Source organism: Leptidea sinapis, chromosome Z (genome assembly GCF_905404315.1).
Source record: "Leptidea sinapis chromosome Z, ilLepSina1.1, whole genome shotgun sequence".
NCBI lineage: Eukaryota > Metazoa > Arthropoda > Insecta > Lepidoptera > Pieridae > Leptidea > Leptidea sinapis.
This window is the reverse complement of record NC_066312.1, coordinates 15,867,503-16,088,031: the sequence shown is the minus strand read 5'-3', so window position 1 is coordinate 16,088,031 and position 220,529 is coordinate 15,867,503. Positions and strand designations below refer to the sequence as shown.

Here is a 220,529-nt window from a genome sequence, read left to right as displayed (position 1 = left end):
TTAATACCGGTGTGTGAGGATGATGCAGCTACTGTACTCAATAACTTTTGCTTTGTATTAATTTACTTTTACTTATTTTTCTTACTGGCTATTTGACGTATGAGAATTTTTGTTGCATCACTTTACATATATTGTAATTGAAATGATTTGTAAAACGAAAATGTAAATCTTGATTTAAAAGAGTTGCAATGACTTTCTTGCTACTTATCCTCATTAGCTCAACCCTTTACGAAGTAGCGGTTAATTCAATAAGAAATTTTTGTGACATTCATAAGTGAATGAATAAAGTGATTTTGATTTGATTTGACAGGTTGATGAGAGATTATATATAATTTTAATAATAATAAATACATATATGTCTATATATTTAATTGTTCTGTGCAAGTGTATGTGACTGAATAGCCTATACATGATTATAACGATCCAAAAATATATTCTCACTATGAAATGGTTAAGATTCGTAATTAGATCCAATACAAATTTTAAGCTGCATTAGATTTGTTTTCGTAGCAAGCTGAAAATTGAGTTAGATATTGTTTACAGGATTTTTATACTATTGCAAAAATCATTTCTTTTTCACACGATGAGAATAAGAAAATGCTACCATAATCGATGCAGTCATTTTGGATAATATCATGAATTTATAATTTACAGTTAAGAATCAGCGTGTCTATAGAATATGGAGTATTATTTCAACCGTCTTAATATTTTTGTAAGCGAAACGATTGGTGACAACAATGACAAACGTTAAATATAACGGGGAAATCATCACAATACCAGTGAAAACAGTGTGTTTAGCGTGCACAAATGCACAGACAAACAGACAATAATAATTCTCTGCACCGCATAATGCACAAATTAAGCTGAATGTGGATTTTAAACACAGACTAAGGATACGTTCCATACCAGCTTTTTCCGCGTTGTGAGATTTGAGTGGAAAACGGTTCCTTTTAGTTATTCTCATTACCAACAAAGGAGCTTAATATTTCGGTAGATATCATTGAAAATGTTTGAGGTTCGCTATTGCATAGATAATCACGAATAGATATTACAAATGCGTTTAATCCAGACTTTAAATTAATTGGACGTAATTCCAGAAAAACGTTCCAAACCACAATCTTGTCGAAATTGAGTTAAGAACACAATCTGGTCACGTGATTCATATTAACGGACTGACAAGAAATGGCAGCCCTATCGTCGCTCTTTAAATGACATCATGACTTAGTAGCCCAACCCACATGTATGGAATACACTAATCTATATATATAAAAGAGAATGTATGTTTGTATGTTCCCTAATAACTCCTAAACTATTCGACCGATCTCAATGAAATCTTTTGTAATAGATTCGTTGAAGCTTAAGAAAGGTTTACATATATAATTTATATGGCAAAACAACGTTTGCCAGGTCAGCTACTATTTATTAAACTTTAAACACGAATTCCATTAAATGAGATGTTTGTGGCTTGGAACGTAATCGTAAAACCATACAATGATCTTTTTCATGTTTAGGTTATATTTTTAACTCATTTAGTTTGAATATCGTTTCAGATAGCTTGAGACTAGTTCTTCATGAATACACGTTTTTTTTTAATAAAACTGTGTCTAAGAATCGGCCAACATATATTTTTCTTACCCACAAATGATAAGGGTGACCCCTATATACTTTTTTTTTATTTTTTAATGTTTTTTATATTTATTTTATTATGATACAGCATTGAAAAATTCTACAAATTTTCGCCCTTCTACGATCACCCCTGTTTTTAAACACGATTTTTATATTATTCTGTTCCATCCACGAATCCGCTATTGGGGTCTGAATATGGCAATCGAATACAATAATTGTAGTACGATATTTTATATTTGGTCTGAAAATCGGTCATCTATTTTTATACCCCAAAAATTTTCATTATTGAATTTTAATAACCGACTTCAAAAATGAGGAGGTTATCAATTCCATCGGTATTATTTTTTATGTATGTACACCGATTACTCTGAGATTTATGGTACGATTTACGTAATTTTTTTATATAGCTTTTTTTAAGACCAAATAACGTCTATCGGGTCAGCTAGCGTAAATATGTAAGTAAAGTAGAGATGGCCTATGAAGTAAAATAAGCTCTAGTAACCCTTGGTCGTTTTCATGGTTAGCTTATATAAATAAACTAAAACTTACCTGACAAAGTAGTTTCAAATACTTAAAGAAATGTTTGTGTTTTTTAAAGATTTATCAATTATAAATTTATTGGAAACGATATCCTCGCATTTAAAAAGTGCTATGTGTTTAAATTAAATGTGATTTTATGTATTATGTTACTAGCTGACTCAACAGACGCTGTTCTTTCAATAGAAAAAAAATTATGTTAGTTTTCGGGAATAATATAGTTTGAAATCAGCAGTAGAGTAGTTAGAACACGATGGACCGATGATCTGGTCAAGATCGCCAGAATAAGATGGATGGTCATGGCGTTCTTTGGGGAAGGCCATTGTCCAGCTGTGGACGTCTTACAGCTGAATGATGATGATATAAAATACACAATTCCACCATATATTATTTTGTTATATCTCAAAGGGTTTAGACAGCGTTTTCGTTGAAAGCTCCCAGAAAGCTTCCTTTTTTCAGACAACTCCAATAAATATTGTTAAGATATAAAAAAAAAATCAAATTCAAAATTTCTATATTTGGTATTAAGTTATATATACAAAATTACTTAAATCTACTTATTAAAGCAATTTACAATTAAGCCTTATATATGTAGGTATCAGAAAAATTATTTCTACAACCCTATCTACGTATTGAGGGATAAAACTTTATTATGCTTAAAAAACTAATACATGAGGTTTGTGGGGGGGGGAATCCAGGAAACTGGGAAAACCTGGCTATTTGCTATTGATATAACGTAATATTAACCTATCACTTAACCTAACTTAAGACTAATGACTAGAACTTAAAAACTAACTTATAAACTAAGGTAAATAAATACATAGATATGTATACATACATATATAATATATAAATATAAGAGGGGTGTGGGGTGGGGGGGGATCTTGGGAAAGGGAAGGAGGGAGAGGGAATAGGAGGCCAGTTTTCGCCGTTATTTAATTCTTATAACTAAACCAATTTACAATATATTGGTTTTACATTTATTCAGACCTAGCTAGAACTCTGTGTGCGTGAGTGTGTGTGTGTATACTCTAGTGTTCTGTGAGCTCTAACCAGTTGTGATGTGGTAATGCATGTTTATAACGTTTTATGCTGAGGCAGTACTCTGTAAGTGACTTCCGACTACAAGTCGACCGGAGGGCGGGGTTTATTCCGTAAGAAATTATATACTGAAACCTTCGCCGATAACCACACTATCCACTGGTGTAAAGAACATGAAAATCGATGGAGTAGTTATTGAGTTTATTGACAGACAAACGCGGCGGAGCGCTTTGTTTTATAATATAGCATCATAATGTTGATATTATGCTCATAATGGTGGTGTAATATAATGCTCGTATAGTAAGTAGGACCAGAAATGGATACTTACGTTTTAAGTAAGTAGTACCTCAAAACTCGTTTTTTCCTCATTCACATTTTTAATTTTATATCTTACTTGAGTTACTTACTGGAGTATTAGTTACCTCGTAACAAAGAGTATAAGTAATAGAGGGTTTCAACTACACTCAATACCAAATTTCATTAAAATCGGTCAAGGCATTTGAGATTGAAGAAGTAGTACATATATTTCAATTAATAACACTTCTTCAACAAAAAAAAGTTAGGGATCTACTTTTTATTAAAATGAGACTCTTATTACATCGCCTCAAATTTTTTCGCCCATCTATCGCATGTCACATCACAATTACGCGAAGTACCGTGGCCGATTGTAGTAGGGTTGAAGTTGTATCATTAATTTCAACTACTGCTTTTAAGTCAGTTTGGCCGCATGGTCTAAGGCGCCAGATTTAAACTGTGGTTCCCGAGTTGGTGAGATAGTTTCGAACCCCACACCCCTGACCACGGTTCAAAAGCGCTGGGCTTCAGTGACTTCAAGACCGGTAGTTTATTATCCCGTAAGAATGGATTACATTTATGATTTACACCATTAAAATACTTTTCTGCTCCTCTATATATGTTATTTATACACCCACGATCAGTTATATAAGTATATAATTTATTGAGTCTGATAAAAAATCTGCAGCACTAAACCTAGTAATGACAACCTCAGCAAACATCGATAGATGGTGGGAAAGTATTTACAAAAATAAATTGTGTATTTTACTGCGTTGATTCTTGAAGTATAAATAACACGGAAAACGAAGGAAATTAATTAAAAATGCAAAAATACTTCAGAGTATTGTGCGTTCCTTAGTAGCCATTTGTATTATACCTACGTCAAAATTAGTTCTCTGGACGCTCGCGAGTGGCGCTTCAAATAGGCACAAAAAATTTGCTGTCAAACATATGAAACATCCTATCCAGTGGTATTTATAAAGGTGAGTGTTTACCGTAATATAATGTCGCCAAAAAGCACAGTTGTTATACTTTATTACAAACATAATATTTTCATGTTTAAATCATTAGGCTCAACATTTTAATGTCAATTTAAGAAAAAAAACTTGCGGCTAGGAATATTTTGTAATTTTAAATTTTTTCCGCGCTAGCTGTATGGGTGAATCTTTGTCATTTTTGAAGAAAAAATAAAACCACTCACCAGAGATAAGTATTTCCCGCCTATTTAAGCGGTAACTTGAAAAATTTGTTTGTTTAATTTATGTTTTATTTAACGAGCAGTTTCCCGTGACTTCGTCTCAAAAAGAATTCTAAAGGGATCAATTTTGAGGAAATAAATGCCTTTTATGCCTTTATACACACATGGCTGAGCACGTAGTACTTATAAAAAATCTTTATTTCTCAAAACTTTGTTAACTTTATTTGTTAACATTATGAAGATATCACAATATTTTTTTTCATAAGGGCTAAGTATCTGACCAATAAAACTTACAAGCTTTAATTGTAATCACGGACGAGTAAAAAAATAAGGACTCCGTGGCAACTTACATAACAGTGAGGCACCAAAACAAAGCCGGTAAACGTGTAAATACATAGCCCCAAGCATACATTTACACTAAAACAAGCCGATCGGCCGCCGTTATGAAATTTGCCACCGTCTGTGACATATCAGGTTGCGTCGCAATAAAATGTTTTAAAAATGCCGTCGTACGTTGTGAAAAAGTGTAAAAACAATAATATAAAAAAGTATTTGTGGATATATGATTATTTAAAGGAGAAAAAATTGTGTAACTGGTATATCCCGTAATTGCACACACACTAGCATAAAGGTGCTTCACTTGCTAATATCACGGCGCGGAGTCCTGCTTTTTTTACTAGTCTGTGATTGTAATCTATCCAATAGTTTTAACATGATGCAACTGAAACCTCTATCATATTATTTAAATTGATATAATATATTACTTGGTTGTTTTTTTGTTTGAGCGGGAAATAGTGGTAAGATAGGTTACTATCCTATCTGTTAAAGTATGAAGATGGTTTTCATCCATTTAATAACACAATTCGATTCGATAATTCATAAATCTTCGAATGGCTTGTGGCTGAAAGATTGCTTCTTGGTGTTACTGGTCGATTCTGTAATAGCCAACTTCGCTTTTATTTGTATTTAAAAGTGTGAAGTTATAGAAAATATTGATACAATGTAGTTGGATGGTCCTATAGTACTCAATAGCTTTTTTGAGATTAAAGTATTTTTAGTAAGTAAGTTCATTTAACTACTCACTTCTTACCTTAATCAATTAATTAGAGTTCTCTCTGTCAAGATCCTTTAACTCCCGAGCGCGTGGAAGTATTGATTTGAAATTGAAGCTGTGAAAAAAATCAAACTTCTACGTTTACGTAAAAAAATATGCGGCCGCTTATGCCGCAGAAACGTTTATTTCGACAATCTCAAAGGACTCATAATTTAAAGGGTATAGCTGCTGCCCGCGACGTCACCCGCAAGGTACTATCCCTGCATCTAACGTGATAAAAAGTAGCCTATATTATGTTGTCCCGATTTCTTTTTATTTTCTCGGCATAAATTGTCGAATCGGTGGTAATTTTTGACTTTCATAAGTGATCTAAAATCCTAATTTGAATAATAATGTTTAAAATAAGTAGGTATTTAATCAAAACAAATCTTATAACTATATTTACAATACTACGACTACATAAAATTAAAACTATCATTACGTGGAAGCGTACCAAGAATACTGGCAGCATTACCCCGTTGGATAGCAAGGCTGATCCGTTGACCGAAATAGCTGCCAGCGCTTGGGTTTCCAGTAGCCTTATTGAGGCGCGAAGATAGTATTTTGAACATTCTCCGCGCCTCTGGGCCCCACGGGCCAAGTGTCTCGACACCAAACGGCACAAAGATGTATGACTCACTGAGACCAACATATTTGCGACGCTTGCTGTCTTCGGCAGTCGAAGCAGCAGCCCCAGCACCAACTGACGTAACATGGACATGAGAAGGAGCCAATGCTTAAAATTGAAAACTATAATATTAAATGATAGGTAGGATAGTAATATTGGTAGGACCGACTATCTGGTCAAGATCGCCGGAATAGCTTGGATGAGGGCAGCGCAGGACCGATCGTCATGGCGATCTTTGGGGGAGGCTTTTGTCCAGCAGTGGACGTCTTCCAGCTGAAATGATGATGGATAGTAGGCAACACTTAAATTTATAAATGTATACTATTTTGGATAACCAGACAACCCTACCTGGGTTGAGATTTTCACAGGATTCTAAGATTAAGTTTATATTCTGTCTGATCTAAATGACCGGTCGTATAAATTTTACTTATTTAGGTGCAGTAACTTATTGTGCACTAACTATATATGTTCCTATAGTATTTTATCATCCCACGGGAACTCTTGTATTTACCGGGATGAAAAGTATCTAAGATGTTGACCAGGGATGTAAGGTACCATCATGCACAATTATAATTAAATCAGTCGGTGGAGAAAGACCTGTACAAACAGACAAAGACAAAGATAGGAAAAAAATCGGCACTTGTTTTATTTCTCTTCTTGTATCCCCTTGATTCGGTTTTGAGACTTTTTTTCGATCGAAATTCGATCTCTACAGTTTTATTATAAGTATAGATTACCTCTCTAGTCATAGAAAAAATATTGTATTCGACACGTTGTATAACTAGGTCAAAAAATGATCGTAGCGTCTTTCATTGCGATACTCGCCTGCGCCTCACGCCACACGTGTTTTTTAACCCTCATTATACAAATATTGCATAAAATGTTATAATGAAACACAAATTGATATCATACTATTTAATAATTCTAGTTATTATTATAGACATGTTTCACATACTACAAGATCCCGTAACAAAATTCGTATGAAAGTTTTCCTACGTATTTTCGTTCTATACCTGTATGAACTCGTGTCTACATCGCACGCTCTTTCACTTTCACCCCTGATGCTTATACATAACTAAGTATAAACACTTAGTTCTATCGAAACGAGGGTATTGAGGCGCGGGAAAATTTATGAAAATTAAGCCGGAATAAATTATGTATGCGATCTGAATTCGTATCAAAATTAGAGACAGACTCTGCTTAAATACAACATTGAATTATAACTTTGTTCCTGCGTAATATATTGTGGTGGAAAGTAAATTTGTCAAACAGAAAATAAATTATTGAGAGCGAAAGCTCGCCCTCTGATTAGATTTCTACTTTCGAATTTCTTGTATTTCGTGCTTGTTTAGTAAAATGTCTATCGTATTTATTTAAAAATAAAATCTCATCAATTTACTTGAACTTATGATTAACTATTTTATTTAACTATAATTTGTGTCTATTTTATATAATTATTACTAAATGCTATTAACTTGTCTAAGCTTTATTAAGTGTACATAAAATTAAAATGATGGGTCTTTTTATTAACCGACTTCTAAAAAGGAGGAGGTTCTCAATTCGGCGATATCTTTTTTATGTTTGTGACCTCATAACCTTCGATTGGGTGAACTGATTTTGATAAATCTTTTTTTATTTAAAAGCTGGTGCTTCCCATGTAGTAACATTGTAGTCGGTGTCAGCCAATATAAGTTTGTAAGTACAAATAACAAAGTATAGGTGAGATGTGCTTGAGTCATGAGGAGGCGAGAGTGGGTCGCGGCGGAAGAACACCGATTCCAAAAATCAAATAATCGTAACTAGATTTCGATTAATTAATTAGATTGTATAAAAATACACGATTATTTTTATACTTTTTAGTGAATATCATGCGTTGTTTTGGAATAATGTTTTTTAAGTTGGTTGTTTTTTTATTAAAATTTTATATTTTTAAAGAGAAAAGGACGGTTTGTATCAAACTTTATGTTATTATTTACATGGTTTTTATAACAGAATATTTAATTTTAATATTTATCCCACTGTTTCAGCTTCTAATATAGCTGGACTGATTTTAATAGGTTTTAGGGTTCCACTTCATAAAAAAACTTAATGGTCAGAGTAATTTCAATGAAATGAAATGTCCTTCGGTGAAGTCGTAAGGTAGAAGTAGCTACTCATTTTGACATATTGTGGTTTATTTTAACATTTTTTTTCCGAATTTTTCCATTTTTCAAAACATAATACTAGGACGCATTGTATCAATAGTAAAAAATGTCTTGAAAACTAATCAAAAATCAAAATGTTTTCATAAAAAACTGAAAATATTTTTTAAATATGAAGAGTTCGTTCTGTAACACTATGAAGTCCTTTTAGATTTTTTCCAAGAATTATAAACCAGTCTTCATTATTTCAAAACAACATCAATAATAGTTTTCATCGAAACAATCGATTTTTATTATCGTCTTGATCTAAGTCAGAATATTAGGCCGAAGTAAAGTGGATATTGCCTTAATAAGTTCGAAAATTTTCCAGTGTATCGGACGAACTTGAATTTCTTGAAGGTGAAGTAACATTCCCTCATAAGTTCGACATGTTACAACTTCGTCTGGGAATCGCATGGAAGGCGTGGCGCAACAAGTAAAATAAGCTGCATGAAAATTGTTCAAGGTGACACAAACGATTCTGTCTATTAACACGTAGGTACTGCTCGCCGTGAGTCACGTAGCAAGCGAGCTTTAACTTGACCTTATAATTGACTTGTCCCATCCCTTGACTAACATATTAGTCGTCCACAGCCACTACTAACTGGATTTATTTATTTATTCAATGAACAAAATTATCTTAATATATACTAGCTGACCCGACAGACATTGTTCTGTTCATAATAAAAAAAAACTCTTGGGGATGGAATTTTGGAAAATCCGTTCTTAGCTGACCTCTACTCGGTGAAAAGAATATTTATACCAAATTTCAAGTGTTTAGCTCTAATGGTTCCAGAGATATCGTGATGAGTGACTATATACGTGGAAATCGCTTATATATATATATATATATATATATATATATATATATATATATATATATATATAATAGATATTAGATTAGATTATATATATATATATATATATATATATATATAATAGATATTAGATTAGATTATATATATATAGTTAATATTAAAGACATACTCGCAAACCCTCTAAGGTTAATATGTAGATAGTATTTTTTAAGCTTTACTTTGAAATTTTCTTTTGTAGATATATATTTATAATATCATCAGGTAGTGTATTTAATATCCTAGGTAATACATACTTACAGGTTCTTTTACCATATACGTTGTTATATTTAGGTAGACAAAACTTATTAAGGTAGTCTAGTTTCCTCGTATTTTGCTTTCATTCATATTTAATAAAATTCGTCTTTATATCTATATATATAAAACAAAGTCGTATTAGTTACACCATTTATAACTCAAGAACGGCTAGACCAATTTTTCTGTTGTTTGTTTTTTTGGATTTCTCTTAGTCCGGAATAGGATAATAGGTAATAAAATATCAAAAAAATCACGAATAAATATTATTATAAAAAAGTATTCTGATACATTTTGTATGGATTGACATTTTCATGACATCTCGAGAATAGAAAGAATGCAATGAAGTTTTCTGTTAGTTTCACGCTATATGAGTAATAAAATACAACTGACAGTGCACGTCATGTTAGTCAAGTTGACTGGTTGGTGTGTTTGTTTCGAGTTTCTATTAGCTTATTGTGCCGATATTATTAACAATGTCACGACTAAGACGATCAAATTATTCCTGACAAAGACGTAATGCAACTAGGATTCGAAACATTGCGAATGAAAGGACTGAAGAAAAAAACCGCGTTAGTATGGATCGACGTCGTGCTATGAATCACAAGAGCAAAGCGTGGCATCCCGTAAAACGGATCGGCTGGCAATACCAAATCGTCCAGTAAAACCTCAGAGATCAACAACTTATAGATAATTTTCGACGCACAAGAAGAAATTTATGAAGTGCTTATTTGAATCGAGCAGCGTTTCAATACGATTGCAGTACTTATACTGTACTGTAGTACTGCTTGCATACTAGGTTTCGCATTGGGCCGATGGACGTTGTTTGCGAGTATTCTGCGGAGAAACGCAAGAATTGTGCCATTTTCTAGAAAACACTCAAAAATACAATGTTTGTTTCCAAATGACCTCATTTGGGGCAGACATCTAAGAACGAGGATTTAATCCGATATTGAAGGTATTTATTTATTTACATACTTACACACAAAACAGTAGAAGAGTAACATACCTACTTATTCCTATGTATTGTGTATGCTAATTCTAAAAAAAGTTTTTGTAAATCAGCAATACGGGTTTGATATTGTAGATATAAGGACAGATTCACCATCGTATTGGATCACTGCAACCTCTCGAAGATGCACAGCTTAAATTTTTACAATTATACTTCATGGGCAACATGGACAAATAACTTGATCGATGTCAAGAGATCAATTTAGCAACGATAATAACAATTCTTCAGATCTGCAGCAACTACTTAATGAACATTTTGCATGTCGAGGTAGCCCGCAAATCTTTAATTTCCGATCCGTCTCGCATTCGCCCTGACCATTCAAATCTTAAGGCCAATCCTTGAAAGTTTGTGGTCTGAATCAAGACAATCCATTTCCCATGTCCAATCTATATATATGTATACTAGCTGACCCGACAGACGTTGTTCTGTTCATAATAAAAAAAACTCTTGCGGACGGAATGACCGATTCTCACGAAATTTAGTCTGAAAATCGGACAACATTTATGTTTCATCCCTCTAAATGTTAAGGGTGGTCCAAGCAAATGTTTTTTTTTAATTTTGTTGATTTATTTTTTTAAATTTGTTTGATTATGAGTCAGCATTAAAAAATACATACAACTTCAAATTTTCACCCATCTACGATCCACAGTTACTTTTCTATCGAGATTTTAATATCGGCAATACAACGTTTGCTGGGTCAACTAGTATTATGAGTAAGCATTAAAAAATACATACAACTTCAAATTTTCACCCATCTACGATCTACAGTTACTTTTGTATCGAGATTTTAATATCGGCAATACAACGTTTGCTGGGTCAACATATGTTATTTCTTGGAGAATTCGTTTTCGTTATCCACTATGATGCATCCCCACATTAGGTGATGCTCCAGCGTATTCAAATTCAAATATTTTTATTCAAAACACGAAAACACGACATGAAATCACCTATTGACCGTTTATCATACTTCTATATCGGTCAACCGATATTTATAGATAATGCCTGAACAGTGGCTGGGACTTTATTATAAAAGTATGTACATTTACTCTAGAAGCTATTATGTATCTTATGAAGCTTACTAGAATTAGTTACAAGAAATCCCTTATTTCTAGTTTTATAAGAATGAAAATCACCATTGACAGCAAAAAGGTGACGATTTTTTTGTACGTGCTTACTTTGTGAACTTATTTAAAAAATATAATTTATTTTAAATTAATTTATAAACCATGTAGGATTTCGAAAAAATCTATATCGGGTATTGTTTTTTTTTTCGAAATCATCATTTTAACTTTATTTAACTTCCGCGCCGGCTCTGTGAGGTCCTGTGACTGTGAGCGACTTTACCATAACAGCGAGATTAGCTGAGAGTGGTATGAAACCCCAAAAATCTTTTTTCCATCTTTTAGAAAAAAAAATCCATGAAATTTAGTCAAAAGTTACCTTTTGATATCCCAGATACGGTGTAATTATTTTCATTTGAAATAATTATTATTAACCTTATTTTGAGATAATATCGAAAAAGAACACTTATTTTATTCAAAAATTCTCTCGTTAAAATATCAGCTTTTTCAAAAAAGGATTATTGGAATGAAAGGAATTTGTGTTCCTTGAAATCTCTACTTTTTGATGGTGTGAAAAAAATATACATTACCATGGTAATTGTTCTCAGAATATGCAAAGAAACTAAAACAACTCGAAAAAAAATTTTCATGTACAATATTGAACTATTTAATTTAAACTTAAACTTTAATTAGTGGAAAAACTCAAATATCGGGGTAGCATATAAAAGATTCGGTCGAGTATCGTTAATTTGCTCCTTAGAATTGAAGAGTTCCGTTACTTTGTCATGGATTCCATAATGAGAACCTAACCAAACTCTCATCAAACAAGCTTTGAAGTATATCCTTTACAATAAAAAAAGAATCATGGATATTAGTTTGCGGGATAGTGAGTTGTTCGTCAAATTATCGCGCACAAACTTAGTGCATACATGGGACTTTTACAAATTGCAAATACATTTTTTAAATGGGACCACACGGATAGCACCGGCTATCAAATAAAAAAAAGAATCATCAAAATAGGTTCACCCTAAAATAGAACCTCCTTGAAGTCGATTAAAAACTACCCAAACTTGAAACTACAGTTTTCGCACATTTTCTCACGCACAGCTCCCCTTGCACGCAACGCAATAATTTAAGTTTTAAGGTGCAATCAAGATCGGCTGCAATATCTCATTTTTATATGCATTAGCTTACCCAAACATGGTATCGCCATTGTAAAATGAGAGAATAATGAAAAATAAGAAAATAAATATCAATATAGCAGCTTAATAAACTATTTGCCTTGTAATTTTAATTGGTAAAAAAGTAGAAATCAAGGAAAACAAAATCAAAGAATTTGATAAAGAAGCCATCAAGATGGGTATTCATTCAAAGCTCTGTGCAAAAGTGATTTCACTTGAACACTTTGAATTTATTTCCAACGAAAACGGCATTAAGCAATCTCCAAAAATATATCTCAGTACAAAGGCTTTACAAAGAATTCAACAGATGGTATAATTGCATTTTACATTGTTGAATATCATATTCTCATTGAATTTATATCATATAAGTACAGTCGCGTTATATTTTAATAGATTATAAAAGACTCTCAGTTCTATCAAAGAATATATTATTATAATAGTACGAATGTTATTCATATTACTGAAAAGAGCCTCGATTAAGTTATATACGTTAATAAGATAGTTTGACTGGGCTGCTTACGCACTTAGCCTCTTGGTTATGCCATTGTGCGTGTTAATCTTCTAATTCCAACCGGCCATCCCAGGAAGATAGTAAACTTTTCAGACTGCTGCAGGCATCCGGGAGTGACACTGGTGATTGGAAGATTTGTGCCCCTTGTTCAGCCAAGCGGTTGCACTCCATTCCAATCTAAGGATAGATAGATAGAGGTTATGGTATTGTTTTTTAGGGCTTGAAGTACGTATGAACTATCTGAGGTAATCTTTATATTAAGGTCCCTGACACCTCTGGCTGCTACTGTCTGTGCCGCTCTGGTAATACCAATACATTCTGCCTGGAAGATCGTGTTTAACTTGCCTAAGTGTTAGAATATTTTGATATTTAAGTCATTCAAGGAGACACCGAGTCCAGTACCACGTGTGGATTTGAATACGTCTGTGTATATCCTGACTTCATTGAAGCCAGAGTTATCTTTTGCTTCTGCAGAAAGTCGAATATTGTATCTTCGATCGAATACATGATGACACAGTTTATGGGTGCCTCAAGAAGTGGTATTTCCTTCAAGATTCTCTGTAGAACTTTAGAATGTGTGGTTTCTACGTTTTGTTTCTACGGTCCGTTTGCTCTTTGTCTCACTAGATTTAAAGGTCTTAGGTTTAAGAGGTATTCGAGCGCGTATGATGGTGTAGTTCTCATACATCCAGCAGCTCCTGGAGTCGCTAAGCGTTGTATCCTTTAACAAGGCTGGCCGCCGAGTGTGTTGCCAAAGCTATGTCTATAATAGTTCATAATGTTTAGGTTAATTAACTAAATTAGGAGTGGTAGTGCCATGTTGGGTCCTCACGGATCCTCGGTCCTCCGAATTGGGCCGGCACGCCCGGAGAAATACCACTCCCCCACTCGAAACGTTTCGTCCGGTGAGTGGGGTATCCGGAAGCCTACACCCCCCCTCCCAAATACAAATGGCAGCACAGACTAAAAAGAGATTACTCCAGGATGGATTCCTCTGGAGAATCCGTCCCTGGGCGTCCACAATTAGGGCCTGTACCTAACAGTGGTTGCCCAGGCTGCCCCGCTTATTCTGCAGGGGGCAAATCTGCGCTGTATCGGGGCAAATAGAGCAGGAGGCTCAAACCACCCTCCTCCACACTCGCTGTGGACTTTTGCAACATCAGGGAGCTTTGATCAAATTTAAATGCCGTCCACTTTCACCTGGAGACGGCGAAGCCGGCCCTGCTCTTTTTAACCCAGACACAGATATCCTCCCTGGCTGATTCATTTTACCTTTCCTACCCGGGGTATAATTTGGAACACTCCTTTATACCACGGGCTGGCGTGTGCGTTTACGTCAGGGAGGATGTCTTTTCTTGAAGGACAGGACCTATCCATCATCTGGCTGCGTGTAGACTGCAATGACCATCCGCGAATCTACGCATGCCTGTATAGAGGTCCCATTGCGGTAACGCAGAGACTGACCGACTCCTCGAACACATCCAAATTAAATCAATCCACGGCTACAGATTCCGTGTTGGAGCAGATCCCCACTGCAGAGATCGTATTTCTTGGCGATTTTAACGCCCACCACGTCGAATGGCTAGGCTCACGTACCACCAATCATGCAGAGAGATCTGTTCACGACTTCGCCTTAGCATATGGTCTGACGCAACTGGTTATTGCGCCAGCGCGAATCCCAGATGTGCAAGATCATACACCTTCACTGTTGGACCTTCTGTTGACCTCACATCCGGACGGCTACCTAGTTTCCGTTGACCCTCCTCTGGGATCGTCGGACCACTGTCTGATCCGGAGCACCGTGCCGATCACGCGCCTAACACGGCCCCGCTTCTTAGGCTGTCACCGCGTGTGGCACTATAGGTCAGCAGAGTGGGACGAGATGCGGTGTTTTTTTGGATCCTACCCGTGGAGGCAGATCTGTTTCTCTAACTGCCACAGCCTGTATTGTCATACTTGGCGTCGATATATCGAGCGACGTTCAGTTCCGTGGTCACTTGGAAGAGAAGGCCAAACTGGCCTCTAAAAAGCTTGGTGTACTCAGTAAGGCGAGACAGTACTTCACTAAAAGCCACCGCCTGCAACTTTATAAGGCGCAAATTCGGCCTCACATGGAGTACTGTTCTCACCTCTGGGCGGGTGCTCCCCAGTACCAGCTTCTTCCATTTGACCGCATACAACGAAGAGCGGCTCGAATCATCGACGATCAAGTCATCTCCGATCGGATTGATTCTCTAGCATTGCGTAGAGATGTGGGTTCTCTCTGCATCTTCTACCGCATTTATCACGGGGAGTGCTCAGAGGAGCTGTTCGGGTTGATTCCAGCGGCCGAATTCCACCATCGGACATTACGTGCAAAGTACCATCCGCATCACGTAGACGTCTGGCATTCCACAACCGCGCGTATTCTTCGAAATTTCTTGCCTCGCACAGCCACTTTGTGGAATCAACTACCGGCAGCGGTCTTCCCGAACAGATACGACTTAGGGACCTTTAAGAAAAAAGCATACTCCCACCTTAAAGGCCGGCAACGCATTTCTTGACACACCTGTTGTTGCGGATGTCCATGGGCGGTTGCCTCACCTCTCCCCATCCCGTGAGCCTCTTACTCGTTTGCCCCCTCTCATATAAAAAAAAATATTAATAGTTACACATAATTTTAAGAGCAGTATCTCTATTTTCTACCATTTTATAAAGTGTCGACTAGACTAAGTAGAAAAATTTGCATATTATTAGTTTATTCTTAGGTATAACTTTAAACCGAGTTTGTTTGTAACGCCGTTAGAATTTAATGAATTCACTCCAATGGGCTAACCCATTATCGTCCATTATTAATATAACGGCCGTAAGGTGCGGACTGCAAGTTTCAGTAGCGGTTTGTTATATTTCCTAGAACTTGAATTTAATAATAATGCGGTGTGTGCTCAAGACCACACGATAGAAGTGAAAACTTTATTAAGATGAGGTTAATAAATATTATATTTAAGAGAAAGTGTACGAACTCTGGTATTTTTTTCTGACTGGTTGGCATACTCGACTAGTGCTGACTGAAGTCGAACGCGCGTTACGTTTCCGAGCGTGACGGCTCAGTAGATGTATCGTTTTCTCAAACTGCTGTCTTATGGCAAATAAATGGTGTCATTCGATAACCATCAGCCAGAGCTGATATTTTGGCAATACCAGGCATACTTTTTAGAATGGGTGGTAGTTTTTTACTTTCATAATATTTATTAATTATTAATAATAATTATCATATCCTATTTTGAGTAAAAATATTTGAATTAGCCACTCACCAGCTCAAACAGGGTCTTGTACGATGTTATCTTAAGACGCCTGGGTAGAGTTTTAGAGCTAAAGTATCTCAACAAGCATTTTTGTTGCTGTGTTTTTTTGGTAATTCGGCTGAAATCGATTATCGATTTGGTAAAGCCCCTAACGGAGTCTATGGTATTTCTTCAAAGCTACCGCATTTATCGTTTTGTTCAACTTCCATCCAAGCTCTAAATAAGTTAATAAAAGCCGTTGTCATTCCTTGTTGAGAACTTGCGCCCAGCTCAAACTTTCTGCTTATCTTAGTATCTGTACGAATTTGATGTATTCCCTGAGGTGTCGACTGTATTTGACTTACGTCGGCAACAACTAGTGAAGAAGCTGTAAATCCACTTGATAGAACCCTTGGGATGGAAGCCATGGGATGACAATTTAAATTTTTAGTAACGCTTCGTTACTTTTAGTTTATCAAACATTATACGTATCTGTTCTTAACCGACGTCAAAAAGGAGGACGGTATCAATTCGATCGGTATTTTGTTTTTATGTACGTACACCGATTACTCTGAGGTTAATGATCCGATTTACGTAATTCGTCTACCTGGATGACTTAATTGTTTTCTGTGTACGGCTTTTTTTTTGGAGTTTTCATTCAGGTTGATTATATATTATTATTAACTAGCACTAAAACGTAAAAAATAAAAAAAACTTCGATTAAAAAAACGACTTCAAAAACTGAAAAGTTTCAAATAACTAAAAATTTTATTTAATACACCTCTTATGCAAACCTTTACCTTAGTATAGAAAAGTGGGGTCACCTACAGACTGCGAGTTTCAGTAGCGGTTTGTTATATTTCCTAGAACTTGAATTTAATAATAATGCGGTGTGTGCTCAAGACCACACGATAGAAGTGAAAACTTTATTAAGAGGTTAATAAATATTATATTTAAGAGAAAGTGTACGAACTCTGGTATTTTTTTCTGACTGGTTGGCATAACATTAACATCTAACTAAAAATTTTATTTAATACACCTCTTATGCAAACCTTTACCTTAGTATAGAAAAGTAGGGTCACCTACAAAAGACATTTCATGCTTAAAAGGAGACCCTAACGCTAAAATTGTAAGATTTTTATAATATTGTCTCCTTTTTCCTCCTCATTTTGTCTTGCTTTTAAATGCCCATATGTATATATTGGTGTTTTAGAGCAATTCTACAATATTATAGTGACGTTCTTAAAATCGTTTATATTGTTTTAGAATCTCAGGATATCTTAAAGTAAAACGAAAATATTATATTAGGCATTTGATATATTTAACATAAGCAAAACCACGTGACATAACTAGTTATAGTTTTGCTATACTTTACCATAACAGTAGTACAGTATTGTTGTTAAACACAAAAACATGTTTAATGTTTGTAACACTATTTAATAAGCATTTTGATAAAACTTCAAGTTTACTTGATTACGTTTGCGTTTGAGTACTTACAAGCAATTAAGTATTGAGATGGCGAACACTCGGAATTTGGGCATTTATTTTATACTATTGTGTTTATCGGGCGAAATCGTAAGTTAATAGTTTGACAATATCAAAGTTATCTTACATTTACATTGCTATTTTTAATTAATGCTTCACTTTATTATTTATAATGATTAAATTGAATTGAACCTTGTCCAATTTAACCCCCAGACTCAACTTTGCGCGTTTACCACTTAAAAAACTCCATTTGTCTCGAAAATACTTCCCTTAAAGCCTCGCCTAATATCGGAATACTGGGCCTCGAAATCTCGAGTGATTACCAATTCCGTGGCCATCTGGAATGCAAAGCCAAATTCGCTTCGAAGAAGCTGAGCGTCATTAATAATTATTAATTAATACTTCAAGCCGGCCCACATTCTAGCGCTCTACAAAGCGCAGGTCCGGCCACACACTTCATTGTGTGTCTTCTACCGCATTTATCACGGGGAGTGTTTCGAAGAGCTGTTTAACATGATTCCTGCCGCCGAATTCCACCTTCGCACGACGCGCCACAAGTTAGGATATCATCCCCACCATCTGTAGTGCGGTTTTCAAGGAGCTTTCTTGCACGTACTACAAAGCTGTGGAATGAGCTTCCTTGTGCGGCGTTTCCGGGACGCTACGACATGGGTACCTTCAAAAAAGCGCGTACACCTTCCATAAAGGCCGGCACCGCTCCTGTGAATCGTCTGGTGTTGCAAGAGAATGTGGGCGGCGGTGACCCGTGCGCTCGTTTGTCCTCCTATTCTATAAATTCTATTCCAAAAAAAATAATATTTATGTGACCGTGATTTTATTACAGTTTTTATTTTTTATAAAAGTATGGTCTGACCATAATGTGCCATAAGCTGGGCTATCACTGAAGAAATCTCCCCAGATATTCAAATAAATATATATTTATGTATCACCAATTCCAAATACCACGTATCCGACCTGAGAAGAAAAAGAAATTCAGCGGGATATTTTTTTTAAATAAAATTTTATATATTTATTTATATTTATATTTTATTTATTTATAATATTTCGTTACAATATGGTATTGTACGTTAAAATTATTTTTAAATAGTCTAAAGGCAGTCACTCCATTCCCAATCTCTATTTATGTTAAGGTAACCTTTACCTCACACACAGTTATTAATAATTCTTTTGAATTTCAATTGAAATTAGGAAGATTATTAGAATTAGAAGGAACTGTCCAAGAATAGACCCTTGTGGTACTGAGAGGTGACCCAGGAGATGTCCTGCCATTCAAATCAACCTTCAGAATTATATTATTTAAATATGAGATCATAACATCGTGCGCAGTTCTTTTTATACCATAGTGTCATAGCTTCCTGGCCTGCATTGAACGTTGGACATAATCGTAAACCTTAGATAAATCACAGATAATACCAAGAGCATTCTGGTTCCCAGGTTTCAAAGATATTCTTGATTAGGTCAACTAAAGAATCCGTAGTCGAAGTCCCCTAGTAAAGCCAATGACAATTCTGCTTTATTATTTTCCTTTGGCTTTCTAATTATCTAGCCCAATGAACGCTGTTCAATGCAAAGTTAGTAACAAGTACACATGAAAGTGTCACGTAAAGAAAAATGTTTACATTTTTTCTCAAGTTGACAGTGCACCAGCTAACTATATCGTATATATGAATAGCGATATTGTTTGAGCAATTCATCAAAATATAGATAATATTATGATGCCCTTACCAGCGGACATTATTAAACCTGCGAGGACCCAGTACCTGTTCAAGTCAAGCAAAATACATATGAACTAAATGACGCAGACCCGTACTATCATTTTCTTAGCGGTATTCTGTGCACTTCCCACCCCACTCGTTATAAATGAAGGCGTCTGAATTTTTAACTATTATTGACCAACAGGCAGCCGCCCACACCCAGATTTAGTTTCGTAACACAATTTTATTGCTAGTACTATTCAAATATTTTTATTATTAATTCAAGGATTTTTGTAGTACTAGTTAGTTATAAGAATAATATAAAAAGCTGACCCGGCAAACGTTGTTTTGCCAAATAAATTATTTTTAGAGTTTGACCGTTTCTTGGACATTGCAACTTTACTTTAAATTGCTAAAATAAAAAAATTAAATCTAAAATAAACGTAGCCTAAGTTACTCCTTATTACATCAGCTACCTGCCATTAAAAGTCCTGTCAAAATAGGTGCAGCCATTTCAGATATTAGCCGGAACTAAAAGACAGAACAGACAGACAAAAATTGTAAAAAATGTTATTTTGGTGTTTGTACCGTATATATATATATATATATATATATATATATATATTCATATACATGTAGTAAAAATCGGTTATTTCAATATTTCAAACAGACACTCCAGTTTCATTTATACGTATAGAAGATAAAGTTTCTCAAAAAACGCGTGTTTGTAGAATGCTAGACACATGCTGCGTTTGGAACTTCACGTCTTCGTGTCTGGCTTTTTAAAAAAAATTGAATTATGTACTTATCGTCGCTACTACCTTACGGTCTTATTTCCGAACTCAATTCTATCTCGACACACAAAGTGTCTGGCACTACAGCACGGCACGCCACACACTGATTAATGATTTCCTACACATTCTCACTATATGTTTCAGACCGTCGAAAATAGTCAGTCTTCTCGGTTGAATAGCCCTCCCTCAAAAACACAAACTGATCTAAATCCGAACACAATAACCTTAAGGGCATTTATCGTCCATTATTAAAATAAAATAAATGAAAAGGACTCCAGAAATCTTGGCTGGAGAAAGAATACAAAAAGAGAAAAATATTAGGCCTATTTAATTTTAAAACGCATTAAAACATAAAATGTTAACCGAAGAAACAAAATAATAGGTAGATCAATTATTTTAGTAAATACTTCTACCTTTTATTTTAGTAAATAATATATATTTTTTTGTTAACGGATTCGGATGGAAAGGAGCGTAAGCTTCACTTGATGGTAGGTCAGCCCACGGTTTGGTTATAAGAGGCAGAAAACTCCTTGAAATCCACTGTGTGAAGAAACGCCACATGTCCATATGGTGCGACTGATATCTATGTTTGTGGCGTATGGTGACTAGGCGAAATAACGCCACACATCCAGATGGTGGGAATGATATCTAACTTTGTGACGTAATTGTTGAACAATACATATTAGCAATTTTAAATGACTTAAAATTATGAGAAATACATTTTATTTGAGCGAGGAAAAATAAGGAGTACTTTAAATAAATCATTTTTAATACATGACTAAAAAGAAGAAAGTCAAATATAGTGTTTATAATTCCTACATAAAACATATTACACATAAAACCTTTAAGTGAAGACGTAACAGAGTGCTGTATTTATATTGTAACTTGTGGTGGTGATCGGAGAAGATACCAATAGCTTGGTGTTTTATCGATAGCCCATCACCCTTGCCACAATTATTATCAGTACTGACAGTGTAGTTATGAACTGCGTTGTAGGTACTTGTAATCAATTCAAAGAAGAACGGTGGCCCAGGTTTGACCGTACAGATATCATTACAAATGTACTAGGCATTAGAATAAAAATGTTTCATTTTGAAGAAAGATAAGTAAGATACATCAAGTAAGTTTGCACAATAATATATCAAGTAACGCAAACGATCTTTATAAATTTTAAATACATTTCATATTACGACGTCATTTAATACCAACAATTGACTTGACTTGAACAGCTCAAGCGAATTTGGCGTTCACTTTCAAACAGCGGAATAGCCAATCGGTCTAGATTTCGAGACCCAATATTCCTATAGAAGATGATATATAAAAGAGAGTCGTTTCGAATAGGTGGATTTTTGAGCGCCTAAAGCGGAAACTTGAGTCCAATGGGGGTTAATCTGAACTAGGTGGATATTACTCCATTTTGCAACCTTCTTAAGCCAAAAAGACAAAATTTCTACCGGGTCTGTCATAAAAAATCAAGTTTCTTTTATCACTGGTCCACGATAGGAGGAGATTGACTTAGTTTTACTTATATAAGTTGTAAAACCTTTTTTACAAACAAAATATTTTTACTAACCTTTAAGAATATATTTTATTTATGAAAATTGCCATCTAATTGGTTTCCTCTAATGATATAATCTTGAGACTTGAGGGTAACAGGTAACCCGTTCGTTCGTCATCCATGTAAAAGAGCTGTGACGAATAATCGGAAAATATGTCTCGTCGAATATGTATTAGATGAGAAAACTGTTTTTCATAAGGCTCCATCAAAAGCAATTTGATTGGATATGCTTGACTTATTATTTCCAGTTATTGGAAGCATTTCGTCAATAAACGACTTATTTTATTGCCTGAAGACTGTCGATTTATTTTCATTCGGATTACAGTTTTAACGATCAATTACTCGAAACAGTTGTTAATTTACGTTTAATATTCATATACAATTTAATTATGTATGTACTTATACTGTCCACATTATAGATACCGGAAATTTAGACTATCGTAATGGATACACTATAGATTGACAGGCAAGATAAAAAGTTCTATTTTGATATCACGAATTTACATAAAATATGAACCACTGCCGAGTCTTGATGGAAGTACCATTATTGGTTATGACACATGGTGTTATTGAGATGGTGGCTTACGGCCGTTCCCAATAAACTATCTACAGATAGAGATAAATTACTACCTTCTACTGTCAGTAATTAGCTGTCAATAATCTGAAGCTGTCCCATTATACCCGATAACTCATTCTTATCGCCTTATCGCTTTGAATTGCAATTTCCATACAAACTTTATATCGCTGGTAAGCTATACGTCCGCGTCGTCCCATTGACAGACAGCGTGTACGGATACGGCGAGTTACCGTCGATAAGTTTATTGAGACAGAAAAATCAACGATAGTTAAGATTTTTATCTCAAGTAAGAGATAGACTGAATATTGGTAACGGCCGTTAACCACCTCAATGATCGCATCTTCCTAAAGGTGCCGATGTTTTCACACCTTTTCCAACAAAATATGTCTCAGTCACGCCATGATAGCTAACACTCCACCAAACCATCACTAAAGACGGATAATACCAACGTTGTACTCTGCTGAATAATTGAAAAGTCTTTATAGAGATTTGAGCATAAACTCGGTGATTCTGCTTGTTATAGTATATTCCGATTGAGAAAATGTTCACTTCAGTACATAAAAATTTTCTTTGACCTCCCTTTGCTTTTACTTAAGTGGGTTTAATTTCACCGCCTTATTCTAGTACTAGTGCGACCAGTGACTTATAAGTTCAAAAGTCCTTAGACATCTCTTAAAATACGTGACATCGTTCTAGATACTTATTTTTAGATATTCATTTCCCGAAATAAAATCTCGCTTTCATACAAGATTACATTGGAATCTTTCCTTCTCTGGTTTGGTGCAAATACTACAGGGATGACCAGATGTCCTTTTCCTTTTCTGTCACAAACAGATTTCATTATATTAACTATCAATAGCTTGGTACAAACACATCAACTAATATTAAGCGAATTGTGAGCTTAAGAATTGTTTTTGGTTCCATACCCACTTTGTGTAATGCTATCACTGCTAATCCAATTCGATTCCTTTTAACATCCCTTTCGATTTTAACAAAAATTGGTGCGGGACTGAGAAAAATAAATGAATATTCATATAAGAATGATAATTTCTGTCAGTTTGCGTGATTATATAATAATATAAATCGTGTTCTAAACATAATATATCCTAAGACATTACATCTGTGAAAAAAACTATAATTATTGGCTAACTAATCCTACTTGTAATGAAGTTGAAAGTTTTCTGATCAAATTAATTAATAATTAATTTTAAATTCACACGTATTCTAAAGATGGAATCCTCATAAAGGTCGAAATTCGCACCCGCACATGTGTGTGTATGTACATACACACACACACTCACAAACTTTCATTCACAACAGAAAAGAAAATACCAAATTTTGATTATTTTTAATGGTGTTAGTTTGAAAATTTTGTTTAGAATATATTTCCTTATTGTTAATTAAGTAACCACAAAGAAAGGTCCGCGATATTCCCAATACAAGTGTCATAAGACAACTTACTGGAAACCTCAGCAACTAAATTATATAAGTAACCTAATTACCTAAAAGAAATTTTCAATTAATTAATTCTCAATAAGTGCTCTACCGCTATTGCAGTTTCCCGTATAAGTATTTTAATTTATTAGTGTATAAAAATACTATTCTTGATACGACATTACAATAAATCAAACAAAGTTTAACTCACACGTAGCATTCTACAATCCCATTTTCCATGAAACTCAATTCCAAACATAATTTCAGAAGTTACTTGTGAAAAGTAGGTAAAGTAGTAGTCTTAGTAGTCACTAAGACAAAATAAACCCTAGTTTATTGTGTTTTTGTAGGTCAACAGAAATAGCTGTCTGAAACAATATTGAAAAGAAATATCAGATTCAATAAAAAATTGAGTGAACTATGATAAAGTATTGTTCTCGGAATTGCAAATGTTTTTAACGTTATATCAACAATGGAAAACCAATTTTCGTGGCTGTTGCGAATCCACTGAATTACTGGACTGTTATTACTTTTACGGTACGGATGGTTTTTAAGGTCTAAATATTTTTTTACAATCACGTAATACAATGAAATTTGTGCGCGCTGAGCAATTTATAATAAACAGAAATTGAATACTAATTGAGTAGTAACTGGGAGTAAAGTCGGCTTGAGTCGACTGTGGTAGCGTGATCAGTTAGAAATAATAACCTAGTTTAATTTTTACACAATACAATAATATAATCACATTATAAATAAAGTTATATTCAATATAGAAAAATAAAGCTAATTTTACCCGTCGTAGTTATAAACAAGAGAGAGAAAAAAACCAGTTTAAAGAACAGTCCACATTTTAGCGATGTAGGGCAGGTCCGGCCACATATGAATGATCGCTGTAAAATCTGCTCTCTGGTCACCCCAGTATTGGCATTCGAACCATTTAACCGCAAACCGCATTGTCGGGGATGCAGTGTTCTGTGAACGGCAAGATCACTTGGCGTTGCGTAGAGACGTCGATTTGTGGTGTGTCTTCTACCGCATTTATGTGTGAGTGTTCCGAACGGTTCTGTGACCTGATTCCACCAGGACACTCCACAAACTTGAAAATCATCCTAAAATCTGTTTGTGTGGCAATCTTCTACAACAGGATGTTCAAGGAAATTTCTCAATCAATACCACATGGGGTCCTTCAAAAAGAGCGCGGACACTTATCTAAACGCCGGCATGGTAGCTGTGAAGCTTCTGGTGTTGCAGGCTAGTGGGCGATAATGTCCTCTTCTTTAATAAATAGATTCTTCTAATGTACTATCGGCAAAATTAAATAGAGACTTACTTTCACGTCAATTTCCTACAGTCATAATAAACAAGTAGGTCGAAATTCGCTTAAACATTCATTTTTATGTAACTGTTATCATTTTATTAGGCACTGATAGTCCAACAATTGTCATATATTATTTTTCGTTCAAATATAAACCTGTTTTTATGATTTTAAATTTTGGGTGACGAATTCAAATCGATGGTGCTGTTGCAAACTCTCTGTTAGATGGTGCTTATTTAATCGGTTAAAAATTAAATCAATTTAAATAATACCCATAATCTACGACAGCAACGTCGCGGGTCATAATACCGTTTTATCTCTGTAGCATCTAGGCCGATTATGACAGGAAATTTCAGATAATTATAAAGACAAATGGTACTTTATTTGATAAAATAAATTGAGTCATATTTGGTTAAATATAAAACTGAGAACTAAATCCGACTGTGATGCGTGAAAATCTAGAGTGGTCGCTACTATTCAATACAAATATAAGTGAAACTAAACATCAAATTTTTTTTATTTACAGATATGCAAAATAGTACTGCCCCACAAATTGCGATACTTAGAGAATATGTTGAACGCGGAAATGGTCGTAAAAGCAGCAAAAATTCGCCAAAGAATAGAAGCAAATCCAAATATTATGGAAAGCGATAAAAACTGGCCTTTTCTATTAGCTAAGTTACAAGAAGAAAACAAGAAGAATGCAAATACATACTCCTACAATAGCCTCTACAATAGAAGAATGGCTTAACATAAGTAGCTATAGATACCAAGTTATAATAAATGATTGTTGCTTATTTAAGTATTTTTAAGATATTTAAAAGTAGCTAAGCTTGTGTTTCAAAAAGTGTCCCTAATATGAACTAGAATAATTCATAGATTATAAAGAGTCAGCCAGTATAAAAAACCAGTAAGTCAAATAATAATTGGATCTACCTTCCATGTAACGGGGTTTGATACCCAAAGCAGTACTAGATATTGTCTAGTGCTTCTAATCCTAAATATTCTACGGATTATTTGTAAAATCTATCCATTGCGAATATTATACTCGTATTAATATCATTGCTTCTTTGTGGCGGAAGTATCTAAATCCTCATGTACTTAACTGAAAGCAGAATAATATACTGGGTTCCAGATATTGAACATCTCTCAAGTCTCAATAAATAAATAATAAAGGTCTCAAGGCGACAAGTTCAATGCTAGAAACGGTATGAATTATGGCTTTCCATGAATTCCGGGATCGCCCGTATTGGGTAGCACTCACCATCGGTAACTTGTTGATCAAATCAAATTAAATCAAAATCACTTTATTCATTTAGGTCACGGAAATGACACTTATGAATGTCAAAAAAAATATTTTTCATATTGAATCTACCGCTACTTCGTAAAGGGTTGAGCTAATGAGATGATGTAGCAAGAAACTCACTGCCACTATTTTATATCAAGATTTACATTTCCATCAATTTACAAATCATTTCAATTACAATACACAGCAATACTTCAAGCCGGCCCACATAGTGGCGGTCTACAAAGCGCAGGGCCGGCCACACATGGAGTATTGCTGTCATCTCTGGTCTGGCGCACCCCAGTATCAGTTCGATCCATTTGACCGCGTGCAACGCAGAGCAGCTCAAATTGTCGGGGACCCAGGGCTCTGTGAACGGCTGGATCACTTGGCGTTGCGTAGAGACGTCGCTTTATCTCAGGGAGTGTTCCGAAGAGCTGTTTAACCTGATTCCTGCCGCCGAATTCCACCTTCGCACGACACGCCACAAGTTAGGATATCATCCTCACCATCTGGATGTGTGACGGTCCTCCACAGTGCGGTTTTCAAGGAGTTTTCTTCCACGTACTACAAAGCTGTGGAATGAGCTTCATTGTGCGGTGTTTCCGGGACGATACGACATGGGTACCTTCAAAAAAAGCGCGTACACCTTCCTTAAAGGCCGGCAACACTCCTGTTATTCCTCTGGAGTTGCAAGAGATTGTGGGCGGCGGTGATCACTTAACAACAGGTGACCCGTACGCTCGTTTGTCCTCCTATTCCATAAAAAAATATATATAATATGTAAAATGATGCAACAAATCGTAAACCTGACTGAATTGAAAATTACAAAGCGGGATTTTTATTGGGATGGGATATGAATAAAAGTATGTGTGCCCCAAGCTTGCCTTATGTAGATCTTAAATAAAAAATATGACATAAGTGTTAAAATAAATGATAAAATATATTATTTGTATATGTAAGCTTATCAGAATAAATGTTGAATGAATCTAAATATTTTTTCTCTTTCAAACCCATATATAGGCAAAGTTAACAGGTAAGCAAAGTTAACACGCGAATCGACCCCGTTCGCGCTGACCTGAATAACGTTAGCGTTACTCTCCCTTTTATTGTTTACGCTTCAGTAGGCCCTTCACAGGCAGAGGTAGCTACCGGAAAATTTGTTTGCATACAAACATTGCACTATTTGAAACTCGACTACATCAAAGTTATTTTACGGAGGCTATTTAGAACATTTTATCTTATTAATAAGATATTATAGCGTGGTATTGCTTAACGGACGTTTTAAATAACCTATCTATCCTTAGTTTAACTTACGGATACATACAGTCACCGTTTAATGACAAGATCTAACCTATCCATAGTTATGTCGAATATAGTTATAGTCCAATGCTATCTGTCAATAGGTTATTGAAATGTAAATAAGCGTAAAACGATAGATTTGTCTACCTCTAGTTAGTTAAACTAAGGATAGATAGGTTATAATGCCGTAAGAGAATATACGCTAGCCAAGTGTCGGATAGCTGTTCGTATTTTATAAAATGGTTCCCAATCGTCTATTAAAAGGTCGTCAAAAAATCCGAGCGGTGTTGTATATACCTATACATTAACTTATACAGATGACATTAAAACATTCATTCAAATTAACACCTAGTAGTAGTAGTAGCCGCCTGATATACGGCACTCCATCCTCTTTAAGATTGGATATGCTGTTATTAAGACAATTTTTCACTGAACACTTTCTCATTGCGTGGCGTTGTATTTAAAGCGCGGTCGAAACACAACTGAACGAAAACTCTGCCTATTACACGCTTAGACATGAGCGTGATTGTGAGTCTAGTTGTTTTTTGTACGTCATTGTCAGAACACATTAAATAAATAAAGTAAGTAATACAATACGTATACAATATTTTTACTTTTCATTTTCATCGCTTTTCTTTTCAATAACAATAGTAAGCTCAATCAAATGGCTCGGTAAAATAGTTCATATTATTATTATAAGACAAATTACATTTATGAACTTAAAATGCAATCCTATTATTAGTAGAATACTCTTTATATAGTATGAATTCGAAAACCGAAAACACATTGGTACCTGACGGGCGACGATCGAACCCAGGGCTCCGTGGTAAGAGTCAACGGTTTAACCTACTGCGCCATCGACGCTCCTGAAGTATTGAACTTCGAGTTCCCTGGCATGAACGATCGTGTTTGGGTGGTTTATTTACGTACGAATACTTACATTAGTCCTGTGATTAATTATTCGCTTCAAATGTTTGTGATTGCAAATTGGAACAACGCTTGAGCTTTGAGTTGCCCTTGATGTCAGTTAGTATGCGGTACCTACCATTGACAATCAAGCTCAAATTTTATGAATGAATTATTAAAATAGGCCGAAACTAAATGCTTTTAAATATTCATTAATAATTTATTGTATCCAGTAAACGTTCTTTAGACGTAAATCCAAAATATAGAATAATAATAACTGTATAATATAATGGAACTAATTAGTTTGTTGAAAACCAATAAATAGTAAGGCGTGCAATATAAAAAATCGGATAGAACCTATCCAAGGTACATCATAGTTTGAATTCATTTTATGTGTAAGCCGAATGCTTTGTAAACATGATTTTCCGGATAACTGTCAAAATTAGTAATTATATCAAAGAAACACAAATATATCTAGTAGATTAGTAGCCAAGGGCTGTAAGGCATCAATTGCAGCCCGAGATATTTGTGCGGTGCAATTGGTACTTACACCCGAGCTAACTACTCTGCTTTACATCTCGATTATGAGGTAAGTAGAAAAAAACTGGCATTACAATAATAAAATATCGTTAAACTTCAGCTTCCATTTTCATTGAATCGAGAGTGCAGCATATATCTTCATCACTTGAACTCATGTTTTTTTCCTAATTAGCACGTAATTATAAAAAAATCCCAAAAACAAACAATATTTAAAATAAAAGTTTTCTGTTCCGGCCTTTTTTCATCTTTATTTATTTATTTTTTAAGAACGAAATTAAGCTTCACCGTTCGTTCATGAGTTAACGCAGTACCTGTGTTTACTGTGTTTATATGGTACTATAGCCTCAACTTTGTTTTATATGTCTAGTTATTGCTACTATGAAATAATGTGTAGGTTACCTAACGATATTTTCCATTACCTTTAGAGCGACAAATATATACACTCATGCATTTAGAATATCTATAGCACATTGGTACGTGGCGGGTAAAGAATGAACCGGTGTCACTTCGCAGTTGAGACGTAACCGTACTAGCTGCCCTGCTGACAGTCTGTAGTATGTTTATATGGTCCTACAACAAAAATATGAAAACATAAATTGTTTTCAACTAAATATTGTCGAATTTCACATTTCTCTTTATAATAATTTGCTCCATTATACTCACGGAATAAACGAGCGATGAGACAATGAAAATCAATATCCGATTACTTTTACTTGAGTAAAAATACATAGTCTTTGAAGATATCTATTTCTTTTGAAGTGAATTGAAATAAGTTGACAGTGTCTTTATGTAACTTTGTGGAATATTATACGGATTTGTTGTGATCGAGGAAATAACAAGGCAAGGGCGCTTCACTAACTGGATCATTTGTAGGTTTTATGTGTACATTTTTATTACAAACTAGCTGACCCAGCAAACGTTGTATTGCCTAGTATCTTGCCTATATTGCCTTGCGTTGTATCTATGAACTATATAGGTAGCTAAAATTAAGTTTGTTTTTTTAACTCCTGAGAAAGTTAGACAGATACAAAGATTCTAATTAGTTATTCATTTTAAACTATTCTTTCAATTTGATTTCTGAACTATGGGGGACACATCAAAGGAAAAAAAAATTGTAGTTTTTTTTTAATTCCGAAAATTTTCATATTTATTCGCCTTTTAGACCTTCCCTGGACTTCCACAAATAATTCAAGACCAAAATTAGCAAAATCGGTCCAGCCGTTCTCGAGTTTTAGCGAGACTAACGAACAGCAATTCATTTATATATATATATATATATATATATATAGATAAACTCCGATTTGGTAATTTTTTGAGTAAATTTTGCAATTATTACCAAAACCTTATAACATTATCTTTATTCAGAAAGTAAAAATTAAATTACATATTTATATTTAACCAAATATGTACCACTGTATCTGTTTATCTTTTGACTCCCTTAGCTAGTTTCTATCTTTAGCTATCCTAGTACGTTTCTTGCTTGTTATCGTATTCAGTTCATCTGACCACCTTTCTGTAATGTCGATGTTTTCTTTTTAGATTTCTGAGATGTCTGTATTGAATTAACTCCATATGTCTCAGTATTCCGAAGGATATGCCTTGTCGAGAGCCATTTAAGTTTTCAAGCAATTTGTTGACATTAGTCTTTGATTTGTCTTTTTATGTTTCTCATTTTTAGTGTTTTATTAATGTTCAGATTACTCCTCCCTTCCTCTAGATTTAAATTCTGTGTTTTAAAATTATTATCAGCTCTTTTTATCTTTTTTTTCCATAGAAACTAGTTTTCAAATGCAGTTTTAATTGAAATGCGATTACAACGATAGCCAATGGGTACGTACTGTTTATTTAATTTCAACCACATAACAACTATTGTTAGGCAAAGCACCTAATACAATGGTGTAACTTATATAGGTACATCATATGTACTACTACTATATAAAACAGAGTCCAACTCCATGTCTGGCTGTCTGTCTGTTTGCGTGAAACTCAAAAACTACTGAACTGATTTAAATAAGCTATTCCAAAAATATTTTTTGATGAAGAAGGTAGGTTAAGATCTATAATATATTAAGGTTTTGTGTATAAATATGGCGATCATTTTTGAAGACGATTATCGAAAACCCTTTGAGGTATAAAAAAACAATGTATAGTGGGATTTGTTTTATAGGTCCATACATATAATAATACCATATATATAATATGTCCAAGATGGTTTAAAGGTTAAATTACTAAATATATTCATAAAAAAGGTGACGTATAATGTGCTGATTGGAAAGCTATTTAAAGAATTCAGTATTATCCTTATAAAATTAAAGATATTAGTTACTATAAGCATTTCATGCATGTTATGTTAGCCATTTACACCATACAATTTAAAATAGATATCATAACAGTTACCGCAAAATTTGAAACGAGCACACAACAAAATAAATTTAAGGTGTCCCAGGACATCTCGAGAGTCGGGATTTGCTAGTAACCCCTGCGCCGCGGCGGCACCCGCAGTCGCTAAAATAATATGTTGCTATTACTACATATTATCTGTCATCTGCCGCGTCTGTCTGTCTGTTCGCGATAACTCAAAAACTTATGCACCAACTGATAGCTTGGTTCTCGAGGAAGATTTTAGTATATAATTTGTTAAGTTTTGATAATCATTTTTATATACAATAACGATATTTGTTGGAGGTGGAAAAAAAAAATAAGCCGTCTGGGAGCTTACAACGAAAACGCTGTATAACCCTTCGATATATAACAAAATAATGTATTGCGGAATTGTGTATCTTATATTGGTCTACAGAAAAGTCGGTGATGGCATATGTCTATCTCTTAAGGATCACATAAATTATCAATTTTAATACTTTAAAAAAATGGCAATTATAAAGCGCTAATGTAAAAGTTGTTTACACAAATACGATATTAACTAATTCTTATCATTTTTTAAGGCATGCTGCTTGCATTACTGCATATTATAAAATAGGAAATAATTGTTTGTTTCATTTTTAAATCATTAATGTTGATTACACATTTCCAATGGCTTTAGACACGGACGAGTAATAAAATAAGGACTCCGTGTCACCTTACATAACAGTGAGGCACCAAAACAATCCGATAAATACTTACATAGCCCCACGCATACACTTACACTAATAGAAGCCGATCGGCCGCAATTATGAGATTTTCCATCGTCTGTGATAGATCAGTTTGCGTCGCAATAAAATATTTTAAAAATGCCGTCATGGGTTGTGAATAAGTGTAAAAAGAATAATATAAAAGTGTTTGTGGATATATGGTTATTTGAGGGAGAAAAAATGATGTAACTGGTATACCCCGTAACCGCACACACACTGGCATAAAGGTGCTTCACTTGCTAATATCACGGCGCGGAGTCCGTGTTGTATAAGAGGATTTTATGTTAAAACCCACAATTCTTATAGTCTCTAGCTTTAGACTACATTATTCCCGAATACTTACATCATTTTTTTCTATTGACAGAACAGCGTCTGTCGGGTCAGCTAGTATAATATAAGCCGACCGATCAATTATAACTACACTCAGTAAAATAAAAAACTATTTATCGTACACTTACCTCACTTTGTTCACCTGATTCAAAAATATTACTATTTTAATAAAACAATATTTAAAACGATGCGATTTTAGTGGTCGCCTTTTTTTCAATCAGCCGTTCATTTATTTTTCATCGTCACGGTATGGTTCGTCGTTATCGCTATATCCTCGACACTTGGGTATAACTTTTTGTAACACGCATTGCCCTTTATGGGACCGTTGGGATCAACCGTTACAATCTCATTTACTAATCCAAACAAAATGGTAAAAAAATAAAATCAAGTCACAACACAGCGAATACGAAGCATTAAAAATCGGAAGAAAAGTTATAGATCAATACTTATGAAATAGATTTTAAAATGAAACTCACAGTCGACTAAATAAACAAAGCGGTTTACAGCTCTCTTTATATCAACAATCTGAAACGAGAGTTAAACAGAAATTATTATATTAACAGAGACATAAAGCAGTGGTAAGCATCAGAAACATGTGAAAATATAGGTTTAAGTTGGTTATTTATAACCAATTTAATCATGAAATAATCAGGAAAAATGTTTAAGGGCAAAAGAATATTATTCAATTCAAAATTTGTTTATACAATAAGACGAATGTTATCACTTTGAATCGTCAGGCTTAGATGGTAAAATTAATTTACTATGGTTTCCCTATCCGCTATCGCAACGCAGTTGAGAAGAAGCCACAAGAAACTCATACACTGATTGATTCAGGGCAATCTATTTCACTACCAAGCAGCCTTATTATACTTAATTTATCATTAGTAAGTACCTATAAATAATAAATTAGGCTTTAAATTAAATGTATTAATTTGAAAATTTTTAACATAATTTAGCAGTGTTATACAAACAAACAGTAAACAGTTAACTTACTACCTACAAATGAATAATTTATTTTATGAAGCGAAGCTTAGAGCACTTTGAGTTTAACCTTTTTTCTTAAACTTAAATTGTTTCGATCGCTTTTTTGGAAATTTTCTTTATTTTTATTTACAACATATATTCAAATATTTATATATTGAGGGTAAGCAGTCATTGAGAGCAAAAATTACAGAAATTAACATCTTGACAGTTGCTTCTCAATATACTCTTGATAATGTAATGTATGTACTCACATACATAGGCACATATGCGGATTTGCTAGAAACGGTCATAACCATGTTATTAACACCGGGTACAGACTACAGACATAAACTTATAATGCCTACTACTCAGCTAAGTCGCGTAAGTAAGTCTTTTGTGGGGCTTTTACAACAAAATTCCAGAAAATGTTCAAAACAAAATATGTATTACGAAATTCAAATGAATTGTTAAGAAACTTTGTGTAGTAAAGGTTACTATAGCATAAATGACTTTCTTAATGAAACCACAGATTGGGAATGGAGTGACTGCCCTCAGGCTCCAGTGGGAGGCTCCATTGCACAGGATGCCGGCTAGATTATGGGTACCACAACGGCGCCTATTTCTACCGTGAAGCAGTAATGTGTAAGCATTACTGTGTTTTGGTCTGAAGGGCGCCGTAGCTAGTGAAATTACTCGGCAAATGAGACTTAACATCTTATGTCTCAAGGTGACGAGCGCAATTGTAGTGCCGCTCAGAATTTTTGAATCTTTCAAGAATCCTGAGCGGCACTGCATTGTAATGGGCAGGGCGAATCAATTACCATCAGCTGAACGTCCTGCTCGTCTCGTCTCTTATTATCATAAAAAAAAGGCTATTAAATAATAAGTTTACTTGTACGATATTACTTTAACCATATTTTTTATGAGAAAATAAGAAGCCCGCTGAGTTCGTTGCGCACGTTGTTCTAAGGTGTGAGGCATTCTTTTTGGAATGGGTGGTAGTTTTTGCCTTTCAAAAAGTGATATCATATCTTATTTAGAATAAAAATATATGAATTTGAATTACTTTTATCTCCTTAATTTCATTTTTCCCCAGCACAGATGCAGTACGGAATTACCCCACTTCATAACTGCAGGAATAAAAGCATTGATTTTACATAAAACCAAAATTAAATAGATTTGAATTTTCATTTTGTATTCGTCATAGGCCTTGGTTTATTCTCAAGTAAAACTTTATTATACCTGCCAAGTTTATTTGAAAGGCTGTTGGGGTTTTGCTTCAAGTTTTCCTATGTGCCTACCAAGTACAGATATAGGTATATATAAGTACACATATGTATACAGTTTTTGTTATATTTTTTAAAATGTTCAGTATAAATAAAATTAATAAATTGAAACTATTTATTTTAGGTATATAAATTTTTATTTTTTTTTATTTTTGTAAATTAGACAATTATTGCTACAAACCTCATAAGATTTCGCAAGCCCGCTTTACATGCCACATTAGAATTGCCTAATGTTATGAAAATTTCCACCATTTCAAGTACCTAAAGATCAATATTCATTGTTTAAATTAGACTTCCAAATTTATTAATATACAGGATGATCTTAAAAGGTTTGTAAGGTATAACAAAAAAAATATGAATAGTAACAAAATAAGCATTTAATTGTCTATTAATTGTGCGCTCCGTTAACAGATGTGTAATATAAAAAGAATTTTGTAGATTGAAATTAACAATTAAATATATCCATTAACAGTATAACAACTTTCTGTTTTGTATTTCAATAATTATTATCATATAAATATAAAGTTGATTGTGAAAATATCTTATGTTATCTAGTTGTACTTCCTTTACGATATTAACATATTATATTGGCCGATATTTTACGAAATTTGCTCCTATAATATTATCCTACATGTATTCCAAAACTTGGGGCAATAAATAGGCTTCAACACAATTATTTAAAAAAAAACTTTATCGATACAGTATCTTTCAACTTATACAAATAGATACTATTCAATACTCATAAATGAGTTCATACTAATGTCAATCATTCGTAATAACAGTCACTTCATATCTTTTCATTTGTTTAAAGTAAAAACTTCAGATACTTTGAGATTAACTTGAAGGCGAGATGAAAATACATCAACATTAGCATCCTTCGCGAACCTTCGTGTAAAAATGTTGTTATTGGATCAGTTTAGTTTATATTGTATCAGTGTATTCCCATCACAATATGATAATTTAATAAGAGCGTAAATAGCTTAGGCACTTGTTGCTAAGAGCCCCTATAGGCACTCTAACATCTATCCCCCTTATTCATAATAGTCTGCTAACTTAAAGCATTGCTAATTCTCACTCTGTCTCCTTCTATTGACCTAAGTCAGAATAAGAAAAAACACTCTTAAGCGGTTTTTTTAAAGTTAGCGGACCATTATGAATAAGGGGGTATATGTTAAAACCAAGCTTTAATAATATACATACAATACTTTTCTTGCAAGAAGTTTTAAATGCAATACTTGTATTGCAAGCATTTTTACATACATAGCTTTTCGTTAACCTGGTAATGATACTTTTACAAAGATATATGTAATTATAAAAATAGAAGGGAGAAAGGAATTCACATAAAGACACGCTGTGAGATTTACCTCATAGTGTTGCATTTATCTTATATTATACCTAGTATTGTTACTAAAAGCATTGTAACTTTTTATTTATATATAAGAGATTGATACAGTAGTTTGATTGAACCAGAAATACTAATACAAAAGTCATTTAAACCATTATGGCTGAATATCTGGATCCGATTCCATTTCTGAAAAACTCTTCATCTAGGCATGTTTTTATATAATTATTTATTTTCTATGCGTGATACTCGAGTCATACATTCATCCATCTAGGTCCTAGGATATCTATAACTAATATTGATGTTATATTACTTGTGTGTTTATAATGTTAACAATGTACTACAAGGCCACATTATCTCCGGACCTCGCTGGAACGTGTCCTCCCGTTCCCCTTTCATCCCCTCGAGTTCATCCTGATGGGTTAGTACGATTGGTATGAAAAGGATGGCAAGTATGCATGTATTTTGGGACCCACTGAAAGAAGTGGCGTACATCATGGAAACTTATTAATAATTGTCGAACGTAACAAAACTAAGAAAAAAGCAAATCGTAAGTAAGTCGAAAAAGTGGGAGAAAAAATATATACTTATAAGTAAAATATAACCTAAAATTATTAAACGATATCTATTGTTCAATTAATAATTTGTATCTTATGTCTATGCCTAATTACTGTCTGCTAAAAGATAATATATATATGTGTGTGTGTGTGTGTGTGGAAGGTGAGCCAGCAGTGGGATAGTTAATGTTATAAGCAAAAAGTGCTAATAATTGAGGATTCTTGTTTTTCGAACAGGTATAATACTTTTAAAGAAGTTACCTACTCATTTAGTATCAAAAAACCATAATAATCTTATTGTGAATTACTACTGATTAGTAGGTAGGTATCGATAGTTCGATAGTTTGTTTGTTGATGTCAATTGCGCAAAGCGTTCCGTTAGAGCAAAATTACATATTTTTCAATAAATTATAATAATTTCTTTCTTTTGACTCCCATATCTTAGCGCATATGAAATCCTTAATTTTTAAATTATGTGGGTCCATTCTCGCCATCCTCCTTTCGTGCTATTATTGCTGTTTTTGATGTTTTCATTGTTACGGTTTGACTTGTTATTAATAGATCTGTAGTATCTGTTTTTGTGTGTCATTATAACAGTACTGCCAGAAAAATAATACTTTTTTAACTATTCCCAGATTCATTCGTTTATTTTTCATCATTTTGATTATAATAATCAGCATGACAACACAACACTTTTACACCAATCCTAGTGATGCTTGTTTTGCACACCATAAAAAGCGATGATGTGACGTCATCGACAACAACAATTACACCCCCCTCCCCCTCCGGCAGCAAATGTTTGACATTAGTATGAGAGAGTACAATGTCAGATAAATGGGTAGGAAGAATACACGCGCCAATTATTTGTTTCTGTTACTGTGATTTAACCTATGTTTTCCTATAAATATAATTAATCTCGCCAAAAGTATTAAACAAAATCATTAACGAGCTCAAATTCAATAATTAAAATGAACAGTTATATAACAAGGTAAAATTATACTAGACTCATATTAATTCAAGCCTTGAGAAACTTATAATATCTATCAACCATAGAATATACACATAAAATAATAAAGCTTTACAATTATTGTTATAATAAAATTTATTTAAAAAAATATAAGGTTCAACCCACGCCACAGGCGTTGGCGATTAATATGACGTCATCATATCTAAAATATACTCTAAATCGTGTCTTTTAAATGAGTCAATTCATAATTCGCATTAAAATACCAACAAATAGGTAGTTAAATAAAACACTTTTTAAAGGATTAAAACGAGTGCAATTGTTACTGTGTTGTTACATTAGATTTTGTGTAAAAGTTAAAATTAAAGTTTTTGGCAAAATCATCTGTCTACAGTAGAAATAAAAGGCGCTAAGCTTCTTAATGAGAACTATGCCAAATACTATCATGAATCATTTCAACTGCAATCTCCCTGAAAACGAGATCTGAAAAGGTCTCGAAGTGTCGGGTTAGCTAAAATAATAGTAAAAATGTAGCGTTTACGCAAAATCTAATTTAAAAACAAAGTTACAATTAGACGCGTTTTAATCCTTTAAAAAGTATTATTTAAATGTATAACACTCGAATTAATAAAAGAAAAAAAGTGTGTGTGTATTTATGTTTGCACGCAAGAAGTTATACTTATTTGGCCTAACGAAGTAAAAATCATTAAAATTATTTATTCCTCATGCTATTCTGTGTTTTTAGAAAGAACGATTTTGTAAAATCTTGCAAAGATGGCTTTGACAATTAATTATTAAATAATATAATACGGCTGCATACCCTTTGGCTGTCCTAATAATGGACGAAAAAACCAAAAAAAATAACGAATGACGCAAACGTCAGAAAATTTTAGGAACAAACTTCAACCTGTTACTTTTGTGTTACAGTGATGCGCGCGCATCTTAATATTTCACTCATCATTTTTTTCAAAACGCGCCTAATGAAGTATAACTTCAAAAATAAACAGTTGGCAATGCTCAAACACCAACATCTCGAATAGTAAGAAACACACACCAAAGGTATTGTATAAGATAGGAGCGAGGTTAAATAAATCATTTAAATTATTGAGGGGCTGTTTCACCATGTCCAAGTAAAGTTCCTGATAGGCTACTTGCTACTTACCTATCGAATTAATACATCATTTGCGTTTCACAATGTATAGATAGTGTTATCTAGCAGGTAAGGGCCATTTTAATTATAGAATCGATGTAGTAGCAGATATTATCATAGTTATCTGATGGATCGCCTGACAGAGTGAAAAGTAATTGACAAAAAAAATGTCAATTTACATAATGATAGGGGAGCCCAAGAGACTAAATAGGGATTTACTCGAGCGTCGTGGGCACCTATTGGATTGTGTAGGTTAGATGCTAGAAAGAAAAAGTTTATATGATATGTTATCAGTCACTGGTGGGGGGAGCGTGTACAACAATGTAAAAAGCAGTCACAAAGAAATATTCAAGCGCTTCAGATATTAATAGTGTATGCGCCCCGCGTATTACTGATGATGGAAAAATATTAATCTGCCGGCTTGCATGGTAAGGGTGACCAAACGAAGGGGTAGAAAATAGGAAAAAATTCTTTTTTTTTTTCCTGGACATGACCATAAGTTATGACTGATTTCTGAAATTGCAAAAAAATCGAGAAATCAATCTGACGAGCTCGAGTTCAAGTTCTAAGGATCGATTTTTTTTGTAATCTGATCGGCTGCTCTAGACGTACCCTATACACAGGGGTCAGGTATGTTGGGAGTACTTCACAAGGTGCAAGTTTGTCCCTATTATGTTATTCTGACGCACTAGAATAAATCCCAAAATCTCTTGGGCTCCTTTACTATATTGTTAGGCACATGGTTAGTTTATGTTATGACTTATTGACAATTTAGAAAGGCTACTGGCTATTGATTAGTTGACATTCTCAAATTTCGTTACAAGAAAGCGGAATACAATTATGTGATGATTCATTTTATTGTGAAAATAGTGGAAGAAGTGCTATTTAGGCGTTAAAAGCTATTAGGCTTGTGTTACCTTATTTCGTATAAAAAACAGTTTTTTTAATATTTTAATTCCGTCAAACGGAACTATTGAGTGCAAGGTTGTTAGACCGATCTGCCAGATAAGTAATCTAGAAATTAAATATAGTGGTTGTGAAACGCAATCTGTTATATATGGAGCTTTTATGAAGCCATTAATTTATCTAGCCTGCGACAATCTGCCACTTTACTTGGACAATGTGAAAGAGTTCCTTAGCCTAAGATAATTTATACGTCTAGATAGAGCCAGACAGATGACAACAGGCCTGGTTTCTTACTTAAGTGTACATGACAGCTACGTCTTACACTCTCTATACGTGAGCGTGAGTTTAACAGTTAGCCGCTATTTTTTTCGAAGAGTTCGAAGCTACCGCAGTCTATCTGGACGCATAAATTATCCAAGACTAATACTTCAATAAAATTCAATTAATCAAACTAAATACATACGACATTAGACATTACGATTACAAGAACATTAATAAAAGTAGGAAGAATGAATAAAAATGGATTAATAAATGAAAGTTTGAATAAAGAATATGCAATATCTTTATTACCACAGTGCAGAGAACTGGCACTCCTTCTAGAGTCGTGATATAGTTCGCTGTTCTGTGTATAATGCTTATTACAAACACTCGATGTCCTCCGTGGCGCCATAAATCATCGGTGCATTAGATGGTGGTGTGTGATATTTTGCAACACATATTAAACGACGGTACTTCAGTGTGCGTACGGTAAAGCAGATAAATCACACCACTACTTGTTTGTTCGTAAGGACAATGGGTGTTTGGTATTAGATAATCAGTCTATTTTGACAATTGAGTAAAATAGTTAAAACAGAGAAATGTTATTCTAAAACAAAAAGGGTTTTCTGTGTTACCTATAATAATGATTAATTTATAATAATATAATATCTATCACCAAATCACTAGAGCAAGGTTTCCTATTCAACGCTAATACTTACACAATTGCAAATATACAAACATAAAAATATCAGTTAAATATAATTTACTAAACTAATGGTAGTATGTAACATAATGTACAGTTATCAACCAATATAAATAATGCGTAATAAATAGGTATTAGAGTTTCGAGTGTAATTTAAAATCACAAACAATTGTAATAATTATATAACGTAAATTAATCGAGTTAGTTGTTGCATTTATAATGTTATTCTCAAAAAAGACACGGATATTCTATTACACTGATCAAAAATGTGTTGGAAGACTTTATCTACTTATCTAGGCTGTGACAAGAACTCACTCGCTTTCATACAATATAAGCTACATTATAAACGACTGCACTTATGCCAGAGCACGCTCGCCATACAGCCACGAAGTAACAAAGACTTCAACATTTCAAATGAAGTTGTTTCCTGACCCACATTAAAGTCGACGGCGTGGATAGTGACTATTTAGATTTTTAATGAGCAAGACCTAAATGTAAGAGAAACGCCCTGTCCATTACAATGCAGTACCGCTCAGCATGCAGCAGGCATCACGATTGCACTGACGAGTGACGAGTCAAATTAAGCCTATCAATTTAACTGGCTGCGGCGCTGTTCAAACCTAAACTCAATAATGTTTGCACATTACTGCTTAACAATAGAGAATGAAGCCAGTGTAAAACCTACCACTTGTTAAAAGATTAAAGAAACGATTATTACTATGGGTTAGTTTAGATATTATGAGGTCTGGTCGGATGTTTGGTTCGTTTTGTTGATCGTGAAAGAACTGTTTAAGAAGCTTAAAATCAAACTATGGATCGAAATTTAGATAGGCAATTTCTCCAACTTCGTTCTTGATACACAGAAGAAAAGTGCGTAGATAATATCAAGTATCGCTAAATAGTACCTAAGTGCGACGCGAAAAGAATACTTTATGAAACTCCCAGTTTGCTTGTTGTATATTTGAGAGCAAAAAATAATATAATCACTGAAAACTGTGTATTATGCCGAATTTGTTGAAAAAAAAACAGATTTATAAAATTTTATTTTGTATTTTTATGGATTTTATGGTTCAGCCTTGTATTGTTTTACTGGATTGCAATAATTTTTAAAATATATAAGTTTAAACTTTAGTGTAATTAGACTTTACACTTACACACTCGAAAACAAGACAGGACTCTAGAATCCTGCGAAAATGGTGTAACTTATAAATGCAACAACGGACTACAACGAATCTACATTTTTCGCTACGACCTTTGCTAAGATGAGGCCCATTATCTATGTAGGTAAGACAAACATCAATTAAATGTTGTCCAACCCTTAGGTACACTCGTCGAAGTTCCTTGCATCGTGTTGGAGCTCTTCATGCAAAAACTACTGAAATCTAAGCCGTATTCGTGCAATAGGGCACTATCCGTGGTTGCACTTAATTTTTCATTTGTTTTCTTAGTGTCACGGCATTTCAGCGGATCAAAGTCTTCATAAGTCGAAGCATCGTCTAGTTTGATTAGATCCTCATCAGAGCTAACAGACTGTAAATAAAACCATTTATTACATACCAATTACATATTATGGCGAAGATTACATGATATTTCTAGATTCCACATTAATTTAAAAATTTTGAAACAATATATGGAGATGTATGTGTTATTTCTATAAAAAAAACACCAGAATTCAGTAATGTAAGTAGAATTTGTTACAATTTACGAATGTTTAATGTGGAAATCCGGCGTTTAATGTGGAAAGAGTATGGAACTATTTAAAACTGATAAATTTAGTAATAAAATACATTCGTGTTGTTAGTGGAATCTAGTACATATATATTACAAAACATGCAGGGCCACAAAAAACCAGATTAGCAACCGCAAACAAGAACATCACAAAACTAGCCACTAAAACACTCACAGTACTTACGTCCAATACTGAATATATAATGTATATTGTTGCCTAAAAGTAAATGCTTTCTCCATTTCTTATGTCGCGTACGAACGGTTTGTACAGTTTCTGAAAAATAATAAATCGTCTACTGCGAATGTACGGTTTACGAAAATTTTGTAACTTTTTATTTGTATTAAATGTCGCAACATTAGGTTATACTGAAATACGAACACAATTTTTATTAATTCAAATATAAAAGATCTGCTTCAGCACAGAAACAATCAATTCTTTAATAAAATATAATATGACGTTTCCAATTCAGATACCACAAAATTTTTGCAATAATTTCAATATTATTTAGATGCAAATTAGTATGTTATATTTTGTCATTAGTAATATATATTAATGTTTTTTACCTCTGAGGAGGCGAATTTTAATGTTAAAGAAACATTGTGTTTGATTAATAATAGTCATTCCAGGATTATTTTCTTTTTTAAATAATATCAGTGGAGAATAATTAAAGTCCCTTTGTGCGAGATACTCACTATATGAATAGACTGCATTATTAACAATGTATAATATAAATAATACAGGTCAATTTTTTATTAGTAGCGCACTTTTCTTTGTAATCGAAGTCATTTCGATTTATTAAATATAATTGGAGACGTTAAAGTTAAATTTTAAATTTAATATCTGTATTGGTTTATGGTTTAACTTATATTTTGTAGCAAGAGAATTACGATTCTTATCATTTATTAAAAAGTTTTAAATCTGGAAAATATATTTTCCAACACAAAAGTCACACAGTGTAACATAATGTCAAAACTAAGTAGCATCTCGATACCAATAAATAAAATTGAAATGTGTGTTGAAATACAGTGAAACTAATGTTTTAATACAAAATTCATATGAATTTTAGAATTTAAATTAAACTAGAACAACTGTTTCAAACTACTTGTTTCTGTTTTTTTTGCTAGCTGTACCGTACCTATTATAACGGGACTTTCTCTGATCACTCATGTTATAAAGCATAATTTAGGCAATATTTATTTTAGAAGATAAATAAGTTTTGGTTGATGCCAAAGAAACACCGCAGTTAAATCCGCACATGTGAATGGTGGTTCGTGAATTAAAATGTGTGAAATAAAATGAGCAACGAAAACTAACATCAGGAATGATCTGGTGCTCTGAGCTGCGTCTTCGGCTCAATCAACATGCTTGTTAACATTATGAGAGTTTTTAAATATCTGTACGCGGACTACTTGATGTAAACACATAACAAAACACGATGCTAAGTATAACTTTTAGACAATGCATGTGTGGCAAAGGCATGCCTGGTGTTTGTTTTCTCAATAAACATTGGTGAAAATCGAGTCAATCAAATCTGTGTTTATGTTATTGAATTCTTTACCTACATTACTTTACATACCTCATTATTTTTATTTTTATCTGTGATTGGAGGAATTTTAAAATCATTGTAAAAAGTGAAGCTACTTTCAGAAAGTATGAGCATCTTTTTTACTGTAAGAAATGAGTTATTCTTAAGATAAATTCTTTAACAAACTCCTCCACAGGTTTGTAATTTTAGAAAAATATACCATTTTAATTGAGCTGACTTTTGTCACCCGTCTGTATTCGAAATAATAGGGTATGTTTGAAAACTTGAATCTAGAAAAGAAAATAATGGTGGCTACAGTTGGATTACAGTATATAATTTAATCATAGTAATTCTGTTATAGGTATTAAATAAAATTATTCTTGGATTATATTTTAGAGCTATATAACTAGAAAGTTTTGATAGACTTTATATATTAACGCTATATTTTTTATTCAAAATTTTATTCTTCATAATCCATTCAATACAATCCACACTTTTAGAAGAAATACACCAAATTAATTGGACACTACCATACTATGCCTTCATGTTTTACTTACCAGCAATAATCTTATATCACAAAATATATGATGTGAAATGATAGAATAAATGCAGATTTCAACAACTCTAAATATAGTTATGAAGAATCAAGAAATGGCACGCGGACGGAACGTTACAAAATCTTTGTTATTCAATTCTTCAAAAAAAAATTAAAGATGTGGTGTCGTGGGACACCAGGTAGGAACGAAGTTCCTTCGGCTAATGTAGAATCAACACAATTTGTAAAAAAAATGGTGTTCAATTTTATGTAGATTTTCTTGATTTTTCTCTTAAAGATGCAGATTAGTTTTTATTTAAGTACAGGAAAGTATTTAGGAAATTCAGTATTTTAGGAAATAATAAATTACGTAAGAAAAAAAAATCTAAATCTAAATTATCAATTAAAATAACAAAATATGTCTCTTTAAAAGAAAGAAAGAAAAAAAAGAGAGAAAGGTATTATACACTACTCGCTTGTGTATACGACTGTCGCGCCTGCGCACGTCTCATTTAACGGTTTTATTCCACGGACTTTTTCTTACGGTTTTACTATCACATTTTTTCAGTTCGGTCCCGCAGCAAAATCCCTATCTCCTCCAAGCCTGCCGTAAGGAACTTCGTTCCAAAAATCAAAGGTTTTAAGAATTATTCCTTTTAAATTAATGTTATGTGAGCGTTCTTAGCCGCTTGGGTAATTGAATAGTACTTACACATTATTATTTTGATTTTGTCGGGAAATACTTAAAATTAAACCTTTTAATTGGGTACTCGGTCCAAATTCAAGAAAATAAAACAAAATTGTAAATATAAGGGAATTTATTTATTTAAGAATTTAAAAAAAAGATACATCCAACTGCACAAACAAAGCTTGTGTGAGGAATTTTAAATATTTTATTTAAAAATTTAGTATAAAAGTACAAAATGTATATTCTTGTCATACTATTTAGAAAACAGCATTTAAGTACTTTAATAAGACTATATTATATGTACTTTCAAAGTATCGGTAAACAAGCATTGTTAACGTAGCAACTACTTTAAATAAAGTAAATTAATTTATTTTATAACAATGCATGAATATTTATAATTAATGTACAATTTACATATGTATCCCTCTTTCGTACACAATCAAAAACAATTAAGAACTATTATATTATAGAATTATTATATTATACCTTTAAGGTATCCACTAATATTTAAGATGCATTTTATGCATTCGACTATATATATATTATATCACAAACAATTTATAATTTGTCTAAATATATTACTAGACTTAATATTTATTAATATTTGTGATAATCACATTGGGCTGCAGATTTTTTGTGACATTGAGATAATTTACGTCATAATGTGATATTATAGCATTTTTATAAGTTCAATAAAAGTATATATGAAAAGGAAAAAAAAGTTTAAATAATTCAATATCATAAGGCAGTTAGTTATTCTAGAAAACAGGGCTTTCTAAACGCTCACATAAATTAATTTTAGCTGTGAAATATCATGAAAAATGTTATGTATTTACTTAAATCGCATTCAAAAACAATACTTTAATATTAAAATACCTGTGCTAAAAATTATACATAAGACAAGTAGGTACTTGAACTTAAACGAGTATCATTCAAACACACGGTCTTGCAAAATTTTAAGTTTTGTTGTTTTTGAAATGTAGTCAAAGTATTTATTTTTATTAATGAACTACGCATATAGGTACTGTCATAGCGTTTAGTTATCACTGCAACATGCAAATTAAAAGTTAAAGAAAGTCTTACAATTAAAATAATTAGTGCATGCATTTATAAATTGATAAATGAATATAAAGTTAAGCAATTACAATAGAAGAATAAACATTAAAACCTGTTATAATAATAAAGCTATGTGAAATCCATCAAAGAAATAGATGCTCAGCCGACGGACCACCTCAAAAAGTCATTTTTAAATCCCCATGTTATTTTGAAAATCAGTGCTTATAGAGTTATGTGGTTATTCCGAAACCATAATATTATTAGTACTGTGTTTGTTCTCAAGAATAAATGGATACGTTTGCATTACATAAACATATTCATAATGAGCAACGATAAATATTTGTTAGTGCAATCCAATATCAATCGTCATCTCTAAGGTAAATGAATATGATTGCAATGACAGCTAATATGCAAACCACAATTACCTCTTGCACTTTCCCATTGACTGCGTAAGGTCGATCCGGCGCGGCCGGTCGAGGAACAATAACGGCTGGTAGCCTAACAACGTTGCCATTGCTGTTACTAGTCGACTGTGTCTTTTTATTCGACAGCGTTAGTTTCAACTTGGCTTTGTCGCCGCCTTCTGAGAAGCGAATCGTGCTTGTATGGAATTCGGCCGCCGGCGTGTCGTTTTTGACGATGTTACTAATAAAATGCGGCGTCGATGGCGCTTGAGTACTCCTAGGCGGCGGCGTTGGAGCGTCAGAGAGGTCGACCAGTTTCCTCGTAAATATTATTGGGTATCGGACTGGGGTTGCGGGGCGTTTTGGTAAGCGGGGTGGGTTTTGTTGTGTCATTGTTTTCTGAAAATAAAATTTTGATAATGTGCCAGTGCACCTAGGAACAACCGTGCAATTACATAATACAACATCGACATTACAGTGAGAAGCATGAACGAGACGGCTTTGGAAAGGCAAAGCGTTTAGGCACATTAAAAACTTAAACGGTATTAAAATTGTTAGAGATATATGGTTCAACATCTTTAGGCAACATTTACTTCTACATTTCTATATGTATACGTATCAAATGATATGAAACAAAAAGCACAAAATAAATACAACAGGAAGTAGCAAACAATGAATGGGAATGGTATGTTATTTATATGGCAATATTATGTTACTTTAACCAATGTTTTCAATCAATGACTCATGAAACTCAGATGCAGATCACAGCATACAATTATATATAAGAGAATAAATCAACACTTTTAAATTTGAGTAACAAATACCTTTACATGAATAAAATGTACTTATTCATTATACTACAAAAAAAATATAACATTTAAAATACTGATATATTTCAAATAATTAAGATTTTGCAGATTATTCAATGATAGTTCAATAACAATGAATAAAGCGTTATATCTGCATCTGTTACCAAGAGCCAAATTTAATTCTTAAATCTTCCGTTTATTAGTGAGACTTGGTTAATTATTAACACGTTCATTACACATGTACAACTGACAACCTTTCCATTAATCGAATAACCTTTAAGAATATATTTAATACTAGTTGACCCGACAGACGTTGTTCTGTTTATAATAAATAAAATAATGTTTTTTATTAATTTGTCAATAATATATCATAACATCAAGAATTATTTCGTAAAATATGCTCCCTGTTGTTGTAATGAAATTGTTTCACAGCAGAACTGTCAAACCGTGCGTCAATAAATTCTCTCATAGAAATTATGTATGGAATTATTATTTAATTTAGCAGCATTTTCACCATTTATTCACCTTTTAAACCTTCCCTGGACTTCCAAAATTAATTCAAGACCAAAATTCGTCAAATCGGTCCAGCCGTTCTCGAGTTTTAGCGAGACTAACGAACAGCAATTCATTTTTATATATATAGATTATAACAATCTAAAAAGTCCATCAAAATTCATCCAGGAATGTTTCATTTGCCGCTTATCAAACCTAAGCAGGAGAATCAATATAATATTGTATAGGTATTAGTGTATATGTCATATGTATATTGTCAATGCCATGATATTACAATTTCACTAACGATGTTATAATTAAACGTTAGATTGTCAATTAACTTCATTTATAACAATTTAACGGCCTGGCTTTAGTGACATTGTAATGTCACGGGTGTTGTTAGCAGTGTGAGACGTCGAGCGTTCTGATTGGTCAATTGTTTTGTCCAAGAGTCGACAACACTCCCTTTAATGCCTCGTCTAGTATCGAAATACTGGGTTTCAAACTCGATTGCCGATTCCGGACTCATATAAAAGACCGGCTACACTCCTATGCTTTTTCGAGTTTTGCAAAGCATAGTATTCACAAATAAATTATATTATGAGGTTTCTTATTAGAAATTAAATACTGTTATAATCGTTGAGATAGCGACACGTGCCGTCGAACTTCTTTTTATCGAGTTTTATTGTTCTTATTTGTTCATCGTTTGTAATATAGTGTAAAGAAGACGTGATAAGGTATAGGAAGACATTCGAGGACACACAGCCTTTTGTGAGGTTGCTCTGGTAGTCTTGATATTCAAATGACTACCTGACTATATCAGTGTTCATGTAACTAACTATTTCAGTGTTAAGTAAGGCTACGTAAGTTTGCTACTCATGTTTATAACACGGACGAGTAAAAAAAGAAGGACTCCGCGCCTTGATATTAGCAAGTGAAGCACCGTTATGCTAGTGTGTGTGTGCAGTTACGGGGGATACTAGTTACACAATTTTTTCTCTCTTAAATAATCATATATGGCTACAAATACTTAAATAGTATCACAACGCACGACGGCATTTTAAAAATATTTTATTGAGACGCAAACTGATCTGTCACAGACGATGACAATTCTCATAATGGCTACCTATCGGCCTGTAGTAGTGTAAGTGTGTGCGTGGGGCTATGTATTTACACGTTAATCATCTTGTTTTGGTGCTACACCGTTATGTGAGGTGACATGGAGTCCTTATTTTTTTACCTAGTCCGTGGTTTATAATTAAGAATTTGAAAATTATGCCTTACAATAAATATATTGGGTTTATCGTATAATTTCAACTCTAATGAATTTCTTATTTAACATTTGTTTGGCGTTAAATCAAGAAATGTATTGTTTGTATTAGTATGTTGCAAATACTGCGCTCACTGTGCATGGTGAGTCAATAACTACATAGGCACTAAATATGCGTATTCAGTTCTATATTCTTAAAGGGTAATTGATCACTCAAAAATAGAATATTAAAGATCATCAAAAATAGAGTATCATTTGCAAAACAAATACAGATTCAATTAACTAAACTAAATTATTTTATAATGGAAAAGTCGAAAGTTTTAGTTCAACAATTAATGTTAGATTTAAGGGTGATGTACGATATGTTCGAATGTGCTTTATTATTATTATACTCATAAATATATTAGCGATAAACATCAAATTCAAAAACTAGAGTGAGCTACTTGTTATTGATCTTGCTTTTGAAACTGCAAATGTTTAAAAAATATAAACCAACTAGTAGTTAAGCATATTCACATGAAAACTAGATTGTTTCGTCACAGGCGGTCTATTACCTAAATCGAAAGCCGAACTTTCGATCCGAAACGAAAGAAAGACTAACTTCGAATTAAATCCTATTACCAAAGTACTTCGGATCCGAATAGAGCGGACGGATTTCGTTTCGGAACCATAAGTGAAGTAGTTACGATCATAATAATGTCAAACAACGAAAAAGTAAATGTAACGTGAATTTGGGAATAAGGTAAACGAAAGACAAAATGTCTTATCGCGAACTTCGTATCGATCTTCAGATCCGAAACACTATCGTAATAGGAAATTGTACGACCAGTCAACGGAAACTTCGTATTTCGATTTTGGTAATAGGGCTCCTGTTACCACGCTTTTCGTAACGATATTTTTTATGAGTCAACTAGGATTTTAAAGCATACTTGAACATAACGTAACGTTTGGCTACAGTGCATTATTACTCACGAGATTTTCAGAGCTTGGTTCATTGCGCGTGTTGTTAGGAAACATGTCGTGTCGCTTGCTTGTAAAAAGGAACTCCATCTCTGGGAGAAGATCAAGGGGGAGGGAAGGTGGCGGCTCCAGAGGGGGTGAGCCGTGGATCGGCGTCGACGATGACGACGAGTCTGACGAGAGCGGTGTGGCCGAACTGCATGAGAACCTAAAGCAGAATAAGTACGTTTTAATTTTAGATTAAATTAGTTTATCGCTGATGACCTATTTTCTGCTTTTGATACTCTTAATAGTGATTTTCATTATTATAACACTAGAAATAAGGGATTGCTTATAACTAATTCTAGTAGGCTTCATAATATACATAATAATAGATTTTAGGGTAAATGTATACACTTTTATAATAAAGTCCCAGCCACTGTTGAGGCATTATCTATAAATAAATTTAAATGTTTTTATTAAAAAATGGCTCCGACGTAAATCCTACTACTCCACAGCTGAATGTCAAATATTTTTATAGCAATACTCATTTTCATTAATAAGAGCGCAAAAAAAGAATACTGGGAGTGTCTCTTGCGCCGCTTCTTCATTATCAAAGAGCCATTTGTTTCCGAAGCGATAGTAGTATCTAGTAAGTATATTTGAAATGACATCAAAAAGAATTCTAAAGGAATCAATTTTGAGAAAATAAATGCCTTTTATTACGAACAGTTAATGTTGATATGTCTTTTAAAACGAATCCAAGCTCTAAAGGTTGATTGATGCATCCAATGTACGATAATTTATATTTATACAGTTTTTTCTTTATTACTTTTAATGAAATATTTGAAATATTATTATTTAAATACATATTATATGTTACAGCCATTGTAAAATACTCTATTTGATTGAAAAGAGTGGCCGTTGAGTTTCTTGTATGTTTTTCTAACGAGCTTTTCTTTTTCTGAACATATGGTAGATTCAGTAGTTTAAAAGTAATATTTATAGTGACGATTCCAAGATTTTTTTTATAAATCTACTAATGTTATGATTGACCCCGTTGGAAGGGTGGGGTTACCTGTATCCGATTTGAATGACAAGTCAGCCACATTAATTCCTTAGTATTTTGAATATTAATACACTAGCTGACAGATACGCATTTCCGGGCCAAATAATAATAAGTATAATATAAATTCTATTAAAATATATCATAATAAGAATTTCACGGTTAGTATCAAGAGAGTCCCATTATAAATTATAGCCAAAGCAATTTAAGGGGTTCTATTAAACTCATCTGCTTATGAATCCGACAGGCAGGCAATTAACAACACCATGTAGCCACTAGGTTACTGCAATTATCATGAGACGCGTCACCCAAGAATATAACTACCTACTAATGATACTGAATACTAATACTCATAAATATAAGTTTAAACTACCAAAAAATAAAACAAAAATAATACCGACCTCTAATCCATTTTTTTATATTCTACAAAATTTTGGAGTCGGTGCTAACGAAGACAGAAATTTCTATTTGAGATAATTTTTTAGGGATAAATCGCGTTTATCGTTATTTTAAATATGATTTCATGTCAGTATTTTTTTTTTTTGAAAATAAAGCTTTTCTTTTTACCTGTTCTCATCAGTAGTGTTTGAAGAGGATGGGCGTGACCCCGTTTTGGGGATTTTGTTTTTTAAATCTCTCACTGCAGATCTCACATTTCTTCCCCCTTGACGAACCTTCAAAAACAAATAATACTTAAAATTTATAATTTCATGCGTCTCTGAAGACACATTATTTGTAACCATCCAATTAGTAATGGAAAACGGTTGAAATGAATTTTAAATGTAAATAAGAATAAGTACAAATGTGTGAACAAACAAGATCAGGAAATCTTTTATCATTATTACGTGTTACAAAACAACAATAAGACGCTGGATTTTAAGTGTCGTTCGGACCCTATTAAATGAAAGACCTTTTCATTATAATCAATTATATTTATTGTAGAGATTTATAACTTGCATATTGATGATGAATATGACAGAACATTCATTCATCGATAAATTACACTTATCAGTAAAAAAAATATGTTTATATTTTCTGGGTAGTTCTTCTGTTGGGAGATTATATTTAAGAAGATATGGTTTGTTGACAAATAGTGGGGCAAAATCATATTGTGGGTCGACTCTTTGGCAGATCGTTGGCAGCCTTCAAGGTTACTGTTCGCGCCTTTTTATGTCACTACAATCTAGAAATACCACAAAGAACGGCTAACACAGACAAATGAGGTTGAATAACTCTGTGACGGCCAAGAATAGCTCGTTTATGATTATGTAATTTATAATATAACTAGCTGCCCCGACAGACGTTGTTCTGTAGATAGTAAAAAAACAACTGTTTTATATTTCAAAACATCAAAAATTATTTCGTAAATATGCTCCCTGTTGTTAGAATGAAATTGTTTCACAGTGGAACTGTCAAACCGTGCGTCACTAAATTCTCTCATAGAAAATATGTCCATACAAAACAAATATTGAAAATAAAAATATTTATGGGTCCCAAATCGAAATAAAAACTACCCTATCTCTCAAGTTGGACCAAACTGCACTCCATGAAGTAATCACCATTAAAATCCGTTCATTAGTTTAGGAGTCCATTGAGGACAAACATTGTGGCACGAGATTTATATATATTAAGATTAAAATATTAAAGTTCATTAATATGTTATCAATAATGATAATGGTGATTTTAATAAAAGAGTAAAGGTGAAGCAGGCAATTTTATACGTTAATATGGACAGAAATAAATAAATGTTTAATAGCATCGGCAGCATATTAAAAATACAATACATGCAATAAATACTCTTGAACCCTGCGTGGAATAAAATTTCATGAGAAAAAATATATCTATGAAGTATTATAGGCTTTTATATTGTAAGCCCTGATTTCGACTGGCTCGAAGTTCATAGATTGAAATATAAAAAAAGAAGTGAAATATTACAGAATCGATGAATAAGAAACTTAAAGAACACGAAACTTGTTTAATGCCTGCCAGAAAAATATTGCTTAAAGCTATGTCTGGATATTATTTCCTAGTACCTACCATTGAACGCCTAAGTTAAAACGCGCTCAGAAATTTAGCAAATGTAATAATAAAATACTATACGAGATTATCCTTAAAACAGGCATCTACGTTTAGTATTAATTTATACTATTACTCATTTACAGAAAGAATATTAAGCAAACATAGCCCCGATAAAGTGTTTGGACAGTTTGTCTGCAGGATAACATTCGATTGACATTACAACCTTAAAAACAGACGTTTAGGACTCATTGACATTAGAGAAGTATGCAATAATTTAATATTGACAGGATGAGAGCTTAATTGAAAAATCAATCTTCTATTGCTGTGAGCTATGAGCCCCTATTAAAAGTTACATTCCACTAAAAAGTGATTTAGAAACCGTGCACTCAATATCGACTCACCGTTTTTACAGCCGATTGGACAGCGGGACTGGCCTGTAAATATTCACATTTTAAAACAAAACGGGTAACTCCGAGCAGTTAAGGCATGTATGCATATACTATTAACAAAACACGTATTTCTGCATTTACATATTATCCAATAGCTTTAATACTAGCATCCTACTATAATATATATTATATAGCAATGATAAACGATATCAATATATTATTATAGATACTATAATTAAAGATTACTATATTGGAAAGCCCATCGCCCATACTAGTGCTTTATCAAGGCAAATAAGTATTATTAAAATACTCAAAGTTTTCGATATTCGTTTTTTTATATCGAGATCAATTAGACATTCTAATCTCATACTAAAAGCATGAACAAATAAAAAATATATACAACAAATAAATGCACAAATGGAGTGTTTAATATCAAAATTTTGGATACGTCTCATTTGATTTTATTAATGTTATTGATGTCATGTGATTTTACTGGTTATCATCAGTTTAATGTTTTTTAGTAACGGAATAATCCAACTCGTGTTAGTGTATAATTCGTCTCTTTTGCGGATAGTTATGGCAAAATATTCATCACCAAGGATCACGTATTGAAACGCTATCCTAAATAATCTATCCTAGCTAATCCTAAAGATTGCGGAACTTAGGCTTTCTGAAAGTAGAACTGCGGGTGGAAAAATACAGGGAATTGTTTGAGGACCATGGCATGGGAGGTCGGTAGTCTCTGCCTATCTCCTGGGAGAACGTCGTAGTAACGAATATGACAATACTGGAAGTCTCTTTAGTGCAGTTGGCGACTTGGCAACAGATCGATACAATGTTCGGACTAAAGCCGAAATTATACTGTAAGCAAATCTCAGTGAATGGTATGTCCCATTTGATGGACCTTACAATCCCTGGAAACCATCCATTATTTAGTAAAATAAGATGTACAAGTGTATTGTCCTGGAACATAAAAATTGTCTGATAACGACATTTGTAATTACTTTGAATGAAGTATGTTCGGAATTATCCCTTTAGCTATATTGGCATATTATAAAATTACAACGTTTATGTTTCAAAACGGCATTAAACAAATGCATATAAACCAAAATTTTCTTCACATACGTCAATTGACAGATTTAACTAAATCAAAGTTAACTGTTGTGTATTACAATTTGAATTTATCTGATAGGACAGACTTGGCAGCTTCTTACTAACCTTATTTTTAACGTTCTTGAAAAAAGCACCACCTTCCTTTTTAACATTTTTTGCCCAATCTCGATACTGTTGTTTAAGCCGCTGCCCACTGCCCGTATTCAATTTATCTGCATAGTTATTGCATTCCACTTCGAACTCGTCGTTAAAACCTCTTCCAGAGTTTAGCAGTTCCAGCCTTTCATCTATAAACTAATACATGCTTATTTATTAACGTACCCATAATATATATTTTTGAAATAAAAATAGTGTTATAAAGCGGGTTTGCAGCAACATAAAAATTTGCAAATTTAAATTGTACCAAAATTTATAAACAATGCGAGACTCGAAACCGTGCCACTCGGGTTCCGTCCGAGCGAGCCAACGGGCCGAGTACCCCATCGATCTTAAATCTGGGTATGTCTTGGTATATCTACATTAATCCCAGAAGTGAGGGATATCACCTAACAATAACACACTGTTTTAAAAAAAAATCGGCCAAATTAGTGAAACGGTGCAAAATACCAGAAAGAAACGGTGCAAAGGTCGTGAAAGTCGGTTAAAAGAGTTTTCTCAGAGATAAGACTACGCCTAGATCTGGGTAGAATTAATATTCGCTCCCAAAACTTCCGGGGCCAAGCATTCCAGTCACCTTATTCTCTGCCTAGCGATTCCAACATATAATCTGTTTCAATAAAAACATTTTCTTACCTGTTGAAATATCTGCGACTGCAGTATTTTATTTAAGAATGGCTGCATGTTCTTTCTAGTTTTCACAAAAGCCTCTGGATTGAATGTTATTAGCTGACCCTTCTCGATTCTAAAATAGGCAATAATCTTCTATTAAATTCTATGTATAAGAATACTTTAAAAAACTTAAATTTTTACACACTTTCATAAATTAATTAATTACTAAGCATTTTCTTATTTTTATACTCTGTGCTATTACTAAGCTAATATAGTATTACAGACGGTAGATATTTAAATCTACAACTTTGTACTGTATTTTTCTTTTACGCTGCGATATATAACTAGTTGGATATAAAAAAAAACCTCTGCGAAAGTTTAGAATACATTAACGGCTTTTTTTAAAGCGTGCAAAGACTTTGTGGTTCGGCTCCTTCCGAGGTTATTTTCATAATCCTCAATTTTTAGAATATGGTTCGCGATATTAATTCGTGTAATGCGTGTAAAAGTTTTATTAATTAATTTAAGAATTGATTGATTCTGTTATTCTTCAATTGATGCCCTGTTTTTAACACAATATGTTTACAGAAATAAGATCCTATTGAAATTGTAATTGTGCCTCTCACCTAGATTTACATAATATCATTGAAAGATGTAATAACTTTTAATGATTTTCTATTTATTTGAATATAACAATAATAGACAACTATTCTATATATACCTTATAGCATCCCTGTATCCGCCAATCAGACAAACTAGGGCACGTAGGAATGCTCTTGAGACGGTGTCACCTAGTGCATTTTTATCACTTAAAGCTTTTTTCAAACTTGCAACCTGAAATTGAAAAATTATTGGTATACCTAGGGCTGGAATGCACCAACTAACTTTAGCAATAACAAATAAGTACCGGTTAAGCAAAAAATGAGTTGCACCATTTAAGCATTTTTAGACGATGTCATAACTTTAACCGTAACCGTCCAATCTTAAATATTGTTAAAGCTATTGTTAATGTAAATAGCTAAATTTTATTTTAAAATATATTTAACAAGCCTGTCAAAAGTTTCAAATAAATATTCGATTTTGACATGATATTTCACTTTTTAACTTTGCCTAGGAATATGATGATGTTACAAATTCCGCAGTCTATGTTAAAGTCAGTGTTACTGTTAACGTTAAATTTGACTTAAAACTTAACTATAACTGCTGATTGTATGCAACCCAGCCATAAACAATTAGTTTTACGATTTTAAGGTATGCCGAAACTTTCAAAAGGGCAAAAACCGAACAACCAATATAAGGAATAAATTCCGCTAGACAATTAGCGAAACGATATAGTGTCCGTTTTGTCACTTAATTGTGTAAATGTTGACAAATCACAGGTACCACAGGATTTCAGAATTCGGTTGAACCAAAAATTCATAGTGAGTGGCATTGTAGAAGAGAATAGTGGTCTGCAAAACTTACCAATTCAGGCGGCAGAGTTTCCAAATCGTTAAAAGGTGTATCAAGTTTATTTGCATCAACATCTAATATAACCACGTCGGCTAATTCAGACCCCTGTGTCATCTGTGAAATACACAAAATGTATTTATAAAGCAAGATCTCTCAGAAACCAGACTTGACCTGATGACATTATATGGATATTAGATAATAGCTTGTATCCTTTTTAGACGGATGTATAAGAGGTAGAAGCAAGAATGTACAAAAATAAATAGTAGTAAATGGTAGAACCCAAATATAAACAACCAGAAACCTTTCTTCTGTCTCTTTTTAAGCAGAATATAAGCAATATTACATTATGTTTCGTTAAATTCAACTTATCATATAATATATAGTTATATTAATATATATTAAATATAACTTACGTTAAATAAAATTATCACATAAGAAATGTAAAAGAAAAAGATAAAAAAGTTGATATTGATATTTTTTCAGACAATATTTCATCATTTAAACGGAATTTATTCCATTCATATTCATAAAAAAAAAATTGTAAATTATAGGCAAAAAGTATATTTTATTCAAATAATTAATAATTACTGATAAGTTTATGTCTGTTTTATATAATTGTGAAAATTTAATAATTTTAATTATTATGAAATGTTATTGATTTCTTATTCATTTATGTTTAATTCATATTGTAAATATTCCGATAACTTATTCATTCAATTTAATTCAATATTTGTTTGTGTCTATGTTTTTGAAATGTGTGTAACACCTATAATTAAGCCAACACTTAGAATTTATTTTTTATTGTAATAATATTAATTTATTAGTGTTTGTCTTGTTGGTGTTAAATAAATAAATACTAGAATAAAATACTGGAATTGGTAATGTTTTGTAATTTTAAAGTAATTAAAAGACAAGTAATACACACGAACATACCTCCTTAACCGTTCTAGGTACACCAATAAGATATGGCATTGGCGCTGCGAGATAGTCAATCAAATGTTTCGGTAAAATGGGGATAAAGATGTGTTGCCATGTCATCGGAAACAATGTTGCATTAGCGGCTTGCACACAAGCCGAGAGACGAGATGGCTTCGAGGCTACTATTGCTACTCTTCTCTCATGTAGCAATGCCGCCCACAGACCTGCCATACATTTTGTGTCTATTGCGCTAAAATATTCCGTGAGATTGCACTAAAATACAATCAGAAACAGTCAAAAAAAATATAGAAAGTATTTATAGGTATTATATTATTAGACTTCTGAATGGTTTTCACTTAGCATCTGTAATCAATATATATCATACAATATAGCTTATATGCTGTATTATATCATCAATAGTAGTCATTGCATTGTGCTTTCAATAATGACTTGTTTATGTTACTTTTTATACCTTTGTATACATTATTGTAATTTTCGTAGGGATCTCTAATTTGTCAAAAATAAAATATAGCTCCTCTCTATTCATGAAAGATTTTATTTAAATTGCTTTAGTATTTATTGATTTTATTCATTACAAAGAAGCAATCTAATCTCTTCATGTACATATACCTAATATGCATATTGTCTTGTCTCAGCGTGAAGGCCATATGGAATAGAGCAATTATGTCATCATATATTACAATTCAGATGATATTGCCACTTTATGGCCAGTCTCTCTCAACATAAAATGTTTTTAAGCTCATTCTCATCCAATAATGACATGCAAAATAAATGCCTATTTCATTTGTCAATTGTTTGAGAAAATGGTTCTAGATAAATAAACAGTCAGATACAAAACAAAAAGATCGTATAAGAGTTCCTTTTTCATGTTATTTATTATTTCAAATCTAAAGTCACTCTTTGTCACATGCAAGTATACTTACATTTTCCGGAATACTTGGAAGCTTATTATCTGGACTCTGACAGGAGAAAACACTAAGTCCTGCATTATATGTTATTTTCAATGTATGTCCAGGCATAGGTGGCCTTATTCTACATGCTTCCAAAAATGACACCAGCTCTCTACTTTCAGGACTGTTAACTAGATTTGCAATGCAGTTTAACAACCTAAAAAACAGAGTTTACAAACCTTCAGTAAACATTCACTTGATAAGAACATTATTGATGAGAAATAAGATTTTATTTAACTTGCAGTGTTTATGGGTAGCCAGAACCTTTCTGACAGGGCATGACTGGCCGTTCATAGGGGACTCTTAAGCTTAGATAGGCATAACCCAAGACCAGCAAGAAAGGAACTCACTAACTATTTCTCGCTCAAGAAACATTCAACAGTTATAAATCAATTTTGAATAAGAGAGACTTATATTAATAGTTGATTGCTAACTATTCATAATGGCCACAGAGTTCTCTCTACACTAGTTTGTTGCAGCAACAAGAGCTATGTAATAAAACTTGGTTAGCGATCAGAAACACACGCGGTCATATTCTAGTACAATGCGTTGTGCTCTCACACTTGCAATAGCCAGCAACAAAACTATCGGAAATAATACACTCGCTACTAGCTGCACGTTATCGCATTTCTAGTTTCTAGCTCCAATCGCTTATCGTTCATCGCCAGCAGTGGGACGATTGCCTTATGGTTAATGTTGAGTGTGAATTAATCAAAATGGAAGCAAAATTAAGAAACAGATGTGTAATACTTTGGTTAATAAATTATTTAATCAAAAATTGCTTTCGCAAAGCCCTCAAATAATATATTATTTCGTACATCATTTCAACAAGAACTAGATATAGCTCAGCAATATATATTATATATATTGAATATAAAATATAAACTAAGACCTTGCAAAAAAAGAACATTTGCCAGTGATCACTCGAATAAAAAACACTTTTTTTTTGGATATTACAATTGAATAGAGAATAACTACTAATACTTTTATCATAAAAAAATTAAAGAAATAATTTTTCTAGTAAAATATTATTTTACAAAAACAGTTACTTCATAATCTTTGCTATGATTGTATATTGGATAAGGAGGCCAAACTAATAAAAACACAATATTACATAAGTACATAAAATAAATTTGGTATCCAATCCAATCTGAAAGTATTACCTGCGCCATACACCAAGCATAAGTGATAAATACTAAGAGACTATAATATACACTAACGGCCATTTTCAATAACCTATCTATACTTAGTTTCACTTAACAGAGGTAGACAAATCTATCCTTTTACACTTACTTTCTTTTCAATAACCTATTGACTAATAATATAACTATATTGGACATAAGTATGGACAGATAAGATTTTGTCATTAAACGGTGATAGCAATATATCCGTAACTAGAGATACATTATTGAAAACGCCTGTTAGTCTGGCAATAAATACTGTTACAATTAAAATATTATATTACTTTTGGATTCTACACCTATCATTCTTTAATAAATATTCATTGTTTTTTCTAATTTTCATGTCATGATTGTGTGACAGGTTGAATGTGTGAATATTAATACCTAGATATAAACAAATTCTGTGTTCGCGACAAAAAAGACCAGTGCCCATCCACACAGTATTCACTTTAAAATAATGGTCAAGTTTGTGAAGAAAAGATTTCTCAGACATCCTTTCCAAAAGTAAAAAAAAATCTCGAGAAGTGAATATAGGAACTTGATAGGATATTATTGCCAAATATATTTAAAGATGACTTAGAACTTGCAGCTTTTTGCACTTGCAGATGCACTGGTTATACAGTGACAAATAATTTAAAAAGAAATGGAAAACAACTTAATATCAAAATTATACATAGAAGTTTTATTTAAAAGCATAATGACTAGGTGTATTAAAGCTCTATAGAAGTTTTTTAATTATTAGTTAGCAGAGGTATTAATTAATTACTTAGGCATAATAACATTGGCATTAATTAGTCGACATCAGTGATGGGTTGGTGGGGTTTTACCTATCAAGAAGACACTGAGCCAAGAATCATATCATGATGCACCTGTGCCAAGACGCAAAGGTGTATCACAGTATGGGTCTCAAGAATATATACATGTTCCATAACCAAGCATAGTTTTTTCAGTAAGACTTGGCGCTGGGTCATAAAGTTACATGCACACAGGAGTGGAAACAAACATTAACCTGTCCCAATATTAATTAATTAATTTGCAGAGTTAGTTAATGGTCAGTGCTGGAAAATATGGCATGCTGTAAATACCGTCATAGACATTCTATTCATATGGATTAATCACATTGTATAAAACGAAGCGGAAATATAGAACATGCCACAAATTAAACTGTAATAAGCTTCAACCGCTATATTTATATAGTTAATAATAAAACCGCCTATACTCCAGTTGTGTAAATATTCTTGCTCAATAAGCAGCAATGTAAAATGTTTTTTCAGTTTAGATTTGATTAGGACAGTGACAATTGACACATGACTAAGGAGAAAAGTGTGCTTACATTGTCTTTATGCACACTTTTGCAAGTGATGTCTTTCTGTGTATAGAATGTCATTGAATACCATGATCCAATTATCATAAAATAAAAATAAACCAAAAAATTGCCTAATACAATGAATAAAAATGGCAAAAACTAAAACAATGACGCATCAAATATATAAGGCAAGCGTGAGTGGGCTAGTTGGTCATGGGAGACCTCATAGAACATTTGTAGACCAAATTGGGGATGTTTTGAGAAAAGGAGAGGTCCGAAGCAACCGCAACCGGCGAGCATGTATGAAAAGAGTAATTAATGTAGAGGAAGTGTGTGAAGTATGTAAGGATAGAAGAAAACGGCATTCTATTGTCTCTGCCTACCCCGACGGGAACAAGGTGTGAGTGTGTGTGTGTGTATAATGCATAAAATTGATGGTGTAGAATTTCCACATGCAGAAAGTGTGTGCTTCAATTGATAACTGGCCTTAATAGTTAAATTATTAAATAATGAATAATATTAAATAAGCCATACTATATTTTTCAGTGTAGACTATAACAATAAAAATTTAGTCCAATAATTAATTTGTACCTTGTAACAATATTTATTTTTGAACAAGCCATAATGATTAATGTAAATTACATACAATTGAGCAGAAAATACATGTTTTCATCTAACTCTTTCACTTGAAATCATTATGATTTGAAGAATGGGCATAACATAAAAAAGTTATGAGCCTTATTTACTGTTTCACAAATAATAGCATACACTTTTATTCAATTATGATTCTCTAGAAGCATATTTTTGAGTATTATCAAAAAAATAAGTTGCTTAAACGTGAAATAAATTTTATATTTTTAATATACATACTATCCATTACATAAATAATATAAATACACAAAATACTGTACTTATTTCTGCATCACCTAAGACAGGTGTGATATAAATTATTAAAATGAAATCATTAACTTACTTGTAGAAAATGTCATGCCATGGTAAGTGGGATAGAAATACAAATGATGTATTTGCTTTTGGATCATATCGGCAAAAACAAAATGTATACTTTGAGTCCACAGATGTTAATACAAAAGAATAATGTTGAATGAAACTTCTGAAATATAACATAATAAATACATTACAATAGTTATTTGTCAGTGAGCATATTTATTTGGGTCACTTGATACTAAACAATCTCCATGAACAGATATCATAACAAAAACATCTTAATAGGAGTGGTCCCACAAAGAAATGCCAGCCAAGATGTTGCAAGAGAGTAACATGAGAAACCCTCAACACAATTAATGATTCTTTGTAAACTCAAATGCAAATTAACTATGCATATTGTAATAATTGTCATAATATCACTAGGATTCCATAAACTTGTTATAACAATAGAAAAATAATATTACAAACCTTTCAAGTTCACAAGGGAATGTAAATTTAGGAATATTCTTGAGTTCTTCTTCATTTCTGTATGACTCTGGATATTTTTTTACTATATATGCATCCTTTGCTTGGTCACCAGGTGATACCTCACAAAATAATTCAAATAAATATCGTGCTGTTTCTCTGTAAATTAAAAAGCAAATATTATCCAGACTATGTTAATCATTTTATAATGTTACATATATAGCACTCACTCAAAGCAATCCATTTCTAAAATTATATTCAAAACTCTTTAAAATCATACAGTATACCCAATCTTTATTAATTTTGTTAAGTGTGTTATCAAATAATACACCAACACCCACTGAGTTTATCAAAGGTATTGATAGCCACACATAAATAAATATATGAACACATATGATTGCTACACAATACTACAACAGAGGGGGAGTTATCAATTGGTCTTCAAGTAATACACAATCATATTCCATTGACATTTATGAGCAAATTGCATTCCTAGAATAACCAGCGGACAGGAAATGCTAGTGTTTTGACCACTTATATGCAATTGGATTATTGTAGCAGGTATAGAATGGGATTCGTTTAAATTGCCGACATTTTAAAGATATTTATTAGATTACACGGTGAGATTTAGATGAAAAATAACTAAAGTGAAAGCTATATTTTACGTGTGTAAATTAGTGTGGGTATATTAGCCAAATACTTACCGTACTCTCGAACCCATTTCTATTGTCCTTCGAATTTCGATTACATCTTATAGTTACAAGTAAAAAGAATTTTCGTTTATAAAATATTAGGAAATATCGCAAGCCATTGGAGATCACCTATACATTGCATTGGGCATATTTAACTTTGTTATTTTTCATAATGATTTAATCATGGAAAAAGAATGCTTTTTTCAATGTGTTTATTGGAACGGATACGAATCCTTATGCCATGTAGAAATAATATTCAACAATCTACAGTATGGCTAATTTTTTTTCTATGGTAGTGGAGGAAATCCAGCGTACGAGTTACCTGATATTAAGTGATCACTGCCACCCGCATTCTCTTGCAATACCTGAGGAATCACAGAAGCATTGCCAGCCTTTTCGAAAGACGAACGCGCTTTTTTTGAAAGTACCTATGTCGTATCGACCTGGACGTATTCTACTAAATTTCATTATATTGCTAATAATGCATTAATCCTGCAATACATTGACTTATAGGAATCCTGCAAAAAGATGTATTACGGAAAGTAACTAATGGTGTTTTTTGTGATAAATTTAGTTCTGAAAATATATTTTAGAAATAATAAAGATAAAAGTAATTCATAAAAATACATGTGATTCCAACTTTATATTACAATTCATAATTAAAAATTGTCCAATATAATATTCTATCTGCAAAGACCTGTCTTATCAATCAAAAAATTTATTTAGCGAATGCAGTGACGTTCTGTACATATAAATGGACATATTCACAGTCTGCTAACGGAACAGAAAAAGTGTGCTTGAAATCACTTGTAAGCACACTTTTCTCCTTAGTCGTGTGTCAACTATCTCAACTCAATCAACAAATCTAACGGCTGTTTTCAATAACCTATCTATCCTTAGTTTAACGTAGTAGAGGTAGACAAATATATCCTTTTACGCTTACTTACATCTAATGCTATCGACCTATAGCATTGGACTATCGGCCGTTTATAATAACCTATCTACCTTTAGTTTAACTTACGGATCCACATTGTTGTCACCGTTCAGTGACAAGATCTTATCTATCCATACTTATGTCCAATACAGTAATAGTCCAATGCTATCTGTCAATAGGTAATTGAAATGTAAGCAAGTTTAAAAGGATAGATTTGTCCACGTCTAGTAAGTTAAAGTAAGGATAGATAGGCTATTGAAAACGGCCGTATATTGGACATTACTATGGATGGATAAGATCTTGTCATTAAACGGTGACAGCAATGCATCCTGTACTAGACATACGTTACACTTTTTCGTAGACAAACTTACGGCCGTTTTCGGCCAAATAATACGTTCACAACGCAAAAAACGATGGTGTGACTTATCACTTCTCATAGGGCGCAAATATGGAATCGCCCAAGGGTGTTTCCTTCTTTTGCTCGAGGAACAAATTATTTCCTGGGCCCTTACCTGTACAGTAAACTATACAAACAAAATAGGAGTTATATAAATAAGACTAAACGCAGTTGGAAAAAAGTAATATTTGAATGATTAAAAGTTTTAAACTACGATGATACAGAAAAGCTTATAAATGTACTAAACTAAAAAACAATAATTTAAATTATTATACGTACGTTATCAATTGTCTTTTCTTACTAAGCACAAACACATACATACACACACACACACACACACACACACGCGCGCGAATTTCTTTTATTTTTATTTTGTACTAATACAGGGGAAGGGACTGGACCTCGTGACACAGGGAACCCTAGTGTGAGACCAGAATACTTGTAAAATTAAAGTTACTTACTTTGTACCAATGTATACTTTGTAACAGATATTTTTGTAACAACTATGTAGGTAACTAATATTGTACCCCAATAAATTATTCTTATTCTTATGACTGGTATATTTATTTTATTCGTATAATATGGGTTGGCAAAAAGCGTAAATACTAAGTAAAAAGAATATTTTATGATTAAATATGGTACCCGCTAGGAAGCGACAAGCACACAGTAATAAATGAAAACTATGGAGTCGCTCTTTTTAATATTTATTTTTTAAAGGCCCATAGAACAATGATTAGCAATATTGTAATTTGAGTAATTAATTGCCGATAGAGTCGCTTTTTTAAAGGCCCTCAGAACTAACTAAATATTGTAGTAGTAGTGCACAGAAAGTCATTGCCAGTCAATATGAACGGCTTACAAGAACGTGGACAGTTACAAACTAGTGCTATTTACACGATATCACAGACGTATCACAACCTAGTGATAATTGATACTTATTTACACCGCAAATCTGTACGAACTAATCTTTTCCAGCCTTTCCGTGACCTCGTGTACGGAACACGAGATAGTGAAAGAGATTTGGCATCATTTGGTAGCAAGCAAGAGATGTGAACAATTTTACAAGCCAAATAAGTCGAGTGGCATTTGCTCGAATCATTTCCTCGAGGTCGATTTATATATCACCACTAAAAGATTTAAGCGCTTAAAAATTCATTCTAATAAAGTACGATAAAACTTTTTTACCATTAACAGTATTGAATTCTCTTACAAAAGTCAATATATTTTGCCAATTTAGTCGAATTGATGCACATACAAAAGTCCAGTTAGCCATATTTATAATTTGACAAAAGCTGTCATTCCAAGATATTATCTTCGTCAACATATTATGCTGGTGTCCGCCTCCACTACAAATGCCAAAAAGATGCCCTGGTAAAGATGTTTATGTCTCAAAGACAAAATTTAATACATTAAATTGATTTCAGGAAACTTAACATTTTAATAACCAGTGTCCCGAATTATTTTATGTGAATAAAAATATATTATTTGAGTGTTTGTCTCTCTCATTACAGTTTACCTTAAAATATTAGATGTAAATACATTTAGAGAGTGAAGGAGTAACAAATATACGTACAAAACTATAAATAAGCATACAAACTTTCGTCTTTATAATATGAGTGTGATTTTATATCAAAAACTTAAAAAACCTCCGACTGAACAGATCTTAATCAGAAAATAGGGACAGACTGACAAACGTAAAACTTATAGTAACCCTCTTTTTTGTCTGGGCTTAAAAAAAATACCCAACTGCTACTCCATTATATCACGGTCCAAATCAGATTCTAAGTTCAAAATACGCACCTTAAACTGAAATAGTGTTTATATTGCTGCCTATTGACCAATAATATTTTAAACAGCTGGAGTAAACGCAGTAATGTATAGACACAGCAGTCGAAGCTTATTATGGTGTCATTTGTGGAATGTGCCATACTTCGATTTGCTTTACATTTTTCAGCATATTCTTCCTCTTTCGTTCAATCCTTCGCATAGAATTGTACTTCCTCAGAAACCGTTAAAAATATTGTGATTATTCGTAAATAAACGAATACATACACAGTATGAATTCGTGAAACCTACTAGTACATCAAAAGAATCGGTATAGCAATTCTTCAATAAAATAAATGATGAATCACTTTTAGTCAACGGATACAATATCAAAGCATAGAATATTACAAGCAAATCTTTTATATCTGTAACATACAAAGAAGCAGTGAAGGAAACTGAATCCAGAGCCGTAAATCAAGTTTGTAAATAATAAGTTCTAAAGTTAAATGTACGGTTCTTATCGAAACAGAAATAATCGAGTCTCTTCTCGCAGGCGTAGGCGCGGTCAACCACCGCAAACCACTGGCACTCGTCACTCTGACGATGGCCAGCGGCCCGCACCCTAGATATACCACACATTGTTTTGATACCCGACGAGACGCTAGTCCTCGTCCTGTAATCGTTTCACTACACTCACTCACACACGGACTGATTGACGGACCGACATACACCACTTACACAATCACAAACACACTCCACAAACAGACACAAACACAAACATTTACACTACTTACATACATACAATCATAAACACATACATACACACTTACATACATTACACAAAACATCACCACACTCGCCGGCGAGTGTGTTCTTCTCACCTTTCATCTTTCATCCTCATTTCATCTTCATTTTCATTCTCTCTCCTTCCCACAAGCACACAGCCGGTCTGAGGTTCGAGTCTCCTTAGGAGACGCCGTTAGTTGTTGCGTAGTCTTTGCGGCATCCACGGCCAACGTCCTACTTCGCTGTGAAAGCCAGGGCTGCTAACAGCACAGAGGAGGTTTTAGTCGGTATGGGGCGTCCGCTTACGCGGACACACGAGTCCGGCATACTACGCCCCGTTCCGGGGCGTAAATACGTAACAGTATTTCCTCCAGTCAAAAAAAAAAGAGTCCCTATTTTCTTAAGTGAGATATCGAATCGGTAAGTGATTTCGGATTATTGGGTCTAAAACTGTATCAATTCTTCGATTAGTTTATCTTAATTTCTGATCGCCATCCTACTTAGTAGTGTTAGGGATGGCGATTCATTTCAAAAAGATATATTTTTATATCGATAGTTAGATAGACGTTAGCTGATGAATCGATTCACACAAAAATCAAGGTCTAAAAGATCGTTTCAATTTTTTTTTCCAAATATGCATTAATAATGTGATTATAAAACAATTTTATGAAAAACAAGGAACATTATTTAATATAATATGCTCACTTTTCGGCAAAATCAATTTTTTTAGGTCAGGTAATTCGATGAACACACTTATTTTTATTACCTTCACAAAGTCAGATCAGGTATGAAAGAAAATATTTATTTTCTTATTCAAAATGTTAAATTTCCCAATGCCTATCTAATATATATCTAATTATATCTAATCTTTTTAAAAATAACACTTTGTCCATCTTTTCATATGGTTCCACTCATCAGTTGCAATGTTGCAGACAATTAAAAAAGGCGCTCACAATGAGCATATGATCGCATAATACTCAAATAATATGTACATGATGGCTATTGAGTGAACGTCGTGCAAAATAGTTTTTTTGTTCTTGCCAGTACCTACAGCATGTATATACGTTAACGTAACTATTTTTTTTTAATTAAGGCGAAGGAAAGCATTTAGCCATCTTGCGTGTTTTTAAGTAATTAATCGGTAACACTGTAATCATCATCAGCACTTTTGGCGGAAGGACGTCGACTGCTGGACAAAGACCTCCCCCAAAGATTGCCTTGACGATCGGTCCTGCGCTATCGTCATTCAACCTATTCCAGCGATCTTGACCAGATCGTTGGTCCATTTTGTGGGGGCCTACGAACACTACTTCTTTCGTCTTCCGGTTCGTGGTCGCCATTCAAGGAATTTACTGCCCCAACGGCCATCTGTACTTCAAACTAACAAACACCGTAATATTACTAATAATACAAAAAATATTTAAGGAAGTAATATCAATTCACTGTATCGATTAATTACTGCATATCGAGTTAAAACGCAACGCAACGCAAATTACACAATCCCTAAGTTCAAACTTCAAAGTAGTAGTAGCTGTAGTCAAAGAGGATGTAAAAACCACATAATATGAGACGGGACTGTCTAAAAGTTGCGTTTTTAAAATTAGTCACTGAATAAAGTTACTAATGCGTGCGCTTGTATAGAAAGCTATGTGTGATTTTTGTTTTCAGACTTACGTTTAAAAGCATGCGTTTAATCCCAGTGCGTGCTAAGCCTAAATATTGAAATTTAATTTAGTATGAAACATGCAGTGAGATTTGACATAAGTTTGAAATACTTAGTAATATAGTACCGTAAAACGGGGTTAATGGGGACGAAACTAGATTTTAGATGACATTTTCTCTGATTTCTTTCTAAAAACCTATGTTATTTATATTTAAAAACTTGAGTTAAAACTATCTCCATAAGATAAAATATAGGTAGTATATATGTAATTATAATCCGACTAAGTTTGAAAGCGTACAGTTGCTTAAAAACGTAGTGGATTTCGATTATCTCCGTTATTTATAAGATTATAGCTGTCATCTGTCAATCTATCAATCACTGCACGTTTCGTGCAATCGACTAATCGCTCGTTGGAAACTTAGTATTTGCATCCTCTTTGGTTGTAGGTCTCTCATCTCTGTTCTACATTCTACTGTTATAGACTAAAGTTGTACTTGAAACTTGAAAGTGTACTTGTAAGTTGTAAAATGTAAAGTGTAACTGTAAGCCGTTGGTTAAGTAAAGAAGTATGGCCGATGGCGTCTCTTTTAGTAAAATAGCATTCATTAATTATTTAATATTCAATGATTGTGATTTTAATTTTTTCATAATTTAAGGTATTCATTTTATGTGCAACATGCATTATTTCAAGCCGTACATCTCTGAACTCTGAAGATCTTCATTAGAGCACTGTTTCTGGAAAAAGGGTATAAATCTGGTGGCACAGTGATATTCTGTGACTAGATCTACACCCCTTGACCATTTACAGACAATACTTCAAGAAAATGGAAAACTGATTGATATTAATTAATAAGTATTAATAATTTTGTTTATATCATTGATGTTGTTTTACTCGTGTTTTTCCATTTACTATTATATGGTCGAAACCCGTGACTCGAGTTTGATTTACTTCTCATTATAAATTCAGCATGTAACACTTGCAACATTCAGGGTTGTACGACCCTGATCATTTAAAAATTCTGAATCTAGAAATTTGATATAAATTCGAAAATAAAGGTACTTACCTGATTTTCTGGCTTCCAGCTTTCCCCTATAAAATTCCAAGTAGTTTAGTGCTTATAAGTACATAATATTTCCATTTAGTAAAAATTACAACTAGTGAAATAAGGATCATGGCAGCATTCCCATATTTAATAACTAAGCTGATTGTTGAAATAGTTACCAGACGGCACAGATTGTACTTAATCATACTTTGTTTGATCTCTGTTTTCTGAGCAAGTGACCGGCCAAGTGTTTCTACACTAAGAGGTATGAAGATTAAAACTAACCTTAAATTGACATATTTGTGATACTACTTGTGTGGTAATTTATGAATAATATTTGTATTAATTGAACAATTGTATTAATTATTAAGATAATAGGAAATGTAAGATGCTGTTAGATTCTTTATTTAACTCAAAGGATTTAAAAAATCACTTACTGAGATAATATATTATTCAAGCAATTAGAACATAAATTAATAAAGGAATATAAAAAAAAAACAAATTACAACTACTATAAAAGTGATTACAAAAATAATGGAATTTCAATGGAACCTCCATTTTTTATCAAACAATTATTATTTACAACTTTTATGAAATATCCTATGTATCTACCTATATTGTATTTATGTGTTTTATGATTTTTGTAAAGTTTTACCTGGCTATGTTTTGCATTTGAAGTCAAAATATTTTGTACTTTTATCTACATTGTCAATGTGTAGGTACTTATGTCTTGATATAAAGTATTTCTGATTGGTTGTGTTATATTCTTATATTTATTTAAATGTACTAAGTAGTTTAACATAGCATGTTAGTCTTTAAAATGTTTACATTAAGTAATAGTGTGACAAATACAACCTAACTTTCTTGTATCAAAATTCTTCTGGCGAGAAGAATTAAGAATAATATGTTGTCCACATGGGCTGCTGGTTTTGAAACCTTTACCTGCAGGCCGCATGGTCTGCTGTGACCCCACAATTACAAACATTAAAAGAGCGTGGCTTACTTAAGGACTTGAATGTTTGAAAATAAAACTATTTAAAAAAATAATACCAAAATCGGACTATATTTGCTAGTACACAGTACCTACATTAGAAGATTCAAAGTAAAGTAGTAAAACTCGCCTGTAAGTATACCTAATATTTAATGAGAAACAAGAGTTATAAAAAAAATAAAAATGAAATTATAAAGAGCAAAATTATAACAATATCAATTTCTTTTGATTTGCATAATATGAATTTCTCCATGGCATTGACTGGATTGTGATGGGCATTTTATTTTAGGTACGGTACGGTTTAGGGTAGGCACTTTTACTTTTATCTCTAGCATCTTTTGCTGGCATTATAGCATTTTGATATTTTTCGTTGTAATTAATACATCAGTGTCGGACAACTCGGCCTCTATAATGACTCAGTGTTGATTTAACAAAGTGATGGCCTAATTGTACACTAAGTAATGGAATATAGATTCGATCTGGAGGTACCTACATAAACGGTAAACCGTGGCAGTTCCAACAGCGCTCTGCGAGCCTTTCATGAACTCTTATTGCGATTCAATTGACAACCTAAAATGAACTGCTTTGCTATTTCGTACCACGACGTGATGAGAGCTATCTAATTTTGGTTCACGTCAAATTAACTGATTAAATCGCAATGATGTCAATTAAATGTAAAAAATTATGTCAATTGAATCGCAATCTGATTTAGTTCGTTCATTCATTCGTACCATGAGGTAATATTTCAACCTAAACTGGATAGCGTGTCAAAGTGAGTGATTAGAAAAAAGTTGTAACTTAGAGGAAAGTGAATAGTGTTGTTAATAACTTTTAAAAAATAGTGAAAACATACAGAAAAGGAAAGTTTTATTGATGAAAGATGAGATGAGAATACTTTATTGGACTTTTTTGTAAAACAAAATACTGAAAATAAATACCAAAATTGAAAGTGTTTCGAAACGCAGCGCAAATGTTTCGAGTAAGAGAGACAAACTTATGCAACGACTGTAGAGTATCATCCCTTTCTGTCACAGCGAACCACAGACAAATTTATTTCGTTCATTCTTAATAAGCGATCAAAACGCCATTTTTAAAAGGCATTTCATGGTACGTATTTTAGTGATTCAGTTTAGGTACCTAAACTGGACTGCATCGGAATCGCATTGCTTATTAAAAGTTGATAGTAGGCCATCTGAAGGCTATAATTGAATGGCGTTTGAATCGCATATGGAAGAATGAACGAAAGTAATTTGTCTGTGGTCTGCGGTGTGAGAAAGAGATTACGCTGTACAGACGTTGCATAAGTCTGTCTCTCTTACTCGAATCGTATGCGTTGTGTTTCGAAACCTGTAATGATATGATTTTAGAGTTTTTTTTTGCGTAGAAATTACTGCAAATATATTCGAAAATTGCACTTTATAGGGTCAAATTATAAACCATTAAGCCCATATTAAAACATAGTAATATAATATATAGTTCTTTGAATTGCAAATTAAAGGTTTGCTTAGCTGTTTTCGTAAAAGTAAACTAATTATTTAAAACGAGTTATGAACTCATCTCCATTCATCATGTTTGATTTGACAGGAGCACAGAGCACATTTTTTTAGTTCGTTCTTGCGAACAGGCTAAAGCCTTACTGCTTTGTCTTTAGTATTTTCAGTTTCGGTATTTACTTATTTTCATATTTTGTTTTAGAAAAAAGTGCAATGAAGTGTTTCCATCTCATCTTTAGTCAACTAATTTTCTTTTTATGTATGCTTTCACCATTTTTTAAAAGTTAGTAACAACATGAGTCACTTTTCGCTTAGAAAGTAACAACTTTTTTTGAATCGCTCACTTTGACACATGAGTTGTCCAGTTTAGGTTGAAATATTAGCTCATGGTACGAATGAATGAACGAACTAAAACGGTTTGCAATTCAATTTCCGACTTGATTCGACGTCAACCTAAATTGGATAGTTCTAATGACGTCGTGTATGAAATAGCAAGCAGTTCATGTTAGGTCGTCAACTGAATCGAAATAAGAGTTCATGGTAGGCCCGCTGGACAGCAATAAAGAGATATAAATAGGACCGCACGTAATGGAAATGGACTGTGACGACGTTATTGCTTCAACTTAGGGGATATAAGCTATTAAGATAACATGAATTATGCTCAAGTAAAGCATGCACGTAATCAAAAATAATTAGTAAGCACACCTCATTCTCCATTGTTATACTTACCAACGCCAGACTGGCACGTAGGGTCTTATTTTCCCCGTAATTTCACTAGCTACGGCGCTCTTCACACCGAAACACAATAATGCCTACACATTTCTGCTTCACGGCAGAAAAAGGCCTGTAGACTGGAAAATGCCTTAAGTCGCCTATTACGACACCCTTAGGCCTGGGACTTTCCTATTTTTTAATGCCCAGGGAAAACACAGGGCGAAATAAAAATAAATTTGATGAGGTAATTATTTGTACTAATGTCATTTGTAAATAAGAACGCCAGTGACTTATCAAGATAAATATTTAATCATTGTCAAGATAGTAACGTCATTTTCAAATATTTTATGGTAGGTACATAGTTGTTTCAATTGAAATGTGTACAATCGTACTATTTAAGGGAAATATATTGATAGTGGAAGTTCTTTTTTGAAACTTAGTTACTGTGCCAAGAGCTGTGATCATACAGCGAGGTAATAATATATCTACTTCCAAGTCTAAGTACCTACTAACCAAAATAAAATAATTCTTCTAATCTTGAGAAAATTCTTTATGTTTCAGTTGTACGTTTTAAGCGTAAATGTACCTACTGATAAGCTATATTATGAATAAGATGAGCAGCACGGATTTAAGTTGAAAACCTTAAAACCTTTTAGTATTGGAAGTTAATAAGGACAAGGTGTATTCAAGTATGGATGTCTGGTAAGAATTGTAATAGAAACAAAAGTTGTCGTAATTTAAAGAGTGTCATGCATCGATATATTATATCTAAATAATGATGAAAACTGGACATTTAATTGAAACGTTTTGTAATAGCCTAGCCATTATTACAGTTTTATTTAGTGTGTTTATGGAAAAGGAGCACAAGAAGCCAGTTTTACACCTAATGGTAGTGGATCTCCGTTGCGAAGCGTGCAACACCTCAAGAGTAAGCGTAGTTCGTGAGTTACCTACTTATACGGTTACTATGCAGAAAGATAGCAGAATTATGAAATCCTTAAAGGCCGGGCTTGGAAGTAAATACGTTTTTCAGAGCATGAAAATTCAAATATCCCATTTTAAAATTTCTGTCTTGCAGTGATCCGCGACGCTGCGAAGCTTGTCGTCGAGCCCCAGACAATGGCAACTTTAAACAAATTATTAATCTTCGGAATTCAGGACTATTAATATATAAAAATATCGACCCTGTTAGTAATTTTGTAAAGCTTTATTACTGATATATCTACATTAGTGGGAGTTTGCCCAAATCGATGACTTAAAAATATCCTCCTATACCTACTTGTACGTATAGGCAATTTGTTAAGGCTAATAATATTATTAAAGTCTAAAAAAATATAATCCGTTACAAAGTTTATACATTAAAAGAAGCATTGTAATAATAATAATATTAATTTAAACAATATTAATATTAATTATTTAAGACGAGAAACATTTCATAATTTTTAGTAAGTATTCAATTTCCAATCTTCCAATTCCAAAACCCCAGAGCTCAGTAAATATTATGACAATCGCCTGTCAATATATTTTTGACATACAAAGTAATCGGACGATTTAATTAATTTTCAGAAGAAATAGTGTAGGAGTTAGCATTTAGCATATAGACTTACGAACTGGATGATACCTCGACTGCCTTTGCACACAAGTACATATATATTATAATTTGCAGTCTTAATTTTGATATACATTTTCAGATAAAAACCAACAAAAATAACATTAATCGTATTATTCTACATAATATCGGAAAAAAACAATTGCGAAGATTCGATTTTGCTACAGAACTTTGTAAGTTAATGATTATAATTAATTTTATGAGTCACTTAGATGGAAGTAGCATGATTGATAAAACGTGTTAATCTGAAAACTGTAGAAAATGTACCTACAGCAGAGCTAGTGATAGACTTACTTTATCACTAAAAGGCATAAGTATGAATTTATTTACTCAAAATTGATTCCTTTAGAATCCTTTTTGATGTCAGTTAAAACACGTCGGACACTAATGACACTGTGAGACAGAAGAAACTTCGCAAGAAACTATCCCAGCCTTCTTTTTTGCACTCTTTTTAATAATACCTAGTCTTGCTATAAATACTGAAACAAACCAAAAAAAAATCTATTGCAAATAACATTTATTACTTGTGTCACTTTAACAAATAAATATAAAAAAATTGAAATATAAAAAGCTTATTCGAAGGGGTCTCCATTGGCTGCAATACTGTCCTCTAAACGTTGAGGCCAGTTATCAATAGAAGCACGCACTCTTTCCATGGGAAAATTCTTCACTGCCAAGCGTACGGATTGTTTTAGGGACTCAAATTATCTTGGTGTTTGGAGAAATTGTAGGTACTCTCTAAAACTGACCATAAATCATAATCCAGCAGATTAAGATCGGGACTAGACGACGGCCTGTCTTCAACTCTGATGAAGTCCGAAACGTTCGTTTCCAAGTCTGTGTAGACCGAGCTTTATGACCCGGCACCGAGTCTTGCTGGAAGGACCATTCTTGGATATTATACCCACGTTGCACTCAGTTGACTAATTGGGAAGCTTCCTCAGAGCTTTGAGCATAAATACGGTCATCTTGTTTTTTAAAATGTTGCTCACTTGTAAAAAATTTCTCATCCTTAAACAAAATTTTTCTGTGACCTCCCTTTGCGTACCATTTCTGTGGTTGTTTTGATTTTACCACCCTATTCTTTTTTAAATTATCAGTTAAGAAATGACCTGTACGTCTTTTATAGGCTACAAATCCTAAGTAATCTTTTAAAATACGCGACATGATTCTAGGTTCTATCTTCATCTCCCGAGATAAAATCTTTTGCTTTCGGACAGGATTTCTTCGAATTCTTTCCCTTACTGCTTTGACCACCTTTTTCGTACGAACACTACGTGGAGGGCCAGATATTTTTTTGTCACAAACAGAGGAGGTCTCATTGTACCTATTAATAGCCCAGTACACAAACAATTTACTAATACCAAGCGTATGGAGAGTTTTAAAAATTGCATTTAGCTCCATACCTACTCCGTGTAATGCAATCACAGCGATTCGGTTCTCTTTATCACCCCACTCCATTTTAATACCGCAAAATATTGTACAATGTATTGGCGCCACAATGAGAAAACTCAATGAACAATGAAATAAAATTGACTGATTCCAAATTCAAATGTAATATTTTGTTTATTTTTAATTCTATCGGTATTTATGGCCGACTAAGTATATACAATATTGTATTAATATTGTTGTACTTTCAATATTAAGTTTCTCAGACCCAAAACAGTAAAGAGTAATAAGACAGCAGAATACGAAGTAGACATTATTAAGCGTATTACTTGTTATTGTTACTATTAAATAAGGAAAAATGAATTTACAGGTCAATTTAAAACGACATGCTGTTCATGCAAATGTTCTATAAAGCGTATTCAGTATCTATTAGATGAGATAGATATTATAAGAAAAAATGAAATACTAGCAGTGTGTCAACATTGTAAGCGATTAAATTTAAAAGGCAACTGTAAAAGATGCGAATATTTATTAAACAAGTTCATTAACTATAAAGTTCAGCAGCATGCTGATAGTGAAGAACAATACAAGTCATGGATTTGTAAAGTAAGAGACATACTAAAGTGTATGTTAGAAGAAGCTTCTGTAAACGAAGCTTTTGTTAAGAGTTTTCATTCAGATGCAGAACTAGAAAATCTTATAAGGCTTATTAAATATGAACCTGCAGATATGGCAGGTACCCCACGTTTAGAAGGTTTTCCGTCGAATGAAACAGATTATTTGAGCTCCGAGAATAATGCAATAAGCAAAAAGTTTATAGAAAAAATAATGAGTGAAATTTCCACACCGGAAGGAACAATGAGTATATGTACATATATACCTGAGAGCATGAAATTTCGTGCAAGGCTATACGTCGAGGCTCCTAAAAGTAATATAAAATCGTCATTAGAGAAAAATGAAGAAGCATCACAATTACTACAAACGCTACAAGAAGATAAAAAAAAAATCGTTACAACACTACAGCCGAAAACGTCACATGATAATGTCGGCAATAAAGGGGACGATAAAGAAACACGGGAAAAAAATATCAAGCAACCTGAATGGTCATATAAAAAAACTGAAGAAATTGATGCGTCATCCGTTAAAAATACGAAAAGTGGTAAAAGCAAAAATAATGTAAAAAGAAAGGAGTATAATTTAGCTATTCCTAACAGTATGTCTATTCAAAAATCTCATCATATACAGTCGCAGATAGAGTTATGGAAAAAAATGAATAAAAAGACAAGCCATCATAAAGAAACCAAGTCATTATATAAATCTGAATTACCTAGATGTTATAGTTTTCCAGTATTATCAAGGAGAACAACAGAGATTTCACAGGAAGAAAAATCTTCAGATACTGTTCTAGAATGTCTACCCAGACGTTCATCGGCGAGAAGATTGATATTCGGTTGTAAAATTCTTAAGAAAGCTCGTTTGAAGTCACAGAGTGTCGGCTCCTTCACACCCTTATTATTTAAATGTCAATATAACTTTCTTTCTAATGAAACATTATCACAAAAAGTGAGCAAAACTGGATCTAAGGAATTACATGCTATGGCCAATGCTGAGATATTACAAGTAATAATAAGTTTCTTTCAATAATAGTATTATCAGTTATGTAATTTCCAAATACTACATTTGTTAAGTTTCGTTCAAATTCGCGCCAATTTGAGGCGCCGCGCGAGCACAGAGACCACCAGGGGGTGTCGTTAGAGTAAAAATGTTCTGTGGAGACCACAGGTTGTCTATGTACCGCCCTTTTTCATTTCCTTGTTCCATTCATTAATTCCCCCTCCTATTCATGAACATCTGCAATATATTTTATAATTAGAATATATCTTGCCACAAAGAAAGGTATCAAACCAAACAAATTAAACCATAATTTAAAAGCAAAAAGTTATAACTGTAACGTGTACTACATTTAGTGTAACTTGTAGTGGATACCCATTGATAAGTGATTACTTAGTTACTTTTAAATAAAATGAACAAATTAGCTTTAATTATTAACGTGGTATTAAGGTTTCTTCTAAAAAAATTTTGTCAACTAGCGATTTAATTACTAAGCTGACGAATTCCCGACTTTCAGCAGGACACACCAAGAGGAATCACACAATATATGCTATCGAATCGGAAGTTTATAGAAAATGGTGTGACTATTCTACCAACAAGCAAAATTATGCGCAAAGTTTGTATACTACCATTATAAACGCATAATCATGTTCATTTTGAATATATTTATATTAATAATGACTAGTAAATGGTAATGGTAAGAGGTATACGGCGTGATTTGTTTTCCGTGGATTCTGAACAGGTGGCATTCATTATATTACGGCTTCAGAGTTGACTTCAATACTTAACGAGTAGTATTAGGATTTGATAAGTAAATAATGTTACGAAAGTTTTGTCGTGAGTTATAAAATTTGATAGGTAACCTTGTAAAAAAGTCTGCGTACACAAGATCGAGCATAGTTATGTTATAGTTTTGTTGACAAGATGCTGTTATGCTTATTAACAACTTGTTAATTTTTTTAATATTTCATGTTGATTATTTTTTATTTACAACACTGTTCAACCACATAGGACTATAACTCATATATACTCAGGATTAGGCAATAATGCATAAAGAGGTGCGCGTGATTCATATTTTTTTTTTAAACTGAACGATCAAAATGAGAATTCATTGCATTATAACAACAGCTAGTGTTTTCCTAGTTAGAAGTATTTTATTGACTTCACGGAAGTCTTATAATTTATTTTTGGAATTATACAGGTGTTCTCTGAACCCTGTAGTACTGGCGATCTGACAGTTGCAAGATAATTGAGGGCTGACATTATATCCATATTACTAATCAACACAATAACTTCTTTGATACTAATTAAATTTCTAATGAAGATAATATATTTCGGAAGCTGTAGACCTTCTTAATTTTAATTATATTGTTATTTGATTTTATAAATTGTTGCCCATTAAATACACACACGAATTTGATTTAAGAAAATCTAGGCTCAATTATCATTAATTAAAACTTTTACTGTGGTGTTATAAAAATGTAACCAAAATTTATTATATACGTATCTATTAATAATTTCTAGAATAGTAAAATCCCCAATAAGACTACAGTAATTATTAAATATAGTGTGATATAATGCGTAAATTCGTTCCGCGTAATGCGTAATATCAAATTTTTATTTTTATTCTTCAACACGTTTTTTTCCCGCACATCTTCGATATTTCATCGCCTTTTGCTCTATAAATTTATTCTCATATATTTTCTCTGGATGACTTCTTTCTTTAATCACTGTGTCTTACGAATTCACTAACCAACACGTCAATAGTGTTACACAATATCATATAAGGTAATCGTTTATTTTATAGATGTATGTTTTTAAAATGGAGCCTGTTGATCCGAAATTGAACTGGTTCTATGTGTACAGAAATGAAGTTTTAAAGTATTATGATACTGGAGAATTATTGGCCAAAATATACAGTTCTGAAAGAGGCATATTATTCTATAAGAATGGATTAAAGGCATTGGATTTTCGTCCCAGCGCAGGTGAACGTTATTTAAATTGTTGTTTAAGTTATAATATAACAGAATGAGAATGTGTTTCGATTTGATTATTTTGGGAATATGCATGCATTTTTAAATTCACTTTTAACATGATTATAACCCAAGAAAACTATAAATAATAGGTGTTAAAGTATGAAATTGCCATTTTATTGTAATAGGTACTTCGAATTGGAATGGTACCTATGTAGTTTTTCTTTGAAATATGTGCAACATTCGATAATCGAGTTTCTGTTTTTTTTTTTTATTCACTTTATATAATAAAGATGGATACTTCGAAAATTCGAGTGATTTTTGAATACAAGTTCCGACGCGGAATTACGCGGCAGAAACAGCTCGCAATATAAATGTTTCGTTTGGAGAGGGGCCTGCTAAAGACCTCACCGTGCGATTTTGGTTTAAACGCTTTTGTGATGGAAACTTTGATTTGAAGAACGAACCACGTGGAAGACAGGTGAACAACAATGTGTTGAAAGAGATGGTGGAAGCCAATCCAAGCCAAACTACCCAGGAATCAGCGGCATGTTATTAATGTTACGTTACCAACAATGTATAATCCAATAAGACTACAGTAATTATTAAATCTATCGTGACATTATAATGTGCTAATTCGTTAGGCAGGAGAAGATACATAACGAGGTAGCTTTTAGGTAATATCAAATATTTTTTTTCTTCAACACACTTTTTTCCCACACATCCTCGATATTTCATCGCCTTTTGCTCTATAAACTTTTTTTCATAAATTTTTCTCTGTATGACCAAACCGGATCAACATTCCTGTCTACATAAGTTTCACTACATCTTTTTTTACGACACGTCATAGTGTTACACAATATCATCTTAAATAAGGTTTCGTGATGGAAACTTTGATTTGAAGAACGAACCACGTGGAAGACCGCCCACACAGGTGTTAACAATGTGTTGAAAGAGATGGTGGAAGCCAATCCAAGCCAAACTACCCAGTAATCAGCGGCGTGTTATTAATGTTACGTTACCAACAATGTTGAATCATATGCGCAAATTAATTGGTGCCTCATGATTTGACTGATATATTGTGACATGCGATGAAAAGTGGATTTAATATGATAACGCGACAGTTAGCGAAAAATGTAATGGCTGACCCCAGGTTAAACGGCGCAACAGTGTCCTAAAGCAAAGCTTACCAATAAATAGGTAAAATGGTAACTGCTTGGAGGTCTCTGGATGATGATATTCACTATAGCTATCTCCGATCTGGTCAAGCAGTAACGGCAAATGTCTATTGTGCCAAACTCCAAACAATGATAGCAGCCTTGACTCATGAATCGATCTTAACCATTATTGCTCCAAGGTAACGCGAAACCTCATACAGCACGAGAAACCCAACTCTACAGGAATTGCAATTAAAAGCCATTCGTCACCCTCCGTCTTCGTTAGACCTTGCTCCGGACGCCATTTTTTTCGTGATTTGGACAATAATTTTCTACGTGGTAAAAAAATTTATATAATTTAAATATATTTTAAAATAGATGCTTGAACTTGTTCGAATCTGTTGATATGTCATGGTGTAGTCACAACAGTAATGTTATGGTGTGGTCCCCGTAAAAAGCGGTCCGTCACGTAGATAATCGGAGATAAATGCGACCACGTTTTAACTTATTGAACCTATTGTAAATAGTGGGAAGAGATTGGGCATTACAGTCCAATTGTAGTCTATCATAAGGCAACTTGAATGACATCGAAAGTCATAAAAAACCATTGAACGAAAATTTTCTCGCGTTAAATTTATGCTGACGTGACATTGACAATTCGATTGCCGCAGAATCGTAATCGAGTCGGAAATGCATAAAATACATCGGTACTCAATAATTAAATATTGGCAAAGAGTTACATGTTTCAAAATTTTACTGATTTTTTATTATATTGATAAGTGACCAGTTCTAAAAATTGTTACTCTGCAGAGATGCATTTCGGAAAGTTGAATCTCTATCGCGTATTTTGCACATTTTCAGTAATATAAATTTTCAATTATATACTTTATAATTAAAAAAATATTTGTTGACGTATAATACTTGGACAATAAACTTTAAAAGGTACTAAATTCAAATAAATCTAAACTACTTGCATATATATACTTATTTGAAGTTGTTAATATTACTTTCAGAGTTAGACGTAGGACAAATATATTTAATTTTTGGTTGTAATGATAACACAAATTTACATGAAAAAAAGCCCTTCTCGATTGTTGCTTGTTTCGATCAAATGGGAAATGGTATTGTGTATGATCATTGTGGTAAAGTAAGGTCAGTATTAATTATTATATAAATTATTATTAAGTAAACGCACTTCGTTTTGGCGTAGTAGTTTGCTGTGTTTAACTTGTTTTTTATATTGTGAATGTATATAACATTAACAATAAATGTTGAATCAATAAAAGCATTAAGACGTAATATTGTTAACATTATTGTTTCCATTAGATTGAAATATAACCAAACTGAAGGAATTGTATTAGATAAGAAAATTGGACCACATACTCGATGGCAGTGGCATTGTCTCAATGACCCACCTGATCTAGTGCATGTTCATTTGGAGAAGTACGAATCGAAGCTTCAGAATAACTACGATAGAAAAGCTGCCACAAAAACGTTCCATGCAGACATGGTAGCTATAGAGCTTGAAAATATCGCAAGACAGAAAGCGTCCAAGATGGCAACAAAGTTCAGACCATATCAAATACGTATGAAGGTTGTAAAACTAAACGATTATATTTCCTTAAGAATCCTCAATCAATCGAACATTTATATTTTATTTAGAAATGGAAAGACGAGATTGAAACTAAACGTGGGAATGAAACTGAAAGTTGACGAGATCATTGATATGCAGACTTCTGACGTGTCAGAGGTGTTCACCCCATACGATAAAGGAATTCCCATATTACACGAGAGCAGTCAGGATATTCAAGATTTTATTAAAGAGGCGGAGTTGTTCCAAAAATCATCACGGCTATCATATAACTGACGTGTTACGGGATACTTTTTATTTACTTACTACAAGCTTAAATAAAACTGTAATTTTTATGCCGCATTTTATTATTAGCCCAAAAACTATCCCTTTGAGATATATTTTTAGTGGCAGGGAGTTTGCAAAATATCAGTTTTCAAGCCATAATTACTATTCAAATAATAAGGTTATTTAGCTACCAAGCTCCCAACCCATAAGCAGGCTTGTCTCACTCCTCGTGTAGGTATCGATATTGTAAGTACGTGCGGAGGGCTCTACAGAGTAGGCCAACCAGTAAGGACTTAGGACAGAGCAGTGACGCACGTGAGAGTTTTGTTCATCAAGGTGATGAAAAATGGAGAAACATAAAAAAATACTATGCTTATCTTAAAGGTTGCAATTTCGATCAAAAATATTTTTTTAAGCTTCCTAAAGACGCTGAAACAATCTAATTTAAAATTATTAGTATTATTATGAAATTACCATTCATTACCATAGCCACCTATTTATTTCTATTCTAAGTAGGTTTGACTATGTCGTGGTCCTCCAACGCATACATTACTATCTGCTACTAATGTAGATTTGACAATGAAATAATATTGATTTAAAATTACGATTACATACCTATTTATATTAAACAAAAAACTGATTCATTTTTGTAAATTGACCTTATCTAGGTAGGTACAGGTCTTAGGTAAAGAAGACAACCCTAATGTCGTCAGAAGAGGTAAGCGTCACGCGATAGAAAGAGAAGCAAGGTGAATAAAAATGTAGGTTGATAGCGCTGTGCGATCTGAATTACATCTTATTGTATGGCTGCAAGAGTCTCTATTTCTTTAATTGATTTTGCAGAGTGATACTTCTACACTTGTAATACATATTCTTTGCCTAGCAAGCCTCTATAAAATATTTTAATACTATTATGTATACGTAGAAAGGTATTTGAGACCCTTCTTGTCCTTATTTATTTTTAATTTTGTTTATATCGTATATATGGATGTTATGGTGTATTTATTACCAATTTAATAAACATCTCTAGTCATGTTTCGCTGCTCGTAATTCGAAACATAGTTTCCTTTGGTGTTTGGTGTTATTGTTACTCTTATTGTGTACAATAATAGCTGAGTTGGGTAGAAGTTTTCCTGCTAGCTATGAATAAAGAATATTGATAGAGTTCGATTGCTGGTATCAACCCGATCAACTATTCTGAATACTCCTCGTGATACATGCGTTGAAGATGCAGAGGGAACTCATATCTCTACACAATGTCAAGTATCAATCGATCGATTGATTCCAGCTCTTCGCTCTTCGTTGTATGCGGCCAAAAGGAAAAAGGTGGAACCAGGGAGCTCCCGCACAGAGGTGAGATTTGCGCCTTAAGTTTACAGGGTAATAGTATAGTTTTATAATCCAAATGGATTGTAAACTGCAGTATTGGCTCCTCAATAACTTTCGATCTCCGTGCACGAGGTGAAATGTTTTTTATATGGAAGAGGATTACTATTGTTAGTAATAGTAGTGCGTACGGGTCATGATATTAAGTGATCACTGCCGCCAACATTTTCGAACTAATACAAGTTTACCTAAATAGATCCAATTAAAAAACTAGTAAACTTAAGCAAAAGGAAAACAACATTTAAGTTAATAACATTTATTGTGAGATAGATAGTGACATTCGCTACTTAAATATGTTGTAAGTAACAATAATAAACAAAACACTATTTTGACATAGACACAGTGTTGGAGAACATCGAAATTTAAAACGAAATCTCTGTTTACTATTGTCACAGTCTACTGTGCTATTGTTGACCATTAATACATATTATATTCTTATTGGAACAAAGGCTAATGTAAACTAAAATCTAATTCACTAAATTTAGACTGATACACCAGTGTCAAATCATACGAACGTACTACTAACTTTATAATTATTGCTTTACAAACAGAAAACCAGTTGATATGTTATATTCGTGTATACATTCTTACCATTAACTTTATTATGGGGATATTTTAAATGACTAAAACGAGAGTTCTACTACCAACAATTAAACTTATTATTATAAGCCCATTGAAATACTATACTAATGTCAAAAATTCGCTACCCGCGGGTAATATATAGTAGGGTATGTGCTTTTATTTTTAGCAGCATACCTCCTGTGACAAAGTGGTAAAGTGAATCACCACGATTATGGTTAATAACTGTCTGCCAAGGTCTGTCTATAGTGTACTAGTGATTTATGGCACCATAGGCAGCGAGTTTTTGACGTTAGTATAATGTGAGTAATATATTAAATATACAATAGAGTGAGTAATATAAAGATGTATTAATTACGATATTACGCAAAGATAAGTGTTACAATAGCTTACCTAGAAATCTACTAAAACGTTATTTTGTATTGTGTGATTAACTGTTTAGCTAACATTTAAAAGTATTATTGTTATATAATATATAACACCTATTTTTGGTTCAACATTCTACTAATTTCTACCAAATATTTTTGTTTGAATTGGCTTTTAAAACTTCAAAGACTAGACTAGAAGAGGATTCAAAGTGACTTGAACGAGAGTTTTAAATCTAATTAATAGATATTAGCAATGGTGTAAATAGAATTGGAATACATCAATGTGCATTAAATCTACTTTCTTAACTCTATACATATCTACATTTGAAAGCGTACATCGGAATCGTTTATAGTTATAATTTACTTTTGTATAGACCCCGGCGTGGATCTAGTGTGATATTGTTTTAAAGCAGTCGAAAATTAGATCTCATTGTCGCCAAGCGCTGCACAATAAGTATTCTTCATGCTGTGCAAAATTACAGTTTCCGACTGCGTAAGTTTTGCTCACCTCTCAAGATCCTAACCATGGTCTTAACCTAATAGCAACAAACTTACACTAAGATATATCCATATTTTTTTTAATTTTTAAACATCGTCGAGTTATTGTAGAAAAAACCCTTTTTTAATTAATGAGTAATGTTAAATACACTTAAGCTTAAAGTTGATACAATATGCGCATATTATGATAAGTAGCTTCTCTAGTGCGAGATAACACTCTTATCTAATGAAAAAAGTACATTGAACTATTACTGCAAAATGGCGCTAGTAAATATAAATATAATGCCACATACAGATGCTATTTCATAATACATTTGTAACTATGGGTAATTTTTATCTTTGAGAAAAAATGTTATGAAGAGCAGGAGGTTCATTTGACAGTGATTCGGCCGGCCCATCATGCAGCGCCGCTCAGGAAATTTTGAAAATCTAAAATTCTAAGCGACATCACAATAATGCTAGAACGTTACTACTTGGTACCATGGTACGGTGGTAACCATCTAGCCGTCCGTCCCCTCCAAAAACTGGTAAAATACGGACATTAATTATATTAAAGTTGTAGTCAAGTTAAAGTCTGGGGATAAACTACATGAACGAAATCTACTAAATCGTACCAATCTAAAACATCCTCTTGATTATATTATAGTCTACATTTTAACAGCTTGATATTTATTCAGCATATATGTCACAGTTTCCTACAAAAGTTATGCCTGACACATTTATAATAGTTCATCTTAATATATTATATCGGGAAGATTCACAAAGCTACGGTATATATGTTTAATCAGTAAGTACTTCGCGGCCATTTTAATTATAAATAGTGGTTGCTTCTTCGCAATTCATTCACCACCTAAAAATATTAGTACTCTAAATTATATATTTATGTACTTGTTGCAGCTCTATCGCCTCTATGATAGGGTTTCAGAATCGATATTCGATAATATATTGAACCCGTTGTATCGAATTACCTTCATTACTATAGATATTTTTTGAGCCACCGAGTTGAACAAATTTTTATTTGCCTCCGCATCATACATATCTATAAAATATTAAGTTTAAATACCTACGTTACGCTTAACAATTTAAATACAGCCCACTATAGATGCATACTGCAAAACACTTAGAAGTAATAAACCAAAATCCACCTCAATATGCGTTGGTTGAGCAAGGCATTCAACTGATGGTAAAGAACTCAGGTGTATTGAGATTGAGAATTATTAGACGATAGTACTTTTCTGACTACCGGCATTTCTTTCTTCACCTTGTCAATGATTTGTGGGAGCACAGTACTACTACTAGATAATATCTTGGAGTATTAACCCAAGCTTATTAAAAACTCACCTAGGTAGCAAGTACTCATTGGCATTTACCAACATTTTGCCAACGGCTCTACCAACACCAGCATTCCTACTTTCCGGACTTTCGTTGTTGAGTATTCAAATACATTATGATATAAAATTAACTATCAACTTAAAAAGAGAGAATTTCTCGCAGTAGAATTAATGCGCTAGGCGTCATATATATATTTTCTCCACTACTTCCGTTTCGCAACAACTACTTCCATATTTCACTGCATAACTATAAACAAAACTGGCGGTCGGTTCCGCTTAGCCAAACAGTCTACCAGCCGCCCCTCGCATCAAAGCTTATTTATTTGACAAAAATTCCAAAGAGAATATTAACTTGGCAAGCCTTTCTGGCAAAAGGGGAAAGTTTAAAGATAAAATATATACTTGTTGAACGCTTAGTGCCAATCTTGAAAACTAATAATAAATTTCCTATTTAATCTTGCTTTAAATAAAAATAGAAAGCGTTGAGATAAAAACTATAAAACTGAATTTAAGTGTTTGGGATTTCCAGTATCGTATCATTTTAAATAAACATTTTAAAGCTTTCAAAATAAGTACTACTACTAATATAAATAACAAGAATACTAAATAATATTCATCAATCATATATTATTAATGTAATTTTTGTTAAACGAAAGTAATATCGTTTTATGAACATCATGTACCCACTGAATCTATGCCTCAAGCAAACTCTATAACAGGAATGGCTTTGTCATTTTATATTTAAATAGATGACATTTCACTGTTAAATCAGTTTTCAGCAAGTGATTCAATGGACAATTTGTAAGCATCTGGGGTTAAATAACAAATTGACATAAGATGATTTAAATTAAAAAATCATAATACAAATCTATTATTAAGACTGATCAATAAATGAATGAATCATTTTTTGTTTAATTTAAGACTGATCCTTTCTTTCTTTCAAGAAGTAGGTAAGAAGATCAATTGGTAGTGGAAAAACAATCGTCGAGTTCTTCTCAGCCGAAATCGTATTCAGTGTCTGCAAAATAAATGTGTTGGAATTGTTCAATGATAATATTAACAATAAATATATTTGAGAAGATAATTATTGAAAAGAGGAGGACCGATCCATAAATCTAAACATATTCAAAACTTGTTAAGTACTGTAGTAATATTTGTTTATAAATTACTGATGACACATCGAACAATTGCTCGATGCTATTTTAACCTTAAACCATTGATCAGTACCAATATAAAGATTGTAGATTGTACTTTTGCAGTTTTGAAAATTTCTTTATAAAAAGTTAAATGATCAGATTTGGATATGGATTAGATTTATGATAAGAAGCAAAGACATTCAGCTAATGGCTTCCACTATAGTGCGGAGCCACTAAGGATTATTGAAACGACAAAATCTTAAAAACATCTTGATCGAACTCGTTATATCGAGTCATAAGTTTTCATTTCAGTAGGCAAATAATATCACTAGTAACGGCGACAAAATATACAAATAGTGTGTATATGCTACCGACCAAATCCGATTTTAGGACAAACTAGTTTATCCTAGGCCAAACCAGTTCATCCTAGGCCAAACCAGTTCATCCTGTGGGGTATAGGATTAACCGGTGCAGACTAGGTTAAACTAGTTTCTCCTATAGCCCCAGTTCAGCCTAGGCTCAACGGGTTTATCCTAAAATGAATAAGTACACTTTAGGATAAACTGGTTTGGCCTAGTCTATACTAGTTCTGCATATAATTAGGAAGCGTTATTAATTGAATGAATGTATGTCATTTATTTTTACATGGGCTACTCTGATGGCATTTGGAATTGCAGAGAACGATTTTTTCTTGCAATAGCAGTTCATAGCACAGCTGCACATTATAAAACCTTGCGCTGATCCAACTGAATGTTTTGTGGCTGCAGTCTTTAGGGATATTTCAATACATTATCTCATAGTCAAAAGTAACTAGTTTGTCTTAAAGTTGGGTTTGGCCGGTAAGTAGTAGTTACTTGGACGCAGAAACATGTAGATACCAATCAGCTTTTGGTATTGTAAATCATAATAAATTGTGGTTTTTAATTATTATCCAATTTAAAACTTAAATAGGAGCTGTAGATTAAAATGCCTTCCAAGAATCAAGACAATCAATGACGTTATAGAACGTCATTGAAGACAATACATTAATCGACCAGAGTTATACCAATAGCACTATTAAGGAAGACTGAGAGCACTGAATGGTAGTTAAAATATAAATTTGCTTGCATGTATGCGTACCTGCAAGTAGCGGAGTTGGAGTGCGGCAGGGCTGTCACCAATAACTTCAGAGGCCTCGCGTAATGCTCGTGAGGCCTTCTGTTCACCTTCGGCGGCAATTACCTTGGCCCGAGCCTCTCTAGCCGCTTCTGCTTCAGCTGCCATAGCACGTTGCAGTTGCACAGGCAGGCGGACGTCCTTACTTAAATATTTAATGAACGTTTAATAATTTTGATAGGCGTCAGACCGTTCTCCTGGAGATACCATAAAAAAAAGGAGCTAGTTACTTTATGACCTTTCGCTGATAATGAAATCTTTTAATGTGCATTTTACCTATCAAAGTACAAAAAATTCAATTTATTGTAATTTTTTTAACAACGCAGACGCAGGTTATAGTATGGTCTGTTCTACGAGCCTAAGCCTGAGATATACAAGTCGGCCTTACCCCACAATATGTATTTCATATCCATAATACGATATTGTAGTCTGTCTAAAAGTTTATTATTCTATACGAAAATTTTCTACTAAAAAACTGGTACTGCTAACTCATAGATATGTATATATTGATGTATAATATTCTCATTTGTACAACTAAAAATATTTCATATCTATATCAGATTTGAACTTCTATTTTTATTCACTTTGTCGATAAGTCACATCGTGTCGATGACCGGCATATACTAGCCAGCCATAAAACAAACAGATACAAATGACAACTATTGATTTTTAGTGTTAGTTAGTATTGTATGACCTTCCTCATATACATAAATTTTCTATAACCACCACAATATTGCTTGGAGTAAACTCGTTAGCGACTAGGTCAGTTAGAGTGTTTGTTATGTGAATCTTATAATATTTGAACACTTGTTCTAGCAAGTTGTACTTACAAGGCATAATTTGAGATAAAATGCAACATTCTTTGTTAGTTCGTTAGTATGACAATTTACACGATTATTTTGGTGTTTGTTGATTGGGCATATTGTAGATGGGATTCGATAATGACTTGCGTGCGTGAAACCGCAACCAATGCTTGTGTAACTCAGTCGCCTCCTATAAAACGGTTATGTATTTGAAAATAGATGCCGAATTGTGAGTTCTCATTAAATACTGTACAGTAAAGTTACAATTAATGAAATAAACAAAAATAGAACGCATATGTGTTTCTTATACTTTCATGACTTAACCACAAAACATTTTAACCCGAAATTCATAGGATTTGCTAAAGATATACGATATGCGTATAGGAATTTAAGGGGGCAAAGTTATGTGTAGAATAAAGTAATCTTAATAGCCTATTCATTAACTAATTAAAATATTATCTAACTACAAACAAATGTTAATCAAGGTCGTGAAAGCCACAAGCCCACGACGTGGGTTATAAAAAGACATATAGACAATTATTTTTAAAATCGTAGAGTTGGTGGTAGTGTGTTGTTATAGACAGAGGGTATATATTTATACTATAGTCACACAGATATAAAAGTAACGAGACACCCGAATGTTGGAAAAATAGAAAAAGTAACTTAAATTGATATAATATTTTTATTAAACCTTTTTAAATTATTCTCCATCATCCTGTCAAAAAAATTTCATAAGTCTGAACCGTCTGGTTGAATCTAATAGGGTCACTCTATTTGGCGGGTTTTATAAATAAATCAATGATATGACTGGGCTACTACTATATCGGGAATACTAAGCGGAACTATTACTAGCCACTGCAGACTAATCAAACATCTACATACGATAGAACTCACTGAGTCTCCGAGATGGAAATTGTGTCGAAAAGAAAATGATTACACAACAACGATCCAGGGAGGACATGAACACTCAATAGAATTCTTAACTACCTCTAAATCCAGGCACATTATTACTTCATATACCTGGAGGCAGTAGATCTGGAGGTGATGCTGTAACGTGGATTGGGCAAAGGATACAAATAAGGATTGTGTCCAAGGACAACTATCCTCTTAGATCACACAATAAAAATAAAACCTAAGGCTCCAATGTTCAACACAAATATTATTATTCGTTATAAACGTATTTGTACGTGTGCAAACATAGTAAGGATATTCACTGATATCTATATATTTGTTTTCACCAGTATTTTTAATGTTACTTCAGGGAATATTTACGCATGATATTATTCTTTCAATAAAATTTTTATCAAATAAAAACAGCACGACCAATTTGTAGCATAAACATTGATTATCAAAACTTTGCTGTTTAAACAGCGCAAGGCTCCATATTCAGTCTTCGCAATATTATTAACAGGTTAAGTTCGTGGTTTGATGTTTAGATGTCTGAAAAATTTCATCACATACATAAATATCTTTACTTGGATCCATCCTTTAGGATGAACATGCATAAATCAATGCTTATTTTAAGCCTTGGCTGTCTAAGCAACCCATATTTTTTAATATGTTATAGTAGTTCTTTGTTGAATCATTGATTTTTCGCTGATTTCTTACTTTTATTTAAATATATCATAGAATAAATTACAGGTGTTATGGATATTCGCATCCGCATCCGCATATGCGGAACATTTACATTAACTCAGACATCCGTATCCGTATCCGCATCCGCATCCGCATCAATTGATACGGATCTATTACGGTTGCGGATCTGCAAGAAGTAAAGACCTGCAAAGAAAGTGGGCGGGCCTAGAGTGGCATGTGTCTCGTGCATGTTTGCTAGTCTTGCTTTCTTCGTTTGTTGACCAATACACATTTGTGACAAGATCCTGCAGGTTTTGTTTGTTTTGTTTTGGTTACCAGCGTGACTCGCATTGCGAATCAATTACGTACAGTGTTTGTTAACCGTGCTCGTTAACTATATGTACCTACCTATATTAGGAGAAAAAGATACAATTTCCACCACCAATAAAAAGTAGTATTTGGATATATTTTAAAGTGGACAAAAATGATATGGAGAAATCTGAATGCAAAATATATAATTCCCCAATTGTTAAATTTAATTACTAAAAATCTTTCTTTAGGTTTTTTAAATACAAGTATTATTAGATATATTACTTTTTTTATGTTTTTTAATCTAAAACTATTAAATTATTTTAGCTTTGTTTGTTACTAACAAACAAAACATTTAATAAAAACAAAAAAATTGGAACGATTATCATTTAATCATGGACTTAAAATCTAAATATCTTTAAAACGATAAGATGTGAACATCTAATCATCCGCATCCGTATCCGCAGATGTCAGAATATTTGCATTCGCAACAACTCTAGAGAAGTCTAGCTTGATATCACAGAAATTCGGTTCAGTGAGTCCAATTGTTGACGGGAATAGATAAGCAAATTCAATAACATTAACTATCAAACTTCATTGTTTCAATGCAAACCTTATTGATATAAACTTAGTTCTTATCTAAAGTTTCTATTCACCTGTTTGTTTCTGCCAAACGTCGGTAAACGTTTCGTTTTGTTGTTATAACACGACATCTTTGGCATTATCCGTGATTATAAAAATGTATGTAATCCGCCGGCGTTAATGGTCTTTCTTATGATTTCAGAATGTGAATACTTGCTACAGCCAAGTAGGTCAATCTGTCGCTTTAATAATATATGATTATATAAATAAAAATTGAGACAAAATAATACGTTTTAAGAAGTAAAGGACTTTGGTGTTAATAAATGTAGGCTCACTCTATTCTGAGTCATAAAACTTTTTCTGGCGCAGTTTCCCCTTTGTATTACAAACTGCTATGATTGTTTATTTGAAAGCCATACAAAATTATTCTTTAAGTATAATGGTTATAGTTATTGACTTAAATTCAAAAAGTATATACAATTTAATATATTAAATTAAAATTAACCAGCATCATTATGAATGCCACAGAATGCCAATGAATTCGTACGGTCATTGCGTTATAGAATTTTAGTTATTATATAAAATTATTTAACGGACTTCAATTATTATACGAATATATACTTAAACAATATATTTGTATATTGATAGGGGTTTGTTCTGTGAATCTATATTGAAGTTTCTTCTGGAACACAGGATATGTAACAAAAATAACACATTATAGCATCATGAAAAATTACTTCAATTCAATTGTACTTCAATTGTTCGCTTTGATGTCACTGCTTGTGGCAGCGACATGGGGCGGGTCATCCCCTTCACTAAAATGTGGTTGAGGGAGGCGATGGCTGGCTCATGCGACATGCTCGTGAACGGGCGCTGCTTGTGGTGGCAGGATGATCCTGTTGCCGGAGGCTCGGCTTAAGATTCTTAAAAGTTATTATATATATTTAAATATATATATTTTATATATAATCCCTTATAAAATGCACACAGAATACCTTTATTTATTTACGTTATGTGTGCATGATGCAGCTGCTGTGTACTCAATAACTTTTGTTTTGTGTTAATTTACATTAATACACACTTTTTTGACTTACTCGTGTAAGGCATTGACTATTTGACGTTTGAGTATGTTTGTTGCATCACTTTACTAATTATATTGTAATTGAAATTATTTGTAAAACAATGAAAATGTAATCTTGATTTAAAGAGTGTCAATAAGTTTCTTGCTACTTCTTTTCATTAGCTCAACCCTTTACGAAGTAGCGGTAGATTCAGCAAGAAAAAATATTTTTTTTTGAGATTCATAAGTGTCATTTCCGTGACCTACATGAATAAAGTGAATTTGATTTTTTTTCCTATTAAATATTAAACTCAGGTTTGTATCAACTGAAATGAAATTAAAACAAACAGAAGTGCAATAAAGGATATGTTTTAATAAATTCATATCTAATATCATCACCGATTCCTCTGGTAAAAACTCACAAACACCGAAAAATATAGAAAACCTCGATCATTCAATTCGATTTTTTATACAATTTACTCGAGAATGTATCATTTATATACTATATATACCATTATAGATACTTACATTTCGACGCGTTCGACTTTGATGCCCCAAGCCTCTGTTGCTTCGTCCAGAGAGATCTGCATATTTCCGGAAATTGTCTCGCGTTCGCTCAGTATCTCATGCAACGGCCTTGTGCCCATCGTGTTGCGAAGAGTTGTCTGTGCGAGGAGTCGTGTAGAATGATGAGCATTTTCCACGTTGGCGATAGAGATTGTAGCATTATGTACACGATAGTACACAACAGCATCGACTGACACCGTCACGGAGTCCTTTGTAAGAACCTGTTTAAATGTTATTTATATTTGAAAATAAAAAAGAGATAAAAATTTGGTTCAAATAATCTAATTTAATCTGTTTAAAAAAAATCGTGGTTTGATAAATTTTATGTCTATGAGATTTCGTTTGTGGGGCGATCTAACTATTGATCAGATTTTATTCACAAGTAGTGAAATTACTAAACGTAAAATATGTAACATGACCTATCTGCTTGTGCTAGGTTTCTAGAACTAACGGGAATATACAACATACACAGATGGCATCTCAAATAAAGTTCGTGTACACATTTTTTTAAGCTATTGCATAGCTTCTATCGCGGGCCTTGAGCGTGGGGACTGAATCCAGAAATTCCGTAACGAAAATAACCTAACACTTACTTACTAGATGTATATAGATATTTCGGCACACTTTTACAGTTGCCGTGGAACAGCGGTTATCACATATGCTCGTTGTGCAGAAGGTCCCAGGTTCATGGGTAAATCTTGATTTTTTTTAATTTCTTTATTTTTTTTATCAGTTTTTTTTAAATTTTAATATTATGACAAGCGTTTTTATTTAGTTTCACCTATCCCGTTGTCTGTCTGTAATCAAATCTTGCAAGTTAAATTTTACTCAGTTCCCGTTTGCTTTTTTTAAAATTAATTTTATTAAAAAAAAGTTCCGCCACCGTTAAGACATTAGATGTAAAGTCTTATTTGCCCAGTGATTTCACTAGCTACGGCGCCCTTCAGACGGAAACACAGTAATGTTATAATTACATTAATTAAGTAAAAAGCTGTAACTCTGAGATTACAAAAATATATTTTATTTTATTTAAGCGACAGACAGATAAAAACCAACTATGGTATGCATTTATTTTAACTGGCTTGCCAAACATTACAATTCAACATTATTGCGCATCATATCAAACCACAAAAACAATATCTTACCAATAATAATGGTTAATCTCTTACTTACTAATCATAAATTATAGTTTAAATTTAGAGGTACTGTTTCTATTTTAATACTTCAAGGTCTAGGTTTAGCCCGAATAATAAAACATGACAGGCGAAATGGCTTGAGAATTAAGCCGCCTATAATATGGATTAAATATTTATCGTGCTTGTTATATCAGAGGAGGACTTAAGTTCAACGGATAAGCCTCTCCTCGGCAACACTCTGCTTAATGCCTCGTCTAGCATTAGAATACTCGAGAGTATTGAGTGTGAGTATATATCTTGAGTGGTCATCTGGTAAGCAAAGTCAAATTTTCTGAAACTGGGGCAACAATAGAGCAGGGTAAGGCGGTCACATTCTCGCTCTAAAAGGCGAACTTTTCATGTAATGCATGGTGTTATCATAATTTTTTAACCATTTGTGAAGCCTGCATCGCAAACCAGTTCGAACTTCAGGGATTCGCAGTGTTTCCACGACGATACTTTACATATTATGTTGTAATTGAAATGATTTGTAAAACAATGAAGCTGTAAATGTTGATTTAAGAGAGTGGCAATGAGTTGCCAGTTCTTCTAATTAAAGCTAAACCTTTTCCGAAGTGGTGGTTATTTAAAAAGAAAAGAAAACTTTTTACATTCATAATTGTTATTTCTTTGACATGATTTGATTTGATTTGATTTGATTTGATTTGATATGATTTGATTTGATTTGATACGATATGGGTTCAAAAACAGCGCATACTCACATACCCATCTAGAAGGTCGTCATCGTTCCTGTGATTTCTCTGATGATGCAAGAGAGTGTAAGTGGAAGTGATCACTTAATATACGTACATTATACCGTATGCTCATAAGTCCTTCTCTTCCATACAAAATAGTGAAAATACCTACCTCTTGAGGTGGCACATCGTAAGTGCGCGTACGCAGATCTACTCGCGCATAAGAGTCAATGCAAGGAAGGATGAAGAATATTCCTGAAAATAAGGTAAGTAAATATTCACATGAATACTGCAATGTATTGTTCTTTATTTTATTTATTTATTTATTCAAAAGAAACAAACGGTCACATTCATATATTGTTTACATAAGCAGGATATTACCTAAATCTAGTCTATCTATATTAAATCATTATAGAGATGAAAATTAGTAATGTACAACTAATAATTATTATATTTGGTTATAGGTTATTAAATGATGCTAATAATCTATACAAGAATAGGTCTTAGTGTCAAATTTCGTTCTTAACACGATGACCTTAACTAACCTTTAAACCTTTTAACCTTTTAAGACCTTACTTATTTTAAAGTAATTGTGAACAGAAAAAATTGGGAATACACTTAATAATAATATAATATATATTTATATAGAACAGTATAAACGCAACTTGAACAAAATTAAATATTATTATGGTTTTGGCTGTATTCAATATTTTATAAGTTTTTTTCACTTACCAGGACCCTTAGCGCCTCCAGATAGCAATCTGCCCAAACGGAATATAACTGCACGTTCATATTCTTGTACAACCTAGAAATGACTCATGTTTTGTAGAAAATCAAAGCCATTCATATAATTGCTGATATACATATTATATAAATCAGGACCATATCCTCAACGGACCGGACTCCAGATATAACGGACCTTATTTGTCATGGTCCGACATACTTGTTTGATTTTCTCCATTCGCCTGAATTGACCTAGCTCCTTTTCAATATATCCTCGTTCTGAACGTGGGATGTTCGCCTAGGTAAACCTTTACCAACAAGTCCTTTACATCTGCCTTACAAATTTTTGCAGTCAATCTATTTACATTCTTCCTCTCTATAGGTTTAAATAGAAGAGGGCCAAACGGGGAAGAGACTCAGTGATGTGGAGTCATAGCAGAGGCAACCGCACATGAACATCAGCCACATCAAGGGTCAGGAGATGCATCAAGAGGCAATAAATTTGTGGAATGCCAGATGTCAACATGATGGGCGTGGAATTTTGCATTTTGACTGAAAGTTTGGTGTTGAAATTCGGCTGCTGGTATCATCCCGAACAACTCCTCAGAGCACTCCTCGTGATTAATGCGATAGAAAATGCAAAGAGAACCCATATCTCTACGCAAAGCCGATTGGAGATGACTTGATCGTCGATGATTCGAGCCGCTCTTCATTGTATGCGGTCAAATGGAAGAGGCCGGATCGACCGTCCAGAGGTGGGAACAGTACCTACTCCTTGTGAGGCCGAATTTGCACCTTATATTTTTGCAGGCGGTGGCTTGTAGTGGCCTAACTGAATACACCAAACTTATTACAGGCCAGTTTGGCCTTCTCTTCCAAGTGAAACTTAAAGGACTAATCTTAAATAGAAGGCACACAGGGAGAAAGGGATATTTTTACGCAGTGAACGCACAAATTTGTATCTTTTTAGGGTAAAATTGGGCTATTTATTATTTTGTCAGCCCTATTCCGAGATATTGCAAATTATAGTCTATAGTCATATGGTGGCTTCTTACAACCTCCTAGCATTTTCTTCTCAATAACTGCTACTACCTCTTCTTTTACTCCAAATTGCTCTCCAATGTTACTATATTTTAATCTGTCTCTCAAATTCTTTCCACATATACTTACTAAAGAAAGCTGTCAGTATTCATTTTAATATGCTTTGATTCTTCTCTTGTAATACCCAATATTTACTACCGTAAGTAAGCTTCATTTACAAGCTTAAATTCTTAAAACATAATAATATATAACATTACTTGTATTGTTAATTCAGTGCTTAAGGGTTAATATTGGTATGACCAATATATAAACTTTAATATTCTTACAAATTTAAAAATTAATTTAATATAAAATAAGTTTCTTCAACGTTGGTTGGGGAATATAGTTTTATCGCAAATGATGAATTATAAGATTTTATTAACTGACTGACATTAATTATGGGACGGGGTTTTGAGACTTCTGATCAAAAAACGCGACAAGTATGCAATCTCTCAAAAAATGCTAAAAACGCAGTTTTCTGTTTATTTGTTATGTTGTATTCTAAAGTTGTAAACATTAAAAATTAAATGGCAGACGACATAAAAAAAACCTACCACGACAACATTCGAACACACCTACATACACATGGAATGATAAAAAAGTAATAACTATAGCTACAAATACAATCCAATGAAAATAATGTAAATTAAACATTTTCTTACTATACACCAAATTTTAATTTTCTAATTGCCAAGATGTATTGTTTATGATTACAATAAAAAACGAGCACAGCTATCTTTTTCGTTGTTGAGCCTAGAAAAGAACCAGTCTACACAATGCCGGTTTCAGAACTCTGGAGGCCTCGGGGCAACAAAGGACAAGAGGCCCCGGCTTGGCCCTAAATTATTTTCCAAATAATGTGTACACGAGTTTTTCAATTCAAATTTTATTGTGAAATCAAGCATAGATTCTTTTAATTGAAAAAAAGAATTAACTGAAATTAAATTTTAGCGTCAACGCACGGAACCTTCCGAAATTTATTCGCCAAAATGTCTTTGATGATTTAAAATTCAGTTCCTAAAAAATGTCAAAGGAAAAGTTACTAGTCTGAAATTTGAAATTTTTTAACCGAAGTCTATTGTGGGGGCCCCTCTTTTCTGGAGGCCCCGGGTCTCTAGCCCCGGTTGCCCTCCCTTAAATACGGCCCTGTCTATAACGTATACAAATGAAATCAGTGCAAATCAAACTTAGAATATTAATTAACATTAGATGAGTTTATTTGTTTTTTCTACTTTCGCGCCTCAACTATACTAGTCATGAAATTCCACACATTCCTTGTGTAGACATAGAATTCATTTTATCCCGAAACTTTTAAAATTTGCGATTTAATTCGAACGAAATCGTAGGCAGTATATAGTAATTGTATGGATCCTATAAACGATGACATGACCTAACTACTTACCAATTTGAATTAAAGGATATTAAATATTAAAGGATAGACAGATAGATATATAGACAAAACTTTTCCATGGTGTAACACAAAAGGTGTAAGTTGGTTAAAAAACGTTTATTTTTCATTCATCATCATCAGCCGGAAGACGTCCACTACTGGACAAAGGCCTCCCCCAAAGATTTCCACGACGATCGGTACTGCGCTGCCTTCATCCAACGTATTATTTGCCAGGCGATCTTGACCAGATCGTCGGTCTAACTTGTGGGGGGCCTACCAACACTGCGTCTTCCGGTACGTGGTCTCATTTCGAGGACTTTACTGCCCCAACGGCCATCTGTCCATCTAGCTATGTGCCCTGCCCATTGCCAGTTCAGTTTCGCAATCGTTTGGACTGTGTCGGTTACTTTGGTTCTCACACGGGCTACGGATCTCCTCATTTCTCATTCGATCTCGCAGGGAAATTCCGAGCATAGCCCTCTCCATTGCCCTCTGAGCGACCATGAGCTTTCTCATAAGGCCCATGGTTAGCGACCACGTCTGCGTACCGTAAGTCATTTGTAAAATGTTACTACACACAGAGGCTACAGATTGGTATAGTAGTACAGATAAGTTGATTGTTCAATTTTTTCTTTTTGTCCTCCTTCTGGATGAAAAGAGCTATGGTAAAAAAACGTATAGCATTGTTAATGATTTGTTTTTATTAATAGCATCTTCCAGTTAAGATAAACTCATTATCGGTTTTATAAATAGGTACTATAAGGGCAGCATCCCAGATTAAAAACAAAACTACTGAAACTACTTTGTTTGGAATTTTACTTAGTTAGCGGGTAAAAATAAGAAAATTTTATTCCTTCCAAACTAAAGCCAGATCGCTAGCAAGCTATTTTAAATATATTAAAATCATGACATTTTATATGTTCTATATATACTTACGAAATTCTTAATTATTATAAGTCAAGAAACTCTTAAACTGATGTCGATAGGTCGCTACTAAGGGCTTTTCATGAGCCTTTTATCCTCAGCCCTTTTAAAAATCATTTAGCTTTAGTATTCAAGTGATATAAAAATGTACTTACAGTTTATTTGGAATAAAATTTTAATTAGCTAATAGAAATCGAGGCTGTTTTTGAATTTAAAATATAAAGCCAGTGAACGCATATAAAAAAGCTTAATCATGAAAACGTCACTTAGGAAAATTATTGCGAGTACTGCGCTAAATAAGAATAGAGTTTTAACATGAGGTGGTTTATACTAATTAATTGCACACGTTCTGTTTAACAAATTTGAAATTAATTAAAAGTTTAAGAGCTTTTATTTCGATGGTTGGCAACGTAAGCCTGTTTTTTTTCGGTCAAACGGCCGTCTATTCAGCAAAATGTTGCAGAGTCAATTCTCGGTAGAGTATGGCATAAAAAAACTCAGCGGGCTCTTTCTTAGTAAAAATATGGATACAATATAATATCGTACATCAAACATCTATTATTAAAGAGCCTAAGGGTGTTCAGTTCATTCCCAGTCTGTGGTATTTAAACGTTTTTGAACAATTCTTGCTTTGTGCATATTCTGGGATCATACGTACAGTTTTACGTGAAAGTATTTTACGCTTTAAGAAAATAACGCAAGGAGAAAATGTTTCCACTGCAGGCGTAGTTTTGGTGTAAGTAGCTAGATTTTGGAGTTTCAACGATTTCATTTCCAATTTAAATAGCATACACTGTGAAAAAAAAATCACAAGGCTAATTCTCGAAATGACTCTCAATCTCGTGGTCTAATTTACATAATATGTTAATAATTATAATTGTTAGTTCTGGCTCAGAACAGCAAAAGAAGTCAAATATCACAAGCCTATATTGAATGAAAACGAACTGAGTATAACAATTTCATTCGAATAATAAATTATTGATTTTAAGGTCGTACGAAGTTCGCCAGGTCAGCTAATGTGTAAATCGACATTATATCGTACTTTTAAAATGGAATAATATAAATTGAATAATAGCGCGTACATCTTCCTTAAAGGCCGGCAACGCTCCTGTGATTCCTCTGGTGTTGCAAGAGAATGTGGGCGGCGGTGACCACTTAACAATAGGTACCCTCGTTTGTCCTCCTTTTCCATAAAAAAAATAGTTTAAAAAACTCCTTTAAAGTTTATTCGCGCCTTACGTGGAATATAGTCGAGCCGACTTTACCCGAACAAGCGTTATGTAAGTGAGCGTGGTGGCTCAGTCTAATTTAACACTTATTAAATTAAAAGTTTACCACGTCTCATTTTGATAAAATATATAGACGCTAAGACAATTTCAATAAATGTAACATTTTACGTCATGAACACATACATACACATTTGTGCCATAATACTAAAGTGGTTTTAGATAAAACTAGTGACCGGAAGCTATACGAAAGGATGCAACATTTTAAGCGCAGGCAAATTCCCTTCCGTTTAGTTTAAATCGATATGTTTGGCTCCGACCGTTGACAATCATTGTAAAAGTTACTCTTTCCGAGATACAAAAAGCTTTTCTCATCAGTAAAATTTTTTCCAATATCATTTCCTGAGAGAATAATGTTACTGCTTTTATTCTTTTTCATTTGAATCATAAATACGCCGTACTCTTTTATTTTTGAGAACATTAATATCTTTACGTTTTTATTTTATTCGCTTTGACGAAGGATTAGAATGATGTAGAATAAATTAATATTTGAATATTTAAAGATCGCTGAAAGTAAAATGTTAATAGTCTTGGGAAGAGCATTTTCACTTGGCTATTTTAAATCTTATTTTGGAGAGGGTATGAGCCGGACCGTCGCGATCGTAATATTTTACATTATGTAATATAAAGCACTTACCTAGATTTCATGGCAGCTGACGCTTGGCAAAAATTTTCTACTTGAAGAAAACTTATGAGAGCATTAAAAATACTCAGCTTATTTATGATGACATAAAGGATGTCCCAAAGTTATGGGACATGAAGGGAAAGTACCTTAAATATCGAAGATAGGCTATTTTACTGAAAGAAGACTTTATGTTATTTTTAAAAGTTAGTAATTCTGCATTCAAAGATTTTCTAATAATTACTTGCCTCGTCTGGGAATCGAACCGACTCAAATATAAAATAAACACCCCTAATTTAATGATGCCAATCGAAAGAATGGCTAAAAACTAATAACTCTTCTTAAGTAACATAGTATTTAAAAAGAAAGGAACAACGTAAAAGGCCGGCCAGATCCCCGGACCTTACACCATTAGATTTCTTCTTTTGGGGATATGTGGAAGATATGCTATACATAAAGCGGTACGAGAACGTGGGCGAGTTACAAACAGAATTGTGCCATATCATATCAAGTATTCACCAAAAAATTATAAGAAAATCAACAGGCAGCGGACTCATTAAAAGATTGGCGACTTGCGTAAGACAAGAGAGATCACATTTTGAGCATTTAATTAATTAATTTACAAAAAAATACCCACTTAATTGACTACTTTCTTTTAAAATACTATGTTACTTAAGAAGAGATATTAGTTTTTGGCCATTCTTTCGATTGGCATCATAAGAGTAGGGGTGTTTTTTTATGTTTAAGTTGATTTGATTCCCAGACGAGGCAAGAAATTTTTAGAAAATCTTTGAATGCAGAATTACTAACTTTTAAAAATAACATAAAGTCTTCTTCCAGTAAAAAAGCCTATCTTCGATATTTAAGGTACTTTCCCACCATGTCCCATAACTTTGGGACAGCCTGTATAAACACCTACTGCTATAATTGCTTCAACTTATAAGTATTCTTAAATAACTTTTATTGAATAATTATTTTAAAATTTCATTAGTTAAATTAATTATATAAACCTTTATTACAAGTAAATATACATGAAAGCACATATGATTAATTATCAAAGTCAATAAAACAACAGGCTGTAAGTTTAATATGTTCACTAAGGTATGTATGGTTATGGGTATACTTTTATTTTTTCTAACATGGATGAATGATTAGTTCTAAACTCTAAATTAAACAAAATGACACGTTTGTTGAAAATATGCGAACAAATGAAATCCCACAAAAACTAGTTGCAAATATATATATTGGGTAAATTACACATACAACATACTTATGCATTACTAAAAATTTATCATATATCAATACGTAAAGCGAAAACTTTGTACCCCCTTTAAAAAACAAGAAGAAGAAGTGCATAATCCTATTTTTTTATATAAAATGCCTATCATTAATAAATTAAATTAATTAAACTAAATATTACACACACTTCTGCTTGAACGACACAAAACATACACAGACATACATTATAGAGGTATATTCTGACAAATACACATTTATAAAGTTCAAACTTAAAAATTAAATGAATTATGTTGGAATTTCGACCTCAAAGCGACCACTAGTATATTATCATAATACTACATTACAACGCAAAAAAAAGAATTAAATTTTATATCTGATGACGATATAAAATGCTTAGATAAATACGCTTTTGTGCTGAGCATTAAAATGTTAATACAGAATTATATTAAAAGTAGTAAAATTTTAATTTACAAAATAACTACTCTCCGTACATAGTATGTAATGGAGCATAAAAATAAACACCCTATAAAATTTAAAATTTTATGTAGCATACAGATAATATTTATTGCATATTTAGCTCAGCTTAAATGAAACTATGTAAAGAGAAACCTATACCCAAGTACTATATGTGCCAAAGTATAAAAAATCTAGGATAACATTGCAACATTTAGCAACAGCGTAAGCATAAACAACTTCCCTTAATATAGAAACGAATTGATAAAGGTAAATTAAATATAATTACAGGAAAAAATTTAAAAAACATTACCTTAAAGCAGATAAACAGGGAGAAAGGCATGGTGACTATCACCAATATCCACGAAAGGACCACCAAAATTTTACCGCATGTTTTCGATTCGGAATCATGATCATCATTGGCTGAAACATTTACAGAGTTGACTATTGTGTTTTAAAAAAAAAAATAGAAACAATTAAAATTATTACTTGAGGTTATTATCGGATATAAATGTTGTCGGCTGGACATTTCTAAAACAGTACTCATTTCGAATGTAAAGTCGCTTAAAATAATTACGATAAACGTAATACAGCGAAGGCAATTTATCGACGACTGGCACACATAATATGCTACAAGTCTATATCTGAATAAAAAATTCATATGAGAATTGACTAGGCGCTGTGTAATAAAATATGGTTTATGACGTAGTGCGATACTTACGTGCAGATTCGGCTACCACCATAGTGGTTGAGTCTGAGTAGCGCGCCATAACTGCAGAAGATTCGGGAACGACCGCTCGGCACAACAGTCGGGAGGTAACTGCCAGGAGGCTGCGACCGTCATAGAGTAAGTGGTTCCCGTATTTTAGAACGTTTGCTATGCAAAGTGAGTTTTAATGCCTTCTCTATCATGCTCAAAGCAAATGTTACCCATGTGTTTGCTTATATGCAATTCTCTCAGTACAAGGTTTATGAATGAATTTACAAACGAATTTGTTTGTATATTACATATCTATGTAGCGTTTCTCGACATAATGTGCATAGAATCGATCCGGGGGCGCTTATTACGTGACTCAACACGAACCTAATTGCCTCATCACAGTTTTAATTAGAGGCTACGCAAATGACAGTGTACTGCTTGTGTCTGTCTTTAATGTCTGAACAATAGCTTTTAAGTATGTTTTACCTTTGTTAGGTTAAAGATATTTATTTCTCATTAAAAACATAATATTGTCACTTACATGAGAACATAAAAATATGTTGTAATAATTTATCCGCCGTTCTTTAGATGTTCAGTACAGACATATACATTATAGTACTTATTCTTCTTCACAAAATTTGTGATTACACACTTTTACAAGTCACTGTCACATAACAAACAATTTCAGACGTGTTTTATAAAAACTTTGTAACAATATAGTCTGATATCTCACGTTTAAATGTTTTTAGCGACTTAATCTTTTTGAGAGATGAAGGTAGACTATTAAAAAGTTGTTTCGAAATTTTAGCTGAACTTATTTCTTTCTTTAATTATTATTTAATTATTCCTTGTTTATATATAAGTAAAAATAGTATTAATGATAGTAGTTGCTTGAATAATTCGCAATACATGAACTTTCATTTTATGTTGTTAACGCATTTTCAACTGGGTAGAAGTCAGATCATTTTCGGTTTTATTAAGACTTTATTACAATTAACGGCATTCTACAGTCTAAGTAAAAAAGTGAGTATTTATAAGCATTAAAGTGATCCCCGGTGCGTTTCGCTTAACCTAAAAAAATCTACCTATTTAAAGTTAGAAATTAAATAAATTAAAACAAGTTTCTACTATTTTCTTTCAAATATGACTATTATTACCAAATTCGAGAGGCTTAGCAAAAAAATACAACAAAAATAACAAAAAATTCGTTATCTTTTTTTGATTGCCACTTCTGCGTGAAAGGATGTTCTTTGATGGCGAAATTGCGGCGTTCCCACCACGCCGAGTTTGGGTAAGTGATAATATCTTTACTTTGCCGGAACAAAGGATCAAGTAAAGCTTAGTGGGGAAATGGCCAACTTTTGACGTCACGTAGGTTATCTTATGTTTCCGAAGATTTATTTTGATGTAATGAAAGTTTACTATTTATTTGGTTATCTTATCAAGTTCGAAATAATTTTGTACGATAGTAGTATTTTCCCTTTACGTATATACTTTATATAAACCTTAAATCAGAGAGCGAAAACGATATTTTATTATAATATCCTGAAGGTAGTGTTCAGATGCGGAATAGCTTATAGGTATGCCAATTAATTCGTGAAATGTACCAACTATTTTATTTGAAATTTAAGAGCATTTATCAATTAAGGGGTCAATCCCCAAAAAAAAAAAGCGATTTTGTTTTTTGTTAATTTTTTAATCATAAGATTTTGTTTTTTTTTCAAAGAATGCATACCAATGCATTACCAATTTAATGTTATAGACACCAGTCTATAACATTAAATTGCCTATACAATAACTTAAATTTATGAGGGTGTTTTCTCATAAAGAGAATTCAATTGGCAAAATAAAAAGGCAATTTTGTTTTTTTTTTATTCCTAAAATTTGCATTTTTTCAAATATATACTTAATAAAACTATAGATATCGACTCATAAAAGAATAAGATGCTCAAAACCAAGTCAGGGGGATGTGAGAAGAGAAAAGAACAAGTCCTACCTAATTTGTTTAAATATTTTTGTTTCTCTGTCTGTTTGTACGAGCTAATCTCTGTAACATACCCGATCAAGATCTTAGATACTTTTCATCGCGGAAAATTAAAGAGAAACCGTGGGATGATTAAAAACCTATAGTAACTTATATAGCGTAGAACACAACAACTTATGTATATAATTTAAAAAAAAATTGGCTTATTGATACCTTATATTGTCGGTCACCTGTTAGATACTTTTGATACATAAAATTAACGAGCTCCCGTGGTATAGTTAAAAAACTGGAGTAACTTATATAGCTTAGCGCACAACCACTTATTAACAGAATTTAATAAAATTTCGCAGGTAAATACCTTATATTGCCGGTCAATTACATCTTGGATACTTTTTATCCCAAATATTTTTTATAAGTACTATGGGTTTAGTCATGTTTGTACGCGGCCGAAGTCACGTATATCAGCTAGTAATGCATCAGTGTATAGAACATTAAATGCCCTATACTATAACGTAAATTTTATTCCACAAAAATTATCCATTTTGGACCGACATAAGAAATTTAAATAGAGTCACATTCAGAAAATTTATTTCACCATGAAAAATTCTGTAAATTTAAAAATCCTGCTGCATTATCTACTTTTGGAAGAAAAATTTGCTTTTCATATTATGTACCTCAATGAACTAAACTATGTTTGAAGTTGATAAAATATAACAATTTTTGTTTAATGTCATAAATCATAATCCTCTTAATTCAGACGTCACTAAAAGAACGAAACGTTGCGATCTTATCAAAAGCTCGGAGACAACAGATAGATTAACAATCTTATGAGACCTAATCTAAATCTTATATCTTACCATAAAAATAATTTTAAAAGATGTCTATTGGAAGAAATTAATTTGCTTTAGATTTCGTGTATTAATAGTTTTCGTAATAGATCCATAATTGATTTCTCTGAATATATTTTATGTGCAAAGTGTAGGTAACTAACCACCTAACAGCAATAGATGTGGTTTATTAAAGTTAAAGGTAATAAGTATTAATTAATACGAAATGAATATTTAATGCATAATAACGCAAAATATCTGTATACATAGTGCTACGCAGCGCTACATCACACTACACCATTCTTCATTGCGCTACGTACAGCTACAACGTATTGTATCCAGTTTACTTCGTGATATAATATGATAATCATCTCATATGATATTTGTTTATTTGGATCATCAACATTATATATATTACAGATTTATATAAACTTTTGCCAGATACAATTCTGATGTACCTAATATGTAAGAATTAAAGATGAACACATGCGATGGAAACAAAAATTTATTATTATTTCGATATATAAGGAACTGCTCAACAACTTACAACTTACACTCCATACAATTCAACTAATAAATCTATACAGCATTAAGATGGAATTATTGATTGCAAGTTCTATGAGAATAATAATCGAATAAATTTAACCATTAAACACTCCCATTAATCCCCATCCCTACAGTAACTGACAAAAGTATCAAACTATATTTGACAGACAATAGTGGTTGACAAATGAAAAAATGTTATCGATATTTTTGTCGATAATTTAGGTCAGTGTATTTAAATAAATGGTATAATATTATATGTATTTTGCTATGGGTTTGTTTGTTTCAATATCCTCTTCATCATTATAATATTTTCACCGCCACAGTGTTCAACTTCAATCTTTTTTGTAGATTTCTTTATCTGCGCAACAGGAGGTAATGCACAGATAAGAAATAAAATATGTTAAAGGGTTGTGCAATTACCATAATCAAGAGCTTTTTATTCTATATAATACAATAGTACAAATACAATAGTATTTAATCACATAAATGCTACTTAGTACTTTTATACTGATAAATAAAGCAATTTGTGCGAAATAATTCCCTAACCGTTCCACGATATTAAAAACGCATAACGTTAATGTTCAAGTGTTCACTTCTGCCGGCATTATAATTTTTTTTTAAATAACAGCTGCTACTGATGTCACCTGACTATGTCAGATTGACCTGCAATCATTACTGTTATTAAAATATATTTTTTTCAATAAAGAAACCATGCATAACTATTATTATTAACGTGTATATATTCGGTTTATATCATAACCGATTTTTGATAGTCGGGTTGTTCGTTATGCGTGGCACATCACTATACTACTATATCATGTACCCATCCATGAAGAATAACATTATCGGTATGATGGTTTACGTAAAAAAATACAAAACTTCATAGGCGTGAGCTGTCAAAAGTAGGCGTGTATTGGCCAATTATAGGGCTGCGTTATAGTTTGCGTATGTGTACGAATGCTTGTCTTGTGCATGTATTACAAACATCGAGTGGCGACAGTGGTTCACATACAAAATCCGCGTAATGGCCATTCTAATGTTTTTTAACTGTTCTGTGATGTGAATAGATGGGCTATTGAACAAACTTATTGAAGTTATGAATCGTTTTTATTATTTTATCTTTTTTATGAAATAGAAGGACACGGATGATCTGAAGGCAGTGATCTCCTAAACTTTCTTGAACACTAGACAATCTCAGGAATCAGTTACTTAAGAACTGTGGAGGAGCGCCACACATCCAGAGCGTAGGGTATGATACGTGGTGGAATTTGTTGGCTTCAAGTCAAACAGCTTTCGAATCGTACTCATTTATTAACAATTTATTAATAAGTCATAATTTAAATATAATTCCAAAATATACTGCAGGCTGTAGCTGTGACAAGCTAAAAAAAATCAAATAACATTATTGGTACAAGGCTGTTGAACGTAGTTTAAACAGAATCCTCTGTTGTCTATGTCTACCGGTGCTTCTACGCTGTCTGTGTGAAACCAAAGACGAAATGGCTTAACTGTACCTGAAATAAGATAATAACACAGATTAAAGAAGATTAACGAAGATTACAATTTTTGTTGATGGAATGAATGTCAGAAGGGAATTATCGACCGAAAACTATTAAAATACATATCCAACGTCATATGGTCACGCACCTGCTTCGGAACCTGCTGTCTAATTCGTATACCCAACTGTTATACCTATTTATATTTCTGAGCAGTTAAAAAGAACAGAGATACGTCATGTAAGAAGTTTTTGTTTATTGATTTATTTCTTTTTTGTCACCATTTGTCACTGTACTATTTTTTATGAACGTGGTTTTGAACTGCTCGAGGCACATTAAAACTAAAACTGATTAATTCTATTAAGTCTATAACATTTTTGAAGTTCAAACATCTTTAGGTGCCTTATTATTTTGTGGGTATTCAATGAGACTGAGTTATTACGGTCGGCTATGCAACGCCCGTTATAGTAAAGACGGGCCCATACTAATGAAGGAAGATCGGCTAGAAAAAAAATAAATGGAATAAGTTAAACACAATTATAATGGTCCATCCGGTCTTTAAAAAGGATACATTTCGGAAGTGGCTAACTACAGGCTTATTGCTATTATTTCTTTTCTCTCCAAAATCAGAGCTTTCTTAGAGGGTCACCCGTTAATCAACGACAGATATTATGCCATCTTCTTCCCCCAGGAATGTATGTTGGACGCCTCCAACATGCATCGCTATACAGATGACAGTACTGGAGATACCGAATATACGGGCTTGTGTCTTCTTTCGAGCCCTGTCTTAAGAAAGTCGTGGTATCAGGTAAAATTAACCTCGTTCATTGAATACTCAATTTTGAGTGTTAACAACCAAAAAACAGTAAGTATCGTAATACTGGGTCTCAAAATCTCGATTGCCAATTACGCGGTAATCTGGAAGGCAAAGACGAATTGAGTTCGAAGAAAGTGGTAGATATAACCATTCCCACATTCTAGTGCTCTGCAAAGCGCAGCTCACAACACATATGGAGTAGTGCTCTCATCTCTGGTCTGGTTCATCTCAGAATCAGCCCAGAGATGTTCGACTGTTGAATAGTTCAACTATTTGACCATCTGCAATGTAGAGCTGCTCGAATGGGGTATCCACGGTTCTGTGAACGGCTAGATTAGTTGGCGTTGCGTACAGACGTCATTTCAATATGTTTCTTCTACCGAATTTATCACTGGGAGAGTTTTTCCTACTCCTTATTCCTACCGCTTAATTCTATCTATGTACGACACGCTTCAAACTTGGATATCATCTTCATTATCTGGATGTATGGCGTTCATCTGCAGTGAGGTGTTCTAAGATTTTTTTCCATGTACTACCAACCTATGCATTGAGCTTCCGTGCGCGGTGTTTCCGGGTCCATTCCTATGGTATTGCAGGAGGTTGTGGATGATATGCAAGTCCATATTTTTTTTTATTTAAATGTTTAATAATTTTTGTCATTCATATTATTAAACTGGTCTGGGTCTAAAGCACACAAGTACTTTATAATTTACGACTAAACAATGAGAAATAGTATAAAGTTTAGGTATAGTTAAGTTCAATTACTTGCCGTAACGGAGTCGTTCTCATTTTCTTATTAATTGAAATGTTACTTACATTTCGATAAAGGAAATGAACGCAATCGAACTCTTAATAGAAACGGCATTCTTAATTTAAATCGCGGAAATTACTTCTCAAGTGACCTCTCTGCAGTTCTGCACATTTAGAACTTTACGCTTTAGAAGCTATTAAGTATTTTATTTTTTCTTAACTTTATACTTTATGTATACCTTCATTTACAATAATATGCTAAATAAGCTTTATATTAAGGGGGCAAACAGAAAAAGGTTTAACTTAATGGAAAGGAAAACCAACCGTAATGAAAATCCGGCCAAGATATGCTTAAGCCTTATATGCTGAGCCTTTAAGATGGGTATATGCTGTGTATGTTTGAAGATAAGTACTTAAACGTGGCTGTGCGAGACAAAAAGTCCTTGCTAAATACGTGGTTATGGAATCCCAGACATGTGATGAAAGTGAAAGTAAACATTTACGAATTTCATGAATTCCAGCTAATGGTACTAACCTGAACAACTAAAATGGCATCATCGCATGGTTAAGCTGTCGTGAAAGTAGGATTCAAATAAGTCGTGAAGGATGCATCGCTAGATCGATGTTGTCCTGCGACGTGAGCATTCGATGGGCACTGCACTCCTAATTAGTTAACATTGTACATTGCCAGAAGACGAAAGAAGACGAAGAATCTGGTATTTTTCGGGATATGTCGTCAGTATAAGATCTGTTAAGGAAGTCTTATAGCTATCCCAATCTGAAAGTCACGTAAGTGACTCGACCAAATGGAACAATCTAGGGCCTGCCTCCAAATGAATAATATTAAATAAATAATAATATAATAAATAAAAAATTATGAACATATTGTCATTCCCTGTGGAGTGTTCACAATCCATTCGAAGTACGATCGTCAAAGTTACCAAAGACTACTAAGCACTTATACACTCCCCAACGAATACAGATATACCGTTGTGAAGCATAAAGATTTGCTATTTTTTTTACCCGGGTTATGTTAAATGCGCTGTGTCCTAGGTGGTGGTGAACAGGATAACGTTGGTAAATATTTCCCCGATGATGCAAAAGTTCATGTTTGCATTAAGCGTCGTGTCAAAGTGTTGTTTCCTCATATGTATTCTATGATAAACTTTTTATGCCCACCTCAGAATACGACGAGTGGTTAAAGTCAGACGGCTAAGGGAGGCATTCTCCGACTCTGGTGGTACCTCCCTGAGATAAAATCTCTTCGTGGAGCCGTGTCAGATTGTGGTGGAGGGATGGGCGCTGATTCTTGATCAGCCAGGTACTTTTGTCGCGGGAGGCCATGGTCTATAGATTTTTTGCATGAGGCTGCCGCGCGCGGCAAGGCAGAGCCACGGATGGGCTCCAAGAAGAAGTGAAGTCGAACAGAGACTGCACGTGCCTAACGCGGCTTATATTATAGCCAGTTTTTCATGAGAGCGTACGTTCGGAAAGCTATAGCCACCACTGCCTTTATATTTTTCGACTTGTACAAAAACAGAAAACGAAAACAAATTGCAGGGTGCCAAGAGCAAGAAGAGTTGTGTTGACCGCCTTTGGATTTTTAGTTCTGTGTTCAGAATGTTGAGGAAACCCTTACTATTACAGCCTGGAAAAGATTCCGTCGTTCGTCGAACAAGCGAGACAAAACATAACCGTGTAGAGTGCGTGCTGCAAACGTACCGAGGCTCTTTTGAGCATGGCCAAAAACCGACAACATTCAGATCGGGCTGCGACACGCTCGAGCGAGGCACGTCTTGACCGACCGAGGATTTGCCTCGCACGGCTGCTCGCTCAGTCAGTATTCGGCTATCTACGTAACCTAACTAGTATTGTATTAATGTAGTCTAGCCCATTCTTCGAAAAACTTCACATAAAAAAGCTCTTAGCTCACCAATGGGCATGGAATCCTCGCATGAAGAGAAACTGATGCTTGTCCATTGATGATTAACATAAAATTATATAAATTTGTTTGAACTAATCAATAATAGTACGGAACAATAAAGAAGAATAAAGTGGAAGGACGGTTCGAGAACATTCTTAAGATCGGTTAATAATTAAGAGCACTTGGAAACGAGTTAGTTTGGAAGCGAAATACAGCGATATGAAACGAAGTACAAGAGAGAGAGTTTGTAAAGACTCTTTAAGAAACTTTTGGATTGCGGCGTAACTACTTTATTAACAATTTAAAACTTTTGTATGGCTCTCACAGGCGTAATGGTTAGTATAATTTGCGATTACGAATGAAAGAACCTAACATTTTTTAACATTAATTTACCTTCAACCTAATTAAAGTACCTAATTTATTTGGTAATTATATGTAGATGCATAAAAGATAATGTATTTCTTGTTTTATACCAATGCTATCACTGATTTAAGAACAAAATGGTGATCTGACTGAGAAGGAAGATAAATTCTAAAAGAGGCCGTGTCACCGATAGGGCTGTATGTTTCACTTCAATACGTGTATACAATTTCTTTGAGCGCATTATATATATGTGGGGTATGTTCTTGAACACCAAAATCTTTCACATTTTCAAATTTTTTCTGTCAGAAAATAAATCTAATAATCAAATTTCTGAGATTTTTGACAAAATTTCCAGCCACTGCCTTATCTAGCTTAACTTCCTATTAGCTCACGTTGCCATATGGCAACGGAATGAGGCCAACTTTAAGTACGCTATTATGAAGTTAGCGCACAATACATTAATATTACATAGCAGTGGTCAGTGATTTCCCTTGATATATTTTATAAGCTCTGTATATATAGCATTTCCTTCAGCCGCACATGTACCTACTGACGCTTCATTTGATAACCTACTCATGTCCAATACCTCACTGTACTGCAACTGTTTTTAAATTAAAGCGGGGTTGCATCGTATTAGCTGTTAAGAATTAAGGCAAATTTAACGTTAACATTAAAGACTTTAACATAGACTGCACAATGTGTTGCACCATTGTATTCCTTGGCATTGTCAAAGTTAAAGTAAAAAAGTGTAATATCAAGTCAATATCAAGTCAATATCGAATATTTATTGGAAACTTTTGACAGGTCGCTATTTAAAATTGGCAATAACTTTAACTGGCGAAGATTGGACGGTTACGGTTAACAGTTAAAGTTATGAAGTCACATAAAATCGTCAAATGTTGCAACAAATTTTTTGCATAACCGGTACTTTAACATGTTTGTTATTGCTAAAGTTAAGACTTAAATTAGGTCTTTTAGTTAGCCTTAAATTAGTATTGACAATGAGATAACTGATAAAGATAATATCCATTTGCATTATTCCTTGAGAATATGTAAGAGGTACACCGCATGAAATGTTGATAACAAGCAGAGCATATGACAAATTTTAATTTCCGGTATTTTTGCGGTACTTTTTATGTACATATTTATTTATTTTTTGGAAAACAAACAGCTTAAGTTATATACACATTGTAACACATAATTTATATTTCACAAACCAATAAAGTTTCCACTTAAATATAAACAAAGTAATAGTGAATATGATACAAAATATAACGATTTAATATACAATTAAACATAAGACGAAAAAAGTACACAAAAATACAAATGAAACAAAATTTATCAAATTTATCGGTTGGACATATTTTAAGGATGTTTAAGATATTCGTTAATTTTTTTAGTAAATGTTCGATAGCTGCTATGAAAAATATATATAGCTATATAACACTAGATCAAAAATTAAGTTTTTATTTTTGGTTTTTGTCTTGGTGATATGACGTTTGTTAGAGTAAAGTCGGTTCGAATCGGCCAAAGAAGACTCGCTCGATGAGCATAGTTGTATTTGGTATTACTTAGCCTTGATGAAGATTTCACTTTAAATACCAGTATGAGCCTCCTTTGCACCGGGTGCCAGCAAGATGGGCTGAAGGGCGCCGTAGCTAGTGAAATAAATGAGACTTCAGAACTTATATCTCAAGGTGACGAGCACTGTTGTAGTGCCGTTCAAAATTTTTGGGTTTTCAATAATCCTGAGCGGCACTTGCCTTGTAATGGGCAGAGAGTATCAATTACCATCAGCTGAACGTCCTGCTCGTCTCGTCCCTTATTTTCATAAAAAAAACACTTATGTCGTGTGGATTTAAGCAAATCACTTTAATTTTCTAAGAGTTTGGTTCGTTATTATGAGTCATTACATCATCAGACGTTACGTATTAAGTTTTTCAAGAATCACGAGCGGCTCTGCATTGTAAATCTTGTAAATTGTGTCTTGCTCATCTCGACAATATTTTTCATAAAAAATAAATAATTTCAAGTAGGAAATCCCCTTTAAAGAAAAATATATGTATGATGCGTCACATGTTATAATTACGAGTATTTCCACACGAAGCTTGTAATTAGTTTAAAACAATAGTGACTCCCTATTGTATAGCGTGTTCTACTTAGCATATTACGTAATTAGAAGCTTGCCTGAGGGATTTAATTAATATGCTCATTACAACTTTTTCAACGCAAGGTTTCAAATCGTAAATGGAATTGGCTTTTGACGGTTTCTGCTCGTTACCCCGTTTGATTGGAATTTTATTACGTTCCCTCCGAAATTTTTTGGAATAAAGTTATCACATTACACTAGCGATATGCTGTCATTTTTTAAGGTCGGTTGAGGAGTTTACAAAATATTTGCATTATGTTACGATTTTAGTTATTTAATATTCCAATTACTAAATTAAATTCTAATTAACTCATTTCGAAGGGTTATTACAGTATTGATGATTACGTGAACGATATTAAATTTGGAATTTAATGGTTTATACTATAGTTGTTATTTTTTATGGATTTTATGGTTCAGCCCTGTGTTATTTTACAGAATTGCATTATTTTTAAAATATATATTTGTAAACTTTTGTTAAAGTAACATGTATTTGAATTGTATTTTTGGATTACGTCGATTACGACGTTCTCGAGCAATCTGTTGATTTTATGTCAAAAAGTATCTTTGACTTTGACTATGACTTTAAAAATTAATCTAATTAATAATTATAATTATAGCTTTGTAACTCCCAAGCTAATGGACCTATTTGATAAGGTCTTTTTTGTTTGAAGGCCTATATGATGGTTGGTCCTTAAATAAAAATTTTTTTGTTATTCTTAAGGAAGTTCCATTATAGGAGCACATGTGATTATTTGAAAAAATAGTTTGTAGATTTTAATATAAATAATATTATGCCTTTTCGAAACGCTGTTCTCAAGGCGATTTAATATTTATTAACACCTCTTTCAGCGCGCAGTATACTTTTTTTCTGGGTACTGAATTATACTAAGTTATGCTCCTTTGGACATAGCCACCTTATTGTGACTCGTGACTCGTTGCATACACCTTTTTTTTTAATGAATACCTTTTGTAGACAAAATTTTCTTTTTTGATTGTACCCCATTGATCTGGTCTTATTTTGCGGCAATTTTTGCAACACCAGCTGCTATTTAAGTCAACTCAGAACGTACTAGTAGACATGCCAAATTTAGTTCCCCAAATAAGCAAATAGCATAGAACCATAAGGGTCATTGCAGAATCTAGCATGTCTGATAAAACTTTTTAAGGAAATGTTTTCTTCTCTACCTAAAAAAATAGCAACGTAAGTATAGTAAAGTTTTACCACAATAACTATCATCACTCAAAAGTAGATATAAATAATGCATAACATCAATCGCCTCAGGCGACACAATTTATCTTAGGAAATTTCCCTTACTTAACATTGAACTCAATACCTTACTTACTTTACTCTTACTTAGCATTGAACTCAATGAACATGATGGGTATATCGTTGTATTTATTATTTATAACATTAACAAATTTTGTACCGAGAAATTATGAGTAAAATATTAAACCCTTAATATTTCAGAGTCAGAAACCAATGTAAAACGTGCTAGAGTATGAGGTATTCATGAACATTTTAGTCTAATTCTCTCAAGTGATATTAATTTGTGTAATGCAGAAGTTACAACTTTGAATTTCAAATATGAGAATATATTTATGTAACTAGCCAAATAGTTTTAGTGAGCGTATTTGAAAGCACTGCGTTTGAATGCAAATTGCAAAGTTTTAAGCAATGAGATAGGTAATGAAGCCAGTTTGAGTTAGTTGGGGAGTTTTGCAGTTAGTTATACTGTTATCTTATTTGATAATATGAAATTATATGAAACCTTGATATTTATTTCATGCCTTCAGTTCATAAGAAAATTTGATTCGTCTTCGACAGTATAATACAGTTCCGCTCAAGATTCTTGAAAAACCCAAAACTCTGAGCAGCAAGGTAATTGCGTTCTTCACTGACATGATGAAATTTGATATTCACTCTCATTAGCCCATAAATTTCTACTGAAGTATGTCGACTAGGTTAGTATACAAAATACTTAAAATAACGGAACGGTAATTGTTGAATGACATTTCAACTTCAAAACGCATCTCAAAAGCCATCCGAACTTCTGAGACCTTCCTTGTTGTCGTGGGTGACTTCAACGCAAAACTGGGCAAATATAGCTACGAGGACTTGATAGTGGGGCAATTTGGCTTCGAAAATCGGAACACCCGAGGCAAGTCAGTCCTGATGGTGCCACCAAAATGAGATTGACTTCACTTTTTCGACCTTAAATGATGTATCTGTGATTGTGTGAGTGAAAAGGGGGGTTATCACCTCATAGCATACGATAGTTTTTTTCCTCGATATAATAAGCATGTTAGGCTTGAACATACGAATTTCCAAAATTAATTGTCATAATTTCATTGTTTTCTAGTAAATGAGGTTTTAGCGTATTTTGTTATCGGAGTAAGTGACACAAGACGATGGTGTATCTGTTGGTAACAGCATCATACGCTCGTAATAGTCACAGTATCATTTATTTCAAACAGCTCAAAAAGCGACTTTTACGTAGCGATATGTATCATTAATCTTTATGTATCCAGCACTTAATACTCACTTAGAACTGTAGCGGGTTGCATAGACAGATCAGCAGAGAAGGTGCCACCACAGATTCTGTCCGTGCAAAGAGCTTGCGCTGGTTGTATTCTTCCCACGTTTGCCGCACAGGGTACAAGCAGCCAATCATAGGCGCAGTTATTTGGACCAGCACCAGATCCGATCATGGAGTTTACTGGATTGTTACTATTGCCACCGATCGTAAAAGAACGCGACCTGTTGTTAACTGAAAACAAATAATTATTAAGAATATATAAAGTTATAATATATTTTATCCATTAAATACTATTTTTGTACAAATCATAATAGTCAACATTGGATATTTTAATTACCTATTGAAAGTTAAAATGTACCACTTTTTGGAAAATAAATAAAAAGGCGTGAGGCATAAAAACTCCGGCTAGTTTTTCTTTATTGTTGTGGTCATTAGGCTCAAATCGGCCTAACATGGGATTTTTTTACCGTTAAGCTTTTTTATATTTTATTCCAGTTTCTCCCTCTTTAATAACAAGTGTTTTTTATTATAGAAAGCGAAGATTTACAAACTGGTGATCACCACCGCCCACTTTCTCCTGCAACACAACAGGAACCACAGAATATTTGTTGGCCATTTAAAAGGGTGTACGCGTTTTTTCAAAAGGTACCCACATCTTATCGTCCTGAAATAACCATGCAAAGATGCCTGGTTATACACCAAACTGTGGAACGAACTTCGCATACACACGTGCAAGTACAATGACAAAAAAGACAGGGTAAAGCATTTAAGAAGGATCGCCATATATCCAAATTGGCAATGATAATATCCAAGTTTGTGTCGTGTGGAGGTGGAATACCGTAGCAGAAATTAGCTTAGACACCTCTTTGGAACACTTGAATACCAAATGAAGCGACATATATAAAGTAATTGATCCCGACAGTTCGAGAAGCTCTGGTTTTGCACGTGGTCAAATTGTTAAAGCCGATGAGAGCAATACTCCACAGGAGGCCGGACCTTCACTTTGTAGAACACTAGGCCTTGTCGGAAGTACTGTCGTGCTCTGCTAATGACACCCAGTTTCTTCGAAGTTTGACAAGGTTAATTTAAACCCATTCCTCAATCTTCTCAAGAGGAGAATCCATAAAAAGATATAAATTTATTGTGGCATAACAGTACTGGAGTACTCCCATCTGCGTAATGATGCATCTTCGATTCATACAGAATACCATTAATATGCTGAAGAATCATTATTGCAGATAGTACGCTGTCTTCGGGAACACCAGCGTTACCACTATACATTCAACCACACGTAGATACAGACATAGCCCTGAAAATATATCCGAAATGGGGATAGCAGACTTTAATAAGATAGCAGATATTCTAATAAATGCAGATACACCTGCGGTATATGCAAAATTAAGTATGCTCGATGAAAATCTGATGATAGTATTCACGGTTAATCGTCGATCACTATCGGTATGATCCTCTAAGATTAACCCCATCAGGATTCATATGAATCCTTGAATATATGTTCCAGATTCCTAATTTTTGAAATATTATTTACCTGTTATGCGTAATGGGCATGGGAGGCAAAATCATAAATTAAGTCCCATGCATTTATGAAGACTATTATACTTACCCGTATCAGGGCATGCAGTATACTGAATGCCGCAAAAATTTCTCTCCATCCTAACACATATTCCATAATCCTGGTTACTTAGTTGCCGTCCAAATGCGGGGTCATAATTGAATGATCGAAGTTGACCTGAAACTCCAGTGTAGTATTGGAGACAACCTTCGTCGGCTAAAAATATGTAAGAATATATTTATACATGGTGCTGATTACTACTCAACGCGTTGCTGAAGATATCTCCTAAACTAATATCCGCCACGGTTACAAAAGAGTGACTATTTTCATTAATTGTTTGTTCTCTGCGCTCTATAAAAAAAATAATATGACATCATGTTATGTCTGCTGCATACCCGGGTGTGTTTTTAATCTATACATACACGTATTTGGAATAGACATATCTGCTACGCTCCGTAGACGTAACCTTTTTTTGGGAAGGAGGAGGACAAATGAGCATACGGGTCATCTGATTTTATGTGATCACTGCTGGCGAAACTCTTGCAACACCGGAGGAACGCTAAGGAAAGGTAGGTCTATTTAACATGTCGACTTTTTTATGAGGTTTTAAAGACCATTTTCTTCTGACAACAACTTCCATTCAAATTACCTGGTATAACAATTAGTGTTCATTACATTAATGCAACAAAAGCAACGTCTCTACCCAGCCTCCGCGTTCTCTATCAAGCCGTTCACAGAGTACGGGATCCGAGTACACCAGACCAGAGACGAAAACAGTACTTTTTAATTTGTGGCCGTTATGAACCTTATAAAGCGCAACAATATTGGCCAACTTGAAGTAGTGCCAATTTCACTATGCCTTCCAGATGACAGCTGAATTGGCAAGCGGTTGACATTTCCAGATCCAATATTACGATACTACGCGGGACATTAGGGGAATGTTGTAAAAGGGTGGTGCTGTGATAAATGTGTTTATATATTGTTAGTATGCAAAATTGATTTATTATTTTTATATACATAATAATAACATATGGAGAGTATAGTTGTTTATATATGATATCAAAAAGTATTTATTAAAATTGTGTTCTTCATTATGAGTATATTTATATCTCACCCTTATAAATAGTACTGCAAGGTATCTGAGTGACTTTAACTTTCCATGTCCTTTCAAAAGAAATCCCACTTGTAACGATAGTTAACTTAACAGGATTTGTAGTTCCAACTCCAGCATCGATGTACACTGAAATAATTTATATTTATCTTATTAACAATAACAACATTTTACGTAATTTATATAAAAAACTGAATCTTATCTTAATATAATTTATTTAAAAACTGCCGAATGGAGTATTTAATGAAAAACTTATTGCACACATTTGAACGCTGTTGAGATAGTCAAGAAAAGTATTACAGGAACCTTGTTGCATTTAACTGCCAAAATCCTGAGGTATATATATATATATATATTTCTTATATCTAATCCGCAAAAATCTATTGAGAAAACTCTAATTTCAACAATACACAATGCCTTATCAAGAATGGATTTTAAAAAACTTGTAAAAAACCAGCCAATATTATGAATTTACTTAACAGTACGTTAAAGAATAACTAAGATTCATCTTTCACGTAAGGATTTCTACTAATCATTTTGAGAGTTTGATTAGCGGTTTCAATATAAAAGATTCACACACGAATGCAAGCGAAAGTGCAAAGTATAATATTAAATTATTTAATTGAAGCAGTAAAGCTTTTGGCACATTTTCAACCACTTGACATTTTAGCTGATATTGGCGCTAGAGTTTATGATCCAATTATGGTTGTTTACATGAAGGCATTTAATTTTGCTTAATTTAATCTCACAATAATCAAAAGAAATGTTGCACAGTAAATACACTCGGCTTACGAGACCGGCTGACTCCATCTTTATGACGTTAGCCACTTTACGGGGGAATCACACTCTGCATGAATATCACAAATACTCGTATATGTTAGGAACTGTAGTTGTAGTACAGGAACCAACTGCTCGTTTCTGCAGCTATCTTTTTTATGATAAAACTAATTTTAAGAGCATGTTGAAAGAGTCTGATTTGTATTAGCGATAGGTAGCTCACAAATTATATGTCGCTATTACCTGTTATGAATTACAGTATTATTAATATGTCATTTTAAAGGTAATAATAATGTAAAGAATTGATGTAAAAAAACTGGTATAATGCCACCAGCAGAGGTTGCCATCAATTCAATAAACGATTCTAGCTCACGGTAAGTAAATGTAAGTGCTAGAGAAAAAATGCGCAATTTTTTACAAATTTAAATAAAAATTGGTGTTATAATATATTATGTACTAATTATTCTTTTACGCTCACCTCTTATGCAATCTCTGCTTTTTTTAACAACCATGCATTATCATTACATGCGGAACGCCACACACTGAGATGATGTGGAAGATAATTAAATTTTTTCAAGTGGGTTGAGCGTGGAATTGGGCCGCAGAGGTCACACAGCTCTTTATGACTCACACTCCCACTGATAAATTTGGTAAAAGACAAACAACACAAAGCCAAATGATCGAGCTGTTAACAAAGTGGTGAATCCCAGAAAATTCGGGCAGCTCTGCGTTATACGCAGTAAATTCATTAAAAGATGATACTGAGTTTGATCTGGAAGGGTCTATTTGTTTCTGAGTTTCTGTGAAGCAAATTTGGCTTTGCTTTCCAGTTAACTGCAGAATTGGCAATCGTTCGAGATTTCGAAACTCAGTATTTCGGCAAAAGTGAGACATTAAGGGAAGGGGATACTACAAGTGGGGGTTTATTGTAGTGAATTCTAAATATGAGTCATCTAGGGCTTATATTGAGGTTAAATTTACCCCGCGACCTTCTTAGACATACCAACATTTATAGACTTTGTGAGGTGTGTTATCTCCAAGGCTGTAACCCTCCGACGTCCAAAAATTATAGTACAGTTGAAATTAGTGATAATGATTGTTATTCCATGTAAATGTGAGAGTTATATGAAATATTGTAACAAAGAATGTGAAACTCAACTGTGATTGCCTTGATTTACGCCGCAGATTGCCGGAACAGGATTACCTCCAGATACTATGAACTGGTCTTGATTGCAAACATGGTTAGATTTCTCCGGGCCGGCGATTGTAAAACGGTCAAAGTCTAATCTAAAATAAAAGAAGGTCATTGAGGAGTTTATGTATTTAATGATTAATTTATATAAGAATTATTATTATTACTTATTGTGGTACTGAGTAGAACTGAGGGTAGGGCTTAAATTAGATGGCAGATATGTCAATAATTTAAACTATGCCGATGACATGGTACTGCTCAGTCCCTCAATAAAAAGTTTGAAGAGAACACCACACAAGCAATTCAATGTAGAAAATCGAATGAAAACACGGGAAAATTTCCTCCATCAACAATCCCGGCAGTTGAATGACATCAAAATATTTAAATAAAAATGTTTATTTAACTAAAAAAGTATTCAAAAAACGACTGGAAATAGAATCTGAAAACAAAATTAAAGCACGTTGTCATATTAAATAACATTATAGGGATATCGTTGTCAGTTTATTGAATACTTAAAATATAATAAACTTTTTTGTTACCTTATTTGGCACACATCCGGGTGTGACTTTATAACAGTAAGTTCACAGGAGCCAGTACCGTCGTATGGCGATGGGTAACCAGAGTTTACGAAATAAGTACCATTCTCTGCTGTTGTACTTCCGCATGATATCATAACTATAAAATATATAACATTTAATCATACTCATACATATTTTATCTTAATATTATGCTCGTTTCTAAAACAGGATCTTTTTCTGTATAGTTGATATAGTTGCAGACGATAGCTTAAAGTACTGTTTTACCTTACTGAGATAAGTAGACCAATCTTTTTAGACTTTGTCTCTTCTAAATAACCACGGAACTAAACGTCGTTAGATATATCGATGCCAAATATGCCGATACAGGCTGTGGCAGTTTCGAAAGAAGGGTTTGACAAAGGGCGGCTTTTTAGCAATGAATGCACCTATATTTTCTTAGGGTTGAACCGGACAAAATATTGGCTGTTCCCGAAACATTGCCTAGCATAGTCTTGATGTCAGACAGAAGTTTGTTTGAGTTCTCGTCGACGCTATCCCGAGAGATGTTGGCACAAGCGGTGTAAGAAACATGTCGTATCCTTTGCATAGTAATGAATACTGTAGATTTCGTAGTGTAGGCTGTCGATAAGACCATGCAGACTCCAGCATTTATAGGTTTAAATTATCTCTTTAATCGCTTACGCGCGTCCATGAGTGCACTATAGAAGAAGATTCGCAGCTGAGAGACCTTGAGGGAAATCGTCCCGGCAGTCATTGACATCCCAAGAGCTGGCGTTTAACAATTGAGTTCATGAACACTTATAATTTGACCAAATATTACCTCCGGCATGTCACACTCTTTGGTCAATGAGAGCCAAGTTGGTCGTGAATAACCGTAACATTAATCTAATCTCAGAATTTATTAGTAAAATATTGTATTAACTGAATCTAAACACATAATAATAAAATTAAGATTTCAAGCAAGTTTAAACTTATCGTTCTACTTACATATACAGCACAATCCGAATCCATTTGCACAGTATCCATTAGCTGATCCGCCTCGTTGGGAGCACTCTCTCGCTGTCATACAAGTACCGTTATCTCCAGATGCACCCGCGCATCCTCCGTTTGGAAACGTCACAACCGTGAAAAGTGAAAGAACTAGAAAGTTAATTAAAGGATACTTTCAGCCGCTGAAATACTCAAACTAAAACGTATGGTATGGTTTTACCGACTCCCTTTTGACATTTTTACAAAGAAAATGGTTATTTTATAAACTAGCTTAGCTGCTCTTGCTTTACGATGATGGTGATGATATCAACATTATTTTAATTTATCACCCGGGCTATTTTAACTCCGTTTCTCGATACTAACGTATTCGAACTATGCCACTACTATGTACCGGTTTTCTGTGCGAGCGTAATACTTAGTCTGGATAAATCTGGTCCATACCTGCTTTCTTCATTGGACGGCAGCAGTAAGTGTCCCACATCAAACAGCCCTAAGTCCCCTCTTACAATACTCTTGGGCCTGGCACTCCCCTATTCTTATGCCGCCCCAGTGAAGCACAGGGAAAACGTTAAAAATTTCAAAGAAAATATAGAAAAACGTTGCAAAATAATCAGTAACCATAAATTCAGTTCATAAAAACCTCATTAAGGTTTCATCTAAAAGAATTGACATCCAATATAATGTTAAATTGAAAAGATTAGCGATAAAAGCATATATGAGAAGTGATAGAACCACCATGACGTTCACCTAATGGTAAGGGATTTTTGAAAAATCCTAAATATGAGCAACTCCGCGAATGCGCGCAGCATGTCTCATGGTGACTAGCGCAATAGCGGTTGAAGTAGGGCAAATGTATCCCTAGCCATGTTAAGTCAATAGCTACGGAGACCTTAAAACCTCTCCAAACAACCCGTGGGACCATTCAATCAAAGATGCACAATGATGCGATTTCATTCATGTCAATGTCTGATACAATCCTAAGATTTTGATATTCTTGCATAACATTTTAAGATATACAGTAATCATTAAAAAATCTTTAAAACTTAAACACAAACACGCAGAAACATATCAATATCAAACATTATATTTAGTATACTAAGTACTTCTGCTATCTCACGGAATGGCTTTTGCGATAATACTGGGCACCACCAAACAGCTACCCAAACTACTCTATTGCTTCTTAAGTGGTTATGTACAGTATTCATGTATTTAATTTTAAGCTTATGCTACATAAAGACCTTTATAAACTAACTAACTGAAACGCTAACTTATCTATGGCTAAGCTTCGCATAAGCATCATCAGGGCCATACTCTGATGATGCATTTAACATGGGTATAACTATTTGTCAGCCATTGTAATATCCGGTTATGTTGCTGGACATGTTGTTAGAGCTAACAGTTAATTATTTCTTGTTACTTTGATACAAATTGATTTTTTTTATCGCATACTATTATATGTATCGCATTATTTAACTTAGGGACTGGTCTTCTCGTGGTTCGATTTTCAAGTCAAAGTTTCCTTTACGGGAGCTATTATGGTACAAATTCGTATCGTCGCATACACGATATGCCCTTAATGAATCCCTGCCGTTAAAGGGAGAGTGGCTCGATTTAAATGCTTATTGTCTCGATACGAATGTAAAAAGTACAGGCAACTGAATAAAATTTTTAACATTGAAGAAGCACTTCAACAACCAAAGTGTATGCTCATGGCTCTAAAAAAGTTTCACAGGTGGTCGAAAAATTGCAAAGTGATCGTCATCCTGCATCAGTCATGGTTTAGTAGAAAAATGAAGTGAAGACATTCACAATGTATATCAAAAGACTGTCGTCATCATATTGTGGAATCAATACGTTTTTTTTAAATGTTACTTAAACTTTTAATCTGCACCTGGTCACAAGGCACGATCTAGCTAAGCTTCACGTTCTGGAGTTCATAAGAACTGATAACTAACCCAGATCTGAACCCGTGGGACTACAAATTATAGTCAGCTTTAAAACACATAGCCCAAAATCAGTGCTATGTCATAGCCACGGCCGTGTCACAGATAATCCTGAGTCGGTGACCCATTTTCTGCACTGCACAGGAACTCTCCAATATTAAATCTATTACTATTTAAATACGTTCTTTTTTGGTTTGTTTTGTACTTTTATCTTTTTATATTACATAAGTGTATCCTGGGAGTGTTTTGTGAAATAAAATAAATGTTTTTCTTTCTTTCTGTTTTTCTATTTTAAATGACACACGAGTCGCTTGAGAGATATCTGTAGTAATAATGAAATTTCCCATGGACACAGGGCGTAGCCTACAGTTTCGTGGCCCGACATATTAAATGCCTAAATGCTTAAATATATAAATGCCGAGAGTATACATACAAATATTTATTAAGATAACATTACATCATAAAAATTAATGAATTTTTATTTGTAACATAATTTATGTGTAGGTTAAGTAAAATAGCATAGATGACAAAAATAAATGGATAATGCAATGAAAATATTTGTATAAAGCAATAGTAATTATTAACATAGTTGTACATCTGTTAAAACGAAACATAACGGATATAGAACGTAAATATAACAAGCAACGTACTTTGATTTTATAGTTAAATAGGTTAAGGCTTAGCCTGGGTTAATATAATAACAAACATGTTACAGTACCGGTTAAGCAAACAATGTTTTGCACTTTAACTGTTAACCGTAAAGCTATTGTTAATGTAAAATAGCGAGCTGTCAAATAAATATTCGATATTGACTTGATAGCTGCCCGATGCCAGAAGATCCCACTGCACGATTCTGCAGGTATGTGTTTTTTTGATAAAACTAATTTCAAATGAATGTTGAGGGAGTATGCAATGTATTAGCGATAAATTACTAATTACCTGTAATTAATTTACTAGTATGAATTGCAACTATATGTTTTTTTTTTAATTTTACTAAGACTACAGGAAATTGCGGTCTATTTTTTATAGGTAACAATCATTAATTTTTGTTTGAAGTCGCATTGGTGCACAAAGGAACGAAAATGAAAACGAATAATTATATAGAAAAACTAGCCGTCTTGGCAAACGTTGTATTGCCATAAATTATAAAAGTGTATGTTAGTTGTAGGATAGTTTAGTTTAGTGCAGGCAAAACTTTTTTATTTATTTATTCATTATTTTCCGGTTAGGTTTTATTGTGGCGCAAACATTAATAATTGTGATAAAATATACAAAACTTAATTATAAATATAATAAAATATAATCTTTAATCGATATACTTACATCTGCTATCCCTTTGAGGCCAAAATCGCGTATCATGGTATGTTTTTCTGACATATGTTCGGTTTGAATTTGGTATATTATTCAAAATACCTCTTTTATTGAAATTTTTTATTTCTCTATTCACTTCAATGGATTTGGTCGAATAAATAACACAACTGATGCAAAGCACAACATATGCTAACGACATGTTAAGTCGGTAGAGAAAACAATATAAATATGGATGATATATATACATATACAAATATCAACAGTTCAATGGGAAGGGGACACAATAGTGTTAAATTTCTCCTAGTATTGTCAGTTTGTGACAATGCTCTCTTAATGATAATTTCTTTGACCATGTGTTTATTACGCACATTTGAAGCTAGCAGTGTGGAACGTACACTTTTACTACCGTTTACTGAATGTGCTTTGTTATTGTATTTTACCATAAACTTTATTCTTCAAATGGACTACGTATCCGCTCTTTAAACAAATAACCAACTTCTATACAACTACTGTCAATTTCTGTACTTCTCCTAGTTGTAACATACGAAATATGTGTTTGTTTGTAAATTAGTAATAAAATTTACGCCATTGTTTTGGTGTATGTTTATTTGGCGGGTTGAAGGCTGGATTCGATAATGACCTGCTTGCATGCAGCTAATATAATTTGTATTGTAGTAATAGTGTATTTCTATATAATTTCAATAACATTTGAAAATGGAGGTTGTTTTTACAGGAATATCTACATAAAAGTTTGTTGCGCAATGTATAAGAGCACGAAAAGCATCAGCAAAACATCCAGCAAGCAAAAGTAAACAGTCTGTGCACTTTACTATGGTTACTGCGTAAAATAAGGTCTCGAAAACTGTACAGTATACACATTTACATTTAAATTAGTAATTATTAGTAAATGGTTAAAATCGCATAATATTACAACTGACAATGGAATAAAAAAAAAGTGTGTGTGTCAGCTCCGACGCACTGGAGCTTACTCCACAAGAACGACTGTCTTAGAACAGGTACTAAACAAAATCAAGTCCATTGGAGTCGGTTGCAAACAGACATACAGCAGAAGCTAATAAAAGCGTATTAGTTAAAAAATCAAATAAATCCTTAACGCTCAAAATATGCTAGGAAATGCCCAAACACAACTCCTGTTAAAAGCGGAACTCAAAATTCCAATTTTAAAAGGTCCATCCAGTAAGTTACATTTTGGCACTCCCTTATAGGTATATTAAGCTACATGCGTAAGCTATTACGTAGTGTACTATGTATGCTGGCTACACACAAGTATAAACACAAAGACAACTGAAAAGTGAAAGTGCGCGAGAAATGATGCGCACCAAAAACGTTACTATCCCATTTGATGAGTAGGTTTTACTCTCCATATTTTTCTCATACCGGGCGCCTTATATGAAAATCGATTCTGAAGGAGTAAACTCCACAAACACTGCCTACTGTGCTGCAATATACAAAATTTATGTTCTTCTTAACTTTCAATCGAATGGGACTATATAATATAGGGTACGATTAACGGTAGTAAAATAAGACACAAGATTTTACTTTTTTATCAATAAGACTGATAGCAGAAATTCGTGTGTAATAAGAACATATTGTAATTTCGTAAGTGATAGACTTTATTATATTATGATGTTGTTACACCTTATGTTAATTATAAGAGATTCATTGTGATTCTTTTCTTTTGAGTGGTGTTGGTAGAGCTATATTCAATTGTTTTAATGATTCCATCAGAGAGTGACTTTGTATGCTGCCACAGTTACTCCAATCCAGATTATATATCTCTGTCATATAATCTGTTGTCATCTACAACAATGTTAAATTCTAAATATTGTCATACTAGATAATAAAGTAAATAAAGCCATGTTTCGTTAAACTTTATAATATTATAAGAGACAGATTCAAGTTTACGAAATGACGGCCACAGCTTTTAAATGTTTAAATCTTTCATTAGAACAAATGTTATAAGAGTGGTAAACTATATAAACAATTATTATGATAAAAATATTCGTGGTAACGAAATATACTTTATTTGGTTGTTTTGGAAATACTAAGAATGTTGTTTTGGACTGGGTCCAGAACATCAGGAAGATGTGAGAAACAATAAATTATAAATTAAAAAATAAATTAGAATTTAACCATAGAGCAACATAGAGCTTAAATCAAGGTCTGCGCTTTTTTTTATTGTATTTTAATAGGTTACTAGCTGATCCGGTAAGAGTTGCATCTCACTATAAATTAATTAAAAAATTGCATTCAGTTTTGAGTGTAACAATAGATCATCACTGATTTACAGACCTACCAAAAATAGATATTAAATTTCATACAGATCGATCAAGCCGCTTCGGAGGAGTGTGGCAACTAACATTGTGACACGACTATTTTTTATACAGGTTATTGGTAATTCGACATATTCCCGTTACAAGGGGACTATTTGCGAGTGAATCATTTTGAGTTATCATGTTGGCCAAAAAATGTCAAAATTGGAATATTTAAAATTTATTTACAAAATAATATCAATTTAAATCTGATTATTTCTTCTGATTTCTAATAAACACTGGTTATTTATCAATATTAAAACAACAATTATCAGTCCATATTTAAAAATGCGAGACACAAATGATTTTATTTCAGATTTCACAAAAATGCCTGAATAAATAAACGTTATTAAACTTGGCTTATAGATAATTTTAAAAACATTAACCGTTTTCTTAGCTCTTCTAAAATGCATAACAACTAGGAACTTATTTCAAAGAGACTGAAAAAATAATGATAACAGGAAGGAGACGGAAATTTGTATTCGAACTAAACTTATGGTCGTTCTTTAAAATTTCCATAAAATGAATTAAAAAAATACCGTACAATACTGCTATCAACTTTAATGTTCAGATTGGAAAAAGAATATCCTGTATAATAAAAGGTTTTATTTGTATATCATCAACTACAACTTTTAATCGGGCTCGATGCTAGGTGTTGCTGCGTTATTGTCACAGTACTAATGTTGTAAGCTTCCGGTCAACTCAACTAACTATTCATTAGTTATAGAGACATATTATAAAACATCAGGCTTACTCTGTATACAAATCCCTTTTTTATGTCCCTTTGTTTGGTTCTCCTCAGTTTTTACCACACATACGGAACACCCACTGGTAAATTATTACATGGTACCGGAAGGCGCAATATAAGGTGCAAATTTTTTTTCCTGCGGTCTCAGACGTGGATTTTAAACTGTATTCTTAAGATTCAACTTGGCTTGACGTTTGCTGAAGAAATGCTGGATAGATTTTTCTAAAATCGTTTTTGCGATAAGGCCTATTGAGTGGCAACCTATCGTTATTGGGCAGTGAAAACCATAAACTAAAGTATCGAAAACGACTTCATCGTCAGAAAGTGACTATATGGTCAGCAAAGGGATACTTCACTGTTCGAATTCGACCGCTTTGTTGCGATATTGGAATGTAATTTTTACACCAGGAAATTCAAGAATAATGAATTCCAGAACTTGGTTTCAGCAAGACGACTCGTACAGAAATATTTCTGTTGGTAGTGAAACAAATGTAATAAACGATAGACTGATTACAAAAAGAAGTGACATTTATTGGCTTCCTCTATAGAATACCTTTAACACAAAGCTTACATTAATAACCTGAACAATATTCCTCAGCTGAAGAAAACAATATATGTATAGAAATGCTACCGATCCCACCAGCATTGTTGAAGATACACATACATACATACACTCACGCCTTGTTCCCGTCGGGGTAGCCAGAGACAATAGAATGCCACTTGTTTCTATCCTTACAAACCTCACGCGCTTCCTCTACATTAAATACTCATTTCATACATGCTCGCCGGGTGCTTCGGACCTTTCCTTCTCTCAAAACGTCCCCAATTTGGTTGAAGATAGATTTAGTAAATTTGCGCTCACGGTTGGAGGAGTGTCGCAGAGATCCTTTTCATGAAAATAAGCAACGAAATGAGCAAGGCGTTAACTTAAGGTAATTGATACGCCCTGCCCATTACAATGCAGTGCCGCTCAGGTTTCTTGAAAAACTAAAAATTTCTGAGTGGCACTCAATTGCGCTCGACACCTTGAGACATAAAGACATGTTAAATCTCATTTGCCCAGTAAATTCACTACCTACGGCGCCCTTCATACCGAAACACAGTAATGTTTACACATTATTACTTAGAAGTAATAGTAGAAATAGGCGCCGTCGTGGTACCCATTATCTAGCCGGCATCCTGTGCAAAGGAGCCTCCCACTGGTAAATATTAATAAGACGACGTTGTTTTTAAAAACTGCGTTTATCTATTTAATTAAAAAACTTTTTAAGTATTAAGACACGCGTTATTATAACTGTATTTTACATTGGGTTTTGCGAAAAAGTTATACTTTCTATATCATAATACCATCATAGAGCTCGATAGATATGGCTTAAACAAACTCGATATCCTGCAAGATTATCTGACTGTCCTATGGTATATTGTTATGGGGCAGTGCGGCCGATATTAATACTATCTTTGTGCTGCAGAAGAGGGCTATTCGCGCGATTTATAACCTAGGTCCTAAAGAATCATTAAGAGAAAAATTTAAAGAAATAAACATTTTGACTGTTGCTTCTCAATACATTTTTGATAATGTTTTGTATGTTCATAAGCACATTGAGGAATTTTCTAGAAACTGTGACATTCATAATGTTAACACGAGGAACAAACATAAACTTGATATGCCTACTACTCGGTTGGGTCGAGTTAGGAGTTCGATTCAGGCAGGCAACGCGAGCACACGTGCCGCGTTATCTGTCCTCCTTCGAATATTTTTATTACCTGCGTTATCGCACTATCTGCTCAGGCCACCTGGGCTAGCTATTGTTATCGCGATCTATTGTTCGGGACTCTTTGAGTCTCGCACCTGTTACGTTCCTTCGCGGAACGTAGCTTAGTTATTATCTGTGTTAATTACCCGGTTTTACGATCGTGTTAGTTAGCACCTGTGCTGTGTTTCACGATTCTGCACGCTAATCGTGTGTGTTTGTGAGTTGCAGTTCGTGCCGTGTATGTCTTCTCCACGGGGGCCTGCACAGCGTGCATCGGGGTTCCGGCCCAGCCAGTCTACATCCAGCAAAGCTAAGTCTTAGGCTTAATTATTATTATTAATTTCTTTTAATTTTTGCATATTTTATTATTATTAATATTATTTATTAATGTGCAAGTGTACAACTTAACTATAGCTGTCCACTTAATTATTATATTCCCCCTCTGCCTGACCCGGGCAGCGGGGATTGTTGCCCGCCCAACCTAGTTAATAAATATGACAACCATGGCTTCACCAATGGTTCCCGACGAGGGCTTCTTCAGCGCTCCCTTAGATAGGTTATTTTCAGAGAAGATCGCTCCGCTAATGAAAGTAACAATCAACGAGACAGTGGATGCCGCTATCAAAGCGAAATCCAACAAATATAACTCATCGTCTGACGTTTCGGGTTCCGACGGGGAATCCGAAATGGAACTAGGTAATGACTCCGACGCAAGCTCCGTAGCTTCGGTCAAACCAAAGAAAGTGATCACCCGATCAGCCCGTCCGCCTGTCCTTCAGGCATACTTTGACGCGCAGGCTACCCCTAAGGTCCCCGCGGTCAGTCCTGACCGCACGGAAGGCTTCCAGTGCTTCACCGGCCCAGCCGGAAACCGCTCTACCGTCGAGAGCGGAGAGTGTCGCGTCAGAAGCTGACGTCAGTCGCAAGAAGAAGCGCGGTCGCGAATCGCCTTCTCTTGTTGGCACACCCGCCAAGAAAGCCGCGGCCACGACTGGCTCCACTCCCGCGCCCGCTAAAGCACGCGTACCGCCTCCGACCAAGCGCCCGCCTCCTATTTTTATAGGAGACCGAGGTCGCTGGTTGGTTATCAAAAATAGGATCCCGAAGACGCTCTCCTTCCAGGCGAGGGCGTACCAATCTCTCATCAAATTAGAGACCAAAGAGGTAGCGGACCACCGCGCCTTGACATCCCTTCTTAGAGAGCTGAGTGTGGGTTTCCACACGTACGCCCTGCCTGAGGAGAAGCGTCTGAGGGTCGTTATTAGGAACGTCCCCAGAGAGTTAGACGAGGCCGACATTCTGTCGGACCTCAGAGAGCAGGGTTACCCTGCACACGAGGTGTACCGTATGCGCGGAACCACCAACAAACAACCATTTAACATGGTTCTCGTCGTCCTCGACCTCACGCAAGAGGGAAAGGAAATTTTTAACATAAAATCGGTTTGCTCCCTTCAGGGCATCCGGGCCGAAGCTCCTCGCAACCGCGGGGGGCCTGGTCAGTGTCACAGATGCCAGTTATATGGGCATTCGGCACGCAACTGCGAACACAACCCGAGGTGTGTGAAGTGCCTCGGCAAACACGGCACGCCCGAGTGCCCTCGACCAGCGCAATGTGCGGAGCCCCCGGCCTGCGTCTTGTGCGGGGAGAAGGGGCACCCCGCGAGCTATCGCGGGTGTCCCAAGGCACCCAAACACAAGCGCCACCCAGGGCGCCGCCAGCCGCAAGGCAGAGCAGAGAAGGTGGAGTTCACTCCGACCTTCAAACCTGCGCCGCCTCCGAAGGTAAACGCCTGGGCGAGTCTCCTCCGGCTGCCAACGCTGCCACAGAGGCCACTCTCGTGGCCCCCGCGCCCCTCCGGCCACCGCTAGCGTCCCGCCCGGCGGCGTCGGTCCCGCGACCGAGGCCACCGGCGCCCGTGTCCGCGGCAACAGGTAACCAAGGCGGCAGAACCTTTGCCTTCATGTTCGAACTGTCAGAGCTGTTCGACATAGATGAAACATAGCCCTGGCCAGCAGGTTCGAGGCTGTCCGGGACGACCCGCCATCGCTCCTGCAAGTTATGGCAGACAACGGCAAAATATTTCGTGCCCTCACCGATATAGGGCAAAAGTATAAAAACATTCGCGATGCCTAATTACGTAAGCGGACGGGTTAACCACATACGCTCCGTATAGCGTATTTTAACACCCAAGGCCTTAAGCCTCAACTAGACTTGGTGAAGGAGTTCCCTCACGAACATCAATTAGACCTATTCTTAGTGCAAGAGACATTTCTAAAACCACGTATACGCGATCCGCGTATCGCTAATTATAACTTAGTCAGGAATGATCGCACCACCCGTATGGGTGGCACCCTCATTTATTTTAAAAGGTCTCTACACTGTATAGATATAGATCCTCCGGTCCTCACTAACATCGAGGCCTCTGCCATCCGGGTCAGTATGGCGAATCACCAGCCGATCACTGTTATTTCAGCTTATCTTCCGCCCAACAAACAAGTATTATACACAGATATAGAAGCATTACTCGACCACGGGGCCACAGTCATAGTGGGCGGCGATCTTAACGCCAAACACTCCAGCTGGAACAGTAGAGCCACAAATAGAAACGGAATCTTATTAGATTCGCTGACAGACACGCTGAACTTTTCAGTAATAGCACCCGACGAACCAACACATTATCCGGATAACGTCGCGCACCGACCCGACATTCTAGACGTTGCGTTACTTAAGAACGTAACGCCCAATGTAAATTCAATCGAGGTTTTTCACGAATTAGAGTCAGTCGTCCTAAATCTAGGCCCACCGGTTAACTTTCAACCACCGACGAAAACAGTGATCGACTGGCAACGGCTGGAAAAGGATCTCGAGTCTATCAAGTCCGACGACCTTGACCTTATACCGGACGTCATCGACTCGGTCGACACGGCTCACAGTGCTATCTCTCATGTGACGTCACATATACAGAATAGGATCAAGGCCTGCTCCAGGCAGGTTGCGACGATGCAACCGCATCGCCTAAACCTGCCTCCAGAGGTCAGGAACTTAATCACATAGAAGCACAGAGCCACTAGACTTTACGATAGGTATCCGTCGGTCGAGAATAGGCGCCACCTCCGCTACCTACAGCGGGTGGTACGGGAACGTATCGCGGAACTCCGCGGCGAACGTTGGGACCGCTTGCTCGGCAACCTTAAGCCATCACATGTGGCTTTCTGGAAGCTGCCTCGCGCGTTCAAACAGGAGCCGCTCACTGTCATGCCTCCTTTGGACAGACCGGGACTGCAGCCGGCGCTCGATGACGATGAGAAGGCTGAATGCCTCGCCGATAGTCTCGAGAGTCAGTGCTCTCCAAATGCAGCAGCCGACCCGACACACGTTGACGAAGTTGATCGTGAAGTTGAACGTCGCTCCGCTCTGAGCCCTTCAGGTGATGTAATAAAACCCACCTCTTACGAAGAGGTGAAGCTAATCATTAAGGAGCTTAACTCCAAGAAGGCCCCGGTGCCCCACACTATTAACAATAGGGTTCTTAAAATCCTACCCTCGACTCTTATTACTTTATTGGTTACCATTTTTAATATTCTATTGTCTAACAGCGCGTTCCCCGAACAATGGAAGGATTCCATTGTTATCGGTATCCCAAAACCCAATAAACCTAAAGCTAATCCGAGTAGCTATAGGCCTATTAGCTTAATTAACTCGATCGGGAAACTTTACGAAAGATTAATTCTCGCGCGTCTTTATCATTACATCGCGGAGCGGCGGATTGAAGTGAACCCCACCAAGAGTGCAGCGGTACTCTTCGGTAATGCGAATAGCATCCGCGCTAAAAAACGACCGACCGACGTCATTAAATTGTATGAAACACCCATACCGTGGGTAAAGGATTACATAGGAGTCACGTTCAACAGCAATATGAACTTCAAGAAACATATTGATACGGTATGCAATAGAGCCCGATTTGTCCTCAGTCGCCTTTTTCCACTTGTGTGTGGGCGAAGCAAACTTCCGCTCAAACACAAAGTGACGCTGTACAAAACCATCGTACGGCCCATACTGTCATACGCAAGCGTCGTTTTTGCGCACACCCGACCGAGCTACTTACGTCGTTTGCAAGTAGTTCAAAATAAATTCACGCGCATGGCAACCGGAGCCCCGTGGTTCATCCGAAACGTTGACCTTCACCGCGACCTAGAGCTTCCGACGATAGCTCAACACTTTAAAGAGATCTCGCGATGCTTCTTTGACAAGGCGCCTAACCATCCCAACATCTTGGTTAGGAAGGCATGCGGGTACACCACCCTTCACCATAGTCTCAACCCAATAAGACGTCCCAGACACGTAACGGTAGACCTGGATGACGACATCACCATCGCGAACGCGACACCCACACAAACACACAGACACGCACACACCGCCTTCGCAAGCGTAGCCGCGGTCAACCACCGCAAACCACTGGCACTCGTCGCTCTGACGATGGCCAGCGGCCCGCACCCTAGATACACCACACGTTGTTTTGATACCCGACGAGACGTTAGTCCTCGTCCTGTAATCGCTTCACTACACTCACTCACACACGGACTGACATACACCACTTACACAATCACAAACACACTCCACAAACAGACACAAACACAAACATACATGCACACAAACATATACACTACGTGCATACATACAAACACACATACATACAATCATAAACACATACATACACACTTACATACATTACACAAAACATCACCACACTCGCCGGCGAGTGTGTTCTTATCACCTTTTCATCTTTCATCTTCATTTTCATTCTCTCTCCTTCCCACAAGCACACAGCCGGTCTGAGGTTCGAGTCTCCTTAGGAGACGCCCCGCGACTGTTGTTGCGTAGTCTTTGCGGCCTCCACGGCCCACGTCCTACTTCGCTGTGAAAGCCAGGGCTGCTAACAGCACAGAGGAGGTTTTAGTCGGTATGGGGTGTCGTGTATGTGGGTGACACTCGAGTCCGACATATTACGCCCCGGAACCGTTACCGTATTTCCTCCTCTCAAAAAAAAAAAAAAGGGTCGAGTTAGTAAGTCTTTTGTTGGGCGATGTATATGCTTCTACAATATGATCCCAGAAAATGTACAAAACAAATGTGTTACGAAATTTAAAAGAATTGTTAAAAAACGTTTGTGTGGGAAAGGTTATTATAGCATAAACGATTTTCTTAATGACACCACGGACTGGGATTAAAGCGAACACCCTCAGGCTCTTTAATTATAAATGTTTATTGTACGATATTACATTGTAATCCATATTTTATATAAAAAAAAGCCCGCTGAGTTTCTTGCGCCCATTCTTCTCAGGTCTGAGGCAGTCTCTTTTGAATGAGTGGTAGATTTTGACGTTCAATAAGTGATTATAAGTCCTATTTTGAATAAAAATATTTGAATTTGAATTTGAATTAGGGTTGAGGTGACCTTAATTTCCAGATAGTCCGTAATAAAATGCAGTAGGCTTAACTATTTTTATAAATTAAAGGTGTAAAATAAAAATCTTTACAAAACTACCGACAGTAAATATAATGAAACTAAAAAACGTAGAGTCTAAAAACTACGTGAAAGAAGTAAAACTTCTTCAAAGGGAGGTAGATAATACTAAATTTAATTAAGCTCACCGTTCACCGAACAAGTTTCGATTAGTCAGAATTCGCCCAAGCACCGTCAGCAATTAAAAAATTGCTAAAATATGTTAAATTAACTACAGATTCTCTTTACACAATATATTTTATAAAAGGGACACTTCAGGATATCGCGACATTTAAAAAAATGTATCAGATTTTGAAGTTATAAATGAGCAGTCAATCATAAAAAATAATGGATTTAAATAATGTATCAAGATAGATTATTTATAAACCTGTAAATGTCAGTAAATGTACCTTAGTAAGAACTTATATTATGCAATCAGAGTAGATATAGAATAGCCGAGTTATAAGTAGGTACAAATAAATACAAAATTACTTAGATGTTGAGAACACAACACCACGACGAAGATAGAAAGTGGGTGACAGTGACAGTGACAGTACAGACTAATAAGACTGAAAGCGAGAGAGTAATATTTTTGAATGGTATTCTTAGTTAATATAATAATAAATAAACTGTATAATATCGAATTGAATTGTGATCGACATTTATTTTTTACCCGTAAGTAATTGTTTCTTTTTCATATAATCAATTACAGATGTAGGTAGGCATTAGCAACAAGTTCGAATATTATGATTGTATGTAGTCCGTTTGATATAAATATTCTGGTTCTGGGGCGGATTTCGACATTGTCCTTTACAAAATGTGATAAAATGCGATCTTGAGTTTTGTATTGGGCTGTCTTAACTTAAGGTGACACTAAATGCCAGCGACCTTGAGCGATAAGAGTTCACGACTTCCGGCCCGCCATCTATGTAACAAAGCTAAATATTTTCAAAATTCTTGCGTGGAAAACAGTTTATATGCTTACAATCCTCGTTATTCATTACTAATCTGAATAAATATACCTACACAAAAAAGTAAAGCTATAAGAATAACTTTTCTGAGAGTTGTACTAAAAAAATGCGTCATGCCATGCCAAAAAACTTGTTTAACGGGAAGGAAAAGTGGTAGTTCAAAAAGGCTCTGGAGTGAGAACTATAACCAACAGCAAGCATTAGAAACCTACAAATAAGACTTAAGTATATGTGTAACAGGATTAAGTAGTGTTCATAGCTCGAAATGCTATATTTTCACCAAAAAACTTGTCTAAAAACACCTTGTTTGCATGTTTTCTGCTTACTCTTCGCCTTAAGCTCAGTATAATTTCAGCTGTCAAATTGCTATAAAATAAAATCAAAGATTATGCTTAGCTTGAACTCCGCTAAGTTTGACGTAAGTAAAGTGTAAGTATGCTCTATAGATCTCAGTCTAAAAATTCTCGTTTAAAATTTGAATTAGCTATAAAATGAACTGCTGATTATTGTTTGATCTTTGTCATTTAGGAATGGAACACAATATCATTCATATGACCACCAAGACTGGCTCAGCAGTACCCCATCCGATGAACCCAATTTTTCAGTACATTTTCGATTGTTTTGGCTTAAATCTCTTCAATGGTAACTTCTAGTTCACATTTCAACGCTGCAATTATCTCTGGATGGTTTGCGAAACATTTATAAATTTGTTAATTATTCCCCACAGAAAAAAATCCAAAGGGCTCAAATCACAGCTACGAGCTCCTATTCAAAATAGGATATAATATCACTTATTGGAAGTCAAAAACTACGCATTCGTAAAAGTAAAGTAAGTTTTTAATATTTTCCAATTTTGTTCGAGTATATATAGTGCCCTATTTTGCAAATGTCAAACATAAAACTAACCTCCTGTCTAAAAATGAATGTCATTCTACATTTCAAAGTAATTTCAAAATAATGGATACTTCGAATTTATAACTCTAATTCTAGACGGCCCAACCCTTATAAGCATTACATAAAAATATTTGCGGGGTCTGTGATAAAGCGACGCACACACCTCGCACTCTCTGGAGGACAAAAACCCTTCTTTATGAGATAGATAACTCCTAGTCTTGGCCAATGATTGGCTCAGTGTTAAATTACAGTAATCGGGTCCCAACTCACAGTCCGACAACAGATAACTTTTTTTTAGCTTTTCCAAATCTGCAAATAATTTGCACCTGAGCGGTTGGTAAATTTAAACTTAATATTCCATGGGAGTAGATATCGTTTTCTTAAGTTCTAACTATTTAAATATAAGAATATTATCAGTAAAATAAAACTCGTATTAAGGGAGTTGAAAATAAAACATTTATTTTAATTATAAATTGATACCAAAGAATTAGAAGATGCGTTACAAAGTGGGCATACCATTACAAATAATTCAAAGTAAAAATATTCATATAAATTATTTTAGATTCAGTAAAATACAAAAATACTTATAATTTGATAAAAAAATATTAAAAAAAAAAAAACAATAATTTGTACATTAAATGTAAAAATAAAATGTTTATAAAATCTGGAAAAAGGTACATTGGTTTTGAGTTCCGTTTGATGATGGGATTAAAGTCATCTTTATTCCGAAAGACGTTTCTAACTCAATTGATAGTGGATCATTTTTCACTAGGCCTGGTTCAGTTTTTTTTATAATATTTTAAAAGGGTTGACTATATATAGTATTTACTTTTTTAGATTCTACATTACATATTTAAGATGAATATCACTAAAATAAGCAAACTGTTCAAATGTTTAGTAATAATTGGAACATGTGGATATTAATTTACATTAACTATACTTATAATACAGACATATTTAACTACGATTTCTTAACTACTCCTATATATAGCAAGCAGGGATTGTTCAAGTAAAACAGGCTTATGAATATTTCTATGCAAGCGTTGTAGAGTCTCAGTAAATAATGGAACGTGATCAGATTGAAAATACATCGCTTAGAGATGGTAAGATAGTTTATCTATTTATAGATTTAATTGTAAATTATGATAAATCCTTTAGACAAACATTATTTTTTGATTATTCTAGCAAGATGGCGTATGGCTAAAAACAAACTAATGGCATTAATTGATAGTTAATACTATTTATTTATTTAATTACATGATGTAATTTTAACACCTAAATATTTCCATATTATACTAACACTTATTATTTTTATTTATTGATATATCTTTGGCTATACTACAGCTATTTTTATGTTTAAATTATTGGGTTAAAACTAGACTGGCTCAAACCATTACATATATCCCTACTTCTTTCAACTAATCTCACACCAATTTAGACTCACATGCCGTATAACAAGAGATGTTTTTTAGTTTATAATAAAGAAAAGGTTTGTAAGTGCAAACGTCCACACACCACATTAAAAAAGCAATGAGAAATCATTAGATTTTTAAAATAACTTAAGCTTCATTTATGTTATAAGCTTCATTTGACCTAATTGAATTAAATCGATTTAAATTTATAATAAAATACCTCTTTTTGTTAGAAGTTATATCTAGCTAGTGGTGGGTTATTTTCAGTATAATTGTTAACGTTATGATGATAATCATCAAAGAAATAGGTTTATACTCCAAAATGAGAGAGTTAAAGACACGTAATACATAATCAGCATATAATTATTTCTTCAATATTCCATCCATCCTTCCAAAACAAAACGCAAAAGAAAAGAAAAAAAGTACGGTTAGAGATAGGCCCTCGTTCATTTTAATTTTGCTACTATACATAGATTTAAACCCCCTTATTCATAATGGTCCGCTAACTTAAAACAGCCGCTAAGGAGTGTTTTTTCTCATTCTGACTTAGGGCAATAGAAAAAGATAGAGTGAGAATTAGCAATGCTTTAAGTTAGCAGACTATTATGAATAAGGGGGTAAGACTATAATGACTAGACAACACTGATGCACACTTAACTATATTAATTATAAAGTTACATTCTTAAAGGATCACACACAAAAGATAATAGAAGGAAAGTAGAGTATAAGCCAAATACTTTCTTTCTGCTATATTTTATTGATTGTGATTCATAACACTACACCTAAATTAGGTACATCAATCTATGATTAAAAGTCTATATAAATAAACGGAAGAGGACTGGCAGTGGTTGAATCTAGAAAGCTTACGAACTCAAAATAAGACTTTTAGCCAACTTTATTGAAAGAAAGCCTTGACTGCAGTTTCTTTCGAATTCGTGGTGAACTCCAGTTATGTGTATTGTGAATCTCTCCTGCTATTATTCCCTCATCTACGTCATCAGCTTCGGTCTTGATTTCCATTTTCTGAAGAAAAATAATATAAATTGACGTACAATAAAAACAACTAGGCTCACAATCACGTTCAAAATTTGTCTGAAGTAAAGTTCTGCCTATGCGTCTATTAGGCACAGTTATCATTCAGTTGTGTTGACCGCGCTTTGATTACAACGCCACGCAATGACAAAGTGTTTAGTGAAAAACTGTCTAAATAACAGCATATCCAAACTTAAAAATGATGGAGTATCGTATAACAGGTAAGTGCCCATTCAAATTGTTACTAATTTGACGTTTTTAATCATTTTGCTAAATAATTACATTTCAATTGCTAAAACAAAATATTCTTGCCTCGTATCCGTCTCGCGCATTACGTAGTTTTCATATTTTTAATGAGCGTATACATTAAATAAATTTTGAACATTTTGAATGCATTTTTTAATGTTATCTGTATACGCTTGGACATGTTTTAACGACCTTCTAATAGGCGAGTCTAGAATATGTTAATTGAACGTCAATGCATAAAGAATACTGAAAAATCTCTCTAATATTAAAAGAGAATGAATATGAGTTCGCATATCGTGTACTAAAATTGACTGATTACAAGATATGGTAAATAAATGCAATCAACTATCATATTGAGAAGGCAAAGCCGGGTATGTACTTAACTAAAACACAGATATCCCCTCTGGCTTTTATAACTTAACTTTCCTATATTGGAGCACTTTTTACACGCTACTTTTTATGAGCTACACCTGTATGTATGTTTGTTTGTAACTGACTCATTTGGGTGCGATTTTGACCCACTTAATTTGATGCAACGGCCAGATTTCGTTTAAACTATGTAAATTTATCGAGTACCGATGACAATACATTAAATTGATAAAATTATTTCATTATTTAATTTGCAAAATAAGATTTTTGTTAACTTATATAATTTTTCATCCTTCTTCTTTAAGGTAGGAAATGATGTTCATTTTAAATTACAACGATTATCTTTTCAACCAAAGCGTGTTTTTTTGTTTTTTGTTTTAAACTTTTTTTATTTATACCTCGGGATGGTGAGTACGTTAATGTTAGGGAAAATGTCTGTCCAGCGACGACGCCTGTGTACCCTTGAAGGACAGGCTTATCGTTCCCAGGCCGCACGTAGACTGCAATGATAATTCATGAATCTACGCATCCCTCTATATGTCCCACAGTTAACGATAGACCTGCCCTCACCAGCTTGAGGTGGGTGATCCTCACTGGAGTCATCTCGATCACACGCCATAATTGCTTCTAATGCCCAAGCTATGGGATCATGATTATTCTGATGTAGGCTTGAGATTATAAATCGGTCAAGTCCGAGTCGGTCACGCACATGAAGGGTTCCGAATTATCGTATTTTTTATTCGCTATCTATATAAACTATATACTTTAAATTTTTTTTAAATACAAATTTTTTTTTAAATATACATGTCAGCCTATTTGGAATCCGCTATCTTGCTTTTTCGATATTCGTTGGTACATCTGCAATACTAATATCCAGTTTGTCTAAATTTCGGGCGTGTTTGGCTTATGAGCTGACAGACCGGACGAAAAGCTGATTCATATCAATAGGACTCCTGTTAGTTCGTCCATTTGAGTACCCTAACCAAAAACTGGCTCCATGGGTGAATTTCCATGAGACCGAGAATTTAATACAATAAAACATCTTAATACATACAAATCATAATAACACTATCACACTGTAGTACACCCACACACACACATACACACCCATTCTTAGAAGTTATACTTTTTATTTTATTTTATCTGATTTTGATAATTTGATTTGACTATGTAGGTAATTATGTCTGGTACCGAGAAGTCACTGACAGCTGAAAAACAGTTCATACTAGTTTAGATGTATTTGCTCCCTGTATTGTATGTAAATAGTTAATAATATAATTTAGAAACATTTTTAAATTGTAATACTATATTATTATTATTATTTTTATTGGAAGAAAAAATATAAATTCAAATAACATTATTTAATTAAGTGAAAACATCTGAAGGCTTAATGGGTATTCAAATTCATTATAACATCTGACAACTGATCAACATGCCGATTTCAGAAGCTTTTCTTCTGAAATCAAATAAAAGCAATGCATTGAATGCAAGTACCTCGCACAGTCACTTTGGGGAATTATTTACCGGCTGCAGTGTTCCCAAACCAATACGTCGGAGGGACATTCAAGCATAGAGCATATTCCCAACTTTAAGCCCGTACACGCAGCTTACGATAGATGGTTTTGCGTTTTGTTTCACCTTTTCCCATCACACGAGTCTCTCGCCCGTTAAAACTAAATTTTCCATTTCTTATTTCAGTTACCGGAACATAATTTTCAAACAATATAATGTTAATAATGGTAATGAATATAAACAGATAATTGTTGAAGTTACAACTTAACGTTTTTTTGTTCGAAGTTTTAAGTTTACATTTATATGTTTGTGAAGCTTTCATAAAGTAAATTTAAGATTTTTTTTTCACTTCTAACTCATTGACGTACCACCTATAAACAACTAGACTCACTATCGCGTATTAAAAGGTCGTCAAAAATGTCCGAGTGGCGTATGTATATGTATTAACTTTTAACAGTAACACACAAATAACATTCATCTGAATTAACACCTTATTTCGTGGCAGTAATGTTCAAAGTCTATTGTATACACTCATAAGAAGCTCATTGATTGTGGTGCGAAATTTACCTGTGGGAGGCTCCTTTGCACAGGATACCGGCTAGATTATGGGTACCACGACGGCTCCTATTTATGCCGTGAAGCAGTAATGTGTAAGCATTACTGTGTGAAGGGCGCCGTAGCTAGTGAAATTATTGGGCAAATGAGACTAAACATCTTATGTCTCAAGGTGACGAGCACTGTTGTAGTGCCGCTCAGAATTTTTGGGTTTTTCAATAATTCTGAGCGGCATTGCATTGTAATGGGCAGGGCGTATCAATTACCATCAGCTGAACGTCCTGCTCGTCTCGTCCCTTATTTTCATAAAAAAAATAGCGAAAGAAATAAAGAAAGAAAAATAGAAAAAGAAAGAAAGAAACCGCGTCTTTCGTATTTCGTTGGTGTTGTATTTTGTTTTAGCAATTAAAATGTAAATAATATTTGGCAAAATGATTAATATCAAGTTAGTTACATAATTTTGTTAATTTAAATGGGCACTTACCTGAAATACGACACTTCATTCTTTTTTAGTTTGGATATGCTAACAGCATATCCAAACTAAAACACAGTTGGGCAGTTGTTCACTGAACACTTTGCCATTGCGTGGCGTTGTATTCAAAGCGCGGTCGAAACACAACTGGACAAAAACTCTGCCTAATAGATGCGTGGGCAGGAGTTTTGCATCAGACATTTTTGAACGTGATTGTAAGTCTATTTATTTCTTGTACGTCAATGTGGTAAGGTTAGACTATTTTTGTTAAAATTTACATTGAGTTGATTATTTTGGTAATTAAAGGAATTTGTACCTGTACGATAAGTCTAAGAAGTGTTTGTTGTTGATCCAATAGATGATTTATGTCACGAAGACGTCGCTTCTGTTTCTCAAGCTGTATGGATATGTAATCTTCACTACTTTCCAATACCAAATCAACACCAGCTTAAACATTACAATTATTAATTAAAATTTTATCTTGTACAAATAATCCAAAACAGTTACTGGTTTTAAAATTCCAATATATATGTATTTAAGAAGCAAGTAGTAAAATAATATATTAATTTTCTTGGTAACTATTTACTTAAAGAAATTTAGTCAATCACGTCTATAAATTTAGTTCAAGTCAACCCAATTACGATTTTAGGTCTATTGAGACCAGAATCATGAAATTTGGCGAATAACAAATACTCTCAACTCAAGTAAATAAAAAGTACAAAAGTTGTTGTTGCAAATTAATTTGATTGTGAGACCCAAGCTGTTTAGCGTCTAGTACATAACTTAATTGATATTACTTTTTATTAATTTTTTCGATATTGTTTATTATTTTAATTACTCTTAGTACCTACACTAATATATATTATCATCTTATCGATACGGCAGCGTGTGAGTCGGACTTGTCCAATTTATTTTCAAGTTTCAGTATTAAATAGATAATAATAATAATATGAATCAGGAAGTTCTTGAATAAAATTAACCTCTGCTATGCTCACACGACCCGCCCGCCCGCAATCGCCTCCTGTTCAGCTGTTTTGGCGCCAAAACCAACGCGGCCGTTTGAGACGCTTATTAACAAATAACATATTATAGGTAACACAATTATTGTACATACATAATCTCGTTTGAGTTTTACCGTGTACAATAAGGTCGTCGGAAGACATATAATAATAATATTATTTAAAGTTTAATACTTGTGCTTACATTAGCCGAGGTATCATTATGCGGTTTATGTTACGGGTTGCTAGATAAACAAGCTTGGTTATTGTAAGCAAAGACTGTGATTTCTGATAGATTCGTGCTGTTATATCGCCGCTCTTTCAAAGTTGTACGAGATATTGTGACTATTTTGCTAAACGCGTCAAAATGAAAATACTGCAATTGCATTCTTTATATTATTTTTAGTATAGTGGACACGTTATAATATGATCTTATAATTTCAATCAAAAAAATATTTTTTCTAAAAAAAATTCACATAATACTGGACAGCTTGTCAATTTAAGACATTAAATGACTCATACTAACAGGTATTTGCATAATATTAATTTTTCCTATTTGATGCACTTACATTCTTCAGAGAATGGATTGCAAAACCATTTGCGCAGAACATTATCTAAGAAACCCAGTTTGCATTTCTTGTTATTTGGAAACTCTATGATTTCGGTCTTGTCAACTTTCTCCAGTATAAAAGCAGGTAATGTTCTCTCAAGTTCTGTGTGGAGTACGACCTGTCAATAAAAAAAACGATAAGTCCTCATAAAGGAAGTGAAAATTTCATCAAGGCGAGGTTAATAATATAATATTAACTCTTTTGCAAAAAAAACGTGCACCTTGGTAAAGGACCTATTTCACTAGCACCTTCAGATTATTTCATAATTTTAAGTAGCTTGTATCATCATAATATTTTAAATAAATAAGCAAAAAGTAGTTTCTGGCGATTTCGGCATTAGAATATTTCGAATATGGAATTAATGAAAAATGATTCCAGAGTCTAAACAGCTAGTGCATCTTCATTTGTCATTCATTCTTCATAGTTCATGAATTAAAAAATTATTGAGCAAATAACTTAAGTGTTTTTTAACATTAAAATAAAAAGTAAAAGTTTAATATCGAGTGTGGCCTCCTTCTCTAAAATGACAGCTTGTATTCGTCCGGGCATGCTATCAATGCTGTTCTTTTTTTCCTTGTGGAATACGCTCCCAGCGCGCAATTACATTACTTAGCTCGTTGATGTTTTGCGGAGCGGCACCAATCTTACTTTTCGTTTTAGAACATCCCGAATGTGCTCTATGGCATTGAGGTCGGGAGATCGAGCTGGCAACAAAACAAACGACGAATCCTCTTGAATATACTATTCCACATCGCCAGAACGGTGAGCGTAAATCGTTATCGTCCATAAAAATTAGATTCGAACCAACCGAACCCGAACGAGCGTTTTATCTATAAGATCGTCTACGATGGCTCGGTATTATTCAATACCCGCAAAAATGCACAATGCACTTAAAATTTTTCACTTCAAAAAATTAATTGCTGTAATTTTAGCAGATTATCCTATGAAATATGACTACAAACGTGCCTAAAGGTCACCAATATACATAATAGAGGCGGTTAGCACATGCTCTAATATAACACTAGTTGAAACGAAATAAAAAAAGGAAATAAATGATTTTAGCACTTATTTAAATAATTTTTAGGAAAATGTTAACTATTATCAACGTCCAAAATATCACCTGCATAGCCAAACGTTTGAGTTGAGCATTGCGACGAACGCTTTCAATGTCTCCAACAGCTAGACCAATCAGGAGGTTCATTAGAAGTATCGGCATGAACACCATGAATAATCCGAGCATGTTGAATGTCATCAAGGGAAATGGCAGAAATACATCTGCTTCAGATTTGTAGTATGGATGAATGTAGGTGCCAACGAAATCGATTTCTCCGAGCATCATCGCAAAAGTCCTCATCAATGACATAGGAATGCTAGTGAAGGAAAGATGATGGCCCTATAAAGAAATAAGTTATTACGTTATGAGGTTATTCATTTTTCGTATTATAATATATCGATTTGCAAAAGCAATTTACACATTTGCAATGCATTTGTTACAATAAGTATAAAAATGGTTTTTTTATTGGTCGCAATCTTCGCAAAGCCTTAATAAATAATGAACTCTTCAAATCTGAGCTGAGGAAAGGACTGCCTGTCAACAAATGTTTATTACTTTTATTTTTGTAATAAACATTTAGAATCATTACTTGCAAATAATTTTGCATTTGCTAAGATTTAAAATACTAAATTGTAGCGCTATTTTGAGAGTAGAAAACTGAAACTTATACTGAGAGAAAGATTTTTATAATTACAGTTGCAAGACTTACACCAAGGGCTTTTAAAACAAAGGTCGAGCGTGCACACAAGTAGCATACCCATTAGGCACTTGTTCGCTATAGTATGGTTATTAAAATTTTCTACAGTATAAAATAGTTGAATCAAAATGTATCTTATAATACGTAAAAAACATAAGAAGAAAGGATAAATAATACAGAATTTGCCATATTTATAAATAAAGTAAATACAAAATAGTATAACCAACTTTTGACAGCAAGACGTAGAAGGATAAACCAAACGCTATAATGAGGATTGAGAAGACCATCAAGACTTTGATTAGCGTTTGCAGTATTTCCAGAAACATCACGACGTAGATTCCAATCTGGTCAAATCTTTGAAGTAACAGCAGCAGTTCAAACCAAGACAGGAACATGGTGATTGCAGCCGCTGAGAACTGTAGACAATAACAAAAAATAATTATATTATAGTAATCAATTGAAAAGTTATCATTAGCTATTGTTAAAATACCTACTTGTAAGTCTTGATCATTCGCAATAGACGGGCACACCATCAACGTCGAACTTACGTAGAGAATCCAGGAAACAAAATTTGAAGGGTCAATTAGGTAATGCCATTTTTGTTGTTTCATATTATACAGTTCGCCAATAAAACATATGCCGTTATATGATATAATACCCACCATACTGGTATACAATGAGACCATTTCAAAATCTGTTTAAAGAATAAAAAACATTATTTCAAATACATTATGATTGAGTTATTTGTGTAAAACTGAAATAAGTTAATATATAAAGATTCTCACTTGATCCAAGGGTTGTGATATTTTTATTCTGCGTAATAATGTTATCCAATTGGGCTGTATCATTGAGTACGTCAGTCTCTTTTTTTGGTTTAGGTACATTTTTCATAAGTAGATAGCCGTACGTAGTAACAAAGGCCAGAAAAATGCAGTAGAATAGAAGATTTGCCAAATGGAAGTATTTTCCATATGAATTCCATTTCATCTCAAGGTACTTCTGGCTGAGTGGATGAGCTAGAAGCTCTACCCGACCATGAGCAACCATAGCCTGTAAAATTTCTACTCGTGTCAGAGATTTACATGTGAAATTGTCATTTTTAATATATTTACATTTGGATCAAACAAAGCACAACATTAACAATCAGTAAACATAAGCACAGCTGACTTAAATATTAAGCAAATAAGTTGTAAGCCTTATACTAAATTATCTAATCTGAATTTGATGGTGATTTTCTTTTTACTTAAACTTTACAGTTTAGTGCATAGTAATATAGCTTGCAACATACACCAAATATGTAAATAGTGAATTAATTGTAATTATTTTGATAATAATATACCTATATTTGTGAAACGATAAAAGTAAGTTGTAATTCTAATATTTTACTACTTAACCACTAGTAAAAAATTAAACTTGTATATAATGAGTTGCTTTGAACTACTTTTTTATCAAGTAATCTAATTGTATTTATATTATACTAGGTGAAATAATATATTATCATAACATCAAAAATTACTTCCTACAATATGCACCCTGCTGTCGTAATGAAATTGTTTTACAGCAGAACTGTCAAACCGTGCGTCAATAAATTCTCTCATAGAAATTATGTGTGGACACATCAAAGGAAAAACAAATTTTCCTATTTATTCACATTTTAAACCTTCTCTGGACTTCCACAAATAATTCAAGACCAAAATTAGCCAAATCGGTCCAGCCGTTCTCGAGTTTTAGCGAGACTAACGAACAGCAATTCATTTTTATATATATAGATTACAACTATCATATGGAGTTTAAAATATGTGACAATAATTTATAATAATATTAATCTTATCTACTTTTGTACTTTTAATAAGTCTTGCATATTCAAATAATATCATGGTGCGAATTAATTCGTTTTATGTCAATTATTTTAAACCCATATTTTTAAGAATATTTGAAGATTATGTGTAAACACGTAGTGATTGACGATACAAGATTCCACATAAAAATAGTGCAATATAAGAACACAGTTATGTATTTAAAAGCCAGTTTTCGCAATAATCCCAACCCACAAAGACAATTTACAACGCATCAAGCGAAGCGTCGTAGTGTTTATATTGACACTTCACTCACGTTGATAACATTCAACGGTTCAGGACGAAATTTTGGATCGTTCTTAGCCTGCCTCAAGGAAGCTATATCAAGCTTCGAATGCTGGTAGTATTTGAACGAGTACTCTATCTGTGATGCAAACAAATAAGAAATTAAACATATTATTCTGGAAAGACTTACGTTCAGTGCGGGTAGAGGTGAATTTATAAAGCTGTCTTGATTCTTATTCTGATCATCATACTGAATTTTAGGGTTTAGAGTTTCGAAGGAGTACTTGATCTAAATTTTATAAAAAATATTATAAAAAAAAATATTATTATTAAATTTTGCTCTTAATTCTATGTCATAACATTCACTAGAGAACATTATAAAGCCACTGTAGATTAATTAAAAATATATCATGGGAAAATTAGCCTACTTTTAAATTTTTAAGACAAATTGATTGTAAATAAATACACAATGACTGATTTAGCTGTGGATACCTTTTGAAATACAAGTAATAAATTTTTATCATATTAATAACTTCATGGCCAAAACGAATGGATTTAGAGACAGAGAAGTAAATACATAGTTTAACAATTCAGTTCACTACTTTATGAAAAAGAGACTTATTAGTATAAATGATCATATATATATATATATATATACTGATTAATTAGAGGAGAATCGGTTAAATCGTACTTTTCCATTACAAGCTAACCTTGAGTATAGTATAGTATAAGTACCTTCTTTAGTAGCTGTGTCAATTTTCAGTTATTCTTTAATAAAATAATTAAAAACCTAGTGTGCTAATCTAGAAAAAAATAGGAAAACGATTGACCCTGAGTGCCATCCCTACAACTTCCCGATAATCCCATACCTAGGCGCTTAAAATTGTACTTATGGTGTTTTTGAGGTCTTCGAAGTCAAAAAAGCAATTTATATTTTATTTTGAGCTCAGCGTTCAGCAGAAGTTTCATATGACACTATTTTTTGAATTTTCAAACCGCAATAATTTTTAAATGAATTAAATGATTTTTTAAGCACCATAAAGAATCTTTAAGTTTGAATTGACTCTACTAAGAATTTCAGAGTGATTCCGAAAAAAAAAACAATTTCGGTTTTCTTTGATTCACGATATCTCTCGAATGAATCAATCTTATTTGACCGGCTTGGCGGTGATCAGCGTGGTTTCTTTTATCTCAAAAGCTGGTTAGTTTTTGGATTTGAACTGATTTATAAAACCGTTTATAATTTATTAAAAAAAAGTTGAGGTTTTGTTTAGATTTCTCAAATTCTACTGGTCCGAATCAGTCCAAAATGTAAAATTTAAATTTGGCAAAGCCCTTTCGAATGGCGTCAACTGCGATGAAATCGGTCAAATCGTTCAAAAGTTATAGGAGGTTTACATCCTTACACACACACACACACACATACATGTAGACATAGCGAAAACCTCGCGAGAGTAGTCAGGGAAGCTTCCTCAGAACGTTGAGATCTGATGAGAATTCGATTTTTGCAAAATGAGCCAATAACTTCCCAATTTTCAATTTTCATAGTGGGAAGTAAAAAATAGTTTTTATTAGAATTAATTAAATTTTTGCTGCTTATTCATACGAATGATCAAAAAAGTAAGTTATCAATAGAATATAGACATAATCTGAGTGGTAAAACTATAATCATGTTATTATTAATACCAAATAATATCAAGACAAAGAAATGTGTTACAAAAGACTGCTGAAAGTACCTCAAGTCCACTCAAATAAAAAAATAGAAGAAAAGACCACAAAAATGAAAAACACCCTAGCATTGCAATGTAAAATGAAATTGGTAGAAACAATTAAAAATTACCTAATAAAAAATATATCCCATTCAAACAGTATTTATTAATTCAGATTTAGAGAAAGATTGACAGGTCAGATTTAGACAAAATTGTGCCAGGGACGATGTAATATGTGCCTGTTGCGATGGACGTTCATATTATAAGATAAGAGAGATCCATATGTAGTCTGGATTCAATGTATTGGCCGTTTCGAGAGTTTTGAGAAAATTGTTTTAATTAGTAGAAGAAATATAGATAACAAGGTAGTTGTATTATTAAAAGTCTAATCAATACAGTTGTTCACAATATAACAGTAATTTTTTATCTCGTTTCGTTTAAGACATACTATAATATGATACCTTTGTTAGAACAGATTAGAGGTTAACTATATTTCTTGTTGTCTTAATATAATAACTAACTTTTTTTGTTATTAACAGTAATATACAAAATATTGGTAATATTTTTAATTCAACAATCATAATAAACTCATTTAAAAAATATTAGTCTTTAATTAGTTATTTTTTTAAATTGTATCTTATTTTTTAATCAATCTGTTGGATTAAGTCATCACGGTAAATGACCACCAATAATAATTACATTCATATAAATAGTTGATTAAATTGTACAACTGAAAAAACACGTCATTGTCTATCTGAATAGCAAACTTAGATGTTTTTTTTTTCATATGTTATATCTAGGATACTGAACTGTACGATTAAACCGACTTTCCCCAACTATCAAAAACCATGCTCGGGGTAAAAACTGCAAGAAACTTGTAAGTATTAAAAAAATTGAGTAATTAAGGTGTTTTTAAGGGAGTCTTACTTACAAAGAACTTCTTAGAATCCTTTTTGCAATTAGCTTTTATGATACATTTATCCTGAACAGCTTCAAATACTTTGGGCATGTATGCAATTAGAGCAAGTGTAACACAAGGATGGCGATCTGAACGTAAAGCCATTACTTCGTGGGCTCTGCAATCATCAATAATTATGGTTAAAACAACCAATAATATAGTAATAAGATAATACTGACAAACTTGCCCCAAACTAGACATCGCCTATGGGTACAAGACAACGATATATTTAACACAATATACTTACTTAAACATATGTTAAAAACATACCAACATCCATGACTCGGAAACAAACATCCATATTCATTATACAAATGTGTTCAATCGGGATTCGAACCCGGGACCTCTAGCTCTGCAGGCAGTGCTCTGTGAACGGATGGATCACTTGGCGTTGCGTAGAGACATCGCTTCATTGTGTGTCCTCTACGGCATTTATCATGGGGAGTGTTCCGAAGAGCTCTTTCACCTGCTTCCTGCCGCCGAATTCCACCTTCGCACGACCCGCCACAAGTTAGGATATCATTGCCACCATCTGGATGTGTGGCGGTCCTCCACAGTGCGGTATTCAAGGAGCTTTCTTCCACGTTCTACAAAGCTGTGGAATGTACTTCCTTGTGCGGTAATTCCGGCACGATACGACATGGGTACCTTCAAAAAAAGCGCGTACACCTTCTTTAAAGGCTGGCAACGCTCCTGTGATACCTCTGGTGTTGCAAGAGAATGTGTGCGGCGGTGATCACTTAACACCAGGTGACCCGTACGCTCGTTTGTCCTCCTTTTCCACAAAAAAAGACAGAACCATAAACAGAAAGAGATGATTGATAATAATGACAATGATATTACTAGTTTATGAATCTAATCTATAAACATTCTTTATGATCAACAATTTAATTATAATTATAAATGAACATTTATATTGTTAATTCATTTTTTACAAAAAGATGAAAGAAGTATTCTTCCAATTTTCTTCGTGAAACAAGTATAAACCAGTTGATTTTTCGTTTATAGATTAGGCAAGAAATGGATAATTTAAATTTTTTATTTGTTCAAACCTTTCCTCATGCGTCACCATAGCAAGTGCAGCATCTGGAAATTTATAGTAAATCGCATAGTCAATAGCACTCATGTCCAACGCATTATAACTAAGACGACATCCCATTGAAAGCAGTAGTGCGATAGAGTTAGGTCTATTCTCCATAGTGGCTAGATGTAAAGGTGAATTCTGAAAAAAAAAATCTATTCTTACCATCCAGAAGGAACAAAATATACAAATATTAATAAATTCGTAATAATATTATCACTTAATTTTTATATTTGCATTAATCAAATGTACAACAGTCTCAAAGTTATTTAAATTGTTTGCACTTACGAGATCTTTATCTAACTGGTCCAACATATGTGAGTGTACAGAATGTAGGAGTCCAATTGTTTGCGTGTAACCGCCCATTGCCGCTAGATGGAGCGGATTGCGTCCATTGTGATCGCGGTGCAACAGCGCACCTCTGTTTAAAAGTAGCTGAACTACTCTCGTATGGCCTTCCCGCGATGCTATGTGAAGCGGTGTCAAGCCGTCCCCATCGCTTTCGTTAATAATAAAGGTGCCCTTTTCCGAGTCCAGAAGCTGACACGCTGTTTGGTAGCGACCGTATCTGAAAACACGTACTACGTATTTGCTCAGGCTTTCCTTAATATCCAAATTATTAAATAGGTCCATAAAAGTTACAAGTATTCTTTCTGGAGTACTGGGGTGGGAGGATATTGTCTTAAGATGATCATTAAACAACAATATTATAACGAAGCAGGTTTTATCTCAAAAATATTAATCATTGAGTATAATATTTTACATCATTATTTTTTACTTTAATTAATAGTAAAAGTAAGTAATACACACAAATAAAGATGTCACTTTGATAAAAAAATTGAAAAAACTTGTATTTTTTGTTCAAGCTGAAGACATCGTTGAATTGAAAAATCATCATTTATGTTGTTTTTCAACTGCAAAAGTTAAATCAAGCTTAAACGAGTAGAATATCGTGCTACGCAATATTGTACCATATTAGCATCATTATGAAGGTATTCAAAGAAATAATCACTAACCTCGCTGCGAAATGTAATGGGCTTTCACTTTTTTCGTTCTTAGGGTTGATACAGGCTCCAAATCGAATAAGATTTTTCAATGATCGGATATGTCCTTCCCTGCTTGCGTAATGGAGTGGTGAACATCCTGTATTATCCTTCTCATTCAATAAAGTAGCCAAACTTTTTTCACAGTGATCCTAAAAGATAATGTCTTTCATATTTACTAACATCGTGACCAAATAACGTTTATCGCTTAATACACATATAATTCGCAATATAACAAGTTTTATTTTTGAACAAAGTTTAAGGTTTTCCCGTACTAAGGACCTCGTACAATTGGCACAATAAGCGTGGCCCCACGAACGGAACTGCTCCTAAATATTGTGCAATAGTACATTAAAACATATTATTTACAAATGAAAACTTTCAAAAGCATACTTACCAGAGAACTTAAATAATATACATTAGAAACCTGACATCATGTTATATAATATTTAATAACTGATATAATAAAATAAACGAAAAAGTAGGAACTACATAAAAAGATAACGTTGCTGGGGCAGTTATAAGACGTGTTAACTTAATACATTTACTACTCCACGAGCGTCGAAACTAATTAACTACGCCGAAAACTTTCCTCGACTCCTACATGTTTCAAGTCCAATTATCTAGTGTATAAGCGTTATATCATAAAATTATAAATATTTGTAAATTGGTAGGAAATTAACGAATTGATAACATTATAAATATTAGTAATGTTCCTTTACAGTTAAAATGGACTGTTCCTGTGTTTGATGGTCAAATAAGTGGCAATCTGTCGCTACTCCGGAAAATATAATTAAAACAAATATATAGATAAAAGATAAAGTCGCTTGGAAATCGTAATGTAGGTACTTCAATTAAGTTAAGAAAATTTATAAATATTATAATCATTTCAATATATTCATTTTAAATTACATTTGTATTTGGGCATAATCATGAACTTTTTTCTGACAGTGGCCCTCGACAGATATCTTTTTTACATACTAAAGTCTAAAGCACACATTTCTGACAAACATATAATTATTTAAAATAAACAAATGAATAAATAACAGTATTATAATTACAATTCCACAATTTTATGATCAAATAAAAATCGCTATTGTTGCAACTAGAATGATTCCTCGAAGAAATTCTCGTAGTAATTTAAACAAAAGGAGAAATTCCTTACTTTGCACTGTTCAGCAAACTCCTCAAGACGACCTCCGTTCATTACAACTAAGTGCAGCACATTCCTTGTGTTGATATCCTTCAGTTCAACGTCTGCACCCAGTTGTATCTGCAATATAATTCATTGCAATGTTGGACGTAGAACTTCCAAATATTTCAGTATTAGTCTTAATAGACAAGAGAAGGAATGCTTACTTAAGATTATGAAGTTTTATAGCATCTGCCATTTCTGTATACAACACGATGAATTAATTAAAGGCTAGGGACACAGCGTCGCTATTACGTAACTCTAAACAACACATATGTATGAAATTGTATTTTCCTTTAAATTATTTGTTTTTGATTTTAAGTCGATCCTATAAATAGTCCAGAAAAATTGTTACCAAGGTATACAGGGTTCTCCAAGCACCTCGCGATGCAGCTAGTAGTAACGGAGATCGACGTTCCTTATCTAAAGGATTGATGTCAGATCCCTCTTCCACTAAATATTTTACAATTTCACGATGATCGAACATAGCTGCGCAATGAATTGGTGTCATTTTTTGCACATCACAGGATGTTAGACATGACTCCTTTTCGTTTGGCTGCATAGTAAACATTAGTTTTACCATTTCGAGTCCTCCCTGTAAATATAATTTACAAAAACAATTTGATAACAAAAAATTATTGTGATCTCTTTAACATTGAAAAATATTAATTTTAATAAATTTTGAACGCATATAGCTTCAAGTTGTATGATTCTTCAACATTTTAAGGTCATTCCCTACCTTGAAGTGCAAATTTGTCGATACTTTTATCAATAGGATCTAAAAGGAATGTGACAAAAATCTAGTGACACTAAATGGTAAAGTATCATTTGAAACGTCATGGGAAATTATTAATAAGTGACATACCTGAGCACAGGCAAGGTGGACTGGAGTGGAAAAATCATGCTGTTGCGTGGAAATTTTTGCACCCGATTTTAAGCAAAGCTCAACAGCCTTTATGTCTCCACTGTGAACCGCAGAATGCAGAGGAACATTGCCCTCATTATCGTACAGAGATATCATTTGCTCACGAGGACATCCTTTAGATTCACTGAATTGAAGGAAAACTTCCATAGTTTTGGATGAAGCGTTCTTTGCAGCTTCATGTATGGGATAATATCCATTATTGCATGGATGTTTACATTCGGCATCCAGTTCAGCCATCTGCACATTTTCACAAAATTTTAATCGAACAAGTAAAATTTACTTGCAAAGTAGTTTTATGAATATTTATTGCAGATCTTTACCAAAACGCGGGCGCACTGATCGTAATCGTAAATTGCAGCGATGTGAAGAGCTGTTCTTCCATGTTGACCTCCAAGATTTACGTCAAACTGAGATTTATATTTAGCAAAAATCTCCAGCACGGATACCTGTGACAACATTGATAATAGATTTTAAGATTTATCTAAATTTTAATTTCTATATATAGACCGGCTGGTTCAAGAAATGTTTTTTGAGATCATTAAGGCTGTGCAAACATATAGCACAGCATAGTAGTCAATAACTGACTGACAAATACCGGTAGGACTTTGGGATGGGATCCACGCTATGCTACGTATTAAACTTTTCCCAATTTGTCTTGGATTCATGCTCACGATCAAATTTCACAAGGTTTGTCTGTTTCCAGGCATTATTTTAACCACCAATCAACAGTTGCATTATGTAGATCTATTGGGGCGTCTCTATTACCCTTGATTACATAGTTGTTCTAATAGATTTTAGGATGGTACAAGTTCTGTAGAATAGAAATTTGGACATCAATTATCAGGACCTGTACCTAATATTGAATACCCAGGCCTACTGACGCACTCTGAAGGAGCCAAACTATATGACTCGGCCTTAACAAAGCAACAGGCGCAAACCAGAGGATGTAAGTTTTCATTTTCCGCGCATTTTCATCTGGTATCCGCGAAGTCAGCCTTCCCTCTTTCTGACCAAGATAGAGATATTCTTCACTGGCTGAAATATATCACCTCTCATGCATTGGAAATAAACAAGAGCTCCATAATTTCACGGAGCTGGAATGGACGTTTATGTCTGGGCATGTATGTATGTGTTTTGGACGCCCGAGTATCATCTTATCGAAGGATAAGAAATATTTGTACTCTGATTGCCTGGAGATTGCTATGACCATTCATGAATACTTGTATAGGTTCTATCTTGAGTATATCCAAACGGATACAGATTTATTATTGAAGCAGATCCCCACCCAAGAAATACTGATCTATTGTGATTTCAACGCCTCACAAGAAATTTTTTCCAGGTTCAACGTTGTAAAAAGCAAAAAATCTGTCACAATCAGTTCGAGAATACCTACTGCAGTTGCAGTTATATAATACGGATAAGAAATCTTCTAACATTAGAACATACTTCCATTTTAAGGCTGGTAACGCATCTCTTGACCTTTTTAATTACTGATGTCATAGCGTCTTTTCCGTTTGCCCCCTCCAATATAAAAGATCAGCTAAAATTCTCACATTGCGTTCACATTTGACCTACCTTATTTATCTCTGTAGCTAAATGGATTGGTGCTTGGTACTTTTCATTCAAAATCCCAGTTTCAACATGCCTGCAATACAATACATTAAAAAAATATTAAAAGGGGTTTTAGAACTATTATTGCTCTACTCATTGACACATCTACTTTCAGAAGTTCCTTACAGTGTTAATGTGGTTCTCTCCAACACCAACTTTAGAAAAAAAATCATACATTTTTTTATGGAAGAGGAGGACAAACAAGCCAAGGTCACTTGATGTTAAGTGATCACCACAGCCCATAGTCTGTTGTAATATCATAGGAATTGCGTTGCCGACCTCACACAGCGTCAAATAAACGTACACATGAATTCGAAAACTGAAAACACATTGTTATGTGTCGGGCAAGGATCGAACTGGAGGCTACGTGGTGAGAGACAACGGCTAAACCTATTGCGCCACTGATCCTTATATTATAATTCCAATATCCCGAAAATAGAAGGAACGGATCAGAATTAATAGTATTTATTTAGTATTTTTTTCTTACTTGTATGGAAGCAGTATTGGTTGCGCTAGAGGTGGCTTAGGGTTTTTGATGTTTTTTTTTATGAAAATACGGGACGAGACGAGCAGGACGTGCAGTTGATGGTTATTGATACGCCCTGCTTATTACAATGCAGTGCCGCACAGGATTCTTGTAAAGTCCGAAAATTCTGAGCGGCATTACAATTGCGCTCGCCACCTTGAGACATAAGATGTTAAGTCTCATTTGCCCAGTAATTTCACCAGCTACGGCGCCCAGACCAAAACACAGTAATGTATACACATAACTGCTTCATGGCAGAAATAGGCGCCATTGTGGTACCCATTATCTAGCCGGCATCCTGTGCAAGGAGACTCACTGGTAAAATGTGGGAGAGCCATGCCGTATAAGAACAACAGCACAAACAGGGCATACACAGCTGGATTGATACCACACTCGCACAGGAATCTAATGTGAAAAAGCGGTATAGTAGAACAAAGCGTTGCATCCCATTCACCACTTTTTTAATACCACGCTACAGAGTAGCGTGCCATGCATCGGTGGCAGATCTGAGCCTAAGTTCAATGCACCAGTTAATGAAGTCATCCGCAGGGCATTTGCCGCTCTTAATATACCAGCTGTTTTAGAGCCAAATGGTAGTACCCGCCGCGATGGCAAGCGTCCTGACGGAATGACGCTGGTGGCTTGGGCACGGGGAAGGGCGCTGGTGTGGGACGCTACTTGCGTCTTCACTCTGAGATCTTTCTCATGTCCAAGTTACGTCAGTTGGTGCTGGGGCTGCTGCTTCGACTGCCGAAGACAGCAAGCGTCGCAAATATGTTGGTCTCAGTGAGTCATACATCTTTGTGCCTTTTGGTGTCGAGGCATTTGGCCCGTGGGGTCCAGAGGCGAGGAGAATGTTCAAAACACTATCTTTGCGCCTCAATAAGGCTACTGGAAACCCAAGCGCTGGCAGCTATTTCGGTCAACGGATCAGCCTTCCTATCCATCGCGGTAATGCTGCCAGTATTCTTGGTACACTTCCACGTAATGATAGTTTTAATCTTATGTAGTCGTAGTATTGTAAATATAGTTATAAGATTTGTTTTGTTTGAATAATAAAAGTTCCAGTTGAAGCAGTTATATCAATTGGCACATATTTATCCACTCTTTATTGATTTTAGCACTCTATAAGGCGCAGGCAATGTCACATATAGACTATTGCAAGAGAAGTTGATCGGTTGCGGTGATGTTCATTTATTTTATTATAATTAATTATCAGTGTTAGTAAATAAACAATTTTAATTAAGGCGGGTTATTTGGGGAAGTAATTTTTTTCTGCTTTTAAATTGTTTATTTTTTATTTTTTATTTTATTTCTTAGGGACAACAGTTCACACAATACATTTTACAATTTCAAATTAAAGTAGATATTAAATTAATTTTAGTGAGAACCCACACCGTTATCCACAGGGTAATTTTTTAGTTACTGGTATCTTACATGATGAATAACAAAGTTTATATAACAATATGTTGTAGATTCTACTTACTGTTGGAGAAGATATTCAATGGCTTGCAGCGCTTCGCTTTCGATCGCAACATGAAGAGGGGTATTTCCAGCATTATCTCGTGCATTTAAATCTGTTAAAATATTTTACTATGATAATTTTCTTCAGATCAAACGCTGCAAATGGAGTTGGGTACGGAGACCAGATACTCAAAAGGGATGCCAACCTAGGCAGGCGCAAATTACCCATTACCCAAGGAAACCTGACGAAATTAAAGCAAATGGATAGACCTGGACCGAATAAAAAAATATATGTTCTCTAGACCGGTCGGGATTTACACTGGGCGCTCTCTGCCTCAGCTCAGGGGTATAAATCAAAGGGTAAAGTTTGTCATGCAGGTATTCATGATATAAATCTAATTACATAATTGAATAAAATACAAAAATTTGGTAAAAATCTAACGATTATTAGACAAGTTGCTGACGAACGCGTATTTTTTTGTGTAAATTATGTGGATATGTTGATTCTGCATGCAATAGTTACTTTGGGTAGTAATTTTATTTTTTAATATACTCGCTTTGCAAATAATACACATAGAAACTGCTATGGTTAAAACATTTTTATAAGCTACAAACTATAGAACTTTCATCCCCACACAGGTGTAAATTTTAAAAACTCTAGAAAAAATATATAGATATTTATTTTTTATCTTTATCCTAAATACACAGTTTCATGGTGTTTACTTCGATAATGACGAACTTCCATACAAACTTCCACCCCTATTTCAACCCCGCCATGCCTTTTATTCGCGATAAAAGTTAGCCTAAGGCCTTTCCCCAGCTCTTGTATATCTCTGTACTTAATTTCATCAAAACTGGTTCAGTGGTTTAAGCGTGAAAGTATAACAAGAAAACCTTTATTCACATTTATAATATTATAGTAGGGATTAATCTAAATAATCAAAGAAGTAATTCTGTTGGTAGAGCACATAGTGAGAAAATGAGAAAAACTAAATGGAGGTATGAAAATTGTAGTAAAGATAGATAAAGTTTGCTATTTTTTATATAATTAGTAAGGAACGATCGGTGCAGACCCAGTTTGGGTGAAATATATATTATGGAGATTACTTAAGCAACTCGATGTCTAGCTAAAATCTCTAGAACAAGCAGTTACTAATTTTCCACGGAAACAGTTTAATAATTAAAAGGCTGCATTAAAGACAAGGTAGCCAATTTGGACACAATTTCTTATTTATTGCTGCTGACTAAAATAAACATAAAGTGGCAATTGAAATGAAACAAAATTTTAGAAAAACAAAAATATATTATTGTTTTACATACATATATTGTAAAAGTAAAGATCGTGCAATGAATATATCTTTATATATGTATATATAAATCCAGTGTCCTGATGTTTGTTCCCAGTGTACTCCTAAAGTAATGAACGGATTTTAATGGGGATTACTTCATGGAGTGCAGTTAAGTCCAACTTGAGAGATAGTATAGAATTTATTTCGATTTGGGACCCCTAATTATTTTTATTTCCTATATTTGTATGAACATATTTTCTATGAGAGAATAATTTATTGACGCACGGTACGACAGTTCTCCTGAGAAACAATTTCAATATAACAACAGGGAGCATATTTTACGCTCAGAATACAGAATAAGTATTATGAAATAATTTTTGATGTTAAGAAATATTATTGACAAATTTATTAAAACAGTATTTTATTTATTATACACAGAACCACATTTATCGGGTCAGCTAGTATATCAACATATTTAGTACATAGAATTTTTTGTCTTTTATGAATACTGAGCGGTGCTGTATTATACTGGGCAGGGCGTCCAGTATTTTCATAAAAAAGATATATATATATATTTTTTTTTAGATATTAATTCATTGCACGATCTATACTTTAGCCTGTTTAGCCTGAGTTGTTTGCCAATTGCAAATATGGTCTGTTATAAAAAGCATGCCTCGGAAATAAGGAAGGAATCTGTATAAAAAGTTGACCGAATCTATTTAGTAAAACAATAGCAATGGTTTGCTACTAACAGTGTCGCACTTTACTACATTTGGCTTTGCATTTATGCAGCTTCCGCTTGAAGAGTTGGATTCTTTTTAGCTAAATGTTTAGTTAATAAAGTATCATCAAGAAGCATCAAACAATAAAATGATGAAGGCACTGGTAATTAATTTGCGAGAACCAAATGAATTACCGAAAATTGAATGATCCGCATAGGTACTCCTCTTAAAAGTTCTTCTGAAAGTTTTGAGAATTATTTATGGCCGTTCCCAATATTCAGTCTATCTCCGGTCGCGGCCTACTTGAGATAAAAATCGTAACTATCGTTGACTTTTCTGTCCCAATAAACTTCACACACGCAGTCTGTCAATGTGAGGACGTATAGTTTACCAGCGATAGAAGTTTGTATGGAAATTGCAATTCACGCGTCCCAATATAAGGCGATAACAATGACTTATCGGGTATATTGGGACAGCTTTAGATTATTCACAGCTAATTACTGACAGTAGAAGGTAGTAATTTATCTCTATCTCTAGATAGTATGATGGGAACGGCCCTTAATAACTCACCTCCCGCGTATTTTCTGATAAATCGCAATATATTGGTATTGTCTCTGGAGGCAGCTTGATGTCCTGCAGTACGACCTCTACTGTCTCTCACTGTGAGGCGTGCCGGGTCATTGATGTACAGTCGCATAAACTCGTCAACGTTGCCACTTTCAGCAGCCTAGAATAAAAATATTGCGGACTAAATTAGACGGAACAAAAATAAACGAAAAGATGCGCATTGCTTGAAATATACATAGACAGTCAACTGTCATGTGCCCTTGCATTTTCTTGCTTGCTGCAACGACAAGAAATGTCCACAGGAGACGACAGCGAAACATCAGTATGCCTTTGAAATGCGCGGAAAATAGAGAACAAAGTGATTTTCATTATTATAACACTAGAAATAAGGGATTGCTTGTAACTAATTCTAGGAGGCTTCATAAGTTACAAATAGCTTTATGGGTAAATGTATACCCTTTTATAATAAAGTCCCAGCCACTGTTAAGGCATTATCTATAAATAAATTTAAATGTTTTATAAATAAATGGCTCTGTCGTAAATCCTATCACTCCACAGCTGAATATCTAAGTGATCGGACAGCCTGGGAACAGATTATGTTATTTTATAGCAATAGCAGTGAAAGTACAATATTGTATAAAAAAGAATGCTGGGAGAGTTTCTTGCGCCGCTTCTTCTCTATCAGTGTGCCATTGTTTCCAAGGCGGTAGTAGTATCTAGTATATTAGAAATGACATCAAAAAGAATTCTAAAGGAATCAATTTTGAGAAAATGAATGCCTTTTATGCTTTTAAAAGTCCAACTGATACTATGCTGGAAACTCTTTTGAGTATACAGAAAAATAGTATGTATACTATTTTTCTGTGCAAGTGATGCATTATGTCGCCATTAATAGTTGACACGAAAAAATCTCAAGACATGTGTTACCGAACCGTGGCAAAATATCGTTCGCTCATTTCGTGATTCTATCATGGTATCAGAATACCTGACAGAATATGGATTATTATTGTGTAAATTTATATCTAGGAAATTCTAAATAGCGTTACCGAATATAGCCTCCTTAATTAAATTGTACCTTGTTATCACGCTCATCAGTCTCCAGGATGTTGTATTAAATATGAAAACTTTAATATATTCACTTGTCACAAACATATTTCATCACAGACTGTAGTGTACAAATTCGTATTTCAGTGAGTCATGTTAAGTGTTAGGATTGTCTAATCAAAAAGCTCTTTTTGTCCATTACTTATGTAAACATGCTGTTATCAGCGTTATGTTAGCAATGACATTCGTATATCGCTGTGATGATGTTGAAGCCTACTTAAACAAAATGGAACTATTAAATACCATTAATACAATTTACATATAATAACATATGGAAACAAAATAACTATTTTAAAACAGTACCTATTTACAAATGATATAAATGAATTTTGAACAATTCTTATAATAATAATGTATATAAAGAATAATTTCCATACAATCGAAATATTAATGAATGAATAGGAACATTAATAGACTTACAACAAAATGCCACACTAAAGAGGAGGCGACAAAATCAAAAATAATATTAAATAAATCAAAATAATAAAATAAGTGAACATTTACCAGTGGGCTCCTTTGCACAGGATGCCGGCTAGATTATGGGTACCACAACGGCGCCTATTTCTGCCGTGAAGTAGTAATGTGTAAGCATTACTGTGTTTCAGTCTGAAGGGCGTCGTAGCTAGTGAAATTACTGGGCAAATGAGAATTAACATCTTATGTCTCAAGGTGCCGCTCAAAATTTTTGGGGTTTTTCAAGAATCCTGTGCGGCACAAAATTGTAATGGGCAGAGCGTATCAATTACCATCAGCTTAACGTCCTGCGTCTCATCCCTTATTTTCATTACAGAAAACATTCTTGTGCAACAGGGGAAGAATCATAAGAGTGTCACCTGCCACTAAGATTTGTTGAAGGAAGGCCTACTAGGTAGGACAATTTAACATTAATAACACCAGAACATTATACGGTCGATTGGAGAAGGCCCAAGGTGCCCAAGTTTGATGTTTGAGTCACGGAACACTTTGATGAAAGTTTGATGAATTTCACATTTGCCATTTACTTTTGCATGTACTACTGTAGATTACATACAATACTTAATATTATTACAGGTATAAAAATTGTTTAAGTAATATATTATATTAAATTATCGCAAATTATAGTATGGCATATGTATCTGTATACTTCTTACATAAGAAAAAAGATATATATAATCATAACAGGTCATTACGTACTATTTTTTTATTAATGTTTTCTGAAATGAATGTTTTTTTCAAAGAAAAAGGGGGACCAACATGCGTGTCTATAAGTCACATGGTAAATGATGATTGCCATAATAAGTTTTTTTTATAAAAATAAGGGACGAAATGATCACGACGTTCAGCTGGTAATTGATACGCCCTTCCCATTACAATGCAGTGCCGCTCAGGATTCTTGAAAGACCCAAAAATTCTGAGTGGCGCTACAATTGCGGTCATCTTGAGACATAAGATGTTAAGTCTTTTATGCCCAGTAATTTCACTAGCTATGGCGCCCTTCAGACCGAAACACAGTAATGTTTACACATTACTGCTTAACGGCAGAAATAAGTGCCCATAATCTACCCGGCTTTCTGTGCAAAGGAGCCTCCCACTGGTTGCAACAGAGGAATCGCAATAACGCTACCCGCTATATATAAAAACAATATTTAATAATAAAATCGTGACTCCGAAGAAAATTAACTTTATTCGGATGCTGACAAGAAAATATGTGTTTTCCCTCTTGACGTCCAGTAATCAACTAGACTCCCAATCCCCTATTAAAAGGTCGTCAAAGAATATCCAAGCGTTATTGTATATACATGAACTAATACAGATAGCATGAAAACATTCATTCAAATAAACACCTTATTTCGTAGCAGTAATGTTCAAAGTAGCTCATGAGAAGTTCGGACGCGAACACGAGGCAAGAAGGTTTATCAAATGATATGTACTTATTTAGCAAAACGATTAAAAATTGCAAGTTAGCTACAGTACAGTTTTGTTAATTTAAAGAGGTACTTATCCGAAATATGACATTCCATCCATTTTAAGTTCGGATATATCGAGACTTTTTCATTGAACAGTTTGTCATTGCGTGGCGTTGCATTCAAAGCGCGGTCGAAACACATCTGAACGAAAATTCAGGGCAGTGTTTTGCTTCAGAAAAATATTGAGCGTGATTGTGAGTCTATTTGCCTCTGTTTACTTTGAAATTAATTGCTTAATTTTTTATTTATGATAATAAGGAACGAGACGAGCAGGACGTGCAGCTGATAGTAATTACGCCCTTATTATACTATCGATCTAATGCTAATGGTACCTAAGTTACGACTACCATTCACAATCATACAAAAACTAGCAGAATCATCAGAGCATTAACGGATTTGAAAAGAAGTGCTTATTTTCATGGTAGCTATATTAAAGGTAAGTATAACGTTTGTGAGTTGAGTTTGTTCAAACGAAAAAATAAATTTAATAAAAATTCAAATAAACTTATTAAATTTATAATATCCTCCATATGAAAATATATACAAATTAGAACACTAATCTGCTAAGTGTTGGTGACTAGATTTTCGGAATTTCGATTTCTGGCTGCATAAAAGATTCACAGCTATCCAGTCTTTGTTGTTTTTTGACTTTATTATAATTAAAATGGGCAGTCATGAGCGACACATAATTGGATTTTTTTTTTGATGTTTTTTAACGTTGATAAGGATCGTCTAATTATCGGTCAGTTAATATAATAAATTAAATACTTACCCGCAATATTCTGTATGGACTCTCTGTAAGAAGGCACACGTCACCTGAAGCCATCCGATCTGTATTGGGCAGCATGATCTGAAGTTCACCTCCAGGATCTGATATCTTGGTGCGACGACTACGTCGGAATCCAGGAAGGCGCCGCAACCAGGCCTTCAAACAATATTCCTTGAATATAGTACTCATACAAGTATATACTTTCCACCAGCTTATTCCATAACAAACAATTAGTGGACTGCACGCCCGGTCACTGGTGACTAACTCTAACATCAATACATATCTACTTATCACGTAGGATGCCATCGAGATAACGTATTCTACTACTATTTTAAATGGTAACGTGTTCCATTGTTCTTACTTAATCACCACATGACTGAAGCATATTTTGATATCAAATGGAACTCATTTTACAGCTTGTGCTTCCGATATGCTAAGGTTTCTATGTATATATAAAAGTCAAAGAAGCCCAAGCTCTCCAATACAGCTGGATGAAATGTTTTAGTTAGTTATGAGATGAAAGATTTTAAAAATAGAGTCTTTATAGTGATAACTTTTTATGGGAGGGTTCGCTTCGTAACGTAACGCGTTACAGCGCCAGGCTGTCGGGCTTCCCTTTCTCTCACGCATGCCACAGCGGTAGGCAGACTCCTCCTCTCTCACTCTAACCAATCGATACTTTAATATAATTAAATAATGATACTAATAATGTATACTCACGTATTTCCAATGTAGTACTCAAGAATTAAAAATAAGAACAAAATAAATAAAATATATTACAGTAAATGATTTTTTAAACAAATAACCTTTCCTTACATTGTTATATTAAAATTTATGTCATTTATTACATGAAATTAAATAATAACCAATGAATGCGTGAATGATTGAATTGGTGCCAAAAACACTTAATTTGGCCTTGACTCTTCTGTTGTGTCCCAAGGAGTCTTGTTACATCATGTTCACATATCTTTATCACAACGTAAATACAACTAGTAACAAAAACAAATATAAACAATGTAATAAATTCGGGAGCAACACTACAGCCATTCCAAAACCTTATTCCAAGCCTTCAACAGAAGGCTGGCTACGCATGAGGCAGCAGGGAAAACTTACGCATTCAAAATAGGACAGTCCAATTCTTCTTCCACTTGGAATACGACAGCTTATAGCAAAAGATATAATAAGATTCATGAAAAGAATCAAACTTAGCAGTGAGCTATAGTTAAAAGTGGCTATCACATTACTCGTAGTGAAACACGGCTGCCGTAATCTGTACTAAAGCCGCTTTATAAACCAAACCATATCATACTTAATAATAATTCGGCACTCCACACGTTTCCCGAACTGTCATAAATTGCGTTAAATTAATATCTTACCTTACTAGCTCGACTCAATATTACGCGATAGTTAATTTATCTTTCTTGAATAGATGAAAAAGCGAAAGGTAGTAGGAAATCAGCATGAAAGCGAGCCTTTTACTCGAGGTGGGTATAATTTAGATATATTTGAAGTATAGGAAGCCATTTTGGAATAAGAGATAAAAATAATAATTGTAGAGAATGTGTCAGGCAGTACAGACAGGACATACAGATTTATAATTTAGTAGTTTAGATCTATCTAGTTAATGCAAAGTTTTTTCGGGCACTTTTGAGTATATGTATAACATGTTTTTATTTTCAGAAAAAGTAATTCTAAATGTTCTGTAAATAAGCTTTGACACACAATGCAATTACTTGTGTGAAATTAACTTCTACATGGGGTAATAGAGAGAACAAATAAAGGACAGAGGCGGCGTTTATTTTGTTGCCACGTTTTGTGTCGTCGTCAGTCGACTCCGGTAAGTCGAATGAAATTAAAACGCACTAACATTTGTTTTTAGAATCTATTTATTATAAGCAAAGCTCCCACGATGATCGTTTAATTAAAATATTGCATATTTCGTAGGATGACCAGAGTGGCAACCCCAAAAGTGTTTAAATATCGCTTAAATTACAGTTCTGTTTCTACAAAATTAAATTTAGCTTAAATTGAAACATACATATTTTACTTGTTAAGTTGATGGGGTGTGTTATTTTAATTTTGGTTTTCTAAGAAAATTTTTGTTACATTTTTTATCATCCCATAGCTAACAAAGTGTATTGTGTAAGTTTTGTCAAATTTAGTGCTCTCCATTGGCTGCAATACAGTCCTTTTAACGTTCAGGCATCAATAGAAGCACGCACTCTTTCCAAGGGAAAATTCTTCACTGCCAATTGTACGAATTGTTTTAGGGACGTTTAGAGCAAGCCATACTCTCTAAGACCATAAAGTATAATCCAGCGGATTGAAATCGGGGCTAGACGACGGTCAGCTCTGATGAAGTCCAAAACGTTCGTTTCCAGCCAGACTGCGTAGACCGAGCTTTATGACCCGGCGCCGAGTCTTGCTGGAAGGACCATTCTTGGTTATTGAACATGGTCTTTGTTTAGGGGCTTCACTACCTTCTCAAGAATGGTATCTTGGTACACTTGTGCCGATGTTTTGATACCCTTTTCACAAAAGTATTGCTCCTATTGCGAAGCATCGTTAGAGCTTTGAGCATAAATACGGTCATTTTGTTTGCTAAAATGTTGCTCAATTGTAAAATTTTCTCATCCGTAAACAAAAATTTTCTGTGACCGCCTTTTGAGTACCGCTTCATTAGTTCTTTCGATTTTACAACCCTATTTGTTTTTAAATTATCAGTTAAGAAATGAACAGTGTGTCTCTTGTAGGCTGCAAGTCCTACGTCTACTTTTAAAATACGCGGCATGGTTCTAGGTTCTAGATAGCACATCTCTCGAGATAAAATCGTTTGTTATCGGACTGGATTCTTCGAATTCTTTCCCTAAATGTATTGACCACCTTTTTCGTACGAACACTACGTGGACGGCCAATCTTTTTCTGTTACAAACAGAGGAGATCTCATTGTTTCTATTAATAGCCCGGAACACAAACATTTTACTAATACCAAGCGAATGGAGAGTTTTTAAAATTGCATTTGGCTCCATACCTACATACCTACCCATATGGTTTCACACAGCGACTCGGTTCACTTTATCACCTCACTCCATTTTAATATCGCAAAATATTGTACAAGGTGTTGGCGCCAAAATGAGTTAACTCAATGAACAGTCATATAAAAATGACAGATTCCAAATTCAAATGTAATATTGTGTTTATTTTTAATTGTATTAGTATTTATGGGCAGACAAAGTATATTATAGAGTGGTATCCAAGATATGAGAATATAATTAGAGAGAGAGACAAGCGATACGATGGGAAGATGAATTATGAAAGTTTGCTGCGGAAGAACAACTTAAAACAGGTAAATGTGGAAAGATCTGGAGGATGTCTATGTCGGCGGACAAGCGAGCGACGAATAAACAAAAGATATGTATGTATATCAGGTCAAATATAATTATTATGATTTAGTTTATGTAAAGCGTTTGCTTGCAATAAAATCTTCATTTATTCATTTATTCATTGAATGCATTTTGAAAATATAAAGAAAGCTTATTTATTTTTTCGACATAACATTGGAATTTTTTGTATCGAGGAATAGAATCTTCAATTTATAATATAACATAAGATACCAAATTTAGTAATAACTATACATAAAGGGAACAAACGAAAATATTGTTTTCCCAATTACGTTTCGCTGCCTCGACGTGGGCTTAAGTCCTTTCAGAAACACACAATGATTAGCTACATAATAGCATGAAGATCGTATTAATATTATTTTTATACCTTATAGGTAATGATTATGATATGTGTAACAATTAAAGATAATAATTGGATGTTCCAGTTATTACGGTAGATATATGATACGGTAGTAACAGACCATGCCTTAGGGTAATATCTGAGAAATAGGAATTTGATGCTTATCTTTTGTAAATCGTATAACAAAAATATTAATGTATCCTAACAGCCATATACTTTATACGATCTATTATATATCAAACCCTACTCTGTGCTTATACATATAAATAAAATTGGAGTGTCTGTTTGTAATATTGAAATAACCGATATAACACCAAAATATTTATTTTTACAATTTTTGTCTGTTTGTTTGTTCCGGCTAATCTCTGAAATGGCTGGACCGATTTGACAGGACATTTATTGGCAGGTAGCGGATGTAATAAGCAGTAACTTAGGCTATGTTTATTTTAGAAAATTATTTTATTTTAGAAAAATAAAGTAATGTTGCAATGTCCAATAAACGATCTACCTCTAAACATAATATGTATGGGAAAACAACGTTTGCCGGGTCAGCTAGTACTACATATATCTGTGGCCTGGTGCTAAAAGGGCCAAAGTATGTTTTTGCATGAAACGAGATTGTAATGCCAGTTTATTGTAAAAGTATGATATTTTTTTGTGCTAAAAGGGTGTTAGTGTATTAACAATCTTTCAAAAGTTACTATGGAAAAAAGGCCAATGTAGTGTGCGCTTTCATACAGTTAAGTAAAAAAAAATATAAAAGGGCTGCAGTGTACTTAAGCCGCTAAGAAAATAATGATTATTGATATTGGTCCTATTAGCACGAGGCCACAGATATATAATTGAATGTGTAAGCTATAAAAAAAATAAGTATATAATCTTATAATATATAAAATTCTCGTGTCGCGGTGATTGTAGTTAAACTCCTCGGAAACGGCTTGACCGATTCTCATGAAATTTTGTGTGCATATGCACATATATATATGCAGGCTTGTCCGATTCTCAGACCTGCGTAATATTACGCAGGTCTGAGAATCGGACAAAATTTTATTTTTCATCCCCCTAAATGTTAAGGGTAGTCCACCCCATTTTTTTTTTTAATTTTTTTGATTATGAGTCAGCATTAAAAAACATACAACTTCAAATTTTAACCCATCTACGATCAATAGCTGTTACTTTTGTATCGCGATTTTAATATCGGCAATACAACGTTTGCTGGGTCAGCTAGTATATTATATGAACGATTTTACAATTTACTATATCAAGATAACCTGACCTCGGGGCACTTTCTTAGAAATTTTATAACCTCTACTTTTAGTCGGAACCTTTGTAAAGTAATTATGAGAACAATTACATTATTTAATACTTTTGTTAATGTGTGTTGCCGTTTTACTATTAAGAAATATCGGAACTGAACCCTAACTATTATTTTATGGGAATTTTACTAAAACCAAACAAATTCAACTAATTTCTATTTTATAAGAAGGTTTTTGGTTATACGAACATCGTTATTAAGAGTGACTCATTGGACAGTTTAAATCTTATTTTAAATACTATTGGCGTGTATCAGTTTTAAATATTATGATGATAGTTAGTTACAATTTTGTATTATAATTACTTATTATTATTATATCCAATTCATTAAACTTTATTAAATTAATGTACATTTATAAATATGTTTATATTTTATAGATAATAATCAAAAATAGCGCAATGTACAGAAATATAATCAAATCGACTCACAGTTTTTTGTTTGTAGGTAAGTACACAAAATATAAGAGTTGGCTCAATTGAAATGAAACTTTGCCCACGCATAAACTGCGAAAGCACCACGCCGATTTACATAGTTATTTCAGGAATTAACTTCATAAAAACACAAAAATTACTATTGCATGCTGCTAATTCAAATTGTTCATTACCAGCGGATAAATAGAATTGATGTACTAAAGCATAAAGTTTAAAAAAAATACTGTTATATACTCTTTTACCTGTTCTGTGGTTAATATAATATGTAACATTAGATCTTGATATTATTAATAAAATTCCAGTCTGACATAGAGCGTTCCTTGAATATTCATTGCCACTTTCGGTCAGAGATTTTATGATGCTTTGTTTTATGAGTTATTGCCACATACGTGGTTAAGACAATTATTGTGAAATAGCTTATTATTCAGAACAAAAACTTTCTCTCTACCATCCTGTCTAATCAGAAAAATATAAAATTCATTTCCTGGTCTATGACTATTGAGGACCTCAAAATTAATTATTTAATTTCTAATCTTTACTTACGCTAAAGCATTATATTATTCATTATTTTTCTTTTTATTAAACTAAAGATGATTCTATGATTATATATTACTAACAATGACGTTCTATACATAATTACTAACATAATAATGCTTCATATTTTAAATAAATTTAATCTGAAGTTTGAGTGAGTATCCTTAAAGTACCACATTCATCTCTACACTGGAGTTAGCTATTAAAATTATTCAAATAAAAGCACTACTCTGCATATTACGGGTTGGTTGAATCTATACTTTGCTTTGGTATTACATTTTGGGGCAACAGTACTGGAGGCCATGCAGTATTCTTTCCCAAAAATGCTGTATAAAAATTATGATCAAATTAATAAGGACAGATAAGTGCATGCCTTACTTAAAAAATACAGTATTTTAACACTACCTGCGCTATATATTCTCGAAGTAGCTGTCTTCGTAAAAGACAACCCAACCTCTACAAAACTAGATCCAAAGGTCAAACGTACGTAAGTGTAAGTGAGACGGAAAGTTTTCGTTTAACCTTCGGATTAAGTTTTGAAAATCGCTTATGTCTGGAAAAAATAAACATGGCTATAAAACACTCAAATACAATCTGAATGGCAAAACAAATCCTATTAATATTATAAATGTGAAAGTTTGTATGTCTGGATGTATGTTTGAACTTCTTTAACGCAAAAACTACCGAATGGATTTTGATGAAACTTTACAATAATATAGCTTACACACCAGAATAACACATAGGCTATTATTTATAAAACTATCGCGTGAATTATACTTTATATGGCAAAACAACGTTTGCCGGGACAGCTAGTTTATAATATACCAGAGTATGTGAGAAAGCTGTGGCCGATAAAGGAATTTCAACACAAACTTAAAATATTTTTAGCGCATCAATATTATTATAGAATAAGTGAAATTTTTTGAAACAAAATGACTTTGAAGTAGTATTGACAAATATTTATTGAGGAACTACGTATTTAGAACGTTATTTTTGACTTAACTAATATTTAACGTAATAATTTTTCTTTATAATGATATGATCAGTTTTATTCTTACTTCATGATGTGATTAATTTAATTTTAACTTTATTCAACGATGTGATACTTATTGTTGATTTTTTTATGTGAAATATTTGTTTGCTTAATAACTAGTACGACTGAAATGTTGTAAATACATGTGTTACGTGTTATCCTTGTCACCATTCAAGATCTTACTTACTTACACAGTATCCTAATAATTAATATTTTCAGTGACGTAAAAAACTGTTAAAACAATTTAAAAGATTAATAAACATTATAATTTAATACTTACACTAAAGCCTGCTTTTCGATGATCGTCATTATAAATGTTAACTTGAACACACGATGAGATCTCTTCAGCAGATGAAACTGTAGCCGGACCGTTATTATGCACAGGAATGTTCGGTGCATTGTCCATTCTTCCTGATTTAAATAGCCACATAATTTGCATAGATGCGTACCTGCACAAATAAACATTATATTAATTTTCAGTCGTGGTAAAGAAAATGTAGTGATGATTATTGATTAGCAGTTATAATTTGGTCATATAGAGACATCCTTAAACATTTTTTCAAGCCAGTTTGAACCAATTTAGTGTAGGCTTCTTTCAGATTGCGCTATTCAACCCAGTCTTGCATAACTTTTCTCTTGTTCATCCCTGCAGTTCTCTTGGTGTCATCCTTCCATCGCATTTGTGGTTTGAATGAAACAACCTAGTTTTCCATTCAGCTATTCATTTTTAAAGCAAAGCCTTGTTTTAAGAAGGCATCCCGCAAAGGAAGTATTTATCTCAACTTAATTTTCCTTATTTCCTGACCCAGATTGATTTTCTATCTTTTCAAAAATGATTTCAAGACTTTTATTTTTAGTGAGGTTCGTTTCCAATCCACCTTGGAGGATTTATTCAACTTACGACTTAGAGATCATCAGGTCTGTCACTTATTAGAACACTAGCTGACTGGGCAAACGTTGTTTTGCCATATAAATTGTTTTTAGAGTTAAACCCGTAATAAAAGCCGTAATTGGTCCAGCCATTTCAGAGATTAGCCGGAACAAATAGGCAGACCGATAGACGTAAATATTATTTTTGTGTATGTACCTGTATATTCATGTATATAATATATTCATATACATGTAGTAAAAAACGGTTATTTCAATATTACAAACAGACACTCCAATTTTTTTATTTGTATGTATATATCTATGTTATCACATAGAGAACGATTTGTAAAGTATAAAATCATACACTCCTAAATGCACTCACACAAATGATAAAAGCATAAAAAGGCATAAAAGGCAAAGCTTTAGAATTGTTTTTGATATCATTTCTAACTCTACCACCGCTTCGGATACAAATGGCGCTCTGAGAGAGAAGAAGTGGCGAAAGAAACTCTCCCAGAATTCTATTTTTTTATTAATAAAATATACAATAACAACACACTCACACACACATAGAAAACACATAAAAAATATTCTAATATAAATGTATAAACTCTGACTGAACATTTATTTAAATTATTTGTGTTTCATAATTAAATTGCATTGCAGTGGGATAACAATTTACAGCTTTGTATTGTCTATTTGATAGTCTCAATAAATAAATTAATAGAGATTACCAAACATTAATATAATATGCTTAATTCACATAACAATTCCTTTCAAATAAATTTCTCCTTTGCTTAATAATGATAATAAAAATGTTTATAGGCCAAAATAATAAAAAAGTTTTCATTTCTCGGCCAATTTTCCATTAACGGAACTAATTGATAATCATTACTTCACTCGTCTGAAAATAGATTTGCATTTAAAAATATATTAAACCATTATAAATTGGATTTATTTGATTTTAACGAAAATTTATTGTTGTTCTGTAGAGAGTTTAAAGCAATCAAGTATGTATTATAATGACTATTGTAAGCAAAGGTTCTACGCGACTCATGTTTTTACCACTTTTCCCCTACGTAAACTCTTTCATTTTAACACATCTTTATACGAAGAGATTTTAACAAATAATTTGAAATATATAGGCCTATATGTAGTGTTTAGTGACCCTGCCTACTGCGCTAGAGGGGCCCGGGTTAGAATCACGGTAGCTGCAAACATTTATACGATGAATATGAATGTTTGTTTCCAAGTCATGGATGTTTATATATATTTATGTATGTTTAAGTAAGTATATTGTATTAAATAAATCGTTGTCTTGCACCCATAGTACAGGCTATGCCTTGTTTGGGGCAAGATAATTTGTGTCAAAGTGAATCAATATTATATTATTAACTAGCTGACCCAGCAAACGTTGTATTGCCGATATTAAAATCGCGATACAAAAGTAACTGTTGATCGTAGATGGGTGAAAATTTGAAGTTGTATGTATTGTTGTATTTTTTAATGCTGACTCATAATCAAACAAATTTAAAAAAAATAAAAAAAAAAAATTCGTGTGGACCACCCTTAACATTTAGGGGGATGAAAAATAGATGTTGCCGATTCTCAGACCTACCCAATATGCGCTCCAAATTTCATGAGAATTGGTCAAGCCGTTTCGGAGGAGTTCAAAGTTTAACACAAAATAATATACATTGACAGAACGCTGCGCGAGTGTCAAAATCGCGCCGCACGGTTCAGAGAGCGCCGATTTACTTAAGTTAATGAATATGATAAACCTCGTTGCAATTTTGATATTATTTCTCGTAAAGGAGATGTGCTTATAATTATTGTAACCTATAAATAATTTATTCAGTTCGCAATAACCTAACCTATTCAAATCCTCGTGCATTATAAAAATATCAATAGAATTATCAACAATATGGGAATACAATTACAGGTCATCTACCTTTAACAAAAATATACAAAATTTAAAACAGTGATGTCATTAATAAACAATGTGTAAAACAAGGGGGCCGAGTAAATAACCTTGAGTGTACCTGGCACTACGTTAACTTTTGAAAAGATGAAACTTTTAATAATACTTCTTCTAACTTACCACTTACTTTAGTAAGTAAGTAGACTATAGTTAGTCGAATTACTAACTTACTAACTGTCTAGTTTACTATTATTTCTCCAACTAAAACTGTGGTCAACTTTGTCAAATGCCTTTTTGAAGTCTGCTTTAGAAAAAACGCAAATTTGTTATGAAGTTCAGCGCTTTTATTACGATTTTATTCTGGAATTCCGCACATATTTTGGGTTTCTTCAGACATATTATAATATCATTAAATATGTATGAACTATGTGGTAACATGTATTTGTCAAATTGGTCAAGAAACGCAACGACCACTCTTTTAAATCAAATAGAATATTTTACCATGGCTTTAATAAATAACAAAATTATATTGTAAGCCACTGCATCCAAATTATGAATCATGTGCAAAGTTAAAAACGTTTTAAATATCAAATATTTCACAAAACGCAATCAAGTAAAACAAATAGGAACTGTGTAAATATAATCTGAATGATGGTCAAAGTTAAAAGTGTTTCATATGTTAAATATTTCATAGAGAGTAATTAAGGATTAAACTATACAAATATAAAGTTCTGCACATTGGATGCATCAACCTTTTGAGATTGAATTCGTTGTTTGTGTAAGGATGCTTCGTAAACATGATATGATTACTCTCATAATTAGTATTCCGTATTTACATTATTGCAGCTATAAAGTTGAAATTGTGTAGTCTCCTAATAAATAAATAATCTGTAGATTTCTAAATACTGTTTTAGGCTGTAATCTAATTTTATTAAATAATATAAATATAAAAGAGAATGTATGTTTGAATGTTCCCTAATAACTCCTAAACTATTCGACCGACCTCAATGAAATCTTTTGAAATAGATTCGTTGAAGCTCAAGGAAGGTTAACATATATAGTTTGTTGTGTCACGATCTCACCCACGCACTCACCCACACATTTACCATATCTCTCGAACCGTTTATTGACATAACAACAACAGAATCGGGTGAGCTAGACCAAACAGTTATGTCCGCAATTTTGCTCTGTATTTGCAACATGATAAGATCACACGAGAATTTTATATATTAGATATATTATCGTATTCAGATCATCATATGGATCATCAAAACTTGGATTGTTTGATGAAACCACATGAAAAGATTTGCGCAATACAAAGTATTTTATTAGTTTATATTTTTCTTATTTTTGGGATAGTGGATCCAAGCGAAATTATAAGAAAAGCAAAATTATTATACCTGTGGTTTTCTAAATAAGCTTCGGAAGCAGTGATGTTAGACCATCAAGTGACTGGTGCTCAAATGGCATCGAAAAAATCTTGCACGATTCTTTTTCGTTGGCGTGTGTAAGCGTTATTGATGACATAATGATGTGCCTCGGTCTGCCAACATGGCGCTTGAAAATTACTATCTTATATCTAAAAAATATCCCACAGTGGCACAGCTTGAAATGACGATGTTCGTCACATGCTCAGTGTGTTTAATATCTTTTCGCGTGTTGGTTTTTATTTTATATTATAATAATAACCGATAGTTTATCCTATCCCCTCCGGCATTATTCCCCACAGTCACTTCTACTACTATTAAACCTAGTATCATACTGTGGGGAGCTCCATGCATTTCTTTTCATTCCTATTGACGAACTTTGTGTTAAGCTTACCACCTATTGTCAGCAACCTACCAAATTGTGGTCATTAACACTTCTTTTACGACAGTGATAAACATTAAATACTACTTCAATAATAGTTTCATCAGTCATACAATACCTACAATAGATCGGACTTGATATAAATAATACTGGTTTTGTAACCCATATAATATACGATCCCTACCAGATTTCCTTATAGCCAATAGCCCGTAGGATCTGACGGCCTGTCAGTACCTGGTACTAAACCATAATTCTCTGATACTTGAACAATATTAGCTAGCAACACTCAAATCTATCGAAACAATAGAAAATAATAGAAAAAAAATAACTAGTTTTGCTTTTCTGAGGGTTAACGTGCACCACCTCAGTCAGCCGTATTACGATATGCTGAACCAGCCATGTGATCAACAGTTCGTCCGTCTTTGTCTTTTTCATCTTAAGTTCTTTCTATAGATGAAAAATGCGTGGCAATTTCTTTCTTTCTCAAGGTATCTTCTTCGTATCAAGTCCAAAAACCGCTCCAATTATTTGCCCCATATAATGTTTTTGCTGTGTCACCAAAACATAGGTCATAAAGTTTTTAATGTCCTTTCCTCCTTCATATTTTTATTCAATAATAAATTTTATCATACTGTTCACAAGCGCGTCCCCAGCCTTCGCTTGGGGCTCTGTACCATTTCCCGCATCTGTTTAATATACTTCAGGAATTCCCTTTTTTATAACTAGCACAGCACCGAATGCGTAACTTTACCAATATCTAAAATAGTAGAGGCAGAAACTTAAACTTTAACTTTTTACCAGTGTGAGGCTCCTTTGCACAGGATGCCAGCTATATTATGGGTACCACAACGGCGCCTATTTCTGCCGTGAAGCAGTAATATGTAAGCATTATTGTGTTTCGATCTGAAGGGCGCCGTAACTAGTGAAATTACTGGGCAATTGAGACTTAACAACTTAGAGGTCTCAAGGTGACGAGCGCAGTTGTAGTGCCGCTCAGAATTTTTGAGTCTTTCAAGAATCCTGAGCGCCACTGCAATGTAATGGGCAGGGCGTATCAATTACCATCAGCTGAACGTCTGGCTCATCTCGTCCATTATTTTAATAAATAAAAACAAAACATACTTTATTTACATGGTTAACCCTTCATTATATGGGGCTTCAAAGAACTACATAATATTATGTCTAACAATAAACATATTATGATATGTGTTTTCAATATTTCTGAATGATCAAACTTCATAAACATGTTAATAATTACTTGATTAGTTTATATTCACATGTCAAATCATGGGACATGTAACACGTGAAGCGGTCACGTGTTAATACAACTCTGGGCGTTGGCCCATTAAATGGATGAGATCTACCGATATCAACATCGAATTAAATAAATTGATCACTATATACAGGGTGTCCCAAAATTATGGGACATGAAGGGAAAGTACCTTAAATATCGTAGATAGGGTATTTTACTGAAAGAAGACTTTATTATATTTTAAAGTTAGTAGTTCTGCATTCAAAGATTTTCTAAAAATTACTTGCCTCGTCTGGGACTCGAACCGTCTTAAATGTAAAAAAAACACCTCCACCCCTTTTATGATGCCAATCGAAACATTGGTCAAAAAGTAATAACTCTTCTTAAGTAACATAGTATTTTAAAAGAAAGGAGCAACGTAAAATGTTTGAGTCAAATTTCAAGAAAGTTATTTATTGCCGACGACGACGTTCGAAGAGTATATATATTATTTCATTCCATAGATAGCATTGATTATTCGTAAATGCCTACTAGTAAAATACTTAATAGCATAGTTATTTTAAGTTTAAAAGCGATACGAGAACGTGGGCGATTTACTAACAGAATTGTACCATATCATATCGAGTATTCACCATAAAATGATAAGAAAATCAAAAGGCAGCGGATTGATTAAACGACTGGCGATTTGCGTAAGACAGGAGCTATCACATTTTGAGCAATTAATTAATTAATTTACAAAAAATACCCACTTAATTGACAACTTTCTCATATCTACATATCATAAAAGTCCCCATTTTTTTTACATTTGATTCGGTTCGAATCCGATACTAGGCGAGGCTATAAGGGAAGTATTGTCGAAGAGCGGTGATACGAAAAATTGAGTTTTTAGTGGTAAACGCGCATACTTTACGTCTTCTAGGGGTTCAATTTACCTCATTCCGCGACCTTCTCGAGAGAGGACTCGATAGAAGACTCAAGTTTCCCCTGCACTGGTCGACGATCTCCTGAGAGAGTCCTGCATGGCCCGTGTATACGGCATAACCAGTGCTGTCGTCTGCATAGGAATGTATGTTGGAGGTGTCCAACATATAAGTGATATGCAGAACAAACAGTGTCGGATATAGCACAGTTATATAGAATACAAATTTATTATGTACCTAAAATTATGGAGGATACGGGATTCGCCTCTCGAGATACGTCTCAGAGCTCGTCCGTTCGCATGACTCATGATCCGTATCCGGTCCATGTTTTTTCGACTCTCGGTTTGGGGATCTATCTATAGGATCTACTTTACAGTTTATAACCTGCTCAAACCATTGACTTACGATAAACAACTAGACTTACAATCACGCTTAAAATTGTCTGAATCTAAACTATGCCGACGCATCTGTTAGGCAGAGTGTTAGTTTACTTGTGTGTTGACCGCGCTTTGAATACAACGTCACGCAATGACAAAGTGACAAAAAACAGACAAAAACTTTCCAAACAACAGCATATTCAAACTTAAAAAGGATGAAGTGTCGTATTTCAGATAAGTGACAAACTTAAGTAACTTACTTGACCTTTTTAATTATTCGCCTAAATAATTACATTTCAATTGTTAAAACAAATTAGTAAACCAAAATACATAAACCAAAAGACGAAACGTGGGAAAAAGACGTCCATCTCTTTCGTAATTTTATGGGTCTCTTTTGAGTTCGCTTTAAAAAAAAAGATTTATTTAGGACAAAGAAATATAATATATTATAAGGAATATGAAGACTTGATTATACAATAATAATTTTAGAGACCCTTGGGCAGAACCGTAACTTATGAGGAGCGAGCACGAACTGCCTGCCCGCGCGCAGCTAGGGCTTATATCCTGACTCACTGCTTGAGATTGAATAGCAATAAGGTCAGCATTGATACCTACATGACCGGGGTATAACACTACATATCGGAAATTAGTCAATGAGCTTCTTATAAGCGTAAACAATAGACTTTATATAGAATGAATATTTTAATATTATCTGAATAAGTTAATCATAATAATAATAATTTTATTTTTTATTTTAATTTATTTTATTTTCATAGGGTGGCTAACAGCCGTCAATACAAAAACATATATCTACATGTTTATATATAGGCCAATTAAAAGCCTCCACAAATAGGTATTAAATAGTATTTTTTTGTACGTTTTTACAAATGCTTAAACTAATTAAAGGCATTACTATGTACTAGTTAACTACGCTTTTTTGCAATTTAAATTGACTTAAAGTATACATATATTATGTTGTCATTGTATTACTTTTCTGTGACTTGCAAATAATCTTGTATAATATGTTTCTTAACACTACCTAAACTTTTAATAGGCTATTGTGAGTTTAGTTGTTCAAAGTACGTCAATGGCTCAAACCGAATAATTGCATATTAGGAAATTGACTTGAGATGTCGCTATTTAAAATCTAAACAATTTGTTATTATCATAGATAGATTCACTAACGTTAGTTTATAATGTTTAGATTTTTAAGAGTGACATTTCAAGTCAATTTCCTACTGTTTAATTTTATATTCTCATAGTAGATTACTACAAAGCAATACAGTCCATATTAAGACCATCTGTGTTGCAGAAGAAGGCTATTTATAGCATGAGTCCTGAAGAATTCTCAGGAAATTAATATTAAATTACTTATCTGTTAAAATAATGTTAATATGAAAATATCTTTATATAATAAGCATATTTTGTAGAATCTGTGATAATCATTATGTTAATACTAGGAATACACATAAATTTGTTATTCCTACTACTTGGTTTAATCGAGTTACTTAAGTCTTTTATTGGGCGATGTACGAGGGATGTAAAAGTACCGGGAATGAGGCGCAAACTTTTTGGAACCAAAAAAAGTTAATTCTGACTGATTAGACTAAAGTATAAGCAATTAGAAAATATTTTGTTTCCTTTCGTATTTTGAGTATCCTCGATATTTAACTGATATAGCTTGTAGGGGTTTCTATCGAGCATATTATATGAAGTTTCTAGGTTGAAGAATTATTTCAAAGGACGTATTGTAACACTTAAAAATATGACCTATAAATAGTATATATTATAAGCTTATTCTAATTCAGTATTTAAAATACTAACGCCATCTTGTAACTTCTTTCTGAATTGAACAACCTAATTCAATAACAATGAATGTAGGTAGTTATAAAATATCAGTATCGATGGCACTATTAAGCAAGCCTTGGCATTATAACTAAGCTAGGAATTAGTCGCGTTATTTAACAGGAAAAATCGAAGGAATCAAATTGTAATAAAGATTAATTATACTTAAATAGTATTAAGAAACTACAGTATGGTAACATTTAAGAAATAGATTTAATATAAATTACCGGCAACAAACCTTTTCGTAGTTCCTATTTGACGCCCTCGGATGCTTTTACAATATGATCCCAAAATTTTTGCGTTTTATATATATACCCCCTTATTCATAATGGTCCGCTAACTAAACTGCCGCTTAGGTGTGTTTTTTCTAATTCTGACTTAGGTCAATAGAAGAAGACTGAGTGGGAATTAGCAATGCTTTAAGTTGTACTCCCTGTACTTTTCCCGGGGCGTAAAAAGAAGAGGCGGCTAAGGGCTTTTTAGAAGTGGGAGAGTCACGCTGCCGGCACCCCGCTCCACGCTCAACGTGGACTTTTGCAATATCAGGGGAATTCACTCCAATTTAAACGCCGTCCACCACCACCTTGAGGTGGCGCAGCCGGCCTTGTGTTTCCTTACGGAGACGCAGATATCTAGTCCTAGCGATACGTCATATTTAACGTACCCCGGGTACAAAATTGAGCACAATTTTTTGCCTCATGCCGGGGTATGTGTGTACGTTAGGGAGGATATCTGCTGTCGCCGTCTCGGCAATTTTGAGGGTAGGGACCTGTCTACTCCCTGGCTCCGCGTAGATTTAGAGGACCGCGTCCGCATCTATGCGTGTGTCTACAGGTCCCATAGTGGTAACGCAGAAACCGATCAACTCATGGGCTGCGTTCAAGCGGCAATGTGCTTGCACGGATTCCCTCCGCTGAAATCGTAGTCTTGGGTGATTTCAACGGGCACAATGCCGAATGGCTTGGATCACGCACCACAGACTACGCAGGGCGATCTGTGCATAATTTTGCATTGGCGTATGGTCTGTCCCAATTGGTTGAGTCGCCAACGCGGCTCCCGGATGTGGATAACCACTTGCCGTCCTTATTAGATCTTCTGCTGATTACACATCCCGATGGTTATCAGGTCTATGTCGACGCCCCTCTTGGAACGTCCGACCATTGCCTGGTCAGGAGTGTAATGCCTATCCGACGCCAACGTCGCAGACCACCAGCGACCCGCCGCTTTTGGCACTACAAGTCAACAGATTGGGATAGGATGCGTTCCTTTTTTGCATCCTACCCTTGGGGCAGGGTTTGTTTCCCTCTGGATGATCCTAGTGCCTGCGCCGTTGCAGTAGCCGATGTGATACTACAGGGTATGGATATTTTTATACCCAACTCTGTAGTACCCATCGGTGGCAGATCACAGCCCTGGTGCGATGCGTCAGTTAAAGCAGCATCTGACTGCAAAAAACAGGCGTATCGAGCTCGTTGTCGAAAGCTGCTCTTGATAACTTCAGCCAGCCGTCCATGCCGCCGTTGCACATGAGGAATGACACCCTAACCCATACGGCAAAAGAGAAAGCCGATCTCTTGTGCACTCTTTTCGCCTCCAACTCGACTCTTGACAACAACGGAAAAACACCGCCGACCATCTCGCGGTGACAGAGCTCTATGCCTGAAGTACAGTTCAGACAGAAAACTGTTAGGCGAGCTCTGTTTTCGTTGAACGTCAGGAAGTCGAGCAGGCCGGATGGCATTTCTCCAATCGTAGAACGTGTGCCCCTGAGTTGACGCCGGTGCTAACGCGTTTATTCCGGCACTCTTATTCTAAAGGCGTACTCATGGTAGTCAGGCCATGTCCATCCGATCCAAAAAAAAGGAGACAGTTCGGATCCGGCAAACTACAGGCCTATTGCTATTACCTCCCTGCTCTCCAAAATCATGGAGAGCATAATTAGCCGTCAGCTCTTGGTATACCTAGAGGGTCACCAGTTGATCAACGACCGACAATACGGGTTTCGCGATGGTCGGTCGGCAGGTGATCTTCTGGTGTACGTAACACATAGATAGGCTGCGGCTATTGAAAGCAAGGGGGAAGGCCTGGCAGTTAGCCTGGATATATCGAAGGCCTTTGATCGTGTATGGCTCAAGGTGCTCCTCTCCAAACTTCCACCATTTGGGCTTCCCGAGAGCTTGTGCAAGTGGACCTCCTGAGTGAGCTTCCTCACTGGGCGCAGCATACAGGGCGTTATCGACGGATATTGCTCGAACCCGAAGCTCGTGAATGCTGGAGTGCCCCAAGGCTGTGTGCTGTCTCCCACGCTGTTTCTTCTGCATATCAATGATATGTTGGACACCTCCAACATTCATTGCTATGCAGACGACAGCACTAGTGATGCCGTATACACGGGCCATGCAGGACTCTCTCAGGAGATCGTCGACCAGTGCAGGGGAAACTTGAGTCTTCTATCGAGTCCTCTCTCGAGAAGGTCGCGGAATGAGGTAAATTGAACCCCTAGAAGACGTAAAGTATGCGCGTTTACCACAAAAAAACTCAATTTGTCGTATCACCGCTCTTCGACAACACTTCCCTCTAAGCCTCGCATAGTATCGGAATACTGGGTCTCTAAATCTCGAGCGATTGCCAATTTCGTGGTCATCTGGAAGGCAAAGCCAAATTGGCTTCAAAGAAACTGGGCGTCATAAATAGAGCACGGCAATACTTCAAGCCGGCCCACATACTAGCGCTCTACAAAGCGCAGGTCCGGCCACACATGGAGTATTGCTGTCATCTCTGGTCTGGCGCATCCCAGTATCAGCTCGATCTATTTGACCGCGTGCAACGCAGAGCAGCTCAAATTGTCGGGGACCCAGTGCTCTGTAAGCGGCTGGATCACTTGGTGTTGCGTAGAGACGTCGCTTCATTGTGTATCTTCTACCGCATTTATCACGGGGAGTGTTCCGAAGAGCTGTTTAATCTGATTCCTGCCGCCGAATTCCACCTTCGCACGACACGCCACAAGTTAGGATATCATGCTCACCATCTGGATGTGTGGCGGTCCTCCACAGTGCGGTTCTCAAGGAGCTTTCTTCCACGTACTACAAAGCTGTGGAATGAGCTTCCTTATGCGGTATTTCAGGGACGATACGACATGGGTACCTTCAAAAAAAGCGCGTACACCTTCCTTTAAGGCCGGCAACGCTCCTATGATTACTCTGGTGTTGCAAGAGATTGTGGGCGGCGGTAATCACTTAATAACAGGTGACCCGTACGCTCGTTTGTCCTCCTATTCCATAAAAAAAAAAAGTTAGCAGATTATTATGAATAAGGGGGATAATGTATATCTCGGAGATTTATTTGGATTTAAAATCGGGCGTCACGGTGTTGGTATCCAACAAGCTGTTTTAAGTCGATCAGTGCGCACAACCGGCGCGGGCGCTAGCTTGAAGACGACTGCGACTTCTAAATGAGCGCTCTACTGATGGACAATAATAACTAACTTCAATCACGTCTCCGTCAGTGACGTACACAGTGACAACTTCAAACACATTTTGAAAGATGATGTTCGCCATCAGTTCAGCCCAATACACAGAGTAGAATTAAAATCATACAGGCCATATTACTTTTGTATTATAATCTGCAATCCAACTCGCTCTCGCGTTTTTTATCGACGTCAAGTCCAGCCAAGACACCACAGCGCGCAGCACACAAGTAAAGCGTTTACAAACAGCTTGCAATCTCCCACAAAGCAAAGCGTAAAAGCTTTCAGCACGTCACAGCTCGGGCGTATAACAAAGCGTTGGGGCTTTCAGCATTGCTCAGAGGCAGCACTTAAAACACGCTGCAAAGCGTTGCAGCTTTCAGCATCAACCTTGGGTCAAGACAGATGAGCCCAACCTTAATGCAAAGCGTGATGGCTTTCAGCAGGACATCAGGACAAAGCGATAAGGCTTTCAATCCACATCCCACCACAAGCGTGGTGATCTTAGAAGTAAACTTGGACAAAGCGACAGGCTTTCAATCCTAATATGACAAAGCGTAGAAGCTTTCAATCCTAATATGACAAAGCGTAGAAGCTTTCAACCCTAATATGACAAAGCGTAGAAGCTTTCAATCCTAATATGACAAAGCGTAGAAGCTTTCAATCCTAATATTACAAAGCGTAGAAGCTTTCAACCCTAATATGACAAAGCATAGAAGCTTTCAACCCTAATATGACAAAGCGTAGAAGCTTTCAACCCTAATATGACAAAGCGTAGAAGCTTTCAATCTCCAATGCTACAAAATTATCAATAAAGAAAACCATATTTACTATTGATGCGAGGATACCTTTGTACTAAAACTAAGTTGCCTACCGCAAAGGATGAATTAAGGCCTTATCGGCATCGTAGCGTACCTTATCTCTTTTTACTAGCTCGTCCATCCTATGTTTTGTTTCTCGTCTTATTTCTATTAAATCCTCTAGCTCTACCATGAGTTAGCAATCGTGCATTCACTCACTGCAGTCGATAACAAGTAAACGTGAATCGAATAGTTTTAGGTGAAATTTAACCTTGTTAGGTACAAACACTTGCTAGCGTGAACTCGCTAACAGGTGTAGTTGTCTTGTCGTCATGTTGGTATTAATTAATACCTTCACGACCTTTACGTCTAAAGTAGCCGTTTTGTTCTAACTTATATGACAGAGAAAAATAGCAAGCTTTAGTTCCTAAACCGAATAAGATATACTCTACTAATACTCTTATACTCATAGACCATGAGAAAATACTCTTATTTTTTTATTAGGTCATTTCATTCATTTTCAGCTACTATTCGATTTAAACATTAATAGTTGTACATTTAAAATTAACCTTGGATTCAAGTAATACTCTTTGTAAAAAATTTGAGCCCGTGTATTATCTTAATACTTCGCAAAAATTCTCAATAGCTTCATTGTTACGAGTAATTCTGTATTTTTTTTATAAATTTATTTTTACTGATATGTTCAAGTGGATTTCCAAGGCTCATACGCACCTTGGAACCTTCCTTGCTCACGCTTTTCGTCTTCATTTGATTCCACCGTTAACATATTCCAAGCTAAATAACTTCTGCCCGATATTATTTTGAAACAGTATTTCTCGAGAGCATCTTACAAATAAGTTACTCATGGTACCAATTTTCTATAAAAAACCACAGCAGAACATTATTCGCTTGAAATAAGATTTCGATAGGTCTTTTACGTTATGACTCATACTACGAAAATGTATTCTCCAGGTGACCGACAGAGGCGCCGTATAATTTTAGATACAAATCTTTACGAAGTTGCTAGTGAGTAGGATCAGTTTTATCTAGGTGGACTCCTATTACAGCCAATTAGCAACTGGATCGGTCTCTTACCAGTACTTCTAGATATTTTGCAATATAAGGCAAGTTGAACCTCAACTAGAACAGATTATAAGTTAAAACTGGCATTATCCGTTCTGACGGGCAGGTCCGGTACCCCGACAGGCTCCACTAGCTATTTCATGGAATTCAATGGACCACTCCGTACAAACACCTTGGAACTCTTAACCCGTGAAAGAAGTTCCTTGGTCAGAGATAATGTGCTTGTGTGTACCGAATATGTAAACGAAATTTCCTTAAGTCCTTAGCAGCTGTTAAATAGCAAAATTCTGTGAAAGTATCAATTACGTATTACTTAGGAACCCTACCTTGGAAGAGCATACGTCAACTACGGAATGCTTCTCATCTGAGCACGAACTTATGCTGACCGTATGATCAATTATCAACCTTCCTTTATTGTAGTTAGCTAGCACAAATCAGCATTAAGAGACGGGACGTTATCGCGAGCCCACTATACTCACTCTGATGAAGGACCTCCGAATGATCTGAAACTAGTCGATACACACACCTATAAAACGTGAGTAAAACCGTGCTGATAAATAAGGTTATCTCTGTCTCACGAAAGTGTTAATAATTTAATTACCTCTTTGAGATTGAAATAAGGAATCTTTACTAAGACCAATACTCAAAACAACAGACAGATGCCCCGGCAAAATATAGGCATGTCTATTTTTACCTTTTAATTCTTTTTTTTTTTAATTTTACTAAACTTTACAAATACTTTACCAAAATTCATGAACGATGTGAGACTCAAACTTGCGCCTCTCGGGCTCCGCCCGAGCCGCACCCCATCTACGCCAACCGTCCAAGCGACGCATCGACCGACATTTTAATATGTCTTGTTCAACTTGTTCAATCCCAGAAGTGAAGGGATATCATTTAAAAATAACAAAGTGAACTAAAATTGCGTATCAATTTAAAATCACTTGCCATGGAAATATCAGCTCACGGCGACGCACCACATTTTTTCCGTAACTGTTGCACGTAACGCCGGGTAAAGCTACAAATGCAGGTGCCAGTTAGTGGCACCACTTCAAAATCAAGCAGTATGGTCGTAAATACCCGGTCCTGAAATATCCCGGGTAGCAGACGTCCCAGAAAACAAGTTGGATGTAAGCGAAGGCGATCCCACTGCTGCTCTCGGAGATTTATTTGGATTTAAAATCGGGCGTGACGGTGTTGGTATCCACCATGCTGTTTTAAGTCGATCAGTGCGCACAACCGGCGCGGGCGCTAGCTTGAAGACGACTGCGGTCTGCGACTTCTAAATGAGCGCTCTACTGATGGACAATAATAACTAACTTCAATCACGTCACCGACAGTGAAGTACACAGTGACAACTTCAAACACACTTTGAAAGTTGACGTTCGCCATCAGTTCAGCCCAATACACAGAGTAGAATATAATCATACAGGCCATATTACTTTTATATTCTAATTTTCCGACATATATTATAGTGAATACTGACATACACATTCAGGCTATATTGAAATCATTGCAAATGTTGCCTTGATTTATTTCTCTAGTTTAAAAAAGATGTACACAGAAACTATTTTAATTTCTAGTGCCCGACGTACAAGGTGGCCCAGGGCCCATGTTATTCTGTAACGACTCCTTTAATTAGAAATTTAATAATGTGTCATAGTAACTTCACGAATACTTTACTTTGAAGTTAATCACACAATTTGTTAATCATGTAATAGTCATAATAAACACACTCACGCTATATGGTAATTTCTAATTGGAGCTGTCAGTTAGGAATCATTGTACAAATGGCATGCAATGTCACACAGGTAACTACTTGTTGTAAATTGAATACTGAAATACAAATTACTCTTCTAACATTCGACAGTAATGATGTATCCATACGCAGTTATGAAATTACATGCAAAAATAATAAATGATTTATATATTCATAAGCAAATCAAACTAAATTACTTGGAAAAGATATTATACCGGATATAAGACTTCATTTATACGACACTAAAAGCAACAGCAATATTCCATAGACAAGACAAAACTAAATGCCATGACCAATGGCTTGAAGTATTAATCTATCTAGCTCAGAGATCTGGTGTTGGTCGAGAGAAGTAAGTGTTAGCCTATCGAGCAATGTGTTCGATACCCACTGAAAAAAAATATATATTTGTCCATATCTAGGTATTTGATATTATTCTAGTACTTGCCGTTGTTGTTCCAGCAATTTCCCAGAGGGTGAATATATCAAATTAGTCGCCGTCAGACGTCAGCCGTGAATTATGTAAATTCCTTCGTGCTCATAGATAAAAAGAGTTTCTAGGCAGCAATAAATAGACTGTGGTTATCGCCTACCATCAAGTCGAGCTTGAACACTAGAAATACTGAACCTGTTCATACCCACAGCATTTTCTATTGAAGTAATGATAAAGCGTGTTATTGTTCGTTTTATTCAGGAAGTCTGTGGGCTATTATGTTTATTTGAAAGCCATTAGTATAATAATGCCTGGTAGCTACTGCCCTACCTTGTCACATCTCAGCAGCGAGCACTTCAATAATTTACATGTACTTTTATCTTATGTATCTAATTCTGCTACTATAAAATAAGCTATTTATGTAAATATATTTTAGTATATGTAAAACATTTTGGAGAGACGAAAACTGATTTATACAGATCTCATCTCTGGATGTACACGTCTTACAGACTTTTCACTTCTTCTCATCTTTAAAACCCTAATTTTTTCTTGGTTCTTTAACAGTTGAAGTACTGGTATATCTGTGAATACCTAATATGTTAGGTGAACATGTGGTTGATACAAGACAAGCAATAGATATTCATTGAAAATCTACCACGAGTATAATTAGATTTTAATATCTGTTTCTTATAGTACTTTTATTTATTTATTTCAGGCCGAATGGCTAGTTTCACGTACAACCGATCATTCCGAAGCGGTAGTAGTATCTAGTAGTATAAGAAATGACATCAAAAAGAATTCTAAAGGAATCAATTTTGAGAAAATAACTGCCTTTTATGCCTTTTATTCAGGTATACCGGTCCACGACTTAGATTGACTTACTTGCACACGGACGATGACTTACTGGCCTATGACGTGAAAGAGAAAGCCGATCTCATGGGCTCTTCGTGTCCAATTCGATTATGGATTACCAAACGATGACGCATATTCCACGGTGCGAGTCGACCTACATGTATTAAGAGATTGCTCTAGAAATAATTAAAAAATGATGTGACAAGGGAAAACCACATCGAATTTGCCAGAGGTAAAATTCTGGCGTGGCGCCGAGCTTAAGGCACTTTTCACATTGGACATTCATAAATCAAGCGAGCCCGATGGCATTCCCACGATAGTGCTGCGGACATGTGATTTTTGGCCAATCGGAGCATCAAAGTTGTTATCAACGGTGCATGCTCTGACTTAAAACTCATAAACGTTGGTGTCCCGCAAGGTTGCGTGCTATCCCCTACACTGTATCTTCTGCATATCAATGATATGCAGTATTCATTATATTTCATTCTAGATTTAAACAAAATAAAAAAAATTGTTTATATTTTTCTCTTGTCTTAAACTGATATTTACAATACTGCCTATGATTACATTAAATTAAAACTATCATTACGGGCTGCATTGGATAGTTACGCTGATCCGTTGACCGGAAAATAGCTGCAAGTGCTTGGGCTACCAGTAACCCTTTTGTAGCGCGTAGATAGTACTTTGTACATTCTCCGCACCTCTAGATCCCGCGGCGTTTGGTGTCGAGACACTAAGTCTCGACACCAAACGGCACAAAGATGTAATACTCACTAAGACATATTTGCGACGCTTTCTGCCTTCAGCAGTCGAAGCAGCAGCCCCAGCATCAACTGACGTAGCTTGGACATTAGATAAAGCTAGAGTGTCGACACAAGTAACACCAGCACTCTTCCCCATGCCCAAGCCACCACGTTCATAATAATCTATATTATATAATATCTGGGAACTAACGCAGCATAAATAGCTCGCAAAGATTGAAATTCAATGTTTTGCAGAAGATAAAACTTCATTAGGCACCATTTTTCTGTTTAATCGCTTCTGTGGAGGAAACTTCGACTGGAAAAATTAACCTTAATGAAGACCAGACTCCAAAGATAATGATGAATTGTATATTGAGGTAGAAGCCGATTCGCATCATACTACCAAGAAACTAGCGGCATGGTTTGATGTAATTTTTATTTTGTTGTGTTGTAAGATTTAGTTTGCATTAAAATAGTCAAATATGGAGAAGGAAGGAATAAGAGAAGCATGTTTGAAAGCTTGCCTTATCATGCTGAACTGGCACGAAAATGAAGATATTTAGGAATGAATTGTTACCTGCTTTGAAAAGTGTATTCTATTCGATAATCCCATGGGAACCTTGCAATGGCTGACTTCGGGTCGAACGCTGCAACAATTCCCTAATGGGAAACTTACACATAGAAAAATGATGATGACTACAGCTTCCTCAGACCCGTCAATCAATAACAGCAGATGTTTATTACAGTGATCTTCAAACAAACTAAACCACCAAAGTTGCACTTTGACCCGACTCGTCAGCTGGTCTTCACCATTATTGATTGATTATGATATCAGAGACCTCACATGATTCGAGCAACCATTTTAGTTCTAGAGGACCTATATTTAGCTTATACCTACCATTTTTGACACTAAACATTTTAAATGTTTACCAATAGGCATTTTGCTTATGTTTGGTTTATTCGGACGTATAACGTATCCCGCGAGCAAGCAAGGCTGCTTAACATTCGGAAAACTTCAAAACTTTTCATATCAGAATATCATTCCAGTCAACATTTTTCATATTCTTGGTTTATTCTCAGGTATAAATTTATTTGTATGTCAGAAATACTTTTTATAATGTCTTGGATAGCTATGAAAACATTAATTTAAAGAACAAATTCAGATAATTGTTTTTGTTCTTCCAATTAACTTATTATTCTGGTCATTTCTTAATTTTATATATAATTACGCTGTTTTCTACTGATGATAGATTTTTTATAACTTACCCGTTTTATTTCGATATGGTTTTCCCTTTTCACATCATTTTTTAATTATTTCTAGAGCAATCTCTTAATAGATGTAGGTCGACTAATCTTGTAACCCTATACAATACAGATCATAAAGTTTTACAATGAAATAAAGAGAAATGTAGACGTCTTGCTGGTTATTATGTTACGTCGTACTTGAAGGAAGTATGAAACTTGAAAGCTAAGAAAACGTTAACGAGATACAAAACGTGTAAAATAACCTAGAAATAGACAACCATAAAAGAACCTTAACAAAGAGGTACTTTGAGAATTAGTAACAAGATCATACATTTATTACGCCTAATGCTTTCATAAATACTGTTGCAATACCAACATGTTTTGCTTTTAATGACCGCGGATATTTGTAAAATATTTTAAACGCTTCGTTATCATTCCTAAGTCAAGCATATAAATAAGGCGAGTCAGTTTGGCCAACCATTCTAAACTTCTAAAAAAAACTTATATCCAGCGTCACTCTGAATAAAAAGTTAAATACCAATGTTTGGATAATTATAATGAGCAGCTCTAAGAGATAGATGTTATCATTAACTTAGATAGAATAGAAAATAATAATTTTGATAAGTTCAAGTTTTATCATGAAACTGAACTCTAGAAGCTTTTTGCATATGTATATCATCAGCTTAGCTTAACAGGAGACTGCTGGTGTAGAATACGCACCTTCTTAGCACCTTGATAACACAAAGAAAGGTGCAACGGTGGAAGATGCTAGAAATCTAAGTCTAATCTTATTTGGTGAACCGAAATAATGTACAAATTTAGGTGACAATTATTGACAATGAAAAAAAGAATTTCCTGTCCACGTTGCTGCAATGTATTATGTTAGGGTTTGCTCGCAAGAGTACAGCAGAAGGATGCAAAGATTGTTGGTATTACCCTTACTTACCCCAGAGCTAATTGTTTGTCATGTATTTACACATGACAATGGCTTTCATTCCCGGGAGACTGCTGGTCAAATTACAAAGGGGTGCCCAAAGTGCTCGAGGTACTAGAGAGAAATGATATGCATGACGAGCTCTTGTAGCAGTCTCAGTAGTTTGACCTTACGTTCGCGCGCATACCGAGAACATTAATTAAATAGTATGTACCTACATGCTCGATCCTAGATATCACTGACACTAATGATATGCTGCTTCTACGTTACATTTCAAGATGACAGTCTATGCTCGCATAGTAACGCTGTTTTTTTTAAGATTCCGTCTGTCTTTCCTTCCGTGGCAATTTATTCGTTACTGCAGGTCGTGTATATGAATGTCATGATGGTTGGTAATTTATTGTACTTACGAAATTGTGATACGATAGTGAAATAACACAAAAACTGGATGCGAGTAGATGTAGCTCTTGATTGATCCATATCTGATAAATGTTAAAAATAAAACAAACAATTCAAAACAACTAAATCATTTGTCTTTATACTACTTTGTCTGTTAAATGATGGCAATTTATGTACCTGCTGTTACACAGAGTGAAAAAACTTATGTAAGTGTAATGATGCTTACTGAAATAATAGTTATTGGTGAAATACACTTTGAAATGAGGTTCAATAAATAGGTTCAGAGCTCATAACAAAAGATCTCATACTTTCTCTGTTTACTAGAGAAAAAGATTGTATAGATCACCTAATGGTAATTGACCACACAGATTGAAAATATCAGAGAAGTCGCAGGACCATTGCCGCCCTTTTAGTAAGATGAAGGTGTAAAAACTGTCTTATGAAGGTTTTATCCTATCATATCATCCTGGAAACAGCACAAGTAAGACCATTCGATCGTTTGGTTTTACATGGCCTTAAGACCCACACTGTGGAGGAACGACACACATCCAGATAATGAGAATGATATCCGGCTTGCTAAATTTCTGTCTCAAGATGTGACACACCATGTGGATTAACATATGACATAGGAATTCCCTATTTTTTCTAAGCCATAGGGTCGCACAATGTCACTCTGTAACATTGGTGTATATCTTAAAAAGAAAACTTGAAATATGCATCTATTTTAACGAGTTTTAAGAGTGATATTTGCAGAAAAGATAACATTATCTGCATGCTGTTAATTACTTAAAAATAAATAGTGCTTACATGTAAATCCGCATCAGGTGGTGTGGTGACAATAATCAAAGCTCGTGAAATAATTATTCATAAAATATTGCACGAGATATTTCAGATATGCTTCAACAAATTACGTGTCACTTGCTGCAAAACACTTGTAATATCACTACTCTTCTTGACATTTAAAGCTCTTATATTTAATTATTAATTTATTATGACATTTAAGTATATTACACCTGTAATATCCCACTTCTCTTGATAAAGTATTAATTAATACCCTCGATTCAAACACGTTGTTGAAATACTTATTATGATATGAATGCGACAAGCAAAATCGTTGATTTTTTTTTAAAGATGAAAAAGAATGAAAATTAGAAACTTAGCGTAATAAATTAATACTTTTATACTGTTTATTGAATAATAAACAGAAATTATCCTTTTTTATTACACGCTTTTTAGTAGCTTCATGCAATGCATACGTCTGTACGTATGTTTGTTTGTAACCGACTCATTTGGGCGCAGTTTTGACCCACTTTAAACGGCTAGATTTCTTTCAAACTTTGTAGATTCATCGAGGACCGCTGACAATACATTAATTTGATAAACATTTTAAATTATGAAGTATTAATTATAATGACTGTGATTCTAGTTGACATTATTTCTATACCTATCTTCAGTTTGAAGTTCTATTCAAACAATGGAAAAAACTATATTTTATGTACCTACCGAACTGCAAAACACCAGCTATGAAAAGTACCTACCTACACCTAAATAATATTTTCTTCTATTCTAAAGACAGGCAAAAATAGTGGTGATTAAATATTAATTTCATTGCGCTACATTTTCATTTTACTAAATCTCCTACGGTATTAATTCAATTTGCTTGATGTAAAGTGAAAAATTATCGTCATGAAATGCTCAAGCCATTTAAAATGATAAGGATTAATTTCGTTATTGTTCAAATAGCTTTCCAATCATCGCTTTATAAGTGCTGATTTTACAGTATTAAAATGGATACAATGTGTTTCCCTTAAGTGATGAACATAATATCATAAGTGCTGATATTATAGTATTAAAATGTATTTTGTACGTTTTCGTTAAGAGATGAACATATGCTGTTGTGTACTTTTCTGTAGACCTATTTAATAATAATAATAATATTGACACACTCTTACACAAATTATCTTGTTTTAGGTCGTGCAATTAAAACGTCGCCTTCACAATAAGCGCTTTATTAGAATTTACAAATACTTCTCATATTACTTGACTTAATGTACGAATATGGTATTAGAAGGCAACCATATTATTGTCAACTAGATTCACAGTCATTATAATTAATACTTCAACTATCGGTGAACTGAGAGATTTCTTACTTTACTGCCCTAATGTGTGTAATATACTATATGTAGAACTAATGACACCATGCACTCAACGCTTTTTTTTAAATAAAATATATTTTTTCCCATTTACACTATTATTCATTTATATTCATCAAACTTTTTAACACTATTCTTAATTTGAATTTATTTTCTATTTTTTCGGCTCGGTTCGGACCGGACTCTAAATCCTGATTCATTATAATTGTCTGTAAGTAATAAAAATACTTTTTCAACATTCAGTGTGAAACAGGTAAGATTGTTTCGTCTATTTTTTATCCTTCAGGACCATAGACATACAATAATATTAAAATGTTGCCAAAAAATACGACTTGCACTCCGGGAGTGCTGGCAGAAATGAAAAATTGAACATTAACGTTGTGCTTTTTTGAATATTTTATCATTAAAAAGTTTTGTTCAGAAAAATCAACTTTCATCCATAATTTTTTTAAACACGTTGTCTGCGAAGTTTGTATTTCGATAGTAGCATCGTCGTAAAGAATTCTGGAACCAGCTTCAAAGTGATTTCGTATGGGTGGCTTTTATTTTTTGTTTGAATGAACTCAATGGCTGAATTCGCAAAATAGTTTTGTTCAGCGTAACCGAGTATTTGGGTTAAGATTAGGCTCGCGATCGCGCCAGGCTTCGAAATATGTGTTTTTAGGCGTACTGCAAAGGGGCGTCTCTAAGAGACTCGAACCTCGGCCTAGCTGAAGTATAGGTAACTAAGTAAAGTTTACTGGAAGATAAATTAATTACTGACCATACCTTTCTACAACAATACGTATCGTATATTAAAGACGACGTTTCTCGCGCCCATTATTTTCAGGTCATTCTAATGTTTCAATCGAAGTGACTTAACTTAACTTAATCCTAGTTTGGATAAAAAGTTCATTCAAAGATTCAATAATGAAACTTTGTTTTTCGTTCATTTTTCAATGAATTAATTCCATACACTAGATGGCTGAGATTAGATTCTAGATTAATATACTGCGTTAGATGATTACAATGACCTGATACATAACAACGATCAAATTAAAGATAACTTTCGAGATTATTTTGATACAGCAAATGATTACGATTCATGTGTGATATTTGAATTAATTATTCTACTTTGATTGTGTCAAGCCTTTGGTTGTTAGGTTTAAATAACTTTATTCTCATTAAGACCTATTGTTAATTACATGAGAAATTAATATTTTAACAATTAATGTAGGTACTTAACAACAATGATTTTGGTAGGTACAGAATGCAATACAATGTTAGGCAAACAGATAAGACATAAAACAACCTACATATGTTATTGAAACATTTCATAATGATTGAGTATATACCTTTGAAGGATCGCTTTAAAAGACGTCAATTTTTTGGCATTTCTTGGCAGTGCAGGTTGTTATATATATCTGAACTCCCTCAAAGGTTGTTACATCCGGAATAAGTTGTAGACGAAATTATGAGCGAACTAACTGCTGCCCGCGTAGTTATCCATAAAGACGCTTGATAGACATGTCTGCATCTAGCGTGACAGGATGTAGCCTATATTATGTATGTTGCAAATAAATTATCAATTTTTATTGTATTTATGGCGATCACTATCTTCGCGGTAATGGCTTACATATAAAAGATAGATATGATATATATGCTGTTTCAGGCTTTTTTTATAGGACTATTTAAGATAAAACTATTTCCAATGGCTTCTTCAGCGCACGCCAGAATAGTTCGCAGATTATAGTTTGAATAATTCCCACAATCCTAGTAATGTTACAAACGTTAATTATAAAAAAAGTATAGAAGATTTAATTTGTAAATATAACATGAAAGTACTGTGGTCATTTTTAAAATCTAAAAGAAAAAGTCAGGGAAGGGTTCCAAACGTAATGACATTTAAAGGCACACAAGTATCGTCTCCCTCATCAATCTGTAATGCTTTTGCTGAACACTTTTCCACAGTTTATACACAACCAGATCATACGGACATTAGAATCAAGCCTAATATATTTTCTACCACAGATAATAACGCAGTTGCAGATTCAGCAAACAAATCTCTTTTCAAAATTTTATTAGACCAAAATTCAATTGAAAAAGCCTTGAAAAAACTAGACGATAGAAAAGGAGCTGGTCCTGATAAGATACCGGCTAATTTCATTAAAAACTGCGCTTCATCTCTGTCCTATCCGCTATATCTTATATATAATCGATCTCTGGCTACTGGGATATTTCCTGAAAAATGGAAGTCCGCTAATGTTGTGCCAATTCCGAAAAGCGGACAAGCGGATGATAGAATGAACTACAGGCCAATTTCTATATTATCCATTTTTGGTAAGGTTTTCGAATCTTTGATATGTCCTTATCTTTCTTTTCATTTGAAATCTATTTTAGTCCCTCAACAGCATGGTTTCCGCAATAAAATGTCTACCATAACAAACTTAACTGAATTTACAACTCAAGTAATCGATAATATAGACAAGGGACACCAAGTGGACGCTATATATATGGATGTTAGTAAAGCTTTCGATCGGGTCAACCACTCAATGTTAATAAGTAAACTACATAACGCTGGCATTCAAGGAACTTTACTGTCCTGGCTCTCGTCGTTTTTGTCGTACAGACAACTACAAGTTGTGGTTTGCGGGTATCAATCAGATCCATTCATGGCTCCGTCTGGAGTCCCTCAGGGATCCCATCTAGGTCCTATATTATTTTTAGTATTTATTAACGACTTGTGTAACCATATAAAATCTTCAAATTTTTCGTTATTTGCTGACGACCTAAAGATTTTTAAATCTATCCAAAATCCGTTAGACTCGATTTCCCTTCAAAATGACTTAAACAGTATTTCCGAATGGTCTATTAAAAATAAATTGCCCCTTAATGTAAAAAAATGTCAGCATATAAAATTTACAAAGAAACGAATTCCGCTTAATACTTCATATTCTTTAAATAATCTTTTGTTAGATGAAGTGGATGAAATCAGAGACCTTGGAATTATTTTAGACAAGAAAATATCCTTCAATACACACATAGATGTAACAATCAATAAATGTTACAAATTATTAGGCTTTGTTTGGCGTAATTGCAAAACGTTTAAATCATGTTTAGCTCTTAAAATGGTTTATTTTGCTCTAATTCGTAGTTTATTAGAATACGGCTCCACCGTTTGGAATCCATTCTATAAGGATCCTATCAAAAGAATCGAAAGAATCCAGAAACGCTTTCTTTTTTTATTGTCAGTACATGAAAAAAAACAATTCGAGTTAACCTCTTATAATGATAGATTGCATTTCTTTAATATAACGTCACTAGAAAATCGTCGCTGGGTGAATGATCAAATGTTTCTATACAAAATTTTAAATCACAAATTAGACTGTCCCAATATCCTAGCCAAAATTAAATTTTCAGTGCCACGCGAAAGTGCACGTTTCAGAAATTTCAAACCTTTTATTGGAAATTTATATAGAACTGAACTCGGTGCTAATAGTGTTTTAGAAAGGATCTGCCGGGAGCACAATAACCTTTTCAAAACTACTAGTGTTGACATCCACTCCTCCTCCCCTCCGCCTTACAAAAAATTATTGCAGCAATTTATGAGTGCAGAAACCACATAACGTATGCTTTGTTTTGATTTATATCCAAAATTTAATTTTTAGTATTTTTTTTTCACTTGTTACTTCTACATTATAGTACTATAATAGTACAATACAATATTCTTTCATTGTAAACTTGCAACCCCGCACTTGTGCAACTCAAAAATGCATGCTGGTTTGCCTGTAATTGGATTTACACCATAATTTATACTTATTTTGTTATTTTTATAAGCTTGTAATAGTGTATTATCTGTTGGTGAACCTAAATAAATAAATAAATTATAGTTTGAATAATTCCCACAATCCTAGTAATGTTACAAATGTGAAAATTTGTTGAGTTTGTGTGTATGTTTGTTACGTCTTCACGCAAAAGCTGCTAAATGGATTTTAATGAAACTTTAGAATAATATAGCTTACACATCAGAATAACACATAGGCTATCATTTATATATCAAAATATAACGATAAGTGTCAAGAAGTAGGAAAAAAATCTGCAATCTGTGAGCTATTCATGTTTGCGGCGCAATGCCCGTAGGAGTTACATAAATACATATATATCATACAAAAATACATGTATATCGGCGCAAATACTACAACACGCCTATTATAATGACGAGAATAATAAGGTTAATAATTTCACTCTAAAATTAAATCATAAAAATAGATCAATAGATCAATAAAAATATTTCAAAGACTTATAATTATAAGCATTTGAAAAATATTTCCAAGAATAACAAAATTAAAAGTATTCAGTAAAATTTTGTTAATAAATATTAAAAAAGAAAGATCCTCAAAAAAACAAAACATTCATACAAAAATGTTGCTTAAAACTATTACAAACAAATATTACAAAATAAATATTTCAAAAAAATATATACGAATAAATATTATACTTTTTCCCAAAATCTGTTCCAAAAAAATATTTATTCTTAATATATGGAAAACCCAAAAAAAAAATAACTATTGCTTCATTAGGTAAGTAATTTATCAACTAGGCTTAGTTTCCATACTGTTCCATATTTCTAATCTTTTTGTCATCACATCATTTATTAAATTTTTTTTTTAAATACGACCAGTTTTATATATATATTATGTTTAATAGTAGATATGTTTTATACCTCAAATTTATCTTACTCTGAATAAATTTCCGATTAAATTAAACCGTGTCAAAGAATATTTAATAGACCGTGTACAATTTTCGTAAGATTACGTTAGGCATGTATTAAAAAGCTCAAGAACAAACTCTTCACATTGCAAATAGATAGGAGTGTGTTTTGCCTTTCGTATTCTTATACATTGCGCAAATACCTTCTCTGCTCACATTCCTTGAAAGTGGACTTCTACAGAGAATTGTTATTCGAGATAACAGAAGTACACTAGGCCAATCCAATTTTTTTTTATTCAATAGTGGGTCACCTGGTATGTGATCATCGCAGCGCATACTATCTTGGAACACCAGAAAAATGACAAGAGGGGTGCTGACCTTATTAAGGCCGCTATCACAAGAAATCGCCAAAATAATAATATAAATAATAATCGCCTGTTTAACCTGATTCCTGCCGCCAAATTCCACCTTCGCACAACACGCCACAAGTTAGGATATCATCCTCACCATCTGGATGTGTGGCGGTCCTCCACAGTGCGGTTTTCAAGGAGCTTTCTTCCACGTACTATAAAGCTGTGGAATGAGCTTCCTTGTGCGGTGTTTTCGGGACGATACGACATGGGTACCTTAAAAAAAAGCGCGTACACCTTCCTTAAAGGCCGGCAACGCTCCTGTGATTCCTCTGGTGTTGCAAGAGATTGTGGGCGGCAGTGATCACTTAACAACAGGTGACGACCCGTACGCTCGTTTGTCCTCCTATTACATAAAAAAAAAACGCATAATTGAAACCATTTGGTACATGTCGGGCGAGGTTTGAACCGGGGCCGGGGCTCCGTAGAGAGAGTCGATGATTCAACCTATTGCACCACCGACGTTTCAAATTTTATTTGTTAACTAGCTGACCTCGAAAACGTTGTTTTTTCATATAAAATATGTTTAGAGTTAGACCGTTTCTTGGTCATTGCAACATTACTTTATTTTTCTAAAATAAAAGAATTTTTCTTAAATAAACGTAGCCTCAGTTACTCCTTATTACATCAGCTACCTGCCAATAATAGTCCTGTCAAAATCGGTCCAGCCACTTCAGAGATTAGCCGGAACAAACAAACAGACAGACAGACAAAAATTGTAAAATATGTTATTTTGGTGTATGTACCGTATATATATTTAGTAAAAAACGTTATTTCAATATTACAAACAGACATTCCAATTTTATTCAGTTGTATGATTTATTGCTCAAGTAAAATTCACCAAGACAATAGTGTAAATTGTGATGCTAATGGACAAGCAATGACATGTTACATTTTATGTTATGTAAACATGCCGAAATAGATGAAGGTCTACGCTGACGAATGTTATGTCACCTAGATATAATATTTATAGAAGATGCATGTTCACCTAAAAATCAAGAAACATTAGCACTCGAGAGTTAGTTATTGAAATGAAACTTTGCACCTTAAAAAGGCGACTTTAGCACTCCGTCCAACATAGTACTGGATAGGTGGCGTGCATAGTACTGAAATTTATTTATGCAGGTAGCAGCATTGGAACAAATTCGCAGATTTTTTAGGTGAAGGCGAAGCTACCGGGCACGAGGGTAGCAGCTGTTTTTCCATTTCGCCCAATAAGTCTTCCGCTTTATTTTATCTTTTATGACGTTTTCCGACACTTAATTTAATTCTAACCGAAAAAATACCTACTGATGCTTTCTCTCTCACTACCTCTTCCTGCACAGCTGATGAGGTATAGAGCCTAATATAAAGATTCTTTACAACACCCAAATTACCGTTTACTTGATAAATATAATGATTGTGAATATAATATATAGTTTAATGATAGAAATAATAAATAATTATGAGAGGAATAAATTAAAACATATAGCAGGTTGGTTATATGCTCACATAAGTACGTATGAAAATTTTCTCAAAATACTCAGGGTTTCTTTGATTATAAGACCACTTTCAGAGATAATATATTTTATTTTATTATTTAAAACTAAAGGAACCACATCAATGCTGATGTGCTGTGCAAGTAGATGCTCTTGATCGTCACGGGCTATTCTGCCTAAAAATAGCAGTCGGTTTCCATCCGTTTCTGTCGTCACGCCAGCACTAATGAAATCATCCGCAGGGCATTTGCCGCTCTTAATATACCAGCTGTTTTAGAGCCAGATGGTACCAGCCGCGATGGCAAGCGTCCTGATGAAATTACCCTGATGGCTCGTGCTGAAGGCAGCTGGTGTGGGAAGTTACGACAGTTGGTGCTGGGGCTGCTGCTTCTACTGCCGAAGACAGCAAACGTCGTAAATATATTGGCCTCAGTCTGTCATACATCTTTACGCCGTTTGGTGTCGAGACACTTGACCCTATTACTAGTACTACTATCTACGGGCCCCAAGCGCTGGCAGCTGTTTCGTACAACGGATCAGCCTTGCCATCCAATGCGGAAATGATGCCAGTATTTTTGGTACACTAGATAGTAGTAGATAGTACTACGGGCCCCAAGCGCTACTGAAACCCAAGCGCTGGCAGCTGTTTCGTACAACGGATCAGCCTTGCCATCCAATGCGGAAATGATGCCAGTATTCTTGGTACACTAGATAATAGTAGATAGTACTACGGGCCCCAAGCGCTACTGAAACCCAAGCGCTGGCAGCTGTTTCGTACAACGGATCAGCCTTGCCATCCAATGCGGAAATGATGCCAGTATTCTTGGTACACTAGATAATAGTAGATAGTACTACGGGCCCCAAGCGCTACTGAAACCCAACCGCTGGCAGCTGTTTCGTACAACGGATCAGCCTTGCCATCCAATGCGGAAATGATGCCAGTATTTTTGGTACACTAGATAGTAGTAGATAGTACTACGGGCCCCAAGCGCTACTGAAACCCAAGCGCTGGCAGCTGTTTCGTACAACGGATCAGCCTTGCCATCCAATGCGGAAATGATGCCAGTATTCTTGGTACACTAGATAGTAGTAGATAGTACTACGGGCCCCAAGCGCTACTGAAACCCAAGCGCTGGCAGCTGCCAGCTTTGTACGAAACAGCTGTTTCGTACAAAGGATCAGCCTTGCCATCCAATGCGGAAATGATGCCAGTATTCTTGGTACACTTGCCCGTGATGATAATTTTAATTTAATGTAATCATAGTATTGTTAATATGATAATAAGATTTGTTTTGTTTGATTAAATTAGGAACTGTAGAATTTTATTGTTTGCACAAATTTCACCAGATATTTGCTATTTATACTAATCTAAAGATAAATTCCTAGTTTTCTAAAATTAATATTATTTCATTGTTGCATAATAGCCAAATAATGATATAATATCTACTTTTGGTGTGTGTGAAATACATACCTATATTTGGGAAGGTTGCTTCCTTTATTATTTTTGTACCTAGTTATGATTTTTTGTTGAATGTTATATTAGTATCATATATAAAAACATACCTAATGACTGAACATAGGGTACATAATTTTATATTTATTGTATTCATTTCCTATTTCAGATTAATTTAATAATAATAATAATAATAATAATAATAAATTTTTTATTTGCGAAAAACTGCCACCAAATTTTTTACAAGTACAATAGATATGACAATTAACATTGTATAAAGAAAAGAAAAATAACAATACAAATGTTTAAAAAACAATAAAGAAAGATATATAAATGCTTTAAAACTAACTATGTAGAATGATAACAAACCAGGCAGCAGCGCGATTCGCAAAAAGGAAAGTTCTCAGCAAACGTTAGGACGTATTTTCCTAACACTGATATTATGAACTTCCTATATTTTTTTTTCCGTGAAAGCTATTTTGGCAGTAATGAGTGAAACAAATAATTATAATATTTAAATATTTATCGTATCCTCTATCTAATAAACAAAGCTCAGAATTTAATAAATTTATAAATCTGAAAAGAAAATATTTAGATCAAGTAGTGATGCGTATACACGCATTTACGTACATCCCCACTAGCTAGACAAGTATATAATAAAAATATATATAAAAAATGCATGAGTAATTTAATATTATATAGATAAAATATATCCATTATGATACCCATCCTCACTACAGTCGATGTATTTAATTTAGTTTTTGCTCTTGCAATAATAGCTTTTTGTAGTTATTCTTAAAAGATTCCTTTGAGTGCAAATTTCGAAGTGGTGGTGGCAGGTTATTCCAACACTTAGTGGCTGCGTAGCGAAAGCTACCACGAAATGCGGTTGTGTGGAAGATGGGCATATTTAAAGAATCGTGCGAAGCGCGGGTCTTATGTGGAATGTTAGCATTTAAATAAGGTTTAAAAAAATCGGTAAATATATCTACATTATCATAAGTGCTCAAAATCATAAAATGTGGAAGATAAAATGAAGAGTCTCATAAACTGACTATCATGTTCGTTGTCGGGTAAATGGAAGACGCATTAAGAAATAAATGAAAACAGTAATAATTATTGTATTTACGTAATGTTTTGCAAAGTTCCTTAGCATAGATCATTTTAATTTATTAAGTTCGAAAAGATATATTATACATATAATTATATTGATAACACTTAAATAAATATTACTTTTATTACATAAGACGTAGTGTGTGATTAGTTCAGTAGAAAATATAATAAATTCTACGTTAGATACGTCTTTGATTGATTGGTTGATGATTAAAAAAAAATGTTATATCCACGGACTAGTAAAAAAATAAGGACTCCATATCACGGAGGTGTTACATAACAGTGTAACAACAAAACAAGCCGATTAACGTGTAAATACACAGCTCCACGCACACACTTACAGGCCGATAGGCGGCCATTATGAGAATTGACATCGTCTGTGACAGATCAATTTGCGTCTCAATAAAATATTTTTAAAATGCCGTCGTGCGTTGTGAAAAAGATATATGATTATTTAAGGGAGAAAAAATTGTGTAACTAGTACTCCCCGTAACCGCTCACACACTAGCATAACGGTGCCTCACTTGCTAATATCACAGCGCGGAGTCCTTCTTTTTTACTGGTCCGTGATTATATCAATAATATTTCCATAGCACAAGGCATTAGTGTTTATTTGACAAGTGTAAGAGCTAACTTTATACCATAAATTTTCATAATATCAATTTCAAAGTATAAAAATTATTGTTATTAGAAAAATATAAAATAGTGTTTCCAAATCACCGACACAATACTTTTTGTAAGTAAAACCCTTATGTTTCACTTATCTATCAAAATTTTAAAGAGCAATATATAAAAGAGGTGAATAACTAACCTTATCATCTTCAAACATAAATACATATAAGTGGTTTAATTAAAATTCGCATTGTGCAATTTCAAACTTTATTTACAGGAATTATTAATTTTAATTTGCATTGTAAGTTTAATGAATATAATGAAAATTTAATAAAATACAGTCTTATAATATTAATTAAAACATAATATGCTAGTTTATATCAAATTAATCCATCTGAAAGGAAGGGTTATTTTCCTCTTTAGTATTGTTTAATTTCTTTCGAAGGAAAGGTACATCAAAAAACTTTGTGTTACTTATTAGATCTTCTGCATCTTGTAAAGTTTGAGGCATCTCTTTTCCAGCTGTTTCTGGCAAAACAAGGGCGCATATTGAGCCAATAATCGCTACGACACCCATAATAAAAAGTGGAAGCCAAGATACTAATTTGTGTGAGTACGCCACGTATGGTGAAATAACTGTAGCTACATAGCCACATATATGTACAATAGAAGCTCCCGATCCCCTTAGAGGAGTTGGCAAAATCTCAACTACCCATTGCATGACTGTGTTGCAGGCTATATTGACAGTAAATCTAGCAAATATAGTACAAATAACAGAAGGTAATCCTTCTCCTACGAACACACCTAAGATACAAAAAATACAACAAAAGCCCAATGAACTAACAGACAAAAACTTCCTGCCAGTTAAATCCAGTACGAAAGCAACAATAACTAATGAAGGGAATTCCGTAAATGAAACGAGAGTAAACGAAAGAAAGAAATCAAATCCCAATGAACCAAGAGTACGTATTAAAGAATCAAAAATTATCATACAACACATGTAATTTAAACACGTGCATAGGAAAACTTTTCTTAAAACTGGATTTTTTAAAAGCTCAACACTGCTCAGCTGTTCTTCTTTACCTTCTTTCTTTAAAGAAATTTTAAATTGCTCCAGTAGTTTTGGGGCTATTTCTTTTTTATTTATTTCGCCGATTCTTTTTATTATGTTTATTGCTTCGTCGATGCGTCCCTTCGAAAGGAGCCACCTAGGGCTCTCTGGTAGTATAAAGGGAAATATAATAGCTGATAACATTGGTATACTTGTAACTAAACCAATTGTTTTCCAATGACCACATGCTAGGCTAACCCATGGTAATGCCACAATACACAAAGTGAAAAAAATGCCAAATGACATATTAGCTATTATTGTTCTATATTTTGGAGCTACATATTCTATGACTAGAAGATACATTAACATCATACAGTTATCATAAGACATACCAAAAAAGAAACGGCAAATAGCAAATTCCATAAAATTTGATGCAAAAACACTAGCAACACCTGCTACAAAAGCAATCATATTACTTGCAGTAACAGCTGGAAGTCTTCCATAACGATCCGCTATCCAGCCTATAATGAATCCTCCCACTATTGAGCCAACAAAGAAAATTGATTGTGCATTTGCCTGGTAACTGTCTTTTTCGCAGACCCAACCAAGCTCACTAGAAATTGTTGGATATGGTATTTCTGATTTATCAAACTCCCACCCGTTTTGACAAGTTTGTACTGGCCAGGAGGCATTTGGCTTCTCTCCTGTTTTTAACACTTCACTAAAATTTGCAGCGTATGCATAGCACCTTGAATAACCAAACCGCGAACCAGGATCTTCTGGTATCGCTAATGTTCTGCGATCAGTTATTGTTAAGTTTTCTAATTCCGAAATCCAGCACCAATGGTTTGGAGACGTTTCTGTCATAAATTGTTGACTAAAGTATGTCAATCCTCCATAAAAATAAAATGGGAGTGTCGCAAAAAACAGAAAAACTTGATAGCGTCCAAATGAGCCGGCAGATGTCAGCAGTTGATCGTAGTCAACCTTTTCTGTAGTTTCAGAAACTTCGTTATTTTTCACATCATCGTTGTAATAATTTTTCGTTGCCATTTTATATGAAAATATTGTTCAAGGTATATTACGTGCTAATGAATAGCAAACACGAGTCGACAGCTCTTGCTCTGATAATACACTGATAGAACTCTTAATGTTTACTGAGAAATCACAACGATTCAAATCTTTATATAATGTACAACATGATACAACTTCTAAAGAAGATAAGATTAAAATGATGTTGTTACTATGTATTCAAAACGTCAGGACGGATTTTAATTTTGCAGAGTTTGATGGTTATAGGTTTTTGGAAAGGTCTAGCTTAAAAGCTAACTTAAGAAATATATTTTTTTTTGTTACATAATTTGCTGTGACATATGCGGTATTTTATTTGATAGGTTTTTCAAGAATTTAAATCATACACTCATGTGGGACCTAAAACTAACAATTTGCAGATTTGAGAATGAGAATTTGTGAATGAGAGGCTTCCGTGCACAGGATACAGCCCAGCGGCGCCTTTCTCAAATTCAAATTCAAATATTTTTATTCAAAATAGGATGTGGCATCACTTATTGAAAGTCAAAAAAAACTACCACCCAATACAAAATGAATGCCTCAGGCCCGAGAAGCGTGGGCGCAACAAAGTCAGCGGTCTTTTTTTGTTTATCAAAAAGTATGTTTACAAAGTAATATTGTACAATTAAACTTATTATTTAATAGCCTGAGGGCGGTCACTCCATTCCCAATGTGTGGTATCATTAAGAAAGTCATTTATGTTATAGTTACCTTTACCACACAAATGTTTGTAAACAATTCTTTTGAATAACGTAATACTTTGTTTTGAACATTTTCTAAGATCTTGTTGTAAAAACATAAAATGTATATGTTTTCTCTTGAAGGGCGCCGTAGTAAGTGAAATTATTTATCTAAAGAGATTTAACATAACTAACTAAAGGTTAATTTTTTGGGATAAATTAAAAATTCTAAACGGCACTTCAATGTAATGGGTACGGTGAACTGTTCGCTTTCATAGAATTCATTTCATATAATTTATGGAGCCTTATAAAATATAAAAAAGAATTTTATAAGCACTCATAAATTACACTGCTTTGTTTTTAAAAGTGACAAAAATTTTGTTTGTGTTATACAATTGACATGACTAAATTATACTTTTTTTTATGGAATAGGAGGACAAACGAGCGTACGGGTCACCTGGTGTTAAGTGATCACCGCCGCCCACATTCTCTTGCAACACCAGAGGAATCACAAGAGCGTTGCCGGCCTTTAAGGAAGGTGTACGCGCTTTTTTGAAGGTACCCATGTCGTATCGTCCCGGAAACACCGCACAAGGAAGCTCATTCCACAGCTTAATATAATATACTTAATTATAACATAGGTAAGGAACACTGTTGTACCTAGACCAGTACATTTTTATTTTTAATAAAATAAATTGACAAAGTAAGGCCTGTCAAGACACAATTATAAAATGATCAGTTATTTAAAAAATAAATAAAATCTGAGAATTTTATATAAGGCTGAGTGCAAACGCGGTTACAAAAAAAACGGTAAAACAATGTAAGATACAACAGACCTGATGTACTGTACTGTGAAATTTGTGCATGGTTATGAAGATGAAATTAAAAACATGCAACCGCAAGTAACCACTTGAATAATTATGTAATAATTATATCAATACCTTTTAAATGACTAATCATCTCAACTTCTGTAATCAACATTGAATACGAAAATCAGGAAAGCAATCTTTTTGTCGCATGGATTAGCAGCACCCAAGGCGAATAAAGGTAGGTCCTATAACATATTTAACATCAACCTTTGGGAAAATAATAAATTCCAATGGCCTTTAGTGAACTTATAGGCTTATCAGTCTTATTATTAAAGGCTGCTCCTTTGACATAGTTCACAACTATAATAGTCTATCTTATCTCTCATTTAATATTCTTTTGACTTCAATATTTTTACATATTATGTGCCTTGTGAGGTCTTTCGTAGTGTAACTGAAAACAAATTTGAAAATGTATGAAAGAAGAAATTTCTCCTCCTCCATTAGAATTTTATTGGAGTCTCAATATTACCCTTGTCGAATGAATTGTTTAATATTATTTCGGTTTTTTTTGGAGCATAAATAAATAGAGAAGATGATTTCACCTTTTTACAGCTGGACTCATCGGGATGCCAATATCTAACAATTATTTTGAAAAAACATCTGCACTTTGATCTTGCTTTAAAAGTACATGCATATTAGCTGTCAATCTAAGTGTCTTTACATATTGCCACAAATTAGACGATATCAAACACTTGTTTAGTTCATCAGCTGCTGATCGTGGAATAACCGGAAGAGACTGACGGAAATCACCAGACAAAAGAATCATAGCTCCACCAAATATATTTTGGCTAAAAAGATATTTTAAAGATCTATCTAGCGCCTTAGTGACTTCTTGTGGGCCATCGTACATTCATCCCAAATAATCAGATTACTCTCCTGTAAAATTTTTGCCATTGTGCTATTATGCCAATGCCAGCGCGATATCATTCTGCAGTTCGTCGCCAAAAGCGGTGATCAAAAAAGTTTTTGCAGTCCCTCCAAGAGCATCTAAGAAATAAATAACATTAGTTCCATTGCTCACAGCTTCTATCACAGAGTCATGGGCAATCTTTTGATGTCGATTCAATATTGGAACATTTGTGCTAACTACTTCAGCTAGTTCTTGAGCATAGTATTGGGCTTCTCTTTGCAACTCATAAGTATGTATATCATGCATAGGACGATTGGGCGATGTCATGCCTTAACACGATAGCACTTTATTTAAGATCATTAAATAGTTGTCTTCTATCATAATTAGTGCCTCATCATTGTAAATTTCTTCAGTTATTTGCAGTATAGGATTTGTAGTAATAGAGCGCATACGATACAAAATATCCTCAGACATGCTGTCTTTATATTACACCCATAAATCATTTGGATTCGAGGGAAAACATGTGGATATGATGATGGCAAACAATGAAGAAATGACGAAATCTTTAAGCGTACCTATTATACCAATGGGTATCGTTCTCAAGCAACTGTAAAACTTGACACCCCTAACGATAAGTTGCAAACAAATGTCCATTAACGGTTTTTAGTTGTTGGAACGACGTTGGACCACGAACGACGACTTACCAGCAGCAACCGACGGTAATAACATTAATTATTATATGTATGAACAGTGTAAATGTGATACAGAGTGTCTGAAGGAAAAAGAAAAAAGGTGTCGTTCGTGGATCGTAAATGAAAAGAAGCACCAAATCGCCTCGTTGCTACTGACATAGCGATCCATCTGATATTGAGATACTTCGTCATTTTCATCAGTTACAGTAAAAACGGCTTTGCCACTGCATTTATTTACATATGTACTTAATTGACTTGACGGAGTTACAGTATTCTATGTTAAGATGAACGTCAAACGCTTTGGACAAGATTGAAGAATATTTCGCAATCCAACGATTGTCTATACCTACTCGTACATCTCGTCCTTTGAACTTTACAGCGACAAATCGTCCATTATTATCAATATATAGATAGATATATATATATATATACATATCCATATATCCGTTTTTATTTTTTAGAACCATCCTTGTACCGTAACGTTCGAATTTGGTCAAGCCGTTTCTGAGTTTTACCGAGACTAACGCACAGCAATTCATTTTTAATTAAATAAATTGAAAAGGTCTGGTAGCATTTCAGGTCTTCCTACCTATGATACTTATAAATATCTAGACTCATGTTATATATATCTAGATACATTATGTATGAAGTAACCATACCATAAAATAAAACAAACACTTAATTATTAATCTCCTTCTTATTTGAAGTCGGTTGAAGTACAAAGTGATCCATTCAACTTAATATGCGTCACGTATTCTTAGGTGTCTGTTCGTGTCACACATAAAATTGTCTTATTTTGTATTCCGTGGTTTTACACCGTTTTGAGGATCGCGCTTTAAAGGGATACACGCTTCTTCGGCAAATAGACGTTGTTTCATTGTCAATCAATCAACCGAACTGTGTTATAAGCCCCAAAACTGTATAATATTGTATATAAAGTATTGGATAGTGAGCCTTGCATGTGCATTAGCTCATTGATCTCCCCGAAATAAATCTATATAAAAAGGTGACGACCTGTTTAGCCGAGTGGTTAGCGATCCTACCTGCTAAGTTAGAGGTCCCGGGTTCAAATCCCGGTAGGTGCAAGCGTTTATATGATGAATGTGGATGTTTGTTTCCGAGTCATGTATGTTTAAATGTATTTATGTATGTTTATATGTATTTATGTATGTTTAAGTACCTAAGTATATTGTATTAAATATATTGTTGTCTTGCAACCCATAACACAGGCTATATATGCTTAATTTGGAGCAAGATAATTTGTGTAAAATGTGTGTCAATATTATATTATTATTATTATTATATGACTACATGACGTATTAAGTGGTAAAAAAATCCGGCTGTACCGTATTTGTACTGAATCTGAATCTGGCTGGCTTTTATGTCATTGAAATTCAAAGTGTTTCATTGAAAAAAAATCCAATTGTAAAAGTTGTTTCCACCTTAATACACTACTTAATTGATTTTCAAAATTGTAAATAGCAGATAGTTGGTTTAAACATTGTCAATCCGCATAGATCCACCTCGCTTTGGTCTTCGGTTACGGATAAAATGGACGCTATTTTTGGAACAGGGGATCAAGATCGGCATATCAGTAGTTACAACATAGCTAAAGAACTTGTCCAGTAAACAGTTAGTCTTAGATGAAAAAATATAGTTATACAAAAAAGCTCGCTGTTTGGGTGCCACACGAGTTATGTAAAAGAAACCTAATGAAATGTATTCATTTGCGATTCTTCATTACGACCTTTTGATTTGATTTATAGAAATGGTGTGGTCTTTCATCAAGATACCGTTAGACCGTGAAAATACTTAGGCACTCAGCAAAAATTGAGAGAGTTTGACTAGGAGGTGAAAATGCATCCAAATGTTTTATAACCAAGGTTTGTATAACCAAGATCCGCACATTGGCACATTTATTTACAAATTTAAAGAATAAAATGCGAAGAATCTTGTACCGCAAAGAATCATCACTTATTTTGATTTCTATGATATCCTTAATTACCATTACATTCGTACTCACCCTCAATCATTTCTTTTTCAACGACACAGGGCAACTTTAACCAAGTTTTGACGTTTCACTACCGATGATGATAAAATTACTTTCTTGCTACAAGATACACTTTACGATGACATCTTTCAATTATTATAAATCTCTTTTTCATATCTGTTAGGCAATTTGTCTATGAATAGATTGATTTAACCCATGTTAAACTAAGGGATAGCCCCACTGTGAATGCTAAGCCAATCAGTGTGGTATAGTATAGTATTATAGCAAGTGATACTATCAAATATATATACACTGACTGTTCTGCTGAATACCAACCCAGTAACGAAATTCCTATCATTAACAGACATTCAAACTGCAAGATCGGAGTGTTTCAGATTATGTTGTTGATATTGATTCTGTTTTGTCTTCTTTGTGCAGGAAATGTGTTTCAGAGAGTTTAGTTTAACTACATATGTATAAAGAATGAGACGAAGAGAGTTACATAGACTTAGATATTTTTTAAATACGTTTTATAATCAGTAGCTAGTATTACACAAACATTACTCGAGGTATTGAGCGATCATATAAGAAGAAAAAAATAACATAAATAACATGTTATTTGGTAAATTAGTAAGCTAAACCGAAAGTTAAATAATTAATAACCCAATAGTAAGCTCGCGGGGCGCGGAAATGGGAAGGGGAAGGAACCCGAAATACGGACATGACGGCGCAGCACGAATCGCTTTTGCGAAAAACTTTCTAAATATTTCTATTCACTTGTACACGTAAGATAAAATATAATATTTCTGCTTTTTTATAGAAATTTTGCCTGTGAATATAAAATAATATATTTTTAAAAAGTTTGTAAAGACTCCGTCACGTCAAAAAAATATTTTATTGTAATTTGTGATTTTCGTAATATTGATTCTGATTTCGGAATAATTTAGAGTACAGCTAGTCGATGATGTTGATGGTAAAAAAAATTGCAATTTGTTTGTCTATTTGCGTGAAATATCGACTGGTGTAGACATTAAAAATAAGAATGAAATAAGTTAAGTATAATAATATGTAGAAAAGAATCAAATCTCACATTGAGATAAGCCAAAACAAAAATAAATTTCTAAAATGCTAGTTACAGTTACCGATTTATTGTGTACATGTTTTGTTTTGCGAGAAAATCCATGGATAGTTAGAAAAGCACCCGTAGTACAACTCGGGCAAATCAACATGACAGCTGTTCGAATGTCGATTTTGCACACTGTGCAAAAAAGTTTTTGTTTCCATTCAACTTTCTCGTACGAAAGCGATGCTATCGCTTAGTGTGTTAAAAGTTATAACAGTTAATTTAAACTTTTACGCTAACAATGTCAACCAGTAATAGCTAACAATGTCACTGTTTTGAAACAATTTGGCTTTACTAGGGGACGTTCAACAATGGATGCAGGTGTTGAGCTGATCAAGAATATTTTTGATGCCTGGGAGGAATCGCAGAATGCACTTGGCATCTTCTGTCATTTATCTAAGGCTTTTGATTGTGTTCAACATTCAACGCTGGTCAGGAAGCTATACCACTATGGCATAAAAGGAACTGCGCTCGATCTTCTGACTTCATATCTAAACAATAGAATTCAGAGGGTCGACGTGAATGGCAGGAGATCTCCTGGGACTCCTCTCAGTATGGGAGTACCACAAGGGTCTATTCTTGGACCGTTCCTCTTCCTTATCTATATACATGATCTTCCTAATCTTATAGAGAAAAAACATAAGGTAGTATTGTTTGCGAACGACACTTCACTGATTTTCAAAGTGAAAAGAAACCAAGCTATGTTTGACGAAGTGAACAATATTTTATCTGACATCGTGTACTGGTTTAGCGCTAATAACCTATTGTTAAATAGCAAGAAAACTAAATTCATTAAATTTACCGTACCAAATGTCAAAAATGTAAATGTGTGTTTTGTTAAATGGAGAGGTGATAGAACCGGTGGAATCTGCTATATTTCTTGGCATAACTCTAGATTCCAAATTACAATGGGGCCCCCATATTGAAGGATTGGCGAACAGACTTAGTTCTGCAGCATACGCGGTTAAAAAAATTAGACAATTAACTGACATAGATACGGCGCGACTAGTATACTTTAGTTATTTCCATAGTATTATGTCCTATGGTATATTGCTATGGGGCAACGCTGCCGATATTAATATAATATTTGTGCTGCAGAAGAGGGCTATTCGCGCTATTTATAACCTAGGTCCTAGGGAATCATTGAGAGCAAAATTCAAAGAAATTAACATCTTGACTGTTGCTTCTCAATATATTCTTGATAATGTAATGTATGTTCATAGTCCATAATGTTAACACCAGGAACAGACATAAACTGATGATGCCTACTACTCGGCTAAGTCGAGTTAGTAAGTCTTTTGTGGGGCGATGTATATGCTTTTACAACAAGATCCCAGAAAATGTTCAAAACAAAGGTGTTACGTTATTCAAAATAATTGTTAAAAAACGTTTGTGTGGTAAAGGTTACTATAACATAAATAACTTTCTTAATGATACCACAGATTGGGAATGGAGCGACCGCCCTCAGGCTATTAAATAATAAGTTTAATTGTACAATGTTACATTGTAAATGTTACTTTAATTGTAAAACATATTTTTGATGAAAAAAAAAAGCCCGCTGAGTTTGTTGCGCCCATTCTTCTCAGGCCTGAGGCATTCACTTTGGAATGGGTGGTAGTTTTTATTTTGAGTTTCAATAAGTGATTTCACATCCTATTTTGAATAAAAATATTTGAATTTGAATTTGAATTTGTCATCCAGCAATAAGCTTACGATGTCAACCAGCAATAGCTAACAATCGTGTATTCTATACTGATTCTTGGTGATTCTATGGTGATTCTTCCCAAAAACGATCAATATTTTAATCGATTTGAATCATAAGGTGATGAATCGATTCACAAACAAAAACTGAAACGTGGCATTGTGCTATTTGATAATGGCAGTAGGCGGGTCTAAGAGTATATTGCAGTGTTTATAAAAATATATTATTCTATTAATTATTTTAAATGTATCATAATCAATAAATTAATATGTTTCATTCCTAAACCTAAAACAACACACATACAATATCTAAACAAATATTTTACTTTTGTATGTACCAACCCTAGCGCTTCACCTAGACGTAGGTATAAATGTCAAGGATACCGCTGAGTTACGCTACTGTTATATTACTTGTATTGTGTACTACCTGACGTATAATTTATTACTATTTATTTTTAAAGTGCATTTAGACGGGATGACCTATGGTTCAACGCCCTCTACTAAATTTTAGTACACTAACTTATCCACTAAGTAATTAATTACCCATAACACTTGGTATACAAAATAAAACAATTATCAAAATCTAGATAATATAGCTGACAGGAAAATATAATACAAATTGTAATTTCATTTGTATGTTTAATTCAATGAATAAAAAACATGTTATTAAACCTGAGGAAAATAGGTCAAATTTGTTATTTTTAACATAAGTATTAAATGTCATTTTTATTTAAACGATAAAATAACTTTAATTTTCTAAGTGTTCAAAGATATTACTAGATAAAATTTTATAGGTTCATTGCGAAAGTAAGCGAATGTTTTCCTCTATGTTCCAGAGTTACTTAATTACTCAAGCCGTGAAAGTCAAGTCGATTGTTTTTGTTTCGGAATAATTTTTGATTTTTGTTTTTTTTAATTGAGTTATGTTTTGGTTGTAAGATTATTTTTTTAATTCTTATAGTTCATTAGAGTACATAATAAGTCTTCAGTGGTCCCAAATTTTAAAATTACTGTAAATATTAATATATTTAAATCTTAGGATACAGTTTAGTTTTCAACATGTTGTAACTAGGTAGAGACTTGGCCAAAGAACCCCTCAATAATCGATCCATAAACACGAAAAAAAGCCTATGTAGATTGTAGTTTGTAGTTGCTAACATAAATAAAATGTTGTGCTAATGTTCAATTAACAAATGGTGATATTCAACTACGCAGTACAATATAATGCAGTAAATAAACGTTATAATAATTAATATTTTACGTTAATGATCTTAACGATAAATGCTGATGGATATGACGACCTGTCCCCACAAGCACACAGCCCCCACAAGCACACAGCTCCCACAAGCACACAGCCGGTCTGAGGTTCGAGTCTCCTTAGGAGACGCCCTGCGACTGTTGTTGCGTAGTCTTTGCGGCCTCCACGGCCCACGTCCTACTTCGCTGTGAAAGCCAGGGCTGCTAACAGCACAGAGGAGGTTTTAGTCGGTATGGGGTGTCCGCTTACGCGGACACTCGAGTCCGACATATTACGCCCCGTTCCGGGGCGTAAATACGTAACCGTATTTCCTCCTCTCAAAAAAAAAAAGACGACCTGTATACCCGAGTGGTTAGCTATCCTACCTACTAAGCTAGAGGGCCCGGGTTCGAATCCGGGTAGGTGCAAGCATTTATATGATGAATATGGATGTTTGTTTCCGGGTCATGGACGTTTATATGTATTTATGAATGTTTATATATATTAATGTATGTTTAAGTAAGTATATTCTATTAAATATATCGTTGTCTTGCAACCCATAACCCACTAATTGGGGGCAAGATAATTTGTGTAAAAGTTGTGTCAATATTATATTATATTATTACACATATAGAGTATGTTAACTACGATTGCCAGTGGTCAAAATAAATTCAGAAGCAGCAACCAGTCTGTCCGTCAACGCGATAAGTGAGTAGTGATAGATCCGGAGTCGACGTTATTCATAAAAGGGCATAAATATGTACAAATTTCTTCAATAAAGTCAGTTCTTCGCGTTATTTACTTTTTAATGTACCTAACTCAACCTTTTTTCTTTTATTTAAAAATATATTCCTAAACCTGATATTCTTTAATTATCTAAATTTGGCATTCCTGTAATGCTATCTTATTTGATACTTGATGAAATAGATGGTCAAACTTTAATATGGTTATACAAAATCTAGATGGTCATCGTATAAGTCTGCTTATCATGTACTTATTCATCCTAAATCAATGGTGACAACTAAGAATCAAATAAATTTATATTTATCTTATATTCACATCGATAAATCAATAAAATAATCTTACACCGTAGTTTTTTTGAAAATCTTAAGTTACATTATTTTATTCTTTATTAATATTCTCGTCAATACAACGTTGGAAAAATAACACAACTTATACTCACCACGCAGATGTTAAGCATAACTCGCGATGAAAAAGTTTTTGTGTAGAAACTTTTAATAACGAGATTACACGAGATTAAACACGTTAGCTTTGGTCACCGCGACAGACCAAACAAGAGCGAATCGTGTTATCTCTGGCGCCACCGCTTCAGACATGCGTGCTACGTTTCTTGTACGAATAGCTTTTTAAAGGTTTCATTCAAATTATTTGTAATGAGAAAACATTGAACTTTATGGCCTACTTATACATTTCAAGATGGCCTCTCCCTGCGGCCTACAGTGTAGTTTTCTTATCCGCTGCTTTATATAATATTAATTAAATAATGGTTTCCTTGATATTTTCATAACACTGCATTTTTATTATTTCATAATTTTCTTTATTATTTTTAGTAAAAAATAAATAAAAATCGTATATATATAAATTTATTAAATATATAATAATCCATTTTTTTATTAATTA

At 34.0% G+C, this 220,529-nt stretch overlaps 6 protein-coding genes across 10 annotated transcripts; 1 reads left to right on the top strand and 5 right to left on the bottom strand.

Annotated features, from left to right (window-relative positions):
* Positions 1–13,595: 13,595 nt before the first annotated feature.
* Positions 13,596–64,129, bottom strand: LOC126978790 (DENN domain-containing protein 1A-like). 5 transcript variants are annotated; one of them, XM_050827863.1, is made up of 15 exons: positions 63,977–64,129; positions 63,276–63,431; positions 62,836–62,973; positions 59,349–59,532; positions 58,420–58,677; positions 57,499–57,600; positions 56,756–56,868; positions 56,059–56,167; positions 55,372–55,560; positions 54,166–54,198; positions 52,313–52,419; positions 50,713–50,908; positions 47,191–47,568; positions 33,580–33,628; positions 13,596–13,648 (listed from the first exon to the last, which is right to left on the bottom strand). In XM_050827863.1, the coding sequence occupies exons 1-15, from the start codon at positions 63,991–63,993 to the stop codon at positions 13,620–13,622; spliced, it is 2,058 nt and encodes a 685-aa protein (XP_050683820.1). In that variant the 5' UTR covers positions 63,994–64,129; the 3' UTR covers positions 13,596–13,619. The 5 variants fall into 5 exon arrangements, with proteins under 5 accessions (XP_050683820.1, XP_050683818.1, XP_050683822.1 ...); XM_050827864.1 differs by lacking the exons at positions 13,596–13,648; positions 33,580–33,628 and adding exons at positions 42,619–42,762; positions 43,145–43,234; XM_050827861.1 differs by lacking the exons at positions 13,596–13,648; positions 33,580–33,628 and adding an exon at positions 35,712–42,762.
* An 11,167-nt stretch (positions 64,130–75,296) lies between these two features.
* Positions 75,297–83,414, top strand: LOC126978792 (uncharacterized). Its single transcript, XM_050827866.1, has 6 exons — positions 75,297–75,531; positions 77,118–78,367; positions 78,876–78,974; positions 80,166–80,343; positions 82,502–82,640; positions 82,815–83,414. The coding sequence occupies exons 2-6, from the start codon at positions 77,375–77,377 to the stop codon at positions 83,353–83,355; spliced, it is 1,950 nt and encodes a 649-aa protein (XP_050683823.1). The 5' UTR covers positions 75,297–75,531; positions 77,118–77,374; the 3' UTR covers positions 83,356–83,414.
* Positions 83,415–84,972: 1,558 nt separating this feature from the next.
* Positions 84,973–105,092, bottom strand: LOC126978797 (band 7 protein AGAP004871). The gene is made up of 7 exons (XM_050827874.1): positions 105,004–105,092; positions 104,596–104,705; positions 97,298–97,370; positions 96,738–96,820; positions 94,657–94,916; positions 89,764–89,944; positions 84,973–88,526 (listed from the first exon to the last, which is right to left on the bottom strand). Exons 1-7 carry the CDS (start codon positions 105,050–105,052, stop codon positions 88,425–88,427), a joined length of 858 nt encoding a protein of 285 aa, XP_050683831.1. The 5' UTR covers positions 105,053–105,092; the 3' UTR covers positions 84,973–88,424.
* Positions 105,093–109,707: 4,615 nt separating this feature from the next.
* On the bottom strand, positions 109,708–128,007 carry LOC126978945 (uncharacterized). The gene is made up of 8 exons (XM_050828073.1): positions 127,821–128,007; positions 124,552–124,704; positions 123,565–123,700; positions 122,993–123,120; positions 121,060–121,185; positions 119,997–120,161; positions 118,382–118,606; positions 109,708–109,853 (listed from the first exon to the last, which is right to left on the bottom strand). The coding sequence occupies exons 1-8, from the start codon at positions 128,005–128,007 to the stop codon at positions 109,732–109,734; spliced, it is 1,242 nt and encodes a 413-aa protein (XP_050684030.1). The 3' UTR covers positions 109,708–109,731.
* A 14,183-nt stretch (positions 128,008–142,190) lies between these two features.
* On the bottom strand, positions 142,191–220,168 carry LOC126978786 (transient receptor potential cation channel subfamily A member 1). Its single transcript, XM_050827856.1, has 22 exons — positions 220,072–220,168; positions 175,292–175,460; positions 167,961–168,113; positions 164,142–164,298; positions 161,583–161,673; positions 159,535–159,604; positions 158,280–158,405; positions 157,900–158,196; positions 157,390–157,629; positions 157,008–157,115; positions 155,816–155,994; positions 155,088–155,367; positions 154,771–154,940; positions 153,692–153,836; positions 151,242–151,340; positions 149,756–150,020; positions 149,465–149,664; positions 149,198–149,386; positions 148,340–148,612; positions 147,178–147,337; positions 145,927–146,057; positions 142,191–142,447 (listed from the first exon to the last, which is right to left on the bottom strand). The coding sequence occupies exons 2-22, from the start codon at positions 175,448–175,450 to the stop codon at positions 142,310–142,312; spliced, it is 3,630 nt and encodes a 1,209-aa protein (XP_050683813.1). The 5' UTR covers positions 175,451–175,460; positions 220,072–220,168; the 3' UTR covers positions 142,191–142,309.
* Positions 207,875–209,814, bottom strand: LOC126978793 (carcinine transporter-like). The gene has a single exon (XM_050827867.1). It carries the CDS (start codon positions 209,726–209,728, stop codon positions 208,010–208,012), a length of 1,719 nt encoding a protein of 572 aa, XP_050683824.1. The 5' UTR covers positions 209,729–209,814; the 3' UTR covers positions 207,875–208,009.
* Positions 220,169–220,529: the final 361 nt, after the last annotated feature.

Bases quoted from the DNA above. Each gene is read 5' to 3' on its own strand.
- LOC126978790 (XM_050827861.1), bottom strand. The intron at 62,974-63,275 runs GTTTGTAATATT...GTTATATTTCAG, and splicing joins TTCCCTTGTGAACTTGAAAG to AAGTTTCATTCAACATTATT. The intron at 57,601-58,419 runs GTATGTTCGTGT...TGTATTTCACAG, and splicing joins TACCTAGAACGGTTAAGGAG to ATGACACAGGGGTCTGAATT.
- LOC126978792 (XM_050827866.1), top strand. From the start codon at position 77,375: ATGTTAGAAGAAGCTTCTGTAAACGAAGCTTTTGTTAAGAGTTTTCAT. The intron at 78,975-80,165 runs GTTTGTATACTA...TTTATTTTATAG, and splicing joins CAAGCAAAATTATGCGCAAA to ATGTATGTTTTTAAAATGGA. The intron at 82,641-82,814 runs GTCAGTATTAAT...TGTTTCCATTAG, and splicing joins GATCATTGTGGTAAAGTAAG to ATTGAAATATAACCAAACTG.
- LOC126978797 (XM_050827874.1), bottom strand. From the start codon at position 105,052: ATGGCGCGCTACTCAGACTCAACCACTATGGTGGTAGCCGAATCTGCA. The intron at 104,706-105,003 runs GTAAGTATCGCA...TAAATGTTTCAG, and splicing joins GGTGGTAGCCGAATCTGCAC to CCAATGATGATCATGATTCC. The intron at 89,945-94,656 runs GTAAGTATCTAT...TAAATATTTAAG, and splicing joins AAAGTCGAACGCGTCGAAAT to TAAGGACGTCCGCCTGCCTG.
- LOC126978945 (XM_050828073.1), bottom strand. From the start codon at position 128,007: ATGTCGTTAGCATATGTTGTGCTTTGCATCAGTTGTGTTATTTATTCG. The intron at 124,705-127,820 runs GTAAGTATATCG...TTAACTTTCTAG, and splicing joins GCCTCAAAGGGATAGCAGAT to TTCTTTCACTTTTCACGGTT. The intron at 123,701-124,551 runs GTAAGTAGAACG...TATATTTTATAG, and splicing joins ATTCGGATTGTGCTGTATAT to TTATGATATCATGCGGAAGT.
- LOC126978786 (XM_050827856.1), bottom strand. From the start codon at position 175,450: ATGCAAATTATGTGGCTATTTAAATCAGGAAGAATGGACAATGCACCG. The intron at 149,387-149,464 runs GTAGGTATTTTA...TATTGTCTACAG, and splicing joins CGAATGATCAAGACTTACAA to TTCTCAGCGGCTGCAATCAC. The intron at 147,338-148,339 runs GTGATATTTTGG...TTTTATTGACAG, and splicing joins TCAAACGTTTGGCTATGCAG to GTCGTACTCCACACAGAACT.
- LOC126978793 (XM_050827867.1), bottom strand. From the start codon at position 209,728: ATGGCAACGAAAAATTATTACAACGATGATGTGAAAAATAACGAAGTT.